Raw genomic sequence first — 253,509 nt, forward strand, 5'->3', positions numbered from 1 at the left:
TATAAATCCCAGCAACTACAACTCCCAAATTACAAAATCAATCCTCCCCCAAACCCACTAGCGTTCACATTCGGGTGTATTGGGTATTTGTGCCCAGTTTGGTCCAGTGAATGAAAATGCATCCTGCATATCAGATATTTACATTATGATTTATAACAGTAGTAAAATGACTGTTATGGAGTAGCAATGAAAACAATATTATGGTTGGGTCGTCACCACAACATGAGGGACTGTATCAATTGGTCACGGCATTAGGAAGGTTGAGAACCACTGCTCTAGGTCTTGAGCAAGGTTCCACTTTAAATCCAGTTTCTGCCCGCTGCAGAATTTTGGGGCTTATAGTTTAGGGAGGGGACTTTAAACTGCTCAGCCAGGCAGGTCCTGGCCCTCACCAAAACTACAAACCCCAGAATTCTGCAGGAGGCAGACACTGGATTTAAAGTGCTCTAGTGTGATGAGGCTGTGCAGTTTGACACCTCTTGAACTGCCAGGCTGAGTGCTAAAGGATCCTGGGAGTCGTAGTTGGGTGAGGCATGGAACTACAACTCACAGGGAGCCATAGCACTGCGCCCTGGCAGTTAAAGCGGCGTCAAAGAGGGGGAAACCGACTGGGCCGGCGTTTCAGAAAGCTAGGCCGCAACCCGCGCCAGAGAGAGCAGGAGAAGGCGCTTTCCTCTCAGCTGCTCGTCCCCCCCTCTCTCTCTGTCTCTCCTTTTCCTTCTCAGGGAGGAGGAGGAGACCGGAAAGGCAAGCGCGGAAGGGGAGGCCAAGGCGGCGGCGGGGCCCTGCGAGGAAGAAGAAGACGCCTTCTCCGTTTCCGCGGCTCCCCTCCCGCGCCGCGCCTCTTGGTTTCGCCCGCGCCTCGCGCCCTGCCATGTTGGATTGAGCCGGGGACAAGTTAGAAGTTTAAGGAAGGAAGGCAGGGAGGAGGAGAGGGGGAAAGAGAGGCCGAGAGCAGAGGGGAGCCTCCTTCCTCTTCCTTTTCCTCCCTCCCTTCCTGGGCCACTGCTCTCCATGCCCCTCTGAGGGGCCTGCCTGCCTGCCTTCCTGCCTTCCTTCCCTCTCCGGCCTGGCCCCGCCATGAGCAGCAACAACAACGCCACGCAGCCCCCGCCGCCGCGGAGGGTCACCAACGTGGGCTCCATGCTGCTCACCCCGCAGGAGAATGAGAGCCTCTTCGGCTTCCTGGGCAAGAAATGCGTGGTGAGTGAAGGAGGGAGGGAGGGCCGCTGCGAGGCCTGCTCTGGCGGGAGGCAGACAGGGCCCTGCGCCAAGTGACAGCCCAGGGGGGCTGAGGCGGAAGTGGCCCCCTGGGGCGGGCGAGGGGCGGGCTGCGGCCTCTGAGGGGGCGCCTTGAAACTCCCCCCTGAGGCGCTTCCGTGACCAGGAGGACCTTCACCAGGGGAAACTTGAAGCCCTCCTCTGAGGTACTTCTGTCACTAGAAGGACCCCCAAAGGGGGGCTTTTTGAAACTCCCCTTTGAGACACTTCCATAACCAGGAAGACCTTCGAAACTCGCCTCTCATGTACTTTCATAACCAGAAAGACCTTCACCAGGGGAGACCTGAAGCTCTCCTTAAAGGCACATTAGAAGGGCTTCCAAAGGGGGGCTGTTTGAAACTCCCCTCTGAAGCACTTCCATAACCAGGAAGAACCTTTAAAGGGGGAGACTTGAAGCTCTCCTTATAGGCACATCTGTAACTAGAAGGACTTCCAAAGGGGGGTTATTCAAAACTCGCCTCTCATGTACTTTCATAACCAGGAAGACCTTCAAAAAGGGAGACTTGATGCTCTCCTCTGAGGTACACCTGTTACTAGAAGGACCTCCAAAGGGGGGGGGGGGTATTCGAAACCCGCCTCTCATGTACTTTCATAACCAGGAAGACCTTCAAAGTGGGAGACTTGAAGCTTTCCTCTGAGGTACTTCTGTTATTAGAAGGACCTCCAAAGGGGGGCTATTTGAAACTCCCCTTTGAGACAATTCCATATCCAGGAAGACTTTCAAAGGGGTAGACTCGAAGCTCTCCTTAGAGGCACATCTGTAACTAGAAGGACTTCCAAAAGGAGGTTATTCGAAACACGCCTCTCACATACTTTCATTACCAGGAAGACCTTCAAAAGGGGAGACTTAGAGGCATTTCTTTTCCCCAGGAAGTCTTTCAAAGGGAGGATTTGAAGCTCTCATCTGAGGCAACTTTGGGTCCCGTGAAGGAGAAAAGCAGGATATAAATAAATATTTATTATTATTTAATATTATGACTTCCATGACCAGGAGGATCTTCAGAAGGAGAAACTTGAAACTCCCCTCTAAGATATTTCCATAACCAGGAAGACCTTCAAAAGGGAGCTATTTGAAACTCCCCTCTAAGGTATTTCCATGACCAGGAGGATCTTCAAAAGGGGAGGCTTGAAGCTGTCCTCTGAGGCACTTATATTACTAGGAGGATCTTCAAAGGGGGCTATGTGAAACTCCCCTCTAAGGTACTTCCATGACTAGGAAGACCTTGAAAAGGAGAGGTTTGAAGCTCCCCTCTGAGGCTTTTATTTTTCCCAGGAAGACTTTCAAAAGGGGAGACTTGAAGCTCTCTTCTAAGGTACTTCCCTGACTAGAAGGATCTTCAGAAGGGAAGATTTGAAGCTGTCCTCTAAGGCACTTCTATTACTAGGAGGACCTTCAAAAGGGGGCTATTTGAAACCCCTCTGAGGCACTTCCATGACCAGGAAAACCTTCAAAGGAGGAGACTTGGAGCTCTCCTTAGAGGCACTTCTGTTACTAGAAAGACCTCCAAAGGGGGTTATTTGAAATTTCAAAAGACCTTCAAAAGGGGAGACTTGAAGCTCTCCTCTAAGGCCTTTTTTTTTTCCCCAGGAAGACTTTCAAAAAGGGAGACTTGAAACTACTCTAATGTACTTTTATTACCAGGAGGACCTCCAAAGGGGGCCTACTTCAGGCTCCCCCCGAAACACTTCCATTACCAAGAAGACCTCAGAAGGGGAGACTTGAATCTCCCCTCTAAGGAACTTCCATGTCCAGGAAGACATTCAAAGGGGAGGCCTAAAGCTGTCCTCTGAGGCACCTCTATTATCTGAAGGACCTCCAAAGGGGGGGGGGGGTATTTGAAGCTCCCCTCTGAAGCATTTCTGTTGCCAGGAAGACCTTCATTTGGGGAAACTTGAAGCTCCCCTCAGAGGCACCTCCATTACCGGGAGTACTTTCAACAGGGGGTATTTGAAACTCTTCTCTGAGGCTCTTCTGTTGCCAGGAAAATTGTAGCCTATGGCCCTTAAAAGGGGCAACATGAGATACTGCCATTGCCAGGAAGACCCCTATGGCGCTTGTTCCAGAGGCTGTGATATGATGTTTGTGGAGAACTAGAATTTTCACAGTTTGGGGAAGGTCCAAACAAGTCTCAGCTTTTCATCTCCCTGGGGTTCCCTTTGTGGGCGTCACAGAGAGGGAAAAGCAAGCAAACCAGAGCACCCCCGTCCCCCTGCTGAGCCTTTCTTTCCCACACAGCAGCTACTGGCTTCATTTTATTTTTCTTGCTCCTGGTGGGAGTGGGAATGGGAAACAAGCCAGGAGAGAAAAGGGCCCTACTGAGAACATACTCAGTAGAGTTTGTTGGGGAACAGGAGAGTGCTCTAACTTCCTTTCCAACCCCAAGGATTGGGTGAAGTCTTCCTCTAACACCCTAAAGGGATGCTCCTCAAACTGTGTGCTGTGGAATCATGGCAGTTGTAGCTTCACGAGCCCTTTAGCCTTCTCTGCCACAGAGTTCCTGTACCTCACCAAACTACAACACCTAGGATTCCATAATGTTGAGTCATGGCAGTTAAAGGGATGTCAAAATGAAATAATTCTACTGTGGAAATGCAACTCTAGAGGACTAAAGGTTGGTGATCAGATTATTTCTGATCTTGGGAGATAAACTGGGCCATCATGTGTTCCAGACTATATTTCAGAGGAAGTAGCAGGCAAAACCACCACTGAGTATTCCTGGTTTCCTATTCCACCACTGGTTTTCCTATTCTTTAGGAAATACATAAGTTGACAGGTGACTTGGAGGCACACACACACTTCCACAGCCTCTCTCTTTTTCAATTTGTAGAGTGGGAGAAATGCACAGGTGGGGTATTTGACCCAAGCAAGTACTCTATTTGGAGAGGCAGTCATGCTCATGGTTTCTTTCCCAGTCCTCTGCAAAGTGTCCATATTCCCTTCCATGGGCTACCGTTTGCACATTGGAACTGCTGTGATCTTGCCAAAGGTCACAAAGGGGGAACTCTTGGGATGAATTTTACATGGCTTTGCAGTCATAATATGTGTGTAGGTATGCTGTTTAGTTACCAGTAGATTACATCGGGGAGATTTTTTTTTCTTCCTTCTGCTTCCTATTTGCTTCTGTCTGGCAGGTACAGTCCATAAGTGACTATCCCAGAAATGCTCTGCGGTTTGCAGTATGTATGTGTCAACAACAGAGCTGTTGCAACAGCTTTGGGGAAAAGTTCAGCAGGTTGTTGCAGGCCTGGACTGCACTGCACCTATAGGATGTTGTGAACTTTCAGGAAATGAGGTGGTATGATCTGAGTGAGGCAGAATACTCTTTTGTTTTCCTCTTATACAATAGACTTGGATATCAAGCATAACATTTCTCATGACATATGTCATTGAAAGCAGAAATGTCTGGGGTTTTTAAAGTTCAACCCACTAGAAGTTCTTGGGCAAGTTAGTCTCTCCCAGAGGAAGGCAAAGGCAAGCCCCCTCTGAATAAATCTTGCCAAGAAAACCCTATGATAAGTCTGCCATAATCATGAACGATTTGAAGGCAGACAGCAACAACAATGTTAAGGTTTCCAAGTATGGTCAATCATTTGTTTTTGTAAGCATTAGTGCTTTAGTATATGACCATGTATTTCATAAAACTACATTGAACAAATACCCCTTTTCACTTTATTCTGATTTACCCCCTTCTGTAATAGATTAAGGAAATTGTAAAAACCAAGTTTGAATTTATGTGTGTGCAGATCTTTTATCCAATAGTCTTATCTTCAATAATGTAAATAAATAAAAATCTTTATAACCATAAATAAACTAGTGCAGGCAAGTTCAGAATCAATTGAATTTTAATATGTATAAAGTCTTTGCTATACCTAGGCAGTCATTAATGGCATTTTAAAATGCTATAATAAGCAAAAAAAAGTAGTCAGGGCATTAGTACTGATTTCTCAAATGTGTATCAGTGGGTTATTGGAAACTAATAAGGGTGAGCGACATTATGAAGAAATGCAAACTCCATAAGGATTCCAGTATGATAACTGTACAAATTGGCATATACAGAAGGCCTGCTTCTAGATTTATTTGGATAGAACAGCACAATAGAAGTCAATTACATACTTTTAAAAATGCTACTGGGAATTGGAGGAGACTTAATGCACGTAATTTTTCTCACATTACTTATTAGTTATATAGTTTATTAGCCATAGGTAGAGCATACTTGTATTTGTTTACTCAGGCACCCTTGTGGTATTGTTTTCCCAAAACACTGTTGTAACATTTTTTCAAGCATTAAATGTTTTTTATATCATTTAAAATATTGGCTAGGCCAGTGCTACTCAAAGCAGTGCTCCATAAACCAGTACTAGAAAGAAGAAATGGTAGCAAACAGGCACAAATATGGTCTCTGACCTATTGGAAAAAAATAATTGCTGATCCCTGCCATCAGATACTTTAAGAAGCACTGAGGTAGGCTACAGAGTTTCGTGACTTAGTGGGAGCTGTAACCTGTAATTTTCCCTAATTCACTCTTAATAGTTTATTGTATCACAGTGATTCTGGCGTTACATACTAACTTCTCTTCATATGTCCTTAATGTAATTCTAAAATAAGGATGGAACACTTAGTTTTCAAAGGCAGAACTAGCTACATTTGGCATTTTAAAATGTATAATTGGTTTCTTCTTAATGTATTCTGCAAAGCAGAGGAAGTTATGGTCTTATATTATGTTAACATATCTTGGGGGAGAATACATTTGCCAGGGTGGGTGTAAATATATCTTAGATATCCTGCACTATTTACATTGACTGGACTAAATAGCTGAATGTCAACTTGCTGCCGGTTGGTGCAGTGCAGGAGAATTCTCCACCCTTTATGTTAATAGTGTAGTTGGCTACCTTTTATCTTTTGCAAGGTGACTGTGTTAAACTTAAGGACTAGTAGTAGAACTGTCACTAGCAATAAAATATATTTTTTCTGACTTTAGGGCAGTGAAACAAATTGGAAACTGCTACAAAGGTGTGGTATCAACTGCTGTATTCTAACAGTAAAATATACATTTAGCTGTTGTTAAAAACTAGGACTGCAGTGTTAAGACCACCTGTTTTAAGTAGTATAATAGCCAACAGTTTTTTTAAAAAAAAAGAAATTCTAAACTATGGCAAAATGTGGGAGGCAGCAACTATACTTTGTTAAGACATATTTGAATGTCTTTCCTTCCTGGGAAAGGTCATGCCTCAATGGCTAAGCAAACACTTAGCATGCAAAAAATCCCACAAGTTAATTCTCAAGGAAGTTGAAGTAGGACTGCTGTATAGACAATATATTGTTGTTGTTATTATTTGTTTATTCAATATCCCCTTTCAGTCATATGGGTCTCATATTGGTTTACACTATATATTAAAGCAGCATAGCTTAAAAAAAATCTAAAATATCAAAAGTACAAAAATAGTAAACAGCAATCCACTTAAAAACATTAATTTAGAAATATTGAAAGATAAATGCATACTGAAGCCTATTAGACATTAAGAACCAGTACCTGAATGAGTGTGTCTCCCAATAGGAATGAGGTTTGCTGGGAAGCTCCTCTGTATCCCATTAGTTGGAGAAATATGCCAAATGAGGTCAATGGGGGTGGGAGGGGGGAGCTTCTCAGTTGTGGCATCCCAGTTGCAGAATTCTGCCTCCTTGTTTATTTCTTTATGTCACAGTGTCAAAACAAGCTTTTTATTAAACCCATTCAGGCTTAATTTATGTTATGTCTACATGTACATAGTATTCAAGTAAGCAGATCAGCTTCTGCCAACCTAGCAGTTTGAATACAGGCAAATGTGAGTAGATCAATAGTCACTGCTTCTTTGGGAAGGTAACAGCGCTTTATGCAGTCATGCCGGCCACATGACCTTGGAAGTGTCTACAGACAATGCTGGCCTTTTGGCTTAGAAATGGAAATGAGCACCACCCCAGAGTCGGACACGAGTAGACTTAATGGGAAACCTTTACCTTTAAACAGATCAGCAATCTGGCTTGCAGCAAGGTGGATTCCTGCTCATACAAAGAAATTCCTCTTCAAGAAATATGTATCCATTGTCTGAAAGCATTAATACTTTCACCTTCAGAATAATTATTTTCTTAATAAGCAGACTTAAACCAATTTATAAAATCTTAATGAATTAGATGGTAGAAGTAAAGAAAAGTATAATGGATTGTTCACCTGACTGGAGGCACTTAAGAATAGTTTGCAGAGTTATTTCCTTAACACAAGTTTGTTAAAACAATCAGTTTTAGAGTACATGTAGATAGCAGTTCTTTAAAGTTTTGATAATGTTTTCTCATAGAGCTCTAAGAGCTCCAGTGTGTGTTCGGTTTCAGAGTGATCGTATTTCAAATATTAGATGCCAACCCTTCAAACATCTGAAAAATACATGGCATGTATATATGGTCAACTGCCTGGCATGCCACTTCAAAGTTTTCCAGATTTCCCCTGGAAAAAAATTTGTTTAACTCTTATCCATACAGATGGAATATTTTCAGAGTCACATTCTGTTGCAGATTTCACACAAGACTACATCTACAGGGTGCACATTTTAGATATTGTTACCTGAAGAGTAAGGAGTAAACCAGATGTGGGCATGCAGCTCACCCAATCCCACCCAGGCTCTTCTTGTTACAGTTTTCCTGACCCTTGCATTTGTTTTTGAGCATAAATAAAAGGGGAATTCCCTTTCCTGGAAGCCTCTCTGGGTAGAAATCGTGGGTTGTAGCCCTATCTCCTGTAATGTTTGACATACATACCAATTTACTTCCGTTTCTGTTTAGGTTTTTCGAAAATATTTTCATCATTTTGTAGAAGCCTCTGACAGGTCACAAGGACTAAAAATTGGGCCTTAGATTTCTGCAGTTCATCAGCCTAGTTGTAAATAGTTTCAGCTACCTGCAGGTAGAGGCAAAAAAAACCCAAACAATTTAGTTTAACAAATGTACTACATTTGTTTTGTTTACATTTCTTTGCAAATAGAGATTTCATCTCATGTGAAAAAAATATTTGGCTCTGGACTATTGTGAATTTTAGAATACCCTGGTTGCACTGCAAATATGCTTGTATCTGGGGTGTTTTTAAATTCTCAAATAATTTGGAATTCTTAAGAATTTTTAAATTTATTTTGTTAAATTATTTATTTATAAATAACTATTATCTTGATTAGCATCTTTTAATTCTGTTAAAAAGCAAGGCTGTCTCTTTGGGTCTTCTTACTTGAGAGCAACATCGGTATTTTAAAACTGCTTTATTAAGTCTTTATTTTGCCCAAATAAACAGCAATGTTTGGTAATAGTGCAGTTCTGTTATTCCATAAAACAATTGATACTTTTGTAATGCAGAAAGTGAGACATAATTTGCACACAGAAAATTCCAGGTTAATTCCCTGGCATCTCGTGAAAAAAGCAGGTAGTGAGAAAGTTTTTGCCTACTATTCAGTATGGACAATTCTAACCTGATTAAACAAATAGTCCGATCTTCTATAAACTTACTGTGTTACAATGAAGAATATCACACGCAAGTACTGTTCAATTTTCAGTTGAGCTGCAGCAGTTTTTATGTCTACACTAAAGGTGCTAAGGTTAATTGAATTTAAAAACTCAGTGAATGGGTCCATCTAACACTGTCCATCTAATCTCCAAGGTTGGGGATATGTTAAAGAGCATTTTAAAACCAGGCATTCTATCCACAAGCCTTGTACCTCAATCTAAACCCCACTGTCCTGACTAAACAGAACAAATTACAGCTTTCCAGATGTTCCTGCATCCCAATTCCCATCAGTTCTAGTCATGATGTCTAATGATAAAATCTTTTCCTAGCTCTTAGAAAAAATTGAAGTTTGCATAATGTTGCGCATTCTTAGAAATGCAGGGCCTAGATATATTTTGCCGGTTTGTATTAGACAAGAAGTAAAATTAGTTCACATTTCAAGCCACGAAACAAATGTTGTACACAGACATGAAAATTAGGAAAGACAGCTCAAGTTTTTTCTCCCCAAATCATCATGTAAGTATTATGTTGAGGTACAAAAGTGCGCAAGTGCCAAGCAGACATGAAGGACTGTGTGCATATGGGATTTCTGCAAACAACAATATTTTTGCACTCTCATCTAAAGCTTCATGATAAGACCTTGTAAGATAAAGGCAACTATTTTCAAAAAAAGTGTACAAATGCTATTATTTTTTGAATATGTTATTCTAATAGGCCTTTAAAAATCACAGTGTTCCAATATTATTTCTATATTAATATTGAAAGCATATTCTGAGTACTGGCAGCTCAGTAAAGTATATCTATTTACACTGTTTCAATGTTTTCTGTGTGGGTTGACATGTCTTCAGAATATTTGCCATTTGCTGCTTTCTTTGTGAATCTAAGTGTGCGGCAGGGTAAAGATGAGAAGATTGGCCTGATTGTCTGATTTTTCAGGAAGCCCATGATGAGCCAATTTCCTGCTTTTTTTCTTTTCTTTTCTGAATGCCTGAGTGGCTCTTTGGTGCTCATCCTCGAAAGAAACACCGAGAGATGAGGAAATATCAGTGCTTCTTTTAGGTTCTCCCAGGACTGACTTTTTAAAATAAAAGTTAAGAGTGGATCTTATTTTGTTTCTCATAAAAGGAATCATTTCTTTCTCTGAGTAGAGTGGTGAAAGGCCTTTCTGAATGCCTGGGTGGGAAAATGATGACAACCAGGTGTATCTGGTTCCCTAAAACAGTGCTGGTGCTTTCCTCTAACAGCAGGTTGACCATAATTTTACCTCCAAACCTGCCCTCAAATTATACGTGAGATTGACCTAAACCTTGGTATATGCAGTATATTATTTTGCTTAACTTTAGAAGCATTTTCTTGTTGTACCCTATAAGAGCAACCAGAATTAGAACTGACTTGCCATTTACAACTATAATAGAAAATGTTCTATTTATAGCTATAATAGAAAATATATTTACATCTGTATAACGCTGCTGATTTTAACTTTATTATATCACAAATGATCCAGTTTGGATTTTTAAGTTGGCATAAATTTAGTGAAACTGAAGTAAATTGTACTTTGGTAATCTGTGACTCTCAAATAATCAACTTTAGTCTTTATCACATGTTCTCTAAATGTTTTGATCTGCAACCCTCAATTCACTTACCATCACTAGTACCCCAACTTTAAGCTTAATTGTTAGGCAAGCCCATGTAGCACTTTAAAAAAATCTTGGCCAGCCGTTGTAATTAGTAATGGGTCTTACTGCCATGGATTGGAGAAAGCAGATGAAAGAACCCTGTTTTGCATAACATTTTGCAGACAAAATGTTCATTTTCACTCTCAGTTTGGATATCATATTTCACATGGGATCATAATGGATGGAACTAGGACATAATTTAATCATAATTTAGACACTGATGTGACAGATGTCTCTTGTCTTGTATTAGCTGACAGTGTGAGTCTTTTGGAAGATTGAGGTCTAGAGTGCAACATTGTAGAATCAGTACATTTTGATTCCACTGCCATGGCTCAGTGCTATAGAATACTGGAATTTGTAGTTTGGTGAGACACAAGCACTCTTTGGCAGAGAAAACCTTATCTGCCAAAGCGTGCTTGTGCCTCACCAAACTACAAATTCCAGTATTCCATAGCACTGAGCCATGGCAGCAGAATCAAACAGTGCTAAGACCATGTAAAACTACAACACTCATGATCCATAGCATTGAGTCATCGCAGTTAAAATGATGTCAGACAGCATTAATTCTGTAGTGTAGATGTCCCCCTAGAGTCTCTCCCTTGGATCCATACCAGTGGATTTTAAAAAAATATGCTGAGCTCTGAGATTATTCATTCATTCATTCTGTCATTCATTCCTAGAAATTGCTAAAACCTTGCATGTGTCCCATGCATTTTTCCTCAAAGTATGTTCAACTATTTTGAATTATGGTTTAGTCTTGAATCCTATTGTGGAATCCTGTGCACACTTATATGTAGGTCATACTAATTGAGACTTGTTTTTGCATGAAACAATTGGTCACTGATTTCTTAATGTATTTCTGAAGAAATTTGGGAAATCCCTTGGTGCTCATATTTAGCATCGGGTTTGAAACAATAAAGGAGGCTGAGTTATTTGCAGATCTGTGAAATTTCATGGTATTAGAAGTCCAGCACAAAGCATGGCACTACTTCTTGAAGTTTCCGGTTTGGAGGATGAGGCGAGCAAGAGTTCATGTTGGTACTAGGCTGCCAAGCTATGTGGCTGCACTCCAACCAACATTAGCCTTCCTTTTTGATATCAAAGAGAGTTTGGGATCTTATTTGAACAATAGGTTGTAAGTAGATCACCCTGGAATACCAATACCTTTGCTGTTCAAAAGACTAACTCCACTATAAAACAGAAGATATGGGAAAAGATCTTCTCCATAAACTGTATTGAGTTTCTTTTCAACAGAAATGAGTAGGAGTGAGGACTCCGCTTATTACCATCATCAGGACTCATGGTAATGTCTTGAATCATGGTAGACTTTTACCAACTATTACATTCTTAATGCTCTGGGATTGAGGAAAAATGCTTAAGGTTTCACTGATACGAGTACTATAAATCTGGGGCAATAAACAATACATGCAGTCATAGCATAATTTTGAAAGTACTTTATAATTTTAGGCAAGAGCAACATGCGTGTTTCTTATAAAAGGAAATTAAAAATGTGGTCAATGGATTTAGTTCTTCTAAGGCTGTTGTTAGATGCACAGGTTTCTGTGAGTTAGTGTCATTCAGCACAGTTTTCCTTATCTGCTGATTAAATATAATTGCGAAAAACTGCATGGTGATTAAGAGAGAAGGAGGTTGAGGAGAATGGGAGACAACACATAGTTTTTGCTCCAGCCCTATTCTCTACCCCTTTTTGGCCCATGAAAGAATCCACATGGGACCAGGAATAAAAGGTTCCATGCTTTTTCTTCAATTCATCTTGTGGATTTTTAATCCAGTCTATATAAACTCTGTCTGTTAGTTTTGTGTCTTATTACAATAAGAAAATTCTTATACCAATGCTTTGTTGTTTTTTGTTGTTGTTGTTTATTTGGGGAAAAATGTTCAGATACCTAGCATCTGCATTGTCTGTCCTGAAACTTCCTGGATATGTTTTTTTTTTAATGTTTTGCTTGCTCTCTGATAGAGGGCTGAGGCAAGCATGTTACATAATGTTGTTAGAAGATTTAAAAAATCATATTCCTTTAGTAATGTTCAGGTATTGTCAACTGTCTAAATCTGGCAATCTATTTTTAAGCACTTCAGTCGCATCCAGAAATCAGTCTCTCTTGTTCAGTTCCTGAAAGTCTTGTACAGTACCTGAAAATCAATGTGGGAATGCTTATCTAGCTTACATTTTCTGCACTAAAGACAAACACAAACAATTATTTCTGCTTTTCTTCAGTTTTCTTATCCTGTGTTGGTGTTCTTTTCTTTCTGAACTATTTCCCTTGGTGGTTTTCTTCTTATGTATTAAATTAGTTTTTATTGTTGGTGTCATCTTTTTAATGATCATCAGATTTGTTTCTCTCTCTTTTTTACTTACCAGTACTTTATTTAGTTGTAATGACAGTAGGATTTTTATTCCCTTTGGTTGTTGTTAGTAGGAAAGGTCTTTTATATTCTGAAAAAAAATCTATCTTGAATTTAAGCTTCTCAAGTAATTTTCCAACACAGAAATCATAGATCATCATGATACATTGTTTTAATCTAGTATCTAGCTCTAGGTATATTAATATATTACAGTGCATAAAAAATTAAGACTACATGCAAAGATGTATGAAAATTACAATCACATTTTTAAAATGTCAGAGCTGGTACATTTTTTCCAACAAGATATTACTAATTCTGAATTTTAGTCCACTTGTTAAGGCAAATAGTGTTTCTTATAATTCTCAAGTCAAAAGTGACATTATTGTATAGTTTGAAGAGTTCGAAGAGAACACAAGGGCAATCCAATCCATCCCCCTATCATGCAGGAAAAGCACAATCAAAGTACCCCTGCCCTTCCAGCCTCTGTTTAAAAATCTCCAAAGAAGGAGCTTCTACCACACTCCAAGACAGAGAGTTCCACTGTTGAACAGCTGTTACTATGAGAGGATTCTTCCTAATGTTCAGGTGGAATTTTCTATATTGTATAGTCTACATCAATCTACAGCAGTGGTTCCCATCCTGTGGTCCATGGACCATCAGTGGTCTGCAAGAATGGTCACCATTAATACAGCGTTGCCTTGAAATTCTGTGGCAATGAGAGCGCCTCGTCTTGTGAAACCCTCTTATAATGCCGAGGCAATAGGGATGTCAGGAGGGGAGAAGCCAACTACCCACAAAATATTATTACTATGACGTCAGCTCTGGATTTTAAATATGGTTTATTTAATAATCTAAGTTGCCTAGCTATTCTGCTGCAAAGTAAAGAAAGCATTGAGTTATAGTCACCCTCACTCCCCATGGGTTCTGCAATCCACGGATTTAAACAACTACAGCTAAACAACATTCTGGGGAAGAAATCCAAGAAGCAAACTTTAATTTAGCTGTGCACTAAGCACTATACTGATGTGTAGGAATGGCGTGCTGTGGTCTCTTACCATTTCAGATTCTTGGACATCATTTTTCTATTCTGCTCTATATAATGGAATTTTAGCATTCATGGATTTTGGCATGTGTATGTGTCCTGGAACCATATCCTAGTGGATACAGAGGACCTACTATACCTGCAAATTTGGGTTTCCCCTCATGGTCAGCTGTGATTTGCACATATGGTATATTCCTGCACTCGCGCAGGCAGCAACAGAAATTCTCGAGACTAATTTGACGGTTAGAGTAGCCCCGCCCACCTTCCCTGTCCATATAAATAGGTTTGAAAGCAGTGAAAAATAGCAACAATAATAGCATCTAACTTAACTAAGTAACAATCAGGGTGATGTCAAGAAAAATAATACAGGAATATGCAAGTGCTTGAGAGGCTATTTTCCTCTCTCAGCTTTATAAAACTACAAAGCATCAAATGAATTATGTTTTTGCAATGCATTTCTCTGGACCCACAAAATTGAAGTTTCAGCTTTGAAGGAGGCATACCTTAGATTAATAATAATGTTGCTAATATTCCAGTTATTCTTTCCTTTTCTATTCACCTTCCCTTATCATCCCAATACTCTGACCTAGGAAATGCCAAAGCTGAAACTTCCTTGGAATCTATAACCTCTAATTTGAGAGCCTTTCCCCACTAAATACTTCCCAAAAATGGCTTATAACTGAGCAGTCAAGAGGTGGTGGCAGCAATTGTTTGGACACCTACAGCATCCCAGATAAGTTAGAAAGTAGAGTCCCATTTTTAAAATTCTTTAGCCCAGCAGAGGCTGGATATCCAGATTTTTGTATTTCAGTTTATTATGTTTGCTTCTGTTCTACAAGTTCAAACATTAACTCTACACTGTAATTTATAGACTTCACTGCAACTCTGGTTCTGCAAGACTAGCCAGCATATGCCGTTTATACTTTCTTATTTCAAGGTTCATGGAAGCATGGACATTAGGACAGAAACTGTAATTTATACTGACCTGGATTTTCATTGCAAGAACTAGAACTGCCAACATGCATCTAAGATGCCATTTTAAAACAGACATTGCATATTCCATTTGTGAAATAGTCATAACTCAGTTAACACAGCCCCCGACAATAAGCTTTTTGAAAAAACCAAGTCTTTTTTTGCCCTCCCCAGTTCCTTGTCCTCTTGCCTAACTGGAATGGGCTTTTTTGTTTTTTGTTTTTTTAGCAGCATCAACATTCAGTGATGGCGAAGGAGAATTGGGGAAATACAACTTTTGACATCAGGTTGCAGCATAGCATCTATAATAAACAGTGCCACAAAAGTTTGATCTTGAAAACTGCAGGACTGTCCCATTGCATCTGCTGTCCCATTGCATCTGTGTGTGCCTAGCTAAAACAGGGAAGATAAACAGCAGCTGCCTTCAGGATCCCTGAGCATGTGTAAACAACACCACACAGAAGGGTTCTGTAGATAAGCCTGCTTCACCAGCTATTCCAAAAAATATTGAAGAAGTATAGGTATATACAGTCAGTCAGACATAAATTATAATAAAAGACTGAAGGAGGATAGAAACATAATTTCTAAATGCATTTTGGAAGAAGCTTTTAAGCAATCGCTAGAAATTAAAATATGTATTTTTTTTTACATATGGAAGACTTTCAACCTGGATGTTTCTTTTTATGTGTACATATTCTTAGATTTGTATGAAATGTTTTTCTGAAACATGTTAAATCACATTTTTGTGCTGCAGGAACCTATCTTTATTGTTTCTGTGTTATTTCTGCCTCTAGCAATACAATTCCTGTTTAAAAAGTGATTGCAGAAACAAATCTACTTTGCTAAGTGAAGTATATCTGTATTAGCAAGTTCACTATTTACACTGACACTATCTTCATGCAGTTGTCAATGATACATCACTTCTAATGCAGCATTTCCTCCAGCCCACACACAGTTTAGGACGTCCCCTTGACTTTTTGGATAGGACTTTGTAGGAGAAGGATAGAACAGACTGACTATAGGATGGAGAGAGAGAGTTACTTTCCACTGCCACAACGACTGGATGCAATTCAGTGGACTAAACAAGGCATACATTCTTTGGCATAGCCCACAGACACAGTTTTTTTTTTTTTTTAAAAAAAAATAGATGTCAAAGATCCTGTACTTCTAGCCAGCATATACTAGGTGATGGAAGAGGAAGAAAACGGTGGCAGTAATGGTGGCATATGGAAACTGACTACTGCCCAAGTGTACATACTCATAGCATTCTGGCTCTGTAGACCTATCTGGAAGCGACATTCAAGAAATACAGCTCAGAGTTGGCAGCCTTCTCTTTTGATTGTAGTGACTTTCTTGTGCAAGCACAGTCAGTAACATCACAGAATGATCTTTGAATGAGTCATTTTAGCAAGAGTGGGTGCAGTGCAGCTCTAGGGCTGATTGTGCCCTTAGAAAGCAGTTTTTGTAGTCTTTGTCCCCTCCAGCATCCGTTTTTTCCCCTGGCCAAAATATTGTAAAGATAAATATAAAAGGTGAATTGCCTCCCTGGAAGTTTTCAGGGGGGGGGGGGGGATGTGTAGCAGTAAAAAACATAGATGCAATCTGTTTTTCAAAACTGAAAGTGTACTTCCAGACATCACCATTTATTTTTCTTTTTTGGCTGTCAATGTGATCTATAAAGGTTCCCTAAAGCAGAAAGTCCCACCCTGGCCCTCACAGTTATCCATGCCTATTCTACAGCATCCCAAACCTGAGCTCACAGGTGTTAATGGATTTTACATCTGTGTAGGACTAATTGGTAAATTCAGCTCCTTATATGCAATACAATTCATCTCCTTGGGAGTGAAAGCCATTTTAGACGTTATGGGGGCCACCAGGGTCCACCACAGCTGAAAGCAGAAGTCTACTCCAAATTTTATTCTCCTTTTCTACTACAAAATTCCCATGGGATAACATATTTTGAAGATAAATCATGATACTGGAGGCGTCTGGGAACTCAATTCTTTAATGAATAGGAGGTCTCTGGGGACTCGAAATATACATAGTAGCTGCAAGGATTAATGGAACATGTTGCCCACACCTGCTCTACTATGTAAAAGCTCTCTCATTAGGAATTAATTTTCTAAAAAATCATAGTGTATTATAAAGTATCTGGTTTGATTCACCCTAAAATTATTTGTAGTATGTATACAGTAATACCTGCATGGTAAGATGGAGAATGGGATAGTGTTGATCTACACTTGGATTTGGGCTGTCGTAAATTTGACAGTCTCCAGGATATAGTATTTTTAGTATAATAAGACCACTAAAGATAATACCCAATATTTGAACAATGTTTTTGAAATATATTTTTCTTCAGAAGTTCCTTAAAAGTCAATAATTCTAAACAGGCATCATTGCAGTGGGGGAGAGAAATGTGAGCTCAGATGGACAATTGCTAGCTTTAACTGCTTTGACATGTAAACATCAGCTTCTCCAGAAGCTTGACTTCAGGTAGCAAAATTAGGGAAGATATTTGCACAGAAGTCTTGAGTTACAACTGGTAACAAAGAGCATGTTTCAAAGGTTAGTCTGTTGCACCTTTCTCAGGAAATTGTTACTGAAAGCACCAACTCAATTCCTGTAGCCTACCTACTTTTCCTCTTGAAAAACACACCTCTAACGTAAGCTAAGTAGACAGCAAAGGGAATTTAACTTTTGTTCAAAGTTCTGCATGCTACAACTACTAAGAAAGAGGAAGCTAATTTGTGGTATTTCACTCAAAGCCGCAATACTACAGATATTTCCGGTTTTCACAATTTTAACCACAGAAATCAGACGCTGTAGATCAGTAGTCCCCAACCTTTTTTTGACCAGGGAACACTCTCCCACATTAGTACTAAAAGGGTTTCAAATCTGTTTTTGGTCAACTTTAGATTTGGTTTGGTTATTTGGGGTGCTGATTCAGAAAATTGCATTGGCTAGACTGTATCAGCTCTAGTTTCTGATACAGAACATATGCCATCCAGTAGTTGCCATCTACTTGACCACAGAAAACCATATTTAATAATCTAGACCTGGTGTCATCTATCCAAGGGGTCGGGGCTGGTCAGCGACAGGGAAGGAGTAGCAGGTGACGCAAAGGGAGGGAATATAAAATAAATGCAATAAAATAAATAAAGAGGAAGGAGGCTCACTGACCCAATTTTCATCCTTGCAGCCTACTGGTGGTCCGTGGCCCACAGGTTAAGAACCACTGTTCTAAACAAAGAGATAATTTTGCTGGGTGTCGTTGATTAGCTTTAGACTATTGGCTGTATTAAGTTTTCGTTATTCTAAAGTTCAGTAAATTTCTGCTCCATTTTAATAGCAAGCCTAGTGGGATACCAGAACAGCTTTTAATAAATGCCACTGTTTGATATTGACAGTGCTACATTTCTCTAAAATAATCTTAATTCTCTGTATTTGTTGTAGATCATATTTGATTACAATTCTTTTGTTTTTAACAAACAGACAAAATGAACCCTTTTTAAAAAAAACTGACAAAGGAAACTAGTTATCCTTGACTTTGTGAATTAAATTACATGCAGATACAGAAGGATACAGCTTTATAAATAATAATTATAAAAATAAAACCTAGAGCTCATTACTTTGCTGTCTTCTATCTACTAAAGTGATTGAAACAGTGTTTAATAACTTCATAACATTAAACACAATTTTAATAAATATTTTCAGAGTAAGTGAAATGCTAATAAACTATGATTTCCCCCTCTTTTTTAGACAATGTGTTCTGCGGTTATTCAAATTTATGCAGCGGATCGCAATTCTATGTGGTCAAAGAAGTGCTGTGGCGTAGCTTGCCTTGTGAAAGACAATCCACAGAGGTCTTATTTTATCAGAATATATGATATCAAGGTGAGTATCCTTTTTTCATTTCTAATATACATTTCTGTTGTCTCACAGTTTGTTGAAAGTAGAATACATGCATATATTTATAATCAGCTTCAAATGAATCAAAGTTTAACTCTGTTAAAAACAGAAATCAGCATATAATACATTTTTTATTTCTGATGCATGAATCCAATGATAGACATGGACATGAAAAGATCTATATGGAAAATAGCTGCTCCATATCTAATCTTGCTGCAGAAGTTCTTCTTGCTGAATGGAGAAGTCTGTATGTTGCTCCTTACTTAGACAAAAGAATTAGTGATGGAAAGTTTCAGTTATGTGACTAGATATATTTTTCCATGTTCCTTCTAATCTTTTAGTTTTAAGTCACTTCCTGTCATAATACTTTCTCGGGTCTTAATGTTCAGTTGGACTAAACAAGTGCAGTTGTCCACATTGTCATAAGGTGCAGAGTAACAAGAAGGAAAAGAATTCTGGATTTTGCCTTCAGAATAGTTTTAGTCACTTTGCTTTCAAATAATATAGCATTATTTTTTCTTTAGAAGTTTTCCGACGTTATCTGATAGGATGTAAACAATCAGTTTTTGCGAACTTGCAGAAATCATATTAGAACATGGTTATACAGTAGAGTCTCACTTATCCAATCTTTGCTCATCCAACATTCTATATTATCCAACACAGTCTGCTTCCCATCCGGATCTACAGCTGTTTCAACACATTGCAATGTTTTGGTGCTAAATTAGTAAATACAGTAATTACTACATAACGTTACCGTATTGAACTGCTTTTTCTGTCGATTTGTTGTAAAACATGATTTTTGGTGCTTAATTTGTAAAATCATAATGTAATTTGACATTTAATAGGGTTTTCCTTAATCCCTCCATATTATCCAACATTTTTGCTATCCAACGTTCTGCCGGCCCGTTTATGTTAGATAAGCAAGACTCTACTGTACTTTATATGTGCTTTCCTACCTTCCTTCTTTCCTTCCTTCATGCTGGAGGTCCTAGAAATTCTTAGACTACCTCTCTAGGAATATTTAAGTTTCCAGCAGAAGTTGACCATAGAGTTGTGCTGGAGAACCTGGACATTCATAGAGAGGTGTTTTCTCAGGTTAAGAAATATGCTTTCTATTTTTCCCCACTTTTGCAGGGGCCCTGTTCTCTTAACCCCAGAGAATATGGAGGGCTGACTGTAGTTCTGAAAACCAATAACTAAAATAGCCAGAGCAGTTACTTCTCATTATAAAGATATCCTGGCCCTAAGCCATGTGGGGCTTTATAAAGCAAAGCCAGCACCATAAATTGAGCTGGAAGCAAATTGAAAGTCAGTACAGTTCTTGCAAGACTGATGATATATGGTATCTAAAGTACTCACTGAAAACCCATCTAACCATTACATTTCACACTAGCTATAGCTTTCAAATATCTTTCAAAGACAGTTCCACATAGAGTATATAACAGTAATCCAATCAGGATATAAATAAGTCATAAAATATGGTAACCATATTGATACTTCTTAAGAAAAATATCTGGCTCCTAACCAAACTAGGGCAATGTCAACCTTAGCCATGGCAGGTATCTCACCATGCAAGAATAGTGCTAGGTCCAATAAAACTGCCAAGGGATATAATAACCTCTAGAATGAAGAAATGGCCTTAGTGGTTGATACAGTTGTTTTAGGGTGTGGTGCCATCTATATGCAGATGACACTCAACTCTGGTACTTCTTTTCACCTCAAGCCAAGCAAGCTAGCCTGATCCTAAACCAGTGTCTGTTGTCAGCAATGGATTAGATGATGGCAAACAAATGAAGCTTTAATCCAGATATGACAGCGGTGATCCTGGTCAGTTGGTATGTAGATCAGTGAATAGAGATTCAGCAGCTTGTGTTACATGGGGTTTTACTCCCCCTGAAAACACAAGTTTACAATTTGGGTGTACTCTTGAATGTAGAGTTGCACCTGGAGGCCCAGATTTCTGCCAGCAGGCTACTTGTACGATGCCAACTGCACCCATTCATTGAGACGTCAAATCTGGCCATAGTAGTACATGCCTCAGCTCATCTTAGAGATTTCCCACACGACATCGCTCTGACTCAGAATACTCATTGAAAAGGTCACTTTAGCGTTAACATAAGTTGGAAACTACTTGCAGTTACCCAACAACAACAGAATTGACCATAACAGGTATCTGACCTTGCAAGAACAGTGAGGGGTCCAAAAACACTCCCAATATATGAACCTAATTTTTCAGAGGAAATGAAACCCTTTCCAGAACAGCAGAACTTGCATCTTGTTTGGATTGAGCCTCAATTTCCAGTTCTGCATTGGATTTCCACAACCTTCTTGATGGCATTTGTAAAAGAGAGAGAGAAAGCTAGACATCATTAGCATGCTGATGACACCCAGACCTAAATGCCAGGTTACCTCTTCCTGCAACTTCCTGTAAATGTTAACAATTTTAGGGAGAAGTATGTTTATTGTTTGTACATTTTGTTTTTATTTCAGGATGGAAAGCAATTGTGGGAACAAGAATTGTATAATAACTTTGTATATAATATTCCTAGAGCATATTTTCACACCTTCGCTGGAGACGTAAGTATTTCTGTGTGCTTTTTGAAAAATTATTATCTTACCTTTAAATTGTGTGTTTTTTTTCTTAAAACTGGCCCATAAAATACCAAGTGACACTTTTCATTTGAGTTTTTCACTTTTGGACAGTTTATTATCCAACCCAATCCAACAAAGTTCATAGTTTTAAATCACGTTCTGATAATTTGAATTTGAATATGAAAACCTGTCCCATTATTTAATAGATCTATCTTTAGACCCTGTAATTTGATTAATATTGTTGAGGAAAAGACAATTCATATTTAATATGCAGGAAATTTGCACCCTGTTATTTGGTTTCTTGTGAGAGTTATGTTCATGGGGAAATGATTGCTTTTCAGACATGCCAAGTGGGTCTTAATTTTGCTAATGAAGAAGAAGCTAAAAAATTCCAAAAGACCATAACAGACTTACTTGGACGACGCCAACGAAAATCAGGTAGATAGATATACATCTTCTCACTCCCCTCCTATGTATAATTTATAATTTATAAGTTGGGAACCTATGATCTGTATGACCTCTCAGAGTGATTGGGGCTTTCCTTACAGTGCAGCAGTTAAGCTTGGGGAAATTCTTTCATTGGAACCTTAGAATGCAAGTGTAGTTGTAGATAAAGATAAGCAGTTTAGATTGGTGGTGAAATTGCTGTTGGATAATTGAAGGCCTGAATCCGTAAGCACTCCAGCCTGTCCTTCAGTGTTTCTTCCTTTGCATCAATAAATCTGCCACTGCCACAGGAGTGAGCATTTTCCAAGTCTACTGGCATGTTGGACTGTTGATTTTGAAGGTGAGATAGAACTTGGAAGCTCCCTGACTGTCAAATCCATCCCCCATCATCTTTTTGTTGTTGTTACTAAACGTAGGTCAGATATTTCAAGTGTGCTATTATGAAGATTTTATAAGCATAATTGCAGTAGAAAATCAGGGAGCAGGGGATTTCTGTATATGAGGATAACAGGTGGGTGTACCTGAAAGAGTAGATTTTCCCACTTTTTGCTTGTTTCTGCCCATGAATGGTATATACTTATGCCCTTTGACATAAAAGGTAACCAACAGGAAATACATCTTCAGGCAAAAGGGGTTCTTCATCTTATTTAAAAAAACAACATTTTTTTTATTTTGTAGTATTGAAATTAAACATGTAAAGGGTTTATTTTAGAATATTAAAAAAATGTTCGTAGTAGATAAATGCCTCTTCACATTCTTATCCCCTTTGAAATAACAGAGATGTTATTATGAAATACCGGCCCACAGAATTTTTTACTTGTCACTTTTTTTTTACAAAATTTGGTGCTTTTTTTGGTCCCAAATACCCCCAAATGCCCTGTTAGAAGATATGAGGGTAGGTCTTTACCTTTGTCTGTGTTGTATGTCATTGTTCACTGTGTGTAAAAGGCACTGAAAACTATTGAAACTATAAAAAGAAAACAGCAAATAGAAAATCCAGCACATTACACAAGGGCCTTCCTTTCCCTTTGAGCAATCACTTCCATGGTCTGCTAAAATGAAAAGCGGTTTTCTGATCAAAAAGGGCACTACTACCCTAACCATTCTGAGAAGGAATTACACCAGATGTATCTGTGAGATTGAAGGGACATATCTCCTTAGAAGATTTCAAAGCAATGTGAAGTTTGTAGAAGTTCTGCATCTTCAAATAACCTCAACCAGAGTGTGATATGGTATCCAGGGTTCTCCAAAACTATGGACAGTTTTCAGTAGGCTAGGACTTTGATATAGTTGCAGAAGTCTTTTAGTTTTAACCCTTTGTCCTCAGTACTTTGGTTCACTTGTGGTTTTTTTGTTGTTGTTGTTTTACTGTAAATTATTTATCCAGATCAAATGACCTAGCAAATATTTATACAAAGATACATCTTTTCCTTTAATCCTCTTTGACTTACATGTGACATACAGAATATTAGGGTATCTATTTTGCATGATATATGTCATATTGATTTTATTCTAATCAGCAGAGCTGGAGTTTCCTCTGGATTTGTTTTTTTCCACTTGAGAAAAATATTTTTCTTCTGTTATGCCACTAGGTGGAGTTCCAAATCTGTTAATGCAGCTCTGAAAATCATTTCTTTTTACAGAAAGAGAGAGTTCTAGGGCCTTCAACTGGATCATCTAGCCTCTTGTTTCCTGAGATAAATCTAGAGGAAATAAGAGAGAAACTTTTGCCCTGATTTGCAATTGCAACAAACTGCAGATGGGGAGACTTAACGATGCGATTTTCTTCCATATAGCATGTACCTGAAACTCCAAGATTATTTTAATTTTTAATATTATAGATTTTTAAAAATATAATTACTACATTTGCTCTATGACAAAAAAAATCAGTGTAGAAATTTGTATGTGTGCCCCCACACACTCTATGATCCATAGTTGTTTATTTAGATTCTAGTTTGTTGTTGTTGTTTTACTTTATTTTTATCTCATCCTTCTCCCAATATAGGGACTCAAGGTGGCTAACACCAAACAGTTACGCTTCCCTGGAAATTTTTAGACACTGTGTAATATGTAAAAATAATGGCTGACCTCTGTTAGTCAGTTACAGTGTCTTGAGTTAGATTTATGATTGTGTGATTGTTTTCCTGTTCACCTTCTTACAATTCTGGTACCATAGCCACAACCATAGCCGCAAGCATAATTATCCATTTCAAAAGTCAATCAGCCATGCTGAATTTTGAAGTGCTGGCAAACAAAGTGCCACAGAATGATGTGACTCCTATCAGCAGTGAAGATACAAAAAGCAAAAGAAGGAACCCCTGTCACAACTCTTTTTGGCATATTGCTTGTAGGCGGGAAGGGAATGGTTATGTCATTCTGCAGTTCCCTTCTCACCAGTATCTAAGAACCCCATCACTCAGAACATTGGACTTAAGATGTGCTTCAGTGTCAGGAGATGGAGCTTAGCTGCAACACTAAAGGCATGGCTCTGATGAAGGTCATGACCCATTTTGCTATTGTTGTTGGTTTGTTTGTTTTACACTTACCCTCCACATTTGCAGGCTAGACTTTTGACGATGTGATTATTGATGGATTTGATTAATATGTTTTCTCTTGTGTCTGGGTCCTTCAACTTAACTTTGTGGCCGACTTCCACCTGATGCTGACCAAAGATTCATGGCAAAGTGACCTTTTTATTCATGGTTTGTCCACTTTGTCAGGGATCTTGCACTCCTACGCTCAACCAATGTGGAGGATACATTGAAAACTATTTTTGGGTTTAAGTGTAACAGCCCAGGATAACCAAAATAGCCTGCAATTACTAGGACATAACATAATCATTCATTTTCATTAAATCTTTTGAGAGTGAATGTCTGTTTCCCATTCGTATCTAAGGGGGAAGGCATGATAATAGCCATTGGAACTCATACATAAAATTAATTAAATTAATTTAAGGGTGAATTCATCAAGAATGCATGTGTCTTGTTGCACTTTAATGGGGTTCAGATTATTTCAAGGGTAAATAAAACTTTAAATTGAGAGTAAAGATGCACCTTAATTTTGTTCAAATTAGATTTTAAGGCTTGTGTCTTTTTTGAAGTAAACAAAGTAGGGTGCAACCCTTGAGTGCTCCCTGCATGTGTCATTTGGATTTTGGAAAAGCAAAGAGTAAAATGTAATTATGTGCTGATTATTAAGCATGCAGCACGCATACATGCATGATTTTACTACCCTGTACTGTACAATGCAATCTTACTTTCGGAAATAACACCTACTGACTATGAATGTTAATATACTGTATGGTACTTCTTATGTCTAAACTATTCCAGTTTGGGCAAAACATGTATAGTTGTTGCAAAACAGAATACAAACAGTTCTGTTAATCCAAGACAACACACTTTCCTATGTTTTGCACATGGAGACAATTTCTAAGTTTTTATAATTCTTAGAAGTACTAATGTAATTTTTGTACTGCATCATTGATGTCTTTTATTTTTCACCTTCTTGAAATACTCAAATTATGTTGAAAGCCGAAAAGGGGGCAAGGTTTTGAGAGAAGCTTGAAGTAATCACACTTCCAATAGCAAGTTCTCTTCTACTCATTGAATTACAATTTATGCTAAAAGCCTGACTTTCTAACCCTGACCAAATGGGGGAAAGCAGACTATTAGAGAAGTTTAAAACCAGTTCCTAAAATGAATGGAAGTTTGCTTAGTTTTTTTTCTTTAACAGTACAACTTTTAAATCAGGATTTGAAATTATAACTTAGGCAGACATAATTACTGTATAACAAGTGTGTGAAGACAAAAATATTCTAAATGCATGCATGAATGGAATGATAGTGTTTTGTGTGTTTTTCCTTAACAGAGAAAAGGAGAGACCTACCAAATGGTAAGATTTTGCTTGCTGTAACTATAAACTATCCACCTCTTCCTCTAGTCATCTTTCACTCTCTTCCAGCTCATCACTTGTTAAATCATTGCTTATGGACATGATATGCATATGTGTTTAAATATATTCAGCTGGAGGTTTCCTCAGCATTTCTGTAGTACTACAATACAAATTGAACAAAGGCAGTAGTATGAAGGAATGTGAATAAAATATCAGTGAGCAAACATTACTGCTATGGTACTAACAAACTGTTCTTCCTATCTTATATTACTTATGTAAAAATAGCTTAGGAAGTCAGCTTTAAACAATTTGACATACTGGTACTCAAGTATTAGCTGTAGAATTTCCTCAGATATTTCAGATTCAAACATTCATCCTGGGGGAGGGGTAGAAATACTGTCTACTGTTATATCTGTACACATTTCAACAGTTGTATATTTGCCATAAAGGTGTAGTCGTTCTCTCTATATTCTTTCAATGAAAACCACCCTGTTTGCTGAAAAGCTTGGTTAACTTCACATAGTAAAAATTCTAGGATTAAACAGATTGGCATTAATGGTTATGTAAATGCATTAGCCTGTGATTTCCTGGGATTTGTGTTTTTATTCTTGTCAGTAATGGAAAAGTCTTTTCAATGAAAATCAGTTAGCTGTGGTTTTACTGACCTTCTATCATAATGTTTGGGATGAAAATGGGGATTTATCAGAATTAGTTTTTAAAAGGCTTGCCAGGGAGCATGTGACCCACTTTCATTTTAACACATAAGCTAGAATCTGATTTAGTCTTTTGCAAACTGCGCTCCTTACAGGCAGCCGATCAGAAACATACTGGTTTCCCCCAAAAGATAGCAATGTTTTGTACCACATTTTCACGAAACCCTTCTGAAGAAGTGACAGATCTTAACATTAGTGGTTGCTTACGACCACTATATTGTCAAGTTCTTCCCAATGATGAATTTCATAGACCACTTTCATCTTCATTAATTGAGTTATCTACAGCTGATGGGGAAGGTGCTTGTGTTATGATGGGGAAAATTTTGTTGGATATTAATATGGCTGTATTAGAAGAAAATGGAGACTCTTTAGATGTATGCATTCCTCGTGGGCAGCCAAAGTCTACTGAAAGTGGTAAGCATGGATATTTCCGAACTAAATGCCGCTTTTGTGTATTGGCTACTGATAGGTGTCATTTTTAAAAATTATTTCATGTGGCAAAGCTGCTTGCCTGCAAATAAGTACAGTAAATGGGTCTTACTCAGAGCAAACATATTTAAGATTGCACTGTAAACTATCTAGTAAAATTCCATATTGCTTATACAGTAGTTTCAATATTATCTTGAGGAAGCAAAGTCTGAACCAAGACATTAATTCAATATAGAAATGTTCTAGCAGGTACATTTATATATGTTAAGATTAACCATCATATACTATAGTGGCACAGGGTGGATTGTGTATATTTACCTAGGTATATAGTTCTTTATTTGGTACACTATAGATACTAAACAAAGTTTGTATTTGATGAGCTTATCATGTGGTAGTTTTCAAAATCTTTCATCCTAATGGTCTTCTTTAGACAGACAGCCTTTGAGTTTATTTTTTTGTAGAACCCAGATGTGTTTGATTTCACTGAAATACTTGTTTAGTTAGGTAATACATAAAATTATTTGAAAATAATACCCATCACTGTATTATTTTACAAGAAATTAATGAGTAGTGTTACTGCGTTTCTTTCATTTTTTACAAAAATTCTAACTCTACAAGTTGTCTTAAATAATATGTAGTAGACTCAGAATCCTAAAATGTAGTTCACCACTGTAGTGTATCATTTCGGTTTCTGCCACATCATTCCTACTTTATAGGCCTTGAAATAACAGTTTCTGAAATGAAATGGGTGATGATTTAAAATATAAAATACCCTTACAATTCATGATCATGAAGTACAATTAATTCATAATGCTAGTATAGAAAAGAAAATGTGTGGTTTGTCTGTTTTCACCTCTATGTGTATACAGAGAGACAGTGAATAGCCAAGTGTTCATTGAGTATTATTTTGCTTCTAGACCTGTTTCTTTCATTTCATAATACTTGGACTCAATACAAAAGATGTAAGAAAGGAGGTCAAATGAATGTTTCTGTTTGAATTCCTGTAGGTCCAAGTCTACCAATGGCAACGGTTGACATTAAAAATCCAGAAATCACCACTAATAGATTTTATAGTTCACAAGTCAACAATATCTCCTATACCAAAGAGAAGAAAAAAGGCAAAGCGAAAAAGAAAAGACTAACAAAAGCAGATATTGGAACTCCAAGCAATTTCCAGTAAGATTGCCTGTTTTTCTTTTTTTATAATTTAAATGTTAGCACATATTTTCTGAAATACCGTTAATATACATTACAGTAGACAATCAGTGTAATTTTCCTTTTGTTTTAGCAAGAATTTCTTGCATCATAAATGTAACAGAAAAATGAGATCCACATTTTTCCAGATGTTTTTGCAATATAACTTATCATTTTGTTGTATTTGTTCAGTGTCTTTGAAGATATATGACCACTAAATGTTGTGGCTTACACAATTTAAACAGCGAAAGGCTCAGTACAAGTGACTTTAAACATCATAGGAAGCTACAGAAGCACAATGATAAAAACTCAAAGAAACAATTAAAATTCAATTAAAACATCTGTTAGCAACAAATTGTTCCTGAATGAGTTGCTTACAATATATTATATGATATTTTTGTGGCAGGCAGGCCACTCCTGGTAGCGGGAATTACAAAACTTAAGCAACAATTAAACATTTGTTCTGTTAAAAGCAAATAGTTTAAAAACAATTAGCATGCATTTAAAATACTTATAAAATGTAATTAAGACATACAAATTGAAAATCGAGCATAGCACTGTGAATCAATTCAAATAATTAAAATCAGGCAGAGTCCTTCTAATAATAATAATAAAAACACCTGCTGGTGGAGAAAAAACATGGGAAGGGCTAACTGGCTTTTCAATGGAAGAGAATTCCAGAATCTTGAGCGGCCATTGAGAGGACTTTCTCCTGCTCCCTCGGCAACCATGCCTGTAAAGGAAGTGGGACTGAAAGAAAGCTCTCTTCTAAAGATTGTGGACCAGTTTATATGGAGAGGTGCAGTATTTTAGATACTCTGAACCCAAGCCATGTACAGTTTTTAAAGTCATAACTAGCACTTAGTATTCTGCCTGAAAACTGATATATAGCCAGGGAAGCTGTTTCAAGAAGAGAATTACATGAGCCTAGCAACATGTCCCAATCAACAACCTGACCACAGCATTTTGATCTGCTGAATAGGATATCAGACAGGCATCCCAAGTATTAACTTCTGGGATCACCGTTCCAAAAAAGACATGAACCATAACAGTGCCCTCTCGTCCTATGCCAGAGATGCAACATGGAAAGATAGCATGGTTGATAGTATCTGAAGCCACTGAGAGGTCCAGCAGAACAAACAGGGGACACGCTTCCCTGTCTAAATCATCCACTAAATGATGAAAGCTATTTCTGTCTCATAGCAGGGAGACACTGTAAAGCCATGGTCAAGAAAGGGATATTGTAGAAGGGATGAGAAATAGGTGTGTGCCCCCCCCCCCCCCGCCCCGTAATCCAATAATGGCATCAATATAGTCTCTTCTAGGAAAGATGAAAAATTTTCTTGTTGCATTGAGGCATTCATTATTCCAGATTCCCACTTGGCCAGTCCTCACAAGCTGCTTCTGAGGGTTCTTCCCCACAGCCATATAACCCAGAATATCAAGGCAAAAAATCCCACAATATCTGCTTTGAACTGGATTATCTGAGTCCACACTGCCATATATTCCAATTCAAAGCAGATAATGTGGAATATTTTTCAGCTGTGTAGAAGGGGCCTAAAAGAATTAGGATAGATACAGACCCAGTACACACATGAAGACTCGCCTCTCCAAAGAACCTGTCCACATGCTCAGATTGCATACATTGTAACATATCCAGTAGCATAGGACAAAAAGGAGTTTACGTTTACACCCCATGGACTTTTGTCAACTAAAGAATGAAGTCAGAGCATATACATATGATTTTATCTGCAGAGTGTTGGGACAAATTCTCCATAGTGGTTTGCTGAGTGATCCCCATGGTGCTCTTGTGAGACAGAGAGTAAAAGGCCCTGGCCACTTGAGATAAACTGAGTAAAAAGTGCAGATGTAATTGCAAACAATAAAGATTTCTTCACTAGCACTGTTGCCACAAGATAAGCTTTACAATCTATGTTCAGTTGGAATCACTCTTGAGTTTTCCACCATCATTGCTATAGTCTTCATGCAGTTCGAATCACAAATGGTCAAAGTTTTTCTGGCACACAGCTAAAGTGTGGTTAGGTCAAAATACTAGTTCCTCATTTCACAAAGTGTTTATATCTCTCAGTCCATTAAAACAACAAATGAATTTAAGCTTGGATTTTGTAATTTTTTAAAAAAATTTCCTTTAAAGGTTGCTAAAAAGTATTGGTCGCAACTATAGAAATGTAAAGATACAATGTTATTGTCAGATTTCTTGATGACTGGTTCAAATGGTATGTGCAAGATCTGTGGAATCAAGTTAACATAGAATCCCTTTCTGCCTTTTCCTATCTTTTTCCATACATTCTCTTTATTTTCAGTTGAGTCATTTTAACTCAATTATCCTCCTAATACCTGCTTTAACCCTGTTTTGTTTGTTTTTCCTCCAGACACATTGGACATGTTGGCTGGGACCCCAATACAGGTTTTGATGTAAGTGATCATGATTGTTGCTAATTGTTCAAGAGATTCGAGCATTTTACATAGGGTTTTACATTCTGGCCTTTTAACAATGTATGTCCATATATATATGAAACAGAAAGATAGACAGGTGTAATTCCAGCCGTAGGTTGGCCATGAAAACTTTACATTGGTATTCTGAATAAAAAATATTATTTAAATTAGAACCATCTCCAAAAACTCACTGCTTTGGAGTGTAGTGGAAACTCGTTCTTTGGAGCCTTTTAAACAGAGGCTGGATAGCAATCTGTCAAGTGTACTTGATTGTGTTTGTCCTGCATGAGAGAAAGAGGGTTGGACTAGATGGCCCATGTGGTCTCTTCCAACTCTATGATTCTAAAGCCTTTTGCATAATAATGACAAGCTCTCAAACAGTTCAGTTTTCATATTTGCTTTTTTTTTTTTTTTTTTTTAAAAAGAGGATTCTAATACAGAAATATTTATTGCTGTTTACTTTAAAAAAAATAGTGGCAAATATCTCTAATAATGTTTCCTGTAGGTGAACAATTTGGATCCAGAGCTGAAAAACCTATTTGATATGTGTGGAATTTCAGAAGCTCAGCTAAAAGACAAAGAAACGTCCAAGGTTATTTACGATTTTATTGAAAAAACAGGAGGAGTGGAAGCAGTTAAAAATGAATTACGTAGACAAGGTGAGTCCTCTTTTATTCCCACAACTTTTATAAATTTTAGAAAATATAAAATACTGTATGGTAGTTTGAAAACCTTTCAAAATTAATTATATATACTGTATATACTCAAGTATAAGCCAAGTTTTTATTATTTTACTTTATTATTGTTATCACGTTTATTTTACTCTATTATTATTACATTTATTATTTTACTCTATTATTACTGTCATTATGACAGTTCAGTTATTTTACTTTATTATTATTATTATTGCATTATTTTAACCTTTATTATTATTGAAAGGATACGTAAGCACATTTATATGGAAGAAGATTGAAATAATGATTTAATCAGAGTTGTACAGTCTTATCTTAAATTTTATGTAAATATTAAAAAACATTTCACCTATTGATGCCTCGATTAATGTAATGTTATTGGTATATATTTTTATTTTTATTTTGAAATTTACCAGTAGCTGCTGCATTTCCCACTTTTGGCTTATACTCGAGTCAGTATGTTTTCCCAGTTTTTTGTGCTAAAATTAGGTAGCTCGGCTTATATTCGAGTCGGCTTCTACTCGAGTATATATGGTACATATTCGTTAAATGCATAATTGCTAGTGTCTTAGGTAGGGAAATGTATACTGATAAATTTGAAATGCAATACAACACAAGGCATCAACCATGGTCAGCAACATCTGCTGTTGGGACAGCTTTTATATATAGATATATCAGTTTGTTTTTCCAGCAGTGGGAAATACAGAGCCAAGTCTAATTAACCCCTTCCGAAGCTCTGTGTGAGTTTTTCTTATTTCTATAAGAACCCGACTTCTACATACATGGCTGGAATCATGTTCACGAGTTATGATGTCGTAAGTCTGATTTAGGCTGCTGCGGGTCACTTTTCTGGTAGTTCTTTGGTTGAAATTCTCTTCCAACTACACAGTAATCAGACATCCTAACCTTTAAACTTCACAGCTGTTTCCAATTGCGGGTGAATTGGCCCTTCTCTGCAACTGGGCATTCTGCAATAGGCACCTGCTGGAAAAGCCTTTTACAGCCCATCCATATAGCTATATTTCTGCATCAGAAGATATATAAACCAAATTCTGTCTTCTAAGCAATGCAGCCCTTCCCAAGAGCCAGCCATTTCGGTGTTGCTGGAGAAGAAAGGATGATGAGGCTGAGTTCATACATCTTGTATAGGGACAGGTAGCTAATTGCCAAGTATAAGAGGGCACAGGATTGTAATTAAAATTCAGTGCTTAAAATACATAATTTATATATTCTACAAGGGTGGGAATCATGTGATTAACAGTTCAGCTGTTTCCCAAGAATATTTTTGCCAGAGAGTCTTGGAGGTGGAAAAGGCTCTGCCTGGCTACTGGGATTTGTCCACTGTAGAATACAGTAGAGAATTTAGTTGAGTGTGCAACATTGGTCAGAGATTGACAGTTTCGTGGGGATGTAAGTGAAATTAGGCTACTGCTGAAAACGTTAACATGCTGCATTTATGATCTAGGTCCACCACGGTGGAATGGTATGTATGAACTCCATTTTGGTTTTTGCATTGCAGTGGTGTGTATTTTGCAATACGTAAACATTGAAATTGCTGAACATTAGTTTTCCAAATCTGACATCAATAGAGTTTATCGCCAAATAAGTCCTGAAGTTAATCTTGTCTAAGGTCACTGATTTACTTGTCTCCCTGCTTCTACTATATGCTATAGTAGGTCTTATATCATAAGAGTGCGTCTCTGTAGGAAGTGTGCATGTATTTTAGTTGGATTACTCCAAAAAACAGCTTTGTTCTCTGAGGTGTGTGTATTATAATAACAATAGTCTCTGTATTTACAAGTGGTGTGATTAGTCTTCGATAAATTAAATGCATTCACTGGCAACCACTGCTAGATAATAGAACTTAGGAAGCTTTTGCTTACGACATGCTCTCTCTAGACCGTGGTTCTCAACCTGTGGGTCCCCAGATGTTTTGGCCTTCAATTCTCAGAAATCCTGGCAGCTGGTAAACAAACTGGGATTTCTGGGAGTTGTAGACCAAAACACCTGGGGACCCACAGGTTGAGAACCACTTCTCTAGACACAAAGGCAATTCTGACAACTAGTTAGAGTTGCATATGGAGAAAGGTTCAAGTCCTAAATATGTAGAGGGCTGATATAGAGCTGAGATCATTCTTCAGTATGAGACTCTGCAATAATGACTGCAGACACTGGGAAATGTTGGAGCCTTATTTTATGTATTGCATTAAAATATATACTGTTTCTCACTAGCCCTTTGTGACAATGAGCAGATGAACAAAGTTTGACTTTGTTATATAACGTTAAAATGATTGTAAAGCAGTCACTGGACTACTGGTCCCTGAGACATCAGCTGCTGATTCTTGGTAAATTTCCAGTAAAGAAATAATCAATTGCAGTCAGCAAGTACAGATACAGTACGTGTTTCTTGAGGAAGAAATTGTCAATCTCCAGATCAAAGACACTGAGTTAAACCAAAAACCATGGTTAGGTTGACCATTTACAATTTCTCATAAATTAATGCCTTTCCACAGCAATCTGTACTTAAACATGCTTAGAATTGCAAGGGACTACTAGGGGCATCGAGTCCCATCCCAGGTCATGCAGGAAGGTACTCTGTGAGATGGCTATGCAACCTTTGCTTAAAGACTTCTGAAAAAGGAGTCCAACCCAATTTGAAGCAGTTCATAGAGTCAAGTTCTTCCTAATGTTTAAGTGGAATCTTTTGTTTCTTATTATATGAATCATTTGATACATGTTTTAGTCTCTGAAGCACCAGAAAACAAACTTGCACCAGTCTCCATAACAATGTTGCTCAGTGGTCGTCCTTAAACCAGTAAAGGAAAATTTCACAGTAGTTTCACTGTTGAACTGATTTACAGAATTTGACTTGGGGCTATCTTTGAAGATTATTCAGATGCTCCAGTTGATCTCTGTGTGGGAGTAGAGATTAGAGACCAATATTCTGCCATCTGTGTTGGATTCTGTCTTCCAGTTAAAGATGTGCATTCATCAACAACATTTGTTTTATAATGATAAATGAGTAATCTTGGATAGCGTGTATGGAAAACCAATCTTTCCCTTCAAAGATTTTAATCATTTTGAGTAATTATTGGATAGTCCTATCAGTTATCTCCTAGGGTTTTATACAAGTCATTAATTTTGAAATTTCAGTGGAACTTAAATGTGGAGTAGTAAGACTTTCTTTATAAAGATCTTTTCTCCAGATATGTTTTACTGTTGAATTTAAAGTTTTTCCTTAGTGCTGTCACCAAAAAACATCTCTTAAATAAAAGCCTTGTTCTTCTTAGAACACCACTTCTAAATATGAGTACAGCATTGACTTGTGCAGACGTTTGAAAATAGATGTACATTTTGTTACTTTCTGTGTGCAAACAAGTTCCTTTTTTCAGTTATAATGCTGACCAAATGAGATAGCTTATCACTTTGGTTGGAAATCAGCATGAAACATTAAAATGTGTTTGAAATTAAACTGAGAATGTTCATAGTAACATTATAGAACTAGTATCATAATATATTCTGCTGCGTGACTCAGTACCTTTCTGTATTTTTGGTTTCAGCTCCACCACCACCTCCACCCTCTAGGGGTGGTCCCCCTCCGCCACCTCCTCCACCACCGCATAGCTCAGGGCCACCTCCTCCTCCCGCTAGGGGAAGAGGAGCTCCTCCCCCACCCCCTTCAAGAGCTCCAACCGCAGCACCTCCACCTCCACCTCCTTCTAGACCTGGTGTTGCAATGCCACCACCTCCACCAAATAGGATGTACCCTCCTCCTCCTCCAGCGCATTCTTCATCTGCACCCTCAGGCCCTCCCCCTCCCCCTCCACCACCATCAGGTGGTTCTGGTGTGCCTCCACCCCCTCCTCCTCCGCCTCCCCCTCCCGGTCCTCCTCCACCACCTGGTCTTCCAGTAGAGGTTGACCACCAGCTACCAGCTCCTTCAGGAAATAAAGCAGCTCTCTTAGATCAAATTAGAGAAGGTGCCCAATTGAAAAAAGTAGAACAAAACAGTCGTCCAGTTTCCTGCTCAGGAAGAGATGCGCTACTTGATCAGATACGACAGGGTATACAGTTGAAAGCTGTGAGTATCACTGGACTTTTAAAAATATTTAAGATAAGTTTTTCAAAACTCTCATTTTAAAATAGATATTTATGTGAAAGAGAAAGTGAACTGATATGATTTAAAGTCTTAATGCTTACAATGAATAAAATATATTTAAATAAGGAATTTTCTGGCTTGTTCACCAGGTTTCTTAACTGGTTTTTAGTTTGTTGTTACTAAATGGCATCAAGTTAGCTTCAACTTATGAGAACCTTATGAATGAAAGATTCTCTAGATATTCTTGCTGTGAACAGTCATGCTAAGATTTCCCAAGTTCAGGGTCGGGACTTCCTTGATTGAGTCTATCAATCAGAAATGTGATCTTATTTTCCTACTGCCTTCTAATTTACCAAGTGTTATTGTCTTTCCTTTGAATCATGTCTTCTCATAATATAGCTAAAAATAAGAGTTTGGGTTTAGAAATGTTGGCCTCTATGCAGAGTTCAGACTTGATTTACTCTCAAACTCATTTATTTGCCTCTGTGGTGTTCATAGAACTCTTCCTCACCACCATTTTCCTCACAGCTCCCAAAGTGACATACAAATCAAGCATCTTAAAATTACAAATTAATATTATTAATAAAAATTAAATGTACCAGATTTGTTGACACATTAGAATAGCACATATGAACAACAGAGGAGCCATGCCCACATGTCAAAAGTCCTGCTCTGTTGGAGGCACTCGATTGTGACAGAGGGGAGCCAAATGTCCCCATTGGCAGCACCACGTGAGCGAGTGAAGGAAAAGGAGACCCTTGCCTGCCCACCCTCTCTCTCTCTTCTTAGTGCCTCTAGTGAATCCCTGTCAAAGTGCCCGTTCACCTCTCAGCAGTTTCTGAAGCCAGCGCTCTTCGGCCTCCAGATGTGTTTTTATATGTTTGAGCTTGCTCTGCATCTGCGCCACCAGCACCAAATTTGACTGCTTCCTGTTCCTCTCCTCTCCCTCCAAACTCTGGAACACTGTGAGGGAAGAGAAGGGCCTGGCAGAAGGAAAGTAGCCAGGACAGGGTACACAGAAGTGAAGTCCAACTTCACCACATATTATCAGGCCAAGGCTAGCGAACTTGTGCAATTCCCAACCGGCCCCTTGACTGTTTTAAATGCACAATTCTAATGAGCTATCAACTCTAATATGCACCCTAATTTTGGCAACATAATTTAAACAGGAAATGTGTGCACTGGACTGAAGTAAATACGGTATTCCATGACTTTGATATTGAGTTCTTGGTTTGGTAGTCTTTCTATCTTTCTGCACCAGATATACTCATGTCTCATTTTCAATGTTGTTCTCTTTGAGAGAAAAAAATCAAATGTTAGAATCACAACTAAAATATTGGCTTTATTTGTAATATAGATGAAATTGTGTGATTCTCTCAACTTTGCTGCAACCTCCTTAAATTAAAAGTGAAAAATGGGAAAGGAAAAGCTTTTTTTCTCATTTGCTGGTTAACCCCAGCAGGGGTTGACCAGCCATCTTCTCCACCACATTTGTATGTGAATGTTCTGCTCAAACCATTCCATACTCCTGTTAGGTAAAGGTAAAGGTTCCCCTGACATTAAGTCTACTTGTGTCCGACTCTGGGTGGTGATGCTCATCGCCATTTCTAAGCTGAAGATCCGTCATTGTCTGTAGACAGCTCTAAGGTCATGCAGCTAGCATGACTGCATGGGGTGCCGTTACCTTCCTGCAGAAGCGGTACCTATTGATGAACTCACATTTGCATGTTTTCGAACTACTAGGTTGGCAGAAGCTGGGGCTAATAGCGGGAACTCACCCTGCTCCCCAGATTCAAACTGCCAACCTTTTTTAGTCAGCAAGTTCTGCAGTTCAGCGGTTTAACCTGCTGCACCACCAGGGGGCCCAAAGAAAACACACCTGTTACCTCTGCAAAAATCATTTGAGATTATGTGCTTGCCAGGTGTAATTTTTATGTATCTGTTAGTTAAACTAAGGTGGGAAATTTTCAATTTATATTCCACTGGTGGCTCATTGAAATCCCTTTATGTGGGAACTCTAGGCCTCCAAAAACAGTTTTTAAAAAATCCATTATTGTTTGATTCTCAACATTTCTTACTTCATAATTGTTATGAAGAATGACATATTGACAAGCTGTTTGCAGGATCTTTTCCCCTCTACTTGCTCCATTTTCTTTGTTACCTGCATTATTTGCTGTTTACAGATTGTAAGCTTTTCTCAAGGCTTTAATTTATGTTGACTTACATTTGAAATTCTACTGTTTATAGTTGTATGTCTTCAATTCTTCTCTCAAGGTATCTGATGGGCAAGAGACGGCACCACCTACCCCTGCACCCACCTCAGGTATTGTGGGAGCATTAATGGAAGTTATGCAGAAAAGGAGCAAAGCCATTCATTCTTCAGGTAAGCCATTAAAATCAGTATTTTGGTCAGTTGAGCAGCATTAATTATGAATAAATTTGTCTGATCATATTCAATGCATTATATATCTTATACATTATACATCTTATACATTATACATCTTATGTCAAATTGGAGAAGATTATATAAATCTACTTGCAGTGAAAAACCTATCCCAGTTCTTTGTAAGTTTCATATTAAGAGCAAGCTTGTAGCAACTATGAACATTTGATTAAGGTTTACAGTCCTAAAACTCAGTTTAAAAATGCACCATAGATTTACAGACATTATGAATAGCTGAAGTACTCTGTACTGCAACGATTCATAATGTCTATAAATCTACGGTGCACTGTTTGGAAAGCTGAAAAGATCCATATTTTTTGAAACAAGGAGTCAATAACATTAGTTGGTCAAATTTGATGTACATATTTATTTATCATGTCAGAAGTGAATTGAGAGTACAGTTGTAGTGTATTTAAAATGCAAACAAAGGTAAAAACTTGGCATTATACTAAATGTCCTTTGACCAGTAGGGCTTGCAGCATTAGATGTACATGATAAGTGATAATACTAAAAAAAAATTGAGTGCTACATGAAGTTCCATAAAAGTGCTCTCAAACTGACTGACAATATAAACAATCCAAAACAAAGGAAAATGTTGCATTAATTTCAGCAGTAGGAACAATATTAGAAACTTTAAGCATTCCCAGGAAAAAAATTAAGCATATTCAAAGTTCAGGTATTTCAAAATGACTTCAAAACTAAAAATGTCTTAATTACATCGGGAGTAAATTAATGCCTCCAGTTAAATACTTGTGTGAGCCCAGATCCTACTTTTTGCTTACTTTTCTATGCATACAAATGCTAATATCTAGATTACTGCTTGTTAAACTATGTGTCCTAACCCCAAATGAGGTCCCTGAAGCTCAATGTTGGGGTCCCAAAGAAATGGCAACAGTAAAAGTAGACATTTACACAAATCTGTTGTACAGTATTTACAGCGGACTCTGCAAAAGATGTTTCAGCTAAACTTCCTAAAAAGGAAATTTACCCTGTTTAGCAAGCCTTGCAAATGCATTCCAGGTACATGGATCATTTTATGCAACCTATATACCTGGGGTCATGTAAAAATTTATCAGGCCAAATGGGGTCACGAATAGAAAACGTTTAAGAAGCCCTGATCTATATAACCACAAAAAGAAATAATCGGAAGACTTTTTTTAAAAAACTGAGAGTTCTTACTTCATTTCTTATAAAATAAATAATGTTTCCTATCATTAGATGAAGATGAGGATGAAGAAGATGAAGAAGACTTTGAAGATGACGATGAGTGGGAAGACTGATCAATATATTATATCATATATATATATTTTTAAGGTGAAATACTAAACTACTTTCTGTCTATGAATTCTGTAAAATTATCATGTAAATGTTCTACCAATTTGCTGTATATTTTTGTTGCCTTTTGCTTTTTTATTAATCTGTGCAATACCTCATTTAATCTGTAAAGGTTTGTCATAACCCTATACCAAGCTACTCCCAACTTAATGTGTACAAGTTTACATCAGGTTGCTCAATGTACATGTGAATACTTTCCATTCCACCAACAAGGGAGTAATATGCGAAATTGACAAACACTCCTTAAATGTATTTAGTTATAATGCAAGAAGGAAAACACTATTTTCATACCCTACTTTTTCTGTATCTAAATTTTCGTATTAAAACCTAATATAGCACTACATTCATAAATGCAATGCAGCTCCTAGTTTTAATCCCTTCATCTTGGATACTGTGCTACATGGATGAGGCTGATAAAACAAATGAACCTTGTCAATTTGTAACACTGCAGTTCAGAATTTAGCATTTAAGCTGTACATAAAGTACAATCACTAGAAAAATGAAGTGGTTATGAAAATTTTCCCTGATTCTTGAGCAGTGTTGCCTGCCATCAGGAGAGCTTTCCACTTGAATGCTGAATTTAAGGACATCCCAGATGGTCACAAGGTGTGCCATCTTCGATGTAAACTACTTTTTTGATTTTTGCCAGCCACCTTTCACAATGAAGAGGAGCCTACATTTATGGCAACTGCTGCAGTCACTTATTTATTTTTATATAATGTTTTTTTACCGAAGGGCTGTGGTTGATACTTGCTCTATTAATAATGAGTTTAAATTAAAAAATAAATGTGTAGGGCATCAGTATACTAATAAATGAATTTAAGTGGTATAACTCTGCAGTCTTTGTGGATGATGGTTCAAGCCAACCCACCTAGGCACCGGATCATCTAGAAGCATCCAGAAATCAAAAACGTTAAGTAGGGATAGGTGCCTTAAATATATGCTTCTCCTGACTCTGACAGGCTGCCCTAAGGTGATGGGAGCAGTTGCTGGGAGAAAGGAGTGATGGAAGTGCAAATTCCTCACTGATGTTTCCACCTCCTTCAACCAAGTCTCTGTATTTATTTTTGGCCAAATAGTAGCTGAGACTGGATCCTCTTAGCTCAGGTTCACTTCAGTCTTCTTTGCTGGCTTCCCTACAGTTGTTCCAACATGGCAGTGTTGCTCCCATTTTATCTTGACCTTAAATCCGTAGATCTTGAAACCAGAGTGAATAGAGATAATTTAACTACCGTACATTCCTTCTACCTTTTGGAAGAGGCTCACTACTACAACATTTGTAAACCACTGCTTTTTATATGTACTGAACTTGCATATTTTCGATATTTGATTTGTCTTGTGTTCAGAATTAATATCAGGGGATGTGATCTTTAAGGTAGAAGGCTCTGTGCTTGGAATTGCATTCCGGTAAATGATGGGAAAATTTGAGTTCTCATTTTAATGTTCATCCTTACTAATGGTTGCAATATTTGAAAGATTTGCCTATTTTTTATTATCCAGTAACAACATTTGAAATAGACATTTTCAGTACAGACAGTATGAAAGCATTTTAAGTAGAGTACACTTAGAGGTATCACTTCTCTCACCAATGCAAAATAGTTCAAGTGAGACCTTTTTGGAATACAATTAACACGGACTTCCCATCTTCTCTTTTTCTTACTTTGTTAATGATATATTGGATGAAATTGTATTTACTGAAATCCAGTGTTGGCCTGATCTTGGCAGGCTGGACCTGCATGATGTGGCTTGGCTATCTAGTGCAGTTATAATGTATGTCTAGCATTTTTAATTGCAGAAGGAGGACAGGATATAAAAGGTTATGTTGATGAAAGACAGTGTGGTAAAGCAAAAGCTAAATTATTTAGAGGATGATATCTTTTCTTTTAAGCAAACAACATGGGCAGAGGAGATTCTTTTTCAAAGTATCTTTCTCCTTTTCAGTTATATTGACAACTGCCTGCTGCTAAAAAGACTGACAGCTAGCATTGCTGCTAGTGTGGCTTGAGGACTCGGAGCATTGTGGCTGAAGCTGGATGAAATGTTGTGTAGCAGGATTAAGGAAGTGTGCACATGGGAGGTGGTGTTAATGGCCTTCAGTACAATTTTTAGTGTTGTCTCTAGTTCTGATACCATAAAGGGCATTTTAAAGTGGATACTGCTCAGGTGGCCTCCAAAGATGTTTCTTCTAAGCATAAACTAAGCACAGACTTCTGGAGCTGAGAGAGTTTAGAAAGATTTAATATTTTTGGAATACTTGTGTAATGTGTTAATCACCTGCCCAATGGGCTTTTGTTGTTGTTTTTTTTCTATAGAAAGTGTATCCACATTATTGCACAAAGTTCAGAAGTTTTGCTTTCAATAGCATATTGTATGGTTTTAATTTTAAGGCATGGCTGCAGTTACAATTAGGCTAAGAAGTCACCGCTGCATGTTTCTGCATTCTCCTACTTCCGGTGTGGGCCAGAGACAGTGTTTCATGCCATTGAATCACTACTGCTAACCGTTGTAACAAGGCAGCCTCATGCACCATTTAAATTGACTGCCCAAGTAACCTTGGCAATTAGTACATGAGTGTGAGGACCTTTATCTCAACACTACGCTTATGCAATATCTGCTAGCTGCTTGTACTCTGAAACCATCTCAATCATTCAGTTTTTTCATTTCATCAAACTGAACTTCTTGGTATGTGAATTTTCTTTTTGGCTTTTTTTAATGTACAGTGAATAGGATGTTGCACTGGTGGCAATTCATCATGGAACATAATAAAATTAATTTGACTCAGTATGTGGTGTGAATTTTGTTATGGACTAACCTGAACACAAAATACAATATTGGCAGTTCTGTTTGCATGACCTCAGCAGGCATGAAATATTACCACAAAAATGACATTTCCCTCAGCAGATAATTATTATATCTGTTTCTTGTTAGATTCACTTAAATCAGGCCTGCACAACCTGTGGCCCTCCAGGTATTTATGACTCGCAGAAGCCCTAGCCAGCTTGTCCAATGGTCAGGAATTCTTGAAGCTGGTCCAAAATACCCAGAGAGCCACACGTTGTGCAGGCCTGCCTTTAATCTCTCATGGGCAATCACTTGTGGCCATGTGTGATTGTCTTCTAAAAATAGAGTCTTGGTGGTGGGTTCATAAGTAACTGTGAAGACTTATTCTGGATCCATCTGGTCTTTCACATTGAGGACATAGATTTCCAGATGGAAGGTGGTCACAACAAGGATTTGCTTGATGTGCCTTCCTCTTTACACATGTTTTTTCCACCCTGTATTTCTGCCTTCTCAAAATTCATATCAGTGTTGGTAATAGCTGATCGCCGGTTACAATGCTCGAGTGCCAGACTTCCCAGTTCTATGTATTTATACCACATTTGTTTAGGTTAGGTTTAAGACAATCTTTACATCTCTTTTGTTGTCCACGGACATTTCATTTTCTATTCTTGAGCTGAGAATAAAGTGGCTGCTTTGGGAAATGGTTGTCAGGCATTCAGATAACGTGGCCAATCCAGTGAAGTTGATGGTGGAGAATCATTTCTTCAATGCAGATGATTTGTCCATCTGTCCTCCCAAAAATTTGCAGGATTTTCCAAAGGCAATGCTGATAGAAACTTTCCAGACGTCAAGAGTGATTTTTGTAGCCAGCACATGTTTCTCAGGTTTACAATAGAGATGGAAAAACATAGCTTTGTAAACAATCACCTTGGTATCCCTATGAATGTCCTGATGAACACTCCATGCACCATTTGAAAAAATACTGCACTCACAGATCTCAGACCACATTGTATTTTGGCATCAACGTTGAGTTTTGTGTTGGTAATGAAAATTATGGCCTTGTATAGGGACAAATATGCCAGGTAGCTTGCTACGAGCCAGATAATGTTGCAATACATAGCATTTGCAAGGTCAAACTATGGCAAAAATGCTACTCATCTTTCCAAAAACTGCCAAATATTTGGTTATCTCTGTAGTTTGTACGTGGTCTACTTACTCTCTTTTACCCAAAACCTTAGTGAGTTACAAATGGCTTGATGACCTAAATGTAAAAACTTCACTAAACTTTCTTCCTAGAATACAAGATACTTCCAAGACCCAACCTCCAGATGTCATTTGCTAATTAGAGAAATCCCTGATGGTTTTTAAAAGATCTCAATCTACAAATAAAATGCTGGCTGATTTATTCATTGCATTCAACTTACATAAGGTTCAGAAGACACATTTTTCTTTAAGTAGGCATTGTGAATTTTATTATTACAACATTCTTTATTATACCAGTTGTACTTCTTTTGTCAAGATCAACAACATAGAGCTATCTGCTAGCCCAAAGAAAAGTAGACCAAGGAAAAAGAGTAGCACTTAAATAGATGTTAATTTACATCCCCATAAATTCAAAACTGGTTAGGACTAGCAGTTGTTTTAGTCTTGATTCATAATACCAACAATGTCTCTATAAATGTAGAAATACATGTAAATCAAAACCTGAAATTTATTATTTACTTCAATGACACTTCCACATTGAAAGGTTACTTGGAATTTGAGACTGGATAAAACAAAATAAACAGTGAGTTGCTCTGGGAAGATTGTAACTCTTTCCATTTCAGATAGGAATTTCTAATCCAGAGTCAAGCTCTGAAAAACAGTTCTAAATGTTTGAAGCAGAAGTTAGTTATCCATTGTGCCACACAGCTTGTCGCAAAGAATTTTTCATCCATTTTAGGAGCATTTTTTTACTCTTTTTTTTTCTAATAAGACAACAGTAGAAATAGATCTAAAAATGAGTGCTGATTATGGTGTTCTTAATATAGATACCCCTGCAAAGCATGGAAAGAAAACAGTGTTTGTTGAGCATAAATTTGATTTGCTGATGTCCCCCTTTGGGGGGTAGAGAAGTGACCAGGTAGAAATACCAGAAATAAATAAATAAAAATAAATGATGTGAACATCTGACAATTTTAAGAGGCAAAACTGGCAGAAAAATTATTTATTTATTTATTTATGATATCTATATGCCACCCTTCTCACTTACCCTGAAGGGGACTCAGAGTGGCTTACAAGATACATATACATACAATATATTATATTATTAGCATAGTACAATATCAGTATTATAATTACTATATTGTACTATATCATATTGTAATATTATTAGTAATATTACATGTAATATAAAATATATAATTATAATATATTATTAGTATTATATTGTATCACATATATATATATATATAAGCATAGCACAGGAGACAAGATGGAACCATCATAAGATGGGTTCACCTTACAGCTGAGAAGCAATGGGTGACCAACCTTTTGTATGTAGGATGTGTCTTCTTTGTTGTTACTTACGACAAGCCTAGGGCTTCTTATTACAGAGATTTCCTGGCAGGATTTGTTCAGAGAAGGTTTGCCATTGCTTTCCTCAGAGACTGAGGGTCCTTCCACACATCCCTATATCCCAGAATGTCAAGGTAGAAAATCTCACATTATCTGAGTGTGGACTCAGATAACCAGGTTCAAAGCTGATTTTGTGGAATTTTCTGCCTTGATATTCTGAGATATAGAGCTGTGTAGAAGAAGGGCCCTCAGTCCCACCACCATCAGAAATATAGTTGGGGGGAACACAAGAGAGGGTCTTCTCAGGCCCCTTCCACACAGCTGTATAAAATCCATATTGCACTGGATTATAACTGCCATGATATTCTGGGCTATAGAGCTGTGTGGAAGGGCCCTGAAAGAGTGTGACCTACCCAAGGTCAATCAATGAGTTTCCACGACTGAGCAAAGATTTGAACCCTAGTCTTCCAAATCATAGTCCAATGCTCAAGCCACTCTACCAAGCATCTTCTCTATGTGTCTTCTAGCTCCAGGCTAAAAAACACCTGTCCAAAAAAGAGCCCTGTATTTTTCTCCAAGATCACTTGATTATATTGCCTCTGATGTAAAGAAATTCCAGGGAATTGATAATCCAGTCACATCTGCAAGAGTTGCTCAAGAATTGCCCATCTTCATCAAAAGCTAAGAAATAAAAGTAAAGCCATGCAAATAGCTATCTGGCTTGTAGGAAAATTTAATTTCATGCATTTTGTGTGTCTCATAAGACAACAAATATAATATTCAGATAAATATGTGGCACTTCACATCACCTTTGGAAGCCTGTGCTCAAAGTCACATGATGATTCCAAGTCATTTCTGACTTATGATGAACCAATCATGAGACTTCCTTGGCAACATCTGTTTAGAGGGCATTTGCCTTTGCCTCCCTGGGAGAGGCTGGGAGAGTGTTACCTCCCTAAGCACACTCAGTGAGTTTCCATGGCCAAGTGGGAATCCGGACCTCATCTTCTAGTATCTTAGTCCAATACTCAAACCTCTACACCATGCTAGCTCCAATGGAAATAGGGAAATGACTATTGTACACTTATACCACTCCATAACCAGAGTCCTCTAAGTACACAAGCCCCACATTTATGGCTAAGAAATCTACTGTTTTGCAGGACGTCAACTCATTGTCTTACATTTACTGTTCAAACTTAGTTTCAGCACTGTAACAACATACTAATCCTGTTTTGTGAATATGACTTCTTTAAAATTCGTGTTTGATTTTTTAAAATTGTATATTTTAATCTTTTTTTAATCAGCAAAATATACATTCATGCTAAGAGGAAAGAAGAAATTGGATCAATCTAATGGGCAGAGTGGAGCTAATTTTAGTTTCTAAAATATCTATTTAATATCATGTTGGAACAAAGTCAACCTAAAATGAACTAAACTATCTTCTTTGTTGCTTTCTTGGAACTCCCATTTTCTGGATAGTGTAGCAGAGCTGTGCTTTCTGTATCTGTCAGAATTTGAGTTTAAACTTGTCAGGAACATGATGTTCCTCCTGCCGAGGCCGAGCAGGTCTAACTCCCCTTCTCATGGCTGCTGTAATGAACATTCTCTGCCCTTATCATATGCTCAGTAAGTACATAATCTATTGTTTTTTCTGCCAGCCCAAGGGATGATGCTTTGCTTGTTTATTGTTCTTCGTTGCCAAACATTTCTCAGCTCTAGATTTCTGTGGAACCAGTTCAAAGCTTTTGATATCCTGGAACTTCTGCAAAGCCAAAAATACACCTTGGAGGCTATTTAGAATTATTCTTGGGACTAGTAAAGTTCACACATTTAGGAAGCATTTTGTTTATTGGATGGTTTTTAGCACAGCAATTCAGGCATCAGCTGGTTTGTTGTCAGTTTTATATTTATATCCTTATTCATTTGGAAGAAGTTTATTTATTATTTTAGTGTTTTGTAGGGAAATTTGTATGTTCCTGTAAAGTTAATTTATGGTGGTGGATTAAAGAAAACGGGATAGTGATTTCTAGGATTCTAATTTGTAGAGCTTTGAACAGTTATTTTTTTTTTGGATGACACTTCTCAGATATGCTCACCGATGGCCCTGGTAGATGGGAGATTCTGAGATTCTGAGTCGCTTCTGGCATGTAAGAATTAGCTGTCTTCAAGGACATTACTATCCCGTGGGAGGTTTCTCTCATGCCCCCTCATAGGAAGCTGGAGCTGACAGATGGTAGCTCACCCTGTTGCCCGGATTCGAATTTCCGACCTTTTGGTCAGCAGTCCTTCCAGCAGAAGTGTTTAACCCATTGCACCACCGGGAACCATCCACTAAGCTACCCTAACACCACACCTCCATTCAACAAGATGCATTCCTGGCCATTGGGTTTCCTTTCCACGTTTACACAAAGCACAGAATCTGGATATCTTTCAGCCTGGCCATGCTGTAGCTCACCCTGCATCTGACAGCCCAGTATTCCGCCCAAATTCTTGAAGGCAGGGATTTAGCATAAAGCCAAGGAACATGCGAGCCATCACTGCTGTGCATTGATATAAACAGTTCTTGTTTTTAATAATCTTAGAAGAATGGTTTTACATATATTTCTTCAGGAGTTCGATGTGATAGATTTTCTTGCCTGCAGATCACAGTTTGTTATATATCACATACTTCAACATTTAAATGTCTTGAAATAATTTGCATCACCAATTGCAGATGGCACTATGGCTAAAGGTTCCCCATCCATTAAGCCGGATGCCTGTTGAAATTAAGAATAGGCTCTCACACGTATTTGAGTTCCCATCCCCTTCTTCTGGATGACAAATGATTAGAAGTTTCAATCAGCAGATTTCTGTGGCATGTCTGGAAAACAACTGTAGCAACTGTAGCATTATAAGAAGGCAGTTTTGTGTCATCTTGTTTCACTAGCTTTCCAATTTTCCTTGCCTGGACAAGATTTTACAACCCACTTTTAAGTTTAGTTAAGGTTGTTTAGCACAGGGCCAAAGGTTTATCACAGCTGGTAAATCACCAGCAATTATAATATCTATCAACCGAAAGATTGCAAGTTCGAAGCCCTGGATTGGCGTGAGCTGCTGACTGCCAAGCTTACTGTTGACCTAAGCAGTTCAAAAACAGCTTTAGCTGTAATTAGAGAAGTTAGGTACCACTAAAAGCAGGGGAGGTGTTTTACGACGCCATAAAGAAAGAAAATCAGAAAATGTTGGGCAACCAAAAGGAAACAGGAAGTCCTAATGGCTCTTTGTCATAGATGGAGTGACAGCACCCTCTGTGGTTGGATTCAAGCCCAATCTTCCAAGGCACTATTTAAAAAAGCTGGACATTGAGTTGAAAAAACACATCTCCTTCTGTTCTGTCTGTCTCTGTATTGTCTATACAAAGTGACATTGAATGTTTGCCATGTATGTGTACTGTGATCTGCCCTGAGTCCCCTTCGGGGTGAGAAGGGCAGAATATAAATAGTGTTGTTGTTGTAGTAGTAGTTATTGTCCATCCAGCCCTAATCTATGCCCGGAGAGCAAAGCACGTTGATACAGCTATGTTGATGGTTTTATTCTGCCCCATGATGAACACTTAGGGAAGGCTGAGCGAAGGAAGATCGATGCTTTTGAGCTGTGGTGCTGGAGGAAAGTGCTGAGAGTGCCCTGGACTGCGAGAAGATCCAACCAGTCCATCCTCCAGGAAATAAAGCCCAACTGCTCACTGGAGGGAAAGATACTAGAGACAAAGTTGAAGTACTTTGGCCACATCATGAGGAGACAGGAAAGCCTAGAGAAGACAATTATGCTGGGGAAAGTGGAAGGCAAAAGGAAGAGGGGCCGACCAAGGGCAAGATGGATGGATGGCATCCTTGAAGTGACTGGACTGACCTTGAAGGAGCTGGGGGTGGTGACGGCCGACAGGAAGCTCTGGCGTGGGCTGGTCCATGAGGTCACGAAGAGTCGGAGACGACTGAACGAATGAACAACAACAACATGATGAACACTTTTGACAAGACATTTTTTTTAATTGGGGAAATAGCCTACTTAAGTCCTTCTGTGTACATGTGCTCCCCCCCCCCTGCTACTTTGATAGATCAAATGAAAGAACAATCCATCCCACAAGGAATAAGGATTTCTCCAAAGTTTGCCCTTTGTGTGTGCTATGTAAAGGCATGAGAACCGGTGTGGTTTAGTTGAGCTATTACTTGATACCATGGGTTGAGTCCGCATTCATCCACGAAAGCCCAGTGGATGACCTTAAATGAGTTACACACTCTCAGCCCCAGAAGACCTGGTGATCAGTTCATCTCAGGGTCACCATAAGTCAGAAATAATTTGAAAGCACATGACAACAACAATGTGGAGATAAACTACCTAAGAGAATTCATTTATTTTCCCTGCCCTTGTGCATAAGTGAAGATATGCAAGGAATCGCAAGTCTCAACGCTATGGGAGGACTTCCCTCCATAGTATGTCTGTATAGTCAGCACTTCAGGACTCAAACACTAAGGAACTTTCAAAGAGAATTCCCATCTTCCCCCACAAATTCTATTATGCTGTCAAACAGAAAATTTCTACCAGTGTGTTCTTGAATTATTGCCACCCTGCCTTAGCAGCTGCTATTTGATCAATGCAGCACTGCTAGTTGTCATACTTGCAGCATAGTCTAAGAATGAGATACAGAATTTAGTAATCTTTCTGCATAATTTTCTGAGGACAGCTGTGCTGTCATTTTAGGCAATAGGAGTTCTTCCAAGAAACACAAGGTCAGACCATTCTTCAGAGACGACCTTCGGCTTTTATGATTTCCACAGTTCTAAATTTGTAGTGTCTATTTTGCTGAGAGGAAATGAGGAAGACAAAATGGTTATTATATTCTAGTGAGGCCTTTATTTATTGGTGCCAGACATTTAAATACATGTGGATAGCAGTATATTCTATGTAGATTAAAGAGAGAAGTTTATTCCCATATTATTGAAATTTAATGTGATAAGAAGTGTTCATTGAGAATGAAAACTGGTTGAAAGAGCTAAGATACCTTAACCAAGAACACAATCTTATTTCTGTTGTAAGATCAATGTCAATAGTGATCATTAAAAAGGAAGCAGTCAAATATTAAATGGCAATATTCTTAATGAAAGTTTGGGTCCCCACTAGCAAGTCATGGACACTTTGTGGATAAACAACCTGCTAATTGGAAAAATTATCAAATGGTGTATTTGTGTTCTGAGGTCCAGAGTTCAGGTATATAAAGACTTGAAGATCAATGCATTTAAAACTTAGATTGACAACAAAATTGGGCTGCAGATCAACAGATTTGTTGACCACACTTGCTTTATCTTCCTTGAAATTTGGAAATTAACATTAGTGTAGTGCTTGCACATTGCATAAATAAAACAGTAGGATTACTAAATATGTGCATTCTGATGTGTATGCACACAAAACACAGGCGCAATATTTTTCCTCAAATCTTTTGAATTATCTGACTTAACATTGGAGCAGGTCCAACACTCACAAAGTAGACCACTTCAGTATTCAGAGACCATCAAAAGGAGATGCCCATTACTATGACATTTCTCAAATATTTGCCAATTATGTGTTTATATCAGTTTGTTGTCTGTGGGTCAAACTGGATGTTTAGTGGAATGTGTGTTCTTTCACACTAAATGCTCTGCCTGACTTACGGGGCAGAGAGGTTGTGGTGGTTGGGCGTTCTTCCTGCCATGGCATCGGAGGGGGCTTCTTCCTCCCAGAAGACCCCTTGGAGGCAGGAGAAGTTACTACCTGCTGGGCAGCCAGCCAATCAGGGATGTCCCCTGTTCACCCCCTGGTTGGCTGGCCGCCCACCACTCATGATCATCAGGCAGCCTTTTAAAAGGCTGCGCCCAGCAGCGCACCCTTCTGGTGTCCCAGACCAACCACCTTTTATAAATGTTGTTCCATTTGCATGGTTTTTGTTGAGCTGTGTCCTTTGTCACAGCTTTATGGCATGTGGCATGGGCCCTTGAACTGGCTTGCATATTCCCACCCACCCACCCCCCATAGGAGGAGGGGGAAGGTCCAGTGTTTCTCCAGAGATGCAACGGTATCGGGATCCCAATATTATGCCAGTTGGTATCAACAGCACCCCCTGGAGGGGTTCGGCAATATCAGACAGCAGCAGGCTGCCCGATCCCCGGATCCAGGACCCTTGCATGGCTGCCAACCCTGTTTCTCTTCTGTAAGCAATAAACAAGTTGTGGTCATCTGTTATCCTAACCCAGTATATGTCTCATAATTGGGTTTGCTGGGAGGAGACTCTAGTCGCACATGCCCACGCAACCAGTTTTTCCTCCCACAATACGATAACTTCAAAGATATGTACTTCAGCAAAAAAACCTTGCAAATTAAGACCTTGACTGATGGAAAGAAAAAGCATGCTAAATGCAAACTGCATAGAAGAGGAAACATCTTGTGCTGTGACAAATGTACAACTTTGAGGAAACAGCTCTATGCTTACGAAGTGCCAAATTCATCATCCTGTGTTATTTGAAACAATACCTTTTTAAGAATTTTCTGAAGGACATGAATTAGCTTAGCCATTGGCATTTAGCCCGTTGCCATGTTAAACCTGAAGTGTGAAAATTGTTTGTTTTGTGTGCAATAAGTTTGTGCCCTTGAATTCTTTATAAATGTGTGTGTACTAAACATGATATTCTGAGCCTACCTTACTTTTAAGCAATATTATGTCCTGAATAGATGTGTGGCCTACAAACAATCTGTAGCTAAAGCTTTGCAATGGCTTTGTGCATTGTGACTTTCGAAAGCAGGAGGTATGGAGAATATCATTAGGATCAAAATAAGGTCTCTTTTAGTTATTATTTTAGGGTAGGGACCCCATCAGATAGGCAAAAATAAAGAGGGAGAAAGTGGAGGGTACTGTCCTCCAACACCTACCATCTTTCCCTGTCTCTGGGAATAGCCTCCGATCCCATGTCATTGTCCATTCTTTCCTGTCTTTTCCTCACTTCCTCTTCATGTTTCCCAATTAGGGGTTGGGTAACACTCGACTCCTCCAAAGGCACTCTGAGCTCCATTTCTCTACACTGCTGAAATGGAGCACCACAGAACCCCACCAGAAGTTGCCTTGCATCATGTGATGGACTTTGTGGGACTCCATTTTGGCAATGTAGAAAAATGGGGAGAAGACACAGAGAAGACTGTATCTGATGACATCCTTGGAGAGGATAAGTACCTCATTCGGGAAATTTCATCTGCATCCAAATCTAATGACAGTATTTTAAAAACTGATAATTCAAACATTCTATATTGCAATATTGTCAGGATGTCTTCATACAAAGGTTAACACAAGGTCTATTATTTAAAGTTGAAATAAAATGTACTGTATCTTTGCTAAACTTTGGCATAGCCTTCACACACAAGATTCTCTTCAGCATCCAGGCATTAGTTCCAGAAACTGCACAGATTGTTCAAATGGCAGGAGGCTTTCAATATGTTCTCCACCTACGTTGAAGCATGACATTCTCCAAATGTCACACTTGAGGAAATGTGGCTGTCTTATGGTTCACATTTTGGAGTTTGAAGTAAAAAGAATCTTGTAGGTCAAGCTGGATTGCATACCATGTGTGTTCGCGCACATATGTGTTGCATCTTCCTTTTTTATGAATTATGAAGGAAAGGTGAACAGAGAATCATATTTACTGACTTCATAATTTTACAAAAGGTTGTTTTACTCCCCCCCCCCCCCCAAATCCCAGTAGCATTTGAAACAATGGCAGCCAAGAAGACTTTCAAGGATATCTATTAAATTGTAATGTTTGGCGCACTGCACCTTGGTTTACAACAGAGTACAGATGACCTACAGGCAGCTTATTCTTTTGTGCTTCTGTGCATAGTTTTCATGAGGACATTTTTTGGCCTCTTGTTTATTTTTGACTGGAGTGTGTTTGTGTGTGTGTTTTAAATGCAAATTACCTACAGTCTGTCCTTGGGAAATACGTGCTCAGTAAGAACAACACTTTATCGTATTGCCATCCATTTTGTATACATTTTTTTTGTTTAGTAGGCAACATTTTCCAAACCAAGGTCTCTCAGCAAGTAGATATTCTTTTGAACTCAGTAGCATTCTCAGTATCTGCTGTGGAAGCCCAAAGGTGCTGTGTAACCAGTGTAGTGGCAAAAATAAATTGGGAATTAGCACATCTTTCTCACTATCTTTGATTCTCTCTCTCCCTCTCTCTCTCTCTTATTTTAATCTCTCTCTCTCCCACACGCACACAAACATACATGCATATGGTATAACAATACCATCCCTGATTTAATCCAGGACTGAAGCATTATTTACTTTCCTAGTTCTAAATGCACTTGACAATCAGAAACCACTATATAATTCCTGCACAGTATTCTTGTCACTACATTTCTTCAAGGTGTTGATGCAAGTGGGTAGATGATTCACTGTAGGTCAGACATTAAGGGCTAGGAAACTATGTCCTCTGTCCTCATGATGACTCAAGGGAATAGAATAGAACACGAAGCTAAGCTGGCATGCAGTCCCAGAGGAAAGCTTATGCATCTAATGTTACCAAGTTGCCTCTGGGATTTGAGAGAGCAGTTAACACAACGTAACCCCTTCTCTTCCTGTGCCTCATGGCATAGCATTTTCCTCTTAATAATATTATGTGAAAATAGATCACTAGCTTTGTTTTTCCTATGAGAAAACTAAGGAGGATTTTTTTTTCATGAGAGGATTTATATACAGTAATTTATCCCAATAAACCAAGAGGTTACAGTTCTGTGTATCTACTTCATTTATGAGATCATATGAAAAAAAATAAGTACACATATATGATTATGATTCCACAAATGCACCTATGCATCAAGTACTGACAAATTTCTGTAGCCTGAATTTGGAAAAAGGCAGGCAGTTCACAAGGAGTGCTACATTGTCAACAGAATAGTAGTTTATACCCTCTAGTACAGGGGTCCTCAAATTTTTTGAACAGAGGGCCAGGTCACTGTCCCTCAAACTGTTGGAGGGCCGGATTATAATTTGAAAAAAAAGAATGAATTCCTATGCACACTGCACATATCTTATTTGTAGTGCAAAAACCACTTAAAACAATACAATAATTAAAATGAAGAATAATTTTAACAAATATGTACTTTCAAGTCATTACAGACTTAGGTTGACCCTAAGCGAGGGCCGGGTATATGACCTTGGAGGGCCGCATTCAGCCCCTGGACCTTAGTTTGAGGACCCATGCTCTAGTATTTCATAGATGACAGGCAGAATATGTATGGTCAAACGACATCAGAACTAGGTAAATATGGCAATAATTATTATTGAGGAAGAACACAAAAGCTGTGAGGGGCTTCAGCAGCTTGCTTTTGCTTGAGTCTACAAGTAAGGGAATGATGCCGTCCTGTTCTTTGCCCCCGCAGAGTTAATTGAGCACAAACTATTTTTTACATTTTGTACTCAGTTTGCAGGAACTGAGCATTGGACTACAGTTTTGGAGACCTGCCTTTAAATCCTTACTCGGCCATAGAAACCCACCGGAGAACCTTAGAAAGTGACACTGTCAACCTTTGAGGAAGCCAAAGACACCCAACAAATCTTCCCATGGAAACTGAAAGGTTCCCCTTAAACTTGCAATAAGTCAGAAAGGACTTCAAAGGCACACAACAGCAAAACTGTGCTTTGCACCCATTTCAATAATACTGTAGGCCCATTTGCCCAGTTAGAAATGAGATCTCGATTATGCTGAGAAGCATTCAACATGGTGCCTGTGCAGTCAAATGAATGCATTGTAAAGATTATTCCCCTTCTGTAAAAGAAGGCACCTACATGATACCACTATGTCTTCGATGTCAACCTAATTCTAGGAGTGTGCTCAGCAGAAGAAGATTGAAGTAGCTGTGGACTGGATCTAATTATGATCTAGAATAGCAGTAGAGCTTCTTGTGCAAAGTGTACAATAGCAGCTTAGATTGCCATAAGTGGGTAGGACATTTTTCATTTTCCTTTGGAGTATGGTTTATTCCAAGTTATATCATGAAATGAGCCAACAGCATCTTGCTGGCAAAGTACACCCACTCAGAGCCTTATGCTTATGCAGATGTATTTCTATTTTATGTGTGGCAACCTAGAGGGCTTTTGTGAGCCACCTTGAGTCCCTCCAGGGAGATGGTGGTGGGGTATAATTATGATGATGATGATGATTATTTTTATTATTATTATTATTTGAAACACAACAAGATGAGTCCACAGAAAACAAGATCACTCTGCTGGCTGTTGTATTGGATCACACATTGGACGCTTCCCAAGAAAAAATGAACATAGCAAAGAAACTTCGTATGGAATCTTTGTGAGACATGAGCCTTCTGGAATATAAATGGATACATAAATTGTGTTATGAATATACTAATTAGGACTGTGTGATGTATCGGCGAATAATGCATGCAGATCCCAGTAAGGTGGCCTTTTGCAGCTGGCAGATGGTAATTTTGTCAGTGCCGATTGTGTTTATGTGCTGGCCAAGATCTTTAGGCACTGTATCCAATGTGCCGATCACCACTGGGACCACCTTTAATGGTTTGTGCCAGAGTCTTTGCAGTTCGATCTTTAAATCCTCATATTGTGTCAGCTTTTCCAGTTGTTTCTCTTCAATCCTGCTGTTGCCTGGGATTGCAACATCGACAATCCGTACTTTGTTTTTTAACATGATCGTGAGGTCAGGCGTATTGTGCTTCAAAACTGTCTGTCTGAATTCGGAAGTCCCAGAGTAGTTTGACATGTTCATTTTCTGTAACTTTTTCAGGCTTGTGATCTCACCAGTTCTTTGTTGCAGGCAGATGGTATTTGTGGCACAATTTCCAATTAATCATCTGAGCAACGGCGTTATGACTCTGCTTGTAGTCTGTCTGCGCGATCTTCTTGCAGCAGCTGAGGATGTGATGTATTGTTTCATTTGCTTCCTTGCAGAGTCTACACTTGGGATCTGTCGTCGACTTTTCAATTCTGGCTTTGATGGCATTTGTTTTAATGGCTTGTTCTTGGGTTTCCAGAATCAGGCCCTCCGACTCCTTTTTCAAAGTTCCATTTGTAAGCCACATCCATGTTTTTTCTCTGTCAATTTGGCTCTCATTTTTCCCCAGGAACTGTCCATGGAGAGCCTTCTTTCACCAGTTTTCTCTTCTGCTCTGCGTTGTGTTTTTATGGTAGTCACTCTTTGTCATTTGCACTTTAAGCAGTTTACTACTATTGACTTCCCTCAATGTTGGTTCTTGACTGCCTTTCACATAATCACATAATCTGCCAGTGCATGTTTCTTTTCTTCTACCTTTTGTTTCACTTGCAGAAACCCTCTGCCTCTTGATTTTCTGGGCAGGTAAAGTCTGTTGACATCACTAAGCAACATCACTACATCCTCATATTGTGTCAGCTTCCTCATATCATGTCTTGTCACCTGGACAGCAGGATTGAAGAGAAACAACTGGAAATAATAATAATCAAATATTATTATTATTATTATTAGAAACACCACAAGATGAGTCCACAGCAGATACTCTGCTGGCTGTTGTGTTGGATCACAGGTCGGACGCTTCCCAAGTATCTAGGACTGTGTGATATATCGACGAATAATGCATGCAGATCACAGTAAAGTGGCCTTTTGCAGCTGGCAGATGGTAATCCTGTCAGCACTGATTGTGTTTAACTGCAGGCCAAGGTCTTTAGGCACTGCACCCAGTGTGCCGATCACCACTTGGACCACCTTTACTGGCTTGTGCCATTATTATTATTATTATTATTATTATTATTATTATTATTATAAGAAGAAGAAGAAGAAGCTGTCCAGGTTCTCATTATGGCCCTAAGAATAAAAGATCACTCTTTTAAATAATATTAATCCATCTTAAAGGTGAAAATGTATCAAAATGTGTTCTTTTTCATTACTGTCATTCTGACCCTTGCTCCATTTTCCAGCCTTCAGTAATTTGGGGGGGCCTATTTCTGGGCAGAAAGTAGCAGTTTGGTGGTTCTGTGAATAGGTGCTTGAACTCATTGCTGCTGCTTGGTTTATGATGATGTGATTGTGTGAAAAGAACAGAACAAAGATTGGAGTTGCATCCCAGTTAGCCCTGTGGGAGGGAGTGCCATCTATGCATTTGGCAGTAAAATGTCTTAGGCTAACAATGATTGGCTTGTTTAAAGCAGCTTCATACAGATTAGCCCAGTGGGGAATAAAACAGAAACATCCTTGCATTGTCAGTTCTTAGGTAGTCATGATATACAAGATAACAATCATCCACATCATCATCACAAATCCTCCAACTGAAAAGATTGTTTCCATGGCTGTGCCACCCATTGCTAGCCAGGGCTCCACAGAGTTCACATGGCTGAGAAATCTGTGTAATGAGCAGCTCTTGAATTTACATCTGCAACTGCAACAAGCAAAAAATTCCTAACATTGTTTCTAAATGACGATCATAAACCAGAAGAACCTATCCCAATTCTCAGGTATATAGAGAATGTTCTTGTGTCACTGTTAAAAACTTTTTCCCAACCATCACAGATGAATATTTGTCACTTGAAAAAGTCAAACCACCTTTATTGTAAATTCATGAAGCAGACAAAATAAAAACACAGGTCACTGAACAGTTACTGCTCTGTAGAAGGAACATTATGTGAAGTGCTGCTTGCATTCAACAAGTTTCTCTAGAAATTTCAATAAAAAAGTACATTCCATATTTACAAATGAAAAATAATGCTTAAAAGTGCTGCTTGTTGTTTAACAGCATTTTCTCTCTTCATGTTTTCAATCTAAGAGTGCATGTTTGAAGCCATTTACATTAGTCTCTTCGATCACTTGAGCACAATTTGGTACCTTTCTTTTAACCGCCATAGTAATTGTCGTCTTCTCCATTTTATGGCTTAATTGGATGCTTTTATCGCAAAGCTTGTGGAACTTCCACCTATAAAAGAAGGTATTTTTTCCAAATTTAGTAATGTCAACTGTAAAGAGGTTATCTGATTATCAAAAATGTTCATGAGGACAATTCTAAAATAAGTCAAAAGCTAGTTGAGAGGTCTTTGGAAGCAGAGACCTTTTGATATATGCATGGTGAGGGACACACGGCAGAGGTCCTGCTAGACCAGTGATGGGCAACCTTTTGAGCTTAGTGTGTCAAAATTTGCCAAAAACCTGAGCATAATTTGGGTGGGGTGTCAACTTTGAGAAAAAAACAACATAATTTTGCAATATTTATAGTTTAAATAAGAAAAATGTATATTCCATGCTAAGTTATGGAGTGAACAATGCTCAAACGCGAAGATGTTAAATTTGTAGAGTCTTTTACAAATTTAAGGATGGAATTAGATTGGCTCTTATAAGGTGTACTTCTCTGTATGTGGCTGCATGTGGCCACGTGTCATCAAAAATAGCCATGTGTGTCAATGCTGACACGCATGTCATAGGTTCACCATCATGGTGCTAGACAATGAAAATGGTGAGGACCAAAATGGAGTGGCAGACTGAGGAATTGCAAGTCCACAGGATCCCATTCCAAGTGCTCATTGATATACTATCACACATGAACTACTGCAACAAGCATAAACTACTCCATCATGCACAAACTACTGCAACTGCCTAACATATTAAAATGTCACTGCTCCTTTTCATTGAAGTATTATCCTTGTTTTTACATGAGAAGATACATGGATAAGAGAAAAGCTATTTTTCCATTATGTCAAAACACTGTTGCTCATCTTTATAAACAGGGAAAAATGGTTCACTGGTGCCCAATGGCCTTAATCTCAGAGATATGGAAGCAGCAGCAACAACGACGATGATAACAATAGGGGAATCTGAGCTGTTAGGCTCAAAAATAACCCTCAGTTGGGGGTGATTCCACCATAAATATGGCAGAGTACCAGAAGTACACTTCATAACCAGCAGAAGCTTATGTGTGGTGAAGCTGGGATAAGCTTCTATACTTAGGATGGGACAGGATTGCAGAGTCAGTAAAAGAAATACATTCTAGATAGGAAAGGTCTTGGAGCTAACTAGCTTACTAAATATCATCTTCTAAGAAAAGTAAAAGGATAAAAAGTCAAAATATCCATGCAACTACATTTTGCCTAGAGAGAGAGGCAAAATGCATCTTCACTGGAAGGAAGTTAAAGGCAGAAGAGATAATGGAGGATGGCCGCATGGCCAAGCCCAGGGCAACAAAAAATATCTTTAAAAAGGAAGTTACCTCACAGACATTCCATTGCTACATCTTCAAAGGGGGAGGGGATAGTGGCAAGGAGGAAGAGTAAAAACAAAGCCCTTTCTGGGAAAGAAAGCATGCGCAGGAATATGGGGGAGAGGAATCCTTCACTCTAATCTTATCTCTAGTCTAGCTACTCATTGAGGACTGGAGACTTGATGACACAAGAGACTTGTGCAGTCCAGGAATGAAACAACCCAACAAGAACATAAACAACAGAAATAAATATATTTTAGAACTATGGTGCAAGATAAATATGACCAACAAACACCAAATAAACTATTTTGGGAAATGTAATAACAACTCAATCTACCAAAGTATACTCTTGGGCCATACTTGAAATTTAATTCTGAGAAATGGTTTCTCTTTACAGATCACATTCTGACCTACAGTTTAAAAAAAAACCTATATATGGGAGGTAAGTTCCAAGAGCCCCATGGATACCTGAAACCACAGATAGTACTGAACCCTATGTTTTGGACCTCAACTGACTGGCTTAATTCACAAAGTTTCAGTAGTCAGTCTGAAAATCTAGGGTTCAGTCATACCACTACCTGCTGCTGATTCGCTCCTTATTTTCCTCTCATTGCTTCCTCAGATGCTCGTAAGGATACTTGAAGGGAGGTCACCTTCCAGCCCAAGCATACCATGGAGTTACACTGGAGAACTGAGAGAAGCCCACAAATACTTCTCAAAAGTGAAACTTCAGAAAGTGATCCAGTGGATAAGAGAGTCTTAATGTATTATTTTCCTTTCACTGCTAAACTGGAAAACATAATTTGCTTCTCATCCAGATCTTGGGAAAGTTACTCGTTTGGACTGTGGTTTCCAGAAGTGCCTCCTTCTCCCTGGGAATTGTAATTCAAATAACTGTTCCAATCTCCATTTTGAATTTTAGACAGCCTCAACCTGAAGAAACCATCTGAATGAGAAACAATCCCAACTGTATCACTTTGACATTGTCACTATAAGAGGAAAACCACACAAAGTACTTTAAAAGCCCTCTAGGTCATGCCCAGTTCTGTTGGCTTCAGGCTTCATGGAGACCCACAGGCAAAGTGTCTTTAGTAGTTCATCTGTGAACTACTTTTATCTGAATATAATTGCTTGTCAGCTCATTCTAGATCCATAAAATAAGAAGATATTACTCAATCTCCCAGGCTTTGCCACTTGTCACTGTTTGTGTCTACCACCCAATGATGGCAGATGAATAGGCAGTGATTTCAAGGAAGAGGAAAAAGGATGTTCCAGAGGATAGCAGTTGGGTTCTTACAGGAGTATGAGCCTTGGAAGATGCCAAACAATGCCATGATGCCCAACATGGTCTAAGTTCATCTAACAATCTTCATCAGAGAGCAGGCATGGTGTGTATCTTGAATCAAAAGTTTTTTCTACTTTCATGTGGAATGCTAAAGGGTTTTTGGAGACTTTCAAACAGAGGCTAGAAAGCCATCTTTCTCTGCTTTGATTCTGTGTTGCTGCATAGTAGCAGGTGGGAATAGCCCTTGTGGTCTCTTCCAACTTTCTCTAAAGAAAATCAGTTTGAAATTTCTGAAAGACTAGAAAATGTTAATGTACAAGAAAGAGTGCTTCTGAAGTTTAATATGACTACTGTATATACTTTGCACTATTTGTGGATCACTTCTTCAGTTTGGTAGTATTGCCACCTCTGCCCTTTCTGATCTCAGGTAATGTTTAGGTTTGGACAGGCTGATATGCCCCTCAAAAGTATACCTCTGCAGATAGGCTTATTCTCTTTTTTTCATTTATAATCTTTCTTTCCTCCTCTCTCCCTCTCACACACCACCTATAATTGTCACTTTTTTTGAAAATTTCTAGTGGTTTTTCTATCCCAGGCCATAGATTCAAGAATGGGGGAGGGGGGAACCCAGGACACTGAACCCAGTTGTCAACACATTCATTTTTAATACTCACTATCATGTACCCTTGATATAATATCTTCCAAAACATTGATCAAATTCTGGGATGAATACTTACTCGCTTTAGCTGTTTGATACTACTTCCACGAATTGCATCCATGAGATCAGTATGGAGACATTTCACTGGAGTAGAAGGTCGGGTAGAGGGACGTGAACCTTCTTCTGACTTCTTGTCTGAGACTGACTTCAATGAATTTTTAATTTCCGACAAGATTTCATTCTCATATTTTTTGCTTTTCTTGACTTTTTTCTTTTTCTGCTTTTTTGGTACAACCTTTTGGGCACTTTCCTGCTGTTTGATAACTTCAGCAATGTTTCGGGTTGGCAGTTTTTTCTCTGGGACTATTTGAGGAGGTGGTGGTGGTGGAGGAGGAGGTGGAGGTGGTGGGGATGGAGGTTGGTTTTTAACTGGAAGAACTTTTTTAGGGATCTTTGGAGATGACCTTGGTGAACTTCTAGGAGAGGGTTGGTTTTGAACAGGGGGAACTTTTTTAGGAAGTTTTGGAGATGACCAAGGTGAACTTCGGGGAGAAGAATAAGGTGAAGAACTGGGAGTTCCCTTTTGCAAAGCTTTGGTCTTTGGACTGAGTGTTCCATTCCAATTGGATTCTTGCTGTCTTTGCTCCTGCATCCGCTTCTGTCTCTGTTTATCCATGTTTCTTGTGAGGATACTTGTCATACTCATTCTTGGTCCAGCAAGCTCAAAGTGATATCCTAGTTTCACAATTGTTGTATTGTCCTTCAGAAGTTTAGCTATGTCCATTTCAACCTGGCCACCCATTATATGCCTTTGATTGTGAAATCTTAATTCTGTTAAAATCTTATTATTCTGCAAAGCCCGCATGATTGCTAATATCCCTTTTCCTGTAATAAAATTAGAATCAAGATTCAGATTTGATATATATTGATTCACTTTTAGCATACCAGCAATAGCTATTGCAACATTGTCATCTGCATGAGTGTTGGCCAAACTAAAGGTTTTGACCACAGTGTTGTTCCTTAGGGCCTGAGCAAAATGTATAAGCATCTGTGGTGTGATGTTTTCAATGTTGTTTAGGTTAACTTCACTGGTGTCAGGATCATTATTTCTAACTTTTTCTAAAGCATCTTCAATCACAGTGGGATTTCCACAAGGATGCATGGCACCCTTTCTATAGCTCACGTCTTCTGCATCCTTTTCACTATGACCATTGGCAACTATTTCATTTTCAGCTTTGTTATTGCATTTTTGAAGTTTTATACTGATTGAACTTCTTTTGCTGTCATTGTTTGTTGTCTTTTTGCATTCAACAGGTTCCTTTTCTTCATCATTATCTGCACCACTTTCTTCTTCATCATCATCTTCCTCCTCCTCCTCCTCCTCCTCTTCCTCCTCCTCTACCTCCACCTTCTCTACCCTCTCTTCTTCTCTATCTTCACCTTTGTCTTCTTCCTCCTCCTCTTCCTCTTCTTTATCCTCCTCTTCTTCATCTTCTTCTTCAGTATATGCCTCCTCAGAAACTTCACTATTACTTCCTGTGAAATATTCCTCATTAATGTCTTCTGAATCCTCCTCCTCTTCCTCCTCCTGTTCTTTAGAATCCTAAAGGGTAATATAGATTCATCAATTAGCAAGGTCAAAACATATTTTATCCTAAAGATTCTAAAGATTCTAGTCTTGTGAACTTCCAAGGGTTTAAAAAAAATGTATTTTTGAAGTCCATACTCATTTGTTTTATGAGATGTAAACAAACATCCTTGGAACAGTAGCAGTTTTTGAATTGAAAATAAACACATGGAAGAGAGATGGGTTAATAATAATAATAATAATAATAATAATAATAATAATAATTTATTTGCAGTTCTAGTACATTGTGTAGCATTGCCATTTGGAATACTATGATTCTGTGTCATGGGCATCAACTTAAGGGCATCTTTAGCATTAGTCAGACGGAAAATAATATAATTTATGATTACAATACATGCCATTATTTCTATGCTGATTTAACATGAGGTAAATTAATAATGTATAAATTCATAACAGAAGAAGGCAGAAGTAGTGGCGGTGGAGGAGGTGGGAAAGGGAAATCCACTGCTAAGCTGAAGGTGTGTGTTTGATACTTGCCTCATCCCTAGAGCTGCGCAGACAAATGAAACTTGTACATTCCTTGCATATTGACTTGAAAATGTACACATTTTTCCATTTATGTTGTCAGTGTGTGTGCTGCTATGCTAGAGCTTTTTGGAACAGTAATATTTTTGGACTACCGATCTCAGAATTATCTAGCCACTATGATCATTCTGATGAGGGTGTCTGGGACTTGTAGTAAAAAAAAAAAAAATAAGTGTTCTAAGCTTGCCTCGCACAAAAATGCTGGTTTATGCAATTAGCTATCCAGCTGTATCAATTGCAACTTCTCCTAGCACTTTTCTACATTTCACAAGGGTTTAAATCTATTCCAGTCTTATTTTTACAGAACTTACTACAGTTGACAACTGGAATTAGTAACCTCAGTGACTAGAATTAATAAATGAAAATCAGAGAATATAGATTCTATTCTTAGTAAAGCAAGGTTGGGATCTTCTTGGAGCCTTGATTCACTTGGACTGTTGACCTGTATACACAGGACTCTAATCGTGTTTTTCCCACTTCTAAAAGGAGCAACTGGGAAGTAGAAATCCTTACCAGCCACCCTCTCTCTGCCTGAAGAAAGTTGCTTCAATTGCATATATAAAGGACTTATAAAATACAGCAATGGCACCGGCTGGTGAAGCCTGTTAGATTCTTTTCAATGTGAACCCCATGGCTCTGCGACATGTACTTTATGCTCCAAATGCTTGAAGCTAAAGTTACAATAATAATTGTGCTTGTAACTGAGAACAATTTCAGAGGAGCGCCAAGCAGCCTCAAGTGTAGGGTGAAATTAAGCATCGACTTAACTGTGCCCGTACCTTTCCAGATCCAGCCTTAACTGTGGTTGCTATTTGGGTGTGCTATTGCATTACACAGCGCTGAAAGCTTCTCGCATCATTATTGTTGCTGTTTATTATTTTATGGGAGACTAGGCTTTATCATTATTTATTTGCTGCTGTCAGGAAGCCTGCACGACAAAAAGTATATTAATACTTTGAGTGACTGCATACCAACACTCTGGCTGTAATGCTTAGATAAGTTCTTCCCGCTGGGTTCTGATAAGCAGCAATCCAGAAGCGAGATAATTCCTTGGAAGACACTTGAATTGTGCTGCTTTACATGGATAGAGAACAAGGTTGTGGCTGTGATAAATATAGATTTGTAATACTCCTGGATTTTATTCTTGTTTTTAAGTCATGTTTACAGCTCTTTAAAAAAAATCTGAAAAACAAATAATACAAAAGTAAAAATGGGTTATATGGGGACTAGGGATAAAAGGATTATATGGGGGGAAAATGATAAGTGTGGATGGCTCTTAAAATATTGTCCAGTATATATTTGTAAAATACTTTTTACTAGCCCAGTTTTCACCCTCAGCTATTCATTAGAGATAGAGTAATCTCTTTGTTTTTTTTCCTTTTTTTGATATGTAGACATATGATCCTGTAGACATGTTAGGAACAGATGGGGAATATACCTGGAAAGGGTTAACATGTTAACTTAATTATTATTGTGCTTCAAAAAAATCTAACTCGATTAGGGCCTAAATCCTATTTTTAGTTCTAACTCGTAGAGTGGAGTTGCAGAAATAGCTGGATTTACTAGCATGGGGATTCACTCGTTATCATAGGCTATCACTTGTAGCTGAGTATGATTGTCATCCAGAAGTAGAGTCTTGAAGGTGGGTTCATACGTGAATGTAGAGATCTATTCTGGATCTGCAGGATCTGTCCTCAATGAGGACATCAGTTTCCAGATGGAAGGCAGTCCCAACAAGGGTTTGCTTGATGCATTTCCTCTTTCGCCCTCTATTCGAGCCCCTTCAAAATCCATACCATTGTTGGTTATAGCTAGTCTCCAGTTAGAACAATTGGACAGCAAAAGAGATTTGAAGATGAGCATAAACCTAACCCTTAAAAATGTGGCATAAACACTGAGAACTGGGAATCCCTGGCCCTTGAATTATCCAAGAATTGACTGGATGAATCTGTTCTATTTGGGAATAACCAACAGATTCTAAATTAGAATACATACTGTTTTTACACTTAAGTTGAAATGGGTGTTTAAATTTCATACTATGGTATTTTTAGAAATCAGGCAGGTATAATCAATTATTAGAACAGCTAATTTTGCGTAATGCATTCTAATGGAACTATTTCTGTCAGCTAAACTTTGCCATTTCTGAACTCTGAGTGATTTTTTTAAGCCCAATGTAGTTTTGCAAAATCCAAGAAAATTGATCTTTGAGTAGAAGACTTCAGTCCAAATTCAGTGTGATAATGTGGAATCTGTTGGTTTAATCAATCAATATCAATCTCAGAGAGGCATTTTTGCCAAGATTCCAAGTTAGTCAAAATGCTAATTAAGACGGTAATTTTAGATAAAAACCAACTGTTTCTTTTTTTTTCACCGCAAATTTAGAACTGTATTAGTAGTTTAATTGTTTTCAATAAAGTCTCAATTTCAATAGCTGAGACTGTGAAATCATTCTTTTAAATACATTAAAAGCAAATTTAAAATAACCATTCATTGAATGCTATATGGTTGCATGATTGGGTTACAGCTGTACAATTGTTATTGATTGTTATGAAGATTACTTACCATGCCAATAAGGGGCCTAGAGCACACAGAAAAGATGAATGTCAGCCCCTGCTCTTTTTTGGGTACATTGATAAATAATCAGGTTTTTTTCTCACTCAAATGGAAACAATACCCTGTGTGTCTTCAAGAAACGAGTCAAAATCGTTTAATATGAAATATGTATTTTAACTATATAACCAGGCCATTTTTAAAGAAGAAGGCAATTATTATTAACAGCTATCCTTGGGGAACCACATTTCATGAAGTCGTTAACTTTCCAACCATAATTAAAATCTTAAGGACCAAATCCAATATTCTGCTTTTAGTAACCAGAAGCCATTCTTTCCTTTCCCAGCTCTCCTGAAAATTGGTTCCAGGTGTTTTCCTCACATCTCAGGAAGGGAGCCTTTATAGCAGTGGTTCTCAACCAGTGGGTCCCCAGATGTTTTGGCCCTCAACTCCCAGAAATCCTAACAGCTGGTAAACCAGCTGGGATTTCTGGAAGTTGTAGGCCAAAACACCTGGGGATCCACAGGTTGAGAACCACTGGTTTATATGCATGGGTACATACAGTTACTGCATGCATTGGAACCACTGCTTTATAGAATCATAGAGTTGGAAGATACCACATGGGTCATCTAGTCCAGTCCCTTGCCATGGAAGAAAGCATGGCAGGAGTTTATGTTCCACTGGATTCCACCAATCAATTATAGCAATAATCCTGGAGAGAATCCCCAAGCCCAACTGAACTCAATGAGAGTTGCTTTTGAATAGACATACATAGCATTGTGCTGGAAGAGTGGACCACAACACTGAATACTTCTTTCCTCAAATCCACGAGCATACATTCCTATCCTCTTCTCCCTTTGGACCAAATTTAACTTTCATATAACACTGAATAAACTGGAAAAGCCAGGTTAAAATGCAACATTCCATGGCAAAGATCATCAAAAGAAACACAGCTGGATTTGACACACATGGCAAGACCATAGGAGCAGCTCTGGATTTGTGTGAAGCTGTGCGAAATCCTACCTTTCCCCCCAATGTTAAAATATTGGACTTATTAGAGGTGTACCACAAAAATGCATTTAGGGGGAAAATCTGAGAGAATATATATCTGTTCATTTTACTGAGTTATTTTCATACTGTCTTCTCCACCCTCAATGCTGACTGAAGAACTACTCCAGAAACTTTCCCAGTTTTGGAGAACTAGACTTATTTTAAGGAGGGAAACTGTGGATTACATTAGTTTCTGTCATTCCACCAACAGAAGTTTACCACTGATGGTCGAAGAAGGGGAACACATGGTCTAGTTGTCAACTATAGCTGTTTTTATAAGAGACACACTATAACCCAAACATGAATATTGAAGTCAACATGAAAAATATTTAGATCTTTGCCAGTAGTTGCAATTCAAGTGGACTGATTTAAGTATGCAGAAAGACTTGTGTATGCCTTTCATAAACAATCCAGCCTAGGCCAGGCATTGTTCTGTTCTGTTGATTTCAATGGAGAGATGTGACATGACCTTAGACCTGGAAGAGTCTATAGATTTCATGTTGTTTCTGTGGTTTATTATCTGGTCCACAAATTTGCCCTAGAAACCCTTGAAGTAACAAGCTCCCTTCTTCAATATTTTAATTTATTTTTCCATCTCAAAAAGGAGCCAAAAACATGGAGAAAAATTCAAACCATTTCAGAAACACGATGTTTTCACTACACCCCAACTTCTTTCCCCAAAGTGCAAACACTGGCTGTATTTGGTCTGATACCCCAAACCTAAAACATGTAACATCTAGTCGAAATGGAAGTATTTCTGTGGTTCATAAAGGAGGGGAACTGATTTTTTTTTGTCGTGTCAGGAGCGACTTGAGAAACTGCAAGTTGCTTCTGGTGTGAGAGAATTGGCTGTCTGCAAGGACGTTGCCCAGGGGACACCTGGATGATTTTGATGTTTTTATCATCCTTGTGGGAGGCTTCTCTCATGTCCCCACATGAGGAGCTGGAGCTGATAGAGGGAGCTTATCCGCCTCTCCCCGGATTCGAACCTGCGACCTTTCAGTCTTCAGTCCTGCCGGCACAGGGGTTTAACCCACTGCGCCACCAAGGGCTCCTAGGGGAACTGATGCCCCCACCTCAAATACCTATCCCTATCTTAGAATTGTTAAATCCTACCGCAAGAAAAAAAATGTTTAACATGAACATTAAAGGTTACCACTTAGTTCTTCTTTATTGAAACCAATGAGATGTAAAAGTGCTTGGCTCGATTAATCCCATAATTTTCAGCAGTTTTACCCCAAATACCACATCTCCTTCCACCCTCTCCATGCCAAGTTCTCCACAGCAGGCTGCCTTTGAAACTCCCTTGTATTTATAAAACTACTTGGGATGGAGTTTCTGCAGAGAGAAAAAAGATAAAAAGCCCACAGGAGGGCCGGCTCCAGTTGCACCGTTCTTTACAGAAGCAGCAGGCAAAGGATAGATGAGAATTTATTACTATATCCTTGAATGATTTTAATGGTTAAGCAAATGTCTTTGATGTTCCAGTTGTTTGAAAAAAAAACTACAAAAATGAACTCGTTCTCTGGTCAACTAGGTGTTATAACTCTTTAGACTCATATATAGATTTGAAATGATACCCTATTTTGGTGTGCAGATGGAAGAGTGAGAATAAGTTTGCTAATTTGCTTATTTTTGGTCATCCTTGTCTCCTTCACAAGGGAGACAAGAGGGCAAATATTTGCAGTTCAGAGTCTTTCCTACATATTTGGAGGCTCTTGTATTATTTAAAACCATAGAAAAAATATGGAAGCTGACAAAGACAACAACAGAGAAGAATGCAGTTAGCATGTGTGTTCTTTCTCTCCTTGTTGCAACTTTCATCTGGTTCTGGTTGTTGGCTCTCAAGATTCTTAAAAAAAAAACCAAACCAAAGTTGAAACCCAAACCTGAAGTACCACTATGAACATGAAGTGTGCTACTGGAGTCTAAGATCTTGACCATGCATTTGGCAATGTGGTGGTACAGTCCTTCCTTCAAATGTGGTGGAATTAACAATTCCCACCACCCCATCCAATAACAGCCCATATTGGCTGGGCAAGATGGGAGTCATAGTTCTACACAACTGGAGATCACCAACTAGGGAAGGATATTACAATAGAGTCCTTAGACAATTGTTTCACTTCCCCACATGTAGTTTCATCACTTATTTGAATATATACAGTAGAGTCTCGTTTATCCAACCTTTGCTCATCCTTTGTTCTGTATTATCCAATGCAGTTTGCTTCCTGTCTGGATCCACATCTGTTTCAATACATTGCAATGTTTTGTGCTGAATTTGTAAATACAGTAATTACTACATAATGTTACCATGTATTAAAATGCTTTTTCTGTCAATTTGTTTAAAACATGATGTTTTGGTGCTTAATTTGTAAAATCATAATGTAATTTGATGTTTAATAGGTTTTTCCTTAATCTCTCCTTATTATCCAACATTTTCACTTATCCAACATTCTGCCGACCCATTTATGTTCAATAAGTGAGTCTCTACCGTACCTTCACATAAAAATAAAAACTTTTTTTAAAAAAAATCCTTGGTAGTAGTTTCCATTTTTGTACTTCCTGAGATATCCTAATGTTTATATATTTTTTATTTTTAACTGCACTTTTTAAAAAAGCAATTATTGTTTATGTCTATCTGAAGTGGTACCATTTTAGAAAAAAAAAACTACCATTGTGAGTATGTTGGTCATCCCTTCCACAGCCAAATATAAATTTCAATGACATTCCCCACAATTTTCACTTCAATCACTATTACTAGCATTGTTTAATTTCTCTTCTAACTCTACAGTGTATACCGAGGAGAAGTTTTGCTTCAATACATGTTGTAAGTGGCAGGCAAGGTTTTGAGGACTTGCCTAATGCAATTGCTCTCCTACCTTTTCGCATGCACCCATCCTCTCTTTTTCTAGAAGTTTTCTTGTTTCTCTTTCCCAGTATGCCATCAGCGCCTCCCGGCTGAAAGTCCCTGTTGGTGTCTTCTCTGTAAGGCTTTTCTGCCTGTGTCCCACTGGAAGGTTCCGGTCAGGCTCAATGTCCTCTAACTCTCTCTCCAGCTCCTTCAACTCCTCATCAGTTAGAGAAGCAAGGAGCTCATCTTCATCTAGTTCTTCATATTTACTAAGCTCTCGCCTGTACCCAAAGGTAGACATGGTCCCTTCTTTTGTCAGGCCAAGGTCAAGCTGAAACTACCATACAGCATTCACAGATGTTCAAGTCCAAGGTGTCTGTGTCTGGTTTGGTCAGCAACTGTTTCCCCAAGTAGCTGCGGCACCCTTTAAAAGTTTTCCTAGGGGGTTGTGACAATACACGGAAGGATGAAAGCATGCTCCGTTTTAAGCATCAGACGTCAGCAGGAGAGTTCAACCAAAAGAATGTCCCGACACACCACTGTCTGTGTGCCTCTTAAACTCAGGGATTATTGACATACTGGCCATGACCATATTTAGCGCAGCCTGATATGGGGAAAATGTGTACTCATCTATGGACTCAGAGACCAGGAAGATGGTGGAAATAAAACATGCACACTGACAGAGATTTGAGTTCGCCCAAACAATGGGGAGTCGATAAACAAGAGAGTTTTGCTCTGATCTTCTTAGTTCCATTTGCAAGGGTTAGCAAAACACTTATTTTCACAGCCATAGCACTCATGACTCCCATATTATTGGAAGGAGTTGGTGGAAGGAAAGGACTGTAACTGTGTCATGTCTGAAGATTTGTTATCTTCAGGAATGTAACATGAAACCAGGAGGATACAAGCTTCCAAAACTGGATTATGCCACACAGCTGATACTGGGCATGCTTTGAATGATTAGACAAAGAGGACAATTATTCAACCATGTCTATGACAGCAACAACAAAAAAATTGAGCTCAGCTTAAATAATGTTATTCTTTTGATGATTTTACAAAGAGCAAAGGAGAGTCCAAAGGTATGGTTTTTGATACTGGGCTTTCCTCAAATACGAGAGAGAGCAAGAACAGTTATTATGGAGATTATTTCACAGGGAAAATTGAAATATTCAATCTTGACAAATTTCTAGAGGACATTATTTGCGCAAACTATTCACTTAGAAACATAAATGGAAAGGAATGTATTGACCTCTCAGAAAATAATGCATTTCAGACCTACTGAGCACAAACTCAGGGTTCATTATTTTATAACAGCTACATGCCTGCTCCCATATTAAAAGGGAAGCATCTGCAACGCTTTCCTTCAAGTTGGAGGAGGGGCTTCCACAGGAAGCTCCCTTGCGTAATCTGATGGGCAGCAAGTCCATCAGTCCTCCAGATGGGATGGAAGCATCCAAGAACATTAAAAATATCCCCGTCTGATGAGGTGGTAAAACACTGTCCTTCCTTACATAACATGGGCTGAACCAAGATCTCAGAGCACTGTTTTAATTAAGAAAAACAAAGAAGGTAAAAGAAGCGGAACCTTTCAGGGACTCAACATAGTGGCCACACAGACAACCTGATTTCCAAAGAAATCAACATGACCATTGAAAATTGTGCATGCTGTCCTGTCCTTCAGGACGGTGTGTCATAATCTACATTTAACAGAGGTATCAGTCAAGCGAATGGGATGAAACATGTGCTGAAGGCATGTGAAGGAATAACTTTTCCACTGGGATTCTTTGCCAAATGATTCCATTGTTCAGGTCATCTGCTCTGGCATTGTAACCATGAAGTCATATGGGAGTAATGGCCTTTTCTCTTTTGTCTGTGATAAGAGCAACACAGAGACAACAATGAAATGTATTTATTTTCGGTTCTAATATTTGATGCAAAATTCACACTTGGGCCAGCCCAATCATTAACCAATGTGATATGGTCCGGCTCATACTAAAACAGGATATCATAGGTCAGGCCCATAGCCAGGATTTTAATTCCGGGGGGGGGGGGGGGGGGGCTGAGTTTGATTCAGGGGGGCTGAGTCTGAGTGAAAGAGGGTCTACCCTAGCAAACCTTTTGTATTGTTACCCCAATACCCCCATGCATATGAGATATATTGAGCATGGTGATCAGATCATGATATGAATAAACATAACAGTTTAAATAATGTACCAGTAAGGCCTTTTCGCAGGCGCGTTTGGTGGGGACACGGGACAGGGCCTTCTCTGTGGTGGCTCCTCGCCTCTGGAATGCCCTCCCGAAAGATCTCAGACAGGCCCCTACCTTGGCGGTTTTCAGAAAGAACCTGAAAACCTGGCTGTTCCAACGTGCCTTCTCAGATTAGGAACCCCACTACCAAAGCCCAGAAGCACTTTAGTAGAGTTAAGATCACCCTCACCGCACACTGCACTTATATTTTAATCCCATATCCCTCCGACACTTCAGCACTTTTAATCCTGTACCCTACTCCTGGCCGGCTCAGTTTTTAATAATGTCCTGTTGTACTGCTACTGTTATTGTTTTCTGCTTTAACTGTTTTATTTGCTATGTATTGTATTGTTGTATTGTGTTGGGCTCCGGCCTGTTGTAAGCCGCATCGAATCCCTTGGGAGATGCTAGCGGGGTACAAATAAAGTAATAATAATAATAATAATAATTATTATTATTATTATTATTATTTCAGGGGGAGCTGAAGCCCCCAAAGCCCCCCCCCCCCCAGCTACATGCCTGCCATAGGTGGAAAATACTATGAATTCTCTTTCAGATCATAAGTTAATTGTTTTATGCTGACCATGAACCATTTTATATTCAAACACAGTAGACAAAGCCATATCTAAACTATTCTTTCACATTGCCGCTCTCCAGATAGCTTTAATATGAATATACCACAATAATCTTTGATTAATACAACCAAGGTACTTTCATATTATACATATCATCGTCATCATCACCATCTCATTGTCCTCCTTTGATTTCCTAATGCATCTTCCATTTTTTTCTCCAAATATACAAAAAGGAGAATGAAAAACAAAAAATGTGACGGTATATCATAGATATAGGTTATATTTGCCCTACTATTCTACCTTCTTTGATAGCCATCTGTCGGGAGTGCTTTGAATGTGATTTTCCTGCTTCTTGGCAGGGGGTTGGACTGGATGGCCCATAAGGTCTCTTCCAACTCTATGATTCTATGATTCTACATGGGTTTGATTTATACAGAGATGTAGCAGTAAGTTAACCTATCAATGCCAATTCAATTTACCACTTTGCTGTTGTTTTAAATTAGTTTTTAATATGCCCTTAATATGTACTTTCTTCTTATTTCAACAATATATGAGAGTATTACAGCACTAATTTCAAAACTGCCATTTTTTTCAAATGTTGTCTTTTTATCGTTACCATTTAATCAGTGAATTAAATCTAATGACAGTCCCAACTACTGAAAACCACGAATTTTTTTTACCTGTGATTAACCAGTCCCCGATAGAGAAGACCCAGTGACATGACTAAGGTTAACATTGATATAACTCACTGTGTGTTTTTTTTTTCAAAATCTGTAGAATTCAATAAGCTGCTTTCTGACATATTGATCAATCCTGAAATTCCACTTAAATATATAACTAATTTGAAGCATACTTAATATTGATTGCGGACTTCATCACATGAGCAGAGGGAAAGTGGGGGAAAGTGTGGGCAGTGGAGGGAACCATCTTACTCTGTTCCCTTCCATTGTGATCAGTCTACTGTCAACCCACGTCTTTTTCTCCTTCAGATCCGTCTTTCCCCTATATTCCCCACTTCGTGCCATTAGGAGTCAAATAACACCTGACTCCTCAAAAGACATTCTGGACTCCGTTTCTCTATGCTACCGAAATAGTACCCCATGGAGTCCTACTAGAAGTTGCCCTGCATCATGTGATGGACTTTGTGGCTCTCTGTTTCGGTAGGATAGTGAGCTGGATTACAGCTATTCATGCTCACTAGTATGAATAGAATATAGTAGGACAGCAAAGATGCTCCTAGTTGAATGCAATCACAGTGCAAAAATTCTATACTTAAAAATGGTCATCCAGGTTACATCAAGATGTGACAACCTAAACATTTAAGAAATATAAAGGAAGATCCAAACAATTATGAAAATCCATTACATGTGGAATCCTACCACATTTTCCAAAAGATGGTCGACTTCACGTCTTACTTTATGGTAAATAGAGGTCTTTGAATAGATCTTGAGACCTTTTAGGAGTGCTTTGGTTGTGCATTTCTGCAAGGTAGTCAGTTGGACATATAATCCTTTTGATTCATTCTAAGTCTACATTTCTATGATTCTATGAAAGCTATAACACTTTAAGCTAATCCCTGTTAATTTGTTCTTTTGCTTTTACATGATGTTAGCAAAACTGAAAGTTATGTGTAATTAAATAAAATTATTGTGATCTAGTGGTGCTTATAACAAAGCAGATGTAGATGAGGGCAAGTAGAAAGGTGTGAACTATGGGATTAAACTGCTACATTGAACTGCTTATTGTGTAAAACTTAAACTTTTAAAATATGTATGGGTTGAATTACCTTGGCGGAGGTCACTTCTGCAAAAGAATTAGTAAACAAGCAGTGTAACTGAGAGGTTTCAAACCCTTCACTATATTGGTGAAACCAACATAACTCACTACCCAACCTGAACCAATGTAACATCTCAACTGTCACAAATGTAGATGTCTCATATAAAATCCTGACAGTGATCTCAAATATTTGTAAGAAAACTCTTGTTGAGGTGGCAACTAGCTTGTTCCTAGCTTGTGTGGCTACAGAGAAAATTTTAAAATGCTACTAGAGTTCTCATTTAAATGTTATGAAATCTTAGGGGATTTGGATGGAGATTCCAATTGTCAATATGCTTTTTGGCAACTCATCTCTTTCTACAACTCATTCTAGTTCCAGTACTCTGACACGCTAGTTGCTGATCCAAGGTCACATACTATGCATACAATGGGCCCTGGCATCTGCTGGGATTTGATTTTAGGATCCCTGTAGATATCAAAATCTATGGATTCTCAAATCCCATTATACATAATGGTGTAGGAAAACAACATCCCTTCTATAAAATGGTAAAATCAAGATTTACTTTTTGAATTTTTCTTTTTAAAAAATCAAGTCACTGATAGTTGAATTGTGGGCGCAGAATCTGTGGATATAGAGGACTGCTTATAATCAGTTTTTTCAGTTTGTATAAATCTAAAAACAGAAGCATAAACATTTAAGATATACATTAAGTGAATTCAAAATACAATAATTCCATTCAGAAACTTGCACTTTCAGAATCTGTGCAATTTTGTAATTGCTTTTCATTTACAAATGTTTATATCTATTGTGGTAACCATAATACTTACTTAATAAAGCTGGTGAGAGCTTTAATTTAATGTTGCAACTAATTTCCTAACATTATTAACAGTGATTTTATGATTTAATAGTTAAACATTAACAATTTGAAACTAACAATATGCCTTGTTAATTTATTTTATTTTGGGGTACAATGTGGGGAATTGAACATTTTGGGTTATTTTTAGCTATTTAAAATTCAGTTTTTTTAAAGTAAAGTATTGATTCATGAAAGCTAGCAACAATCAATGTAAAAAAGTTATTTTTTAAAAAAACATTAATGTCAACAAATTAAAACATTCTACTATGAGCAGGTTACTACAAAAACTGACATTTCAAAATCCATTAATATATAAATCACAGGTTAGAGTAAATCTTTATGTCTTTATAATAATAAATATATTCACAGATCACACAATATTTAATGAATTTGCATTCTACCAACCTTATTTAGTTCTGATTGTTTGAAAACTATACATAAAACAATTTCACATAATTCCTGGATGATGAACAGTCGTGGGCATTAACCAATTAATATGCAGTTCAACCTGACAAATCTTTGACATTCACATATCACAATCAAACTTCAACTTCTGGTGTGAGAATAATTATATTGCTGTGAAACATTAATTTATTTTAAAGAGATCTTGCTTGATAACATATAATAGAAACAAACTACTGTGTAGTACTAGTTGCCTTGTAAATGTAATTGGAATGACTTTCCACTATGAGGCTGATGAACAATAATCATGCTTCATTTCCCTAGCGTTTGATTAAGTGCTAAGCACAAAGTAAAATTAGTACAGATCAAGCGTCTCTTATCAATAGTTTTGAAATCTGAAGTACTCCAAAATTGTTCCCAAGATTGTCTGAGATAGTGACTTCTTTACTTTCTGATGGTTGAATGTACACAAACTTTATTTCATACACAAGATTATTAAAGATATTGAAACTATCTTCATGCTATTTGAATAATGGACATACGAAATCTAAATGAATTTCATCTTTAAACTTAGATTCCATCTCTAAGATATCTCATTATGCATGTAATTAGAAACCTAGGTATTCCAAGATTTTAAAAAAATCTGAAATTCAAACCACTTCTGTTCCAAATCATTTCAGAGAAATAATACTCAATCTGAAATGTAAGTCTTGGCAAGTGATTAAAATACATATCACTCACATGCATAGCTACACAACCTATTTATATTAATATCTTTCCCCCTGGAAAACACCTTGTTTTCTTCTCTAGTAATATGGAGTATTGCTGTTCCGATTTCAGCTAAGACCGCAGTCAAAGAGTTTGTGCCTGGTGAGCGTAAACTAAACCAAATCAGCCAGGACAAGAAACAAGCTCACCAGGTTGAAGACAGGCCACAGAGGCAATGCTAACCCTGTTTACACATGTACACAGAAAAATAACACAAAGTTTGGGTAATAAAAAGGCCACATTTTATTTGGTTACAGCTTCTCAGGGTTGGACTCACATGGCTCTGGATCCTATCACAAGGCTGGTCCACCTACTGGCCAACATAACCTGATACCAGTTGTACATCATGCCTACCTGAAACAATCTGCTAAGCCATCCCAGCCACAATTTGTCTCTGGTCCTTGGTGTAGTATGTGTCTGCCCCTGCCTGGGAGAGAACTTTCCTAACCACACCTGAACCAGAGTTACCCTTGTGGAAACCCCCATATTCACCAGTGCCCACCTGTCCTGGTCCCTATTTTTGCATTAAAGACCCATGCCAGCCCCCACTTCCCAACTCAAGTTGTACAAAATGCAGCATGTATTTAGGGGAGATGGGCAGGTGGAAGGCTTGTATGCTCTGGGCAGCTGCTATTTGCTCCAACTGGTCAGGTCTTGAATAATTTCTGATGCCTCACTACAAAGGATATTTTCCATGTTGTATAAAAAAAGAGACATTTTGATTTATTCTAGTCAGAAATCTATCAGAATTGCAATGTTTCTGCTTATTCTTCTTATTTCAGTTTCTCAACTGTCCTTTCACTCTTCAGATAACTCCATGTTTGCCCCCAATAACCTTGGGGCTCAATGCTTTGCTCTTGTGCAACCACCATACATACCATCTCTGCCTTCCTCTAAAATAGGCACAAGCCAGTAAGAGATTATGTCTACATGCCTCGTATGTGTATCATCTAGCTAGCTTGTGCCGGGTGCTGTCAGCAGGGATAATTTAAGCACAAACAAATTGGAGGGGGCAAAAATAAAGCACAGAAGACTGATTTACAGTCCAACTCCACCTAGAATACCCAGGTACACCCAACTGATAAGATGAAAAGGGAGGTTTTTTCTGCACCCTTTAGTAGCGAATAGCTGACTACACTGAGTCAACTAATAGATCATTTTCTAGTTCATGATACTAAATACCCATATTTTTCCTTTCTTCAATCTCACAATACATATCTATCTTGTAGCTTTAGGAGGACGCATGGCCAGTGCTTTATATGTTCAAAAACCAGTATAAAACTGCTAAATATTATAAAAGCCATATATCATCAAATGGTTGACCATTTACCATACTTGTTCTTGTTTCTAGAATGAAGAAAGCTGTTCATATCCATGCCACCTAACATCACCACGCATGAAGATTTATTGGCTACAACCAGGAACTGACTCTCATATAAGCCTGTCTTGCAAAGAAGTCATGTGAACATAAAACAAATAGGAAGAATAACAAATATGATTCCATATTATTGCTTCAAAACATTCCTGCCTAGCTAAATGGTGTGTGACTTGGAGGTGGCACCTGTTGTTACCAATGAAGACAATTGCTATGGAAGTTGAAGATGAAGAATTTAGGAAAATGCCTTATATCAGGGCCAAGAATTTTTATATCTAATGTCAGCTTAGTTGATACAGTATAAGTCTCTAGGATTTCACTACTAGTCTTTCACAGAATCAGTTATTGATTCTTTAGGTGCCAGAGATTGGATTTGGGACAAGACATACAATAGATGGATGATCCCCCACCCCCAAAACTGAATTGAAATTCATAGGAAAAAGGAATCATGGTTATGACATAGACCTGCATTGCCACTAACATCTATTTACAGGTTTTTCATGGGTTTTGCAAGACACAAATGGACACTAGTTGAGATCCTGCATCACCAGTTTAGTTGTGAATGTGAAACTTAGTATAAGGCCCTGGTCCAACCTCCCAAAACTACCTTAAAAGACAACAGCTGCACCAAGCAATGGAGGTCTATTCATCTCGCAATTGAGGTAAAGCAGGGTAACATTTCCATTCTCCTCCTGCCAGCAAGCAAAGCTACAATTAAGAATTGAGACAGGTCCTACTTCTGATTGTCATAGTCTTACTCACTATTGGAAAAAAAAGTTAGGAATGACTTCTTGGTTGATGCAGGATTTATGGGGCAGTTATAATTGTGGTAATGATGCCATGATTGTCAATATGTAGCAAAAGTAAATATGAAGCAACATGGATCTGTTATTTTAGGTTACACGTTTTTAACTGCAATACAGAAAGCCAACCACTGTCTCTGCTGTATCATCATCTTTCTTTACAACTTTTATATGTCTGCAGCTAAAGGAATAGTGAAGGATTATTCATGACAGCAGCTGGAAGAAAGACGTACCAGCTGGAAGAAAGCTGGAGAAGGAATGTATAACTTATAATTATGCATGAGGTGTGTCTACTACTTGAGTTATTCCCAGAGAGGAGGCTATTAGAGGTGAGGTCAAGAGCAGGTGCTTCTTGCTACTGAAGTTATTCCAGGAGAGGAGAAGAGTGGCATTTTGCAGTTACAATTATGCCACTGTTCAAGTTGATCTGTTTTCAGAAGGCAAGTGCTGGATGAAGGCCAGGAAAAATATTGGAATAGCAAACACTGGGAGTGCTACAGAGCAAATGTATTTCTTTCTAGAGACATACAATGGGAAAACAAAAGCTAAGTGACTTTAAATATAATCCAGCAATTGACTACCTCTAGGAAATATATGATAAATTATCTGTCTCTTAAAAATTAACAAAAATGTTTAAGAGGTGAATAATACTTAGCTAAATTTATGTCTCTAGCCTGGGTATTTCTACAGTGCACAGTGATTAAACGTTTTGAAGATGTCCAGAGATTCTGAAAAGGAAGTAAATTTACTCATAGTTTTATTACAAACTGAACAATATGAAATAAATATACATATCCCTCCTATATATTGCAACATGTGAGCAGATACACCTGTGCACACCACAGTTGATGACTTCCATGCCAGGGAGAAGTGAATCGGCTCTAGGTTTTAACAGACTTTAAGGCATTATCCAAAGTGCCTTAAACTTATTTTGGAAATAAATTCAGAACCTTGGATAGTTCCTTCCAAGTCTGCAGTCAAACCAAGATCCCATTTATCTCGCTCCTTACATAGAAACCAATGAGACACGGATCCATGTACTTTACACTTTTCTTTTAATAGTACTTTTTTTCTTTTTCCTTCAGTTTCTTTTTCTCTTTTTTTCTTAATTGTAAATTAAAAACTTCTAATAAAGATTATTTTAAAAAAAGAAGCCAATGAGACAGTATGCAACACCCTTATTCAATTTTTGTGTGAATGTGGAGGACTGCAGGGCATTCTGCCGTAAAATGTCACTAGGACCTTCCATTCTTTCATTCTCATGCAAATGTAGGCAAAATACCTCTGAAAGAACTGATGTGCAGATAGAAATCTATCATTCTACACATATTTAAAATGATTTGATATGCATATCTTAAATGTGTCCCTTCTACATAAATCCATCAGGCAATGCTTAATGGTCTCCTTCATTTTTGACAATATGTGTTTATATCAGTGGTTCTCAGCCTGTGGGTCCCCAGATGTTTTGGCCTTCAATTCCCAGAAAACCTATCAGCTGGTAAACTGGCTGGGATTTCTGGGAGTTGTAGGCCAAAACACCTGGGGATCCACAGGTTGAGAACCACTGGTTTATATGCATGGGTACATACAGTTACTGCATGCATTGTGCTGCTAAGAAGAGTAGTTACCTTAAAACTTCATTAAAATCATATTTATATTGCTATTGGACAGAAGGGAAAATGGCTAGAGTCAAAGAACCTCACACAGAAAAAAGTGTCTCCTATTGCTGATATGGAAACACTTAAGCAAGTGCAGAATGGATACTTGTTCTTATGATTGTGCAAGTGGAAGATTATCTCAGCCTTCTCATACAACACCCATGAACAAGTTTTTGTATATGCTTCAGTAAGTAATAGTTATCTTTGGATCTAGTTCCAGTGGCACATTCATTGTGTCAATACAAAAGACAGACGTTCAGCTGGGCTCATCATCCATGTGACTGTGTTAAGATTTCTGACTTTCATGCCAAATTCATCTCTCTTCCATAAAGATCGTACTCTTTGTATAGGATATACGCTTTGAGAACTGGTGGAAGTGGAACCTTCTTCATGGATAATGCCTTTTGTGTACTCTCTAATCCCATGTATTTCCGTATTTTCAAGCGGCACAAATGCTTTAGAGGACGAGGATTCTCTAAAAGACAAAAACAAAACAAAGCCAGGGAGAAAGGCAATAGAAACCATGTCCTAATAAAGTATTGCTTCAGCTACACCCAGAGCAACACTGAACTCATGAAACAGTTTGTGATATAGACCTTTAGGTCACCACAATGACATAAACTGCTCCCAGTGCAGGCAAAAAGGAAAGCTCACAGAGGAACTGCATAGGGTTGGCTCTAATTACTCTTCCCAAGTTTTGAGAGCATATTAATTCCCATATTGACAATTGATCATAGATCATCATTACTGTTGCTGATGATACAGTGACCTAAATAACCTGAAGGCAGCAGAATCCATCTGATTTTGGAAGTTAGGCAGTGTCAGTTCTGATTAGTACTTGGATGGGAGAGTGCAATGAGTACTAAGCTATATTTAGATAAAGGAACAGGCAAAAATGCCTCTGAATATTCCTTGCATATGAAAACTCGATGAATTTCATGGCATTGCCATACATTGACCATGCACACATAAACTAATTACTACACGGGTCAGGTAAAGATGAAAGCAGTCATTTCTTTTGAGTCATTACCTCTTCCCATTGGTTTTATGCAATTTATTTCAGTGTCTACATTTGGGACTCCAGAATACATGTACATACTTTTCTACTTTATCATTTAAATTCCATGTTGATAATCTGTCATCCTAAAATTCAATCTTTCATCTGGAGTTTATCTTTGGTTAAAGTATTTAACCAAAGTATTTCTTCCTATAATTCTTAACACCTCTTAATAGCTCAAATTCTATCTGAAATGGTGTATCTCCCCATGTGAACCTACCAGATTTTGAAAGTCAACAGAGGAAGGCTTCACCTTAGTCACAGACTGGCTTGGTGTTCTCTTTTCTCTTGCAGGCAAAGATCTTTTTGTTAAGCAGACTTTTGATGTGTAAGCAGCCATGGTTCACTTTATTTTTATTTATTTATTTAGGCTTCGTATTTTTATACTGTTTAATGTGGGGATTTTTCATTTTTTATTTATAAGATTTCAAAATTAAGTCTTTGGGAGCTACTTCGGATCCCACTCTAGGGGAAAAGTGATGTATAAATGAAACAAATGAACATATCTATCCTGAAGGATATCCATTTACATTAACTAGGCATGCTTAATATCAGAAAATATGGACAGAATACATTCAGTGGAATCAATTTGCCTAATAAATCCAATAAAAATACAACTTGTTTTAAAAAATATTATTTACAGAGGTGAATTATTGGCATATTCCAAAGCCAATACTATTCATTTACCTAATATTTGCTGAATCTCTTCCCATTCTTTTTGTGATTCCAAGACGAACTTCAGTTTTGTGCAAAGGGGAACATAATCCATATAATCTATGAATATCCGAACAATGCGTCCAACTAAATGTTTCATCCAAGGAACAGTAATAAAGTCACAGAACTGAAAAGAAGTAAGTCCAGTGTTATGCTATATACTGCAAGATGTAGTTAATAAGAATTGTGCAAATGTTATCAAAACGTAACAATTTTATTGATCGGCCAATTGGCCTTATCAAAACAGACAACATACAGTATAATGTTATCAATAATTAAGTGCAGGATTCAAAAGAGAAAACAAATGCAAGAATCCAAATATCATGCAACTTCTCTTTAAATCTGGAAGAAAATTCTCAAAAGTGGCATCCTTATCTTTTTCATTTCTTCTCATTTATTTGAGAGAAACTGAAATGCAGCACTTTGAGATGCAAATAAATATATTACTTTGGATTTATTGATGTTTGACCAATTAACAACTTAATCCTCAATCTATTAACATATTTTAAAGCAAAATGATAGGACATCTTTATTTTTAGGAGGACAGCTGTATTGTACAGGGTTAGTCAAAATGAATAGGCCAATAACCCATTGATCTTTATCTTAACCTGGCCTATTCATTTTGACTAACCCTGTATTACAGTGGCATCTTATGGTTAACACAGAATGTAAAGGCAGATTTTTTTCTCCTGATAAGACAATTCTCTTTTAATCTAGTATCTGACAGATGGAAGTCAGTCTTGTTGCTTTTACAGTTGCACTACCATTAAAAAAATTCCAAACACTCTTCATAATATTTCTTTTTCAGATATTTATACTTCAAGCCTTTGACACTTGTTATGGAGAAATTTAGCACATGTTGTAGTTCAGCCAGAGGCTAAAGATGAGGGTTTGGTGTTATCAGAAGTTGCAAGGACTGATGGGTTTTCCAGTGAGGAAAATGAGGGCATTTCAGATCAGGATTCTGCTTGGGAAAATGGGCCTGTAGCTAGTGAGAGAGAAACTGCTGCAGAGTAGAACCGACAGGGAAATACGGTGGCATCAGATGATAAGGAGAACCTTTCCCCTAGTCCTTAGCAATGAAAGATAAGGAGTTGGGAGAGATATAAATATCCCTTGAGAACACATCTGCAATTACTAGGAGTTTGGGACTCGGTCTCAGGGATGAGGGAGTCAAAGTACGAAGGTCACAGAGAATTTGTGAGAAGTCTTTGAAGCAACAGAGCAGGTGTCAAAGACATGATTTCATGGCTTTGTGGGCTTTAAATTAAAGGATTGTTTTCTTAAGAGTCAGATCCAGCAACACTGCGCTACTATGCGATTCTTGGGTCTTGTTCCACATTCACGTCTATGTCTAAAATCTTGGGAAAAGTCTGATACTCATATTCATGGATTCATGTTTTGAATGAAGTTGCTGTATTCCTGTTTATGGATTTATGCCTATGTTTTGATTCCTGGTTTTTCCTGTACCTTGTCATTTTTTAACAGAACTTTGCTGTATGGACTATGGCATTTTGAACACCTTTTTTCCTATTGCTGTTTGGACTTTGCTTTCTATATTACCTTTTGTCCTTTTTATCTTTGTTTTTCACCATAAACCGTTTTAGCTAGTATTGTTGGACTCCTGTATAATATTAAGGACAAAGGTAAACTCTGGATAGAGTGCAACAGAACAGACCAATGAATCAAAATTAAACAATTTTATTTTGAAAATTATATGGTTTTCCCAGCTATTCAGGGCATAAGTGGCATTTGGTGGCAACAATCTGGAGCAACTGCCTGTACTGTGAGAGAGACTATGCAGCTCCTGAAAGATATGTTTTGAAAAAGAGTAACACAGATTTTGTTCTGACATAACTGCTCCAGATTTTTTTTTCCTGTAGGACTACCTAAAGAATCACTAAGATTAACAAATTCCACCATATCCAGAAGCTGAAGGAAAATATTCAAACAGAAACTCATACACTGGGACCCAACATGCTGACGCATATAATGGAAAATGCATTTGAAAGGATGTGTGCTTGTGAGGTGGTAAATCGAGGGTCATTTGTATGATGTCATTTTCATTAAATAGACTAAAAAATGAAATGTTATATTGTCATTTACAGAAATGTTATTTCAAAAGTAAATAAATATTTAGAAATTTATTCATATTTTAAATGGCAGTGCAACTTTTGGACGAAAGGGCAACCAGAGAGTGTTAGTAGAATCAGTCATTGCCACATAATAATTATTATTGATTTGGTCTTTCTGTCCACATAGCAGTGTGTATGCTATGGCTGGTACTCCATTGAGCATTTTGCCCTTGGCTTTAACTATTGGCATAATGCACCAATTGTACCGTCATGTGCTGCTAGAGTGTGTCATCTATTCAAGAATGATCAAATCAGGTTCTCTCGAAATCAAATGCACTATATTAGCCTATCTTCAATGTAACCACGGCTGGTTTGCAAACTGCTGAACTGACTGATCCATATTAAGTATGTATCCCTAAGGACCCTTATCAGTTCAACTAAGAATGCAAATCCTGTGTTGAAATGTTTAACTAGAAAAGCAACCTCAGCCTCACTCTACACTTGGCCTTTGTTATCGTGGCTAAAAATAGAAAAAGAGAACCATGCCGATCTTAGTCGTTTGCTCTTTTCTCCTTTGAGAACAGGCAGTCAAGTCACAATTACATGTTTATCTTAAATTCAACAGCAACCAATCCAAGAATGCTATACCTAAAAAGAATGGTCTCTTCAAGATGCAATCCTTCCAACATTTACAGAATTTGGGGAAATGCTTCAGACAATTATGCCAATGCTTTCCATTCACATTCTCTCATGTTTTTCTAAATGTGGTAAATGTTTCTTATTCTCTTTATGAAAGATAAAGGCTTTTAAACAGACCTTGGAAAGGGGTCTTTTGTGGTTGCTTTAGTTCAGTGGTTCCCAAACTTATTTGGCCTACCCCCTGGAAATCAATTTTTCTAAATCTTTTCTTCTTTCTTTTTATGCTTTCACCGCCTCCTTACAGTTATTCATCACCCCCAAATGCACCTGTGGCCATTACCGCCCCCCAATCACTGCAGTGCCCACCAGGGGGCAGCAACGCCCACTTTGGGAATTACTGCTTTAGTTGTTTAATACTGAAGGGAGAGAGAACTAGATAGTCCATTCCAACTCTAAAAATTCTGTGATTCTGTTATTCTTCTCCCCTTTTTTATTTGCACCAAAAGCATCCATTAAAGAAAGAAAAATATCTGTACCATTTCTGTGAAAGGGTAGTACCAAGACCATTAATTGAAACAAATCCTCAGAATACTACAGTATCCTATGAATCCTTAGAATACTACAGAAAGGGAAAAAATCAGAATGTACTTACTGGATTATCTTTAACAACACAGGATGTCCACCCTGGTAATATATCTTCCTCCACCGTTGACCACACAAAAGAATTCCCAAAGATGTCCCCATGCATGCAGTCAAAGCAGAGATCCACCTTGTATCCATGGTTGAGCAACATCCTTAGCATTACCTCGTCATTCAAAGCATACTGAATGGCACTGGGGAAATGGGTGTCATTCACAAGGTTGAAGTAGCAGTTGACATTTGCACCGTAAGAGAGAAGCAACCGCACAATTTCATGGTTCCCAGCTCTTACTGCTACCAGAAGGCAGTTCAGAGGGTCTTTGTTTGGGTCTGCACCTGCCTGCAGAAGTATTTCAATTGAGAGAATGTCATTGTTGGAAACGGCAAAATAAAGCGCTGTTTTCCTTTCGTCGTCATAACTTTTTGAAATGTGTTCTGCCAGCACAGCATTGACATCGAAATCATTTTCAATTAAAAGTTCTAGGCACTGAGGGTTTTGGCCTTCTGCAGCTGAGTGCATGGGACTCTGCCCACTTTTCTGGATGGCGGTTTTTGAGGTAACTGGAATGAGGTATTTTAAGGCCCTACAAAACAACAACAATTGACAAATGGATGAAAAGCACAATTTTAATGCAGATTAAAACATTCATTTTAGTTAAAATGTGTTGTCTAGAGTACCATTTTTTTTACACAAGTTACTAGACCTTCCTCAAGCAGAAGGAAGAAAACTATGGAGAGAGTAAATTCTCTCCATAGTACCTATAGGCAGCACCATTTGTGCTTTCCTCAACAGTGTCCCAGACCTGTATTCTGCAAACAATTTAAAGAGAGACCAAGGCTCCGTCTACGCTGCCATATTATCTGCTCTGAACTGGATTATATGGCAATATAGACTCATATAATCCAGTTCAAAACAGATAATGTGATCTGTTTGCTTTGGTAATCTTAGATCCAGCCCAAGATGTTGGAAGTGAAGCAACACTTTGAATTAAAGAATCAAGAATGCTTTGGAGTGGGCAGTAATCATAGGGTTAAATGGTTTGAGACACTTTTGTGATGAAAATGGATACTCTTAGGGATGTTTCTCCACCTCTTCTCCTTCCTGTGAGTCTCTCTTTGAACTTCCCTAGATTGATGCTAGATTAGAGAAGCATCTTGAGTCATTTTTCTACCTTAGAATGGAGTTACTATAAAAAAGACTTTAATTTGTTTCTCTAAGCCAGAGTTTCTCAAACTGTGCTTCTCCAGATGTTTTAGACTTCAGATGCCCTAATTCCTAGCAGGTGGTAAGATAGCTGTAATTTCTGGGATCTGAAGTCTAAAACACTTGGAGGATCACAGTTTGAGAAACACTGCTCTGAGCTATTGGTGCCTTTGTTCCTTAATCAGGATCAATGCACTCTATCACAATGGAAATGCAGTCTAGAAAAGAGATTATTGAAGCAAGTTAGCAGATTGGAAGGTTGAGTAAACTCTAGGATGAAGGGACTTAAAGACCAGCAAGAAGAGAATAGAGTGGAGAAAGAGAGAGAAGGAAGAAGTTAGGCATAAAAAGAAAGCACTAAAATGAGGGGTTCTAACCTATATGAAGTTGATGGCTTAAGCCCCTTCTACACTGTCCTATATCCCAGGATCCGATCCCAGATTATCTACTTTGAACTGGATTATACAAGTCTCCACTGCCAGATAATCTGGGACCAGATCCTGGGATATAGGGCAGTGTAGAAAGAACCTTACTCTCAGGTATGTGGACATACAATCACTTTCTCAGACTGTGAGGGACCTCTCTTCATTCCTTGTTTTCCAGAAGGGACCTTAGTCTCAGGCACTATATACATAGCTATGGCTAACAGTCTTAAACTTGTAAATACTTTCACCTTTATTCATAGCTGAGTACTGCAGTTTTTATACTAATGCATTGGGCTAAGAAAGATTAAAGAAACATACTCACAGATAATGCCCTTCATATGCTGCCCTATGTATAGGAAGGTGCCCTGCTTTATTAGGCATATTGCCACTTCCTCCATATTCCAACAACAAAGCGATACAGTCTGGATTTCCACCTCCAGCTGCTTCGAAGAGTATTGATGATCCATCATCAGCTGTAGCATGCACATCACCACCTAGTGGGGGTCAGGAATAACAAACCAGAAGAATGTTGAGTAAAGATTTGTTGTAAATGTAACTTCTTTCTTCCCCCATTAATTCATTTCCAATTTTAGAAAACTGTCCAAGAGCAGAAGAGTAATTATGCTTTGCCTGAATAGTCAGCTATGAGACATATGTCATCAGTTGCAATGAATCCAACAATGCCATTGGGATTCGAAAATGAAAAACAAGGGTGCCAACTACAGAGTAGAAAGGAGCCCTGTATGCAGGAGGGCTGTTCTATCATATTTTGAAGTAAGTGAAGAACTATAATGTTACCACTAAAAATAGAAAGGGAAGGCTATTAATTAAGTCTAAAATCATAGTAGCAACACAGGTTTTTCTAATGTTTGGCTACCTCTTCTGTGCCTTTATGACTCTCTTATTTTTGTTTCATTATAATATTCCTTCATATTCTAGATCATAATAATACAACTTCTGGCATTTTATGTGGCTAAAAATCACAATTTATTATTAGTTACAGTGATTTTTTTAAAAGCTTATGTATTTGTTGCCTGCAGGGAGAAAAAGTTCAGCACCGTGTTTGATATTAATCAGGGACAGATGTATCCATCCATAAGGGACATTGCACAAGCAGATTTATTTTTATGTAACAAAGCATTCCCTCCTTCTCCTCAACCTGCACCAGAAGGTTCCCCACATGTCTGGAACCAATTGAAGAATGGGATGGGGCTGAAAGGGGAGGAATTAATTCTGTATATAGGTGCTGTTTCCATTTGACGCCAACTGTCAGGATTACAAAATCCCAATGAGCTCTCAGGAAATGTTTGGATCATACTTTCATTTTGGCTTAAGTGAAGCAAATTTTACTAAGCATGCATTGTAACCATTAAATGCATTTCTTATAGCAGTTGGGCAGGTCCACGGTTGAACGTTACTACAGATATTGCAATCACATTTGATAACAGGTATCACTTTGGGCCCGTCACACAGCCATATCAAGGCAGAAAATCCCACAATATCTGCTTTGAACTGGTTTATCTGAGTCCACATTGCCATATATTCACGTTCAAAACAAATAATGTAGGATTGTATTCAGCTATTTGGATGGGGCCTTAGTGGCCAAGAAAAAGGTAAAAGTTTGGAAAATTTCATTCTTTAGGGGAAAAAACTCCCATAACTCCCCAGCCAGCATGACCAGTGGGCATGTGTTTTATTGTGGAGTGCAACATTTCCAAGCTCTTGTTGGAAATAGGAAACAGAACTACATTTATTTATTTGTCTGTCTAAACAGACTGACGTCCTGCAGTTTTTTATTAGAAAAAACACACATTTAAATAAACGAATAGTTGAATGCGGGTGGTTTGTCTGCAGTCAGTTTTCCTGATATATAATTAGGTTTTGTGTAAAGAAGGGGGAGGGGGGGAGGTAATGAAGTTATAGGCACATTATACCTATGTACTTATTTATTCAGTTATGCAATTTTCTGGTACATTTTAACATTATGGGTTAATCAACTGTCTTTTCTACATGTCACAAATTGTCTAAAATTGCTATTTATTTTCCTGCTTTACATATATTGGGAACTGCTATGATGATACAGCAGTGGTTCCCAATCTGTAGTCTGTGGACCACCAATGAGTGCAACTGGTCTCACGAAACCCTCTTATACTGCTGTGGCAATGAGGATTTCAGGAGAGGAGAAGCTGACTACTCACAAAAGGCATGACAGAAAGGCTCCTGACTGCTGCTTCTCCTCTTCATCCGTTCCCCTGAGCGAAGCCACTCTGTGGCGCAAGGAAGCAAGGGCACCTTGATGTATTCGTTCCTGGGGTTATTTGGGGTGCTGATTCAGAAAATAGCATTGGATAGACCACATCAGCTCTAGATTGTTAAATATGGTTTTCTGTGGGTGAGCAGATGGTGACTACTGGATGGCATATGTTCGGTATCAGAAACTAGAGCTCATGTGGTCTATCCAATGCATTTTTTTAAAATTAGCACCTCAAATAACCAAACCGAATCTAAAGTTGCCCAAAACCTTATTCATAACCCTTTTGGTACTAATTTTGGAGACTAGTTCCTGGTCAAAGTGGTCCCTGGTCAAGTGCTCCCTGGTTAAAAAAAAAAAGGGGCGGGGTTGGGAACCACTGTGATACAGTGAAAAGAAAATGTCTACTGTATGCCCTTTGAGACTACATTTGCTCTTGCTTCAAGACACTCAAATAAATGTACATAAATCATGCCAGCACTACAGTATTAACAAGTAAACTTCAGGGACTTCACCAAAGCCAGAAAACTTCATAGCTGGCTACAGCTCTGCAGAGTGAATCAACCACTTTGTCTACATTGCCTATGATGTAGGACCCTTATGGATATTAAAAGCTTTTACAGATATTTAAGTAATTTTTGACTGGAGGGAGCAAGACTCACTTTATCAATTAACACTGAAAATTTCAAAGAAAAAGAAAAATACCTCAGAGATTCAAGAAGTGTGCCTCCTCCAATAAACCATGGATAAGTGTCCAAAATTCATTTTGAAGTATAGTGATAGTAAGTATTAATCCTCTGGTGGCAGAGGAAGCTCAAAAATTCCTTTAAGCACATATACAAAGAAACAGACAATCTCTCTGTAGCAGAAGGTGTTACCTGTTAAAAGCATTTACACGCTTGTCAACTCACCTTTGTGAATTAAATGCTCTAGCACATCACAGTGACCGAATTCAGCTGCCACTCCTAATGGAGTTACCCCGTATCCATCTCTCAAGTGAACGTTGGCACCATTCTTCAGAAGAAGAGCAACAATATCATTTCGACCCTGTTTTGCAGCTTCATGGATTGCTGACCAACGTTTTACACATGGTTGGTTGATGGTGCAGTTGTGTTCGATCAGAGCAGAAGCCATTTCATGGGAGCCTTGTCTCACTGCTTAACATTTTAGGAGAGAAAAGGTACATTTTAGCTGTCATTTTTTTAAAAGCCATCTGTCAATGTGTAATAAAAATTTCTACTACATGCTTTACTACATGAAAGAATACCTAACATAAATGAGCACCTGAGGCTATTTATTTACTAATTAAAATATAGTAAGGCTGGATTTACACTGCCAAATAATACATTGAACTGAATTATACAGCACTACGGCCCCTTCTACACTGTCCTTATATCCCATGATCTGATCCCAGATTATCTGTTTATCACAGATTATATGGTAGTGATAAACCCAGTTCAAAGCAGTGATAAATCCAGTTCAAAGCAGATCAGATCCTGAGATATAAGGACAGTGTAGAAGGGGCCTAAGCTGACTACATAATGCAGTTCCAAACTGCACTATACAGCAGTGTAGATCCAGCCTAAGGTTTCCATAATTGCAAAACTCATATCTGGTCCCCCTAGGAATTTGCTAGGCAATTCTATAGTATATCCTGGGATTTCACACAGTGTTGGAAGACCTGGCAAATTCCCCTCCAGGAATCTCTAAGTCATCCAATGTATTTCTAGGGTATGCTGGGACCAGAAGTCATGTTTTTTTTAAATAGAATCATAGAATCATAGAATCAAAGAGTTGGAAGAGACCTCATGGGCCATCCAGTCCAACCCCCTGCCAAGAAGCAGGAATATTGCATTCAAATCACCCCTGACAGATGGCCATCCAGCCTCTGCTTAAAAGCTTCCAAGGAAGGAGCTTCCACCACACTCCGGGGCAGAGAGTTCCACTGCCAAATGGCTCTCACAGTCAGGAAGTTCTTCCTAATGTTCAGATGGAATCTCCTCTCTTGTAATTTGAAGCCATTGTTCCACGTCCTAGTCTGCAAGGAAGCAGAAAACAAGCTTGCTCCCTCCTCTCTGTGGCTTCCTCTCACATATTTATACATGGCTATCATATCTCCTCTCAGCCTTCTCTTCTTCAGGCTAAACATGCCCAGTTCCCTAAGCCGCTCCTCGTAGGGCTTGTTCTCCAGACCCATGATCATTTTAGTCGCCCTCCTCTGGACACATTGGGTTCTAATCAGTTTCAGGTAACTTCACTCCAGCTGGGAAATAATTCCTCATGGATATGGACATCTTTTTGAAAATTTCCTAACCCAGATCATAAGATTCCAGGACTCTTACCATAAAATCAGTTTAAAAATACTGCATTAAAGTATTAAGATAATTTAATTTAAATATAATTTAATTTTAAAATAATTTAAATATTCTAAAAACATATTATACAACTGAATAAGTGAAGAGTTAAATAGTTTAAAGGTTAAAATAGTTAAATATTGCATGTGCAGAGATTTGTATGAAATCATCAAGCCCAAAGGCTTTAACAAAGTCAGGTTTATTATCAAGTCAAAACAATGTTGGCAATGTTAAATAAGGACACCGATCAAGAGGCTATGACACAGGATCCTGAACAGCACACAGTCTTCTGGAGCTCCAAATAATACACCTTTTGATGCCTTAGAAACTAGGGGGTAAAAGCCAGCCTACTAAACTGTTCCCTTTTCATTCCTCAACTGATTTGTACACGTGAGCTCTCCGAATAAGCACAGAGCAGTGCAGGAACAAAAATAAACAATTCGGAGTCACAGAAAATCAACATGAAGTGCAATTTAACAGCAAGTAACAGGCCGAGTATCAATAGCTCATGTGATCAGAGGTTTGCATGCTGGGCTTCCAGATTTCCTTTCAACAGTACATTTTTAAACCTGCAAGAGCTGGTAATTAAAAAGGCCATTAATGAGTTGATTACCAATCAGAAGAGGCGTTTCTCCTTTTCTGTTAGTAGTATTGGGCCAGACCCTCTTGTCCAATAATGCCTTGACATTGGCCGCATGACCAGACTTGGCAGCTAATGTTAAGGGTGTCTCTCCATCACACGTTTTATATTCCCACATAGATTTATAAGAAGCTGGAAATAATTTTGAAAGGGAGAAACAAATTGTGTAAATATGTCAATGTCACATAAACATTATATGGGGATCCAAGAAAAATTGTACATTGCACATGAAGGTTGACAACATTATCCAGCTTAGCAACCACTCTTATAAGAACTGTAATTGCAGACTGAATTAATTAATTACCAATATTTTTCGCAAATGGGAACTAAGGTGGCTCATAAAAGGTAAAGGTAAAGGTAGTCCCCTGACATTAAGTCCAGTCATGTCTGACTCTGGGGTGTGGTGCTCATCTCCATTTCTAAGCCGAAGAGCCGGCGTTGTCTGTAGACACCTCCAAGATCATGTGGCCGGCATGACCGCATGGAGCGCCGTTACCTTCCCGCCGGAGCGGTACCTATTGATCTACTCACATTTGCATGTTTTCGAACTGCTAGGTTGGCAGAAGCTAGGGCTGACAGCGGAAGCTCACGCCGCTCCCCGGAATCGAACCTGCGACCTTTCGATCAACAAGCTCAGCAGCTCAGTGCTTTAACCCACTGCGCCACCGGGGGCTCCCAAGGTGGCTCATACACAATTTAAAACTAGGTACACGAATTAAAGATTAGTACAGTTAAACGCCCACAGACTGCAGTATCAGTACCTGTGTTTTTAAATACACATGTCAAACAAAATATGTCATCTCTGAGAATTTGCTAGGTCCTCCAGGTGATTCTATGATATACCTCTGCTAGGAGTTACTAGAGACTTAACCTGAAGGAACTAGCACATTCCTAAAGAGGACACCTGTTTTGAGCATTGGGCTAAGACTCCGTGAGATCAGGGCTCGGATTCCTACTGTGCCACAATAATATCTGAGTGATCTTGCCATAAGTCACTCTCTCTGACAAAAAGGAAGGCAGTGACAAACTTCCCAGTCTCATGATATATCAACCCTAATGTATCCCCAGGTGAGACAACAAAACCCTGAAACTAACTAGGAAGGTAAATAGACAAAAATATTAACTTTGGTCAAAAGATCTACGAAGTCCCAGGACTGCACACATCACTGGTTGAGTCAGATAGAGTCTATCATAAATTATGAAAACACCCCCTCGTTACATGTAGATGAATCTAGACAAAAATGTAGCTAAACCACTATGGAAATATACTCATGTTTCTCACAGGCACACATTTTAATACAGTATTTGCATGTTCTCCATCTTGGCCAAACTTTATAATATTCTTTGCCAACTTACCATCTAATATTACTTCAAGTATTTGCTGAATTGGCTGAGCAGCAGCTTCATGTATAGGAAACCAACCTCTCTCATCAGCTTCATCCAAAGCATATTTGCATTTCACATATGTTTGAAGATCATACACTTGACCTAAAGAAAAGATTAATTGACTTATGTGGTGAAGAAAAAACATCAAATTGTGATCAAGTGAAGCCACTGTTGCCTTTCAATGGAAGAAAAGTATTGCAATGTTTTGAAGACAATGGCCGAAATTTTGTTCAGCATTTTCATAATGTAGGCATATACTAATGTTGCTGTGTGTAGTGTGTCAATTCATAAATGACTGTGCAACAGGAATATCAGGAACAGTCAATTCTGTAACCACTAATGTTAGGAAAAAGTCTTAGTTGTAGTGTGCACCAGCTATGGGCAGGGGCCGGGGGGGGGGGGGGGGAGGTGGCATTATCTGCACCACAAAAGAATTCTGTATCCAAATTGTTTTTTCTTCAATTCCCAAATTTCTAGCATTGCAGAGAGTGACATGATGTCTTTATCATATGAGCCAGGTGAAGCATCCTGCTTTGCCTGGTTTTGCCACTGAACAGAAGGTCAGAGGGGCATACCACTGCAATGCTTCTCCCATCACACATGGGAAGCATTGCCGAATGGCAAGTATCTGTGCTGGCTCTATTGGAGCCAGCACAACATGAGCAGGTTTCCATGTTGGGGGGGGTGGGGTGGGGAACATCGTATGCTTCAGTTGTAGGCAGTTCCTCTGCCGGAAGTCCAGTGATGTTGTGGGATGGGCAGAGTGCCTATAAGTCATGAGGATGCATTATAGGATACTTCCCAAGCCCCGCCTGATGAGGTCCTTAGAACACTTCCATTTGTTTCCATTATAACTTTGTCTTCTTTTGATATCTAATTTCTATTTATGAGCGCTCAAGTTTTAAGCTACTAGAATGCTAGAAGTTTGGAAACAGTGAGAAAATTTCATGAAATTGGAGAGTAGAATGTTTATTTGGAGAGACCAGCACCTTCATTCCCCATAATGACCCTTCTCTGTGTGAGTGTGTATTAGACTTATGTGTGTAAATATACCCTTCCACAGGGACTGAGAAAGTGCATGTTTTCAAACAATAAAAGTTAATTCCCTAAAATTACACAGCAGATTCTTGGTTATAAAACTTAGTTGGCATATTATTATTTTTCATAGATTACAGCTCACTGTGTCAGATGGATCCATTGTATCCTCAGTAGGCAGGTTTAGAAACAGATGGGGAAAGGGAGGATATTATTACCACAGTAGGAATGAAATGAGAAAAATACAAAATGTATAATTAATAATAAGGATTAAATGCGAGAAAAATAATCACAGTGATCATTCATGACAACAACAATCAACATTAATACAATTGTCTTAACACTGATGTCTTTTAATAATGATACCTTCTCTTATGGCAGTTACAAGTTTCCTGTTTTGATCGCTGACTGGAACAAACCTATTGAAGGGTGATAAAAAAGATGTAAATAACATCTCACACCACTGTTATTATTTCATAAATATATCTGATGCCTCACTGCCTAAACCTTGAGAATTGCAAGAGTGCTTTTGATAGAAGTGATCATATGTCTATGCAGTTTGTCAATACATGATCCTATGTCTATGCGATTTGGTCAACAGAAAAAGTAGATGCATACAGGGGGCTACAATATTTGTCTGCAATGGAGCTCAAAATGTCTCCTTGTCATCCAATTGTGACCCCCAAGACTAACTCAAAGGTGCCATCTGTATTCCAAGCTCAAAGAGTAATGGTAGGCAAGAAGTATTCTTTGTAAATATTGTATGGCTTTCCGAAGAGTCTACGGGGCTTATTAGTTTAGAAAAGATAGTGGAATCTATGTAGAATCAACAAAAGACTGGCTTACTAAAAACTGTGACTGATTTTATCCCTGTTCCAAGGACTTTTATATGTTCTTTTAAAAATATCAGTTTGTTGTTTATTCGTTCAGTTGCTTCCAACTCCTCATGACCTCATGGACCAGCCCATGCCAGAGCTCCCTGGTATGACAGAAATGGATTAAAATATTATGGGATGTTAGCATCAAAGATTCTTAATTTAGCAACAAGACTATTCCATACCTTGTTTCATGACTGGGCAAGGGTGTTTGTTGATATCTTTGATTTTCAAGAGACTCTTGGATGCTAAACTGAATGGCATAGTCAGTGAGGTGGTCTTCCTCAGAATCTTCACTGTCTTCCATTTCTCTGGTATGGGTTAATCAACTACTTTCTAGTTGCAAAAACAAACAGAAAGTCATATTTGTGCAAATTGTGCCAAAGAGAACTTAGTCATATTAACAGTTGATTTCTAAAAACACTGCGATAAATGGTCACATAAGAGTAGGCCTTAAATAGCCTCAAGGCGCCATATCCTGACTGATCCTGGAGCTTACTTATACCTACCAATTAGTCCAGAGTTTCAGGCAGTGTGTTGGACTGCAATTCGGCTCCAACATAAACCAGTCATCTATACTTACCAAATATTCTCAGAAGCCGTGGAGGTGTTCAGATGCTTTGTCCCCTATCTTCTGCAGTGGTAATGTGGCATCTATTCAGTCCTACCTAGTTGCACAGACATCTTTGCTAAGCACAGGGAAAAGGAGATGGCACCACCAGCTTTTGTGGATAGAAGACTGGTTCGTGCTGTTCACAGTTTGCCTGAAACTCTGAAGCATTTCCTGACTTTCTGTAATATGAAGCTAAATCTGTTCACCCTGGTTATTCCATGTTAAGAAGTCCCTAGATATCATCTGGACATCCAAGAGTGACTTCTAATATAGACAACCTCTTGGAAGCTAGGCTGGAACAGCCCTGGTTAGGATGGGATACTGCCAATGAATATCAGATACTGTAAGCTATACTTCAGAAAGAGGAAATGGCAAAACAACACAGAAACCCTATGGAATTTGCCATAAGTCAACTAGCAACATGAATTGTATTACACACACAAGAGTGTAATAAAAAATAAAGTATCATAATTTTAGATTAGGAAACAGAGATTACAGGATAGATGCATCGCATGTGAAGTCATATTCTTGGGCCCCATGTTTCGCTCTTATTTGTACATGGCAGTCCAAGCAATTATCAATAAATATAATAAATTATTAATAAATAAATAATATTTATATCCCGCCCCCTTTCCAAAAGTACTTGGGGAAGCTTACAACTAGAACTAAAGAATCTCAGTCTAACAGACTGAATAATTCGTACAACAAAATTGATTAACTGTTGCATTCTACTCACAATTGTTCATCCTTCAGTTTCAAGGATCATGCAAAATTATCTGATAAATTCAAGATTTGAATTGTCTAGTTCTGAAGGGTGGAACTATGCATATGTGAAGGGCCCTTTCTAACAAATGACCTGTTCACAGTATCCCTTTCCTTTCTAGAGAAACCAACACATGACTTCATTCTGGCCATCAGCTCTTGGCCATAGTTATTTCCACAAATAAATATAGCTTTTGCGTGGTCATAAATCTCTCCATTTTTAGTACTGAGAAACAAGGCTTGACGCAGGTAATCAGACATAGGATTTACAGTGCCTCTTCTGCCCCCTTTCAGTAGAAGAGGAACATTTTAACATGAACATTTTTGAAAATTTCACTACAGTCAGTTAGAATGCCTATAAAAGGCCGGCAGAACGTAAAATATGCATTCCCAAACCTTTCATGCTGCACACAAACATTAAACAAGATTAGGTGACATGAAAGGCAATCTTTCTGTTCAACACAATCAAACAAATTGTTCCAAGCAAAATGCTAATAGCGTCTTCAAATTTTTGATAAGGGATACTTGAGCTTCTCCCTCATATTTAGTTTCTACATCTTGGGTAAGAATAACATAGATTTGATTCTCTCTGTGAAACATGTAATATAAATACTGGGAATATTAGCGTTCACCACAAATAAGTGGAGCTGATGACACAAACCATTTCCTGGTATTTTAGTACAGTTATTCTACTCCAAAGTGGAAACCTGTTTCCTAGCCTTAAGTTTAACAGAAAGACAAATCCCCATAGGCTTCAATGAATTACTTTCAGCAACTGAACTGCTACATTTTAATTGGCACAGTATTATAGGTGCCAACCTATTAGCAGGTAAGGTACATCATAAAGTCATGTTGCGAAGATGTAGTCTACAAATCCAAGGCTCCATCAATGAACCTCTTAGAATGTCAAACATGTTCTGATTTCTTTGAAGAACATATTCTGATTGATATTCCCTGCCCAAAGGTCTTAGTTCTAGACATCATTTAGGTTCAAAAACCTTTAACTAGGAATTGGCAGTCCCACAGGATTCAGCATTGATGCAAAAGAGACATTGGACTGAAGGTAAATGATGCAAGAAATTGACTAGTCCACCTAGACTTCTGAGACACAAAACTTTGTAATTAATTCCCCACTTCTACACTTTTCTGTTTACTTGATGTCGATCTACAATATTCTTTGATTACTTAGAAGACTGTATACTTAGTAACCAATAACTGATGTATTAGCAAGCTGGCTTTCAAGATTCTAGAGCTACTCTTGATTGCTTTCTTTTATATTTAACATAAAAATATGCTCAAGCTCTGGATGCAACCATCATTGATCTTAGACTAGCATTCAATGAATGTCATACCCAAAGGATGCATTTGGATTTTTTTAAAAAACGAGGATCTTCAATTAGAGAAATAAATACTTCTGCAACTTTTAACTTTCAAGCTTTGTATTTATTTATTTATTTACAGAATTTAGACCCCGCCCTTCTCAACGCCGAAGGGGACTCAGAGCAGTCTTGCAAAGGCAACAATTCGATGCCATGTACACAATAGACATAAAATAAACATATACATTAAAACATGAATTTAAAATCAAAATAAGATTAAAACACATTATTAAAACCACACAATCTGAAATCATAGTCAAAAAGCCATTCCAATTGTCATTGCACTTATTGCACTGCACTGGTGGCCAAAGGCTTGGTTTCACAGCCATGTTTTTACATGCTTTCTGAAGGTCAGGAGGAACTGACCTGATTTCACTGGGGAGGGAGTTCCATAGTTGGGAGGCCACCACTGAGAAGGTCCTGTCTCTTGTCCCCACCTGTCATGCCAGAGAAAGAGGTGGGACAGAGAGCAGGGCCTCCCCAGGCCATCTTAACCTCCGAGTTGGTGCATAGAAGGAGATGTGTTCAGACAGATAAGCTGGTCCAGAACCATTCAGGGCTTTATAGGCTAAAGCCAGCACTTTGAATTGTGCTCAGTATCACACAGGCAGCCAGTGGAGCTGACACAGCAGGGGGCTTGTATAATTCCTGCACGCTGCTCTGGTGAGAAATCTGGCTGACGCCTGTTGGAGCTTCCAAACAGTCTCCAAAGGCAACCCAATGTAGGGCGTGTCACAGTAGTCTATTCAGGAGGTAACAAGCGCATGGACCACTGTGGCCAAGTCTGACTCCTCAAGGTATGGGTGCAACTGGTGCATTTGATTTCCATCAGGAGAAAGTTGTTAGAGGCATATTGTTATTTCATAATGCTTGTCTCTAACGTTCCAACATTACACCCATTTCAACTCTTCCATCATGAAGTTGAAAGAGCCAATATACTGACATGTTTGCAGAGATTAGTCTCTGCTTCTTGCGTGTCTTCTTCTGGCTTGCTGAAAGTGCAATTTGTTCTTTCCACATTCACATTTTGATCTCCTCCCTCCAGCAGAAGAAGCACAGATGACTCATCTCTTCTGACTATCATATCCTTCACATACTCATAGAGACACATCATCGGGGCAATCAACACTCTTTTGTCAAGGACAGGTAAATCCTCCAATGACATACACTTTTATCAGCTCATTCCCTCACCTTCCTAACCACAGAAATACAACTGCAAACCTAAAAGGCTACGGCTTCATTTTTAGTTCTAGGTGGTATTTTAAAAAGCATATACATTAAACAACATTATTTCATATTGGTCTCTAAAATTTAATATTGGTCTCTAAAATTACCATAGTGATTTTTAAAAACTCAAAGAAAGGTACTGAGAGTATACTCACTTTTGGCAAGACGAACAAGTTTTTAATGTGGCAAAGATTAAATTCATTAAGCATAGCCAATGAGCACATAAGCAAACCAAACAGTTTCCATCATTAGAGGAAAAAACGTACAGGTTATTTGCAGCCACACACTCTATTATTAATTACAATATATATTTGTATTTACACCTTACATAGCATGCCTAATTTCAAGCCACAGCCTTTAGATTAATTGAGAAGGCACCCATAAGGAAGATTCTCACCTTTTCCAAATCTTGCTATTGTTTTATTGGGTCCTGAATTTCAGACATGCAGGCATGGGCCTAGTAAGGGACAGGTCATGTGGCATTTCTAAAATTAGCAACACAGTTGGTAGTTAAATTAAGGTCTGACCTTATACAACTGAAACACAAGCAGCCTGCAGGAAAGTATGACACTGTTGCACTAAAACCTTGTCAAAAGTAACCCGAGGTCCGAATGGCAGTAGCCTCTGCCAATTGGCTCTTTAAGAAAGGAAATGGTTTATGAGCTTACTTTACATTTCTAATTCTAATTAGAGTTGTAAGATTTCTCATTAATATGACAGAAAGGATTGCCCATAGCTAGATTCCAAATGCCATTTTGTGTGCTTTGATTGATGGAAGCTACTTGAACCCATGAAACTTGACCCACGAAATGACTTAGACCAGGGGTCCTCAAACTAAGGCCCGGGGGCCGGATACAGCCCTCCAAGGTTATTTACCTGGCCCTCACTCAGGGTCAATCTAAGTTTGAAACAACTTGAAAGTACACAACAACAATACTCCTATCTCATCAGCCAAAAGCAGGCCACACTTCACATTGAAATGCTATTAAGTTTATATTTGTTGAAATTGTTCTTCTTTTTAATTATTGTATTGTTTTTAAGTGTTTTTTGCACTACAAATAAAATATGTGCAGTGTGCATAGGAATTCATTCATGCTTTTTTCAAATTATAATCCGGTCCCCCAACAGTTTGAGGAATTGTGACCTGGCCCTGTTTAAGAAGTTTGAGGACCCCTGACTTAGACGTCATATTTCAATCTCACATATTAATCCACATGATCTTAAGCACTTTGAGTATGTCAGTTCCTTCAAGACTGGAATTATGATATGAAACACTAGTGTTCTAGCAGCACATTGGGTTCATTGTAGGGTTTTCAAACCTCCAGTCCTGGCCCATCTTCACCTGTCCTCAGGGTGAGAGTACTATCTTGAAAGGCATATATGGTAGACTCTCAGTTAATAATAATAATAATAATAACAATAATAATAAACTTTATTTATACCCCGCCACCATCTCCCCAAAGGGGACCCCCGGGGCAGCTTACATGAGGCCACACCCATCAATACAGAAACACAATATAACACAAAAGCACAACAGAAAATCTGAAAATAAAATAACATAAAATACAAAATGTAAAAATAGAGCATTAAACCACTAAAATGAACACAATGGGCAGGACCAGTACAAAAATTAAAATTTTAAAACACTTTGGCATCTATCCAGGAGGACTGGTAGATGCCAAATAAATAGGGGTGTGTGGAATGGCTTCATTTGTCTTGACAAACTTCGCACAACCCCTGTTTTGTTTCTAAAGTGTTTAGAAAAAAATCATAAGTCATAAGGGGTCTGTATCAGATCTATTACACAGTTCTGAAAAAGTCGTTAGTTTTTCATTGTGTTATTCGCCCATTCGCACTAATGGGCTCCTCCCTCTCTGTTTTAGGGCTATCACGATGAAACTTACTACAGTTGTAGCACACAGTTAACACTCAAGTCCCCCAAGTTTGAGAACCCTTCGCTCACCCACTGATTTTTAGGTTACATGAACTATCTCCTCCAATTTCTCTACAATGACACACCATAACCAGGGCACCCCTCCACCCCAAGTTTCAGAAAGATTTGCACACCTACTGATTTTTAGGAATTTTTTAAAGTTTTGTCCAACATTAAAAAAACAAAAACAAAGGAAGTACCCTCTGGAATTTCTCCACAGCGATAGAAGAGGAGCAGGGCATCATTCCTGCCATCTTTCGGAAAGATCCACTCATCCATCCATTTTTCAGAAATTTTCAAAATTTTACAAATAAAAACAATTGGAAATGCCAGGAGCAACTTCTCCCTTTTCCTCAGCCATCAGCCTTTCAGCTGGTTGCTTGAGAGTTTTGGTTAACTGTGAGTCTACTGTGTATTATATGGGGAGTCCTTGATATCTGCAGGAACATGGTTCCACAGGGACAAAAACAGGCTGTGGATATGCAAATCTGTAGATGCTAATGTCCCATTACATACAATGGTGAAATAAAACACACACACACATATAATAAAAGTTTGAAATCTGAAATTTGGGGGTGGAAATATTTTCAAGCTTTGGCTGGTTGAACCAGTGAATGTAGGATCAGTAAACAGAGCCAACTGTAAGTGTGAGTATATATTTCTATGTCTATATAGATATATAAAGCTTATTATTATTATTATTATTATTATTTATGTGAATGCTGTACTCTGACATTGTGTGTATACAGGTGAGGTTTGTGTCCAAAAAGTGCAAAATCCAAAAAATAATAATAAATAAAATTGAAAAATGAGTGTGGAGTCATGTCCGTTAAAGTGGTATCGAATTATATTAATCCTATATTACAGATGCACCCTTTGTCAAAAGGAGAGACAGTATTTTGTTACAGAATCACTTTGGTTTTTATTCGAACTGCAATTAAAATTGAACTAAAAATGAGTGATAGGTGGCAGCACATTGTTGGACAGGAACAGAATATTACATACAGATCAAAACTATCAAAATGTATCAAATCATTTTGATACAGGACTTGGAAAATTGCATTTTACAGCAAAATTAAGAATAGTAGCACATTTTTTAATTCTTGTAAAATGTATTCAAATGGATTTGGTAGTTTTTGGAAACAAGTGCAACATGCACACACACATATACACACGTATATAGATATATACATACACATACACACATTTAGTAGTAATGTTTTTATTTTATTTTAAGTATATTCCCTCCTATTTTAGTTAACCATTTTAGTCCTTAAGCTTCTTCTCCATCATGTATTGATGCGTTCCAGTTGTGGCAGACATCGAAGACACTTTCAGGGTGGACTGTATGATTACATAGCTGAGGGGATGGAAGAAATACACAATAAATGAGCAATCTTTGATAATTTGTCCAGGGATTACTTAGAGATAACTTGAAAGAGGAGGTGCGCAGTTGCATAGGGGAAAAAAACCCCAGGGGAATTCCTGACATGAAACTATCAGGGCCAGCTAACACCTCCCAACAAAATATTCCCTGAGGCAGGAAGCAGGCAGGCTTTGAATCTGCAATGCCATTCAATGCTAATCAAGATGGCCAATTGCAACAGTCACACTTGCCTCAAGCACAGAAGAGGTCTTTCTCCCACCTTGGACATTTCACAGATATATAAATCTCTCTTGCCTAGTTTCCAACAGATCTCACAACCTCTGAGGATGCCTGCCATAGATGTGGGCGAAACGTCAGAAGAGAATGCTTCGGGAACATGGCCAGACAGCCTGGAAAACTCACAACAACCCAGTGATTCTGGCCATGAAAGCCTTCGACAACACATTAAAACTACCCTTCCTTCTCAAAGAAGAATTCTATTTTATTTCCGATCCATAAAAGATTTCATTTCATTTAATTTCCTTTATTATGGTGAAGGAAATTTTTAAAAAACACCCTTTCTGATTGTATGTGTTGTGCATCATTTGGGTCCCAACCATTGCGCCTTTAAATATTTTGGACTTCACCTCCCAGAATTCCTAACGATTGGCCAAACTGTCTTGGGCTTCTGGGAGTTGGAGTCCAAATGTCTTCGAGTCGGCTTTACCTGCAGCGAAAAGGCTCCTCCTACTCACTTCTGATTCGCGGCGTTCAATTCTATCCTCGAATGACGCTATCTGAGAGCGCTCGCGGAGCCTGCTTGTGTGCGCACGCGCACCTAGAAGAACAAATCCATTTTTCCGGGACGCTTGGTTCGCTGGTGCCACAATGAGGGTAGTGCGCATGCGCATTCGGTTGCCCTTAGTCCTTGTCCTCTACTAGTAGTCGCTCGTGTTGCTTTCCCTTTCACTCTTGCGCAGGCGCAGCAGCTGCGTGTGATGACGGGTGCTTGAGGTTGGCCGGCGTCAGTCCCAGGGAGAGTTGCTATGGCTGGGCTCCTGAAGAAGGTGAGAGGGGTGCGGCCTGGTTTCTCTACCCATATGGTGGCGGTGTCTTTATTGTTCTTTTCATTCGGTTTATGCGGAAGGGTGGTTGGCTTTGCCTTCCTCTGAGGCTGAGAGTGTGTGACTATCCAAAGGCCTCTAGAATTAATGCAGTTTGACACCTCTTTAACTCCTATGATCAATTCTATACAATTCTGGGATTTGTAGTTTGGTGAAGCATCAGCACTCTTTGGCAGAGAAGGCTAAATACCTAAATAGGAAGTTCAGAGTTTTCAATGGAGCTGTTCGCAGATTGAAGCTCTCCTCCTTTTCCTCTCTATTTCTAGATTATTTGGTCATTTAAGCCCTCTCAAAGAGGGATTTATCTATATATACTAGCCGTCCCCTGCCACGTGCTGCTGTGGCTCAGTCTGGTGATCTGGAAAATAAAGTAATTAGAAAGTGTTGGTTTCTAATATATGTAATGTCTTTATGCTTGTGGGTAAACACTATTTCTTGCTGTTTCTTTGTCAGTGTTGATGTGGAGATTGTCTGGTTTGCCTACTCTGGAACATATAACATATCATTGTCCTTCTGTAGGGATCTCTATGATACTATATCTCTCTGTGTGTGAATCATATCTACCTATCTATCTATATCTATGGCTGGATGGCTCTTTGTTGGGAGGGCTTTGATTACATTTTCTTGCCGTGGTGTAGGGAGTTGGACTGGATGGCCTTAAGTATTTTCTGTTGGTCATCTGGGTTCAGTATGGGAAGTTTGCCCCAATTCTCTCATCGGTGGGATACAGAATGAGTGTAGGTGAACTATAAATCCCAGTAACTACAACTCCCAAATATCAAGGTCTATTTCCCCCAAACTCCATCTGTGTTCATATTTGGGCATATGGAATATTCGTACCAAGTTTGGTCCAGATCCGTCATTGTTTGAGTCCACAGTGCTCTTTGGATGTAGGTGAACTACAACTCCCAAACTCAACGTCAATACCCACCAAACCCTTCTAGTGTTTTCTGTTGGTCATGGGAGTTCTGTGTCCCAAAATTGATTCAATTCCATTATTGGTGGAGTTCAGAATGCTCTTTGATTGTAGGTGTACTATAAATCCCAGTAACTACAACTCCCAAATGACAAGATCAATTTTTTGAGTGAAGGACATACATTGGGTTGTTAGGTGTCAATTCATCCAATGATTTTTGAGTGAAGGATATACATTGGGTTGTGTCCAAATTTGGTGTCAATTCATCCAATGGGTTTTGAGTTCTGTTAATCCCACAAACAAACATTACATTTTTATTTATATAGATACAAGCCAAAGTGTGCCTGCCTGTCCCACAAAGGTTGTTGCTAGGTGAAGTAGCCCCTTTGATGTCACTGGGTTGGCGGTTACCTGGTGAAGTGACCCTCTGTGATGTCACTGGGAAAGCAAGGTGACATTTCTATGAAGGGAAAGGAGGAAAGAAAGAGCCACAAAGATAGCCAAGTTGTCATGGAGACATTGTGAGGCTGTCTCAGAGCTGGAGAAGGAGAACAGGAGGGAAAGAAAGAAAGAGAAAAAGAAGGGAAAGAAAAAGGAAGGGGGAGAAAGAAAAAGAAAAAGGTGGGAAGTCAGAAGGAATAGGGAAAAGGTATGAGAGGAAGGAAAGAGAAACAAGGGAGGAAAGCATTGGGGCAGTGGTCCCAATGACACCGAGGCAACACCAGGAATATATGTAAATTCCAGTAAAGCTCTGGGCACTTTTCTCTCCCATTATCATCGTAGAGCATCTCCCAGCCCTAAGACCAGAATCCCATTGTACCTGACCCAAAAGGCTTGACACACACTCTTTGGGTAGATTTCCTGTATCAAAAAAAATGAAATGTACCACATCCCATAACAGTTCTATTGTTTGTGTTATCTGCGTTATGATTACCATTTATTTATTTAGCACTGTTAAAGGTATATGGCACTTTAAACAAGGAAAACAGCTAAACAAATGTGTAAATAAGTAAAACAGCTCAAAACAGTGTATCCCAAAAGCATACAATCACAACCTCACAATCTCCGAGGATGTCTGTCATAGATGCAGGCAAAATGTCAGGAGAGAATGCTTCTAGAACATGGCCATAAAGCCCAAAAAACCTACAACAACCCAATCTGAATTATGTGCACACACACACACAGGTCTGCCTTGACTACTGGTACATGACAACACATGCTTTAATAAATCTTTTTTTGAGGTGCACCAGATTATTGTGTTTTTCCTCCATAATCAAAGCCCCTTCCACAGTATTTTCTGTTCAACACTAGTTTAGCTCTTACTACTGCTACATAATGTGTTATCTGCTTTAAAATATATTTCTCTCAAACTCTCATCCTTGCATGAAAGGGACAGAGATGAAGATGGAATTATATTTTTCCATGCATCCTGATATACAGCCTAGTTGTTTGCTGACATTGTCATTTCCCTATCCCCAATATCTTTTTAGAAATGGGGTGTTCCGGGCTCTCTCGGGTACTCACATCTACTGTTAATACACTCAGCAACCGCATCCCCTTTTACCTGTGCATTCATTGCCTATGAAGGCCTTTGTACACATGCTGATGTACACCCATAGAAATTGTTTGGTTTTTCGGTTTGTGAGCCACCTTGGGTTTCGATCCTGAGAGAAATGTGGGGTACAAATAAATATGGTGATGATGATTATGTTGTTGATGTTGATCATGATGCGGTTAAGCACAGTGACTATTCAGGATACACTCAGTGTAAGTGTGTATTTTTTGCTTTCTCTGCAGACCACTGGACTTGTGGGACTAGCGGTTTCTGAAACTCCTCATGATGTAAGTATAAGATATCTGCTTATCTGAAATGGATATAAAAACAAAAACCTTTGGTCTTTCTAATATAATGCCCGTGAAACTGTACATGATGGTCCTAGAAGTTAATTTAGTTATTTACTTCACTTCTATACCACTTTTCTCACCCCGGGGGAGACTCAACATATTTATGGCAAAATTTAATGCCTCACATACATATAAAACCTAACATAGAGCAACCATAACATATAACTGTCAAATAGTTCATAAAAACGTAACAACATTTAGACAATTAAAACGTGGAGTTAAAATCATATTTATATAAACGTTAAAATCACATAATACAGAAATCATGGTCCAAGGCCGTTCCAAATGTTAAATATCAATTGTACATAATCACTGATCATTCCTTGTATTGTTGACTGTCCAAAGGCTTGGTCCCATCACCAAGTTTTTACTTTTTTTTTCTAAAGGCCAAGAGGGAGGGCACTGACCTGATTTTGCTGGGGAGGGAGTTCCATAGCCGAGGGGCCACCACTGAGAATGCCCTGTCTCTTGTCCCCACCAGTCACATTTGCAAAGAAGGTAGGACCAAGAGCAGGGCCTCCCTGGATGATCTTAACATCCAAGATGGTTCATAGAGGGAGATATGTTCAGACAGGTAAGCTGGGCCAGAACCGTTTAGGGCTTTATAGGCTAAAGCCAGCACTTTGAATTGTGCTTGGAAGCAGACTGACAGCTAGTGGAGCTGGCGTAACACAAGTTGCATACTCCCTGTACCCCGCTTCAATTAGCAGTCTGGCTGCTGTTGGACCAATTGGAGCTTCCAATCAGTCTTCAAAGGCAACCCCGCGTAGAACGGATTGCAGTAGTCTGTTCGAGATGTAATCAGAGCATGGACTGCTGTGGCCACGCTCTGGTTTTTGGCAGTTAATGACTGCCAAAAACCTGAACTTTTTAAATCTCTGTGGCAAACAAAATGGTTTTCGGAAGCTGGATGTAGCTTGTTGATCACATTTTGCCTACACCTTGATTGGTCTTGTTACCTCTGAAGAAAGCAGTGAACTTTATTTTATACTTAGTGTAGGGAATATATTGTTAATTTTAAATTACTGTTTAATTCGTACCATGTGATCTTTTCAGCGCCTCAGGATACTCTACACAAAAATTCTTGCTGCTCTGGACACAATCCCCAGAGAAGCAGCATATAGGAAATATACAGAGAAAATTGTAAATGAACGGTTCGATATGGTGAAAGCAGTAAGTACATCACATGTTTTTAGCATCTCGTTACATGATAGAAATAATTTAATAATGCTTTATTTCATGTGTTTCTAAGCTTATTAAATAGATAATGTTTCTTCATTAAAATATTCCCACTAAGTAAATTGCCTACTTTTGATGAGGAATTATATATTTTTCAGTTATTTTTATAGAAGCAAACATGTCTCATGGGTGTTTTCTAAGTATCTCCAACTGGATTTAACATATAATTACTTTGAGCTTCATTTAGAACTATCCAAGAAGTATTTTGCTCATTTAAAAATGGGTTTAAAAAAGTATAACACACATTGAGCACACAAATGTGCAACATTAGAAAGTGCAAGTCAAATACCAGAACCAAAGAAGTGTGCAGAACTCTCTTCTTAGTTTCAGATATTTTAGTCTTCTGTGGTAGGTGATTTTTTTGTCTGTTGTGGACAAAAAATATTCTGATATTTGAGATATAGAGCTTTAACTTAGTCACGGGTATGATGATTAGGTTCACTTCGCTGCAATAATCAGGTTTTTTTCAGTCTTTCAACTTTCTTAAAATGTATTACTATATGTGAAATAGAACCCAGAAAATACACTTTGGGGTAATTTTCAATCCAAAAAGAATCAGGACTATATTACTTATATACATTGTGGAAGAAATCCAGTTCATTAATTCGATTTTAAACTTGCAGGAGCCAAATGTGGACAAATTGGAAGATAAAATCAACTGTGGGCAGATAGAAGAAGTGATTTTGCAGGTAAGATGGTACTGTATTAAGCAAAGATCTCATTATTTCTCTGACTATAGCAGACATGATTTGTACTATTTTTACTCTCAACAAGGAATCACTAAATATAGAAATATTTTAAATAAAGACACACATTACATCAAGATCAGCACTCACAGTTAGGTATTACATTGGCTGGATCTACACTGCCCTATATCCCAGGATCTAATCCCAGATTCCCTGCTTTTAACTGAAATATGTGTCTACACTGCCAGATAATCTGGGATAAGAAGATAAAGTGGGATCAGATCCTGGGGTATAGGGCAGTGTAGATCCATCCTAAGATATAATGAGTAAAAATTAACATTGTAGGATTCTTGTTCTTGCCCCGCTAGGATTAGCAGGCTGTTTTAAATAATAGGTGCATACTTGGATGCACAACATGCTGACAAATTGGGGCAATTCATACATGGTCTACAATTTAAAATTTAGTCAGTAGCAGTGTTAACTAAAATCTGCATCTTTATGTACATTTATTCTCAAAATATCTTTAAAGTTATTTGAATTTTCAAACTCAACAAAATGTATATTGGCTAATTCGGACGTAGCATGGAAAGTATTTTAAAGTTACATTTTGTCCACAGGCTGAAAGTGAGCTCACTTTAGCCAGGAAGATGGCACAGTGGCGACCATGGGAACCTTTGGTTGAAGAGCCTCCAGCTGATCAGTGGAAATGGCCAATATAGTGGGAACTATTTGTAAATATTTCAATAAATGTATTCTGTACCTCTTAAATGTTGCTTCTCAGTTTTTTGGTAATTAAATTACTTGAAACTTATCACATTTGAATGGGCATCAACAATTTTTTTCTCTAAACTTAAATTCTGTGGATTCTGGCATTTGGAGAAATCCCCATAATTCTAATGGAAACATTTCCTACTGCATTATGACCCAAATCTGGGTGTGTGCATTGATTCCTGATGTAGTAGAACAGGTGGGCTAAATGAAACTATGAGGGGATATATAGGCCTCCCATCACATCAACTATCTTGCTAAAGCATTTGCTCATTCACGTCGAAAGATAGCAAATCAGGTCTCTTATGTATAGTTGAATGCTTTCATGACCAGAATCACTGGGTTGTTGTGAGGTCCTCAACCTCTGAGAATGCCTACCATGGATGCAGGCAAAACGTCAAGAGAGAATACTTCTGGAACATGGCCATACAGCCCAAAAAACTTACAACAACCCAGGTCTCTTATGTCCCTCCATATATTGGGTCTGTTCATTTCTGCAACATGCTATAATTTATAGTTTTAGCATGTATATTTAATACAGAGGTCCTAAAACTTTTAAACCAGAGGGTCAGTTCGCAGTCCCTTAGATGATTGGCGAACCAGACTATAGTTTAAAAAATGAATGAATTCTTATGAACACATATCTAATTTGTAATGCAAAAAACTCAAAAGGACAATATTTAAGATGAAGAACAATTTTAAGTAACATAAACGTACCAGTATTTCAATGGCTTAACAAGATAGTCAATTTAATTAGGATTGTTGTTGTGTGCCTTTAAGTCATTTCAGACTTAGGACGACCCTAAGTCTAAAGTTTAGGGTGGTGGCTAAGTAAATGATCTTGGAGGCCTTAGTTTGGGGACCACTGATTTAATATTTGCATTGATGGCAGTGAACTTTCTTATATGGGTGACTGCCTTTTCCAGAGGAAGTGCTTTTTAAATTTTGTATTCCTGCTGCAAGGAATGGTACGTTTCTATCCATATTGAGCAAACAAGGCTGCCTGCTTACTTGAATATAATACATACACAGAGATTCTTACTATATAAGGTTACATCTCTACCTACATCACTATAAATATATCTACATAATCAATCCTATAATCAAGGCCTACAGTTAGCATGCTTTTCTCAGTATTTTTTTGTGAAAAGGGTCATTTTCATAATCAACCTGAAAACAGCACAGCCTTGCACTTTGTAGCTGAGGATTCCCTATTATTCCCCATGCACCAACCTTTCTGATGTATCAAGAGTTTTGGACTGTTGCAGAGCTTGTTGCCATATGTTTATCGCAATACTGTAATTTTAAGTTGGATTACAATGCTTTTAGTTGTGAGCCACTTTGAGTCTCTGTATGGAAAGAAAAGTAGGATATAAATAAACATAATAATAGTAATTCTTTGAACCACTGACGCTGAATTATTATACACATTTCTGTATACATAAAGGGCAGGTTTTGTGGACAAAAGTAAGTATTGGATAAGTTGAGAACCATTTTGTAGAGGGGAAAGCACCTCAGAGGCCATTCATTCCTCCAATACCATTTTTCCATTCAGACATTTGCTGCAATGGAAAAAGTAGAGGAGGTTGCTGCTTTTTTTAGGTTGTAGAATAGGCCAAGCTCTTGCCTTTTGCCACTCTACTCAGAGATGGGGATGGTTCCTTTTTTGATGAGAGCTAAGGTCCAGTACTTACCATACAATGATCCCTGGATAGGTCAACCCAAGTCTTTTGTGTCCATTTTTGAAGTAAAATTTTTAGACTTGAATATATACAATACATACAATGTTGTATGCATTTGTTTGGATCTGCAATTATTATAGTTATCTGGTGCTTCTTTTACGAGAAAAGCCACAAGAGGGCATCATGCATAACCTTGTGGAAAGCATTCATTTTTTCTGCCTAAGTGGAGTATCTTGCATTTGTCACTGTTGAACTACATTTTGTTAGTTTTGGCCCCTCTCTCTAATCTGTTAAGATCGTTTTGAATTCTGCTCCTGTGTTCTGGAGTATTGGCTATCCCTCCCAATTTGGTGTCGTCTGCAAACGAAGGCCTTATGGAAATCCAGGTACGCTACATCCATGGCATTCCCTGCATCTACCCAGCTTGTAACTCTATCGAAAAAGGAGATCAGATTAGTCTAGCATCACTTGTTTTTGATAAATCCGTGTTGCCTATTAGCGATGACCGCATTTGTTTCTAAGTGTTTCCAGACCACTTCCTTAACAATCTTTTCCAGAATCTTGCCTGGTATTGATGTGAGGCTGACCGGACGGTAATTGTTTGGCTCATTCTTTTTTTCCCTTCCTGAAGATTGGGACCACATTTTCCCATTCTCCAAGAACTCTCAAAGATGATTGCCAATGGTTCCGAGATGACTTCTGCTAGTTCCATGGTATCCTTCTGGGTTTTCTGGCTGGGATGGGATTAAGAGGCACTGTTTTATAGTGGCTTCGTTCTTTCATGGAGGACTCAACCTAGAAGATGGTGCTGAGTGACTCCTGTTCGACCCCTTGGCCATTGGCCTGTGGGATCCCTTCGTGATCTATTCTGTCACCCATGTTGTTGTTCATTCGTTCAGTTGCTTCCAACTCTTAGTGACCTCATGAACCAGCCCACGCCAGAACACCCTGTCAGCCTGAATCGATATCTGTCAACAGTAATGGAATGGATAAGGGCTAAGGGATTGAAATTAAATCATGACAACAGAGGTACTCCTGGTCTGTCATAAGGCAAATCAGGGTATAGGGATACAACCTGTGCAGGATTGGGGGTCACATTCCACCTGAAGTCACGTACACAGCTTGGAGGTGATCATGGACTCATAGCTGACCCTGGAGCCTCAGGTCTCTGCGGTAACCCTTGAACTACTAAAACTTGTGCGCCAGCTGCGCCAATACTTTGAGATGCCAGATCTTGACCATAGTAGTATAAGCCTTAGTTACATCTTGATTGGACTACTGCAATATGCTCTACGTGGGGCTGCCTTTAAAAGGTGCTCAGAAGCTTCAGCTGGTTCAGAGATCAGCAGCCAGGTTATGAATGGGAGCACTGTACATGGAGAGAACAACTCCCTTGCTATGGCAGCTCTGCTGACTCCCAGTTTGCTACTGGGCAAAATTCAAAGTGGTGGTAGTTACCTTTAAAGCCCTAAACGGTTCAGATCCAGACCACCTCTCATCATATGAACCGTGCTGGACACTGTGCTCATCATGGGAGGCCCTTATCTCAGTCCCACCTCCATCTCAAACTCACTTGGTGGGGACAACAGAGAGGGCCTTCTCTGCAATTGCCCCCACCTCTGGAATTCCCTCCCAAAGGAAATCAGAGATCAGTTCTTTTTAATATGGGTTTACTTAAAAAAAACACACACACAAGCCTCAGCAGTTTCTAACTTCCTAACATCAGCTTCTGCACTCTGACAGAATACTATACTCAAGCTCATTCAAGGAACAACACATTTCTCAACTGACATTCTCTGTCATCCTGTTTTAAAGTTCCTCTTTAAAAACGTTTCTGTTTTTAAATGGATTTTAACTGTACCCTCAATTCACTCCTGACACGATAAATAAATAAATCTTGTTTTAAACCTGAACATTCTAAACTGTCACCGAGTCAGTCACGTGACCTGCAGCCCCTCCTACTGCTTTAGGTATATAGAGATAAGGAAACTACAAATCAAATAAGGCATATATTTCAGGTTATAAAGCGACGTATTACAAAGCAGACAAACATTAAATAGAGGAGACTTGAAACAATGTATTGTCGAAGGCTGTCATGGCCGGAATCACTGGGTTGTTGTAGGTTTTTTCGGGCTGTATGGCCATGGTCTAGAGGCATACTCTCCTGACGTTTCGCCTGCATCTATGGCAAGCATCCTCAGGTAGTGAGGATGCTTGCCATAGATGCAGGCGAAACGTCAGGAGAGAATACCTCTAGACCATGGCCATACAGCCCAAAAAAAAACCTACAACAACCCAGACTTGAAACAGTTGCTTCCTTCAACATTTTTATGGCCTTGAATATTTGCCTTTTTATGTTGTGAGCCCATGGGGAGATGGGACGGGATATAAATAAAGTTTTACTTACTTACTTATAGTTTGACACCACGTGAACTGCTGTGGCTGAATGCTATGGGATCCTGGGACTTGCAGTTTGGTGAAGAACGAGGGCTAAAGGCGGAGAAGGCTAAAGACCTTCCAAAACGACAACTCCCATGATTATTCCATAGCATTGAGTCATGGCAATTCAAAGTGTAGATTCAAAGTGTAGATGCACCCATAATCAAATCATAGAATCATATAGTTGGAAGAAACCTCATGGACCATCCAACCCCATGCCAAGAGGCAGGACAATTGCATTCAAAGCACCCCCAACAGATGGCCATCCAGTCAAGATTTAAAAGCCACCAAAGAAGGAGCCTCCACCACACAGCGTTGGCACAGAGTTCCACAGCTGAAAGTTCTTCCTAATGTTCAGATGGAATCTCCTTATAGTTTGAAGCCATTGTCCTAGTTTCCAGGGCAGCAGAAAACAAACTTTCTCCCTCCTCCCTATTATTTCCACTCTCATATTTATACATGGCTATCATTTCTCCTCTCAGCCTTCTCTTCTTCAGCCTAAACATGCCCAGCTCTTTAAGCCGCTCCTCATAGGGCTTGTTCTCCAGACCTTTGATCATTTTAGTCTGGAATTGTGTCCCCTATATAAAATGACAAAAATCAGAGTTTGTTTGCTGATTTTTAAAAAAGTTTTCAAGCCATGTGGATGGCTGAATCCATAGGTAAGGAGACCCACTGCATATAAACAGGGAAATAGAAGACAGAAATAATAAAAATAGAAAGCTATAGAAACGTAAAATAGTTGTCCAGGGAAAACAGTTTACAAATGCAATATAATGCAACGCTACGTATGAAGCATCCTTTCCTTATGATCTTCTACATCTGCAGTATGTGATTACACGATGCTGTGAATGGATGGGTCCAGTCTCGCGAGACTTCACTGTATGCTGGTTGCTATAGTTACGGAGACGCTCGTTCTTCTCGGTGGGAGAGCTGAAGTGAGGGGTAAAGAGGTGCTGCGAGGCGTCCATGGATTCAACCCGGTAAGGTAAACCACTTTATTTTCGAGAGGGGAGGGGGTTATAAATCTTATTAGGCAAGGCGGGGACGAGAAGCAACCGAGGCGGAGAGGGCATGGAATGGCGAGAAGACGGTATTTGCAGTCCTTGTTTGAATCCCTGACTACAGTTCCCAGAGTGCTTTGCGCGGCAGTGTCCTTGAAGAACCTTTGTCATTGCGGCGCAAAGCGCATCGGGATAGTAGTCAGGCGAAGTGAAGGAGTGTCTCTCTACCGCTGGACGTTCGCGGTGCATTTTGGGAATGCGTGACCCTCGATCGGCTTCAATCCGGCACTTGTGGACTTCATTTCCCAGAATGCCTGAACATTAGTCAAGACAGATGAGGCTTCTGGGAGCTGAAGTCCAAAACCTGCTTTGAAAGGTAGCTGAATTTCCAACAGGTGTCGCTTTCCCTGGAATGAAAAACATTGTTGGCAAACTCTTTATTTGTTGAAGTTTTTCCTACTGTAAACATTGGTGCTTTATGGATCAGACCAACGAGTAAACAAAAGAATCACGCGGTCTGCAGAATGACTGAAATAAAGGTCCATAAAATGAGCTGCTGTAGTGATTTCGATGTGGATTTTATATAGCGGTGTAGAAGGGGCCTTAGCTCCCTTGCCACATAGTTGTATAAAATCCACATTGAACTGGTTTATATGGCAGTTTAGACTCAGATAATCCAGTTCAAATCAGATATTGTGGATTATCTGCCTTGATATTATGGGTCACATGGCTGTGTGGAAGGGCTCTTCCAGACAGACACTTTATCCCAGGATCTGATCCCAGGTTGTTGTTGTTTTCTTTTTGCTTTAAACTGGATTATCAGAGTCTGCCAGACAGGGCCGTAGCCAGAAAAAAAAATCGGAAGGGGTTGAATTGGGGGGGGGGGGGGGGGTTGAAACCTGCCTCCTAGATCACGCTGAATCAAAGAGCACAGCAGGGGGCAGAGCAACCTTCAATAGCCTGCAGCTCTGCCCCTGTTAACCACCTCCACCAAGTCTGGCCTCCTTAATGAGAGCATTCAACACACACACACCCAACTTGGTTGCTTCACTACATCTGCTATTGCTGCAAGTAATGACAGTGTGAATAAATTGTCAATATTTGCCTGAGATAGTGCTGGGGTTTGAACCCCTAAAACCACCCCCTCGCTACAGGCCTGCTGCCAGATAATCTGGAATAAACAGAAAACCTGGTATCAGATTCTGGGATATAGGGCCTGTCTGAAAGTGCCAATAAGAAGGCAAAGGCATGCCCATTCTGAACAAATCTTGCCAAGAAAACCCTGTAACTGATTTTCTTTAGGGTCCCCAACACCCCACAAATCAGAAGGCATACAACAAAATGAATGATGTCCGTTTTTGGGGTAACATATTGGTCTGATGTGCCAGTAATGACAAAATGGCTCCTACACATGCAAAGCCCAAGTAAGACTTTTTGAAACAGAAGGCCCTTCCACACAGTCCTATATCCCAGAATATCAAGGCAGAAAATCCCACATTATCTGAGTGTGGACTTAGATAACCCAGTTCAAAGCAGTTATTGTGGGATTTTCTGCCTTGATATTCGGGGCTATAGGGCTGTGTGGAAGGGCCCTAAGTATGACTAATAACTACTTACAGGCCCATTTTCCACTGCCTTATAAAATCTAGATTATCTGCTTTGAACTGGATTATTTGGTAATGTAGTCTGATATAATCCAGTTCAAAGCAGATAATGTGGATTATCTTCTTTGATAATCCGGATTACATGCCAGTGTAGAAGAGGCCTCAGTGATCTTAGTGCTGCAACTAATGATTAGTTTAAAAAGTAACTTCCATTAATGCTAAGAGATACTGAGTGCAGAGTTCTGTACCATTAGACTAGGGCCCTGTGAAAAAGTGGCTCTGGGGAAAATGTTAGCGAATACAGCAGTATATATCATTTGTACATTTTGTAGTGTCAACTCATTAACCCAGTCATAGAATCCATAGAGTTGGAAAAGCCCACAAGCCATGAAATCCAACCCCTTGCCTTGGAGGCACGCATCGTCAAAGCCCTCCAGACCGATGGCATCTGCTTAAAACCTCCAGAGAAGGAGACTCCACCACACTTTGAGGAACTGTATTCTCCTGTAAAATAGTTCTTACCATCAAGATGGTCTTCCTGATGTTTAGGTGTAAGCTCTCTTCCTATAGTCCTCATAATTATCCTCCCTAAATAACAACAGGAGGAGCTATTATTTCACACTGTCAAGCAGCAGGTATAGCGGTTTTCATGTCTACCTTAAAAAGATTATTGTAAAGCTAACATAATTTTGATTGACTATTGAAGAGCAACCCATCCCCAAATACTTTGATTTACAGAGGAGTAGAGCACAATTGTATTTTGGTGGGAAAATCCACCTTTCAAGAATACAGCTAGGCTCAGAACAGGAAATATACTCATCCCGGAATTGTCCTGGTATTTCAACCTAGTGAACCCTGGCTTCGCTGTAACACTAATTTGATGTAACCTACCTTGAACTCAACCAATTTTAAAACTAATGATCATTTTCCGGTGCAGCAATGCCTACTTATTGCATTCTGTAGAATTTAATTGGGTCTGCAGAGGATGAAGCTTTGTGAGACAAAGAATATAGTGACTCACAGAAAGAAAAATTCAATAGAATTATCTCTGAAATAAATGGGTGAATGAGTTTTATGATGTATTGCTAATATTTCCATATTTGGATAGCCTAGCTATAATAATAATAATAATAATAATAATAATAATAATAACCTTTATTTGTACTCCACCCTATTTCCCCAAAGGGACTCAGGTCTGGCGTGGACCAGGAAAGCCAAAATACAAATAGTTCTCAATCAGAGGCTCAGCAGTAATCTCTCAACTTTACAATTTTAAATATTATGTTCAGATTCCCACAGAGATTTTCAGGACAACATTTCTTCTTTTTAAAATTCAAATTGAAATTTATAAATTTAATAGGAGGCATCTGCTCAAGTAGCTTATGAATGTCTTCTTTAAGTATTTTATCTACAGTATTTATATTCTGCCCTTCTCACCCCGAAGGGGACTCAGGGCAGAACACATATATGGCAAACATTCAGTGCCGATTATATAATGACAAGACAGACAACAGATAGATAGAGGTGTATGTGTGTGTGTGTGTGTAAGCTTTTGCCCCATGTGCTTGGTTCCAGCCATAGGGGGATGCTGTTGCTCCATCTCTTTGCCAAAGAGCTTTCTTTGTTCATAAACTTTACCTTGCCTAAAATAACTCCCCACTTAATGTAGTTCCTATTCATCTACCCACATTATTGTTTTTGATCCGCCAGGTAGGCAGGGAGCTGGGCTGAAGGTCAGGAGTTCACCCTGACTATTTGGACTTCCCATGGAAGAAAGTTCCATAGCCACAAATATGGTGTTTTTCAGATGATTAACAACAAAATGTGATCTAAAAAACTGAAGTACATTTAAATAAGAATGAGATGGCAAGAAATTTTTGTAAAATTTTAAAGTGATTCAGTCTGTTTTCTTACATATTTTTTGTGTAGGAATGCAAATAATAAGTCATTTGAATGAGGATCGTAGTCCAACTGTCTAAATGCAAAAGCACACTTTCCTTTACATTTTGTTTTCATTTTACATAAAGGTTAAAGACTGGCTAATTTGGAAAAGGAAACAATGGCTGATCCAGAAAAGGCAGGTGACCTGGATGAAGTGGATTCTGTAAGGCAAGATGAAGAGGACACCTCTGCAGCAGAACATGGCAAGCCTGCAGGTTCTGAAGTAGAGCAGGCAGATAATGCAAAGCTGGATGAAGTAGCTTTGCTTACTGAGCAGGAACAAAATCCAGACTCAACAGCATATGAACCAGGTGCCAGTGAAGAACCAGGACAGGGACCTGATGCTGCTGAGGAACCAGTACAAGCTCCAGATGTTGTTGAGGATTCAGTGCAGGGCCTTGCTGCTACTGAAGAAGCAACACAGGCACTAGCTGCAATGGAGCTGACTGCTATAGAGGAACCAGATCAGGCACCAGAGCAGGAACAAAACCCAGACTTAGCAACATATGAACCAGATGCCAGCAAGGAACTGGCACAGAGACCAGATGTTGCTGAAGAACTGACTACAGCTGAGGAACCAGTGCAGGTCCCAGATGTTGAGGAATCAGTGCAAGGCCTTGCTGCTGCTGAGGTACCATCACAGGCACGGGATGCTGCAGTGGAGCTAACTTCTACTGAGGAATCAGTTCAGGGAGTAGTTACTGTTGAGGAACTGGCTGAAGGCCTGCCACAAGGGCTGGGCACAGCAGAACAACAAGGGGTGCCCCATGTAGAATCTGATCTAACTCAGGAAGATATTGTATATGTCCAAGATTTAGGTGGCAAAATGAGTTCTGGAATCAGTGGAACAACTACAGATGGTTCTGAAAGTGGTTCTAGAAGACGTATTGATTTTGCTACAGATATGCTAATGCAAGCCTTGGCATCTGAAGGAGCCAAATTTCAACAACATACTAGAGAGCCCAATGTAACAGGTACATATTTTGTCAGATGTCTTAAATACACTTTCTACTAATGTACTGCAAAATAATAACAGCAGTATGAATCCTATTGGTCAGTCCAGTTACAGTAGATGTGTTGACTCAGTTGTTTAGTGGTGAAGCCATACTTCTATAAATCCTATTCATTAAATGAGTCTACTCCAGTTAGAAAAGGCTATTTTTCACTTTTGTTCTTCTTTTGTTCTGATGTCCAAAATTATATACAATTGAAATGAGATCTGTCTATCAATCAATCAATCAACCAATCAATCAATCATTCTATCTCACACAATACCAAAACAGAGCAAAATATAATCTTTAAAAAATAACAAATTTATCCAATTAGGAAAAGAAACCAGGAAGCTGATATTTTTAGGAAGACAAATTGAATTGACATATCTTGCAGATTAAAATACCATAGTGATGCCATCGGATGAGCTTCTGAGCTGTGGTATTTTGGGGGGTTGTGTATGGGATACTATCATTTTCATGGCACAACTAAAACAGCTGTTTCAGGAACACCCCAGATCTCCACAGGTGAGAAACCAGAAACAAAGTAACGTGAGATTGACTCACTATACTTAGACTGCATGCCTAGGGAGTAAGCACGGCCAGTAGCTTAGACTAAACAGACATGGGTTTTTTGTGACATGTTTATTAGGGGTGTGTAAAATGGCAGAAATCTGTTCTGTTTTCATTCCGAATTTTGGGTACCCCCGCCACATTTTTGGGAAACTTCTTCCCAAAACAGAAATGGAATTCAGGGTTCTGAAGATTAGGCCCCCCACCTAATCTCCCATAATCTTCTGAAAAACAGAAAGGGGGGGGGGAGGGCACCCGAAATTCAAAATAAAAACAGAACAAAAACAGAATGGATTTGCACACCCTAGCTTATGTAGGTTAAGGTATTCCCTCGAATGTTTATGCATTCCAGATATCTTACCTGGCTGGCTGTTTGTATGAACAAGGGCTTTCCTGTTGAAATCTAGAGGGCTGTTCCTAATACACATAGTGATTTTGCGTTTTATTCATTTGTGGCATTGTTTTGGGAACACGATCTAGGCTGGCACTCTATTAGTGCAGTGTTTCTCAACCTTCTAGTGCCGCGACCCCATAATACAGCTCATCATGTTGTGGTGAGCCCCAACCATAAAATTATTTTTGTTGCTACTTTATAACTAATTCTGTTACATTATGAATCGTAATGTAAATATGTAGGATGTGTTTTCATTTACTGGACCAAATTTAGCACAAATACCCTATACACCCAAATTTGAATACTGGTGGGGTTGGAGGGTTTGAATTTGTCATTTTGGAGTTGTAGTTGCTGGGATTTATAGTTAACCTACAATCAAAGAGCATTATGATCTCTACCAACGATGGAATTGAACCAATCTTGGCACACAGAACTCCCATGACCAACAGAAAATACTGGAAGGGTTTGGTGGCATCAACCTTGAGTTTGGGAGTTGTAGTTCACCTACATCGAGAGCACTTGGCACAAATCCCCAATATGCCCAAATGTGAATACTGGTGGAGTTTGGGGGAAATAGACCTTGACATTTGGGAGTTGTAGTTGCTGGGATTTATAGTTCACCTACAATCAAAGAACATTCTGAAACCCACCAACAATACAATTGGGCCAGACTTCCCACACAGAACGCCCCCCCCCCCCCCCGCGCCTTGAAAGGACTCACTGGCATCAGCCTACCTCCAGCCTTACACACTCTCCTTCACCATGCTGCCATGCACCAAGCACGCCTGCTCTCTCCCCCCCCCCCCCTGGCTTGGAAACTCAGAAACAGCCCTCCCCTTGGCTAAGAGGCTGGCTGAGAGGCTGGCCAGTCACAGTGGAAGAGGGCTTTTGGTGGGAGGATTCGCCGTCTGTTTCCAAAAAGGAATAGAAGAGCAGGCTGAGAGATCTTCAGCCTTCTCTGCCAAAGGGGTTCCTAAGACCATCAGAAATATGTGTTTTCTGATGGTCCTTGGTGTCCCCTCTGAACTCCCTCACAACCCCCCAGGACTTCTGACCCCCAGGTTGAGAATTGCTGTATTAGTGTAAGTCAACTTCATCCATACCAAACAAACCCAACTTCACCATACCTACTAGATTCACTTCTGCCCCTCCCCACCCCTGTCAATGACTAATCTTAGCCTGTTCGAGAGCTTTGAGAGATAAGGGTTGTTGTCCCCATAGCCAGACACAAAATGATTGCCTTGAAGGGCCCAACCATGGTGGGTACAATTATTGCACATCTATCTAGGGCAGTGATTCTCAAGCTGGGAGTCGAGACCCCTGTGGGGGCTGCAAGGGGGTGAACTATAAAGTCCAGCAGCTACAACTCCCAAATGTCGAGGCCTATTTTCCCCAAACTCATAATTGTCTTTGATTGTAGGTTAACTATAAATCCCAGCAGCTACAACTTCCAAATGACAAAATCAATCCCGCCCAACCCCACTAGTATTCAAATTTGGGCATATCAGGTATTTGCACCAAATTGGTACCAGTGAATGAAAATACATCCTGCATATTAGATATTTACATTGCGATTTATAATAGTAACTGAATTACAATTATGAAGTAGCAACGAAAATAATTTTATGGTTGGGGATTACCACAACATGAAGAACTGTATTAAGGGGTCGCGGCATTAGGAAGGTTGAGAAACACTGATCTAGGAGGACATAGCCAGATGCTTCTCTGATCTTCTGATCTCTCACCAGGCACAGCATGGCTTTGGAGACAGGGCCACAGTGGCTCTTATCTGGGGATCATTGAATCACCAACTGTAGTTTAAATCTGCTTACACAACTACTATGCTATGTTGTATCATATAGGATTATTGCCATAGTTTGTTGATATGTGCCCAGACTAATTGCTTTTGTGAATAACGACACCCAAAGGATTATACTTGATTGCTCCATTTTCTGTGTATCTTTGATTTAGATAGTGATTATAATGTTATTACTTCATTAGAGTGCTAATCTTTTGAATCAGTCGTTCAATAATGTAATGCATTTATTTGTTTTTCAGTTAAATTTATGTTGCATCCTGATATCCAGATTTTCACCAAGGCCTTTAGCATTAACCAAACTGTGGATCAAATCAAGCAATACTTTGTAACACGGTTAAAAATACCAATGGACCTTTTACAAATTATGAAGCTTGGTATGTATTACTTAGTAATAACGAACTCGACCCAGAAGAACAGTGAAAGTTGTTCAGTAGAAACAATTGTGGTTTTGATGTGGGGAAGTCAGCAACAATAGCAGGCTTTTTTACACTCAGAAGAAACCATCTTTAGGGAAACGTAATTCAAGGAGACTGAACCCTGGAATGAGTTGATACCACAAAAGTGATTCCAACAAGCACAGTCAGAAGGCTCCCATCCAACAAATGTAGAAAGGGGGAAACTTATGCGATTTGACAGACCCAAATGTTATATGTTAAAATATAAGTTGTGTTAGAATCATATGACTGGGTGCATTTACACTGTAGAATTTATGTCGTTTGATACCAGTTTAACTGGCTCAATGGCTCAATGGTGTGGAATCATGGAACTTGTAGTTTGATGGGGCACCAGCACACTTGGGCAAAGAAAGCTAAAGTATTTGAAAAACTACAACTTCCATAACTTCATAGCATTGAACAATGAGAGTTAGTAGTTCAAACTGTATTAATTCTACAGTGTAGATGCATCCTCTGTCTGTGGTCTGAAGTTCTTCAGGGGAAGTTCATCTTTCCACCTTCCCAGCTACCTTTGGTGGGAACACAGAAAAAGACCTTGTCAGTTGCTTCTTCCCTGCTTTGGAATTCTCTCTCTAGAGAGACAAGAATGGCCCCCTCCTTACTTTCTTTCCATTGACATATGAAAGCATTTCGTGTTTTTATAAGCTTTTAGGAACTGGACACAAGAACTTTTACTGTTGTGCCATTTAACAGTGTGCTACTTTGTTGACTTTTCTCCTTTAAATTGATTGGTTTGAAAGGGTTTTAATTCTATGGTGGCACTGCAGGTTAAACTGCTGAGCTGCTGAACTTGTTGACCAAAAGGTTGGTGGTTTGAATCCGGGGAGTGAGATGAGCTCCCGCTGTTTGCTCCAGCTTCTGCCAACCTAGCAGTTCAAAAACATGCAAATATGAGTAGATCAGTAGGTTCCGCTTCTGTGGAAAGGTAATGGCGCTCCATGCAGTCATGCCGGCCACATGTCCTTGGAGGCATCTAAAGACAACACCAGCTCTTTGGCTTATAAATGGAGATGAGCACCTCCTCCCAGAGTCGGTCATGGCTAGACTTAATGTCGGGGGAACCTTTACCCTTACTTTAGGAACTGGACACAAGGACTTTTACTGATGTGCCATTTAATAGTGTGCTGCTTTGTTATCTTTTTGCCTTTAAATTGGTGTGTTTGAAAAGGTTTTAATTCTATAGATTTTAACGAGTTTCTGTAAATTTTTTATGTTTGTTGTAACTTTTGAGTTGCAATACTGGGAAAGGGATGGGATATAAATAAAATAACAACCATTGCATCACAATTGACATGATCAGAGCCCCTTTCTATCGCTTTCTAAAGAAATTAATTGATGCTCTTTTTATTTTATATTAAACCTAATCTGCATATTAACTTTTAGGGAGAATAATTGAAAATGATGAAACCCTGTGGGATCTTGGTGCTCAGCCTTATGGGATCATCCAGGTTGACATGTTCTCACTTGATGAAGAAAACTTTCCAGTCAAAGCATCTAAACTCCTACAGGAATACTACATGCCCGATGTCATAACTGTTAGAGTACAGACTGGTAAACACATATATTTCAAATATACATTATATTATGTCTTATTCTAGTCAGGTGCTATTTTTTCTGTTCTTGCAGGTACTATATTTGTAGTTGAAGGTAATTTAACAAAACCACTTTTATTTTAATAGATCCAGACACCTTTCAGGATATAGAGGTAGGGATTAAAAGGCCAACCTTTGAGAAACCGTTTCTAGGTGGATTTAGACATAAGGAAACAGGCACCGAATATCATAATGCAGGATCGCAGACAGATCCAAAGAAACGTCCAGATAAAGGCTATGAAGAGTTCTGTAGGTCAACACAGGTATGTTTGCAAAAGTATAAGATAAGACTAATGTGAATATGAAAAGCTGCTATGGAAACTTTTGTTATATTTGATAAAGAGATGAGGTAATATTTCTTATAAATAGACATTTTCAGCCATTTCGATTTATACAGAGGGAACAAGCCCAATATTTTTAGCACATGAGGTGTGTGTGTGTGTGTGAGAGAGAGAGAAGATTAGTATTTGTTAATTTCAAATGGTCCAGCAGATGGCAGCCAGGCTACTAATGGGAGCTGTGCTTAGGGAGCATACAACTCCTCTGCTGCACCAGCTCCACTGACTGCCAGTTTGCTACTGGGTACAATTCAAAGTGCTGGTTTTAGTTTATAAAGACCTAAACAGTTCCGGGCCAACTTACCTGTCCGATCCTATCTCTTCTTATGAGCCATCTAGGAACTTAAGATCATGTGGGAAGGCCCTGCTTTTAATCCTGTCTTCCTCGCAAGCTCATCTGGCAGGGACAAGAGACAGGGCCTTCTCAGTGGTGCCCCTGCGGCAGTGGAACTCCCTCCATAGGGATATTAGATAACCCCCCTCCCTCCTGACCTTCAGAAAAAGAGTAAAAACGTGGCTTTTTGAACAAGCGTTTGGAAATGCAGCAGAATAGGTAATTATGCAATAGGAAGAATGCATACGGAATGGCTAGACGCTGCTGGATAATGATTTTAACAGGATGACACTGGAGGTTATATGTTTTTTTTAAATGGTTTGTATATGCTTTTGTATAATGTTGAGTTGAATGTTTTTAACTTTTTATGAATGTATGTCATCAAATTTGCCAATTCTGTGAGCCGCCTTGAGTTGCCGTAAGGCTGAGAAAGACGGGCTTCAAATACTGTAAAACAAATAAATAAATAAATAAATAAATTCATTCCCAGACAGTTTATGAGAGAAGAAAGCTGCAGCAGACAAGAAATACAACTTCTACACAAATGACCAAAATCGGAGTTTATATGTCAAATATCACTGATAAACTTATAGAACCGAAAGAGTATGTGACTGCAGAAGAATATCATGCACGAAGACTAAAGGCAGTAAGTACTGATGAAGCTGCTATCTTCAAAACAGCAGAATAAGAACTCTTTTCAAGGCTTGTGGACCTACAAACAATTCATCTTCAAAATATAGTTTACATGTTGGCAGTGCATAGAGGAATTTAGGAGTAAGTGTAGTTCAGACAAGACTGTTAAAGCATACATCTGCACTAGATTTTCTGCATTTCCATTTCAGAAGTTCTCTATCACTATTCAGCGTAACCATGAAAATATTTCTGGTGGGTAATAATTTATAAGAGATGTTCAGCTCATCTTAACCATTTAAATCACTCCAACATTTACCAGTCTGATATAAACGACGTTCTGACAAAACCTAGCAAATTTGTTGCTGAAACATCATTTTGTGTAATTTCCAAAATGTATGAGATACAATAGGATATTTACAACTTCTTGAAATGTTCTGATTATTCTCCTCTTATACTTTTCTCTTGTTTCTCAACCACTTTTACAGACAATTGTAATGCAGACCTATTACCGACGATGGCTAGCAATTAATATAGTCAAAAAACTTAAAGAAGAATTGAGGTTGAGACTGGAATGGGAAGAAGAAGAAGAGAGAAGGAAACAGAGAGAAAGGGCAGATAGGTTGCTCAAGGAGTATAATCGAAGACTATTTCCTAAAACAAAGGATGATTTTGAATTACTTTATCATGCTTTAGAATGTAAGTTGCTGTAATAGATGGATATAAAATGAAAACTATGATTTATTTGTAGTCAGATGTAAGTGCAGTCAGCCATCAATTTTCTAGCTTTTTTACTTGAGAGTTTGTAGCTGTCTCAATTGCCATTCTCTAAGCCACCACCCTTTGCCTCCTAGGGCAACAGTACTTCTGCAAAAATCTCCAACGGTGTCATCATTCTTTTTTACCTCCTTTTGACCTTCTTTCTTCACCCACAACTCTGTCTTGCCCTGCCACCTCCACCACCCCTATCCTGCCTCCCTACTTCCTGTGCTTCCACTTCTCAGTCTTTCTCCTCCTCTTCCCTGATTTATAGTGTTCTTTAAGTTCTCGTATTGTCAGACTTTCTTGTGCAAGGCATCTTACAGAAAGCAGTGCATGCCATGTGCAAAGGCAGATCCACCAGAGAGAAGCCCCAGTGGCAGTGTTGATGTTAGGTGCTGTTAGGCTAGAGCAGTGGTTCCCAACCTGTGGTACATGAACCACCAATGGTCTGCAAGAATGAAAATGTGGTTCGTGGTCTCACTATTACTATACCATTGCCTCAAAACCACGTGGCAACAAGACCAACTGGTCTCGTAAAACCCTCTTATAGTGTCGAGGCAATGGAGATGTTGGGAGGGGAGAGGCTGACTATCCATGAAAGACTACTACTACCACATCAGCTCTAGATTATTAAATATAGTTTTCTGTGAGTGAGCTGATGGCAACTACTGGATGGCGTATATTCTGTATCAGATGTGGTCTATCCAAAGCAGTTTTCTGAATCAGCACCTCAAATAACCAAATCAAATCTAAAGTTGACCAAAACTGATTCGTAACCTTTTTGGTTCTAATGTTGGAGAGTGGTCCCCGGTCAAATGGTCCCTAGTTAAAGTGGTCCCTGGTCAAAAAAAAGGTTGGGAACCACTGGGCTACAGCCTTTTCCTGGATTTCTTCCTTGGTGTGTGCCTCTCAGCTGAGTTCCCTTATTAGTCTAATTTCTCTTCTGGATACTAGGGGATGAGAGGCATCCGAAAAACAGCCGAGCAAAGTCAAACTTGGGCAGGTGCTGGCCTTTTACTGAATACTCAGCATCAACTATCTCTTCACCCAATTTTACCTTGGAAGGAAGAAAGGAGAACTGCACTTTCCCCTGGGACCTTCTTGTTTTCCTTTCCTTTCCTTGGCCAAAGTCTCTATGGTGTCCTCATTTGTCTTGTAGACAGACAGGGGAGGAGTCGCTAAAAAACAGCCCAGCAAAACCAAACTCTAGTGGATGCAGATTTTTTATTTAGTCACCTGTCTCTGCACCCACCCAAGTTTGACTTGGAAGGAAAGAGAGAAAGCAGCACACCTCAATTTTGTCTTCCATCTTTCCCCTACTCTGAGACCACCCTTTGGCCGAGTTAACCTCAGTGGCCTCATTTCTCTCCTGAACATCCAACAAATCTAAACTCAGGATGGTGTAGAGAGAGCTGATGCTGAATAAAAGTAAAAAGTAAAAGACCTGTGTGATAAGATTTTAGTCAAGGGGCTGGAATAAAGGGGAAGCAAGTAGAAAGGCCCCTCAAAATGAAAGGGAGGCCCACATGTGAGCCCCCTGAGGACCAAGGCAATGGTGCCCTACCTCCCCTCATTTTGAAGGGGTCTGGCGGTATTCATAGTTTTTCCATTTTTATGGTGGGGGAGACTGTACATTTAGGGATTTTCCATTACTGGGTTGCTTCCTGAAGATTTTATTTGAGGTCATTTATAGTATAATGAAATCACAGTGAGAGTGGGATATATCATACAATGCAGTGAAATATGTAAACTCCCATGGGTTTTGTATGTCATGTATGATAAGAACATTTTTGTGTATTGCTTCTTCAGAGATACATCTGGATTTAAAGTATCTGAGCAACTATGATTGATGAAAGAGAAATGCAAAGCTCTATCAAAGAGTTAGTTTAAACTCAATTAGTTGCCATGTTAAAAAGTAAAAAAATTACAGATTTCTCCCTGATCCAAAATGTCCAACTTATCTGTCTGAACGCATCTCTTCTTATGAGCCTATTAGAATTTTAAGATTGTCTGGGGAGGCCCTGCTCTCGGTCCCACCCTCTTTGCAAGCACGATTGGTGGGGACGGGAGACAGGGCCTTCTCAGTGGTGGTTCCTTGGCTGTGGAACTCCCTCCTTAGTGACATCAGGCAGGCTCCATCTCTTCTAGTTTTTAGAAAAAAGCTAAAGACCTGGCTTTGCCCATACTCGTTCGAAGCATAAGTTACTACAGGTTTCAACACGGTCTGAATAAGATTTATGAGCAAGGATTTTGGATGAATGGAACTATGAACTTTATATGTTTTAAATTTTATATTGTTTTATATGTATATTAATTAACTGTTAATTGTTTTAACTGTGGGGATATTTTTTATTGTTTTTATTGTTGTTTTTACCGGCATTGAATTCTTGCCGGAGCTTTAAGCCACCTTGAGTCCCCTGTAGAGTAAGAAAGATGGGGTAGGAATGAGGTAAATAAATAAAATAAATACTATGTTCTGCTGTTTAAATAATCCCTGTAATAGAATCACCTCTGTTATTCAGTGAGACATAGGCTGAGAGTTTTTGATTTTAAGAAAGTAATTTTTAATTTCTTTTTCTCTGTATGTGAATGTTAGATAACTCTATTTATAGACATCATATCAAGTATTGTATTATAAGCCAAAAAATAGGACTGGATTTACTGTTTGTTTGGTGCTTCAGGTGAATATGGCTCTTGAATACCCTGAAAGTGCATTTGTTTGAAACTGCTAAGGTGCAATTTCAGTTTGGTAAAGGCAGCACACCTCATCTGAATTTGTAAATAACTGTGACTTCTATGTGTCTTCTAATGTGAAATGGAAGGAATTTGAATTGTCTGGCCTCAGATTACTACTAAACGTTTGGCTGCCTGTTCCATGGCTCCACTATTTTGTTTGCTTTTGTATTTGTTTGTTGTTGACTGGTTGCTTCCCCATAGAGTAACTGGTTGTCACATTTATCACCATAATATTTAGAGATTCTAGGAAGCACTCTTTCACCTCCTGCCAGGACAGCTTTCACATTCTTGTAGTGTCATATTACATAGCTGTAACAGCAATCTGATGCGTTTATTGTCCTCCAGAGCTTTGTGAAGGGCATGTCTACTGAACATGACAGAGGAGTTTGTTACTCAAGTTAGACAATACACCTGAAAGTTTTGAACTGCATAGCCAGACTTTGTAAGTTTGAAAAAAAGAAAGAACAGACAAAAAGAAAGTATTGTCAGTGAAATGTGAGTCATTTCCAAAAATGGAAGGCATTGCACTGTATGAATTGGGAATGTCAATGTTTTATTCATTGTCTTTTAAAAATGATAGGTTCTTATATGAAGAGACAAGGAATGTAGTCATTCACAAAGCTATATGATTGCATTTAAGTGCACAGTGCTACTGAAAGATAATCTTGCAAGTCACAAAGCCTCTGAGTCTCAATAACTAAAGTGAAGTGAGATTGAATATGTTCACTGTTCAAGGAAGCTTTGTATACATGGTTCTTTGAGGAAATGGAAAATTACTATTTGGGCCATATATATTTCTGGATACGTGGTTGCTTCAGAGTTTGCAGAAAAGAAAAGAAAAAAAACAGCCATAGCCAATGGGCACAAATGCCTTACCACTGGAAAAGAAATATGGCCAGTCCTCTAAATTGGATAATTTAAAGAGTACTGCCATAAGTCACACCAGCATTGTCAGGTTGCCCTGATAGTTTAAATCTGATATAGTGAGCTATCGAGATCCATTGGTTCCAAATCTGCAAATTCAGCCAATAGCAGATTTCCATGCTCTATATAATTAAATGACGGCAGCATGAACACAGACATACTGAAGCATGCATGTTTGCATTGCCGCTATTTAATAGCTGTGATCATCCATATTTTTTCATATTTGTGTGAGGTCTCAAAACCAAATAGGGCCCACTGTAAATCAAGTAGGGCCCATTGTGAACCACAAATGGACCCCTTTTTGAAGAATGGGATGCCATAACTTCTTGTTGAGGCTTAGAAAGGCATGGTGGAAAACCAAAATATTTTGCTGCTCCTATTCAGTTACAAAGTCACCACAAAGCTTGAGAGAAGGAAGGGGGGGGGGGTGTTCCTGTTGACTTTCTGCTAAGAGCTAGAGCAGAAGTGGAAGAAGCAAGCCTCTGTATAGTCACCCTGACACATTTAAGACCTGGCAAGGCTCAGAGATGAAGACCATCTCCCAGATGTTCTTCTTCAGTTACTTTCCTGCATTGATGGACAGACTGTACTGCATACTCTTCTATAAGAAGGAGGAACCTTTCCCATCATCTATATCAGTGACTCCTAACCTTTTTTTTTACCAGGCACCACTCTCCAACATTAGTACCAAAAGGGTTACAAATCCGTTTTTGGTCAACTTTCGATTTGGTTTGATTATTTGGGGTGCTGATTCAGAAAATGCATTGCATAGACCACATTAGCTCTAGTTTTTGATACAGACCATATGCCATCCAGTAGTAGCCATCTGCTCACCCACAGAAAACCATATTTAATAAGCCTTGGCACTATAAGAGGGTTTCGTGAGACAAGTCGCTCTAGTTGCATCAGTAGTAATTGTGAAGCTGCGGACCATATTTTAGTTCTTGCAGACCACAGGTGGTCCACGGCCCACAGATTGGGAACCACTGACCTATATTGATCATAGGTTCAAGGGTTGGATCAGTCTGCTTCTCTGCAAACAATGAAGAGGGCGGAATGGCATTTTGTCCATTGCCTCAGTTGGCAAAGTGTTTTGTACCAGACATGCAAGGCTGTCTAAAATTTGTGAAGCCACAGTTATGTGTGGCATAATGCATGGCAGTGTTGAGAACTGAACAGAGATTTCATAGCCTGTTCAGCTGCCAAGAGTTTACCAGCTTATAAATCAATTAAATTTCAACCTGCAAATGGATGCCAAATAAGCTCTAAAATGAGGCCAGTTCCAAGAAATATGTTTTGAAAATCAAATTCTATTAAGCAAAAATATGGCCGTTCTACTTTGGAACCACTGCCCCCTTGTGGGTCTCAGAACCTATTTAGACTTTTGCTACCTTGAATATAATAGTAGGTCTTTAAAATATGCAACCACTTGTTGCTAAACCAAACAAGGAAAGAATGAAAAAATAGCACCACTTTTCTCTAACATTTGCTGATACACCCTGAACAGTTCTTCTTACTGGACTGAGATACACATAACTGATTGGAGACTAGTGGAATAAATATATAAAAAGAAAATATGTTAAAAGCAGCTTTCAGAGTGGTCAAGTTTTTGATTCCACTCTAATTTTTTAGAAATATGTGGAGATCATGGTTTTTCAATTTTAATCATATTATTTACAATTGATTTTATCTGGTGTGTATACATATAAAAAGGCATCACATAGTTATATTCTTGAATATTGATATTAGCAATTAGACAAACATATAAAATGCATAATATGTAATGCATAAATTTACAATTCTTGTGATTGCCTTTTATTTTTTTTTATACATTCTATTTAATTGACTCCTCTTTGTCACTCCAGGATAACAAAATAAAGATTAGAAACCATCCGTAACTATATACTTTTTTTTACAATCTGACATTTTCCATTTAAATTGTTAACCCTCCAAAACTCAAGCAGAAATATAAATACAATTTTTCAAATACAATTTAAAAAAAGGTGTCCAATTGTTCTGGAAGTTCTTTATAGATTCATCCTTCAATATACATGAGAGTTCATTCATCTCTGTCAACTGAAAACTAATCATCCACGGAAGGTTTTTTTTTCTAATTTCCCTTTTTTTGCATAAATAATGTGAGCAGTTGTTACTGTATTTTGGAAAAAGATGTCTTTTTCCTATATGCCCATCAGCTAAACCCAGTAGAAATACATAGATAATGATCTCAAAGATCTGCACCATATAATGTTGATCTAAATTCCCAAAACCAAGGGATGGAGAGTTTCCTAAAGCTCAAGAGCTTCCCTTGGGTGGCCTTGGAAAGCTTGCTACCCATCAGCCTCAGTTCTTTATCTCTAAATGGGAGTAACCACACACTTTCCAGATACCTGTAAAGATGTATATGTGATATACATATACATGATCACGATTTGTGATTTACTTTATTTAATTCAAGTGCTATTTTGACTTCCAGACATTAATCTGCCCACCTAATGGGATATTCACACATCCTTTTGATTGCATGCTAATACCAAAAAGAGAGAAAATAATGGACATCAATATAAGGCCAGCAGGGGAAACAAGTATTTGTCACAAAGAAGGTAACAGATGGCAATGGGAATAATTGAGGGCCAAACTGGACATTACATGGAAGTTCTGTGGTTGAAGCTATCTGCACCTTTTCCAAAAAAGCAGACGTGAACGAAGCAGGGGAAGTGTGATTTGGATTTGGGACAGGAAAATGTAAAAAAGGGCAATGCCTGTGCCCCTATGGTAAGTATGCAATGCAGATCAACTACTAAAGCAGCTGTTAAGCCTAAGGCAGAAAACATTTAGACTACTGCAAGCCTAGTTGTTTTTACTCTTCCATCCAAATAACAGCTGGGGATGGTGGAATTTGCTTAGGTGTATTGGCGCTCTGTGGTCCCAGCTCTGCTAATGATTTTTGAAAATGGTGTTGGAAGCTCCAGTCACAGAAATACCATGTTACCATTCAGTTGGACCATGAACAATTAGTATGTGGGACAAACAAACAGCATGGTAGATGTAGTAGGATAAATCTATGCACTGTAAGGAACTCCTGTCAGAACCATATAAAGATGGACTTGTCCTTCCTTCCTTCCTTCCTTCCTTCCTTCCTTCCTTCCTTCCTTCCTTCCTTCCTTCCTTCCTTCCTTCCTTCCCCAGAGCGGAAAAGTGAATTGCTATACTATTCAGGTCTATGCACATTTTTTAAAAAAAGTTAAGCAAATCTTAACTTTGCAAAAGTTCCAAGTGAAATGTACACAGAAATATAAATTGATTATACATCTTGTAATGGTATTTGCCTCAGCGTGACATGGTTGTAGATGGTTTTGTGATAGCCTGAAAACTTTCTTATCAAACAGAAATTTAGAAAATCTCTAAATACCAAAGTATGGAGAATATCTTTAAGCTCAAGAGCCAAATTTTTAGTTCTGTGGTGTATTCCATTGGTAAACGGAGTCAAAAGTAAGAGGGTAAAATCAAAAAGCCTTTTGTATTTTGGCTTAAAAGCCTTAGTGCCAGTAAAGAAATTATCTGCAAGGTGTTTCAAGTCTATTATAATGCAAAAAATATGCATATAAAATTTGAGAAATTACTAAGTGAATATATGGAAGGAAGTACAGTCCTCTGGAGAACTCAGAGGGATGGATTTGGCCTAAGGGAAAATTTTGATGCAATGTTGCTTTAGGTCAAAATGTGTTGGAGATATAACACTATGTAACACAATTTGATGCCACTCCGCCCCCCGTTTCTGCTGGTAAGTGTTATTTCCTGTTTAATTGTGTGGTACTTACTTTGAAAGTAGTTGTTAACTTACTTTGAAAGTAATTGTTAATTCCAGAAACTTTTTGTGGCTGCCACAAACAATGTTGAATTGATTGAGGCTCAATGAGATATTCATTGAAAAACTATAGCAATATGTGCTGCAGGATGTCCTGCAAAAAAAAAAAAGTTTAAACTTTCCTATGTTTTTTATTATAGAACCAATAAGGAAATTGTGTTTATAACCCATGAACAAAAATGTATTATATAATTCAAACTTACAGAAAAATTGAGGATGTTCACTCTTTTCCAACGGGAATAACAAAACGTTACATCGAGATGACATACAATCTGTCCAGACCAAGTACTGCTCTACACCATAATCCTTGTGGCATCCCTTTTATAAAACCTCTGTTTCAAGCAGCTGATGTTGAGAAAATGTTTTGGGCTCAACATTTAGCATTTTAAATCAAAATTACAATTATTCCATCGATACATATTTATTACTACAGTTAACCCTTGGTATCTGCTGGGGTTTGGTTCCAAGACTCACAGTGAATACCAAAATCTGTGGATGCATAAGTTCCATTATATATAATGGCATAGTGCATGACTCAAACAAGTGTCAGGGAGAGCATGAGGATCTGTGAAATGGTGGGAGGCTACAGCAGGGTATATATGGACAGCCAGTTATATATGTATAACATTTTTTAGAAGTTGAAATTGACTTCTTAATCACATGCAACACAAGAGTTTATCTCATATTATTTTTAAAATATATCTTTGCATCTAGTTTCCTGAGAGGAGAAATATCATGTTTGTTGCAAGAAGTGAAGCTGTATAACTCAAAAAGCAAGCAGACTAGTTTTCTGATCCAAGAATTTGTGAGGGGTTTCTCTTGGTAATTTAGTTTGAGTTTATCAGAAAGATTGAGAAATTTGGAGCATTGGGTTCTTGTTCCTTTTTTTTTTACCTGTTAAATTATATACATCCACTAGTACGGTCTCCTCTGGCTGTTGCTTTTGTGTGCATAATAATACAATTCTAAGTTCTTAAAAGAAATTATTAATGTTGACACCAACACCTAGTTGGAAAATTTATCCAATTGTTGGATAATTTTTTGCTCTGTGTGTTTTTTCTCCTTTGCCAGTGCTTCAGTAATACAGTATAATTTTCTGTTCTCATTTTAATGGACATTTAATTATTGGTCAGGCCTTGAATTGTATAATAATAGCTGCCACTGGGGTGCTGCAAAGGATAATTCTCAGCAAATACAGATGTTTCTGTTTATCTGTATTTGTGCCTAAATAGCAATCTTATTTTAGACCATGTAATGTTCATACATTTCAGCAGATGCTGAGTGTATTTTACTGTTCTGTATAAGAAATGACTTCACATATTTTTGCACATGGAAAATATCTCCAACTGTCTTCATTCCCCCACTTCATTTTACCCTATTCACCAAGGTCCCTTAATTCCCCTGATAGTATTTTATGGGCTAGCGGAAAGCTGGTAGGGAGAACAGGTTACAGGTTTTGCTTCCACTTACCTCAGTTGAACATATCTTAGCTGAAATCCAGCTTGTGTGAGAACTGGTCTGAAATTCTTTATGAAAAGGAGAAAACCCTCTTTGCATCCATAGGGCATGTGCTTTACATCTAGATTTTTGTTTGTATGTTTGTTTGGCACAGCAACCTGAGAGCCTCTCTTGTTTGGACATTGTAACTCCATGGCAAATGTAGAAGTCTCCCGAAATAAGGAGAGAGAGAAAAGTAAATAAATCCAGGAACATCTTTAGTGCTGAGCTTTATTTTAGCAGGAGCTTTGTGGATATCAGTCCATTTCTTCAGATGCAATACAGTGAGATATTGAAGTCTCAGGCTATAATGCACACACACACAGTTGTTGGGAGTGAGATAGAATGTAATAGGATCCAGAAAGCTCTCCTCCTTCTGCAACAAACTAACGCAGCTACTTCTTTGAAAACTTTTCCAAAAGATGATCTGAAATAATAAAAGACAGCTGCTCGTCAGATGTTTTTAGATTATAGTGCCTATCACCTAAATCTTGTAATGCATGTACAGCCCCAAATCTACTGTCACCTAACAGCATGTGTGCCAGAAGAGTAACACAGGTGATAAGATATTTGTGACATGAATCACCAGAAGTGAGAACAGTGGTCCCACATCTGACTATGGCAGAAAGTAAACTCTTAATTGTATTGAGGCTTGTTCCTAGTCTCAGTAAACCAGGGTCAACAGGACTGCATGGGTACAATATGTGTTACAGTGGCATGGTCTAGTATAGTAGTCCCCAGTCATTGATCCTTATATATTACTGAATTATAATACTTAGAGTCTGATCATTGACTGTGCTGGCTGCCACTTCTGGGGGTTAAAATCCTAAACAACAATAACAAATTGGAGGCATGAAGAACTAGTCTTGTGTATTTGTATAGAATCACTATTTGTTTCTCTTTGTTTAATTTGTAAGGCCCCGTTTTAATTTTTGACCGCCTCTCCCAAAAACAGGTGCCTTTCCAAATGACCTTTTTCATACCAGGTCCGAAAAAGTGAATGTTTTCGTCTCATTGGCGGCAATGGGCAGGCTTCCCACACTCCCCCTCAGTTTTAGGCACTGGCAGGTGTGGGTGTTTTCTGGGCCTGCACACCATGCCTGCACTCCCTTTCCAAGGAGAGTGCATGTGTGGCTTGCAGGCCCAAAGCGCACACACCTGCCAGGGCCTGCAGCTGAGTGCTGAGTGCCTCTTTCTTGGTGTTCAGCTACAGGCCCTGGCAGGCGCAGGTGCTTTGGGCCTGCAAGCCACACACACACTCTCCTTGAAAAGAGAGAGTGTGTGCAGCTTGTAGCCCAAAGCTCCCGCATCTGCCAAGACCTGCAGTTAAGCGCCGAAAATCAGATAACCAAACGGTTACCATTCCCACTTTCCTTTCGTTTCACTGATATTTCCGTACCAGAGGGGGGTGTACCATTTCGTGCCATCCGAATGAAACAAACAGTATGAAAACATGAATTAAACGACTGAAATAGTTACCGGGCCCATAATTATGGAGGACCACTTTTTTCTTTTTGGACTTAACTTGTGATTCATCACCACTTCCATAGGTTGTGTATGAAATGGATCAGGAGGCTCAAAAGTGCATGTACTGTAGAGATTGAGTGCACTCATAAGTACATAGACATTTTTGTAGATGTGCATTCCTCTTACATAATTCTTCCATCCTTATTTACACTTCGTATGTTGAAGTTAAAGTCAGAGACCGAAAGGAATAAGTAAGGATAGATATGAATGTTTGTAAGTATTCAAAAGCAAAGGAAACACAGGACATATTTCACCAACAAATATCCTAAGCTTAGAGTAAACAAATCACATAATCCCCTTTCAGCACTGCTTAAGCACTCAGCTAACCTAAAGGACACATTTTATATTGATGGCCTGTGAAGGCTAAATAAAGGGAATTGTAGCTGGGAAATCAATAATTCTGTCTTTGTGTTGATATAGTATGGAGACAAGAGGAACTTGAACGCATCAACGAGACTTTTACTGGAGCTGAACGGAAGGCAGCTCTCTGTGGACTTTTAGAAAAAGAGGCCCAGCTGATTGCTTCCATTGGGAGACACAAGATAAATGCCGATGAAGAGAACCAGCAAAAAGCAATCCTGTCCTTTTTGGAAAAGGTCAGTGAGATAATTTCTAGCTGAACACTGAACGTATCCAGAGTTCAAAAAACTGAATTAACATTTACAAACTAGCAGCAGACTAAAGAAAAGCACAGTAATTAACTTGGCCAGTTGAAGATATGATTTATGGGCAGTAGGCATGTGTAGCAGTAAAATTGACTCATTAGTTGTAGTTATTAAAGGCTTTTATAGATGCCCATAAAATTTGATGGGTAATGCTTTTCACCTAAGAACGGAGAAACCACCACTTATATCTTAATTTACTCAATTATGTCACCTTATTGAAGATGATGAGTATCGTGCACTATGCAACTCTCAGTTAATGCTGCATTAGAAGCACAAGTGGCTAAATGTATTACAATAGTCTCATTTATACTTCACGGAATTTACAGTCTTAAGAAAATTAGCATAGAGGATCTTTCTTATTAATTTCAGTGACATACAATCAGACAACACTTAGGAAAATATGGGATAATCCAGGTTTTGTCAAAGGATATTATGGAAGAATTTCATGTTTTAAAAAGGTTTATGCTTGTCTAGAATCCTTAATCAAAACTAACTATAACCTCAGTCCTGCTCCCAGATATAGGATGAAGGGTGGACAGGCAATTCATCACATCCCAAACTTTGCTTCATGTTTATGTCATTATTATTGAAACTTGCAACAGGCAAGGCAGTTCAAGGCTTGTCTTATCTTGATGCATCCAATAGCCCACTTATTTGGATGGTCTGTTGGATCATCCCTGCTGAATCCTGAATGTTCAGGGCATAGGGAAGAATAGATCATTGGATGCTTCAAGGTGAGGATGAAGGAAAGTTTCATCTTGCTACAAACAGCCTGACAACAGTGACGTGCTTGGAGCAACAGCAGCATAGCACAGAATGGAATGTCCTATGGTATTTGCGTCTTGTGTCTTTCTGCCTGAACATGGGGCATCAGATCTCCTGATCTAGGTGGCTGTTATTCTGCTGTGTACTCTATATATCTGTTGCCAGGACCTCATCAGATACACAGAACAAAGATGAAAATACAGTAAATACAGGATGTGAGTTAAAATGTATAAAAAATGGAAGACTTCATGAATTTACATGTCATCATGATGTAACAAACATCTGGCCATTCGAAAAAGGCTATGTATTGAAGGGAACTATTTTTAATTGGCAAATTTGGTGACTCTAAAAAGACAATCAGTCGCCGTGAGGTTTGAAGCAAAAATCACCATTCACCCCTTTAGTATATGACCTCTTTATTGATTGAGCCTAAGAACCATGATTGGTGGATTTCATTTTCTGTGAAAAATTGTTGTGCCCTCAAGTCATTTCCAACATACAGCAGCTCTAAGAGGAATCTATCACAGGATTTTCTGGGGTTGAGAGTGTGTGACTCATTTGGGGCCCTTCTATCCAGTCATATAACCCAGAATATCAAGGCAGATAATCCACAATATCAGCTTTGAACTGGGTTATCTGAGTCTGCATTGCCATATAATTCAGTTCAATGTGGATTTTATACAGAGTTGTGGAAGGGGCATCAGAAATCACCCAGTAGGATTCCATGGCTGAGCAAGGACATGAACCCTGGTCTTCAGACTTGTAGTCCAACACTTAAACCATTACACCAAAATTAGCCTTCATGACTTTCTACCAAGGTAAAGCTCATTGTGCTAGAATATGTGCCAAAGAGCAGTGGGATCTGTTTAGAATGCTCTGTTCTTGAGGTGGGAATCATTTGGATGTTGCTGCTAACCCCAGCATCCTATACCATTGTTGGGCTGCTAACCCCAGCATCCTATACCATTAGGTATATTGCCTAGGCTTGCTGGGAGTTACAGTCCCAAAAACATCTGGAGAAGCAGATGAGCTGCATCCCTGCTCTATTCAGTCTGCATATCAGGGTGTTTATTTGTATATTTATACTTCCTGTCCTCATTAGTATGGTCTTCTAATTGGAAACTGGAGTGAATTTTCACTGTTGAGTTAAAGTCTTACTGTAGTGATAGGAGTTGGGGTGCAGAAGTAAGAGACAGCTAATTAATCACTGCATTGGATTAAAATGAAATAATCCTAAGAATAGCTCAGTGGATAAGAAGAATTTGCCGGCTTATTAGCACAAACAGAAAAGGGTGTTAGAACGACAAATTCTTATTATGTTTACTCAGATAAATATGTTAGGTTTATTTATCCACCGCCAGATGTCACTAGCAGCCACCACTGCAGCAGAAATAAACATTCAAGCACTGAAATTTTCAAATGCACAGCAATACTTGATACGCTTATGCTTAATGTCATAAATGAATTTAGTGTGGTTCGGGAAATGTGTAGATAAGGAAATGCATACTGAAGAAAGAAACGTAGACCATAGTGTCAGGCACATGGATCAGTGCCAGGATTCTTGTTTATCCCCATTGATATGCTGTCTGGCTTGTATGTAGTCATCTTTGAAAGTGTAGGAGGTCATCAAAGTCTTCTTGTGACATGTAGAGGTTCTCTTGGAAAGCCTGGCTGTATGTGCTTTTTCTGTATACTGAGTGGGCATATGATGTTGACATGAACATTGTAGATCAATCATAAAAATTATGATAGCCCCATGTACAATCTCGTCCCCATGATCGGTGATGAATTGTATATTTAGAATCTCCTCATGATCCTGGCTGGTAGCCCAGTGTTCACGGGAAGAATTAAGGACCAATATTCTCCTTAAAGAGTCTCAAAGTTAGGCATATTTATGAGAGATGGCATTACCAGCATGCTCCCCTAATAAGAGAAGATAGAGTTATGGACAATGGCAGGAGTAAAAAAGAGGGCAAATGAAGTAAATTTTGGAAATCCAAAATATAAAAGAAGGGAGGGATTACCAGCTAGCAAGTTTCCATAGAAAGAAGTGAAGAGGAGTGAAAGTGAACATGATTTTCATGCATGGGAATAGTAAAAAAAAGGGGGCAGTGTCTTCAATATTTAATACTTTGTACTAGGTACTAAAATCAGCAGTTTTCTTTTGTATTAAGCAGGGGATCACAAGTAGAAAAGCTAATGTCTGATATCAACATCAATGTAGAAATGAGATAAGTAAAATAAAATGCAGAACAGTTTCAACTTTCGGAATTTTTTTCCCCCTCTGACTACAACTTCAGATTTATATACCAAAATCTTATATATAGTGCAATTTTGAAATAATAGACATAGGAGATCCTGAATTACATCAACACAGAAATACCTTGCTACCTCTTGCTGTTTTCCCCATCTAAATCCCTTTATCGAAATTGCTGTTTTTCCTGTGGAAGAAAATGTGCATTTAAATGTAGGCTAGGCAGTACTCTTATAGGCGGATTTATACTTGGTTGGTGAACTCTGCAAGGATTTAAACATCAAGGCTGAGGATGAAAAGTTGAAAAAGTCAAAAATATTTAGTCTGGCGAAGAGAAAATAGAGATGACAACCATTTTCAAATATCTGAAGGGCTGCCATATAGATAATGGAACAAATGTGCTTTCTTTTATTCCAGTGAATAAGGACTGAATCAGTGGATTCAACCTATAAGGAAAAGGATATATAGTGAATATTAGACTTTATTGGTTGGAAAAAATATCCCAATCAGTAGTAGAAGATTGACTTGGAAAATGGTAGATTTTTCTTCATTAGAAGAAGCTGGATGTTCGCATGATTGCTCTAGCAGTAAATTTCTTCCATCACCAGTCAGGAACAGCAGAACTTTTAGGATTAGGGAGTTGGGGGAAAACTGGCATACAGATCATGGTAAATATTGTTTAAACATTTTTATGAATAGTAAAATACAATGCAATTAAATTAATAACCAGAACAAGCATGGCAGTGATCGATGTGACTATTATTATTATTATTATTATTATTATTTAAGAAATTTATATCCCACCTTTCCCCACTTAAGGCCCAAGGCAACTTACAGAGGATAAAACATGCATAATAAAAGTTAAAACATTTTAAACCAAATATTAATAGTTGCTATCACATGTCCTAAAACATACACTAAACTATAATAAAACATTACAAATTTAAAACCACCCCTAAATACATCATACAGTCCTAGTTCTTCCTCTACTTTGTAAGTCCCGAGTCAGTCAAAGGTTTCCTTAAAAATACAGGTTTTAAGACTCCAGAGAGTGCATTGCTATAATTTCCCCTGGAAGGGCATTCCAAAGGAGTGGTGCCACTCCCGAAAAGGACGCCTCTCTGAAAACCTTTAACCTGAATGAGGCATGGAAATTAGTCAACACCAGCCTTTCCCTGAGCATTCTCACTGGTGTGTATTGTAGTACCCACTGTCGCAAGTATTCTGAGCAGATGCCATGAAGGACTTTAAAGGTCAAAATCAGCACCTTGAATCGGGCCAAGAAACTATTCAGCAGCTAGTGAAGCTGTTTCAAGAGTGAAGTAGTATGTTCTCTTATAACTGCTCCTGTTAGCAGTCTGGCTAAGGACCCCCCAATGGTGCAGTGGGTTAAACCTTTGTGCCGGCAGGACTGAAGACCGATAGGTCACAGGTTCGAATCCGGGGAGAATGCGGATGAGCTCCCTCTGTCAGCTCCGGATCCCCATGCGTGGACATGAGAGAAGCCTCCCACAAATGATGGTAAAACATCAAAACATCCTGGCGTCCCCTGGGAAGCATCTTTTCAGACTACCGATTCTCTCACACCAGAAGCAACATGCAGTTTCTCAAGTCTGTCCTGATACAAAAAAGCAGTCTTGCTGCAGATCTTTGAACAAATTGAACTTTCTAAAGCATTTTCAAAGGCAGTCCCATGTAGTACAGGTGGAATGTAACCAAAGCATGTACCATCATGGCCAAGTTGGATTTTTCCAGGAATGGTCGAGGTTGGCGCACCAGTTTAAGTTGATTATAAGTTGATTATAAAGCATACAATTAACACATCAAGCAAAGGGGTCTCCCCTCATGAGTAGCTGGAGCTGACAGAAGGAAGCTCGCGCCCACTCCCTGGATTCGAACTGCCAACCTTTTGGTCAGCAGTCCTGCCAGCACAAGGGTTTAATCAATTGCACCACTGAGGGATATGGCAATGTTTTAATCCATATACATAAAGTGTCCACAGTTTCCTGCCCCCCGACATTCTGTGCATGGGCTTGCAAAAAAGAAAACACAGAGAACTTGAGATGGCTGTAAATTTTCTACCAGATAGTTTTATTTGATCTTTTATGTGCCCATTGTGGAGATATTTAATGTTGGTTATCCTCTGTCTTCTCTAAGTTAACATAGTCACTCTTCATTAATTTGTTTCCAGACCCTTTACAATCATGATTGCAATCCTTTGAATTGATTGCGAATTATTTCTCCCATTCCGTTAACTTTTAATCAGCCTTGACTACAAATACTTTTCAAGGAAAATGTTTACCTGTGATATACACTCATTCATATTTTTGAAGTCTTATTTACAAAGAAGTCCTGATTGCCCGATCATTTTTGGCAGGGAATGTCCATTATTTGGACTAGGTCTCTTTCAGGTATCTTTAGGAGTTAATTCTAGTTGAGATCTTTCCTGCATTGCCATATCCCCAGAATAGAATTGTCATCTGCTTGGACAAATGGCCAATTGGGCTACTAAGGTAAAATATTAATTCAGTATGTTCCTTTTGTGGATGTTTTACTTCCTAAGTGTCTATTTTACCCTAAATTTTCTATTTTTTCCTTGTGTCCCAAATATCTCTCCCAACGTTTGTTGTATTTTTACCCTGATACTCTGTTCTGCTTTTATGCGCTGGCAACTGAATGCAATTTACAATAGACTTGCTCTCTGAAGCAATTTAGATAACAGGATTATTGCAATTTCCATGTTGCTGCCAGCAAACTGGAAGGCAGAAGTGAGCTGGCAAAAGAAACTGGAAGACTCGACATTTCTTTCAACCATTTTGAGAACATATAAAGAGGCCTTGAAATAGAATTTTCATGTGGATAAAAGTCATTTTGCTGAGGAACATTATTTTCATTGGCAAAGAACATATTTGTTTTAATAAATAATTGTACATCGTGAAAATGTTTATTATGAAATAGTTGTGAAACTGTTAAATCTATCTAATCAGAAAATCATCCTAAAATTATCATATATTTTAACAATGAAGAATTCGTAGAATCATAAGAGTTAGAAAGGACTACAAGATCTATGCAGTCCAATCCCCAGCCATGCTGGAATACACAATTAAATCACTCCTAATATATGGCCATTTAGCCTCTGTTTATGGACCTCCAAAGAAGGAGAGTTCACCATCTGATCACTTTCAGAAATTTTAAACATTTTATTAATCTATATGCATCACTTAAGTTCTAATATACAATATACAGAACTGTAGACAGAGTTCAGCTTGAATATTGGGATTTCCAGTGCACCACTTGGCCAAGCAGAGTAACCTTCTGGCCACTGTACAACCTCTCTGAATCCGAGATATAAAATAATTTATTTTATATTGACTTTTTTTTTTCAAGTCAAACTGTGACAGCAAAGAGGTATTTTCTCAGTTGAGTAAATTAAAACTGGTTGTTCAGACACAGTAGTGCAAGCATTAGCTGTAAACAATAGTTACCCTGACTGTCATAATATTGCTTTATAGTGTAAGCCTAACAATACTTTAGGAAGGATTTGTTTTATCATGTATGCATGGGAAAACAAATTAATAAAAGCTTAGCTATGCTACAGCAACAATCCTTTGGTTCCCCCTCCCTGCTTTTCTCCAAATTTGTTGGCCCTAATTGAAAGACTTAGAACTTCATTATTTGGACAAACCTGTTTCCTGTCAGTTTTTTAAAAAGTTTTGGCTCCAACCCGTCAGTTCCAATTATCAGCACCGCATTTAATTATAGCACTAAACCTGCTAAATTCCCAATTATAAATTTTCACTTGCGTTTATTTCTTGTTTTGTGTGCTTACATAATTCGAAAAAAAGGATGGTTCTTTATACTCTGCTGATTTCTGTTTCCATGAGAAAACTGGCTATGAATGCAAGTTTTGTCCAGAGCCAAGCATAGTTGGGAATATTGTTCCTGAGGCTGTGAATGGCATGTGGCTTTGTTTTGTATTGGCATTGGCAGGTGGGATGTGTACATGGGGAGAGCTGGGGAGATCATTTGGGAGTATGAAATGGATGAGAGAAAGCTCTTGAACAAATCTGCACTGTCTGAGGCTTATTGAGCAGGGAAGGGAAGGAGGAGAAAATCTTGCCACAAGCCACAGCAGGACTGAACATTTCTTGCCAGCCTCCAGCATTGTTTGCTGGATCTTTCCTGGAAGGTGAAGACGAGCCCAGGGCTGAGGGTTTAGTCAATCAGACAAGAGGCTTCTTAAAAGTTATTATTGCTATATTTGATTGTTAAAATAGTACATGCATGAGAAGACAATTATTTTGATCCCGTAGTTTAACCTAGCTTTTGTGTCACTAGTTTTCTCATTGGACTTCACCAGATGCAGTGCAGAAAGCTGGGAGGGACAGGGAGGTGGTTTGTGTGTTGGACTCTGAAGACCAGGATTTGAATCTCAACTTAATTATGGAAATCCACTGGATGACTTTGTGTGACTCACATTCTCTCAGTTCCAAAGAAAAGCAATGGCAAACCTCCCCTGAAGGAATCCTGTCAAGAAAACCCTCTGATAGGTTTCCACAAGTTGAAAATGACTTGAAGGCACACAGCAACAACTGTATTTGTCAGTTTTTCTATCTACTCTACCTCAGTGATTTAAAATGTTTTTAAAGTGTGCAGCTCCCAAAAAATGGAAAGCATTTGATGGCAAAATCACAGAGATGGACACCCAGTTCACACTGCGTGCCAGGGAACTGCTTGAGATCTATCGCAGCATTAGTATGAAAGATCTTCCTGAAGATGAGCGTATCGATGTGCTGCTAACACTGAAGCATACAGTGAAGGTATGTTTATCTCAAACTATTACAAAAACCCTACTGAGATCAACAAGTACTGAAAGGACCAAAAAGGTATCTGCATTCAAGTGTCTGTGTTAGCATGATGCAGTATGTACTGATTCTTTACATTGTTGAAGAAATTAATACTGCTTTCCATAGCACATTTGAGATGTGCTAGTGTAAACGCATGCTGTTTAATGGTAGACTTGCACAACCAGAATGTATTTTTCTTTTATTTCTTTGTTTTAAAACTGAGCATGAGAAATAACCAACCATACATTAGCAATTGTTTGAGTAGTATTTTACAACTAAATTTTAGGTTGGGGAACCTCAGTGTTGATAAAGACTTTGATGTGGAGTTCTTTGTTTTCTCAATACTTATTGTTTGCATTGGGAGACAATGCAAACAATAAGTATTGAGACAAAAAATACTGCATTGGGAGTCAGGAGACCCCAGTGGTGCAATGGATTAAACCCTTGTGCCAGCAGGACTGAAGACCAACAAGTTGGAGGTTTGAATCTGGGGAGAGCACAGATGAGCTCCCTCTGTCAGCTCCAGCTCCCCATACAGGGACATCAGAGAAGCCTCCCACAAGGATGGTAAAACATCAAAACATCCGGACATCCTCTGGGCTATGTCTTGGCAGACGGCCACTTCTCTCACACCAGAAGAGACTTGCAGTTTCTCAAGTTGTTCCTGACACACACCCACAAAGGGAGACAAAAGAGTGTATTTTTTTCCAGAAAACACTCCTTTGCTCGTAAAATATCCATGAAATAGATCTGTTTTGAACCAAAAGGCCACCATTTTTTTTAAAAAAATCAGTGAATAAACTGAAAGCCAATGGTATAAGCATGTGTACCTGTCTCTGAAAGACAGTGGTATAACCATGCGTACCAAGTTCCACTGAACAGCAATGACAGATTGCTGTATGCCTTTTCTGAACATATTATAAAGTCATATTCCACAGAACTAAGATTTAAAATGCTTCAGGCCATTGTGTACTACTATAATTGGCAATCAGGGTAAGAAATTACGTGCCTATGTTTTGCTTGCCTTTACAGGAACATGAATGCAAACTCACCCATGAAATAGTGGAATTAATTGACAGAGAAGTCGATCTCATGATGAGGAAAGTGAAGGATTATAATTTGGAAGGACTCAGACAAAGGATATGTACATTATTTCTTCAGTATATTAAAACGCCATTTTTTAACCCAGAGGTTGCTAGACTTCTCAAGGTATTTCTATTACATATATTAATTCTTTATAAAAATGTAAGCTGTAAGTAAGTAAAATATCTCGCATTGACTAGCCTAGAGCCAATTGAATTGGTGGATAACAGAAACAAGAATTAAGATCATCCCTACTAATCACTCCCTATACATCTGATGCTTCAAGGACATACATGTGAAAATAGCAAAAGTCCACAAGAATTTTGGAACAGGTTATGGGGTATTTATAAAGAAAATATAAGGAATCTAAAGTCAAAAGCATCCAGTCCACAGTATTTCTGATTCCTATATATGGTATTGAAAGCTGGACAGTGAAGGAAGCTGACAGGAAAAGAATCTATTTATTTGAAATCTGATATTAGAGAAGAATTCTGTTGATAGCACACACTGCCAAAAGACAAACAAATAGTCCCAAGAGCAAATCAAACCTGAACTCTCCCTAGAAGCCAAAATGACTAAGTTCAGACTGTCTACTTTGAATCATAACTTGAGATAAGATGACTCATTAGCAAATAATAATAATAATAATAATAATAATAATAATAATAATAGGTAAAGTAGAAGGCAGTAGGAAAGGGGGGATACTGTATGGCATTATGGGTGAATATGCTCAAATCAAAGAAGCCACAACCTGGGGTTTGCAGACCTAAGCAGGGCTTTACATATTAGAACCTCTTGAAGGTCTTTCAATCATAGGGTCACTATTAGTCAAAGCTTATTTAATGATCATTAAAAACACAGCATTAACATGTGAAACAAAGTGGAATATTTGCAACTACGGCTGAATCTACACTGTCATATAATTCATTTCAGAATGTAGATTAACTGCATTGAACTCAGTTATATGAGTCTACACTGCCATGTAATCCAGTTCAATGCAGTTCACTGGATCCAGTCTGAGTGACCAAGAAATGTGAATGCATTCAATCACATTAAAAGGAAAGGCTTTTCCTTATGCCATTAGATGGTTCTCTGACTTGGTTCTGTTTATACTATCTGTTTATACTATCTGAGCTCCTGGTGGTGCAATGGGCTAAACCCTTGTGCTGGCAGGACTGCTGTTTGAATCCGGGGAGTGGGGTAAGCTCCCATCTACCAGCTCCAGCTGAGAAAGGCCACCTATAGGATGGTAAAACATCTGGGCATCCCCTGGACAACATCCTTGCAGATGGACAATTCTCTCACACCAGAAGTGACTTGATGTTTTTCAAGTAATTCCTGACATGAAAAAAAAATGAGAAACACAGTTAAGCCACTAGCATTGATGATGTTATTTTTATAAGGAACGTTCATTAAAGATTTCTCCTGACCCATTTCCTGTGAGCTGAGAGCAATGAAACTTGGCACAGTTATTAGTCCTTCTCTACATAGGTGCCATCTAGGGACACACTTTTCTCCCATCTTTTTAAGCAACTGTAAAAACCTTGCTTGTAGAAGTCAACAGGTTGCTCCAAAAGCCACGTTGTGACTTCGGAAATCAGAGTTTCATCATCTGACAAATGCTTGTCCTTCAAAAATAACTTCATTGTTAGAAAGAGGTGGATGTCTGATGGTACGAGGTCAGGCGAATAAGGGGGATGCAGTTGAATTTCAAAGCCACAGGAGCATGCTTCAATTTTGCCAAGATGTGAGTTGTGAACTGGTGCATTGTATTGTAGAAGGCGGACACCTTTGGTGAGCATGTCACAGCTCTTGGTTTTGATGGCCTCCTGCAATTTCTGCAGCAATGTAGCATAGTATGCTCCAGTGATCATGATACCCTTTGCTAGGAAATCCATCAATACTATTCTGTGCTGGTCCCAAAATACTATGAGCATGACTGTGCCTGCTGAGAGTTGGGCACGTGCCTTCTTTGGAGGTGGTGAGTCATGATGTTTCTATTGCATCAACTGAACTTTAGTCTTAGGATCATAGTGATGGACCGAGATTTCATCCTTTGTGACCAGTCTGTTGAAAAGGTCCTCCTAGTTTCCATGGCACATTGTCAATAGAACCTGTGAGACTTTGACTCAATCCTGCTTCTGGAAAGGTGTGAGCTCCCGGGAGACCCAGCAAGTGGATACCTTATGCATGTGAAGATAGTCTTGGATGTTTTGTTTCACAGACCCCACACTAATCTTAACCTTTTGGGCTAGGTGACAAATGATTACATGGTGATTTTCCAAAATGGCAATCTCCACTTGCTGGATGACGTGTTCATCCATAGAAGAGTGAGGTCGCCCTGGAATTTGAGCTGTTTGCACCAAAGTCCAACCACATTTGAATTGACAATGCCAGTTCTTGACTACATCATATGTTAGGGAATCATCGACATAAACCTCTTTCATCTCATCTAACGTCTCTTTGGTGTGTGGCCTTTCAAGTAAAGGAACGTGATAACTGCTCTATATTCCACTGGGTTCATTTTCAAACCTTACACCACTTCAGCACCTGAAGACCGTTATCAGTTCTGAGTTGTAAATTGGCACATAACCTATAGAAACTTATATCATTACACATGTGCAGTTTCAGTGTCCTATGATAGAAAGAAGTGGGTCAGGGAAAATCTTTAATGAATACCCCTTGTAAAATGTTGTTTAAGAGAATATTTATACCTATTGAACTTGTATTCACATACCAACTTGAAAAATCTGTCCATAATACTGTAAAATGTGTGGGAAGAGATTGCATTTCACAGATGACATGCTGCGCTTCAACGGAATTCTTTTGTAGATATTTATTTCTTCAATTATCAAAGGTCACTATGTATACAGTTATCAGCAAAAACTTTAGAACAGGTTGAATGAGCTTTTAATTGAGGTTGGGTTTAAGTTGACATTGAGATCCTGACTATTGTAAGCCAGTATAACCTGATTGGGCTTTTAACGCAGTTTTATCTTTCTGACATTTAGTAAAAAATTCAGTGTCTTTGAGGCTCTTAAATATTAGAACATTGCATTTTCCCTAGCTGTGATATAGAATTGTCTTTCATTACCTAGATACCTTGGTATGGTCAAATGTGCAGCTGGCCCTTTTTCTTGTCCAAATACATTGCTTGTCGCTTTCAGAGGAAACAGATCCATACGTCCCATTGAATATATACACACCCTGGAAACTGGATAGCCATTGCTGGTGGATACATATCTTTGGATGAATGGAAGTATGGAAATATTTAATATGTAGCATGTAGATAATCCCATGATGACGAATAGCGTATCTGTTTTTCTTTGCAGGTTCCTCCTGATCCAATGAAGCTTTATCACAACATCCATTTTTGCCTTGGTTGCAAAAGATACCTGCCTTCTACTGATTTTGCAATATCTGCTAGTTCACATACTGTTGGCCGGTGTCGTTTATGTTGCAAGCTGGATAATCAGGCTCGCAAGAGGGAAGCCTTTTTGAAATATAAGCGAATGCTTTTGAGGCTCCGAGATTCTGAAGTGAAATATAATGATAATGCTAAGATTGCTTTCATAATACAGGTAAGCAGACAACAGTGTTTGATAGCATTCCATGACGATACCTAGTAGTGAAATATTTGATAAAAGGTTCATTTTGGGAGCATCTGTCTTTCTGTCTGTCTGTCTGTCTGTCTGTCTCTCTCTATCTCTCTCTGTGTGTGTATTGTTTGAAACAAGGAGAGTTTGTTAGAATTTAAATAAACATAATGGTGGGGCACTTCCTGCTCAACCTTTTAAATTGCACCTTTTGTATTTTGTACATCGCTACATATGTAGATTTACTTAGTCTCAAATATAAAATGCCTTCACAAATTTTTGCTGTGCTACTTTCAACCTCATCAGATGAGGGCAGAATTGGCAGAATGTGCAATTTGCCTTCTTTATGAAGGAGCCCACTGGCTCCCATTCCACAATGCACTGCAACCTGTACCGGGGCTCCATCATAAAGGAGAAGGCAAATTGGTGCTTTTCGTATTGCCTTGGATCACCAGGGGAAAGCTGGGTGGCAGATGCTCCCCCCCCCCCCCAATAGGATGGAGATGTACGTGAGTCAGGCAATGCGGGGCAATGAGCACTGCCAGAATTGCCATGTGTGAAGAGATCCTTAGAATAATACTACAACATGGTATGAGAACTGACAGATCCTACAAGATAGCAAGGCTTTGATTATAGTCCTGGTAATAAACTATGAGTCTGATATGTGCCTAAGTTCAAAGTGGTTAGTCAGCAGAGGGTTCGTTACACATTCCAACCAAAAAAGGTTTCTTAGTGTTTTGGTTATTAGGCCAGTTCCTAGGGTTGTTTGGGACACTAATTCAGAAAATGGAATTGGATGGACAGAATCAGCTTTAGTTGCTTAAATATTGTTATCTTGATTTTCTATGGATGAGCAGATGAAGAGTGGTAGATCAAAAGCTAGAGCTGATAGGGGGAAACTTGTGCCATTTTTGGAATAAGCAGGTCAAATATACTCAGGACTAATATTTGAGGCATCCAAATGTGTGTTGGCCAGTGTTACTAGCCAAAGAACACACTCAATGACATAGAATACTTGTCGTCTTCATCAGCAGAGGGCTGCCCATGCTTCAATATCCATTCCCACCAACAGAATATGATGTGCCTATCCCAAGCTTTTCCTTTATTCAAATTTAATAGGCTTGGAATATCTTATACTCCAGAAAGTGGCAACAAAATAGGTTGCATTCCTACAGGATACACTATATACTCATGTATACGTCTAGACATTTTAGTATTTTTAAAAAGCAACTCAAAGAACCTAGATTGACTTATCCATAGGTTAATGTGAGTGCTGCGTCTTAACTCTTATAAAAAAAGGAATCATTGACTTATCTGAGTAGAGAGTGGCAAAAAGCAAGAGCTTAGTCATCAAAAGAGATTCTGAAGAAGCACTTCCCCCTCTGTTATTTCTGCCATGGCCCACTTTTGACCTTTTTTAATGCTGGAGTGGTGGCCAGAGGTAACTTGACCTCCTAAAGATCCATTGGCTCTTAGATTTCTCTGAGGAATGATCCTTGACTTATCCATGGATCATATCAAAATACATGATTTTGCCCCCAAAATCCTCCTTAGACTTATACATGAGATTGATTTATACATGAGTATATACGATAATTAATAAAACACTTCCTATAAGAAGCAATTAACTTGCCAGAGAGAAATGTCATGTCCCATCTTTGTTTTTTAAAAACATCTATCATGGATTTAGGGTCCTCTAGAAGCAAGAACATTTTCTAGCAGCAAGTTGATAATCAGATGTTCTGCCAAGAGAAGATGCCAAATTTCTATCTGCAGAATGATCCTAAAATAAATGTTTTAAAGCTTGCATTTTAGCCACATGTATCTTGGAATATAATTAAACTGATTGTGTGCTATCACTGCAGAGAGGCAGATTAGGTTCTTCAGTAGCATTTAAATCTCTGATTAAAAGTCCAGAAGGTCATATGTGTTTACACTACTATCCTTTCAAAGTGTGGCTAAATACCAGTATTATAGAGTGGTGATTTTTAAAAGCATTAATTATTCTGTTTTCCTTGACTGGATTTTTTTCATTTGCAGCAACAAGACCTGCACTACATGATTGAACATTTCTGGGGTTCTCAATCAGCTCTTAGTGCTGCTGATGATCTCTATGATCTGGTCATGGCTCGGTGGGATAAGTATCAGGAATGGTCTCCCTGGAACTGTATCCTCCTCAGAAATATAGAGGCTGAAGCCCATCTCAGACTGAAAAGTTTGGAAAAGGTACAGCTGTTGATGAAATACCCAATGTTAAAGTTCAAAATATGCTCAGTGTTGAGTAAATTCTGCTCAGTTTTATACCTCTGTAGCCCATTGAAATGAAATACTTCCATGTGGTCTTTAGTATTTAAAACTTTCCCCCCTCTCTTGACATTTGCTTTCTTTCTAGCCTGTGTGCGTTTTTGTAACATGAGGGATGGGAGATAAGAATGTTTATTCTCTTAAATGTCTAATTTGTAACCTTTGCCACGTCCACATAATATTTTGCTCATTTCCATTCCATTACTACTTGACCTAGTCATGTCTGATATATTCTTCACAGCATTCTTCTGGAAAGTTGCCTTTCAAAGAGTGCTACAAGACCATTGTTTGCTTGAAAGCCTTTCCCCTGATTCAAAATCTGATGTGAATCTGATGTTCACATAACACAATAGGCTTTTTCCCGTACCTACATACTTAAAGTGCATCTATACTGTAGAATTAATGCAATTCGACACCACTGTAACTGCCATGATTCAATGCTATGGAATCATGGGATTTGTAGTTTGGTGAGACACCCGCACTCTTTGACAGAAGAAGCTAAAGACCTTGTATAGCTATAACTCTCATGATTCAGTGGGATTGTGCCATGGCAGTTAAAGTGACATGAAACTGCATTAATTCTACAGTGTAGATGCACCCTTAGAAGTAGTCTTAAAATGGAGATGAAACATAATTTTATTAACTGCACACTGGGCTCAACCAGACTAGCCAAATATGACAGGGCATATATTCAAGGAGCATTCCTCTTGCTCTGCTGTAGTTCCTAGTAATTCCCACCAATTTCCACAACTTTTTATTTCACTTCGTAGTTGAATGCATCACTTTTTTCTGATCCTTATACATTTTGAATTCTATATTCACAAATGCAGCCATTGGTGTAGTTTATGTTATTTTATTCTTGGGCAGCATGCAGGAAGGTGGGCTGGAGGGTTAAAGCCTTGCCAACATGACAGTTTTCATGTTCCATTGTAAATCTGTTGGTCACCTGTGGGAGATTTTCTATAGTTTTGGAAGAGTTAGCTCAGAGTTTCTCAAAATGTGCTTCGCGGAGCCCTTGAGGCTCTGTGAAGTATACTGATGAGCTCAGTGCTTCCCTCCTCCTCCCTCTTCCCAAGCTTTCCTTCCTCTTTCCTGCTCCTCCTGCTCCCCCTGCCTCCCTTGCTGCCAAACCCCTTTTTCCCTTGTCTTCCTTGCCACCCAGAACCTTTCCCCCTCACCTTGTTTGCTTCCAAAACACTGTTTCCCCACCACCACCATTGAAGGGGTGCTTTGATTGTGCTTTTCCTACATGTCAGAAGGGAGTTGAACTGGATGGCCCCTGGGGTTTCTGCTATTATTATTATTATTATTATTATTATTATTATTATTATTATTAGAAACACAACAAGATGGGTTCACAGCAAACAAAATCACATTCCTGGCTGTTGTATTGGATCACACGTTGGACACTTCCCAAGTGTTTAGGGATCTGTGATGTATCGGCGAATAATGCATGCTGATCCCAGTAAGGTGGCCTTTTGCAGCTGGCAGATGGTTATCTTGTCAGCACCAATTGTGTTTTAGTGCAGGCCAAGGTCTTTAGGCACTGCACCCAGTGTGCTGATCACCATTGGGACCACCTTTACTGGCTTGTCCCAGAGTCTTTGCAGTTCGATCTTTAAATCCTCCTGTCATGTCAGCTTTTCTAATTGTTTCTCTTCAATCCTACTGTCGACTGGGATTGCAACATTAACAATCCATAGGAGTATTGTGCTCCAAAACTCTGTCTGTCTGAATTCGGAATTCCCAGAGTAGTTTGATGTGTTCATTTTCTGTAACTTTTTCAGGCTTGTGATCCCACCAGTTCTTTGTTGCAGGCAGATGGTATTTGTGGCACAAGTTCCAATTTATTATTATTATTATTATTATTATTATTATTATTATTATTACAAAGGCTGAGTGCCCCTCTGTTGGGAGTGCTTTGATTGTGCTTTTCCTGCATGACAGAAGGGGGTTGGACTAGATATCCCCAGGAGTCTTCCACTGAAATACTGTTACATTTATAAACCTTTCTTGGGACTCCACATGAAACTTTTGCTTCCAAAAGTGCTCAGCGGCTGAAAAAGTTTGAGAACCACTGAGTTATCTAGTGCAACTTTGTAAACAGAAAGACAAGGGGAAGGCATTACAGTTAGGGAGTAAATGTACATAATCTTTGATTTCAAGATAATCTAAAGCTATGTTTCTACAGCCTGCCTGCTGACTGTGCTTCATTTCCCCCTTGACCAATATATCTCTAGGGAAATATCTCTTTTCCCACAGAGAAGGAGAATGAGAAAGCGAGAGATGTTAAAAATATCTCTAGAATATTATTACTAATGCTGTGAGCTGCTATTGAGGCATTGCTGTGTTCAACCTGCACTCTTTTCCCCACTTTATCTTTAAATGTGTTTCCACTTTGCAATCTTCAAATATCCTCCTTTGATTTCTCTCCCAATATCTCCTCTCAATATATTTTAAAATTCATTTTCTTCCTTGGAGTATTGGTGCTAAAGTAGTAAATTGTAGTGGTGCTGTATTTTTTCCCCTTAGAATTAGATCACTCATACCCACAGTCATTCCCAATTTGAACTAAGGCAGGCTCTACACTGTAGGATCAATGGAGTTTGACATCACTGGAACAGCCGTTCTATGGAGTCCTGGTGTTTGTAGTTTGCTTTGGTACCAGCATTCTTTGGCAGAGGAAGCAAAAGACCTTGTAAAACTACAACGTTTATGATTCCATTGCTTTTCGCCGTGGCAGTTCAAGTGGTGTCAAACTGCATTAATTCTAGCGTATAGATGAATCCTGAGACATTGGTAGAGATTGACCAAGTAGACAGTCTGTATGTGTGTGTGTTCAATAGTGGGGAGGTTTTTTGGAAGAAACAAATGCAGAAATAGCACCATTAGGGTTTGTCACTTTAGAATTACAATATACATTCCGAGACACTTAAAAATAGTAAAAAGGCAGAGAGGAAGTAACAGAAGAAAATTACATGAGGATTGTAGTACATCTGGGTACTGGACATCCCCAGTTGCAATATTTTGCAACTTACATAAAAAGCAAGGTACCCTCCAAGTGAACCCATTATACCAACTTTATGTTGATTTTTTTAAAAGTCAGGAGAACTTTTGGACAGGTAAGTGGTGTGGCATAATGTAAAATATACCACGTGTAATTCACGTTTGATCAGCCCACACACTGCCTTGCTAGAGAAAGAAAATATGTCATGCAGGTGAACAGTAAAGAACAAGTAGTTTACTCTTCGTAGTTCAAAACAACATATGTACAATGTGATTGGTTACATCATGTCCTTTTATGAGAGATTTAAAATGGTTTTTCTTTGTCCATGTGGATAAACTTCTTACAGTAACTCATGAAGCAAGAGTACACTCCAAACTTTGTCTTTCTCTGCTTCTCTCTTCTCTCTCTGCACCTTCATAGCTGAAGCCTGAACAAAAATGTAACAGTATCCAAAAGTCCCAGGCTCAGCCATCTCCCTGGGCATTGCCCATCCAATCAGCTTCATGCATCTTATTTTACAGTTCACACACACACACACACACACACACACACACACACACACACACACAGATTCCTTGCATGCTCCAACAAGTGGCACAGAAAATCCAGAGACAACATTAAACAGTTCAGCCCAAATAATCACAAATCACCAATCTGGACTTGTCCACTGATGATCTAATCCATCAAATCTATACTCAGATGTTAATCTGAAAGGAACGTGCCTTTGAGTCAAAGTGCAACTTCACTTAACCTTTTTCGCTATCTTGTACCTGTTAAGATCTGGAGCAACTTATTGTGAACGTTTGTGTAATTCTGTTTCAATGAATTATCATAGAGGGATGCCTTATTGAAATACAGAAGAAATAACTGTTTTGTACTTTTAAAAATCGTCTCATTAGAATTCAATGTTTGGAAAATTTGGAAAATTACAGACAGCCGATCCAAAGAGACTTAATGCTCTAATTGTATTTCATGTACTAATGTTGCTTTCCCCTCCTCTCCTTTTTCAGGCTTATGAGCCAGCATTTATTCACAGGATAAAACACAAACATATGCTTGCAAGGAACTATTTCTCCCAATTTCCAGAGCTGGCAGGTGCTCTGCATAAAGATGACAAACCAACCATCTCAGAAGATCTTTTAGTAACAAAACCTTTAACACCTGGGCCATCAAAGTAATGCATTCTAGATCTGGAAGCATTTTCACGGATTTATTGCTTGAATAACCAATCTGGCATCAAGATAAATATTCATGTTATCTGCTTTAGTTGTCTGTAATTGTTTGATTGTATACTAATAAACACAAAACTGTTTTAAGATTATACATTGATCACCAAATTGCTATTGTTATGCTGTTCTTTTCTCTGAAAATTACACCTATTTGTAATCCAATCTCAATTTTTCTTTTGAAACAAAACAAACTTTTGTTTTGTAGGAAAAGAATTAAATATTCTCTTACTTGGAATTCTCTTTTTAAATTAGAATTTCTATGACATATCTAGGCCATACTGTATATGGTAATAGTCATTAGTAGAAATTAAGGAAGGGGTATGATGAACACCTTTATTAAAGGGGAGTGTGTTTGGGGGGCAGAGGGATCACTACTAAAATTTAAAATTATTTCAACTTTCCCCTTTATAATAATAATGCTGATCAGTACCACATCTCGGAAAATAGGTAGTACACAAACTGAAAATAATCTTTATTTCATAAAATTCAAATATTTGTCTTCCATGTTTTGTTTTTTTTTGTTATACAGGCTGTTCTCAAGACAGGGTCTGTAGATTTGTTCTTAAATTGAGTTTGTATGTAAGTCAGAACAGGTACATTTTAAAACTGTAACTCCCACCATTTGCAAGTTTTGGAGAGCAAAGGTTAACAGCCCTGTGGTATTTATTTTGATGTCTGTGCCCATGTTCAGAAGATTTCACCTCACTTTCTGTTCCTGTGATAATTGGATTTTGAAAAATTTGGTTTGTTGATGAAACAAGGATTGGTGATAAAGCTTCAGTTAAGACACCTTTTCCCCATGACAACTCTTTTGGGAGTGAATTACCCTTCCGAGGGATAGATTTCTCTTGCCTCCTTTTGTCTCAGCCCCGTTCTTAACTATGAGTCATTTGTAAGTTGGATGTTTATAACTCAGGGACTACTTGTACATATATTAACAAAAATCCAAAGGCAATTACATCATGTATATCAATTTGCAGTTTCATTTTGTAATCTGGAAATGAGACTTTAGAATCGCCAAATGCTTAGAAAATGTAGACTGTTTATCCATAGCTAATATATACTTTATTTATATTCTGCTCTATCTTCCCAAGGGGATTCAGGGCAAATTACAATATACATATATGGCAAACATGCAATGCTATTATATAATTAACAAAGACAGACAGTACATAAACAGAGGTAAAGGCTTCCCACCTTTTTCCATCTCCGGCATCTGGAGGCTGTGCTGCACTCCAGCCATGGGTGGGATGCTGCCGCTCCGTCTTCCATGCTTTTTATTATTTTGTATCAAAAGCATTGCATAAATCAGTATAAATCTTCCATGCTAAGGAGGTTTGTTGTCCTTAGACATTCTCCGGATTGAATCACCGGCATGTCCGCATGGGCACCTTTTATTATCTCCCCACCAAATCAGTACCTGTTTATCTGCTCACATTGCTATTTTCGAACTGCTATGTGAGCAGAAGCCGGGTTGATGGCGGTAGCTCACCCCAACCCAGGCTTGAACAGTCGACCTTTTGATTGGCAAGATTTTCTGCAGGTGGCAGTTTAGCCTGCTGTGCTAAAGCCCGGCCTTATCTAATGCCATAGACCAGTTATATTTGCCTTCTAATGTACCACTTAAAATCTGGGATAAATTATCTATACAGATTCAGGATATAACAAATGTGGCCTTGATTAAGGAGGGGATCGTCCACAAATTCTACATATGCACATACATATAGAGTAATAATTTCACCCCATCCCTTGCACAAATTCAGTTTATTTACATTGTTGACAAAAGGTACAGCAGTTCTACAAGTTTATGCATTAGAAGTCCAGTGTTAACAGATTTTTTCAAAAAGAAACCATAGTTGACTGTATAGTCCATAAGTTGAGCATCCATTATCCAGAATTCCAAAATACTCAGAAAAACAAAATTGTTCATGTGGGTGACAGAAGTAGTTACACGTTTGTTTGTTTTTTATTTCAGTATAAACAATATGTTTTATGAACAAAATTATTAAATATATTGTATAAAATTGCTTTGGGGCTATGCATATAAGGTGTTCAAGAAACGTAAATGAATTTGGGGCTTAAATTCTGGTCCCATCTCCAAGATATCTCATTAGGTAAAGGTAAAGGTTTCCCCTGATATGAAATCTAGTTGCGTTCGATTCTGGGATGTGGTGCTCATCTCCTTTTCTAATCAAAGAGCTGGCATTGTCCATAGGCACCTCCAAGGGCATGTGGCCAGCATGACCGCATGGACTACTGTTACCTTCCCGCAGAAGTGGTGCCTATTGATCTACTCACATTTGCATGTTTTTGAACTGCTAGGTTGCCAAAAGCTGAGCCTAACAGCGGGAGCTCACCCCACTCCCTGCATTTGAACCACCAACCTTTAAGTCAGCAAGTTCAGTTGCTCAGCGGTTTAACCTGCTGCACCACCAGGGCAGCAGGTTAATAAAGATATCTTATTATGTATGGGCAAATACAGGTATGTCCAAAACTGGGGATAAATCTGAACTCAAAAAATACATCTGGCCCCAAGCATTTAGAATATGGGGTACTCAATCTGTAAAATCAAAATCCACAGCTGGACAATACTTTTATACTTTTATTAAGGCCAATGAAATGTCACATAAAAGGAAGTTTTCTTGAGTCTTTAAGAACTTTTCACCAAGTTCGATTGTACAAAAAACTAAAGGATTGAGGAAGGATGGTGAAAAGTTTCAACACAAACACATTTTATATCCATGCAGTTTGCAGTTTAATTTATTTCTAAAAGAGAAATTAAGACTTGAAGGTCCTATGGCCACTCCATTTCAGTAATACAATGCTGGTTAGCTGGCAGTCAGAGAAATGCAGTTGCCACAGTTCGTCCCAAACTAGATGCTGCTGCTCAAAAAAGGTCACTGCATTTTGCAATGTTATTTGGTATGCTGACTGTCAACAACTTCAGGTTTTGAGATACACCATATTCATAGAATATAAATCCCAATGCTGTTGCCAAAGCACACTTCACAGGCTTTGCTGGTTCCAAGTGGGGGTATTTCTAAATTGTGTTCTGTTCGTTCTGGACCTTTTATCCTTTTGTTTCAGCTAAAAGTTTAGCAGTCAAACTGGCATGCACAATTGACTGTCAGCACTGTTGAATCTTGTACTGGAAGTATCCCTTTTCAGTTATTCTTCAAGCTGGAAGAAGCATGTAAATCCCACACCTTACTTTTACCAATCCTCTCTATTCTGTATTTGGAGGGAAATAACTTTCTGAATAGGAGAACCTCTTCTGTTCCTCACTATGGGGAAGCCTCATTTTCCAGAGTTTTCAAATTACTCATGAAGTCACCCTCCACAACAAGCTTCTAAGCACATCAAAATACAAAACCCATTGTGATAATACATTTATGAAGCAAACTTGAAGGTCTACAATTAATCATACAGTATAAGCCTCATATACAAGACTACCCCTCTGTCCCGGTGGATACCTGAAACCTGAGTACCATTAAGTGTGAATAATAACTATATTTTGACTCTGCTTGAGTTGGAAGCATACTGGAGAATGGTGCAGGAAGACTGGGAGAGGTCTACAAACACTTCTGAGCATGGGGTTTTTTTTAAGTGTGGCTAAAATCAAACCATGGATATTCATTTGTAGATATGGGGGTCCTACTATATTAGTGTAGCTTTGATTCCCTTACTAAGAAACATGGTTAAAAAGAACCATGCAATGGAACAAATTTGACATTATTAGAGACACAAATATACAATTGACTTACTTGCGATGCTACAAGGGATCACTATAGACAGAAAATTCAAGTCCCCCCACCACCACCACCACCACCACCAGCACCAAAAAAAGAAGGCTGTGAAATGATTTGGGGGAAAGCAATAAACAAGCAGCCACCAGCCACAAAGTATCACCTAGGTTATCTGGCAGTGGGGACTCATATAATCCAGTTTAAAGCAGATAATCTGGGATCAGATCCTGGGATATAGGGCACTATGGAAGGAGCTGGTGTCACCATTTGAGATCTGTGCCTCTCTCCTTTATTGGGCCTTTAACTCCTGTGTGAATAGAGGATCATAGAAGTTACAAATGCCTGAATAGGTTGAGTCCTTTTGTTTAATTTGGGGAATTTGTTTAATTTGATGCAGCTAAGTTGTAGGAAAGTCCAAATCCTGCCCCTAGCTCAAGTGGCCCAGAATACACAGGATGGCAGTCCCCTGTTGCCCCTCGTGTTGTGGCAGTCCCCAGTCATGACATGGCACCTGCCTTATTCCCAGAGCTCTGCCTAACATCTCACTGAACACCAAGGAAAGGTATGTTACAGCTGGAGACAATCCTGACATGGGAGGGAGGGGACATCTGATGACTGTCAAGCCGTGTTTGGCAGTGCTGTGTAGTAGGAACTCTCTCCCTTCTGCAAGGCCGCCATGGAATCCCTGTGCAGATTCCATGTGGGCCCCATCTGGTACCTGGTAACCCTCGATGAGAGCCACATTGTCAATGTAGAAGGCCCCTTTGTGTAAAATTACAACTCCTGTGATTCCATTGCATTAAGCATTGCAATTCAAGTGGTATCAAACTGCATTAATTCTACAGTGTAATTGCACCCCAAGACTACTTCATAATTTATGTTTCAACAGAGAGGTTGAATGCCTCCCCCTCTCCCCTCCAGTTATGTACTGTGATTTGAGTTAAGTGGACTATAAAAACAGGAGTCAGGATGAAATATTCCCGCTTTGGAATCTCCTTATATCTTAATGGCTGAGTGATGAGTACCATTAAGTGTGACTCATACATAGGCCGATGCATGGCTGCATTTTAATTATCAAATGTTCAGCACAGAACTGGAAAGCACTTAAATGAAATTCTACATTCATGAAAATACACGTAGCCTGAAGACTATGAAAAATACTTCTGAAACACAAAATGCCAGTAATTTCATACTTTTGAATTAATTTTATAATGAAAAACGTTCAAGCTAAATTTTATTGTGGAACATTAAAATGGAATCATGTTCTTCCATCTTTCATTTAAAGGTGTTTCCTTAATATGAGAGCCTGTATTTTCTATTGCTCACCTTCTCAAAATTATCGCATAAATTTCCCCTTATGGCAACAACATCCCTTTCGTCCAGATTTAGAGATCCAAATTTATTCCTGTGCTACATGAATATGGTGTTGACAGGCTTTCACCAACAAAATAATTTACATCCAATATGTAAACATTCATAAAGCTGAAGAATATATTTTGATACCTCAAGAGAATATTTGTAAAACCTCTTGTCCAAAAATGTTTGAAGTTCATTAACTACTACCTCACTTACATTCCACTCTTCACCTCTGAAAAAAGTCATCACAGATGCCAGATCAGTAAAAAAGAAATTCCTAGTGTTTCCTAGGTATTAGTTCCTTACTATTTCTAGTTTTACTAATTTTACTTTACTATTTCTAGTTTTCTTTGTAGAGGGTTTTCATCACATTCAATCATATAAGTCATCACATGTAACTGTTAAGTAGTACAACCAATAGATTTAGCATCACAGTGAAAACTTGTTGTGTAACTTCAAATTGGTTCTAACTTGCGGGGATCTTAAGGCAAACCTATCTTAGGGGTGGTTTGTTCAGAATGGGTTTGTTTTGCCTGCCTCTGAAAGTGTATGACTACCCCAGGATCACCTTGTTCTCTAGAGTCCTGGGTCTACACTGCTAGATAATCCAGTTCAAAGCAGATAATCTGGATTTTATATGGCTGTGTAAAAGAGCCCTTTATTGCATGGACCTGCTATTCCACACTTTCAATATTATACCTTTCTTTAATAGCACAGTTTTACTGATTTGCCAATACGCGATCCTGTGATCATACTTCTGAAAACTATTGTATCCCCACATTTCCATACTTCTGCTATTCCTTAATTTTTTCAGTTTTTATTTTTATCTTTACATCAGTTGTCTTATTCCAGCTTTTAAAATTTAAAAGGCAAATATAACAATCTATATCTGTATCTGTATATATAATAAAGAAGAGTGTTTGTATCGGACAGAGGAAGGGCGGAAGGGCGGACGGTGTATGTGGCAGCGTTCTGATTGGCTGCCGCTGTGGTGCTATTTGCATATGGTCTCTGATTGGCCAGCTTCAATAGGAGCCCCTGGTGGAGAAGAGGGTTCATGGCAGAAACGGGGCATGACAGAAGGAAATTTGCATATGGTCTCTGATTGGCCAGCCTCAAATGCAAGATTCCGAGATGAGAAAGAGAGGAAAGGAAAGGCCGGGGGCTGGGTCAGAACACTACCAATACAGACCGAAATAGGCACACAGAGCCCCCATCACCCACTCTACATCCTACTGCAGTTTGGAGGAATATGAACCATGGATGATGGGACTTGCAGTACCATCACTCCCATTCTGAGACCGCTGTTAACCTCATCCAATGACTGATCAGGACCAAACTTCACACATAGACCTCTCATGACCCACTTTACGTCCTGGTGTGGTTTGGCCGGAGATGGACCATGGATTATGGGACTTGCAGTACCATTGCTCAATTCTTGAGACCACTGCAACCCTCATCCAATTACCGATAAAGACCAAACTTGGCACACAGAGTCCCCATGACCCACTCTACATCCCGGTGCACTTTTGAGGAGGACAGACCATGGATGATGGGACTTGAAGTACCTCCACTCCCTTCCCAAGACAGCTGCAACCCTCATCTAATGTCTGATCAAGATCAAACTTGGCACACAGAGCCCCCATGACCCACTCAGCATCCTGCTGCAGTTTGAAGGAGGATCGACTTTGGATGATGGGACTTACAGTACCATCACTCACATTCTGAGACCGCTGTTAACCTTATCCAATGTCTGATCAGGACCAAACTTGCCACATAGACCTCTCATGACCCACTTTACGTCCTGGTGTGTGGGGATAGACCATGGATTATGGGACTTGCAGTACCTTTGCGAAATTCCTGAGACCACTGCAACGCTCATCCAATTACCGATAAAGACCAAACTTGGCACACTGAGTCTCCATGACGCACTCTACATCCAGGTGCAGTTTGAAGGAGGGTGCACCATGGACGATGGGACTTGCAATACCTGCACTCCCTTCCTAAGGCCATTACAACTGCCAACAATGATGGATCAGGACCACAATTTACACAGAGACCCAGCATGACCACTCTACATCCTGGTGCGGTTTGGAAGAATTTGACAATGGATAATGGGACTTGCAGTCACTTCACTCACTTCCTGAGACCACTGAGACCCTCGCCAATGACTCATCAAGACTAAACTTGGCACATGGAGCTCCAATGACCCACTCTACATCCTGGTGCAGTTTGGAGGAGGACAGACCATGGATGATGGGACTTCAAGTACCTCCACTCCCCAAGATGCTGCAAAACTCATCTAATGACCAATCAAGACCAAAGTTGGCACACAGAGCCCCCATGACCCACTCTACATCCTGCTGCAGTTTTGGAGAAGGGTGGACCATGGATGATGGAACTTCCAGTACCTTCACTCACATTCTGAGACCTCTGCAAACCTCATCCAATGACGGATCAAGACCAAACTTGGCACATAGACCTCTCATGACCCACGTTACGTCCTGGTGTTGTTTGGAAAAATTTGGAGATGGATGATGGGACTTGCAGTACCTTTGCTCACTTCCTGAGACCACTGAGACCCTCGCCAATGACTAATCAAGACTAAACTTGGCACATGGAGCTCCAATGACCCACTCTACATCCTGGTGCAGATTGGAGGAGGACAGACCATGGATGATGGGACTTCAAGTACCTCCACTCCCTTCCAAAGATTGCTGCAACCCTCTTCTAATGATCAATCAAGACCAAACCTGCCACATAGAGCCCTCCTCTACATTCTACTGCTGTTTGAAAGAGGATGGACTTTGGATGATGGGACTTGCAGTACCTTCACTCACTTACTGACACCACTGCCACCCTCATCTAATGACTGATAAAGACCAAACTTGGCACACAGAGCCCCCATGACCCACTCTATATCCTGCTGCTGTTTGTAGGAGGATGGGCCATGGATGATGGGACTTCAAGTACCTTCACTCTCTTCCTGAAAATAATGCAGCCATTATCCAAAGACCAATAAAGACCAAACTTGGCATACAGAACCACCATTACCCACTTTCTCTAATAACCCGGGCAACGCCGGGTCCCCAAGCTAGTATATAATAAAAGAGAATGTTTGTATCAGACAGAGGAAGGAGTATGTGGCAGCGTTCTGATTGGCTGCCGCTGTGGTGCTATTTGCATATGGTCTCTGATTGGCCAGCTTCAATAGGAGCCCCTGGTGGAGAAGAGGGCTCATGGCAGAAACGGGGCATGACAAAAGGAAATTTGCATATGGCCTCTGATTGGCCAGCCTCAAATCCAACATTCCGAGATGACATAGAGAGGAAAGGAAAGGCCGGGGGCTGGGTCAGAACACTACCAAAACAGACGACACTTGGCACAGAGCCCCCATCACCCACTCTACATCCTACTGCAGTTTGGAGGAGTATGAACCATGGATGATGGGACTTGCAGTACCATCACTCCCATTCTGAGACCGCTGTTAACCTCATCCAATGTCTGATCAGGACCAAACTTGGCACATAGACCTCTCATGACCCACTTTACGTCCTGGTGTGGTTTGGCCAAGGATGGACCATGGATTATGGGACTTGCAGTACCTTTGCTCAATTTTTGAGACCACTGCAAACCTCATCCAATCACCGATAAAGACCAAACTTGGCACACTGAGTCTCCATGACGCACTCTACATCCTGGTGCGGCTTGGAGGAGGATGCACTATGGACGATGGGACTTGCAATACCTGCACTCCCTTCCTAAAACCATTATAACTGCCAACAATGATGGATCAGGACCACAATTTACACAGAGAGCCCGCATAACCCACTCTACATCCTGGTGCGGTTTGGAAGAAATTGACAATGGATGATGGGACTTGCAGTCACTTCACTCACTTCCTGAGACCACTGAGACCCTCACCAATGACTGATCAAGACCAAACTTGGCACACAGAGTCCCCATGACCCACTCTACATCCTGGTGTACTTTTGAGGAGGACAGACCATGGATGATGGGACTTGAAGTACCTCCACTCCCTTCCCAAGATGGCTGCAACCCTCATCTAATGTCTGATAAAGATCAAACTTGGCACACAGAGCCCCCATGACCCACTCTGCATCCTGCTGCAGTTTGAAGGAGGATCGACTTTGGATGATGGGACTTGCAGTACCATCACTCACATTCTGAGACCGCTGTTAACCTCATCCAATGTCTGATCAGGACCAAACTTGGCACATAGACCTCTCATGACCCACTTTACATCCTGGTGTGGGTTTGGCTGGGGATAGACCATGGATTATGGGACTTGCAGTACTTTTGCGCAATTCCTGAGACCACTGCCACACTCATCCAATTACCGATAAAGACCAAACTTGGCACACTGAGTCTCCATGACTCACTCTACATCCAGGTGCAGTTTGAAGGAGGATGCACAATGGACGATGGGACTTGCAATACCTTCCAAAGATTGCTGCAACCCTCTTCTAATGACCAATGATGACCAAACTTGGCACATAGAGCCCCCATGATCCACTCTACATTCTGCTACTGTTTGAAAGAGGATGGACTTTGGATGATGGGACTTGCAGTACCTTCACTCACTTACTGACACCACAGCCACCCTCATCTAATGACTGATAAAGACCAAACTTGGCACACAGAGCCCCCATGACCCACTCTATATCCTGCTGCTGTTTGTAGGAGGATGGGCCATGGATGATGGGACTTCAAGTACCTTCACTCACTTCCTGAAAATAATGCAGCCGTTATCCAAAGACCAATAAAGACCAAACTTGGCATACAGAACCACCATTACCCACTTTCTCTAATAACCCGGGCAACGCCGGGTCCCCAAGCTAGTAACATATAAAACAAAAGGCAAACAGCCACTTTTGGAACAACAAGGAAAATGAGAATGATAGAAGAATCTTGCCCCTTTATATCACACCACATAAGTGAACGGTATTCATTGCAACAAAATAGGTGATGGGAAATGTTGTGGGATTGGGCGTTAATGATGGGAAAGTCACAGGGAGGAGACCATTTGGCAGTGGGATACACATGATATTGAGCAATAGGGTAGAAAATTATTGCTTTGTGTAATAAAGTTCCTAGTCCAATGCTCAACATAGTACACTAGACTGTTCTCAGTGAGAATTAGATAATATCCAATGGCTGGCTCATCAAAGTGGCCAATATTCCTGAAACAGAGTGGAAAACTTAGAATCTTAGAAACTTAGAATCACTTCCTAATTTGGCCACACCTATTGAGGTTTTTCTGTACACAATCGGGCTGTGCAAAAAGCCATTTGTACTTCGTATGTCAAATCTATTTTGTAAGATTTGTACATACGGCACAATATTAAGAAATGCGGGCGGTGCCTACACAAAAACCCCAGGTTTCAAGCCACTGGTCTATGACTTTTTGGAAGAGTTATGTAAGTCTGGTAAGTGGCTCCAGGTCTCAGTCTTGAGCACTGCTTCCCTCCAGAAGGGCTGGGTTTGGTTCCTCCAAAGAGGGCAGTGAGGGGGGCCTGGGCAGGGGAGAATGAGGGATGCCTGACTCAATTGATGAGCAAAGAAGCAGCCCCTCTGGCACATGGTTGACCCAAAGAGAGACAGGCAGAAACCATCACATTGAGGCTTTAATGAGGGCAGCATCAGTATTCTGAACAGTATTCTAGGAAAGATAGTTTAGGGTGGTGCCACAGGGGTCCTCAACTTCCCAAACTATATTTCTCAGAATTTTGTTTACTGCCTTGTGATTCCTCCTCCTCCTCCTCCCTAAAAGTTTTAGTAGGGGAAAACCTGTGTTCATTCTCTAAAGGGATTTTGAGATAAAAGGAGATTGTTGCGGTTGAATCAACCCTGTGAGGTAGGGAAAGTTGAGAGGCAGTAAATCCAAAATTTACCTATTAGGTTTCCTGTGATAATGGTGATTATTATTATTATTATTATTATTATTATTATTATTATTTCAAAAGCTGGATGGGCATCTGTGGTTTGACTGTGCTTTTCCTGCCTGGCAGAAGGAGGGTGGCCTGAATGACTCCTGGGGTCTTCCAATGAAATAGTACTGTTAAAATTCCCTAAAAATCTGTGGATGTGCAAATCTTTCTGATAAATTGCAAGAATTATGCCCTGATTATGTTGGATAATTGAAAATAGAAATTCAAGGAGATAGCTCTTGTCGTTTTTTTAAAAATGTTTTTCATAAACCCTTTTTAAATTCCCAAAAATCAGTGGATGTGTGAAATGTTCCGAAACTTGGAAGGGTGGGGCAGTGGTAAAGGTGTTCGACAACTGCAGAAAGTTTAATCTCAATAGCTCTAAAATGAGGGAGAAGCTTCCCCACTTGCACAATAATTTAACAAAAATGTAACAAAAATTTCGTTACATCATTATGATATTTTAGAAATACTTTAGAATTGATTCGCATGCCCCCACCCCGAAATTAGCAATGAGTATTGAAACATTTTTTTTATTGATTGCACAGGCATAGTATACAACGGCCCTCTATACCTATGAGTTCTGTATTTATGCACTCAATCAGTAGCAGATTGAAAATTTTGACTATGTGTCAAGCACTACACTAAAGTCTAGGCATACCCTGCTGGAGTCTCCCATCTCTGCTCATCACTGGTCTACCAAGGAAGCTCTTAGAACCATAGGTGTTATGAATCTGAAAACATACAACTGCTCAAGAACTAGATAGTAAAGTACTTTACTCACTGGAGATGTGAATACCTTTGGGGATGTTGGACATACTTCCACAGAATAAAAAAAATAATGGTAGTTAGAAATTTCCACTTTCCTTATATTAGAGAAGATCTATATTAGAGAAGATCCATAAAAAATTCTTTTCTATGGCTCTGGTGTGTTAGTGAATAGGTCCTGATAAATTCTAGAGACCTAGTTTTATTCAGCACCTGTAAAGAGAAGTTGTTGAACCTCGACGTGTTGAGCAATTTCACAATATCCATCTAAAAACAAACAGGATTTATGAGATGAGGTGTGAAACTGTGAATATATGAAATGAATTGGGCACATTGTTTCTTCTCTTTTAGGTTAACTTCAAAATACAATAAACATAAAAATCACCCTGTGGCACAGAATTCTAAATAACGGCTGCTCTGTTTGAAATACATTATAATGCTAAGGCTCATGTGGAAAATATGAAGAGCTTTTATTAGATTGCACTCTGTTTTCTGTCTCTTATTATGATCCCTTCAGGCTGTTCTTGTTTGGAAGAAATACCCCCATACTAGCAGCCAAAATTAGAGCTTCTAAAATGTGGCCTTTCTTGACAAACTCATTATTTATCAATCTTCTGAATTCCTCACTGCCCCCCCTTTTTTTTTTTTACTTACTGAAGCAATTCCTCTTTTTTTCAAACCTATACAACTATAGACTGAATATTCCTTACCCAAAATGCTTGGATCCAGAAATGCTTTGAATTTTAGAGGTTTTTGGATTTTAAAATATTTGCTTTTAATGGGATATCTTTGAGATGGGACCGGAATCTAAACATGGAAGTCATTTATTTCATATACTCCCTAAGGACAGCACCTAAATGTATTTTATGCAATATTTTAAATATTTTTTGATGTGAAACAACCATTAAAAAGCCACCCAGATGGAAAACCGAAGATTTTGAAGTCCAGTTTCCTTCCACATCAGATGATTTGGTTTTTGCAGATTTAACTGTTCATGGATTTGCTTAAAAAACATTATCTCTAGTATTCCCTAGGCCAGAAATGGGCAAACGTTCTTGCCTTGGGGCCGCATTATGGGCCTGTGCTGGCTGGGAACAGCCCAGGAGAGGGAGGCCCTGGAAAAGGTTGGGGCCAGGAGGAGGCGGGGCAGGGTCTGGGTCATCCTCAGGTTGTCTTCCCGGCTACTCGCCCCGTCCTTATGTTGGGAGGAAAACGACACATGAAGCAACTACCCCAAATGTTACATTATATCATAGATATAGGTTATATTTGCCCTACTATTCTACCTTCTTTGATAGCCATCTGTTGGGAGTGCTTTGAATGTGATTTTCCTGCTTCTTGGCAGGGGGTTGGACAGGATGGCCCAAAGGTCTCTTCCAACTCTATGATTCTAGTTGGAACTCTAATGGTAAAATAAAATAGTTTTTCTTAGTTTTTCTTTTTGATTTTTCCCCTTACATTAAAATCTGGATGGGGGGCTAAGTGACCTTTTGTGTTTTAGTTACTTTCTAGTGTTCAGTCTAGTCAGTGATTAGTATTTTAATTAAGTGTTTAGGTATCAGTTTAATTTTTGTTTTTGAGATAGAGAAATAGTTCTTTTTCTTCTTCTGTATTTTTCTGTTTTTCATTTTGTTTCTTCTTTTTGTTTGATTCCCCTCAAATGTTTCTTACTTTGATTGTAAATTAAAATGTTTGTGTTGAAATTAATACATAAATAACACAGAGAAAAAAATCAACAAATTCTCCTGCCAGGGGCAATTCCTTTGTCTGCTTAATGGTATGATGTATAGGAGATTCAGTAAAGTGATAAATAAGTATATATAAGACTCATTCCACACTAGTCTAGGGTCAGAAAGGAAGTTTGTTGTTGTTGTTGTTGGCCTTCAAGCTGTTCCCACTTACAGCAACCCTAAGGTGACACTCTCATGGGGTTTCATGGTAAGATTTGTCCAGAAGAAAGTTGCCATTACCTTCTTCTGAGGCTGAAAGAGTGTGACTTGCCTAAGGACACCCCGCATGCTATCTCAAGTCAAATGCTGCCAAGTACCACTTAAAAACAGGGGCTGACCATATAACAATTATTGCACAGAATCCTTGACTTAAAAACATTTGAAAACACACACCCAGGTTAGACATTGATCTTGTTGTCACAAAACACTTCCTCTTTCCCTCCCATAAAACAAACCTGGCTAAATCCAGTAGCATTAGAATGCCAGTGTGTAAACATAGCCTCTTTCAATTTCATCTGACTTTAGTTTTCCCATCAGATACTAGCTCACATAGACTCTGCCAGAGAACATGGCAAGGATTGCTGCATTGTGGAGTGTGCTCTTTTATTTCTTCAGTGTGCTGTGCGGAAAGAGTCTGTCCTTGGATCATGTGCCGATGCTGATGTGGTCAACATACCGGTGAGACATTCTACATGCTCTGAATTCCTAGGGAATATGGGTAGATCTTGGTATTTTATCCTGTTTCTGAATTTATTTCAAATTGATTATTTTAACTTATATTAGCCATGAATGTATGAATCAATTAGGACAAGGATACTTGACAGATCATCATTTTTTGTATGACCATCTATCTAACAGTCAACATCTCAGAGGAAGTCTACCTTTACTTCAGTGTGAGAAAACTGGGTGGAGTGAACAAGACAGGGACATTGGACTCACCATGAAATTGCTGCTGCTGTTGAGAATGAGGGTGCTTTGAAATCATTTTTGAATTAACAATATTGTGGGGTTTTCTTAGCAGAATTTGATCAGATGAAGTTTGCCCTTGCCTTCCTCTGAACAGAGAATGACTTGCCCAAGGTCACCCAGAGGGTTTCCATGGCTGAGCAAAAGAATTAAACTCTGGTCTCCCAGAATTTTAGTCTAATGCTCAAACCATTGCACCATGTTAGCCATTCATCCTAAATCATAAAAGTGACTACTCTGAATCAGCCCCCAACTTGGCATCCATCATCTTGATGTGGTAGTCAAACTGGCCTTGAATTATAGGATTATGGCTAACACATTTAAAGAGCAACAAGTTGGGTAAATACGAAATCATTTAATTTTAGTTGTAAAGTCATAATTTCATGTTTATATGTCAGGTTGTTTACATTTTGTTACTAAGAACGTATTGTTGTTGTATTCGGGCATTGAATGTTTGCTTTTTATGTTTGGAATCCACCCTGAGTCCCTCCGGGGAGATAGAGCAGAATATAAATAAATTATCATCATCATCATCATCATCATCATCATCATCATCATCATTGGTTCAAGTAATCTGTTTTCTTCCTCTACCTGGTATAAGTTACGATGATTTTCTTTTGGCAAGCTATGCTGCACTTGATTCTTGAGCTTTGATCTCTTTGTTAATTGTTTTTTATTGGAGGTTCACACCTCCCTTGAATTTTTAGTCTTTTGTGATTTCAAACCTTTGTAAGCTTTCAAAGTATCTGCCAAATCAGAGTTAAGTTAAACATATATATGAAAGTAAACAGTTCTGCCTTGTGAATATATATATATAAAATCTGTTATCCTGTGAGTATGCTCTCTTCTGAACTGGAACTAATTGCACATCCAGGCATCTCTGAGATGTTGTTCGGTATCAAATACTGACACATGTCAATATTTGATACTGCTTTGAGATAAACCTCAATGGTGGCAAATAAAGCAGCAGATGGTATACAGCAGAAAAAATATTCCAGACCTTTCATGTCGGGATCCAGCATCCCTAACAGCCGATGTTAGAACTAGACCCCTAAATCAGTTCCACTTTAACTACCCCATGGTCAATATTCAAATTCCCTATGGCTGGCTATGGGGTTCTTGAACAGGGTGCCACTCTTCACTTCCCCCGACCAATGTAATTTGGTTTCCCAATGCTCATATAATGTAGAAACAATATAATAAAATGTTCAAGAAAATCCATTTAGCCACCCTAATCATTGATGAAAACTGTACACACACATTAAGAAAACAGAAAGCACACTCTTCCATTTAGTTCTGTCTGATGTGGAGCGTAACATTACACTGGAGGTCAAGAGAGAACACTTCTCTAAGCACTGCTAGTTGTTCCAGTGTGGTTTTATGGAATACTATGGCCCGAAGCCCAAAACATAGTTCATTTCAAGTAAGAAAAATAGAGTTACAGATACACACAAAAATCATATTACACAAGAGCCCTGGAACATTTAATATTGCGTCTCACTGTAGCTCAATGACAATGTCTTACTTTTTGTACTTGACTTTTAAAATTCACTTTTGATTAATGCTTCATCAGGGGGATCAATTATGAAGAATTCTTGGTGCTCACATTTTCCTTGATCATTGTACCAGAATCCACCCTGCCCCAGCTCAGTCTTCTGGGGGACTTGAGTCCTTTTGTCTGTCTGTTCTGAAGTTGTTGTGTGCCTTCAAGTTGTTTCTTGAAGTGTCACTTACAGTGACACTAAAGCAAACCTATAATCAGGTTTTCTTGACAAGATTTGTTCAGAGCAGAGTTACCATTGCCTCCCTGTAAGCCTCAGACTGTCACCTGGAAGGTTTTTCCAAGGTCACCTGCAGAGTTTTCATGGCTGAGTGGGAATTCAAATCCAGAGTCACAATACAACACTCAATCACCACACCACACTGGAAATCATGACAGTAAAATGGGTCTCTGTTGGTTTTGGGATGTGACAAATGTCCAACCTTGCTACCTTTTGGAGCCAATCCCAATGGTAGTGTTGATTTAAATTTAATATAATTTTTAGATTTAGTAGTCAGTTTTTGGGGTAACAGAAATGTTTAGCCAAAAATGTTGGTTGCTATATGGGTTTTTTTAAACGAGTCATATAATCTTCTTTTTGCCCTTTAGCCTTATCTGATAATGATTGTTGTCACCATACACTACTTCTTGTTTGTGTAAATAAGGTGACCTAAAACCATAAAAGCAGAAAATCCTGGTTCGTGTCAGGCCTAACGTCAGGTGCCTTTCTGAGTAACAGCCAGAAACTGCTCCACACTGCTTCCTTGACTATCATACTGCCATATACCACCCTCAAACCAGTTTATGTTTATAATATAACAGCCAGCAAGCCTTTCATCTGTGAATGTAGTATTTCAAAAACCCAGTAGCCTGATGTAAGAGGGATTTGAGAATGGAGGAAGGGTGAAGAAGGGTCAGAAGAAAGAAGTAGCTATCCCAAAAATCTCTCATAAATCAAGGAGAAAGGAGTCAAGAAGTTCTGTTGAGAAGGGACATTTGATTAAGGACCTTATCCCATGCATATGTGTGTGTGTGGGGTAGCATCGTCTAACCATGACATTTAGTCCTGTAGCATCGCAAATAACTCTGTTCAGTTATTCATTACTTATCATTTGTCATATTAATTTGTTGGTTTACCCATTACTATATGTTTACATCCTCTCATGGTGTCTTGTGATTAATATTAAAGGCAGAGAAAAGCTGTGATCTCATAAAGTAGCACTATTTCTGACTTCTAAATTTTAAAAAAAATACCATACAAGAATCGAACAGCTGTATTATGTTACTGGAGACTCACTGCTGGGTAAAATACTATCCACAGGATAGCCTATTTTCCCACATCCTTGATTTGATTGAATGTAGATTATTCTGACAGCTCCCATCCCACATGTTGTGTGTGTTAGTGTGTGTGTGTGTGTGTGTGTGTGTTTTCTAATGAAATATCCCAGTTCCTGAATTCCTGAGATGATCTCAGACCATCTTCTCCCCCTCCCCTTTTTGGGGACTGTTTCAGATGTTTTCCATACAAATCATGAGGGCACCGATAGGAAGTCTCCCTATCTCATGGCATGGGCTCCATCACTTCTCATTTCCTCAATAGATTATAACAGTTTTTAAACAAGTGTATGTGTGTGGGGGGGGGGGGGGGTGATAAAGTCCTGGGTCAACTCTGGTGCATTTCGTAAGGTTGCCTCCACCAGCAGAATAGTATTAAGCAAATTATTGAGTAGCTCTGACCATGCTAGCTGGAGGATTCTGTATGTTGTCAACCTTAAAAAAAGTCTATATCTTTGCCTATTAGGCAATACTTCACAGCTTGTTAATTTTAAGGTCAAATGATTCTCCCTAATGCATAGCCTATCCAACTATAGGCAAATAAACATCATGGTTTTGCTTCTTGCTTGGAACAACTGAGCTCTTTAGGTCCTCGTATGCCTACTGAAGGGTTATAATTATTGTTTAAAATGGCTTATACATACATGTAGCCCAGGGCTACCTGGGGGCTTCATCCAGGTCAGAATTACAAAGTGAATCAACTGAATCTACACTTCCTGGACTAATGTTCAGATGGCAATGCAGTTATTTTTCAAATGTCTGTCTTCAAATTGCCTGTTAACCTGTGTTGTCCTTACGAACATTACAGGGTTTTCTTAGACAAGAGCTACTCAGATGTGGTATTGGCACATCTTTCAGAAATGTCCTGTGATTTTTTTTTTACTGTTCTACCACTGAAAATATAAAAAAATAACAACTTGAATCTTTAAAATAATAAAATAGAATGTATCTATAAATATTTATTTGGAGAGAAAATATGCTTAAAGATTGCATAATTTATGAAAAAAATGAAACACTTTTTTAGTAGATGATGGGAATTCAACGAGTCTGGAAATTGTCAGATTTGGAAACTTGCTTCTTTCATGGCATATCTTTTTACAACTTGTTCATTTAAGTTTTATTGATAATCTGCAGCTCTCTTCTTCCCATTCTACCTCATCTTTGCTTCACCAACATGTACATAGTTCTGTCTAGCTTTCCTCTGGCTTGCCAAGTATCTCTCCTTGCAACCTCCTTATTAAAAATGAATAAAGAAGGCTGTTAAAATAGGAGTAGCAATTGTTCAGCCTGTCAAATATTGTTGTTCTGCAACTGAGTATATACGACTTCATCACACAGGGCTTCAGCAGAGTCATAGGATGCTTTCACCACAGTTGAGCCATCAGGCTCACTTTGGACAGGGCTCTATGGCTTAACTGGGGCACAGCATCCTACAACACTGCACCCAGAATGACAGGAGGCTTCCCATGTTCTGTTCAAACAATGGGCCCAGCATGGGGGAAGGTGTGTATTCAGTTGCAGATCAGCAACATGTGATGGGGAAGCATTGCTGCTGGTGAGGCGGGATGCGGGGCACTGGGATTGCCCCGCTGCTCAGCTGATTCACCACAGAGGCTGGCAAATCGCCCCATGGTAACTCATCAATGCGAATAGGTCCTTGGACTCAGGATGCTGGAAGTTGGAATCCAATTGCATCTCTAGGGCCACATTATTTTCACTCTTACATTTAATAAAAATGCAAGCAATTATTTGCTAATTCGAGAAGATACAAATCCATTTCAAGTGCAGCAATACGTAGCTGTAACCAAAAGCGGAAAACTCTTAATTGGAGATGTTTGAAGTGCTCTGAACAAATGCAGAACATTTTCCTACAAAACTCAATACCTGTGTATGCCCTGCCTTCTCCCTCCTCATCATAAAAGTGTGGTCTTTCACTGATTAGTGGTAGAGCTCGCTTCTCTCTCCTTTAAGTCAAAGGGACATGCTTCTAAGTGTCAAGAAGGAAAGAAGAAAGGACATTTCTACCAGGAAGCAGTGGGTGTGAGTTTGGCTATCTTCACCTTAGAAAACCCTTCAGAATATGTTATCCACTGAAGAAGTGAAAAGGTTGAAGAGCAAAACGGGAGATGAAAAAAGGGAGAGAGAGAAATGTAAGAGAGGATAGTTTTAGCTAAGTGCAATTTTGATTTCAAACCGATAGCTCCAACTTCACCAGTCCCCTAAAAGCACATGACTTGCAGAATCAAATTGGGGAGGGGGGAATAGGAAGACGTGTAGAGAAAATTCAAGAGGAGAAAATGGGAGCTGGGATTGATGAAAACTTTTTTTACTTTCTATATCATATAATAGAACAATATATAATGGAAACAATACTAAAATCCATAGAACAGCCTTATAGTACACTCAACTCCAGAAGGAGTGACTGGATAAAGGAGAAGTTGAGAGGGGATATCAAGACTTTCAGGCCTTAACAACTTGGTATTCACCAAGCGCTATGGCTGCCTTAAGGCAAAGCAAATAAATCCAGTCCAACCCCCTTCTGCTATGCATTAAAACACAATCAAAGCACTCCCAACAGATGGCCATCCAGCCTTTGTAGTACTAGTAGCATTAACAACAACAACAACAACAACAACAACAACAACAACAACAAAGAACAACCCTAGGGGCCATCCAGTCAACTCCCTTATGCCATGCACGAAAAACACATAATGCTTCTGGCAGATAGCAATCCAGCCTCTGTAGTAACAGTCGTAGTACCAGTTGTAGTAATAATAATAATAATAGGAGCAACCTCAGTGAGTATCCAATTCAACTCCCTTCTTCCATGCAGAAAAAGCACAATCAAAGCAGTGAACAGTGCCGGGGGGGGGGGGGATAGGGTTTTGGTAGCAAAGAAGACAAGGAAAAAAGGTTCTGGGCAGCAAGGAAAAGAGTGTTGTTAGCAAGGAAGGCAGGAGAGAAAGGGTCTGTGTCTCAGGAGGACACTATGGCTTCTGCTGTTTTTACAGCTCCAAACTTTAATTTACCTGTGTTTCTCAGGGAAAGGAGGAAGATAGAGGATGAGGCAGGAAGCAGCATGGTGCAAGAGACCCTCAGTATCACTAGCGGAGCCCTAAAGGCTCCGCGGAGCACAGTTGGAGAGCCCCTGCTCTATGATAATGAAATCAGAGATTTTTATATGTAAATATCAAATAATCAACTAAAGTAACTAAGATGTATTGAATAACAATTCTAGTGCATGTCCAGTATATTACACAATCTCCATTGTCTCCTCAAACCATAAACGTTTTAAAATTCTAGCTTGATATGGATTTGGGGACAGTTATAAAGAAGGCCAAATGTCTGCTTTTAGAAAATATGTATTGTCTTCGATCAGTGAAACCCTTTGACAGTTTATAGTGACAGCTACCTTTGTGTCAAAACTGGGAGTGAGGGAATCTCATAAATGATTTTTCTCCAGTTTGACAATACCACTCTATCCAATATTCTCCCAGCGCTACACAAGAAGCTTAAGGAGAGATGTTGGCTATTTTATTTGGCATATATGAAAGTCAGACCTTGAATACAAACAAGATGAGCAAACTCATTGCTTCTGGAAAGTTTTTTTCTTCTTTGAGGAATCAAAGGTGCTAAATTGTAAGATGACATTTCATATCAGGCCATTGTGGACTTGCCACTCCAAATAAAATTCCTTCAGCAAGAAGTGAATTGGGCTGTCACAGTAATATCATTGAATGAGATGCTTCAGTGCCTTTTTGAAATTCCACTAAAGCAGTCATTGATTTTAATTATGTGGCTCCTACAGCTGCCACTAGTTATAGGAACATGGGATGTCAATAGCTACCAACTGGATGTGTTTATCCTGAAATAATTTTAATTGGAATGTTTGCTTATATGAGGCTGGGCAAAATAACATTCTTCTTATCTGCCAGCCTTCTCCTGGCTGAAAAAGATGCCTGCATTTTATTAAAATAGATCTTATCTCAAAAATCCATCAGAGATAGGCACCACTGCTTCAGTTTGGTTTTTAAAAAAACATTCAAAGTTTTCCAGCTTTAATTTCTTTCCATCCCAAATATGTAGTTTTAGTGAACTATCTCATTCACATTGGCCTAATCAAATAGTGCAACAACCATTTCTTGTACAGAGAGAGCAATGTAATATCTACTTGCCACAGTGCTGTTAAGAGGAATCCATCAGAAAACTACAAACACAGGGATCTCAAAGTCCAAGGCCAAAGTGGCTGAATTTATGGACTTCATTCCATCCAGGGGGATTGGGGGGAAATAGTCCTTACCATGGAATTTTGTGTCACTTTGTCACCAAAGGATCCAGAGAACTTCCTTACCCACATCACAAGTATTTGCAGTGACAGACTTTGTATTTCTAGGTGCAAAGATTACTGCAGACACAGACTACTGCCAGGAAATCAGAAGACATTTACTTCTTGGGAGGAGAGCAATAAAATAGTGAAGAGCAGAGACATCACACTGGCAATGAAGATCTGCATAGTTAAAGCAACGGTACTCCCCGTAGTAACCTATGGATGTGAGAGCTGGATCATAAGGAAGGCTGAGCAAAAGAAGATAGATGCTTTTAAACTGTGGTGTCAGAGGAAAATTCGGAGAGTGCCTTGGACCACAAGAACATCCAACCAGTCCATACTTCAGGAAATAAAGCCTGACTGCTCACTGGAGGGAAAGATATTAGAGGCAAAGATGAAGTACTTTGACCACATAATGAGAAGACAGGAAAGCTTAGAGAAGACAATTATGCTGGGGGAAATTGAAGGAAAAAGGAAGAGGGGCATCCTTGAAGTGACTGGATTGACCTTGAAGGAGCTGGGGGTGGTGACGGCTGACAGGGAGCTCTGGCATGGGCTGGTCCATGAGGTCATGAAGAGTTGAAAGTGACTGAATGAATAAACAACAACAAACAGACATCATCCATTTGCTTTGCCATCATACAGGAGAGTGCAAGCTCCTCTCAGTTTTTTGCACCTCGTGTTTTTTTTAAAAAGAGAACTTCTTAATTCCTTTGAACACCTGTTTTTATGCGCGCGCACACACACACCTCTGTCTGATGTCCTTAGCATAAACTGGCAATAATTGTATCTTTGGGGCACATTTAGGGACCACCCATGGGAAATTGTCATAAAACAGGAAGAACATGGGAAAAAACCAACAATTCCCATCACCAATTCACCATTTTAACCCGTTTCTATGTACAGGGAACCATCTGAAGCTGATTCCTAAGCATCTTTAAAATCCTTGCATTTATACACAGTTAAGAAATGGGCTCAAACAGAGAACCAATTGAATGATCTTGTATTGTCTGATGGGCTCTGTGGATCTCTATGGGGCTCCGTGTTTTAAATGTATAGAAATGCTTGGAGAGGCATCATGGAATAATGTCCTTAGTTTCTCCCACATTCAGATCTCAACTTTACTGTGCTGAATATGAAAATATTTTTTGATAAATGTTTATAAAAAATGAAATCAAATCCTGATCCATTGTACAGTTACCGTTGTCTTAGCAAACTCTAGATCCTTGGATGGCAGATTCCCTATCAAGACTCTTTTCTGAAGGGAACAAATGACAATGAGGATAGTTTCTTCCCCACTTTCAGCAAAAGCCACTTCCACCGTAATTGTTCTCTTTCACCTTTCAACAAAGGCCACATCATAATAGGTCCACCAATCTCTCTTTTTGAGTTGTCTTCTGAGGAACTAGGCAATAACTCTCAACAACACTATTTTGAGTTATCCCTTCTCTTTGATGTGTACATGCCCAGGGGATGAGGAAGCAGTTGGAGAGCACTGATACAAATTTGGTTCATTCTGGAACAATAATGGTCTTGTGACCTGCCCTTTTCTCATTCCAAAATGAAGGAGGCCAGGTAAACAGCAAGGTAGCTATTATCTATCTTCATACAATGTTCTGCAGGGAGAAGAAAAGGGTGACCTGCTGATCTTAATTTTGTAGTGTGTGTTAGTTTTCTTTGCTAGGTCAGAACTATTAGATGTCTTTTCTTTTGCTTTTGGGTTGCAATGTCATAACCTCCAACTGAGACATAGGAAGTATTCACTGAGGATAGAGACCAGCTCCATCTTCCCTGATTACCTGACCCCACATTCTTTGGAACTCTATTGCAACTTAATTCTTGGCAGCTTGTGAAAAAGTAGCGAATACATGGAGATTACCTTCTAACAACCTCATGAAAATAGCAGGTTGCAGTTTCAAGATATTCCATACTGTTATGCCACTGTTACATTGTATATTCTTGAGAAATATATAATGTTTTCCAGTCAATAACACAAGCAAAACTTAATTCTTCAACTCCCAAGACAATTCCAGGGATCAAAAGTGACTCCAAACAACCATGTTATTTCCATGTTTAAGATAATTTGAACTATGACATAGAACAATACAACTCCACCCATTTTCAGTTAGTATCCTCTACGGTAGGAGTGGGCAACTAGTCACTTTGAAACATTATTGGAATGCACCTATCACAACACTAGTCAATATCAATTTTGGTGCCTCAAATGTTCGACCTGTTTTTGGAAATTTTTGACTAGCAGATTTTTAAAAAAGAACCGGTTTTTCTGTATCAGCTCTAGATTTTGAGGTACAGAACATATGCCATATACTAGTTTTCATCTACTGATCCATAAAGAATCATGATAACCATATCTAAGAAACTGGAGCTGACGTAGTCCCTTTGTTGGCCCCAATTTAGGAGGCAATCCCTGGCAGTGAGACCAGAAGAAGCCTGTTGGCAGAAACCCAGATAAGTGATAAGTCTGAGCTGCCCCTTGTGAGTCCCTGCTGTGGCAAGCATACAGATCAGCCCCAATTAAAATAACACAACAAGGTGAGAAGGTAATTTCAGCCAAGGACGATTTTATTATCTGCAGATAAGATCCTAGCTTGTGATACATTCACAAAGGAGCTAGAATAACAGATATGTATATAGTCTCCTTATATACAAAATGATTTCAAATTTCTCATTGCAGCAACATCAGCTGTAACGAAGCCCATTGGACAAGTCTCCTAATTCTGACCAATCACAGAAAGGGGGCTTTGCTGAGCAGTTGGCTTGTGAAGGGACAAAAGGCATTCAGTGGTAGTGAATGGGTTTCCCTTTATCTAACAGGAAAAATAATAATAATGATTGAGGGCACTTGGTCCTACCCAGGAAAGTTTACTGTGTGCAGGATGGTCATGGCAGAGCCCCACCAGGGGGCCAATCCAGGGCATTGGCCCTAGATCATGGCAATTCAAAGCAGGACATATTGGCAGCCATGCAAATAGCAGAGGAGAGGGGCTTAAGAAAAAGACAATCAGGTTTCCTTCCGTGTAGAGAGGTCCCGCACACAAAGGCACATTGTGAAAAGTAGCAACTTTCCCTGAGGCAGACAGGAAAAAGGCAATGGGCCATCTTGTCCTGTCTGTTGGGCTATTGTGTTACATATGTCCAGATAATGTCCATAGTATGGGTGAGGCCAGGAGTTGATTGTGAAATCCCCAGCTTGGAGTCTCTTCTCACAGGCTGTATGATCATATGGGATGCAAAGACAGTTTTCCATCCAGGGATATGAACAGGAAATCTCAGAAGCACAAAATATATTATTAAGGAACACATAGAAAAGGCAGGGAATTTTAAAGGCATTTTCCATGCACATGAGAGATGCAGTTTTCCCAAGTACATACAGATATCCAAGCCAGGCTCCCTTGTATGCAGATAAAGGCATGAAGAAAGGAAAATACATAGAAATAATACAATTCCATACTGGGGGAAGGGAGACATGCAGAATGGGCTTTCAGGGGGACTTTGGAACAAAAAGGCAGGAAGGTTACATATTGCAAGGATGGGAACAGATAAGGAAACCCACTTTAGAACATATGATTATTCATTTTCAATTTTCTGAATCAGCACTGCTAAGAACCTCATCACCCTGACCAAATCAAACATCCTAGAATGTTTCCACCCTGCTCTGGGGATGGAGCCCCACACTTGCCATCACATGATGTCATGTGACTTCCAGTGGAGGCCCTGCCCCCCACCAGAGTGATCCTTGGATGCTTCCCTCTAAATACGGGAGCCTTCCAGTGTTGTGTTGGCTCTATGTTGTGTTGGTGCCCGTTTTGGGAGACTCTTCCCCCATATGAAAGTGTTGCTACATAGGAGGGGCATGCAGGGTAACAGAGCCTGCCATTTCACCCCACTTGCTGGAAAAATGGCACTGGAGAGGGGGGGGGCTCCTCCCTCCCATGTGGTTAGGCCATATCTATATGAAGATTTGGAGGTAGGCTGTGTCATTCACACTTCCTATTAACTATGCTGCATAGAGCTGATCAGAACTGCACTTCAACAACATCTGATGAACAATTTTAACAAATATAAATGTATTAGTATTTCAATGGGAAGTGTGGACCTGCTTTTGGCTGATGAGATAGGATTGTTGTTGTTGTTATTGTGTGCTTTCATTTCATTTCATGTCCTTTCAGACTTAGGTTGACCCTGAGTGAGGGCTGGGAAATGACCTTGGAGGGCCGTATCCGGCCCCTGGGCCTTAGTTTGAGGACTCTGGTGTAGAAAAATAAATTCCATGATGCAGATTATGAAATTTACAAAAATATTTTTTTTTTGCGAAGAAACAGGGGCCTGTGAAATTGATTTACCATCGCTTTGTACCATCTCTCCATTCCAATTATCAAAACACGTACTACAAGGCATGATGGTGGAACCTGACTACATTTATTTCAGTTGATTTGCAAGTCGATGTTCAACAACTACCTAGTTCTTTTCCACAATATATTCAAGCCATCATCATTAAGAACATGCATTTTGGTTATCTTATTTGTATCAATGTCTTTTTTATACCTAGCTTATGAGAAATGTAGAACCCAATAGCATTTGTCAGCATTACCCTGTTGAAGTCTCAATATCCAACTACAAGGATCCTGCTCTGGAATTGGGACCGGCTTGAAACAAGTGGAGGGTTTTTAAGTTTGGACCAGTACTCTCAAGTTATAGTTGTTACTAGAGTTTCTCAATATAAAACATTTAACAAGTTGGGTCTTGAGTTTTGAGGTCCTCTCCTTGTACCATTCCCAATGTCTTAACAGAACCCATGGATTTGGTACCTATATCTACGTCACTAAAAGGGAAACTAGCACAACATTATCTGGTATGAATGCAGAAGTGAGTGGGCTACCTGCAGGAAGTTTCCTTTAGGCTCCTCCCCTCTGCCGACTGGTGGGAACACCAGCCGGAACCAACTGGTCTTTTTCTGGGGGGGGGGGGGGGATTCAAGTGTTTCCCTCCGGCCATCAGTTGGCTCTGTCTGTCCAGAGGTGCGTGTTTCTTCCAATCCAGTCCATAGTTAACAACAGGGCTAAAGGTGATGATTATCTTTTGTTGGTATTTAATTTTGAGATTTTTATCCCTCATTTCCTTCTCAATATGGAATTTATGGGGCAGAACAGAGAATGTGTTGATCTATCACTCTGGACACTTCCATCCTTCACACATTTTCAAGTACTACTTATAAATCCTTTTGTCAAGACATTTTAGAGTCTAATTTAGATATCTTACATGCCTATCAAGCCATTATACAAAACCTTAGAAACAAATTGATCCATAACAAACAATTTAATCTTTATAGATAGTTGTATCTTGAGTGCAGAGAGTCCCCAAAGCATTAATGGATTACTCTTGGCAGGCATTTAAAATAATGATACTACATCTCCTGATAGTTTAGCTTCTATGAGATTATCTTATAAGGTGCTTTTCAAAAAGAAAAAAAGACACATATGCTAGAACACAATGGAAACAATTAGCCCTAGATATGATGGAAAATAATTCTACTAGCATGCACAGTCAGACCTGTAATTGTTGGGCAAAATTCACTGTGTCAATGGTATATTCATTTTAGAAATCTTTACAGAGCTATATTTTCAAGGATCCAGCCTTTTGTTATTTTCAAAGCTACTTGTTTGCCTTCCTTATCTCCCATGTCAGCTTTTGTTATGGGCCTCTGAAATGTTCAGATACTTTCCTGAGTGGTTGGCACCAATATTAATCAAGATGTTTACTCGAATCAACAATTCAGATATAATTCAGATGGTTTGGAAACACAATGCAGTTGTTCTCCTAGTCATAAGAAGAGTGATAAACAAGATCTAAAATTGACCTTTTAGTGTTCTAGACATTGATTCTAAGCAGGGCCAGCCCTAGGTAATTTTCAAGTGTATGCAAACAGTATTTTTGCCCCCCCCCAAAAAAACCCCCAATTACTGAAAAATAGAAGGTAGAGGTGAATAAAAGAGTTACCTTACAAATCAGAAGTTTACTTACACAGGCCCTAGTCCTGAAAGGAGAAGCGAAGGCCCTTCCGAAAAGACGCCTTCCTTGTCGCCAGGCCCATAGCCAGGATTTTGTTTCGGGGGGGGGGGGGGGAGTTTGGTTCGGGGGGGGGGGCTGAGTCTGAGTGAAAGAGGGTCTACCTAGAAAATCTTTTGTATCATTACCCCAATACCCCCATGCATATGGGATATATTGAGCATGGTGATAAGATCATGATATGAATAAACATAACAGTTTAAATAATACACCAGTAAGGCCTTCTCGTAGACCACCATGAGAACTTGCCTGCCTGCCATCCCGCTCCTCTCCTCGGTCTTCATCCCGCCTCCAAAGCGCCCACCCCCACTTTGAGCCCCAATTCCACGTGCGCTTCACTCTCTCTCCGTCTCGGGTCTGATTTTTTTTGCCCTGTCAAAACACACACACAGGGTCTCTTGGCTCTGCAGCGGCCAATCATGTTGCGGATTGCTTCTCTTTCTCCCCCTTCCGCTTATTTCTAGGTCTGGCAAGGAACTTTCCATTATCATAGCAACTGAAACCTAAGGAAGAGGGAAAAAAGTTGAGGCCTGTTGTTAGTAGGTCAGGCCCAAGCTGTGCTTAGAGTGTGTGGAAGCTTATAAAGCACAACTTGGACCTTCCATGTGTTTTGGACTTCAACTCCCACAATTCCATTTTTTTTACTTCAACTCCCACAATTCCTAACAGCAGACTTGGGCCAACTTGGACTTTTTATGTGTTTTGGACTTCAATTCCCACAATTCCTAACAGCAAGCTTGGGCCGCTTGGGCCTTCCATATGTCTTGGACTTCAACTCACACAATTCCTAACAGCAGGCTTGGGCCAACTTGGGCCTTCCATTTGTTTTGGAGTTCAACTCCCACAATTCCTATTGGCCCCAGGCCCCTTCTGCTTTGAACTGGATTATGAGTCCACACTGCGGGGAAGGCGTCTTTCACACGCTATATGTAAATGTGTAACTCGCCTATTGCTTCAGCCACCACTGACTCTAAGGGCCCATTGTACACTGCTATATATTGTAGTTTGAAACTGCATGGGACTCATGACATTCAATCTGAACAGGCTGACTTTTGAAAAGGGCAAAGTAATATTGACTATTGTTTGACTCTATTTTCTAGCCCAACAAGAAATTGATGGTCTTATCTAACATTTATCTGTTGTCTATTGTGAGCCGCCCTGAGTCCAGGGTGAGAAGGGCAGGATATAAATGTGGCAAAGAAATAAACAGCAAACAGTTTTTGATTTGATTGATAGAAAGCTATCATGGCACAAAATAGCTAAAACGATTGTAAATAATAGAATACCATTTTTTTTAAAAAAAGGGAACTGTATTTCAATATGGCTTCTAAAACCAGAATAGGTGCCACAACAACAACAGTATATGTAGATGTGTGTGTGTGTGTGTGTATAAAACATGCACATAGACACACCATTCTCTTTTGCCACATTTCCTATTCATTCTGCTATATACAGATCCATTCAACTGTTTCAGAATAACACTTACCTATGAGTCATATGTGAGAGCTCACCTGAAAACAAGGCATAGTCTCACATCAAATGTGATCAGGGAAGAGAACAATGCTAATTTTAATCAAAATCCATCCAATTTCCTAGATATACATGGTAATATCCTCCAAAGATATCAAATGACGCGCTATAGGAAAATTCCATTCTTATTCCTTATTCAGTGGTGTATGTCATATTTCAATTGTTGAGTGACATACCTCATTAAAACATCCTCCTGAACTTTAAATATTATCTTCATCTATTCATTATAGCCTTTTATTGTACACCTGCAAGTTCTGAACTTAAAAATTATCCCCAAACTATTAAAACACAAATAATAGATGGTAGCAACCCCAGCCGTAAAATGCTGAGTTGAAGACTGAAATCCAATAAAAGTGCATGAGTATATCTGTTGCTAACTGTGCAAATGTTCAGAAGATCTAACCTCACTTTCTGACCATGTGATAATAGGATTTTGAAAAATTTGGCTTGTTGCGGAAACAAGGTTTGGTGATAAAGCTTCAGTTGAGACTCCTTTCCCCCATAATAACTCTTTCAGAAGTAAATTTCCCTTCCTAGGGGTAGATTTCTTCTCACTTCCTATTGTCTCACCCCTATTTGTAACTATGATCCATTGGTAAATTGGATGTTTGTAACCCGGAGACTTTTTTTTTTTTGTCGTGTTAGAAGTGACTCCTGGTGTGAGAGAATTGGCTGTCTGCAAGGACGCTGCCCAGGGGACGCCTGGATGATTTGATGTTTTTATCATCCTTGTGAGAGGCTTCTCTCATGTCCCCGCATGAGGAGCTGGAGCTGATAGAGGGAGCTCATCCGCCTGTCCCCGGATTCGAACCTGCAACCTGTCTTCAGTCCTGCCAGCACAGTGGTTTAACCCGGGGACTGTCTGCACTAGATCATACTGTTGCCCAGCCAAGACCTGACATTACATCCTTTTGTGCTACCATTTATAGTCAGTAGCACACAATGGTTATGCTTTTAAAATGCTTTTTAAACAAAGTAATTGTGCCAATACTTACTGTGCAACCATAGCAAGGATCCAACTTGTGTGCAACAGTAGTTATAAAGAGTAATGGGGCTTACGCCAGTGTGTGTCACCAGATTCTAGTTCAAGTGTACCTGCATGACTGATATCTAGGGCAGTGTTTCTCAACCTTCCTAATCCCGCAATCCCTTAATACAGTTCCTCATGGTGTAGTGATCCCCTACCATAAAATTATTTTTGTTGCTACATCATAACTGTAATTTTGCTACTGTCATGAATTGTAATGTAAATATCTGATATGCAGGATGTATTTTCATTCACTGGATCAAATTGGGCACAAATACCTGATACACCCAAATCTGAGTACTGGTGGGGCTGATTTTGTCATTTGGGAGTTGTAGTTGCTGGGATTTATAGCTCACCTACAATTAAAGAGCATTCTGAATCCTACCAGCGATAGAATTGGGTAAACTTCTCACACAGAACCCCCATACCTTGAAGGGACTCACTGGTACAAGCCTCCTCCCAGCCTCACGCGCTCTTCCTCACCCACACATGCGCACCATGCTGCCATGAGCCGAGCATGCCTGCTCTCACCTCCCGACTTGGAGTCTGAGAAACAGCCCTTCCCTTGGCTGAGAGGCTGGCTGAGAAGCCAGCCAATCACAGTCGGTGAGGGCTTATGATGGGAGGATTCACCATCTGTTTCCAAAAAGGAAGAGAAGGACAGGCAGAGAGATCTTCAGCCTTCTCTGCCAAAAGGGATTCCTAAGACCATCTGAATCCCCATCTCAACACTCCCCCCCCCCCCCGAGGTGTCTCGAGCCCCAGGTTGAGAAACACTGATCTAGGGTATTGAATGAAAAGCAGCAAGGAATATATACAGGCAGAGGGAGGCCTATCAGAATAATATAATTAACTTAATGTCCAATACGTATTCCTTTTTTTAAAAAAATGTAGGCCCTGGATTTTGGGACTATAAGAGAGAAGAATTTCAACATTTTCTCTCCTGCTGTGATCCTCCCCATCTGCAAAACCGTTATTTTAATGCTGCTGTCAACAGCAAACAGTTGCCAGTAAAACCTTTCTCCATCTGCAGTATTAATCCTTCTGGTTCAGTCTCATATTTGTTTAAAAGATTTAGAGATTTATCCAAGTTTGATATGAACAGAAACCAAGAACAGAACACTGAATTATGGAACTTTAGTGGTGTGGTAGAGAAATTTGAAACAATATCTTCCCCCTCATTGAGTAAATGTACACATAGCTGGTACAAAGGGCAACCTGCTTTCAACACTAATTCTTTTCATAGCATGAACGTTATAGTGGTTCTGGGAGAAGGGTGGTGGTTGTGAATCCTCAGACTACTTACTTACTTAGGCGATCCCTCATTGTCCAAGTAAGATTGTCCTCCAAGTTCAGTGTCCTGGTGGTGGGTATGTAGGTGATTGTGGAGCCCTATTCTTGACCCGCACATTCTCCTGCAGTGAAGGCATCGGTTTCCAAGTGGAAGGCGGTCTCAGTCGGGGTTGGCTTGAGCGCCTTTCTCTTGGCATGTTTCTCTCTTTCACCCTCCATTCGTGCCTCTTTAAATTCTATAGCACTGCTGGTTACAGCTGACCTTCAGGTAGAGTGCTCAAGGACCAGGGATTCCCAGTTCTCGGTGTCTATGCCACAGTTTTTAAGGTTGGCTTTGAGCTCATCTTTAAATCTTTTTTTCCTATCCTCCAACATTTTGTTTTCCATTTTCAAGTTCGGAGTAGAGCAACTGCTTTGGGAGACGTTGGCCGGGCATTTGGACAATGCGGCCGGTCCAGCGAAGTTGATGGCAGAGGACCATCACTTCTTCCAGCAAGCTGACATTTGTCCACCTGTTTTCCCAAGAGATTTGTAGGATTTTTTGGAGGCGACGCTGATGGAATTGTTCCAGGAGTTGCATGTGACGTCTGTAGATAGTTCGCATTTTGCAGGCATATAGCAGGGTTGGGAGGACAATAGCTTTGTAAACAAGCACCTTAGTATCCCTACAGATGTCCCGGTCCTCAAACACTTTGTACTTCATTCAGAAAAATGCTGCACTCACAGAGCTCAGGCAGTGTTGTAATTCAGTGTCAATGTTGACTTTTGTGGAGAGGTGGCTGCCACGGTAGCTTTCATACCCATATAAACAAAGAAGGAATACCATAGCATGGATGATACTGACTTCAATTATATAGTTTTGCAGTTGATGACCTTCTAGTTCCTTCATAACTGCCCTTCCAAATCCTTGCCTTTAGGACCCCTTCTACACTGCCATATAATCTAGATTATCAACACAGATAACTGTTAAGCAAAATCTAAAACAAAATTGATTAATCAGTCATATTCACAAGTTGTATAATATTAGAATTGTTTTCTTAAGTTAATAGCAGAGAACTGGAAATTCTGAATGTTTCCCTTCAAAGGTTTTAGAAGTTTATAAATGTCTATTTCTAAAATCTATGTGAGACCACAGGTTTCTTTCTCGTTAATCTCTTGGCAAAGCTCTGAAGTAATTTTTAATCTTGTGAGTTTTGTACATGTCATTTCATGCAGCTGGCAAAAAAGAAATGAAGTAGCTAATAATAAACCTGTTTGTAATCCTTGTAAAGCAACTAGTGAGAAATAAACTTCAAAATATGTTATAAAACTCTACATAGCCTAACTTCAAAGTCTTGAAATAATTACACCAACAGACATTGATACATTTCTGAACATTCATGTGGACATTCATGTGGTCACTGTGTCGGGGAAAATAAGGCAATGCACAGAAAAAAACCATGAAAAATGTTCAACTGAAACAACTTTTCTACTGTTTGGACCATGTTTGGACCTGTTTAATTTAGATTAGTAAAGCGAAATGTGGTATGCATATGGTGGAGAAATTAGGTATATCTGAGCCTGTCCATCCATGGACACTGAATTGGGGAAGTTTGGGGTTAAAATGAAGTGCCTGTTCATACCGTGCATAATTAAACTCTGGAAATCTCTGACATAAGATGTACTAATGGCTGCCTTTAAAGGAATTGTATTTTCCCATCATTATTCATACTATTGATTACTCCCATAGCATTGAGCCACAGCAGTTAAAGCGGTGTCAAACTAGCAATCTCAACACACTGAGAGGGGAAAGCATGGGTGACCGTCCCTTTAAGAGTAAAGAATTGCCCCTTTTATATTGTTAGTTGTCCCGTTTACTCCATCACACTCACATGTAGAAACTTAAGAGCTAGCAATACATTCATCTTGCATTCATCGCAAGGTCTGTATTACTTTTTTGTTTTTAATCAGGAGAAACAATATCCGAAAACCAAGAGATCCCTTGCCCTGCCCAAAGCCCCTTACATTAAAGGGGACCGACATCAGTTTAAAACCACTTCTTTCCATGAGATAAAATTGTTCTGCCCAAACCCTATAGGATACAAGAGCTAGTGATCTAGGTTTAAACCATTGCTTTCCGTGGGATACTATTGTTCTACATCAAACCCCACAGATACAAGAGCTAGTGATCAAAAACCATTGCTTTCCATAGAACCCAATTGTTCTGCATTAAACCCCATAGGATACAAGAGCCAGTGATCCAGATTAAAACCATTGCTGATGGTTGGGTAATGAAACAAGATAGGAAACTGTAGGAAATGAAACAAGATAGGAAATGAAACAAGATAGGAAACTATTTTCAACTATATTTCAGTTGTAAATATGGAAGTAAAGTGTGATAAGAGGTCATGTCCAGAGTTCCTTCCTTTCAGGACAATTCAGCCTCTTTTCTACCCTGAGACATGTGATGAGCTCCATGCCTCTCCATGCTTGAAAAAAGGCTGAAATGTCATACAAGGGGAAAATTTCTCAATGCATTGAGGTCGATTGCTGGAGTTCCCTCCTTTCAGGACATTTCTCCTTCTTTTCAAACATGGAGCTCTATGCATGACAGCCAGAAGTAGTTTAACTCAAGTGATGAGCTCAGTGCCTCTCCATGCTACAACTGGGAAGTTTCTCAATGTGATAAGGTATAATTATTACGGCAGTATATATGTACCCTGAGATCTTGGGAACAGTGCTTGAAACATTGCATATCGTGACCCCAAAATATTATAAGAGGCAGCCCATGGTTAAATCATTGAGTACAAATATTAAGCACTAACTGCAGAGGGTATGCCATCCAAATAAGAGAGATGCAATCCAAATAAGAGAGATAAAGTCCACACACTTTTCAAGTTCTCAGGCCCTGAAATTTGGGTAACTTAAGTTTATGTAATTGGTTTGGGGTCTTCATTAGACTAAAATATTGGTTTCCCCCATTAAAATCCAGTATGAGATTGAGCCAGCCCTTCTGCCCTTGCCTATTTTTGTTTCTGCCCACCCAGTCAATATTCTCTTGCTACACATCTGCATCCCAGCTATAGTCACTAGGCTTGATGGTGCAAGTAAGGCAATCACTGTATGAGCTGCAGTACTCTGGAAAGAGTTTCAAACACTTAATAGTTGAGACTTGTAATACCATTAATAAGGTCCTCCCTGTCCTCTAAACTGGCCTGTTAAAATGCAGAAATATAAAGGGCATAAGATGGAGTAGATTTGTCTTGGAAAGACTATGAGCTATATTTGAAGTAATCTATTTATTATTTTGCATACTTGTACCCCACCCTTTTCATCCTGAAGGGGACTCAGGGCAGCTTCACAACCGGCAGCAATTTGATGGCCAACAAACAAATTCCAAAATAACAATTACAATTATTAGTCCATTAGTCCATTGCGTTAAGAGTTCTCAATTATTGCACTGCTATAATTACTGCTCGAATGCTTGGTCCCATAACCATGTCTTAAGTTTTTCCCCCTGAAAGACAGGATGGAGGTGTGTGTGTGTTCTCATTTCATGGGGAGAGAGTTCCACAAATGAGGGGCCACCACTTAGAAGGCCCTGTCTCTCGTCCCTACCAGTCACACTTGCGAGAGTGGTAGGACTGAGAACATGGCTTCCCCAGATAATCTTAACCTCCGAGGTGGGTCATATACATTGGGACAGTTAAGGTGGGGGGCGGGGTGGCAGAACCATTTAGGGTTTTATAGGCTAAAGCCAGCACTTTGAATTGTGCTCGGTAGCAGACTGCCAGTGGAGCTGATGTAGCAAAGGGGTGGTGTGCTCCCTGAACAACACTCTGGTAAGCAATCTGGCTGCCACCCATTGAACTATTTGAAGCTTACGAACAGTCTTCAAAGGCAACCCCATGTTGCAGTAATCTATATGAGATGTAACAAGAACATGGAACATCGTGACCAAGTCAGACTTCCCAAGGTACGGGTGCAACTGGCACACAAGTTTCAGTTGAGCAAAAGCTCCCCTAACCACTGCTGAGACCTGGGGTTCCAGGGTCAACGATGAATCTAGGATCACTCACAAGCTGTGAAGCTGCACCTTCAGAGGGAGTGTAACCCCATCCAGCACAGGCTGTAACCCTATGCCCTGTTCAGCATTACGACTGATTTGTAACTTTTGGAGATGTTCAGAGCCACCCTGCTTTGTAAAATTGTAAGTGTCTATCTTTATGCCTTGTTCTGCTTGGTGGATCTTGAGTTTATACTAGAAAAAATTGGATACATGAGCTCTGTTGTATATTTGGGTTAGTAAAGAGGGCTAAATCACCTCCAGTTTCCCATTGAGTATATAATTAACTAATGAAGTAAAAAGAAGTTAAAATGTTCTGTTGCATTTAAAGTAAATTAAAGCACAAGAGCCATAGAAATGCCAACCTAAAAACTCTATAAATTTAAGATATAGGATGGCTTTGTAAGTTGCCTTGTATTTTCTCTTCTTTTTGAAAAACAGATCCTTCCAAGGCTTGGCGTCTCCTTTACACGAAGGACAAATTATCTCAAAGCATGAGCTGCATCTCTTGATGAAACATACAATTTTGCTTCCAGATTTGAAAAACCTTGTCTTATTTCTTCAAGATTCGGTAGGCATTTGTAACGCTCCTTGTCTCAAATCCATAGAATGCAGCTTGTGTGTAATGAGCCAAGTTGTGTACCCTCCCTTTGGGTGATCTATGCCATCTTTTTTGTTTTACAGCTTAGTGTGGACGACTTCACACGTTACTCCGACTCTACTGGAAATGAGACACCATTTCACGATGTGCAGGCAAGCATTACTTTTCCATATGGTATCTTCTAGCAATTCTCCAAAAGGAAAAGAAAACAAAATGTTTAAAAGATGTGACAGAGACCTTATAATTCTAGTAATAGGCTGAAACATTTTGATAAAGAGATTGTTGTAAAATAACTAAAGTGGCCATAGTTTCTTATGTAGCTTTCAAAAAGAAATTATGCACCTTACCACCTGTATGTTAACTGAGGATAATGGATACTGAGTAGCAAGCCAGTTTCAGTGTTTTATAGCAGTCTGCTTATAAAGAAAACTGAAAATGTATTTTTGGAATGAGTCATCCTAGTTCATTTCATAGTTTGTCTTCGGGCTGATATGGGCAGGATAAAAGTGACATAAATAAATAAAATAGTTGGTAGGACTACTGACCAAAAGGTCGGTGGTTCGAATCCGGTGAGCAGGGTAAACTCCCACCTGCCAGCTCCAGTTTCCCATGCGGGTACATGAGAGACATGGTAAAACATCTGGGTGTCCCCTGGGCAACGTCTTTGCAGACGGCCAATTCTCTTACCCCAAAAGCAACTTCAGTTTCTCAAGTCGCTTCTGACACACACACACACACACACACAAATCAAAGGAAAAGTAAGGATGCAACTACACTGACCATTTAATTCAGCTTGGAGTCAGCTTCAAAGTGTGGTGGCTATACAACAACACATGCCACGAAAGTGCACATTTCTTGGCACATTTCACCCTTTGGCCCTCTATTTGTGTCTCTTTGAATTCTGCAGCACTGCTGGACGTGGCTGACCTCCAGTTAGAGTACTCAAGGCCCAGGGCTTCCCATTTCTCAGTGTCTATGCCACAGTTTTTAAGGTTAGCTTCAAGCCAATCTTTAAATCTCTTTTCCTTTCCACCAACATTCTGTTTTCCGTTCTTGAGTTGGGAGTATAGTAACTGCTTTGGGAGATAGTGACCAGGCATTCAGACAACATGGCCAGTCCAGCAGAGTTGAAGGCATCGCCGTCAACCTAATCATCTACACCAGTGGTTCTCAACCTGGGGTCCCCAGATATTTTTTTACCTTCAACTCCCAGAAACCCTAACAGCTGGTAAACTGGCTGGGATTTTTGGGAGCTGTAGGCCAAAAACATCTGGGGACCCCAGGTTGAGAACCACTGATCTACACCATTAACCTAGTTTCTGCTATTCCACTTCAGAACCTACCTAAGTGATCAGTATAGATGAGCACTAAGGACCCATCTACACTGCCATATAATGCAGTTTGAAATTGCCTAAGTCTCATTCTCCCCATACATTTTCCTTCCTTTTCTCATAGAGACCAACTTTCCTATATGGTTATTTTTTAAAAATTAACTGTTGGACATGTACTTAAAGCACTCCCAACAGATGACCATCCAACCTCTTCTTAAAGTAAAGAACTCTTCTTAAAGTAAAACACTCCCAAATTTTATTGAGCAACTTGTGTTGCTCAATAAAAAATCTGAGATGTTTTGTAATTTAATGCCTCTATTTAGTTAAGAGAGTTACTTCAAGGATATCAGAATTAATATTTTTAGAGGTATTCTCTTTTTAAATCACTATTTTATTCTATTGCTGTCAACCTTTCCAAGGGTCTATTTTTTTCCCAGAGCCTATATTTTAGTAATAGACTGAATGAAAACATGTGAAATCCCAATCAAGATAGCACCTCCGTATATGTATAGAAAAGCCTTTTCCAAACCGTCATTCCATTAAAATCAATTGAACTCCATGCACACATTTAAATGATTTGTCTCACTAATATTAACTGAAATTAGACCATTTTTGTCAAGATTTTGTTTCATGATGTATGATCTAATTCTTCCAATTTGGGATATTTTCACTATGCAGGCTTATTCAGTGAAGTAAGCCTAAGCTCTTATTTAGTGTGCTAGATGAGCATGTCACTGTGTATATAATCACAAAGCAAAAACATAACTTCATGTGAGAGAAAACTATTGGATTGAATATCTCATTAGATTTGTTCAGCTACATTAACAGTACTTTGAAGCTTTGAGTACCATTGGCTATGTATTAAAAGGAACCCAGCACTGGCATTTTAGAAAGGAAAAGTTATTAAAACAGGCATGCCATTTGTCTAAAATATTCAGCTCAATTAACCAGTCAAGTACAACATCTTTGCATTTTGGAATATCCCTTTTTCTAATAAGGCAGTGGTTCTCAACTTTCCTAATGCTGCAACCCCTTAATACAGTTCCTCATGTTGTGGTAACCCCCAACCGTAAAATTATATTTGTTACTACTTCATAATTGTAATTTTGCTATTGTTATTAATAATAATATAAATATCTGATATGCAGGATATATTTTCATTCACTAGACCAAATTTGGCATAAATACCCAATATACCCAAATTTGAATACTGGTGGGTTTGGGGAATTGATTTTGTCATTTGGGAGTTGTAGTTACTGAGATGTATAGTTAACCTTCAATCTGAACACCACCAACGATGGAATTGAACCAAACTTGGCACAAAGAACTCCCATGACCACCAGAAAAGACTGGAAGGGTTTGGTGGACGTTAAAACCTTGTGTTTTGGAGTTGTAGTTCACCTACATCCAGCACTCAAACAATGATGGATCTGGACCAAACTTGGCACAGATACTCAATATGCCCAAATGTGAACACTAGTGAACTTTGGGGAAAATAGATCTTGACATTTGGGAGTTGTAGTTGTAATTAGTCCAGCAGTTTTAGAGTTATGATGTCACTCAAAATGAACAGAGCTATATATATATAAATGTGTGTGTGTGTGTTCATCCCGTAATACCCCAAAATGTGTCAATATTTAGACTGAATGCAAGGGAGAACTCTCCAAATACATCACTCTGATGCATTCTGGTGACCTCTGATAGGCTCATCCACACACACACACACACACACACACACACACACACACTCCAAATACAGAGGTCACCAGAATGCATCAGAGTGATGTATTTGGAGAGTTCTCCCTTGCATTCAGTCTAAACGTTGACACATTTTGGTGAATTACAGGATGAAGACAACAAGAAAAGCATTTTATAAGATTATTCAGCACATAGTGTAGGTTTATGGAGACCTATGTAAACCAATAATTTTAAACAAAGATTATTCCACCAATGGGTCGGGAGCACCAATGTTTTACCAAGAGACTGGTGGAGAAAGAAGGTCAATTGGGTTGTTATAGGTTTTTCCGGGCTATATGGCCATTTTCTGGAACATGGTCAATTGTTTTTGCAAGCAAGGGTGCTCCCCACAAGTGTGAGCACAAGTGATGGGACACATTTGCACTCCTAGATATTATGGGACTGAAACTCCCATCAGAAAGTGTTGGCTATGGCTGAAGAGTGATGCAGGTAAAATGAAATACACAAATTAGGGAGGTTATCTCTGAAATGACCCACCAACCTGGCCTTTCAGGGCAGTGTGTGTGGTGCTAAACTTCAGGATTGAACAGGCATTTCACTTACCTAGACCCTTCCAATGGCAAATCCAGATTTTACATCCACAGTTATGTGTTTACCTTGTCTAATAGTGTGACTTCAGTATTTCCTACCACACTGGAAGGGATAATGCATTATTATCACACAAACAGCAGAGTAATGTAACCCATAGACCCCAAAGAAATTAATAAATGGAATAGACTGTTTGGAATAAAATGACCTCCCCCCCCCCCCCCCCCAGATAATCCACTTGAAGCAAATTACAGGTCACCAAGTGATTAGACAGATTAGAACATTAGGACCTGCCATTTCAGTTGGGACTTTAGGCTTGCCAGTACATAACTCTAGTGCTAATGTGTGTGTAAATATTTTGTTCTAATAGAATAGTGTCTGAGCCCCCTCTGCAGGATACATGCCATACACCAGCTTGTACAGCATCCTGCTGGGTACATGATAAACCACCTGGTTTTGTGTAGTTTACTTGGAGCTCCAAAGGCAGAGCAATATTCAGGCCCTTGCTGTGTGAGAAATGGACCAGAGAGAAGATAGATTTGGTTTAAGTTTAATGACACATTGGCAGCTGTTACATATGTCCAAACAACATCATTCATTGTGGCTAGTAAAGTACTTGCAGATTTGCAAATCAAAGGTGTGTGTGTGTGTATGTGTCTTCATGATATTCGTTGACTTATGGTGACCCCATTGATTTCATAGGGTTGTTTTCTTAGGCAAGGAATATTCTGAGATGAATATCATAGCCCCTATAGCATTGACAGTCTCCTATTCCAGTACTAACTAGATGCTTTCAGAGCAGGATTGGGAAAACTAAGGTCCGGAGGCTAGATGTGGCCCTCTGGACAATTACTTCAGGCCCTCCCAATTTTCCCTATCCTCTTGGCATAAGGACATGGTGGCCCACCACGTCCAAATGCCAAAAGGATGGCAGAGGAAAGCACACAGCAGCTGAAAGTCCTCTGGAGCCCTCTCAGCCACCACGTGTCTCGCTCTCTTCCCGGCATAAGGATGGTGTGAGTGGCCCCATCCTTATGCTGGGAGGACAGCTCAAGGAAAGCACATGGCGGCTGACAGCCCTCTGGAGCACTTTCAGCCACCACCTGTCTCACCCTCCTCCTAACAGAATGCCAAGAGGATAGCCCGAGGATCGGAGAAGGAGGATTGCCCCAGTTGCCACGTGTCTCACCTTCCTCCTCAGCATGCAGCCACATCCTTATGCTGGGAGGACAACCTGAGGATGATCCAGGCTCTGCTCTGGTACCTCCTGGCCCTGCCTCTCCCAGGCCACACCCCTCATGGGCCCACCCCAACCAGTGTGCAAACAGCCCCCTTCCCTCCCAGCCCAGCCCTTCAGCCGTTACCAGTATTTCAATGGGAAGTGTGGGCCTGGTTTTGGCTAATGAGATAGTCACGTTAATAAGGATTGTTGTTGTTGTGTGCCTTTAAGGGCCCTCTATCCCAGAATGTGATCCCAGAATATGCCAATATGTGGAAGGCTCCTAAGTTTAAAATTTGAGGATGAGGTAAATGACATTGAAGTGCTGCATCCGGCCTGCAGTCCTCAGTTTGGGAATCCCTGGTCTAAAGAAGATAATTAAAACTGGAGGAGTTGGAGCCACTAGGTGTCCCTGACTCAATAGTATATATACTGTAGATATTCACCCTAATAACTCCTCCACCAGATGCAAAATCTAAATAAATACACACTTATCAGAAGACTTATTATGAATGCCCTGTAGTTCTGGCAGTCAAGAAAGCTAATTTTTCACTACATTTTGCTACTGCTGGGTTTTATCTGCTCCATTTCAGCTAGCTAGGTCTGGCTCGGTTAAGAGCAAATTTAGATAACCATTTTATTAACTTTCCACTGAAAATGAATGAATGATGAATATCTTCTGTCCAGTGATAGGGCATGAGTTATAGATTTAAAGATCAGATCATAAGCAATTTAAAACAAATGCTTCATAAACAGCACCATTGCTAATTATCTATTGACTTATCATGATGGTGCCCAAACAGCTATTAGCTAAAAGGAAACAGATGGTTCTTTGATTTAACTTTAAGAAATGATGCTAATGAATCAGCGTACTAGAAAATGATCACGGAGCTTGGAAGCTTTAAATGATTTCTGTGTGCATAGAAGACAAAATCACCAAGGCAAATTCTGCTGGTACAGGCTGAGTTTCCCTTATCCAAAAGGCTTGCGACCAGAATTAGTTTGGATTTCAGATTTTGTTTTTGTATTTTGGAATACCCATATTTTCATATATTAAGTACATAATGATATACTTATATGGGACCCAAACTTGAAAATTGCTATACAGGCAGTCCCTGAGTTACAAACATCCGATTTACAAATAACTCATATGACCTCTTCACACTGAAGTTTTTACCCATTCTATAATGCATCCAGCACAGTTCAAGGACGGAACCCACCAAATCCCATCAAATGATGTAGAGCTACTTCTGGTGGGGCTCCTTCCTGGAACTGTGCAGGATGCATCCTAAGAGGAGGCAAATAAAAAACCCCACTGGAAACTTCCTGTGTTCTCATTGCCAGCAATGGGGTGAGCACAGGGGGAAACCATGCAGCAATGCTTTCCTCCATGTGATGCAGAAGGTGGCAGTGTGGGGCATGGGGTGACAGATTCCCGCTGCTCACCAGATTTGCTACATTGCCTGATGAATCCCCCTGCTGTCACCCACATTAAGCCACATCATGTTAAGAACAAGGGTGAAACAACAGTTAAGAACAGGGGTGAAACAACAGGAAGTGAGAGAAATATACACCTCAGAAGGGAAAATCACTCTTGGACTTTCCACAGAAGTGTTCTTACCAATCCTTGTTTCCACAACAAGCCATTTTTTTTTCAAAATTCAATTATCACAGGGACAGAAAGTGAGGTGAAATCTTCTAAACAGGGGCACAGACAGCAAAACAAACACCACAAGGATGTTACCCTTTATGGTTAGAGGTTATGGACAAAGTCAACCATGAGATCCAGTTACATCTAAATGGTCACCATGAGGTGGATAGGAGTATTCCTGCTATCTCCATATTGAACTGTGAGGTGCCACAGGGTTTTATCCTATCCTTCATACTGCTTAATAATGGTATGAAGTCATTGCATGGGTTCATTTGAAGTTTTGGCTTTGGTGGCTTCAGTATGCTGATGATAATCAGCTCCATGCATTGTCGAAGGCTTTCATGGCCAGAATCACTGGGTTGCTGTGAGTTTTTCTGGCTATATGGCCATTTTTCCAGCAGCATTCTCTCATAATATTTTGCCTGCATCTGTGGCTGGCATCTTCAGAGGTTCTGTTGACAGTGAGACAAGAGGAGTGTATATATATCAGTGGAATGTCCAGGGGAGAAAGAGCCCTTGTCTGTTTAAAGCAAGCGTGAATCTTGCAATTAGAAAGCTTGAATTAGCATTTGAGTAGCCAGCCATGAAATTTACAAAGTCAATCAATGAGGGTATTTGCATAGAGGTAGCCTGGTCTTTGTTGCCCGGAGTCATCCTTTTGAGAGGTATTAACTGGTCCTTGATTGCTTGTTGTCTGGAATTTTCATGTTTCTGAGTGGTGTTCATTATTTACTGTTTTGATTCTGGTGTTTTTTCATACTGGTAACCAGGTTTTGTTCATTGATATGGTTTCCTCCTTTCTGTTGAAAATGTCCATGTGCTTGTGGATTTCAATGGCTTCTCTGTGTAGTCTGACATAATGGTTGTCAGAGTGATCCAGAATGTCTGTGTTCTCAAATAATATTCTGTGTCCCGGTTGGTTTATCATGTGCTCTGCTATAGCTGACTTCTCTGGATGAATTAGTCTGCAGTGCCTTTTGTATTCTTTGATTCGTGTCTGGCTGCTGCATTTGATGGTCCCTATGTAGACTTGTCCACAGCTGCACTTGTCCACAACCATTATGTCAGAGAAGTCATTGAAATCCACAAGCTTTGTGAGGTTGGGGGCAGGGGAAATGTAACATGGCAGCTTTGCTCCTCTAGGCAAGACTTCTGATTCAACCAAGCCAAAGTTTTCTTCACTCCAAAAACGTCTAGCATTTCACTAAAATAAACATTCAGTTGAGCATCTGTAGGTATGGTTTAGGGGTCCAAAGAAAAGAGAGAGGCAAGAGAAGGCAACACAGCAAATAAAAGAATTCAATATATGAACCATTTTGTATGTCTCACTCTCTTCAGTGCTAAAAATTGAAGGCTGAAGGAAATCTTATTTGTGGAGGCCAATTATCTTATTTTGCCCTTCCCATAGATATACCCCCAGGACTTCTATAACAAGGACGGGCAACTTTCATAGAATCATAGAATTATAGAATCAAAGAGTTGGACGAGACCTCATGGGCCATCCAGTCCAACTCCCTGCCAAGAAGCAGTAATATTGCATTCAAATCACCCCTGACAGATGGCCATCCAGCCTCTGTTTAAAAGCTTCCAAAGAAGGAGCCTCCACCACACTCTGGGGCAGAGAGTTCCACTGCTGAATGGCTCTCACAGTCAGGAAGTTCTTCCTCATGTTCAGATAGAATCTCCTTTCTTGTAGTTTGAAGCCAATATTGGGGCTGGTGGCCAATTTAGCTGCAGAAATCTTAGAACCTAGAGGAATTGGTCGAGCAGTGGACCACACGTTTTTGTGGCCTACACTTTCACCACATTCTCCTGAAGCCAAAAAAAAAAAAAACCCAAAACAGATCCTTTGCACAGTCCTAGTTTTGTGTTACTTCAGGGTTCAGCCCTCCACTTCAATTAGAGAAGGAAGGAATATTCAAATTACTTTCGGTTTTGCCTTTTGCATTTCTATTGGAAATATTTCTATGTCTCAATGTATTGTCAAAGGCTTTCATGGCCATAATCACGGGGTTGTTGTAGGTTTTTCGGGCTATATGGCCATGTTCTAGAAGCATTCTCTCCTGATGTTTTGCCTGCATCTATGACAACCATCCTCATAGGTTGTGAGATCTTCACAACCTCTGAGGATGCCTACCATAGATGCAGGCGAAACATCAGGAGAGAATGCTTCTAGAACATTGCCATATAGCCCAAAAAACCTTCAACAACCCATTTCTGTCTATTGTGACCCACAGTGTGAGAAAGAAATTTGCCCTTTGGATAATTTCAAGTTGGCAAACTTGAACTACAGGATGAGGTTGGGAGTTGTAGTGACCCATGGCTTTATCACTCCACACAATTATAGTGTAAGGATTCCTCTTTAGCTGCTGCAGCTACATCCTGCAGAATTTTAGGAGTTTTAATTTGGTGAGGCACTTGACTAGAGCTATGTGGCAGGGAATTACTCTCCTTAAACTTCAAAGATTCTCCAGAAACCACTAAGCCCAGGATCCCAGAGGAGTGGAATCTTAATGCAATGGCTGCATTTTGAGAAAGGGATCCTGACTGAGAAAACTCTCCAAAGTTGTTCTGCACTTTTGAGAAGTTAGAGCCCATAGAGTACATACCTTAAAGAAAAGGGTTCAAAAACTCCAGTCAGAAAAAAAAATCAGGATATTAATCTGTCTCATCCACAGTCCTGGTGCTATTTGAGGACATTAGCAATTAAGGTTCTTAGTTCAGGGCCATGAAATTGCAATCATTTTGCCTTATCAGCAATACAGATAATGCCTTGTCATCCTTGTCAATTGACTTATATAGGAAAGCTGTAAAATTCTGTCCCTTAATCTCTCTAAGGGACAGAAACAACAGAATACAATATTTTCGTACATTTTAAAAAAGCATGTAAAGGTCAGGGAAATGAAGATGGCCAGAGAAGAAGGATGGAGCAAGAGAATTGAAATGTTCTGGCAATACAGCCAAATGGCAGAGTGTAGTCACTTGTTAAAATAGAAAATCAGACAAAAGTCTTAAATTCAGAATATAACATAGAGATAACTGCACAGTGTACAAAGGCAAGAGCAATGCACTGAAAATTCAATATGGTGATTGTATTTCTGTCATTTGGTCACCCCAAGATTTTAAAAATGTTACTAGCACATGTATTGATTTATCTGAAATACTCATATCACATATTACAAAACATCCAACGTTCTCCTATAAACAAGCTAAACTCAACATTAAGGTTGTCTCGTGGAGATCCATTGAAATCGGTTAGACTTAAGTCCCATTCATTTCAGTGGCTATCTCAAAGTAGGACTAACCCTTCTATAACAAATGTTTTCTATAACAAAACTAATACCAGAGATATCATGTTAATCAGTCAATCTGTTTCTTGTCTGAACCGTAAAGGAACTCTCTGAAGTACTGAACCCTCTTCCCGAAATAAGTTCAATAGTTAGGCTAGCTCTTTCAAAATTTGAACTAACATGTGAAAAGGATTCACTACCCCACTAGCATAGAAGTCACCTGCCACCACAATCAATGCCTCTATGTGACAACCCTCTCAGCTCCAAAGCCCTCCCGGCAGATGGCCATCCAGTTGGAAGGGAGCCCCAAAGGCTATGCTGCAAAGGAAGACTCCATTAAAGCCCTCCCACGGCAATCTAGTTGGAAGGGAGCCCCTGTGTGTGTGTGTGTGGGGGGGAGGGGGAGGTTGTACACGTGCTTGGTTTCTGAAGCAGGCAAGGCCAGCTCCTTCATGGTGGGCAGCTGCTCCTGCAGCCGGGCTTGCCTTGCAGTCCTCCGGTCTTGGGGGGGAGGATCACCTGGTGGCCACTTGGACCTCAAGGAGGCACTACGGTGGATGCAGCTGCTGCTGGGACTTGCCTTGCCAAGTCTCCACGCCCTCTGTTGGGCCAGGCCTTCTCCTTCCTTCCCTCTTTCCATTCCTCAATCCCTCCCCTCCCCAAATGAAAGAGGATTCTACCTTCATGCATGGAAAAGGACTCAGTGGCTAGGCTTCTCTTCCCTTACAACGGTTGATGCATTATTCTTCTCACGCATTGGGGAGGGAGTCTTCTGCGCATGCTCCATAAGTTATTTTTCTATTTCCTCTTCATTTTTAAGGATTTTTTGTTTGAAAGGCATAGATTGGATTAGTATGTGTTTTGCTGTCAAATTTGGTGTCAATTTGTCCAGTGGTTTTTGAGTTATGTTAATCCCACAAACGAACATTACATTTTTATTTATATAGATTGGGAATGTAGAAGGGGCCTGTGATTTGACCCACTCAGGCAAATAAACTCTTATCAACTGAATTAGCTCCACTAATGCATTTGGTAGGGGTTTTGAAATACTGCGTTCTGGACTACAGTTCACAGAATATTTCGGTCATTAGCCATGATGACTGCAGAATTCTGGGAGTTGTGGAGTCAAAAAGTGTAACATTTCTATTTTCCAAACTCTGATTTGAGGGCATGTGAATGTTTATTTTCTGTTGGATCATTCATTCAGTCATGTGAATCACTTCAGTACTTGATGTTTCAGTTATGATGTGATGAAAACTGAAATATGACTAAGGACTTCATGCATCATGGCAAATACATGGGCTCCTGGTGGGGGGCATGGAAAATCAGTAACTCTACGTCCCACATTGCATTATTTACTGTGACCCCGATCCCATGGGGGGAAGCATTGTTGCCCGGCTTTCCCCCATTGCTGGTAGAGCAACGTGGGAAGGCCCCCATCTTGCCACTGTGGTGGCATGCTCTGCTTGTTTCTCCCCTTTCTGGACAGAGCCCAGCCAGAAGTACACATGAGCCATGTAATGGGTTCCTTCCTGAAAGTGGAGAACAAGTGACGCATGACAAGCCAAGTAACTCATCTGATGAGGTCATAGCTTATAAGTTGATAATATTGCATATTGTCAGAGAGGGCTGTTAGCAGATGTAAAATTCTAAGAATTTTTTTTTCATATAACAAGAATAAACTGGTTTCAAAATAAGCATTTTGATGCACAGGGAAATGCTAATCTTTCAAAAACATTTAGAAAATGGGCAGCACTGAAAACATTTTAGTTTAGCTTGTTGATGATCATTACTGGGTTGTTTATGTAATGAAATTGCATGTCAAGTTCTTCTTGAGGATAACAGAGTTTATTTTCCATAACAGAGGCTACAAAAGGCTGCAATCAAAGCTTATCAAAGTATAAAAAGCAATCACCTTTCTGTAATTATCCACTTCATAATTAACAGTTCTTTGTACTTGCTGCAGGAACTTCTTAAGACTTCACCATCTTTGGTTTTGCCAGCTGTTGACTGTCATGCGATTAATCACCTATCAGACTACCTCCAGGAATCTCTGAACTGGACCATAGTCCATGTGGATGCTCTTGATTTACCACATCTGACAGTGAATGTGTCCAAATCAAATTTATTTGTGATAAACCTACACCAAACCAGGAGGTATGACATGTCCTAAAGCTCAAAACACATATGCACATACAAAATATATTTGTGATTGACTTTGTAAAATCTTTAAATGTCAAACCATGCACAATAGTTATACAGACTGGATAGGAAGTTGAAAGTAATCATAGACGACACTTGTCCTGTACATTCCATTGACTCATTCTGGAATGCATTGTACTTCTCAGTGTTGTCATTGTGTGCCTTTAAGTTGTTTTCAAGTTATGTTGGCCCTATCTTAGTACCGGAGCCCCTGGTGGTACAGTGGATTAAACCGCTGAGCCGCTGAACTTGCTGACCGAAAGGTTGCCTATTCGAATCCGGGGAGTGGGATGAGCTCCCACTGTTAGCCCCAGCTTCTGCCAATCTAACAGTCTGAAAACATATTAATGTGAGTAGATCAGTAGGTACTTCTCCGGTGGGAAGGTAACGGTGCTCCATGCAGTCATGCCGGCCACATGAACTTGGAGGTGTCTACGGACAACGCCGACTCTTTGGCTTAGAAATGGAGATGAGCACCAACCCCTAGAGTCAGACATGACTGGACTTAACGTCAAGGGAAAACCTTTACACTTAACTTTTATCTTAGTACCACTCCAAAACTGCCCATTTAAAGTTTTATTGTTTTCAATGTGAGGAAAGTGATGGCATCAGAGAGAAGAGGAGGAGTATTCTAGGAGATGTAATTCAAAGCATACCCCCATACTCCAAACTATTGCACTCCTTTCTCCACATGTTGATTCATTATGCTTTGAGAATCGTGGGTCCATAGGGTTATAGACTATGGATGTTTCAAAAATAATATTACAGGGCTTAGAAAGTTACCTTTAAAATATAGTGGTATGCTGGAACTATTCATATGTAATAATTACACAATTCTTTTTGAAACTATAATCTCAAGCTGTACTCTATACAAGACAGCTTCCATGATTGAAAGAATGTGCACATGACCTGTTCATTTACAATAGCTTTGTCAATGCATATAGGAGCATGGTTGAAGGGGAATGGGAAAGCATGAATGAGCCAAAACTCCTTATTCAAAGTCCATTGCACAAAATTCAAAAATACAAAAATATCACTGAGGAGCAATGGTGTGACACACGATCACTTAATTTAAAGCTGCCAACCTTAATCTGGGCAGGAATGTGGCACATTTAAATCTCCCTTTAACCAAATGCCGATCTCAAAGCAAGAAAAATTAACTCTTAGCTCTCCTCAATGCAGAATATCAGAAAAAATGTCTCATCTTAAACTTGGGCCAGGGTTTATCTTGCTAAATTCTCAAGATACCACCATGCTCACATCACTGTAGAAGTTTCACATGATGCCCAGCAGCCCTGTGACTGGTATCATATATCTGACTAGTATTACTATGTCTTATACTGCCTCTCATTACATGATAAAACAATGGATTTTTTAAAAATCCTGATAGCCTGACAACCATAGTATGCCACTGTTCATGTCTGCCTCCTATTTGCTGGAGAGGTATAAGGGGATATCAGGTCTACTCTCCTTTCTTAATTCACTGATATCCACGCCAAATGCCACTAGGCATTGTAGTTAATTTCTGGATGTCAGGCATTATGGGAAATTCTGGGAATAGAAACTGATCTAATATAGACATTTTTGCTTTCCTGCATTACTTTTGCAATGCAATCTATCATTATAGGCAATATTATACATGTTGTCAGAAATCTTACAAGGTAAAATTATTCAACAGAGGGATAAATTATTGAGTGTGACAGGATATGTTTATCTGTCTTATCCAATAATTGCTAGTTCTGCTGTCAGTTTAACTATTGCTGAATTTGCTTCTAACCAAGTTTTCTTTTGTACAAAATTGCATGAAAAATATTTGATTGCCTAGGAAATGATTTTAAAAAATAAATGGGAATTCTAAAAGCCTGGCAAGATTTAATCTTCCTCCTCCTCCATATGCAGCAGTTGAGTGTGTACTCTCCAGACTGGGACTATGTTATAGAGAAGGATAGTTAACCCTTTTCTTCTCTCCTGCTTTCCAATTTCCAGTTTACACTCACCATTTTACAGACTTTAATCAAGGGTGCAGAATTAATGTAGTTTGACACACTTAACTTCTATTTTTCATCCAATTCTATTTTCTGACAGTGGTTAAGTCCCTAACCCATCAGATAAGTCAGGACTTTCTATAATAGTGCTGTGCATGTGTGGTGAGGGTTTGATAAACAGTATCAGCATTCAGCTGTCTTCATGAGTCAAGACAATGCAGTTTTCAAATGGGACTACCCAAAACAATGGACTAGTATGACTTGTCTTCTGTTAGTACTAGGGGGAGTGATACTATGGCATATCAGCTATGTCGTCAGAATTTTTTAAAAGTAGACTATATTTTATCTGTCAACACTACACTCTTTCAAACAACAATAAAACCCAAATACATTGTACCTTTTCTATGTTTTCTCAGATGGTTAAATTTGTTTCCTCTCTCCTAAAATTATACAGAAGTATATTTTCCTTATCAATGAAATAATTCAAATTGTTTGCTTGCAAGAATGATTATGTTAGTATTCAAAGTGTTCCTGTTGCAATTTCCCCCTATCTTCTTCATGTAGGACAAATGAACTCTCCCTTCAAAAAGACCTCGTGGAAAATGGTAAGTTATGCATAAGGAATACACTATACAGAACTGCCCCAGTAAAGCATTCAGGAAAATGATTTCATGTGTGAGAGGAAGTCACAGGGAGGAGGGAGCAAGCTTGTTTTCTGCTTCCCTGGACACTAGGACACGGAACAATGGCGTCAAGCTACAAGGAAGGGGATTCCATCTGAACATGAGGAAGAACTTCCTGACTGTAAGAGCTGTTCAGCAGTGGAACTCTCTGCCCCAGAGTGTGGTGGAGGCTCCTTCTTTGGAGGCTTTTAAACAGAGGCTTGATGGCCATCTGTTAGGGGTGCTTTGAATGCAATATTCCTGCTTCTTGGCAGGGGGTTGGACTGGATGGCCCACGAGGTCTCTTCCAACTCTATGATTCTATGATTCTATGTATAGCCCACACTCTTGTATAAGATTCCTTTGTAAGTCCGCATCTGTGCTACTGCAAAAATGCTGCTGCCATGCTATCATATATCTGGGAGCCTATTCCTCTTAACAGTGTGAATACATAACATTCTGAATACACCTTGGTCAAACTCTGGTTATTCTCCAAAGTGCTTTAAGGTGGCTGTATCCGACCTCCCCAAGAATTTCTCAGTAGCTTTTCTTCTTGGAATGCCTGTATTATAAAACTCCTTATGAAACTTATAGCATTTCTCCCTGGTTAATGTCTGAGCTGTTGTTTACATCACGTGATGTAGATCCTAAGCTCCCCAGGGCAAAGTAGATGTCTTATTCTGTTTGTGTAAATTGTCATGCACACTGTGCCACAAAGAATATTTAAATATTAATAAGCACAGACAACTCTTTGAAGTCTAGTCTGTTTTACCTTGCTAAATATCTCAGCTCTCCTGGGTGAAGTAAAAGACATTACGCTATTCTTAATCATTTCTGTTTACAGACCAATTAATTGGAAGTTTTGCCAGAGCTTTGCAGCAACAAGGAATTCAGGCTTCTTTCATTTATACAGCAAGAAGACCTTCAAGAGTGAGTACTTTCGCAGCTTATGGTACATAGTGGATTTCTGGTGGATATTGTGCTTGATTTCCCACACTACACAATAATTTTTTTCATCGATTTTAGTGGAACCATAATGATGTGTTCTTGCTACATTGTGTTATAGCAAATAAGATAAGGTCGAGTGTTTATGAACACTGGAAGAAAGGGATTAAGGCTCCAGGTGTATTCATTAAAATTTGAATAAATTGTTCACAAAACAATGGCAAAGGTCCCATGTTACTGGGTTATTGTTTATTCATTCAGTCATTTCCAACTCTTCATGACCTCATGGACCAACCCATGCCAGGGCTCCCTGTCAGCCATCGCCACCCCCAGTCACCTCAAGGATAACATTCATCCATCTTGCCTTTGGTCGACCCCTCTTCCTTTTTCCATCCATTATCCCCAGCATCCTTATTTTCTCCAAGCTATCCTCATCATGTGGCCAAATTATTTCATCTTTGCCTCTAATATTCATCCCTCCAGTGAACAGCTGGGCTTTATTTCCCGGTGTATGGACTGGTTTGATCGTCTTGTGGTCCAAGGCACTCTCAAAGTTTTTCTCCAACACCACAGTTCAAAAGCGTCTATCTTCCTTTGTTCAGCCTTTCTTACAGTCCAGCTCTTGCATCCATAGATTACTACGGGAAATACCATTGCTTTACCTATGTAGATCTTCATTGCCAGTGTGATGTCTCTACTCTTATCTATTTTATCGAGATTGGTCATTGCTCTCCTCCCAAGAAGTAAACATCTTCTGATTTCCTGGCTGCATTCTGCATCTGCAGTAATCTTAGTGAGCTAAGGGACCCACTAGGAATTTGAACAGTTGAGAATACACTCATAAAATCACCACCTTGGAAAGTCAGAAGAAGCCCACTAATCAGATGTCAAACTTGTAAGGCGAAAAGAACAGCAACTTGTTGAAGAACATGAGTTCAAGACAGAGGTGAGAGCTGAAACCCTGATCATAAAACCTACAAGTTTTGTTCTTTATTCTCATTCCACAGAGGGCATGCTGGTGAAGATCTGAGATAAGTAGTGTGGTCAAGAAACCAAGGACATGCATAAATGGAGTCTTAACCTCAAAACTTATATGAACGAGGAAAAGGAAACTTCTACCAAGGCTGACTCTGCTCCCTTCAGAAATTTAATAACTTAAAATGCCCAATAATTTAATTTAGAGTACACAGATCATTTTACACACTTCCTTCTCTAAGAGTATAACTGTCTTATTTACAAAAAAGAAAAGTCACTGTGTTAGAAGTCTGGTATGATATTTTGAAGGATGCCTCACCCTTTTTGATGTCAGACAATGTTGCACGACATCGGTATTGCTGGAGGTGCAGCTTTTGTACTATATTTCTAAGGGGTTTGTTTTAAAGAAAGTGTTTCTGTTCTCCCAGATTATATGATGACATAATCTCCCAGATTATGTGATGAAATTTTCCTGCTTCTTGGCAGGGGGTTGGTCTGGATGGCCCAAGAGGTCTCTTTCAACTCTATGATTCTAATACCTGGCTTCTGCAGTGATGTTTTATTTCTCTCTGAATGAAGCTTTCATTTCTTTCTTTGTTTAAATCTGCATTATATTGGAAGAATGAACTTGTGTGGTTCATTTCTTGTGGTTTTTATTAGGTCTCTTGGCCACTACTCCTTCTCATTTCTATGTATGTGGTGTGTATATGTATATGATTGGAATCAGGAATATTAAAATGAAGGTCTGACCATACAGTTCTCATAACATGCAAAGCCAATAGGTTTTGGGGCGAACAAAGACACTTAGGAATGACGATTGGTCAAGTTGTTTATGATATTATATAACTTCCTCCCCCTCCCCCTCTACATTAGCTTTTTATAGCAACTATAAATAAAGTTGAGAGGACATGAGTAGCTACAAAGGTGCCTTGTTGTTGCTGTTGTTGGTATTTGCCATCAAGTTAACTTTAGCTTTATGGTGAGCTTAAGAATAAGAGACTTCCAAGAACACAAATCATCAACTGCCATGCTTAGCTCTTGTAACCCCAGATAGCTGTGCTTTCTTAACTGAATCATTCCCTGTTAAGCAGTATCCCTCTTTCCCATTGGCTTCCATTTTACAAAGCGTTATCACCTTTTACCATATCAGAATCTCATGATATGTCCAAAGTGGAGCAACCTGGTTTTAGTCATCTTAACTTCATTTTGGCATTCCATAGTACTGCTAGAACACCTACCTAGCAAGACATATAAACTGAGTTGATTTTCTTCCTGTCAACATTGTTTACTGTCTCGCTTTCACACTCATACACAGAAATTAGAAATACTATGGCACAGATGGTATCTCTTGATATATATGTTTACATTTGGGGATCTTATTTAGTTCCTTCATAAGTGCCCTTCCAAGTGTTAGTTCTAATTTCTTAACTAGCCTCCATTTTGATTAATGACAGACTCCACATCATCAGATGGGGGTGTGATTGGCGGCATGTGTTGGTTTGCCTTCCCTTTCACCACAGAGCCCACCAGCTCCCATCCCAAGATGCACTGCAACTTCCATCGGGTTTGCGTGGTGAAAGGGAAGGTGAAGCAGTGCATGGCTCCACAGTGGTGACATGGGAGGCTTCCCACGTTGCTTTGGATCAATGGGGAGAAGCCAGGTGGTAGACAATTCCCCCATGGGATAGACTTATTGGTAAGTTGGGTGATGTGGGGCATGGGCTGACAGCTTCCAAATGCCCCCTGATGGGTACCGCCGGAATCACCACAATCTGTGGCAATTCTGGTGGCATGTGTGAAGAAGTCCTCTAGAGTCTCGTTTATACTGTCTTTAACTATTTTGATGTTGTTTTTATGCACTTTAAAATTATGTAAATAATCTGTGGTCATGGTTTTAATTTAATTAACAAATCTCTGCTTTCTCATTTTCCTTAACTTTCTTAAGTTAGAGCAATAATTTTGCCAACTCTGTTATTTTTTACAGGTAACATGGTGTCCATTGTGTCTCTTTAATTTTTGGTTTTCTATTCCCAGTTTTCATAACTACTGTCTCTGAATCTAATCTTTCCCCCGATGGTGAAATGGGTTAAACCCTTGTGCCAACAGGACTGAAGACCAACAGGTCAGAGGTTCGAATTCGGGGAGAGTGTGGATGAGCTCCTTCTGTCAGCTCCAGCTCCCCATGTGGGGACATGAGAGAAGCCTCCCACATGGATGATAAAACATCAAAACATCCGGTTGTGCTCTGGGCAACGTCCTCGCAGACGGCCAATTCTCTCACACCAGAAGTGACTTGCAGTTTCTCAAGTCACTCCTGACACGAAAGAAAACTTTCCATATTGTAATATTTTTGAAATTGCAATATTATTAATACTATTTTATGTAATGATATTCTTAATTGTCTTATAGTACAACATCTGATTTTATTTTATTTTTGTTGTTAGATACTTTTGTTATATTCATAAAATGGGCTATAAGTACAGTATTTTTTAAAAGTCATATGAAGCATGTGAAATTGACAAAAATATATTTTCCTTTCCTCTGCTTCTTACTGCCCTCTTTTTTGAGCACTGCCTTACATCCAACAATTATTTTTTAACTTATAGTAGCATGAAAACTATTTTCCAGTTAGGTCAGCTGGATTTCAATATGGAACACAAACACAAGTTTGAAATAATTACATTGAGAACTGCTTCAAACTGGTTGAAGCTAGCTGAACATTAGTCAAGTCTAGGGAAAATGAATAAGAGTCTGGCAATATCTAATGGAGCAAAGACTGAGGTGTTAGAAGTTTTTTCTTATTCATCCCATAGGATAGCATTATATTTGGCTTAATAATAAGAAGCACTCATTTCTGTTCTTGAATGATTTTCTAAACACAGATGTTGTGTCTCTTTTACTTAAACAGAACATTCATTTTCATTCAATGATAAAATAGAATTTATATCTGTAATGCTACCATCTTGCTGGAAAGTTTAGAGCCCACATAAGAAATAAGTGTCTCACTTATGCCACTGTAAAACTTCTGACATTTTATGCAAGCTGGAAAGATTTCACAGGAGAAAGAGAAAAACGAGGAAGATTAGCAAAATGAAATGCTAATTTCTGCTGAAAGAAAAGAAGATGCATTTCAATTCCTTTTGTCATTCACCTGTCATCAACATTGTCTACCTTGCTCAAGTTCAGATTGAAAAGAAAGATGTTGACAAACTGCAGACTGTTCTTTAAAGGAACAGAACAGGGTTCAAAGTACTGAGGAGTGAGCCTTCCCTTCGCAGTACTGTACATTTGTCCCTCGCATCTGAATCAGGATCAAAATGCATAGGTAGGGAATGTATTGTCGAAGGCTTTCATGGCTGGAATCACTGGGTTGTTGTAGGTTTTTTTGGGCTGTATGGCCATATTCTAGAAGCATTCTCTCCTGACGTTTTACCTGCATCTATGGCAGGGATCCTCAGAGGTTGGGTCTCAGACCTCTGAGGATGCCTGCCATAAATTCAAACAAAACATCAGGAGGGAATGCTTCTAGAACACGGCCATACAGCCTGAAAAACCTATAACAACCCATAGGTAGGGAAGTTTATATGAGAACCAGTGTGGTATAGTGGTAAGAGAATTGGGTGCAACTCTCATGCCCGGAGTTCAATTCCTAGCTCTGCCATGAAACCCGCTGAGTGACCTTGGGTTTGTCACATGCACTTGGCCTCAGATAACTTCATGATAGGGTCACCATAAATCAGGAATACCTTGAAAGCAGACAGCAACAAGAGAAGTTGGAACCTCATCTATTTGGTTTTCTAAAACTCTACTATTCTTGTAAACATACACAATGTTTCTTTTTTGTAATCCCTGTACAGGTAGATGAATGCTCAGATAGAACAGATTTTTAAATCTTGTCCACTTGTACATGTTAGTATTTTTATAGACTGAGTCCGTTGGTCTTGACAACAATTCTTCATAGGACATTTTCCCTTGTCTTCCTTTGATACAGAGATACTCCCATTCTCTCAGATTATCAGTTTTGAACTGGATTAAATGGCAGTGTGCACTCATATAGTCCAGTTCAAAGCAGATAATGTGGATTATCTGATTTGATAATCTGGATTACATGGCAATGTAGAAGGGACCTGAGAAAGTTGACAATCTAAGGTCACTCATTGAATTTATTTGCCTGAATGGGTCAAACCCTTACCTCTCAGGCCCCATCTACACTGCCATATAAAATCCAGATTACTTATTTGAATTGGATTATATGACAGTGTAGACTCATAATCCAATTCAAAGCAGTTAATATGGATTATTTGCTTTGATAATCTGGATTCTGTGACAGTGTAGAAGGGACCTCAGAGTTGTGTTCCAGCACTCAAACCAGTACTCCATGATGGATCTAAGGCCCCTTCTACACAGCTGAATAAAATCTCACATTTTCTGCTCTGAACTGGAATATATGGCAGTGTGGACACAGATAACGCAGTTCATATTGTGGACTTTCTGCCTTGATATTCTGGGATATAGGGCAGTGTGGAAGGGCCCAAGGGCTCAGTCTACACTGCCAAATAAAATCCAGATTATCTGCTTTGAACAAGGTTATATGGCATTGTAGACTCATATAGTCCAGTTCAAAGCAGATAATCTGGATTATCAATTTTGATAATCTTGATTATATGGCAGTGTAGAAGGGGCCTTAATCTCTAGAACAAGTCTACAGCAATATGTTCCAGGTGGTTCTGTGAAAACAAACTGCTCTTCTTTAAGGGATTTCTATACTCTTGTTTTTCTGTCTCATCCCACAGCTGTGGGTAAAATCTATTTCTCTCTTCTAAGGGCAGTACAAAATTCTGCTTTCAAGAAAATGTAGAAAGGGTCACCCATAAGTGTGAGGAGAAGACATGCTCTTACTGGAGAAAGTTGTATTTGTTTATTGCAATTATCGTTATTTGATGCAGATTTAATGTTTAAAATAATGCAGTATGCATGAGCCCTGGCACCAGGCGGAGAGACCTTCTCATGATTTATTTCCTGCAGTGCTTAAAGAGAGCCATGGATGTGCAACAATGCATTGCTTCAAAGTTTCAATTTCCAAAGTGCCCATTCCAGTTTCAACAAGTTAAGCTGAATCCTATTTTGAAAAAAACAAAACATCAGAGCCTGTGGTGTACACTTGTATATGCAACAACTGCTGCAATTTTCCCTACTTTCATCTTGTGAATAGCCTCTAATCTAAAGTTCTACAGCACCCACCTGGCTCACTGATCCATACATACTGCTGAGATTTCATTTACTTGTGACTAGCATTGCCTCCTTTTATGGATGTGCACTCTCACCTAAATGCTGATTCTTATACATTGCCAAACTATTCATGTTCCTACACGCAACTGTATTTTTAAAAAATCTATTATCTTCCATACAAGCCAAATGTAGAATGAGGTTTTCAGTCTGTTTTGATCGTTTTGAAACCATACATAAGTTGTGAAACTAGATATTAATCTTTAATTATGATATTTTTTCAAATTTCAACTTCTTTTTAAAGTTAGGTGTATTGATTTTAAGGACAGAAAGGCCGGGTTGACAGGGAGGGAAGACATAAATGTGCACACTATGTTGAGGATTGGTAAAGGAAGTGACAGGTGCCTAAAATATGTCTTCACTTTTTCATTCAGTCAATGTGATCAAGAATGCAGTTGTCTTTTTTTAAAAAAAATCTTCCCCATTTGAATTCTCACCTTTTTCATTTCCAAAGCTGTCCCTGGCAAGTTATGTTTTTGTTAAGATGTTTATTAAGTAGCTGGATTTTAATTGTGTTATAGTGAAATGTTTGAAAGCAGCATGCTCCCAACTGTTATGTTTATTCATATCATGATCTGATTACCATGCTCAATATATCTCAAATGCATGGGGGTATTGGGGTAACGATACAAAAGGTTTGCTAGGGTAGACCCTCTTTCACTCAGACTCAGCCCCCCCCCCCCACGAATCAAACTCAGCCCCCCCCCCCCCCCGAATCAAAATCCTGGTTACGGGCCTGCTCCCAACAAAATGTAATGTTAGCTTTGAAATATGTATCTGGTCACTTAGAATCACAGAATCATAGAGTTGGAAGAGACCTTGTGGGCCATCCAGTCCAACCCCCTGTCAAGAAACTGGAAAACCGCATTCAAAACACCCACCCCTACACAGATGGCCATCCAGCTTCTGTTTAAAAGCCTCCAAAGAAGGAGCCTCCACTGCACTCTGGGGCAGAGAGTTCCACTGCTGAATAGCTTTCAAAGTTAGGAAGTTCTTCCTAATGTTCAGGTGGAATGTCCTTTTCAGTAATTTGAAGCCATTGTTCCATGTCCTTATCTCCAGGCCAGCAGAAAACAAACTTGCTCCCTCCTCCCTATGATTTCCCCTCACATATTTATACATGGCTATCATGTATCCTATCAGCTGTCTCTTCTGCAGGCTAATCATGCCCAGTTCTTTACGCCCATACTCATAGGGCTTGTCATCCAGACCCTTGATCATTTTAGTCACCTTCCTCTGGACACACTTGTCAACATCTCCTTTCAATTGCTGTGCCCAGATTTGGACACAGTATTCCAGGTGTGGTCTGACCAAGGCAGAGGGATAGCATGACTTCCCTGGATTTAGACACGATAGTCCTATTTATGCAAGCCACAATCCCATTGGCTTTTTTTGCTGCCACATGATGGCATTCACTTATCAGTTCATACTTCAAAATTATTTAATGGGGTCAAAAGACTGAAAATGCAAAATAATGCATTCACTTCTAATCTTAGTTTCACTTTTATTCATAGTTTTTACTTCTCTTCACTTCTATTCCTTGTTCATTGATTCATATGGCCTCTAATTAATAAGGGGTTGACTTTTGTGAATTTTATCCTTCTTTTGGAGGCTTTTAAACAGAAGCTGGATGGTCATCTGTGGGGGTGCTTTGAATGTGATTTTCCAGTTTAGGATTAAAGCTTTCTCTCTAGGTTTCTCTAAGTCCTTCAGTACAATTTTATGGTCAACTTCCTCTCATCATGCTGCCAGACTTAGAGATTTCTAGAGAGAACACTGCTCTGATAATTTCCAGGTACTCCAATGGGCTTGTAAACTCACCTTTCAGCAGATATTGTGCTGGAAGACCTAGAAATTCCTAGAAAGACGTAAATGTAAAATAAACCACATATAGTTCACGTTTGATCAGTCCACACACTGTCTTGCCAGATTAAAAAAATGCCACGTAGATTATCAATAAAGAACAAGTAGTTTTCTCTTTGTAATTCAGAACAACATATGTATAGTCATGTGATTAGTTACATAGACTTACATAATGTCCTTTTAGAGAGATTTAAAATGGTCCAAACTGTCTCTCTCTGCTTCTCTTCAAGCACCTGCATAGCTCAAGTCTGAAAAATATAACAGTATCCAAAAGTCCCAGGTTCAGTTAGCTGCCCAGGCGTAGCCCAACCAATCAACTTTGTGCTTCTCATTTTACAGTTGACACACACACATACACATACACACACAAACTGATTTCTTACATGCTCCAACAAGACATTTTGTCGGGTTAAAAAAAGCAACTTCTTTATCTGTGATTTTTCACTTTCATGAGTATCCTAGGCCTCAAACTCCATCAAATGTGGAGGACTAACTGTGAGGATCTCATCATATGTGGCACTGGAATTACCACAGATTGTGGCAAATCCAGCAGTGTACAGCGAGGAGAATGGAGAGCACATCATTCCACGTCCCGCATCACCCAAACTTACCCCAGACTCCATCCCAGAGAGGGAAGTGTCTGCCATCCAGCTTCCCGCGATTGATCCCAATGCAACATGGGAATTCCCCCATGTTGTTGCCAGGGCAACATATGCCAGTTCTACTTCAGTTTTGTGATGGAGCCTCGTTGGAAGTAGATGTGCATTGTGGAATGGGAGCTGGCAGGCTCCGTCACAAAACTGAAGAGAAACCAACATATGCCGCCAATTTTTACCCCATCTGATGAGGTCATAATTGTTTCTCTTTCTATGGTACTGAAAAAACTTTTCTTCATATACTTTTGTTGACCATATTTAGGGTTCTTACGTTGAGTTGCTCTTTGGCTTCAAAAGGCAAGTTCTAATCAACCATTTAAAAGGTTTTGTAACTTATAAATCTTCAGATGTTGCTCCATTTAATTCTGCCAATCTCTAATGTGTTGAAGACTATCTATATTTTGGGCACTTCACACACTCCCACTCAAGATTCTCATTTCCCACTTTCAATGTGATAAGCATTGTCCCTTGAGCTTATTTCAAGGAACTGTTTAAAGCGGGGAGGGAGAGAGAAAAAGGAAGAACACGTCACATGAAACAGTCCCGTAAAAAAAAAAAAGCTGCTTTTGTTGTTCATTTTATATTTCATGTCTATCTTTTGAAAACCTTTTAGTACACTCAAAATGCAACCACAAATTAATGTTATGTATGAAGAGTCATTCTTGTGTCATCATGAACTTGCTCATCTTGACATTTCGAAGAGACGCTAAAAGAGCTTCACATCAGAAATGATTGTGCATTGGCTTAAGTTGTGAGGAAATAAAAGAATTTTCCTTGATAAGTCTTGAAGGCTAATGGATCCCCAAAGAGAAGCAAAATTCAGTACAAATAATGCAAAAAGTATGAATAATTATTCCTAAACCTGTAATACTGTGCCGTCGCGCCTGGGGCTATAGAGTCTTTCCCCAGGGGATTGCTTCTTGCCCTCCTTTAGGGAAACTGGAACTCCCAAGGACCAGAACACAAGTGACTCGAAATGGTGTTTATTTGTTGATAATTAGTTTTCTTTCTTAGGCACAAACTTTATGTTTCAACTGGGAAAAAATACTTTATAAACTCTAAACTTTAAAATCCTGCAACTAACAGTTCTAAATATATGTGGCGCCACACGTGCCGTCACAAATACATATGAAAATACATTACAGTGTTCCCTCACTACTTCACAGTTCACTTTCCGTGGACTCACTGTTTCGCGTTTTTAAAAAAAATAAATTTAAAATATACAAGTACAAGTAGCAAGGGAACACTGAGCAGAAAGGCCCAGCCAATGTGCTCTGGATGCAGATCTGGTGGCAGCAGTGTTGGCGTAGTCTCAGCCTCCTCACCTTCTTTACCTTCCTCCTTCTTGGCGCTTCCCTTGCCTTTGTGTGATTTCAGGTATAGGCCCTGCCCCCAACCATGGTGAAAGCGTCGCTGGTTGTTTCCACCCCAACATGGGAGGCTTCCCATGTTGTGCTAGCCCCACAAGGGCAATGTTTTCCCCATGTGATGGGGAAAGTATCACCAAGAGGGACCTGTGCACAGGGCAACAGATTGACCCCACTGCTCCTTTTTTTCTTGCAGAAGCCTGGCAAAGCAGGATACTTCGCCTGGGCTTTTCAAGGAGATCTTTAGTCAAAGAAATGCCCATTGCTGTAGTTATGTATACAAAAGCTTCTGTTCTGTTGTTAAGACTCTAGAAAGATTTTATTAAAAAGTTGAAACATTAAAAGGGGAAATGAGGGGATTGGGAAAAGAGAAATAGTGAGAAAGTTTCTGTATATGGGAAAGAAGGAAGGCAGGGAAGGAATGGACATATCTACTTCAGTTTTCACAATACACATAACAATACATAGAATCAGGTTTTTTAGTCTCTAATTTTTTTGCCCCTCAGAGAAACATCATTTCAGCTTGTTGTTGTTTTTGTTGTTGCTGTTGTTGTTGCTGCTGCTGTTGTTGTGTGCCTTCTAGTAATCTCTGACTTATTGCAAACCTAACGTAACTGACCCTATCATAGGTTTTCTTTCAAAATTTATTCAGTTAGGGTTTGTCCTTGACTGAGAGAGTGTGCTTTGCACAAGGCCATCAAACTGGTTTCCATATCTCAGCAGGGATTCGAACCCAGTCTCCCAGAGTCCTTGTCCAACATGGATCCAAGACACCACACTGGCTCTTCAATATATTTATAGTAACTACCAAATGGCACTTATGGAATAATTGTGTTATTTTCGAAGTACAATCATGATGATTACTAGTTCTCCGTGGATCTCTGTCCTCCTTTAAAAAAGCACGAAGGCTACAATTCAGACACAGTTAAGGGGCTTAAACTCAGTTATCTTAAAGGGGCTTTAAGCAGTCTGCATGTGGACTTTCAAGCATACTCTGGTTAATCAGAGGTTTGCCTGAGAGGCTGCATTCATTCTTTTGGGAATCAAATAGTCCAAATCAAAAAATAGATCAAGGCCTGATATCTTTAGCACCATGCTTTGAAAATGAATTTCAATCTTTAATAGTTAGCTGCATCTAAATAAATACTACTGATACACTCAGCAATATAGGAGATGGCAAAAAGTCCCACTTTTGTGTTTGTTTGGGGATTTATTTTTCTGTGAAATAATGATGGTTCAACATAAGAAAACCATCAGAACTTGCCTAGCAATGGCCACAATGGCTTCTATTGGGGAACTTTGTCTCACATGGTCTGTGAGTAATAGTTATGGTACGGTATTATCAGGAATCCAGAATCTTAGTTAAGAACCTGTGAAATGATGCAACACCAAAACAGAGGTTTCCATATCATTAGGCTGCTTTGTTTAGGCTTTTCCTATAATGCAACAAGATGTGGCAATGTGCTTCAGAAAGTTTTGTTTTTAAACAGGCAAAGCATGTTGGTTTGCTTTCACAGTCTCATAGTATCATAGAGCTAGAAGAAGCCCAAGGACAATCCAGTTCAACTCCCACTAGGCAGAAAAACACGATTAAAACACTTCCAACTGATGGACATTGGGACTCCAGAGAAGGAGAACTTTCATGGTTTGAGGTACTGTCCCACTGTCAAGCAGGTACTATCGTCAGGATGTTTTTCTTAATAGTCAGGTGTAATCTGTTTTCCTGCTCCCTGTCTGAGTCTCTAGATCAGTGGTATTTGGGATTCCAACTCCCAGAAGCCCTGGTCAACTTATCCATTGGTCAGGAATTCTGGGAGCCGTAGTCCAAAACACTTGGAGAACCAAAGGTTGGACACCATTACAGCAGTTCTCAAAGTGTGCTCTGGGGAGCCCTTGGGGATTCGTGAAACATATCAAGGGGCTCCATGGTACCCTCCTCCTCCACGACCTCCTCCTCCTCCTCACCCTCAAAGCTTTCCGTCCTCTTTGCTGCTCCTCCCCTTCCTCCCTTGTCCCCAAAAACCTTTTTCATTCCTCGCCACCTAGATCTTTTCCTCCTCATCTTCTTTACTTCCAAAGCCCTATTTTCCTCATACTGCTCAGGAGCTGCTTTGATTGTGCTTTTCGTGTATGGCAGAAGGATGTTGGACTGTATAGCCTCTGAGATTTCTATTATTATTATTATTATTATTATTATTATTATTATTATAGGCTGGATGGCCATCTGTTGGGAGTGTTTTGATTATGCTTTTCCTGCATGGCAGAAGGGGGTTAGACTGCATGGCCCCTAGGATTGCTAGTATTAATATAATATAATATAATATAATATAATATAATATAATATAATATAATATAATATAATATAACATTTCTTGCGACTTTACGAAAAACTTTTGCTTCAAAGAGGACTCTGCAGCTGAAAAAGTTTGAGAACCTCTGCTCTAGAGTTTACATCTCATGCAGGTTTGACCTCCACATTGGAATTGTATTGGAGAATCGTTTCTTAGATTTCTTCTTGGCTTTGTAGGAGTTATCCATGGTGCTGAGCTCTAGGTTCGCCTTAGGAAGGTCAAAAGTCAGAAATGACTTGTAGGCACCCAACAATAGCATTTGGGAAAGGAATTGTGGCACACCATGAAAGTAAATGAGTTGAATAGCTGAAAACAAATACATCCTTCTCCCAGAAATCAAATGATTCTCCATACTCAGTAATAATTTCCTCCAACATAATCTTATTTTCTATTATTAGTATGAAGATTCTCACTAGACAATATGCTATCCCCACTGCCCCTTAGCGTGCAGTCAATTGATTAAACACAGTGTAATTTAGTCTTCATAGCCTTTTCTGTGTATGAAATGAAATGGTTGCACTTTGGGAGCAACAAAAGAGATTAAATATTTTAATTAAAATTGGAATACTTATGTAGATTCTTTTTTTAAAAAATCTTCATTCAACATGCAGCTTTTTTTCTAGAGAAAGAAAAGCTACTGGTCATATGCCAATGAAAGTTAGTTGCAACTAGATGCCTTTCTGTCTGCCTATCTGTCTGCCTATCTGTCTGCCTATCTGTCTGTCTATCTATCTATCTATCTATCTATCTATCTATCTATCTATCTGAGCTGGATGACTTCAAACTTCATATACAGTTTACATCCAAAATAATTAAAACATGATGCATAAGGGTAGACTAGAAATATAATTCCTAATATGATATGCCTTGAATGATCACTAATGGTCAGAGTGGACAATGCATGTTGTCCCTATTTATATGTAGTGCCCCTTTAAGTTGGGAATGATGCCTGTTTTAACACCTACATTGCTTCCGCCTTCTAATTTTCAAGGATGGATGTTTTGATTTGTGATTAGCTGTTGACAAGTAAACAAGGACATAACTTTTGCTGATACAAACAGCTTTGAGGCAAACCTGATGCTGCTGGGAAAGTTGTGTTAATGTGTGAATTCATAATGTGAGTTTCAGATTTAGGACCCGCAAAAAGTGTTTGTCACTGAAGGAAAAAACAAGATGTATTTCCCTCCTAGTCCATATATAAAAACCAAATGCATTTGGAAACAAGAAAGTGTCTTCTGCCCTAATGAAAAGTGGAAAATAATATAAAAAGGCAAAGGGCAAGCAGTTTAGCATATAGCAGATAGATATTTCTTCCAATATTTTACTCCTACATCCCAGCATCTACTGACTGAGCCCTTCTGATAGTCCAATGACCTGATACTTCCTGTATGAGCAATATTGCTTGGAAAGGAAGCATATAAATAGCATTATAGCAGCAGATTCTACCACCAACCTACACAAGTTCCGTTTACTGTGATGTTTGGAAGCTGTAAACAGAACATGATACTGTGATGCTGCTAATCTGATCTTCATAAACATGAATGCTTATTTTACCTAAAAGCATCACTATGAAGAGTTCTAGTTTTCCATAGGAAGAATATTTAATCATGTCAATCGTGGTAGTTTCCTGTTGGACATAAATGGCTTCCATGCTGTTGCAAGTAACCAAAAGAGTTGTGAATCATCAGTAATTTTGTTCTCCTACATGGCAAAAAACAACAAAAATTAGATTTTTCTTCTTTTTAGGTGAGATAAGAACTTTATCACATTATTGTTTCTTTTCACATTTCAGACTTTGGTTATAGAAATCAGTTTTACAAAGAACATTGTTTTAGCAAATAAAAATAACGTTTTTGCCCAAGAACAATTCCCATTTGCATAAAATACAATGTTCTGTTAGGTGTTTGCAACATTGATTAGTAAAGATAAAGGTTTCCCCTGGCATAAAGTCTAGTCATGTCCAACTCTGGGGGGTGGTGCTCATCTCCATTTCTAAACCAAAGAGCCAGCGTTTAAAGTAGACACCTCCAAGATTATGTGACCAGCATGACTGCATGGAATGCCGTTATCTTCCTGCAGAAGCGGTACCTATTGATCTAATCACATCTGCATGTTTTCGACTTCTGGTAGGTTGGCAGAAGCTGGGGCTAACAGCGGGAGTTCATCCTACTCCCTGGATTCAAACTGCCAACCTTTCAGTCAGCAAGTTCAGCAGCTCAGTGGTTTAACCCGCTGCACCACCAGGGGGCCATCAACATTGATTACCATTATGTAAAGTCTGATTGCAATGTTATGCAATACTCATATTCTTATGAGGAGACAACTGTAGACATGGATGAAATAAAGGAACCACACAGAATCCACCATTATGCATTGCAACATTCATTAGAAGGGTTGCATATCTTGTCTGGGACATAGCTATGACATCATCAAGTTATGAAATGTAGATTAGATGTTGGATCTAACTTAAATATTCCGCAGGAAAATGACAGGCAAGGGGCAGGATTTCTTTTATTTGTCATTCTTATTCAAAGATGTGAAAATTCACAGGGAATGATAACATTTTTAATGTATTTTTCTTGCCAAGGACAAGAACATTGGTTAATATTCTTCGCAATGCTGGTAACCAATAACCAATGGAGTTCAATACGCCTTATCCTCTCTTGACCTATTTAAGGAACTGTTTATTTGACACCTACATTGCTGATCTATGGCCTTATGATCTCTCTTTTCAAGGAAGTCAGCCACTCTACAACCAACCTTTGAGAAACAGCAGCTTTATGTGCAATCCTCCTACCTCTATAAGAAGCAGAACTGTTATTATAACCTTGCCTACACTTTGTCTGATGAGAATGAATTTCCTGAAACAAAAAACACCGGGTTTTATTCCTTTTACCTTGCTAAAAGCATACAGAATAATTATTTGTTTAGAAATATGCCTCCCCAAAGCAAGGTCACTATGATTTACTTCTAAAATGTCTTTCAGTTTAGCTCTAGGATGACATTTTCACATACTCAAGAAGTGGCCAAAATTGTATCCAATTGCTACTGTGGAACCAAATAATGACATTGTGGAGCAGAAGGATGGTATGACTGGGGATCTGAAATTAGCCCCCATTGTCCACCCCTCCTTTTAAGAGGATTTTTATTGGGCTGTGTGCATGAGCATACCTATGAGTATCAATGCAGTTCATAATGGACTAGACTGCAAATAGCTAAATTCCTCCTTAAAATCAGTTAATTTTAGGATTATTGAAGCTACCGTTATCATACTTCCTGATTTTCCTGCTATGAGGAATGAGATCATTTCCTAAATCCCAACATGGACCGTGGACTGGGCTGTATTGGACCCTATCTAGCTTTCCAGGCTGCCTTGGAGCCGTGGGATACTTCAGAGTATCCAGCAAACTCTGGAGTATCTGCCAAATTGCCCAAGTTGGTGTAAAATAGACAAACAAACAAACAAACAGAACTGAGATATTTGCTGTGCATCATGGAGATTGCCAGCCATTCAGGATGAGTCTGGGGTGGGGGTAGGGGTTTGGAAGTATAAATAAACTCTATTACAATTCTGACACTATTCCCACCATTTTAACTCTTTCTGTACTTTACTGGGCAGTAGGTGCATGGGAAGAAGGAAATCCACTTTGCTAGAGATTGAAACATGGGAGAATGATATTTCCATCAGGTTTGGAGGATTATCCAGGAAAAGTTGCTTAGGTAATTAAGTAGATAACACAAGATTCCAGTCTGTAATAAAAGAGTAATGATTTAATGTATATCTTAATAGTCTAGTTTCTTGACCAAGATCCTTTTTACTGTTGAGTTCATCCAGCTGTATGACATATTCCTGGTTACTGGGGGGGGGGGGGGGGGGGGGGGGGTTAGATTGGTTTGATACACTTTTACAATTTTTTATATGTTGCCATTTCCAATGGTTTAAATTAGATTGTTTATGTTATATGTTGTTATGTTTTTAACTGTGTTGTAGTAGGTAAATTTCGCTGTATTTGTTGGGCTTGGTCCCAATGTAAGTTGCCCCGAGTCCCTTCAGGGAGATGGTGGCACAGTATAAAAATAAAGTTGTTGTTGTTGTTGTTGTTGTTGTTGTTGTTATTATTATTATTAGTTGCCACTGTAAGCGGTAGCCAATGGCCCCCTATACAAGTTTGTTGACACCACAACAGTATGCAGTCATGAATCAAGCTACAAAGTAAACACAACATCTTCAAGTTGGTTAGGAAGCTACTAAACACTCTGTGCTATTGCCACTGTTGTGGCTGGCATTGTATGTGAACAGAGGTTCATGATCCAACAACAATGAACAGAATCTTGTTCAATGTATTTCTACTAGAAGCCATCTTTCATCATACCCCCAGGACAAAGGTAGGATGTCAAGGAAATAAACATTACAGTGCTCTATTTGTGTTATTAGCAGTTTTCTACGGGGGTGGTTTTCCTAACAAGGTGAGAGCATCCCATAGAAGCCCAGTTCAAAGGCACCTGCTTGTGAGTTTCATTGACCTGATTTTCCCAGATTTTGCTGCTGGACACTGGCAGCAGATTCAGTCTTCTTCCTCTTCTTCCTCTTCTTCCTCTTCTTCTTCTTCTTCTTCTTCTTCTTCTTTGGACAGATGCCAATTAGTAAGCCATGAGTATAGTTAGCTCTCTGTGGCTTTTGAACTTGAATTTGTATCTGTGTTCCTTCTCAATTTTTTTCTTTTTACTTAAATAATGTGACTGTTTCTCTTTCGTTGTGTCCTCAGGTGCCTATGAAACTTGATCTAGCATGGCATAGCAGACGACAACTGATGTCTGCTGAAGATCAGGGAAATGATAAGTATCGTCCACTGAACGTGACCAGTGATGTCAATGGAACCACCTGCATCCTTTTTTATGCCACTAATTTTAGCCTTACATACCAGCCTAATGAGAAGACAGCTGTAGAAATGGATCTAACAGATTTAACATTTATGCACCAGAATGTAAACACTAATTCATCTGAATGTTCGGAGAACAATGCAACGTGAGTAATATTTATTTATAGTTTTTTTTTTCATAGGCATCTTTAACAATTTACTTTAGCTAAGAGGTAGAAAAGAAAGCTCGCATTAATTGAAGTACAATTGTGACATGGCCATTGCCATTTTCCTGTCCAGGCATTCAAAAATAAAAAGTCAGAAATGGCATCACAGCAGAGTAAAGAGAGCCAGTACTCCTTTTAAGTTTTCTCAGGACAGACTAAGGCCTCATCCACACAGCTGTATAAAATCCACATTGAACTGGATTATATGGCAGTGTGGACTCAGAAAATCCCATTCAAAGCAGATATTGTGGATTATCTGCCTTAATATTCTGGGTTATATGGCTGTGTTGAAGGACCCTAAACTGTAGCCTGTCAGCACTCTATTTTGCAATGTTTCCTTTAAGTGATAAGAGTTTAGATACAGTCCTTGCACATACCTATAGAACAATCCGCAGGCTGATGACTGACATTTCTAGACTTCTACATGAATATGTGTAGTAGGTCTAATCTATTCTGGATTTAGCATACACATTGGATAATTGTCATTTCAGCCATGGTCTCACTCATTTTCACAATGGTCATATGATATAGATCAGGACTGCAACCAAAATTGATTGTTTATGGATTTAATATTTACTGCCTCTCATTTTTGTGGGGAACTAATATGGAGTGAATTAGGGCAAATAAAATAAGTTAAAAAATGAAACAAACTAAACCAACATGTTTTAAGTCTCTGGATGTAAGAGATCAGTGATTTTAATCAGTGGTGGCAAAATCCATTACCATATTTGTTCCCATTGACTTCAACATGAAAATCTCTTAGTTGATTGTTCATGGACTAGCACTGATTCATGGAATACCACTTTGAGTAAGAATTGATAGAAATACTCATTCTGTTTTTTATTAAAAAAGGTTGTTCCTTACACACAATTTGAATGATTGTTTTAAGCTCAAGAGAGATGGAAGCAACTTAACTTAGCTTAGGAGAGAGTTCCCAAGTCAAGATGCTGTTTCAAAGAAAGCACGGTACTCATCAACCTAGCCTCTTAGGATGATGAAACACACAACAACGTCTGTATTGATGTTCTCAAATTCCAGGCAAGGAAAGCCATCTTTCAGATATCTCAGCTTGGAGCAATTTTTAGGGTTTTGTAAATCAAACCCAGCATTTAGAATTATGACCACATGGCCCTTTCAGGCTGTGCCATTGCGTTGACAATCGCCAGTGAAAGGGAAGACACGCGAGGGGGCTCATGGTGCCCTGCGCACCCTCCCTCATCACATGGAGGGGGCAGGAGAGGGTGCTTTGGCACCCTTTTCCTTCCTTCAACATATGGCAGAAAGGGCGGCAACATACAACAACGTGCATTGCCCCATTGCCCTTTCTGTCATCACATGGCAAAAAGGGAAGGAAAGTGTGGAGCTACCCAAACTACACTTTCCTTCCCATAGTGGAGGAATGTAGGTGTGACCTGCCGTCAGAGGTGGCCCTAGGTAATTTTCAATGGTAAGCAAACAGTATTTTGCCCCCCCCACCCCCCCCAACCAATCACTGATATGTATTTTCTGTTCATCGTGGGAGTTCCGTGTGCCATATTTGGTTCAATTCCATCATTGGTGGAGTTCAGAATGCTCTTTGGTTGTAGGTGAATTATACATCCCAGTAACTACAACTCACATATGTCAAGATCTATTTTCCCCTAAGAGCGCCTCAAGAGCGCCCCTAGGCAAAATCAACTATACTGCAAATGCTTACTTTGCGTAATGGGTTGAGCCGCCCCTGCCTGCCGTGCATCGTGCGATAGCACATGGCAGGCCCCATCATTGCCGTGACTAAAAGCGGCAAAATGGGGCAAAATGTGAAGTCCTTAATCTCTGAAGCCAATTAAAAGCTAATGAAGTCAGTGTAGGACCAGTGATATATGTGGTCTCTACAGAATAAATCTTGTTTATTATTAGGATGGCACGTTAAAAATAATGTTGATTGATGTTTTAATAATGTGGTTAATTTAATTGGCATTTTAAAAGTACAGTTTATAACCTTTATTGAAAACTTTTATTTATGGTTTTCGTAAGAGTATTTTATTTGCATTGGCAACTGCTTCGCATCCCAACCCTGGGAGAAAAGTTGGATCTAAATCAAGTAAATAATTATGTTTGTTGTGGCAGTGAAAATAGATACTAAACTGTTCCTTATTCCTAAACAGTTCTTTGTTACTGTATTGAGGCAGGTTAATAAGTTACTTGCTGTTTAGATAACAACTTGCTTTTATGACAAAGCTATGAGTGAAACAGCCTGTAAACAAGGAGCAAAGCATGCTTCATGCTCTTCCTTTCCTTCCCTGCTTTCCTCTGTCTGAGATCCATGTACCCGATTGAATACATATGCTTAAAATGACAAGTTTAATTTATCCCAAAAAGGTTCTAGACCCATTTTACGACCTCATCAAACATGCCACCAGAATTCTTTATCACAATACACACACACACACACTCACTATATATATTTGTTCTGAAATATCCTGTGACCATAGGCAAGTGAGCTTTAGCACAGATTTGTGTAAGTCAGAGTACTATCCTATGGGATTGAACCACTGAAGAAGATTGAACCATTGAAGAAGATTGGCTATTAGACTTTCACCGAGTTTAATTAAAGCTATTCTTTGACTGATAGCATGACCTATAAGATTGTTTATCAGCTGTGACTTCGGTAACACCTTTTACATCTTAACTTCTGCACAGAAAGTCTCAAGACAAGTTGGAGCTTTTGCCTGTTGCCCTTCACATTGTTAGTTTTTAATGTCACATCCAAAATCTCAACTATCTCAGTGGAGCAATGCAGATAAATTTCTGCAACTCTCATTTTTGAATGGCAGCCCTTGCAGTTGCCCAGATACATTTAACATTATCACCCATGCTAAATGCACCCAAAATAGTAAAAAAAAAAATATGTAGGAAAAATGCTGAAAATTGCCAGTTGATCTCACAATTGTACAAAAAATGTTCATGCTGTCAGACATAATTTGCACAATATTCCTAGCTGGTTTGGCTTTCACCAGTAAGAACTCTAGAAGGAGAGAATAATTGGAGAGTGGGGTTCAAACACCAAGTGAAGCAACTAATTAGAAAAGTTGTTCCTTCTAATGAAATACATCTGTTTCACTTCACATGTGCTTTTTCTCATCTCTTGTGTGGCTGCTCTTTCCATAGTAAACAGTTTTTATTTGAAAGTTTAATAGCTGACACATGCATTTCCTTTTGAGAGAGGCAAGGCATTTTAATCAAAGAGGATATGAATTGCTTAGCATTTTGTTCTGCCTACTGTAGGAGCCCCCATCACTATGGTCTCTTTGTTTTGGTCTCTATACAAAGGGCTCCTCTTTAGCAGGGATAGCAGTATGTGTGAAAAAGATCTTGGAGTCCTCATGGACAACAAGTTAAACATGAGCCAACAATGTCATGCAGCAGCTAAACATTTGGAATTTTGGCCTGCATAAATAGGAGTATATTATCTAGATCCAGGGAAGTAATGCTACCCCTCTATTCTGCCTTGGTCAGACCACACCTGGAATATTATGTTATATTGTGGGCACCACAATTGAAGTGAGATGTTGACAAGCTGGAATGTGTCCAGAGGAGGGCGACTAAAATGATCAAGGGTCTGGAGAACAAGCCCTATGAGGAGCAGCTTAAAGAGCTGGGCATGTTAAGCCTTCAGAAGAGAAGGCTGAGAGGAGACATGATGGTCATATATAAATATGTGAGGAGAAGTTATAGGGAGGAGGGAGGAAGCTTGTTTTCTGCTGCCCTGGGGACTCGGATGCAGAACAATGGCTTCAAACTACAGTAAAGGAGATTCCACCTGAACACAAGGAGCTGTTCAGCAATGGAACTCTCTGCCCCAGAATGTGTGGAAGCTCCTTCTTTGGAGGCTTTTAAACAGAGGGTGGATGGCCATCTGTTGGGGGTGATTTGAATGCAATTTTCCTGTTTCTTGGCAGGGAATTGGACTGAATGGCCCATGAGGTCTATTCCAACTCTATGTTTCTATTATACTGGCTTCATCCGATTCCTTAGGGCAATTTTATTCCAGTTAAATGTAGTATATAGATTGGGGTGGATGGGTTGTGATATGATTTTATTCTATATTATACACTTTTAACTGAAAAAATGAAAAACCGATTTCTATGTTAATGGAAGAAAGGTACTAGTTCATATGTGCATAAGAGGTCCAAACTGTACTAACAGGGTTTCTTTCTTTGTCATTCATAGAATCATAAATTCATAGAATCATAGAGTTGGAAGAGACCTTGTGGGCCATCCAGACTAACCCCCTGCCAAGAAGCAGGAAAATCACATTAAAAGCACACCCAACAGATGGCCATCCAGCCTCTGTTTAAAAGCCTCCAAAGAAGGAGCCTCCACCACACTCCGGGGCAGAGAGTTCCACTGCTGAACGGCTCTCACAGTCAGGAAGTTCTTTTCATGTTCAGATGGAATCTCATTTCTTGTAGTCTGAAGCCATTGTTCTGCATCCTAATCTCCAGGGCAGCAGAAAACAAGCTTGCTCCCTCCTCCCCATGATTTGCTTAGAAATGAACAATTAGTCCATTGTTCATTTCTAAGAGCATAATTACAACTGATTGGCTGACACATCTTACTCCTGTGCTCTCCTCTCCAGTGTCCTCGTGTGTATCACACGGCACATTTTCATTATATGCACACTCATTTCATTGTAAGATTTCTTTACAGAGAATCTTTGCCAATGCTTCCATTTCAGTGAGCTGTCAATATCGTCACAGATCAAGGTCTTGAATGTTTTCCTCCTTTTGTTTGCTAGAGAGATGAGGAAATGGTCATAATTGCTGCCTTTTGGTGTGTACTATCTGTTCATATTTACTTGCCAATTTAGAACAAATTTAAAACAAAACAGAGAGTCTCAATTGAAAATAACATAGTCTAATCACATTTTTCCCTGTTCTGGTTAGGTTGTCATTAAAATACACCAATGTGAGCAGTATCGAGAACCTGGAAATAAGGTATATTTACATTTTTTTTCTGAATAAGCTGTGGGAAGTGGCTGTAAAATAAGGGAATAACATTCTATGTAAAGTATTCTGCTTCCTCACTTTTTCCCTGAAGAGATGGCATTGAATAGGATTCAAAGGACTGTGCAACTTGTTCCAAAAAGCTGTAGTCTTTTGTGTGCAATTTCCCTTTCTGTCCCCTTGGTAAACTGCTTTTGAAATGGTGATTAAAGCAGGGAAACAAAATTCCAGTCCCCACTTACGTAGCCCTCTGCTCCTGTGCAAAAGTTTGTGAACAAAGCTCTTTGGCAGGGAGATGAAGTGACTGCCCCCCCCCCCATGGCCAGAACCGAGTACAAGCCTCCAAGATGCCAAAGATGGGGAAACCCTATACATAGCTCTATCTATGTACAATTGTCTGTCTTGTCAGTGTATAAATGGCATTGAATGTTTGCTGTATATGTGTTCTGTCATCCACCCTGAGTCCCCTTTGGGGTGAGAAGGGAAGAATATAAATACTGTAAATAAATAAATGTAAATGCATCTAATGGTGTAGTATAGATGGCTGTCCCATGATATAACTATACGTGGGCAAATCCTATTGAATGTAATGAGTCTAAGTGCTAACTTAGTTATCTTTTAGATAGACTGAATCCACTGACCTTGATAAAGACTTCCATGGCTTTAAACACATTGCGCCATAATTCTGATTTCTCTCTGATGTTTTTTTTTTTTTGTACTGAAAGCCCATCCCTAATATCTAACTATTATCAATAGTTAAGCCAGGTTCAGTCAAAATGAAAAATAGCTCTCTATACTCCCAACATTCATGCCATTGTACCATGCCATTGTATCCATATACATGAAAACTGGTTGGTATTTATGCATAACCAGGCTTTCTCTGTAGCAGCACATCATTAGCAACAATAGCTAATAATTATGACCAATTGTCTTTAAATGTGTGTGTGTGCTAATTAAAACTGAATTAATTAAATATACCTTTTCAACAGAAAAGATACTGCATTTAAAAATACAAAGTTTGTGTACAAAGGTAGATATTCTAAACTTGGGAGAGCTCCTCCAGTTCTTCCTTTCCACTTTACTAGTGCATTTTATACTTCTAATTCATGAATAGTTTATATAAGAATTAGGCTGGGTCTACACTGACATATAATCCAGATTATCAAAGTAGGTGATCCAGATTATCTGCTTTGCATTGAATAACAGGCGTCTACACTGCCATATAATCCAGTTCAAAGCAGATAACCTGGATTATATAAAGCAGTGTAGACGGGGCCTTTGAGGCCCCTTCTACGCTGCTATATAATGCAGACTATCAATCTGGATTATCTGAGTCTACACTGCCATATAATCCAGTTCAAAGCAGATAACCTGGATTATATAAAGCAGTGTAGATGGGGCCTTTGAGGCCCCTTCTACGCTGCTATATAATGCAGACTATCAATCTGGATTATTTGAGTCTACACTGCCATATAATCCAGTTCAAAGCAGATAATCTGGATTTTATATGGCAGTGTAGAAGGGCCCTTAGGAAGCTTTTGAGCTGTAGAAGACTTTCAGCTAAGCCAGCCTTAGGAGCAGACTTTCTCTCCCAGATAATGGGCAACATACTGGACTCCTCTGAAGGAAAACAATTCCACTGAGGAAATAAGAGGAGGAGGACTTAATACAACCTCTCTAAGGAACAAACTGGTATGGATTTTCACCAGGCTCTTAATAACGTTAACAATAGTGTAGGAATCATATACAATGAACACTTAATCCTAACCAATGTATAATTGTGAAATGACTTGTAGACAAATCATTATAAACAATTATTCTCCTTAATTTTTGTTTCTAAAATCTCTCTATCTTTTGGAAAAGAGCAAGCCATTACATTCTACGCTTGTATATGTCAACATTGGCAATCTCTTGAAGTTTCTTTGTCACTATCAAACTACATAGCTTCAAATTCATACCAAATATAACCCCCTCTGCCACCTGTTTTTAGTTAGGAAAGAAGATTCTTCATTTTAAATCAATGTATTTTGTGTTTGTCTCCTCTCTAGATTTGTGATGACCAACAAATTCTATGTAGGCTCTGCTCGAAACTGGTTCACCTTAGATTTTGTTTATATTCGAAAAAACAATGAGAGTGTTGCTCAATTTAATGTCACAGACATCTCCGGTCCTGCAGAGTATTCATTTCATTGCCAGCTGGTAGGAACTGGGTACCATCAAGGTGTGACTCTGGTTCCGAAAAATGATACACAACCAAAATGGGAGATTGGCATTTCTGAATTCCAGGTAAGAATATATTACAGTGCCTGATGCAATCCTAAGAGTTATTATGTGCAGCAGGATTTTCTGAAAGGTTTATAAAGAACATCACCTTCACTACTTCTTTCTTAATATAAATTTAATAGAAAGCCGTTGCCTATCAATTTCCTACATTTGGTTCAAATCTATGGTGAAGATATCAGTAGTTGAGGAGGGAGCAGAGAGATGGTAGGGGCACATTGTGATGTTATAAAAGTGTAAGGAAAAATAACAAAACTCCTCAATAATATCATAAACCCATCCATAAATGTTGCTGTACAAATCAAAAATAAGAATATTACCTTTCTTTGTTTAATACTCATAACAACCACTATCTTGAAAGAAAAGGACTAACCCCGGAGTGTTCAGTAAGAATTGGAACCTGTACATATCAAGTATAACAATAAAACTCTCACCAAGTGAATGGAAAGAATACTTAAGAATTCCTCATTCAATGCCTTGATGCATCAAGACATCTTGCCAAGAAAATGGTTGACCCCTGTAAGATCTTTTCACATTTGGGATTTTGGGTGGGTGTGGTGTATAGAAAGCAATGTTACATTGTACAGGTTTTTGTACATTATATTTTTACATTAGAACATTTTGAAGGAGCCCCCAGTGGCGCAGCAGGTTAAACTGCTGAGCTGCTGAACTTGCTAACCAAAAGGTCAGTGGTTTGAATCTGGGGAGCGGGGCAAGCACCCACTGTTAGGCCCAGCTTCTGCCAACTTAGTACCGTAGTTTGAAAACTTCCAATGTGAGTAGATCAATTGGTACTGCTTCGGTGGGAAGGTAAGGACGCTCCATACAGTCATGCCAGCCACATGACCTTGGAGGCATCTATGAACAACGTCAGCTCTTTGGCTTAAAAATGGATATGAGCACCAAGGAGAACCTTTACCTTTACCTTACACTTTTTAAAAAAGCCTTAATGTGCAAAGAATAAGAAAACCCCCACATAATTTCACCCAGTGGGGAGAAAAATGCACAAATTCCTTCCTTCCTCCCTCCCTCCCTCCCTCCCTTCCTTGATATTCACATATCACCTTCAAGCCCACAAGGGCTTCTAATGAACAAATAAAAGAAATTAAAACCATACAAATATGAAACATTTTATCAACATGTTAACAGTCACTAAATTTAAAAAAAAATCAGTCTAAAATAATTCTCAGAAACAATTAAAAGTTAGAGCAATGTAATTTCAATCATTAAAGGCTAGGCAGAACAGTATTGTTTTAGCTATTCACCAGAAGTCCAAAAAAGGTGAACTCAGCGTTACGTCTCTATAGTTGTGATGCTGCTCCAGAGAAAGCACTGTTATGTATAAATACCAACCAATTTTCACAAGACATAATAGGCCTTCCTCTGAAGTTCTTAAATTTGGACAGGTTCATAATGTAAGAATCAGTCTTTATGGGAGAGCAAAGATAAAAATAATATTTGCACCCATACTCTTCTTTTATACCTCCACATCTACTAAAATAGCTAAATAAAAACAGACATTTCAATAAATTTGGGGATTTTTGCAAAATAGTTCTGTCTGAGTCACAATAAATTAGTGGAAAACATTTAGTGCATTGAACAATCAGATGCCTATTATGTCAGTTAAAAGCCATTCAGGTGAACAGCACCAAGTGAGACATCTGTCTAAAAAGCAAGTCTGCACAGACAGTCCTATACTTATTTTACTATCATTAAAAATCAGACAGTTTCCTCCTTACAGCTTTATTCAGCATCAGTTTAAACCATGCATGCTGATCAACAAAACCTAAAGCATGGAAGAGTTTATAATATTGTACATATGTAATGTGGGCACTAGTCATGGGCCCGGTATCTGCATCATCTATTTAATTCGTGTTTCCATTTTGTTCCATCCATTTGGATGGCACGATGCAAAAGAACCCCTCCCGGAATGAAAATTAACTCAATACGAAAGGCAGGGGGAGTGGGTACCTGCTTCAATCCTGCCTTTCAGCATCATAGCTATAGAGAGAAGAGGGATTGTGCTGAAGTCTCTTCTTCGGAGATCCTTGGCATGGGCTGGCAACTTGCCGGTTGCCAGGGCTTGCCCTCCACCACTTGGCAATCGTGCAGGCCCAGAAAGACCCTGGCAGGCCCGTGCACTTTGGGCCTACATGGACACACCAGCCAAGGCCTGCAGCTGAGCATCGAGTAAGGAACGCTGCTTCCTTGGTGCTCAGCTGCAGGCCTGCACGCATAGGCTCAAAGTGTGTAGGACTGCACGGTTGCTGAACAATGGAGGTCAAACCTCAGGAACCATCAAGCCGCCATCCCCACACCAAGGATTCCAGTGAAGAGACTTCAGCAGCAGTGGCACAAGGGAGGTTTCCTAATTGAAGTGGGGAACAGCAGCAGCTCTAAAACTATGGGGAAAGGGAGCATTTGTATAGGATTGCCTGCCCATTGCCACCAATGGGATGAAAACATTCATTTTTTTCGCATGTGTGACAAAAAAGCTCATTAAGAAACGTGCCATTTTCGGAAGCGGTGCTCAAAAATGAAAATGGGGCCATACAAATTAAACAAACAGAAATGGCGAGAGATCCTATACAAATGCATGAGACTAGTAGGCACCCTGTTAAACAATTGATGTTTGCAACCGATGCATATTGCATATAATTCCCAGGCAGAACTATTCCTCTAGCAGAAGATAGATCCTTGATCCCACTCAAACAAAATGCAGAAAATGTGAAAGCCATGGTCCTTGCCTTAAAACCTCGAAATATTTTGTTTAAAAAAGACAAAACAACAACACTGTGCTGTTTTATATGCTTTTCTAATTTTGGCACTGCAGAGGGTTTCATCTTTACTCTTCTGCCAGAATACAATTGCCTTTTATCATCCACACACACAAACATATCTGAATGCAGAAAACACAATAAGCATTGTTAAAATTAATCAAGGCTTTGGGGGACAATTAAACCTCCATGCTGTGATAGAAACAGCCCAGTCTGACTTTTTGATGGGAATATCACTATTGCTGCAATCTATAAACTCACTTTTCCTGCCATCAACTCTTGCAGGCTTTTTCTGATAAAAAACAAGTGAATAATAACAAATCTTATTTACATTTACATCAGTCAGTAAGTCCTCCATAAGTTGTGTGCATTAGAATCAACCTTCCCACATATGGTCCAATTGTCCTGATTTAGAAGGGACAATCCCAATTAATCCTGTTGTCACACTTTTAACCTGCTTTTAGAATATCCCTTTTCCTCTCCACATTTCCCCCCTTTGTCTCAAGCTCATAGTAGAGAAGTACTATGCAGTCAGTTTACTCAGTAGGGAGGAAATGGACACTCTTCCTTCCCACCAGTCTCAGTTAAACGCAAACTGCTCCAGCCCCTCCTATCCTATGTTTGCATTCAATAATACCTTTTGCTACCAAGACCATACATGAAATGTTTTCTTGTGTGAAATGCTAGAAGTTATTTCCCAATTGTCCTATTGTGGCCCAAGGCAAGAATTAGTCTCTGACTTCCTTCCAATTCGCAACAAACTATTTGGAATCCCCCCTTTCTCTCTATTTCTTTGCTCTTGCTTCACACTTGCTGTATCTCAGAACTTTCTAGAAGGCACAAAACGTCAAATTTGCTTGGGCCTTAGTCCTGTCATTTCCTGCCACTGACAATATGTCCACTGGAGCCTGTACAACCCTTGCAATGTCACAAATACCACAACTAGACAACATTTTTGAGTCAGTTTCCTGCCATTCACAGAATGGTATTTTGTTCATCTAGATCACGTGTGTCAAAGTCAAGGCCCATGGGCCAAATATGGCCCACCATGTCATTTTATGTGACCCTCCAGATGCTGGACTACAACTCCTGCATTCCTTATCATTAGACATAATGACTAGAGCTGATGGGAGTTGATGTTCAATAACATCTGGAGATCTAACCTGGGCAAAAAATGGAAGATCACTGACTATGTAAAATAAATTATGGTTGTCCCTCTGTATCCACCAATTCTCTATCCATGGATTTAACAGCCCTTTGAAGGCAGCTATGAGGCTGATGTGGCCATCAGTGAAAATGAGTCTGACACCCCTGATCTAGATCAATGAGGTTAATACCACCCAGCATGGATCTCCATTAATACCACACCGTAACATAATATTGTAGCTGAAATATCAGATAATATGACAAAACCAGTGATTTTTTTTTTTAAAAAAAGCACAGCAGCAAACTGTGGTATGCATTCCCCAAATACACCTTGTGATCATCATTATCATAGTCTATCACTTGTAGCTGAATATAATTGTCTTCCAAGTGTAGAGTCTTGGTGGTGGGTTCGCAAATGACTGTGGAGATTTTTTCTGGATCTGCATGGTCTTTCACAGTGAGGACATTTCGAGATAGAAGGTGATCCCAAAAATGTTTGCTTGATGGGCCTTCCTCTTGAAATTTTTCCCCCTTTTGCCCTCTATTTAAAAAAATCCCATCATTCATATGGTGTTACCTAGTGCGGTCTGCATTCCCCAAACACACCTTGTGACCTAGATATTAATTTCATTTCCTTGATATGAGCATGTATATCTGATATCAAGGAACCATTTGCACCATATTGTTTGTCATTTATTAACTGCTCGAGTCTCTATTAAATATTTTACAGTAGTCTTTGTTTACCTCAGTGCAATGATGTTCCAAATGAGCCAATTAAAAAAGGTTGTGACTTCCTCTCATTTCCCTAAATGAAAACTACTTTTGCACTCTGAACCTAGTTACCAGAAGTTGAAGTAAGTGGAAAATGAAAGAGGAAAGTGGAAGGAGAGGAGAGAAACCGTAACAGTTTAAAAATGGCCGAGAAAGAGAAACAGCAGAAAATTAAATAAATCAGAATCGTTGGATGAAAATATCTGGAGTCTATCCTGGGTAATAACCATCTAAGCCAGGCTCATACAATTTGGAGCCAAAAGTAGATAGGTTAAGCCTCTTGGGATTGCAAATAGGTATTTAGCACCTCACTTTCCAAGTAAGGTCTAATTCATGATTAATTAGGATTGTTGTTGCAACCCTATCACAGTTTTCTTGTCAAGATTTATTCAAAAGGGATTTGCCTTTTTCTTCTTCTGAGACTGAGAGTATGTGACTTACCTAAAGTCACCCAGTGGGTTCAGAGCTATAATCTGAGGTTAAAACGACTACACAATGCTTTCTGATTTTCTTCTCTCTTTTTTTCCCTACTTCACTTTTTTCTTTCTTTCACCTCTTCCTTCTCTTCTCCTTCTTTCCCACTTCCCTACTTTTGTTTATTTATTTATTTTGCCATTTTCCCACCTGTCTTTTTTTCTTCCTTCCTCCCTCCCTGTTTTTCCTTACTCCCTTCTGTCCTCCCCCCCCCCCTTTCATAGAATCATAGAATCAAAGAGTTGGAAGAGACCTCATGGGCCATCCAGTCCAACCCCCTGCAAAGAAGCAGGAATATTGCATTCAAATCACCCTTGACAGATGGCCATCCAGCCTCTGTTTAAAAGCTTCCAAAGAAGGAGCCTCCACCACACTGAGCCGTTCAGCAGAGAGTTCCACTGCTGAACGGCTCTCACAGTCAGGAAGTTCTTTCCCTCTTCCCTACTTTTATTTATTTATTTATTTATTTAGTTCTTTCCTTCCTTCCCAGGGACATGTGATGATGGCAATGGTAGAGGGATCATGCAGTGGTGGAGGGGAGGATGTACCATGGTGGCAGGGAGTCTGCAGTAGCAGTGGGTGAGCCATACCAATGGCTTGTGCAGGACTCATGCAGCCTGCAGGCTGTTTGTTGTGCAGGCCTACTCTAAGCTGATTTGTATGGTTGTTGGGGTTTCTGCCATGGAGGCACTAATGACCCTTACAACTGAAAAATAGACACCAGTTTCCTAACAGTAAAACAATTATATTGCTAACCTAATATTGTGCAGGAATATGTTGACTGGTGGCAAGGAGTTTGTAAGCAAAGGGCAGAAATTTACCTCTTAAATAAGGGCTATCAAACCTATTTTCATCAAGGACTACATCAGTCTTATGGGCCTTTGAATCTATGAATGTAGAATCTGTGGACACAGAGGGCCAACTATATGTGTGTGTGTGTGTGTATGTATGTATGTATATGTATACACACACACACATTGCAGTCCGTGCTCTTTAGCTTTTACGCGGTTTGAGTGTCCAAATTTTATTGAATGACATCTCCCATCACTTTTGATTATCCACCATGTGGACTGCAAATAATGGGAATTGCAACCCAACAGAACTTGTGCCTCTGAGGTTGAGGAATGGCTAAAGACCTTTTAAATGTCAGACATCATATTTACAAGCGTTGTATCTAAATTCAAACCCCACTATCCAGACTAAACAGAACAATGTGCAACTTTCTAGATGTCATTGTATCACAACTACCATTATTACCTCTAATCATGATATAATGATGAGAAATACAGGAGTTGTAGTCCAACATCTGAAGGGCCACATAAAATAATACAGTGGACCAGATTCCTGAATTTGACACATATGTCTTGGATGAACAATGTCATTTTCTGTGTGCCACATGCACTGCTGACTGAGCCCAGATCTTTTAATGCTGGGTCTATCATTTCATCACTAGTTTTAATCACTCGTTTGGATGGCCAACTCCACTTCTTTAATGTTTTGCTCTGCCCACAGCTCATGTGCCCTGCCCATTTGTCATGTCACCCTTAACCCCAATCTACATCCCTATCCATAAAGAACATAGAAAGTTACTCTTTGGGAATACAGTCCTCAAGATTCCCACAACCAAACTCCCCCCTCTCCCAGTTGCAACTTTCCTAAGATATTTCTTTTTTTTGGTCCAGGTGCAAGACATTTTTGACCATATCTAGAAACAGTAGAACACTTTAACATTTTAATTCACCAACTTATTTATTACCCTTTCATTAGTTTCTGAATTCAAACACCATTAACTACTTCTATATTGACATTTCCCCACATACTGTACCTTATATTAGCAATTTGGTCATCTCTGCCTTTCCTACGAGATTGTAAGGTATAGAGTGTAAATACAGGGCACTTCACTCTAACCATCACTTTCTGTTCTATACAATTGAAGGAAATGTCTTCCGTTCTAGGAGAAAAGTAGCATTTAAATGAAATAAATACAATATAATACAACACAATAGTGGTAGTTATGTCCTGACATAGAAGAATACAGAAAGTACTTAAACTCTGGGAAATTAAAAAAGGCTGACACAGCTGAGTGAATCTTTCTGTAAATCAATACTCAGCTCTCCCACTCACTACTAGTCTATGTGAATCCAACTTTTTAATTATTACACAAAGTCTCGTGGTATCTGGAACAAGCTTTTGTGAACCTTATCACATCATAATTCTGTCTGGTACCTTTTTTCAAGCTCTTCAGTCTCAAAGTAGGTATACTCAGAACTTAGGAACATTGAAGTCAATGGGAATAGACAACCACAATTTTTCCACCACCCCCCCCTTTATCACAAATCCATTGATTTCACAAGCACAGATAAGGTCCTTGTATAGGAGATTTGTAGCAAGAGGTGATTTGTGCTAACAGCTATTTTAATAATGAAACAGAAAACTCAACCTGAAAAATTAGTGGGCCAACATCTATGTATGTTATCATATCATATCAAGATGCCAGAAATAAAATGGGAAAAATCTCCCTTTTTTACCTCTGTTTGTGTTTTTCTTAACTGTATAATCAGCATTGAACATTTGCCATATGTATGTTCTGTAAAGCCACTCTGAGTCCCCTTCAGGGTGAGAAGGGTGGGATATAAATGCTGTAAATAAATAATAATAAATAGTGAGTGTTTTTAAAACAAAATATTCAGCAAAGAAGTGATTTCTGTGGAATTTCTGAAGAATTAATCATGTATCAGGAAAATTATGATGCCTTTTGTAATGGCAGTAGGATGTCAGCTTTATAATATTGTATCTACTGGGTGTTAACTTTACTTTCGACAGTGTTTTTAATACCTAAATGTATACACTTCTATTCCGACATTTCTTCATTTTATGGCGCTGGTCATCGACCATAATATATAGATAGATAGAATCAATTTTTTAATGATTTATTACTCACACATCCCTGGGATCCTTGCCTCAAGCCATGAGGAGAGGTGAGTAATAAATAAATTATCATCACCATCTCTCGTGATGGAGAACAACATATTACTGAAAGTAATACATATGGCAAAATTTATATTATTCCCAAAAATTATTCACCCTAGCTAAAACTGAGGGCATCTTGTTTAAAATATAGTTGAGCCTATACTATGGGAAATTATGAAAGATTTTCTGACTGAAAACTTCAATGAGGACATTGAATGTTTGCCTTTTTATGTGTGTAACCCACCCTGGGGAGAGAGGGTGGTCTAGAAATAAAATATATTATTATTATTATTATTATTATTATTATTATTATTATTATTCGGACTCAGTGTATGATGGAGAGCAAAATCTACAGAAAATTCCACAGCATAATTTGTAGTCTTCCTGAAATAAACTTTCTTGAAGGAGTAAATTTAAAAGATATAGATAACACCATTGTGCTAAAGGGTAGTTAAAAATTATTCTCTGCAGATGTCAAATCGACCTTCCAGCACAACCTCGCTGAATTCATTGATTTTTACATATGGACCTTATTCCCATGCCAGAATTAAATGACTCTGGGGGCCCTTCCACACAACCCTATTTTGCAGAATATCAAGGCAGAAAATCCCACATTTTCTGCTTTGAACTGGGATATGTGGCAGTGTGGAGTCAGATAACCCAGTTCAAAGCAGATATTGTGGGATTTTCTGCTTGATATTCTGGAATGTAGGGCTGTGTGGGATGGCCGTTTGAGTGATTTAAATGAACACTAAACCTGGCATCAGATTCCAAGTTAAAACCCCAGGCATTCCAAATCCATCCCCTCCTTCTCTGATGAACATGATTGGAAAATATTTCTTTGTAAAATATTTCAGAAGATAGGAAACCCAAGTCACATTCTCTCAGCCTCGGAGGAAGGCAAAACCAACTCCCTTCTGAAGAAATCTCACCAAAAAAACCCCTGTGCATTAGAGAAGACTTGGGGCACACAACAACAAGTTACGTTGGGAACATCTCACACATACATAAGGTGCGCTAAGGGCCCTTCCAGACAGGCCCTATATCCCAGGTTTTCTGGATTAAACTGGATTATATGAGTCCGCACTGCAGATAATCTAGGATAAACAGAAAACCTGGGATCAGATCCTGAGATATAGGGCCTGTCTGGAAGGGCCCTAAGCAGCAATATAAAAATGCTCTAAATAAATATATACATACATAAATATCTCTTGCTCTGATTTTAGTTAGATGCATGAATAGAGATCTTGGGGAAAATACCTTTTGCACTATAACTCCCAAAATCTATCTGTCACCATGATTACTAGTGCTACCTGATCTGGGTAGCATTGGCATGACAGAGTTAACAGGTGCTGCATTTTTTTTCCTGGCACATACCCCAAAATAAATGACATTTTTCCATGTTTGACATGCAACGTTCCTGTGGTTAAAGAAACACTACGGACGTGTGGTTAATGATCATCCCGCCTGTGGAAGTAGGACATGAAGTACAGGTTCTTGGCTCAACACCCTTCTTTTTATCTTTTGCAGATCCAGGCTTTCAATGTAGAAAACACCGCATTTGCCTATGCAAGTGATTGTACCTCATTCTTCACTCCTGCAATATGGATGGGTTTGGTCACCTCGTTCGTTTTATTATTGATCCTTACCTATGGAATCCACATGATTACGAATCTCACAACAAACAGTCGATTTGATGATCCTAAAGGCCCAGCTCTTTCCATTCCTCAGACAGAGTAGCCACAGATGAACAATCCAAATCATTTCCGACCTCTTAGTCTATGAAAAATACATAAATGGGCAATGTTAATAAAATGTTCAAGCTTTGGGGAACATGGAATATATATTTAAAAAAATAAATAAGTGGCTCTCACAATTCTGCCAGTTGTTATCATGCTTTTAAAACTGGCTACCTAAATGAAAACCATAACCAATGCTGTAAGCCTTCACAGGCAAAAATTGTTCATCACCAAAAATCTGTTGTCAATGTCATCAGCTTCATAAATGTCTTCTTAGAAGTTTTATATTATATTTCACAGGTATTTTTGGAAAAGAAGAATGGGACATTTTAAAAGCAACTGGCTAATCATGATGGCACAACTGGAGAGGTCTATCTGGGCAAAATCAGAGAGATGATGATGGTGGTGGTGATGATGTTTATTTCTACGCAGCTTTACTCTCAGGATCAATTACCAGTCTGTCTTGGGTGACTGGGTTGCTGTGAGTTTTTTGGGCTGTATGGCCATGTTCCAGAAGCATTCCCTTCTGACATTTCATCCACATCTATGGCAGGCATCCACAAAGGTTGTGAAAACTCACATCAATCCATTGATTCTGGCCATGAAAACCTTCAACAATACCTTGGGTGATTTTGAAAAGAAAGGTTCTCTCACTTAAAAAATATAGTTCTGCAAACACCAAAACTGCCTGGGCACTCTAGGCTCCTTTTGAAAGATTTATATCACACCTGGATTGACATGATTACTCTTTGTTCTTCTCCTTTTGTCTTTCAGTCATTTTATGATAAAATGAAAGTGTGGCAATGCATAAGATTTTAAGATGCCAGAGTTTATTCAGCAGCACAAAGGCTCAGGATGATTTTAAAGGGCTACGAGTCTCCTGAGACTCTTTCACACAGCATGCACTTATAACATTATGATTCCACTTTAACTGCCAGGGCAACCTCCTATGGCAATTGTAATTTGGAGAAGGATTAGCATGATGACGATGATGACGATGATGACGATTATAATTCTCTGCCACACTATAAACCCCAGGATTCCATAGTTTAAATGGACTCAAAGTACCATCACCTTCAGAGAGCTTAGGTTCTTGATCTTTAATTAATTAGCAATTAATTAACTCTAAAATCAAAACAGTAAATGAAGAGCAACACTCAAAAACAGGGGAATTACAGATAAGAAACAATCAGGGCCAGCTAATCACCTCCCAAAAAAGGATTCCCCCGGGTAGTAAGCAGGCAGACCTTGAAACTGCAAGGCCATTACCTGCTAACCAAGGTGGCCAATTGCAACATTCACACTTGCCTCAGACAAGAGTTATTTCTCCCAATCTGGACATTCCACAGATATATAAACTCCATTTCCCTAGTTTCCAACAGACCTCACAACCTCTGAGGATGCCTCCCATAGAGGTGGGAGAAACATCAGTAGAGAATGCTTCTGGAACATGGCCATACAGCCTGGAAAACTCATAGCAACCCAATTAGGCATTGATCTTTGCCCTCCTATTTCTTCATTTCGATCAGGAATCAGACAAAGGACAATATTCTTGTGACTAAAAACACTTATAAAACAAAAGCAAAGCACAATCATTATAATAATTTGGTTTGGATTAATTAGACATTAAAATATAATTACAAAGCTTCATTCAGATTTTTTACTTACCATTCACTAATAAGGGAACTCCCACACTGTGTGGATGTTGTTAAAGATCAGGTAAAACCGCAAAGATTTTATGCAACGTGAAACCCATTCTTAAGATATGCATATGATATATCCCACACCCAACAAAATAATGCTCTCTTGGATTATGTGGATTTACAGAGAGAAGGTTATTATAGTATGAAAACTATGAGCCTATACTGCACATATCCACTAATTATTTATTGAATATGTTGTGTCAAGCTAAACTTTCTTTAGAATCTATGGCTATGTGGATCCTGTGTTTGCTGTATATTGAGAAATCTATATATTACTATTAAAATATGATTGTTTACTGTAATTATGTTTTCATTTTCTTTTCCTATTTTTTTTATGAGTTGGGTCCCCATAAGTGGAAAGGGCTTGAGAAGATCATAATGCTTAGTGAAGTGGAGGGCATTAAAAAAAAAGAGGAAGATTGTATTACAGATGAATAGACCCAGGGCCCATCTACACTGCCATATAATGCAATATCAAACTGCATTATATAGTAGTGCAGATGGGGCCTCAGGTCATGGCCCTGAGTCTGCAAGACCTGAGCAGGGCTACTGAGGATAGGGTGAATTGAAGGTCTCTCATTCAAGGTTGGTTTGTAGGCTGTTAAAATATCTGGAAAAGAAAGAACATGCCACTAATAAAGTGGGAACTCAGACTTGAAAAATGTAGAGCTGTGCCTCATTCCCTTGTTCAAAAGCAAAAGCATGCTGTCTGGATTTGATGGAAGGCAGCGGCAACCTCTTCACTGAATGCATGAGCAGCTTCCACTTCTCCTTTGCATCCAGTATGTAGAAACTTCTGTATTTGAGTAATGCAGAAGTGTCTGTCTCTGGGTTAAGGAGCTCTATCTTTGGAGTTCAAGCAGAAGCTCCTCCACCCTCTCCGTGTTATTGACTCTGCTTTTGAATAACATATTTTGGAACAGTTCTGTGTCAGCTGGGCTTGCTCATAGGTCTCAAAGCAATGGCAGCAGTGAGTGTGCATTTGATGGCTTAAGCCTGAAGTTCCAAGTTGTCTGTTTCTCTCCAGCGAAGTCCTGGGGGATTCAGCAACATCCCAAGGTTTCTTTTTCATCAGACGTGGGAGAGACTGGGAAAGAGATGGGTGGCACATTTGAGTTGCCCAAACTGCCATGTGCTCTTTAAAGCTTGCCACTGCCAATTAAAATTCTTTCAGCACAATAAAGCTGCAAATAAAGCCTTTGTCTGCCAGTTAAAATTTACCACTAACCTCACTCAGCCAGTCCAACAAGCAATGAATCTTATTTTATTTTTTAAATAAGAAGAAAACAAAAAGTGATTATGGGAGCCTGGTTACTGTTTAATTCCCATATAGAAGCTCTTCGAGTAGAGTTTTAAATCAAGGCAAAGGGCTATAATCTCCAAAATAGCATAACTGTTACAAATTAAGAGCGTATTTTATATAGGCAGAAAGCTAAGAGCATATCTAGGCAGCAACCAGCAATAAGTAAGTGTAAAGGTTTCCCCTGACATTGAGTCTAGTCGTGTCCGACTCCGGGGGGTAGTGGTCATCTCCATGTCTAACCCAAAGAGCCAGTGTTGTCCATAGACACCTCCAAGGTCTTGTGGCTGGCATGACTGCATAGAGCTCTGTTACCTTCCTACAGGAGTGATACCTGTTGATTTACTCACATTTCCATGTTTTTGAACTGTTAGGTTGGCAGAAGCTGGGGTTAACAGCAGGAGCTCACTCCACTCCCCGGATTCAAACCACCACACTTTTGGTCAGAAAGTTTAGCAGCTCAGCAGTTTAACCCACTGCACCACCAGGGGCTACCAGCAATACTAACTCAGAAATATTAGTAATCCTAGAATAAAGACTGAAAGGTGAAAGTTATCTTTGAGACCCTCTCCTGTTGCAGAGGGTCTCAAAGATATAGGTAAAGGTAAAGGTTTTCCCCTGACATTAAATCCAGTCATATCTGATACTGGGGGGTGGTGCTCATCTCCATTTCTAAGCCGAAGAGCCGGCATTTTCCATAGACACCTCCAAGGTCATGTGGCTGACATGACTGCATGGTACACCATTAACTTCCAGCCAGAGCGGTACCTATTCTACTCACATTTGCATGTTTCCGAACTGCTAGGTTGGAGAAGCTGGGGCAGAAGCACATGCCGCTCCCCAGATTCGAACCTGCAACCTTTTGGTTAGCAAGTCAGCAGCTAAGACCCTAGCTTTTCTGCCCAACAACAGTGGTCTTGCTATGTGGTAGTGAAGAAGCCACATTGAGCAGGTGATCAGAAGAGGTGCAGAACTTCAATTTCAAGAAGGAAACCCTTATACTACCCCACATCCCAGGATCTGATCCCAGATTATCTATTTTGACCTGGATTATATGAGTCTACACTGCCAGATAGAATCATAGAATTGGAAGAGACCTTGTGGGCCATCCCATCCAACCCCCTGGCAAGAAGCAGGAAAATCGCATTCAAAGGATAAGCAGACAATCTGGGATCAGATCCTGAGATATAGGGCATTGTAGATCCAGCCCTAGGAGAGGGTGGAGAGAAGATGGTAGCTGAACAGGAAAAGGTGACTGGAGGAGATCAAGGCAAGGAAAAGGATAAATATATCCCTTCCTGCACTTTCTTTTTCCTGTAAATCTGTATGGAGTCACCATGCTGCCTGATATCTACCCATATGCAAAGTTAAATGCAAAATGCCCATTGTCCCACAGCTCTAGTCTTCCAAAAAGAGAGTGTAGGCAATAGTAGAGTAATGGTTGTGAAACTGTCTACAATGGCATTGAACAGTTCTTACTCAGCTGGTTTCCCTTCCTGCCAAATTCCCCTGCTGTTGACTTTTCTAAGTACTTAGGACAATCTGGGATCAGATCCTGAGATATAGGGCATTATAGATCTAGCCCTAGGAGAGGGTGGAGAGAAGATGGTAGCTGAACAGGAAAAGGTGACTGGAGGAGATCAAGGCAAGGAAAAGGATAAATATATCCCTTCCTGCACTTTCTTTTTCCTGTAAATCTGTATGGAGTCACCATGCTGCCTGATATCTAATCATATGCAAAGTTAAATGCAAAATGCCCATTGTCCCACAGCTCTGGGCTTCCAAAAAGAGAGTGTAGGCAATAGTAGAGTAATGGTTGTGAAACTGTCTACAATGGCATTGAACTGTTCTTACTCAGCTGGCTTCCCTTCCTGCCAAATTCCCCTGCTGCTGACTTCCCGAAATACTTAGGATTGCTCCTTTCAATACATATATTACATATTTATATTATGCATATAAATGTGTATTTGAATACTTTATACAAAGGTTAGTTAATTGGGGATGGGATAGAATGAATTGATATTAAGCAGGGAAGGTATGCAATTGTGATATGAACCAAAACTGACAGGTTAACCGTTTCATAGGGGAGTGAAGACATAAAGTTTGTTCAACACACCTAAATGTAAGTCTATGTTACACCACATCTTGTTTTAGGAATGGGATTTAAATGCACGTTTGAACTATGAACAGAATGTATATCAAGTCATCCCCATTCCTAGCACCAGGTGGTGCACAAACAACACCTGCTTATACTGAATGAGTACTACAGTACTGTGCTTCCCAGATTACCTGATGGGGAGGTTCAACATTATTTTTTTCCAATAGGACCAGTACATATTTGGGTCCATTGGCTTCTCCCTTTTGACACATACTGTCAGCCAATGACTCATAGGCTGGCTTTGGTCCATGGACCACCACTTTAAATAACAATGTGTGTGTTCATGCCTTCAAGTTGCTATTAATTTACAGTGATCCCATGTATTTCATAGGATTTTCTTATATAAGGAATTCTCAGAGCTGGTTTCACCATTGCTTTCCTCTGAAACACAGCCAATAGCACCTGCTATTCATTGGCAGTCTCCATCCAAGTACTAACTAGGGCTTTGAAGATCAGATGGGATCTGGTACATCCTACAAACAAATCTTGACCCATAACCTCAAGATTTAGAGGAGGGGAAGAATAATGCCAATCACTAGTTTCTACTGTTATAAAATTCTACAAAGAAGAATACAAGCTAGATTTTCTGCATCATGACCATTGAAATATATCTTAGAAGCAAAGATGGCTTAAAAATTGGGGAAATGTATCAACTGATATAAATTAATTGATATCATGAATTGGGTTATGTACTGGAAGAAATATGGGATATGAATAAATCAATTAATTAAATTTATTTCACTCTCATTTTTAAAAATCAACTTCAGTTTTGGTGGCATATTTTCTACAATATTGTTGTGCTCAAGTTGAGTTGAAACAGAGCTTGGAAAAATAATCTTTTGGGGATTAATGCTTCTAGAAAACCCTAGTCAGTATTGTCATCGGTGACTGGAGAATTGTATTATGATCCAAAAAAGTAACCTTTCCAAATTTTGCACTGGAGGAGATGGACAGTGTAATCCTATAATAATCTCTCTTTGCCCTACTGCAGAATTTTCAGACCCCAAATCTTCTTAGCCCCAACTAGAGTAAACCCATTGAAACAGCTGTTGAATAGATAGATCCCATTGGTTTAAGGGACCACTTTAGTTCAGGCTAACAAGGTTAAATTGGTAAGAAGCTAAGAAGTTTACCTATTTGTGAATGAGTAATGTAATACTAGATGCATCTCTATATGATGCTAGGTGACCTAGCAACCCTTAGTTCTGCAGTATTGGACATTTTCTTTCACTTAAAGTCTTGGTAGCAGATTCAGCCTAAATTGGGACATAGCTTGAACTATTACAAATGACAGTCAATATATTGATAAAACTAATTGAACATGAACACCCATGATATTTGAGTATTAAGAGAACTGAATTGGTTATTTTGGAACTTCTCTGAGGTTATTAGAGAAAATAAGAGGCACAGTGTAGCCCAAGGATTGATGAAATCAATGGAGGGAATCAAACTCTCCCAATAAAAGCCAGTAAGACTTCAAGCTCAGCCATCTATGTTTTTACTTAGAAGTTTATTCCATTGGTTTCATTGGATCCTATTGACAAGAGACTGCATGCAATTGTAACATATAATTTGGCATAGATTTTGTCTAGAGTAAGCAATACATGCATTTAGGCCAGTGGTTCCCAACCTGTGGTCCATGGATCACCAGTGGTCTTCAGGAACTAAAATATAGTCCACAACCTCACTACACCATTGCAATGAGAGCGACTGGTCTCACAAAACCCTCTTATAGGGCCAAGACAATGGGGATGTTGGGAGAGGAGAGGCTGACTACCCACTGGAGCCATTTCACATGATGCCTGGAAGTGGGGACACCTTGGTGTCTTTGTTTTTAGGCCTGTTCCTGTGGTTATTTGGGGTTGCTGATTGTGTTGGATAGACTACATCAGCTCTAGATTGTGAAATATGGTTTTCTGTGGGCAAGCAGATGGTGACTATTGGATGGCATTTGTCCTTTATCAGAAACTAGAGCTGATGTGGTCTATCCAATGCAATTTTCTGAATCAGCACCCAAATAACCAAACCGGAAGTAAAGTTGACCATAACCCTTTTGGTACTAATATTGGAGAGTGGTCCCTGGTTAAAGTGGTCCCTGGTCAAAGTGGTCCCTGGTAAAAAAAAAAGGTTCGGAACAACTGATTTTGGCAATGTATTCCTCCTAAAACATGAGTGCCAGTAGGTCTATTCTAAAGTTTTATTTACTTATTCCATTTGGTGTCTATTCCAAGATTTCATTCCACTTACAGATTATTTTATTGATTTGAAATAAAACAGTATCTTGACAAAACAGGCTGTGATTTGCACCCTGGTTTTGAACAAATGGACAGGAACACAAATATTGTGAGATTTAATGATATGGAATACTATGACTAAGGTATGGTATGATCCATGTCTTGACACCTTTCTTCGTGTGTTTCAGAAAAAGGATGTCATTTCTCTTGCTCTTGTTCTTATTATTGTTGGCCATTCCAATTTAAACTTTCACTCAGATTTTCTGCAATTTTTCTGTAATTCTGTAGGATTGCAGGAGCAGGATGAGTTTTATAAACTTTCAGACAGAACTCATCATGCATTTACTGAGCAATTTCTGATGCAAGTAAACAAAAGGCTTCTGGATTTTCCCTTCCCTACAGTCTCACTAGATCCATCCATTGCTGTTTGCCCTGTAAGCTCTTTCTGCCTCAGTTTTTCCTCCCCTTTCCTTTCATTCTATCTAATGATGCAATTTTCTACTTACTTTCCTCTGGAGCTTTGCCTCATCATTAGGCCACTTTCCTAGTTCAATTAAAGCTATATTAAAACCATAGACTTCTGTATTGATATATTGGGTAACTTTCATGCCTTTTACAAAAGCAAAGTTTTGCTCAACTGAGGGACAAAAGAAGAAGAAAGTAGAGGAGGAGGAGAAAATGAAGATAAACTTGCACAAAGGAACAACAAAAAGATAAAAGATAAGGAGGAACCCAATAAAATATTTTGAGAACTATATTGTTAGACTGACTATAGGATGAGAACAGGATTAAGAGAGTGCTGAAGGGGGTCAAGGAAATTGTGAAGAATGTGCATTCCCATCTGTTTTTGTTGTTGAAGATGCAGAGCAGATACTCATTTGATACCTTTAGGAAGGGATTCTGAGGAACTCAGGCAAATAGTGATGGAAGGAGATGATGACATTTAGGTGGCCATATGTGTCCTGTGGTATCCCCCTTGATGAATTGTCACCTTGTTGTGGTGAGGGGGCTTGTGTGTTCCAATGAACCTGTGGGAGTAATCATTGGAATCATGTATTTCCAGGAGAGACTGCAGGAGAGGTTCCAGACCAAGCACAATCTGAAGACCTGAAGACCTCAATGGCAGATCAGGCAGAAGAGAACATGGTACATGTTACAATGGCTGTGAAAGCGGAAGAAGGCTGCAACAGATTGAGAAACCACTGTCATCATGTTAGCCATGCCAATGATTGGGACCTTCACTCTGTGAAGATTGTGTATTGATCGGCTGTGCATTGAACTCCACGCGTTAAAAAAACTCATGCAGAGGCATCTTCCAAGAAAAATAAAACCCTTGGAAGGCCATCATACTTGGACAATGGGGGATCGCTAACATTCCTAAATGCAACCTCTGAAGACTCACTGAAGACCCACCATAGCTCAAGATCTCTCCAAATCTTTTTTAAAGGTTGTTGGGGGGGGGGCACTTTTATGCCAGAAATCACCCAAAAATCCCCAAACAAGTTGCACAGTTTGCTTCTCTCAGTATTCCAGAGCTCTCAACTCTTCCCAAAAATGACCAAAATTGTGACCAAATGTTCATTTTTAGTGTGTCTGAAATTCCCTGGGGTGATCCAATAGGTGGGTATGAGAAGGTAAATGGCCCCCGTGCCTCTGCATTTCTTCATCCCTATGTTATGCCTTATTAACAAATTACAAATGAGAAAATCACTTGGTTCAAATGGAACCCATGTGAGAACCATTAAGGGACTGAAATGTGGAATTGCCGATCCTCTGATAACATCTGCACCATATCCCTAAAGGTAGGTCTCTTTTCCATAAAATTGAAGGCTGGCCAATATAACACCAATTTTTAAAAGTTGTTTTCAAGCATTCCAGAAAATGCAAGCTTGTAAATGTAATGCCTCTTCTACAGACATGGGTGGGAAATGTTATTAAAGATGAAATTGTCAAGCATATAGGAAATCATCTCCAGCTAAAAAATAAACAGCTTCTGTAAAGGTAAGTCCTATCTTAGGAACACAGCTGTGATCTCGTAGCCATTACCTACTTGAATTTCCAAAAGGCTTTTGACAAAGTCTCCCACCAAAGACTCTTGAAAAAAATGTGCTAGCTGTGGGATAAGAACAGAAATCCTCTTATGGATTGGTGACGGGTTAAAGAACAGATAGCAGAGACCAGAAATAAACAGTCCTCACAGAGGAGGGAAGTAAACACTTGGGCACCAAAGGATCTGTACTGAGTTAGATGCTCTTCAACTTTCTCATAAATGTTCTGGAGTTGGGTGCGCTCAGTAAGGTGGACAAGTTGATAAAAGATAATACAGTACAGTCTTGTTTATCCAACCTTCGCTCATCCAATGTTCAGTATTGTCTAAAGCAGTCTGCCTCCTGCCAGGATCCATAGCTGTTTCAATACATTGTGATGTTTTGGTGCTAAATTCGTAAATACAGTAATTACTACATAACATTACCATGTATTTAACTGCTTTTTCTGTCAAATTGTTTTAAAACATACTGTTTTTGGGCTTAATTTGGAAATCATAAAGTAATTTGATTTTTAATAGGTTTTTCCTTAACCCCTCCTTATTATCCAACATTTTTGCTTATCCAACATTTTGCTGGCCCATTTATGTTGAATAAGTGAGACTCTACTGTAATTTAAAGCAATTCTAACAAAACCTAATAGCAAAGAGCACCAGAAGTATTTCTCCAAATGCAGGACACTGATAATAAAAATCCCAAGTTCATACACACACTGGCAAAAGTTGATCTGGGGGTGCCTACCCATAAAGGAGACTTTGGCTCAATAGATCAGTCAAGGTTTAGTTTCAGCTGATGTAAACATGTCAGAATTCATGCAGAGCACATAAGAAAAGGTACTGAAAATAAAAGTGCAGATGTCATTGTTGTTGTGTGCCTTCAAGTCATTTCTAATCTATGGTGACCCTGAGGCGGAACTATCTTGGGGTTTTCCTGGCAGCACCATCCTTGTGTAAATCTAGAGTGTTAATGATATTTGGGACATTGTGTACAGTCGTCCCTTTCTCTAATCTTCCTTTGAAATTTCTTCCTTCCTTAAAGGAGCTGTAATAAAGCAAAAGGGAGATTAGAGTAAAAGAGAGCTAGCTACTGAATTGCAATCCAGTAGGACATTCTAGTCTCCCTTGAGAGGTTTGAACTTGGAAAATGAAGTCTTCTACCTTTACTTGGGCTATAAATTATGAAAACTCATATTGTAACAATAATTTATTAGTCTCCAAGGCACCACAGGAATCAACCTCATACACCAAACTTTACTCTTTTGTTTTTAAGAAAAGGTTGACAATTCCTTTTAACCATTTTGGGTACTGCAACTCCATGCTGATATATCTATTTCTTGCTGCTTGGTGGTTTTGCTTTAGCTAAGAGCAATTGTCTCTCTGGAAATGACTTTGGCATTAGAAGAAGCATAAAATTTATTGACTTGTTCCTTTGAAAAGGAGTGTAGTATGAACTGCAGTTCAATCCAGGGCATTAGTGCAGTAATTAGATCATCTGTGGCTGAGCACACACTGAGAGCTCCTTCCAGTGCTCCCTGCACATGGGATGACAGCTTACTTGGTGTCAAATGGAGATGCTTCAGATGATATTGACTACATGATTTGTTGACAACACATGCAGATTTCCTATCCATGCACAACTGTGTTGTGTGTGATATTGTACTTGATCAGGCCCATAGGTGAGGGGTTAAAGGTTCAACATTTAAAGAACCTGGTTTACCTCC

The 253,509-nt window shown here is 39.2% G+C and overlaps 6 protein-coding genes across 11 annotated transcripts; 4 read left to right on the plus strand and 2 right to left on the minus strand.

The window, feature by feature from the left end:
- The first annotated feature begins 433 nt into the window (after positions 1-433).
- WASL (WASP like actin nucleation promoting factor) lies at positions 434-41,841 on the plus strand. 3 transcript variants are annotated; one of them, XM_060777757.2, is made up of 12 exons: positions 435-1,203; positions 18,618-18,752; positions 21,258-21,344; positions 21,701-21,797; positions 25,674-25,697; positions 27,847-28,015; positions 30,427-30,469; positions 30,996-31,149; positions 32,648-32,665; positions 34,743-35,263; positions 37,556-37,664; positions 38,943-41,841. In XM_060777757.2, exons 1-12 carry the CDS (start codon positions 1,081-1,083, stop codon positions 39,002-39,004), a joined length of 1,542 nt encoding a protein of 513 aa, XP_060633740.2. In that variant the 5' UTR covers positions 435-1,080; the 3' UTR covers positions 39,005-41,841. The 3 variants fall into 3 exon arrangements, with proteins under 3 accessions (XP_067325139.1, XP_060633740.2, XP_060633741.2); XM_067469038.1 differs by lacking the exon at positions 25,674-25,697 and having other exon boundaries at positions 434-1,203; XM_060777758.2 differs by lacking the exon at positions 32,648-32,665 and having other exon boundaries at positions 436-1,203.
- A 15,149-nt stretch (positions 41,842-56,990) lies between these two features.
- On the minus strand, positions 56,991-69,656 carry LMOD2 (leiomodin 2). Its single transcript, XM_060777755.2, has 3 exons — positions 69,242-69,656; positions 60,669-62,192; positions 56,991-57,371 (listed from the first exon to the last, which is right to left on the minus strand). Exons 1-3 carry the CDS (start codon positions 69,512-69,514, stop codon positions 57,345-57,347), a joined length of 1,824 nt encoding a protein of 607 aa, XP_060633738.2. The 5' UTR covers positions 69,515-69,656; the 3' UTR covers positions 56,991-57,344.
- A 9,103-nt stretch (positions 69,657-78,759) lies between these two features.
- ASB15 (ankyrin repeat and SOCS box containing 15) lies at positions 78,760-103,073 on the minus strand. 3 transcript variants are annotated; one of them, XM_060777753.2, is made up of 10 exons: positions 103,007-103,073; positions 95,157-95,307; positions 94,463-94,515; positions 93,032-93,163; positions 91,649-91,807; positions 89,593-89,838; positions 86,753-86,924; positions 84,815-85,385; positions 81,422-81,575; positions 78,760-80,152 (listed from the first exon to the last, which is right to left on the minus strand). In XM_060777753.2, the coding sequence occupies exons 2-10, from the start codon at positions 95,276-95,278 to the stop codon at positions 79,980-79,982; spliced, it is 1,782 nt and encodes a 593-aa protein (XP_060633736.2). In that variant the 5' UTR covers positions 95,279-95,307; positions 103,007-103,073; the 3' UTR covers positions 78,760-79,979. The 3 variants fall into 3 exon arrangements, with proteins under 3 accessions (XP_060633736.2, XP_067325140.1, XP_060633735.2); XM_067469039.1 differs by having other exon boundaries at positions 102,979-103,073; XM_060777752.2 differs by lacking the exon at positions 103,007-103,073 and adding an exon at positions 99,350-99,571.
- Positions 103,074-103,177: 104 nt separating this feature from the next.
- NDUFA5 (NADH:ubiquinone oxidoreductase subunit A5) lies at positions 103,178-108,889 on the plus strand. The gene is made up of 5 exons (XM_060777754.2): positions 103,178-103,318; positions 106,089-106,133; positions 107,253-107,369; positions 108,059-108,124; positions 108,739-108,889. The coding sequence occupies exons 1-5, from the start codon at positions 103,298-103,300 to the stop codon at positions 108,838-108,840; spliced, it is 351 nt and encodes a 116-aa protein (XP_060633737.1). The 5' UTR covers positions 103,178-103,297; the 3' UTR covers positions 108,841-108,889.
- A 5,034-nt stretch (positions 108,890-113,923) lies between these two features.
- Positions 113,924-155,839, plus strand: IQUB (IQ motif and ubiquitin domain containing). Of its 2 annotated transcripts, none has more exons than XM_067469040.1 (13): positions 113,924-113,998; positions 117,646-118,533; positions 121,574-121,708; positions 123,173-123,340; positions 123,469-123,644; positions 124,544-124,699; positions 125,172-125,382; positions 136,418-136,593; positions 144,331-144,501; positions 145,561-145,737; positions 148,944-149,192; positions 151,248-151,433; positions 155,529-155,839. In XM_067469040.1, the coding sequence occupies exons 2-13, from the start codon at positions 117,678-117,680 to the stop codon at positions 155,694-155,696; spliced, it is 2,829 nt and encodes a 942-aa protein (XP_067325141.1). In that variant the 5' UTR covers positions 113,924-113,998; positions 117,646-117,677; the 3' UTR covers positions 155,697-155,839. The 2 variants fall into 2 exon arrangements, with proteins under 2 accessions (XP_067325141.1, XP_060633734.2); XM_060777751.2 differs by having other exon boundaries at positions 113,924-113,993.
- A 20,289-nt stretch (positions 155,840-176,128) lies between these two features.
- LOC132777178 (V-type proton ATPase subunit S1-like) lies at positions 176,129-242,393 on the plus strand. Its single transcript, XM_067468491.1, has 7 exons — positions 176,129-176,322; positions 206,578-206,618; positions 207,520-207,605; positions 224,885-225,144; positions 230,133-230,183; positions 232,241-232,478; positions 242,141-242,393. The coding sequence occupies exons 1-7, from the start codon at positions 176,129-176,131 to the stop codon at positions 242,348-242,350; spliced, it is 1,080 nt and encodes a 359-aa protein (XP_067324592.1). The 3' UTR covers positions 242,351-242,393.
- The last annotated feature ends 11,116 nt before the right edge of the window (positions 242,394-253,509 follow it).

This window comes from Anolis sagrei, chromosome 5, assembly GCF_037176765.1.
Source record: "Anolis sagrei isolate rAnoSag1 chromosome 5, rAnoSag1.mat, whole genome shotgun sequence".
NCBI lineage: Eukaryota > Metazoa > Chordata > Lepidosauria > Squamata > Dactyloidae > Anolis > Anolis sagrei.

What these genes read in the sequence shown, in the direction of transcription:
- WASL (XM_060777757.2), top strand. Translation starts at nt 1,081, where the DNA reads ATGAGCAGCAACAACAACGCCACGCAGCCCCCGCCGCCGCGGAGGGTC. An exon ending in TCAGAATATATGATATCAAG is followed by an intron (nt 18,753 to 21,257) that starts GTGAGTATCCTT and finishes TTTTTATTTCAG; the next exon opens with GATGGAAAGCAATTGTGGGA. An exon ending in ACGACGCCAACGAAAATCAG is followed by an intron (nt 21,798 to 25,673) that starts GTAGATAGATAT and finishes TTTCCTTAACAG; the next exon opens with AGAAAAGGAGAGACCTACCA.
- LMOD2 (XM_060777755.2), bottom strand. Translation starts at nt 69,514, where the DNA reads ATGTCTACCTTTGGGTACAGGCGAGAGCTTAGTAAATATGAAGAACTA. An exon ending in GGATGGGTGCATGCGAAAAG is followed by an intron (nt 62,193 to 69,241) that starts GTAGGAGAGCAA and finishes ATTACCCTTTAG; the next exon opens with GATTCTAAAGAACAGGAGGA. An exon ending in GTATCAAACAGCTAAAGCGA is followed by an intron (nt 57,372 to 60,668) that starts GTAAGTATTCAT and finishes CTTCTTTTATAG; the next exon opens with GTGGAAGTTCCACAAGCTTT.
- ASB15 (XM_060777753.2), bottom strand. Translation starts at nt 95,278, where the DNA reads ATGGAAGACAGTGAAGATTCTGAGGAAGACCACCTCACTGACTATGCC. An exon ending in GTGTTGTTAAAGATAATCCA is followed by an intron (nt 81,576 to 84,814) that starts GTAAGTACATTC and finishes ACTTCTTTTCAG; the next exon opens with TTCTGTGACTTTATTACTGT. An exon ending in AGAGATTCAGCAAATATTAG is followed by an intron (nt 80,153 to 81,421) that starts GTAAATGAATAG and finishes TTTGTCTTTTAG; the next exon opens with AGAATCCTCGTCCTCTAAAG.
- NDUFA5 (XM_060777754.2), top strand. Translation starts at nt 103,298, where the DNA reads ATGGCTGGGCTCCTGAAGAAG. An exon ending in TGGCTGGGCTCCTGAAGAAG is followed by an intron (nt 103,319 to 106,088) that starts GTGAGAGGGGTG and finishes CTTTCTCTGCAG; the next exon opens with ACCACTGGACTTGTGGGACT. An exon ending in TTTCTGAAACTCCTCATGAT is followed by an intron (nt 106,134 to 107,252) that starts GTAAGTATAAGA and finishes TGATCTTTTCAG; the next exon opens with CGCCTCAGGATACTCTACAC.
- IQUB (XM_067469040.1), top strand. Translation starts at nt 117,678, where the DNA reads ATGGCTGATCCAGAAAAGGCAGGTGACCTGGATGAAGTGGATTCTGTA. An exon ending in AGGTTGCTAGACTTCTCAAG is followed by an intron (nt 145,738 to 148,943) that starts GTATTTCTATTA and finishes TTTTCTTTGCAG; the next exon opens with GTTCCTCCTGATCCAATGAA. An exon ending in AGATTGCTTTCATAATACAG is followed by an intron (nt 149,193 to 151,247) that starts GTAAGCAGACAA and finishes TTTCATTTGCAG; the next exon opens with CAACAAGACCTGCACTACAT.
- LOC132777178 (XM_067468491.1), top strand. Translation starts at nt 176,129, where the DNA reads ATGGCTTCTGCTGTTTTTACAGCTCCAAACTTTAATTTACCTGTGTTT. An exon ending in AAAAGACCTCGTGGAAAATG is followed by an intron (nt 206,619 to 207,519) that starts GTAAGTTATGCA and finishes TTCTGTTTACAG; the next exon opens with ACCAATTAATTGGAAGTTTT. An exon ending in CAGCAAGAAGACCTTCAAGA is followed by an intron (nt 207,606 to 224,884) that starts GTGAGTACTTTC and finishes TTGTGTCCTCAG; the next exon opens with GTGCCTATGAAACTTGATCT.